General features: G+C 43.2%; 3 protein-coding genes across 4 annotated transcripts; 2 read left to right on the top strand and 1 right to left on the bottom strand.

Moving 5' to 3' along the window:
- Positions 1 to 27,879: 27,879 nt before the first annotated feature.
- Positions 27,880 to 232,122, bottom strand: WWTR1 (WW domain containing transcription regulator 1). Of its 2 annotated transcripts, none has more exons than XM_079764158.1 (7): positions 231,831 to 232,122; positions 230,993 to 231,426; positions 137,453 to 137,589; positions 97,618 to 97,820; positions 80,880 to 81,013; positions 78,673 to 78,785; positions 27,880 to 28,170 (listed from the first exon to the last, which is right to left on the bottom strand). In XM_079764158.1, exons 2-7 carry the CDS (start codon positions 231,421 to 231,423, stop codon positions 27,986 to 27,988), a joined length of 1,203 nt encoding a protein of 400 aa, XP_079620284.1. In that variant the 5' UTR covers positions 231,424 to 231,426; positions 231,831 to 232,122; the 3' UTR covers positions 27,880 to 27,985. The 2 variants fall into 2 exon arrangements, with proteins under 2 accessions (XP_079620284.1, XP_079620283.1); XM_079764157.1 differs by lacking the exon at positions 27,880 to 28,170 and adding an exon at positions 69,603 to 72,971 and having other exon boundaries at positions 231,831 to 232,121.
- Positions 29,072 to 56,483, top strand: LOC307095071 (transmembrane 4 L6 family member 4-like). The gene is made up of 4 exons (XM_079764240.1): positions 29,072 to 29,406; positions 30,137 to 30,226; positions 44,226 to 44,362; positions 56,280 to 56,483. Exons 1-4 carry the CDS (start codon positions 29,233 to 29,235, stop codon positions 56,461 to 56,463), a joined length of 585 nt encoding a protein of 194 aa, XP_079620366.1. The 5' UTR covers positions 29,072 to 29,232; the 3' UTR covers positions 56,464 to 56,483.
- On the top strand, positions 41,353 to 42,835 carry LOC307097239 (ras GTPase-activating protein-binding protein 1-like; the record flags this gene model as incomplete). Its single annotated transcript, XM_079767242.1, is given in 2 exon segments — positions 41,353 to 42,123; positions 42,126 to 42,835. Coding segments are annotated over 2 exon segments (1,410 nt in total). The 5' UTR covers positions 41,353 to 41,423.
- Positions 232,123 to 263,264: the final 31,142 nt, after the last annotated feature.

Here is a 263,264-nt window from a genome sequence, read left to right as displayed (position 1 = left end):
TAAAAAAAATTTCTTTTAAGAGAGAACAGACTTTTGAACATATCGGGGCCCTATGAGATGCTCAAAAGTCACTCTCAGTCTTGAAATAACTTGGAAAGATTAAACACATATATATGTATATATTTATATATATGCTTTAAAAATTACATACCTAAATTATCTTAAAGAATATCAATTATATTTAAACTGGATTATAGAATTCTCTTTTTAAAATCAGACCAATAACTAATATATTTTAAATTCTTAATTATTACAGAAAACATTACATTTTATTTTCTCAAAAACATATTTTTATATTTTAGGTATTTAATTACTATAATTATATAATTTTTCTTAATTTAATATGTACTTTAAACCTTTAGAGCTTGTAAGTCAAACATCTAGCAGTTCTTTGATTAATAACACTTTTATATTCTTAAGAATAAATTTCTAAAACACAAGACATAATCAATTAATAGATTTAATTCTGTCCTCTAGATTTTTTATGAGGCAAATTTAAACTTTACTTTTTATTTGCCAGTAGCTCTGCTGGGGGAAGGACATCTACCCTCTTCAGTTCTAGCAGAAAAATAATCTTCCTCCTCTTTTGCCTGAACAACACCTGTATCATCATCATGACAAAGAGCAGTAGCTTCCTCAAGATCCTCCTCATTTTGAGGATTTAATTTGTCTTTAAAATTTACATTACTCTTTTTTAATATGCTGTCTTTTTCAGACCCCTTTTTTGTGCCAGTACACTGCTTCTCCTTTTTTCCTGGCTTAAGAGATGGTTGATTATGATCATACCTGGGATCTAAACAGTCCCGTATTGAACTCCATAAAGAAAATGCATCAATCGGGGTCTTATTTGGCCCAAAGGCTTTATAATGATTGTGCATTTGTTCTCCAACTTTCTGCCACGTTTGTAAGTTAACGGTTCCTTCCTCAGGAAACCAAGGGCAGACTTCTTGAATGAATTTTAAAAAATTTTCTACTTGCTTGTCAGTAACTTTAGTTCCTTTACTGTTGAGCATAGACTTTAACATTTGCCCATAAAGGGCATTGTCTCTAGATTCTAACTGCCCCATTTTACTCCCGATTCTCAAAAAGATGCTCCTCCCTTACCTTTACGAGTGCACTCTTTTTTCCGGAGGAGTTCCTCACCTTCTGTGTCCCAAGTCCTCAGTGACCTGTTCAGGCACCAATTGTCAGGTCCAGCCTGACGGTTGAACCGGGCTGAGGTAGGGAGGTGGGAATTGAGAAATAAAAAGAATAAGAGAAATAAAAGCAAGAAACAACAGCGGGGTCAGGAGGTCCAGAACTCTCGAGAAGCTCTGGCAACTTTTATTAGTAATACAGTGCTTTTTATACATAAGACACTAAGCAGGGAATCACTCACAAGGAAAACATTCTTTGTTTCTCTAAAATCACTACTGGAGGGATAAGTTGAAGGACAGGTCTCTTGTTAAAATAATTCTCACTAGTTGGATACATATTTCTTGGTAAGCCATGAAAGTAGCTCTTATCCTACTGATAGCAGTCATATAAACAAATCCTGGGAAAGCTCTGTAGGCAGGGGTTGCTCTCGTTATACTGATTAGTTGCCACCCAAACAGGCCTGGGAAATCTGTGGGGGTAGGTGCCAGCCTTGCTAGCCCCTACAGGTGCAAGGACCGTGTCAGCTTACAGCCCGTTCCCCACAAGGCCTCTAGTATCTTTATATCCATCCAAGACCACTGCACTGCCCGCTAAATGCCTGCTTTGGAATGTCTCCTTGGCCCCTCAAAGCAACATTTCTAAGCAAGATTCCCAGTCCCTCCATACATGCTTCTCCTGAACTCCTGGTGTCAGGAATGTCATCACCTGCATTAAGAAGACATAGAACCGCTGAAACCGGTTTGGCTCAGCGGATAGAGCGTCGGCCTGCGGACTCAAGGGTCCCAGGTTCGATTCCGGTCAAGGGCATGTACCTTGGTTGCGGGCATATCCCCAGTAGGGGGTGTGCAAGAGGCAGCTGATTGATGTTTCTCTCTCATCGATGTTTCTAACTCTCTATCCCTCTCTCTTCCTCTCTGTAAAAAAATCAATAAAATATATTTAAAAAAAAAAAAAAGAAGACATAGAACCTCAGGAGTGACTCTAGATGATTGCTCTAAATACACAACTTTCCAAGCTCTGCCCTTTCCGTGGCTCCATTGGCCAGCCTGGGGGCCTCTGGGCCAGGCCCAGACATAGCAGATGCTCACTGCATGGGGTGTTACCATTGTCGTGGCCATGCCACTGAACCATTCTGCTCCAAAGAAAGAAACATGTAGTCTCCGGTTCTTTACAATCAAGCTGTTATAATTAAAACAACAACAACAAACCAACCTAGCATTCCTAGTTAATAAGCAGAAAACTTGGTGAGTTATAATGACAAGGATCATTTCATTTACTCCTCAGAACTGACCATGCGTTCACAATTGCCCATTTCTTGCCCTCTGCTTTCTTGACCTTAATGAGGCTTCTACCCTTCCCACAGGCCCCTTGCTTGGCCCCAGCCTGAGGCAGCACTGAAGTGTCTCTTCCTCAGCTTCTCCAGGAAGTGGACTGACCACAGTGAAGCACTTCCTGTCAGACCCCGGCCATTGTGCCCCTTCCTGCCCAGCTGCCCATTGCCACTGAGATCTGCCCACCCCTCCCCTTTTCTCTTTGTGTCTGAGGCACCTGCAGGTGCCTGAGATTGCAGATTCTCCTGTGGCAACTGTCCTTTTGAATCAAGTTTCTTCTTGTGTAAGTCTGGGTTTGCCTGTTTTGACACAACCCTTGGATATAGAAACTATGATTAGCCCATTTTGCTTCAGAGTAAAGTAAGGTTTAGAAAAAAATCTTAGTGGAAAAGGAAGATGGCTGTAGATGGGAAGGCAAAATGCAAGATAGTGTGTGAGTCAGAAAACAAAGGGAGAGTGTGTGGTCACACGGGGAGTGTTTGTTGGTGAGTTGAGGGACAGCTATACTCCAGGAGACTGTGGGGGACTGCTGGACGGGGCTCCCCTGACCAGGCAGCCCCCACTGCTGCTGGGTTCCTTCCCGCAGCGACTAGCTCGGATGCGGAGACCGCGCCATCTTGAAGGGGAAAGTGGATGTTGTCGGGAACCTGAAAAGCCTGGAGAATCTACAACTACGGGACCCACTGAACAGCTGCGAACCCCAGAACACCGGTCCCCAATTGGCACAAACATACAGATTCATAGGAGCTCTACACCCCCTCACGGAAAGGTCAGATTTCACCTGGGAGAAGGTGAGGTCTCTGATCCTGGCAGGAGCGAGAAACACGCGCACTGTGGGAGCTGGAGGACCAGGGGACTGCTCCTAGAAAAATCCGTGGCTGTTGGGGCTGGCATGATCCGCGAATGTGGAAGGGCGTCCTCAGAGCTGCTAACAGAAGGGAACTCTAAAAAGCAACCCATTTTGATCTGACGCAAAAGGACAGCCTAAAAATTTTAAAAGTGTGCCGGCTGCTTAGACCCAAGGGGGAAAAAAGACTGCACAGACTTGCACGCAGCCCCAGAGTTCGCACACTTACGCTGGCTCTTTTTTTTTTTTTTTTCTTTTTCCTTTTTCCTCTTTAAATCCTTGCTTCTGATTACTAAGCCCAATACATAGGATCACCCAATTGGGGACACTCTAAGAGACTGCAGGAGAAAGTTGTTTTTCTGGAACCTGGGGATCAGAGAGGGGAATAACCATCAGAAAACCACCTCTGGGGCAACCCACTGCCCCAAACCAGTATTAAGTGCCACAGGGAAAACAAAATCTAAACACTACTTAAAGAGGACATATAGACCCGGAGGTCAATCCAGAAACACTGCCACCCAGGGGTTGAATAACAAATTGACTCTTGTGTAAACACAAATAAAGGAATACAAGAAATTAAGACACACTGCCTGCTTAAAAATCAGGACTGGCTTACAACACTGAGGAGCAGTGGAACACAGGGAACTGCAATACTAGGAAACAGGCATGCCAAACAGAACAGTAGAGGAAGTGAATGACCTTCACTACTGCACATTTTTTTAATTTTTTTATCTTTTACTTAAGAAACTAATTTTTTTCTTTTTTCCTCACTTGATTTTACCTTTTTAATTATTACATTTTTATTTTCAATCAGTATTATTACTACTACTATTTTATCTTTTTTTTAAAGTGTCATTTTATTTTCTCTTTATTTTACTTTGGGATTAGTGTTCTACATTCTATTTTCATCTTTCCTTTAGCATCGTTTTACTCTATCTCAACTTTACCTTTATGCCATCACTCTCTTCCTAACTTTTCCCCTTTTGTTGTCCTGTTTCTCTTACCCTTTTCCTGCTTTAGATTTTCCCTATTCCTTCTTTTTACAACCTGTTAAAATTTCACTCTACTTATATATCTAATTTCCAATCCCCTACTCCAAGTCCATACACACCTCTTTCTTCTCTGTCTTCACTATCCAAAAAAAATTTTTTCTCTCCATCCTTTTGTTGTTTGCTTGATTGTTGATTATATCGATTTTTTATGCTTGTTTGTGAGATTGTTTTGTTTATTATTTTTTGTTTGTTTTGTTTTTGTTGTTTTTTGCTTCTATTTTCCCTTGGCTCACTTGATATTAGTTGTTGTTTGTAGATTGTATTCATCTCCAGGTACTTGTTGCTGGCATGTGTTGGGATTAGTGGATATTCTATTGGAGTTTTCTCCCCATATATATAGTTTGTTCCCCTCTTCTTTCTTATTCTCTTTCTTTTCTCTCTTACTTTTTTTCTTCTTCCCAATTTCATTTTTGCACTACTTTTTTTCTTTCTTTTTTTCTCTTCTTCTTTCTCTCCTATGCTCTAATTTGCCTTTCTCTGGTGGTCACCTTTATTTGAGGTTATTAATATCATGAATACATTTATGATCAGTGCCTTGTGCATTGTACCACGTTGTGTTGTATTTTGTGCCTTTAAATCAACGCAGGAGAGAGAGAACTACATAACCAGACACCAGGAGAAGAGAGACCATCGGGAGACAAAGAAACAGCCCACATATGAAAGAAAAGCAGGCATCACCAGAAAAGGAAGTAAACAAAATGGAGACAAGCAACCTATCAGAGAAAGAATTCAGAGAAATAGCCATAAGTTTGCTGAAAAGAATGGAAGACAAATTTGACAATATGTGTAAGAACCAAGAGGAAATGAAGAAGCAAGAAGAAATGAAAAATGACATCGCTGCTGTACAGAACTCAATAGAAATCATCAAGAGTAGACTAGAAGAAGCAGAGGACCACATCAGTGAGCAAGAAGACAAGGTAGGAAAAAATACCCAAGTAGAGCAGCTTCTAGAAAAAAAAATTAAAAAGCAGGAGGAGAGCCTAAGGGAACTTTGGGACAACATGAAACGAAACAACATTCGCATAATAGGGGTTCCAGAAGGAGAGGAAACTGAGCAAGAAATAGAAAACCTGTTTAAAGAAATAATGACAGAAAACTTCCCTGATATAGGGAAGAAAAACCCCACACAAATCCAAGAAGCTCACAGAGTTCCAAGCAAAATGAACCCCAAAAGACCGACGCCAAGGCACATTATAATTAAACTGGCAAACACCAACGACAAAGTAAGAATCTTAAAAGTGGCCAGAGAGAGACAGAAAGTTACCTACAAAGGAACCCCCATCAGACTAGCGACTGATTTCTCAACAGAAACTCATCAGGCCAGAAGGGAATGGAATGAAATATACAAAGTCATGCACAGAAGGGTCTGAATCCAAGAATACTGTACCCAATGAAAGGAAGGGTCTGAATCCAAGAATACTGTAACCAATGAGGCTATCAATCAAAATTGAAGGTGAAATCAGGAGCTTCACAGACAAAAAAGAACTAAGGGAATTTATTACCGCCAAACCAGCAATGCAATAAATGCTAAAGGGTCTGCTGTAAAAAAAAAAGAAGAAATAGGAACCTAAGAAGGAACACAGGGGAAAATAATAAAAATGGAGACAAATAAGTACCTATCAATAATAACTTTAAGGAGGAAAAAAAATGGCGACGGAATAGAGTCGTGTTTGGAGTCTGGTCCTGGGGCGGAGAGTAGGAGCAACAGAGGTTCGCAGGGGGATTGTATATTGGCAAGCCAAAAGACAGCTAAACTCCAGGAGAAGGCGGGGGAGTGCTGGCCAGGGCTCCCCTGACCGTGCAGCACCCACAGGGGCTGGGTCCCCTCCCGGAGATGCGGGCTCACCGAGCGACTCGCCATCTTGCAAGGAAAGGAGGACTTTATTGGAAACCTGACTTTCTGCGACAACTGCAAACACTGAACAGCTGCGAGCACCAGAACACCGGTCCCCTATCGGCGCAAACATTCGGATTCAAAGGAACTCTTCACTACACCACGGAAAGGTCAGATTTTGCCTGAAATAAGGTGTGGTTTCTAATCCCCGCGGTGGGAGGGCAGCGCGCGAGCCGCAGGACCGGCAGGAACCGGGAGGTCTGTGCCTAGAAAAATTGGCAGCAGTTGGAGCTGCCATGATCCGTGAATGTGGAAGGGGGTCCTCTGAGCTGCTAACAGAAGTGACCTCTTAAAAGCAACTCATTTTAATCTGACGAGGAGGGTCAGACTAAGAATTTTGAAAGGAGTGCACGCTCCTTAGTCTGGCACACAGACCCACTGTCCGCACACTTGGGCTCTTTCTGACTCTGATTACTAAGCCCAATACATAGGAAAACCCAGGTGGAAAAACCCTGAAAAACTACAGGGGGAAGTTGTTTTTTCAGAACCTGGGAACAGAGCTGGGAGTGACCATCGGAGAGGCAGTTCTGAGGCGCACACCCCCACAAACCGGTAGTGAGTGCCATAGAGGGAAAAAAAAAAAAAGCTAGAGAGGCCTGGAAGTCAATTCAGAAACACTGCCACCCAGGGGCTGATACGCTAATTGTCTCTGGTGTAATCAAAAATAAATATGAGAAATTAAGACACGGCCGGCTCAAAAAACAGGACTGGCTTACAACACTGAGAAGCAGTGGAACGAAGCTGAACTGAAATACCGCCCAGACTGGGAAACAGGCATACCAAACAGAATATTAGAGGAAGTGAATGACAGCTGCTACTGCACATTTTAGTCTTCCTATTTTTTAATTTTTAATTCCTTTTTCAATTTTTTTTAAATTTTTTTATTCTAATCTTTTTATTTTCATTTTTTGCATCTTTTACTTAAGAAACTAAATTTTTTTCTTTTTCCTCACTCGATTTTCACCTTTTTAATTATTACATTTTTATTTTCAATCAGCATTATTATTACTATTATTTTACTTTTTTTTTTTTTAATGTCATTTGATTTTCCCTTTCTTGTATTTTGGGATTAGTGTCCTACATTCTATTTGCATCTTTCCCTTACCCTATCTCAACGCTAACATTTTGCCATCACTCTCCTCCTAACCTTTCCCCTTTTGGTCTCCTGTTTTTCTTAACCCTTTCTGGCTATAGATTTTCCCTACTTTTTCAGTTTACCCTCTGCTAAAATTTCACCCTACTTATATATCTAATTCCCAACCCCCTGCTCCAAATCCATACATACCTCTCTCTACGCTACCAAAAAAAAAATTATTTTTCTCTCTGGCCTTTTGTTGTTGTTTACTTGAATGTTGATTAGATTGAATTTTTATGCTTTTTTATGAGATTGTTTTGATTATTCTTTTTGTTTGTTTGTTTGGTTATTTTGTTTGCTTTGTTTTTGTTTGTTTTTTACTTTTGTTTTCCCTTGCCTCACTTGATATTAGTTGGTGTTGCAGTTTGTATTAATCTCCAGGCTCGTGTTGCTGGAATTTGCTGGGATTAGTGGTTGTTCTAGTGGAGTCTACTCCCCATATATATAGTTTGTTCCCCTTTTCTCTCTTAGTATTGTTCTTGTCTCTCTTACTTTTTTTTCTTTTCCTTTTTTTTCTGCTCTTTTCCCAAGTTCAGATTCACACTCTTTTTTTTGTTTGTTTGGTTGTTTTTTTTTGTTTTGTTCTTTCTTTTTACTCTCCCTCTTCCACTCCTATACCCTAATTTGTCTTTCTCTGGTGGTTACCTTTATTGGAGGTTATTAATATCGTGAATACAATTCTGTTCAGTGCCTTGTGTGTTGTGCCTGGTTGTGTTGTATTTTGTACCTTTAAATCAACGCCAGAGAGAGAGAACTATATAACCAGACATCCGGAGAAGAGAGACCATGGGGAGACAAAGAAACAGCCCCCATAGGAAAGAGAAGCAGGCATCACCAGAAAAGGAAGTAAACAAATTAGAGGCAAACAACCTATCAGAGAAAGAATTCAGAGAAATGGTCATAAGGTGGCTGAAAAGGATGGAAGACAAATTCGACAATATGAGTAAGAACCAAGATGAAATGAAGAAGAACCAAGAAGAAATGAAAAATGACATCACTGCTGTAAAGAACTCAATAGAAAGCATCAAGAGTAGACTAGAAGAAGCAGAGGACCGCATAAGTGAGCTAGAAGACAAGATGGAAAAAAATACCCAATTACAACAGCTTCTAGAAACAAAAATTAGAAAGCATGAGGAGAGCCTAAGGGAACTTCGGGACAACACAAAACAAAACAACATCAGGATAATAGGGGTACCAGAAGGAAAGGAAACGGAGCAAGGAATAGAAAACCTGTTTGAAGAAATAATGACAGAAAACTTCCCTGATATAGGAAAGAAAAAACTCACACAAATCCAAGAAGCTCACAGAGTCCAAAACAAGATGAACCCCAAAAGACCAACACCAAGACACATTATAATTAAGTTGGCAAACACCAAAGACAAAGTAAGAATCTTAAAGGCTGCCAGAGAGAGACAGAAAGTTACCTACAAAGGATCACCCATTAGGCTATCAACAGATTTCTCAACAGAAACACATCAGGCCTGAAGGGAATGGAATGAAATATACAAGTCATGCAAAGCAAGGGTCTGAATCCAGGAATACTGTACCCAGCAAGGCTACCAATCAAAAGTGAAAGTGGAATTCAGAGCTTCACAGACAAAAAAGGACTAAGGGAGTTTATTACCACCAAACCAGCAATGCAAGAAATGCTAAAGGATCTGCTGTAAAAAGAAGAAATAGGAAGGGAAGAAGGAACACAGGCATAAAAAATAACAATGGCAACAAACAAGTACTTATCAATAATAACTTTAAATGTAAATGGATTAAATGCCCCAGTCAAAAAACATATGGTAGCTGAGTGGATAAGAAAATATGACCCATATATCTGCTGTCTAAAGGAAACCCACCTCAGAACAAAGGACTCACACAGACTGAAAATGAAGGGATGGAAAAAGGTTTTTCAGGCAAATGGAAATGAAAAAAAAACCTGGTGTAGCAATACCTATATCTGACAAATTAGACCTCAAAGTGAAGGCCATAACAAGAGTTAAGGAAGGCCACTTCATAATACTAAAGGGAGCAATTCTACAAGAAGATATAACTCTGGTAAACATATATGGACCCAATACAGGAGCACCCAAATACATTAAAAAAAAAAAAATTCTGGAGAATATCAAGAGAGAGATTGACAGCAATACAGTCATAGTAGGGGACTTTAATACCCCACTAACACCACTAGACAAATCCTCTAAACAAAAAATCAGCAAAAACAAAACAAAACATCAATCCTAAATGATTCACTAGAACAGATGAAATTAATTGACATCTTCAGAATATTTCACCCCAAGCCACAGAATATACATTCTTCTCAAGTGCACATGGGACATTTTCAAAGATAGACTGCATATTGGGTCACAGGCAAAGTCTCTTCAAATTCAAGAAGATAAAAGTCATATCAAGCATCTTCTCAGGTCACATTGGCATAAAACTAGAAATCAACTACAATAAAAACAATTTAAAAAAAATCAAACACCGGGAGGCTAAATAGCATGCTATTAAACAATGATTGGGTTACCAAAGAGATCAAAGAAGAAATAAAAAGCATTATGGAAACAAACAACACTGAAAACACAACAATACAAAATCTATGGGACACAGTGAAAGCAGTCTTGAGAGGGAAGTTCATAGCTCTACAGGCCTATCTCAAAAAACAAGAAACAGTGGTAATAAATTATCTAACCCTACAACTCAAAGAGTTAGAATGAGAACAACAAGAAAAGCCCAGCATAAGCAGAAGGAAGGAAATAATAAAGATCAGAGTGGAGATAAACGTTATAGAGACAAAAAAAAAAAAATACAAAAGATCAATGAAACCAAGAGCTGGTTCTTTGAAAAGATAAACAAGATTGATGAACCTCTAGCCAGGCTCACCAAGAAGCAAAGACAGAGGACCCAAATAAACAAAATCAGAAATGAAAGCAGTGAAATAACAACTGATCCCACAGAAATACAAACGATTATGAAAAAATACTGAAAACAACTCTATTCCAACAAAATGGACAACCTAGATGAAATGGACATATTCTTAGAAAAATACAAGCTCCCAAAACTCAATCAAGAAGAATCAAAAAACCTGAATAGGCTGATAACTACTGAAGAAATTGAAACAGCAATCAAAAATCTTCCAGCAAACAAAGCCCTGGTCCAGATGGCTTTACAGGGGAGTTCTACCAAGCATTCAAAGAACTAAAACCTATCCTCCTCAGACTATTCCAAAAAATTCAAGAGGAAGGCACACCTCCAAGCTCTTTCTATGAAACCAGCATTACCCTAATCCCAAAACCAGATAAAGACACCACAAAAAAAGAGAACTACAGGCCAATAACCTTGATGAACATAGATGCTAAAATCCTCAACAAAATTATAGCAAATTGGATTCAGCATTACATTAAAAAGATAATACACCATGACCGAGTGTGATTTATTCTGGGGATGCAAGGATGGTACAATATCCACAAATCAATAAATGTGATACATCACATAAATAAACTGAGAGACAAAAATCACATAATCATATCAATCAATGCAAAAAAAGCATTTGACAAAATCCAACACCCTTTCTTGATAAAACCTCTCAACAAACTGAGAATAGAGGGATCATACCTCAACATAATAAAAGCCATATATGACAAACCTACAGCCAACATCATAGTCAATGGGCAAAAACTAAACTCATTTCCCCTAAGAACAGGAACAAGACAGGGATGCCCACTTTCACCACTACTGTTCGACATAGTACTGGAAGTGCTGGCCATAGAGATCAGACAAGAAGAAAAAATAAAAGGCATCCAAATTGGAAAAGAAGTAAAACTGTCCTTATTCACAGGTGACATGATACTATATATAGAAAACCCCAAAGGCTCCATCAAAAAACTACTAGACCTAATAAATGAATTTGGCAATGTAGCAGGATACAAAATTAACACCCAGAAATCTATGGCCTTTTTATACACCAATAATGAACTCACAGAAAGAGAAATGAAAAAAAAAATCCCATTTACCATTGCACCAAAAAATTTAAGATACCTAGGAATAAACTTAACTAAGGAAATAAAAGACCTGTACTCAGAAAACTACAGGACATTGAAAAAAGAGATAGAGGAAGACATTAAAAAATGGAAGAACTTACCATGTTCATGGATTGGTAGAATCAACATCATTAAAATGTCCATACTACCCAAAGCAATCTACAGATTCAATGTGATCCCTATTGAAATACAAACGGCATATTTCAAAGATCTAGAACAAGCTATCCAAAAATTCATCTGGAATAAAAAAAGACCCGAATAGCCACAGCAATCCTGAGAAAGAAGAACAAAGTTAGAGGGATCACAATATCAGATATCAAGCTATATTACCAAGCTACGGTTCTCAAAACTGCCTGGCACAAGAACAGACATATAGACCAATGGAACAGAACAGAGAACCCAGAAATCAACCCAGGATTATGCTCAATTAATATTTGAGAAAGGAGGCAAGAGCATACAATGGAGTCAAAACTGTCTCTTTAATAAATGGTGCTGGGAAATTTGGTCAGATACATGCAAAAAAAAATGAAACTAGATCACCAACTTACACCATACACAAAAAGAAACTCAAAGTAGCTAAAGACTTGAATGTAAGACGGGAAACCATAGAAATCCTACAAGACTCCAGATCAATCAGAGGGGGTGTCATCCAGTGAAGAGATGTATGTGAAAGACAATATTCTCACAAACACATAAAATAGCATACTTATGTCGTAGCAATATCTTTACAGACACAGCTCCTAGGGCAATGGAGACTAAGGAGAAAATAAACAATGGGACTACATCAAAATAAAAAGCTTCTCCACAGCAAAAGAAACCATAAAAAAAATTAAAAAAAAAAAAACAAGAAAGCCCACTCCATGGGAGAACATATTTTCCAATGATATTTCCGATAAGGGTTTAATCTCCAAAATTTACAGAGAACTCATACAACTTAACAAAAGGAAGATAAACAACCCGATCAAAAAATGGGCAAAGGATCTAAATAGACACTTATCGAAAGAGGACATACAGAAGGCCCAGAGACACATGAAAACATGCTCAAAGTCACTAATTATCCGAGAGATGCACATCAAAACAACAATGAGATACCATCTCACACCTTTCAGAATGGCTATCATCAACAAATCAACAAACAACAAGTGCTGGCGAGGATGTGGAGAAAAGGGAATCCTCCTGCACTGCTGGTGGGAATGCACACTGGTGCAGCCACTGTGGAAGACAGTATGGAGTTTCCTCAAAAAGTTAAAAATGGAACTTCAATTTGACCCAGTAATTCCACTCTAGAACTATATCCCAAGAAACCAGAAACACCAATCAGAAAGGATATATGCACCCCTACGTTCATAGCAGCACAATTGACAATAGCTAATATTTGGAAACAGCCTAAGTGCCCATCAGCAGATGAGTGGATTTAAAAACTGTGGTATATTTACACAATGGAATACTATGCCACTATAAAAAAGAAGGAACTTTTACCATTTGCAACAGCATGGATGGAAGTGGGGAGCATTATGCTAAGCAAAATAAGCCAGTCGGAGAAAGATAAATATCACATGATCTCCCTCATATGTGGGATATAATGATCAACATAATTTGATGAACAAGAACAGATCCAGAGACAAATGATAGGGGAGTGGGGGGGTAAGAGATCAACCAAAGGACTTGTATGCATGCATATTAGCATAACCAATAGACACAGAAACTGGGGCAGTGGGGGCTTGTCCGGGGTGGGAATGGCTGGGCGGGGGAGGGGGGTCAATTGGGGAAAAAGGAGACATATGTAAAACTTTAGACAATAAATAAATTTTTAAAAAATAAAGTAAGGTATTTTTAGGTTACCTTTAAAAAAGAAAGAAAAGGCAGTGTCCTAAGCTCTCTGCCCCATGTACCCGCCACCCGCTGAGGGCTGACACTTGCAGAGCACGCACTCAGATGGGCACACCATTCTTTACATGTGTCAGCCCCATTGTGTACCACAACCCTCTGGGGGAGTCGTGCTATTATTATAACCGCATAGGAGAAATGAGGAGACTGAGGCACAAAGAGGTTTGGCAAGAAACTCAACGTCACAGAGCTCCCCCAGCCCCACCAGCCCTGTCCCCTGAAGACTGTCCCCCTGCCACATGCCAGCTGGGCTGCTTTCCCCTGGCCACGGGGACGGAGTCCTTCCCGGTGCCAATCAGACCAGCAGCACGTTCAGTCACACTGTCCGTTACAGAATTCTCTGTATGACAGATGCATGCAGACCCCACATGAACCCATTCTTCCAATGGCGGCTTGTGCTCATTCTGCAGAAAGCTCCCTGCACCACGTGCTGAGAAGAGCAGTGGGCCCTGCAGGGTCAGGAGCTGATGTCTGCGGCCTGCAGCTGAAAGTGCCATGGTTTCAGCCACTTTCACACGTGTGTGTCAGGAGTGCTCTGGGCTCACTGTTTCAGTGTGTGCGCTGGACCAGGGGAGGGAGGACTGGATGCTGGCTGAGACCATCAGTAACTGTGCAACTTCGGAAAAGCTTCAGTCTCGTGGCCTCATCTCCTGCCAGTCAATGACATGATGGGTCAGGCTGCTGCTGGCTCCTCTCTGAGGCCTCCATGCTCTAGTGGGGAGGGCACAGTAGCTGGGTTAGCAATCTGTCCACTGAGCTTAGCTCCTTTGGAGAAACTTCCGAACGCCTATGTCCAGGTCCTGCCTGCAGAGACAGTAGATTCATCAAGCCCAGCATCAGTACTTCTTTTTCTCTGCAACTCAGCATGGGGTTCCAATAAGGAATGAGGAGGCAGGTTCGAGAACCAAGACTAAAGTGTTCTCAAACTTAAATATTCATCAAAAACACCTGAAGGCGATTCCCACCCCAAACTTTCTGATTCAGTGGGTGAGGGCCGAGGCATTTCTAGTCAGTTCCCAGGAAAGGCCGATACAGAAACTTTAATGTAGATGGTTTTCCATCCTTTCAAATTTTCCATTTTTGTGACTGTTTTACAATGTAACAATGCATTAGAACAGTCATCATGTATACAATTTATAAATAAAGAAATAAAAAGCAAACATACATGCATCAGGGCTCACTGATGAGACAGCCAGGTGCCTACTCACCAGGGTCCTCACCTGAGAGGCCCCAGAACCCCTTGGCAGCTGCTAAATAAGTGCAGAGTCCCAGCCCTCAGCCTCATTCAGATTCGGGACTCAGAGAAATTCACACTTTACACTCACATCTTAGGATATTCTGAGCAGGGAGCCATTGACTCCACTATGAGCCTCCCTCAGAAAAGGCCTTATTTTTCTTTCTCTGTTCTTAAAAATAGCCGTATTCTCTCACTCAAAAGCCACAGATCTCCCTGGCAATGGATATATAGGTGAGTGCAAGGAAGGAAGCAAACATATCAGCATTCTGCATGTCTTTCTACCTCCCCTTTCCCTGAAACTCCCCCTTTTCCCCAGGCTTCCTTGTCCTCCCCTGAGTGGGGCTCTGCTCACCACACCATGGTGAAGCCCACTGCTGCCCTCTAATGGCCACTCCACCCAGCAGTCACTCTGCAGATAATTTCTCCCCTTGAAGGAACATTTTCCAAAAGGCCTGTTAATCAGGACATGGCAGGATGAGCAAAAAGGTCAATCAGAGGTGATGTCATGCAGAGGAAGAGATGTATGTGAAAGACAATATTCTCACAAAAAACATTCATTCATTCAACGGAAATTTTGAAAAGATTTGGAACAGTGTACTAGGCATTGTTCAAGTTCCTAATATAAAATAACACAAAAATGGGGTTCCAATAAGGAATTCACAAATAACCCATGCAAGAGCCCTATGTATGCTTAGCTGACAGCCAATGGGATGAGATAACAAAAAAGTGAATTATCCTCGCTCTTGCATGGAGTGAACTGCTGTGGAGGAAGACGTGGCCGAGAAGAAGCGAGGGAAGAACTCACAAACAGGGAGAACATGAACATTTACCGACCAACTATGAATTGAATTACTGGGTGTTCTCTATAGGTCACTTCTCTTCATCTTCACTCTCTCATTGTACCCTTCCTTTTATTACAATAGCCAGTCTTATGTGTAAAGAAACTGAAGCCCAAAACATTAGGAAACTTGGCCCAGGTGTTAATTAATAGCTGCATGCACTGAACTTCTTAACTGGTTGTAGGAACAAAGCCCAGGGTGGACTTTAAAAGGAGACTGCTCACACCTGCCCCTTCTTACCACTCACACACCTTCCCTGGGACTTGCAGTGCTGCCTGCAGTGTGCCAGCTCACCTTCCCATTAGTACTCCCCATATCCTCATTCTCTGAAATGTGTTCCTCTCTGCTCATTCCATGATGCAGTTTCTTTCTACAGTGCAAGGGCTTAGTGACAATTAACCTCTACTAATCACAAAAATAATTTACTCAATTTATAGCCCTATAGTCAAATTGTTACAGAAAACTGGAGAAAAACCAAGCAATGCTTAAAGAAATGGAGTTACCCAGCTTTATTACGCCAGCGGACTCAGAGGAGGTTGTCGCTCAAATTCTGAGCAAAGCAATCTGGTGGAAGCTTTTCCTTTATATCTTTTTGGCTTCTTTGTCCCCTAAATATGGGGCTTCCGGTCCCTTTTGCAAGTTTTCAAAAGAGCCCTATGTATGCTTAGCAGATATCTCTCAGGAAGCCTGTAGCCTTGAGAGTACAACACAGCTCAGTAGCCTTGATAACAGATGACTAAAAGACACCTGGTATGGGGGTAGTTAGGGATGGCAGCAGAGCGGCTTGCAAGGTCAGACAGTTGAGCTTATTTTCCTTATCATTAGAGCAAGCATGGTTACAGAAGCCAATTGCAGAATTAATTCACAGAACAAAGAACCTTCTATGTCTAGTAGAAATTTCAAACAGCAGCTTTTACAAAATAGAGGTTATTATGCTTCATTCCCTACTGGTTTTACATACATGAGTCAAATCATTGACTCTTGTAGGCCATTATTGGGGATGGGGCTATATTGACCCCTGATGTTACAATGAACAGGGACAACAACTGTTCTTAGCTGCTTCCTGCTGATAAGGGACGACGACCAAGGGGTTAGCATCCCATTTCTTCCTCTTGGAGGGGATTGTAGGGAATTCTTCTGGTTTGTAGGACCATTTGAAGTTTATGAGGTAAGGTGAGTTAAGAAATTTAGAAAACATGGTCCTAAGGTTACGGCTATGAGTAGCATTAACAGTGGTCCTGTCGATGGGAGAAGCCATTTCCAGACCTCTCCCCCGTCCCTTCCCCCCCCCCCCCCGCCCCCAAGCAGCCCAGGATCAGATAGCTCCTGTCTTCTTTTTGTTGCTCTTTCTATTAGATCCTTAGCCTTATCTCTGACAATGCCTGACTGGTTGGCGTAAAAGCAGCACTCTTCTCCTAAGAAGAGGCGGATTCCACCTTTCTCTGTTCCTCTTCTATTCTGTAGTACTTCTGTGGCTAAGGAATCAACTTGATCCTGCAAGGCAATTAGGGTCTCAGCTACTTTCTCTGTCTTCTGAAAATTCTTGGGTCAAAACTTGATAAGAGGAGACAGAGTGAGCTATTCTCCCTACCCCAGCTCCTATGCCACCCACAATTCCAAGTGCTATTAGAATGAGAATCACTTGAACAGCCCTTTTATATCTAGTTACTGCTTAAATAGGGGTTTCAAGTGATTGGTTGTTGGGTATAATAGACATATCTGGGGTTAGATAGGCAGGAGTGCATACTCCCATCCAGTTTGCAGGCAGGCAGGGGTAAGCAATGGTCCCACACGTAGAGTGTTCCTGCACAGGGGGAACCAGTGGTTGGTGGTGTTTTCAGCCTTGAGAGTGGAGTTGCATAGATCATCTGGGAGGCGATCTGTTGGATGTTGGCCCTGGGTACTGCTGAAACAAATAGGAGCAACATTAGTTAGCTGCACATTGGCCATGACAGGTCCTATTATTTCTTCCGCTAAGTTCCCTGGTTTAGTTATGTTTACCGGGATAGCCATTAATAGGAGTGGTCCTGGGGGAAGATATAACCAGTAATCCCTAGCCAAATTAGGCTTGGTAATATTGAGGAGGTGGTGGGTTGAATCGAGGAGCTGATAGAATCGGGGGTCCAAGTCATATTGCTTCTGTGGCTGAGTTCTTAGTCTGGGTACCGGTACCTTGGATGCTTCCTGTCATCGCTTGATTGTTTCTAGTTCGATGACTTCCCTGGGTCAGTCAACAAAATTTTGGTCCCCCCTACGGGCCCAACAGACTGAAGCACTGCTTGAGAGTCCCTGAAAATGGTTGTGAAGCTTACCTGTCCAGTAGGCCAGTCTTTTCCATATACAGAGCTTTATTCCACTGTAGCAGTAGCTCCCCTGATAAGAGGAAATACTTTACAATAGTGTCATCCTGGGTCCTGGTTAAGCAGGGGCAGGATGGATATGTAGTTGTAAGGGAGAGTGGGAACATACAGGCTATGATTAAGGGATGTATGCTATTCCCCCTATTCCTGTTCAGTGGGGGTCCACAGCAGTGAACCGCTAGAATGAAAATTAGTATTATAACTATTCCTGCAGGCAAATGTAGCCAAGGATGGCATGACAAGGAGTGATCCAGCAATTCATGATGAGGCCTTCGTTTCCTTGCTGAGGCGCAGCCAGAGGGGATTTTCAAGATCTGGGGTCACCTTCCACTTGGACTGATCGCTGCTTGGCTGATGAGCTGCCTTCACACGTGAGTGGTGGATCCAGGTGCTCAATCCTGCAACTTTGAGAGCTGTGGGTGTGGTTAATATGACTGGATAGGGTCCCTTCCAGGTAGGCTTGTGGAGTTCCTTTTTCCAATCCTTTACCCAAACCGGGTCTCCAGGTCTATAAGGATGTACAGCTGTTCCTAGAGAGATGGGTAGTCGGTCAATAACCCACCTGTGGACCTCAAAGACAGTTTTTCCAAGTCCTTGTAGTTGTTTCTGGATTTCTAAGTTCCCTATTTCCCCCAAATCTCCCTTCGACCGAATTAAGGGAGGGGGTCTACCGTATAGAATTTCAAAGGGAGAGAAACCTACCCTGGCCCTCGGGGCACAGCGTACCCGCAGGAGTACAAGAGGCAAGATATCTGTCCAGGGTAAGGTTGTCTCTTGGCATAGCTTAGCCATAGCCTGCTTTCGAGTCCGGTTCATGCTCTCCACTTTCCCTGAACTCTGAGGCCTGTAAGCTGTATGTAGATTCCATTTAATTCCTAAAGCCCTGGCTACCTGTTGTACTATTTCTGCTACAAAGGCTGGGCCATTATCAGACTCTATGGTCAGAGGCATTCCATATCGCAGAATTACGTCATTCAGTAACACCTTAGTGACTTCTCTTGCCTTTTCAGTGTGAGTGGGATATGCCTCGACCCAGCCTGAAAAGGTGCAAATAAAGACTAGCAGGTATTTATTTCCTCTGCTTGGCCCTATTTCTGTAAAATCTACTTCTAAGTCTTCGATGGGAGCTTGCCCACAGCACTGAACTCCTGTCGGTCCCACAGGACCCTGTTTGGCATTGTTCTGAGCACAGAGGAAGCAATGCTGAGAGACTGAGGCACACAAGGAGGGAAGACGGGCAATTAGGTAGTACCTGCCTAACAAAGCTTCTAGGGCAGTCTTCCCTAAATGAGTAAGTTCATGCTGCTGGAGGACTACCTTATGGGCTACCTGTTCTGGGACACAGACCCTATGATCTGGGAGTATCCACCAGCCTTCCTTCGTTCTCTTGCCCCCTTCTTGCTGGGCCCATTCCTCTTCCTGAGGAGTGTACTTTGGAGGTTCAGGTAATTCGGGGCCAACATGATCCATGACAGTGCCAATTGTTCTTTAGCAGCCAGCTTGGCTGTGGTGTCAACACGTTGGTTTCCTTCTGAGACTGAGTCTTTCCCTTCCTGGTGACCTTTGCAATGGATGACCGCTATTTCCTTAGGCTCCCAGACTGCTTCTAGTAACTTTAAAATCTCATTCTGATTTTTTTATTCCTTTCCCTCTGGCCATCAGGAGCCCCCTTTCCTTGTATATAGCTCCATGGATATGCAGGGTGGTGAAGGCATAGCGCGAGTCAGTGTAGATGTGGGCACGCTTATCCTTTCTGAGTTCTAAGGCTCTGGCTAGGGCCCAAAGTTCTGCCCTCTGTGCTGACCATCCTTCAGGCAGGGCCTGTGCCTCAATTGTCTCAAAGTTTGATACCACTGCATATCCGGCTCGTCTTTTCCTTTCATCTAAGAAGCTACTGCCGTCTGTGAACAATACCAAGTCCGGGTCCTGTAGGGACTTGTCTGTTAGATCTGGTTGGCTAGAGTAAACCTCCTCTAGGACTTCTAGGCAATCATGCTCAGGGGCTCCCTCAGCAACAGGTAAAAAGGTGGCAGGATTAAGAGTTCTCACTGCTTCTAATCGTACCCGCAGATTTTTACATAGGAGCCCCTGATACTGAGTCATTGGAGCATGAGTCAGCCAGTGCTGCCCCCTTGTTTCCACTAGGGTGACAACAGCATGAGGTACTTTTACATTAAGTTTTGTCCCAGGGTAAGCTTATCTGCTTCTTTGACTAATATTGCCATGGCTGCAAGGGCCCTGAGGCACGGGGGCCACCCGGAGGCTACTGGGTCAATGCGCTTGGAGAGATAGGCTACTGGTCTTTGCCAGGGTCCAAACTTCTGAGTTAGAACTCCTAGGCTACCCCATTGTTCTTGTGAACAAAGAGGTTAAAGTCCCGTGTCACATCTGGTAGGCCTAGTGCTGGGGCCTCAGTGAAGCTTTGCCTTAATAGTGATGAAGACATTTTCCTACTTGGGACCCCAGTTGATGGGTGCCTTCTCTTCCCCTTTCAAACCTTCATAGAGGGGCTTAGCTAGTTCTGAAAACCCTGGGATCCAAATCCGACAGAACCCTGTTGCTCCCAGGAATTCCCGAATCTGTCACCGGGTGCTAGGGACTGAGATAGCACATACTGCCTGCTTCCTTTCAGTCCCTAGCCTGTGTTTCCCTCGGGTGATTCGGAAGCCTAGAATTTGACTTCTTTCTGATAAATCTGTGCCTGGTAACCTGTTTCAGTTAACAGTCTCAGAAGGGCTCATGTTCCTCCCCAGCACTGAGCTTGCGTGGAACTAGCCAGAAGGAGGTCGTCTACATATTGGAGTAGAATACACCCAAGTCCTGTCCTGGGAACGTAGATCAGATGCTCGTGCTCCACTAAAAAGTAGGGGAGTTCTTGAACCCTTGTGGCAGTCTGGTCCAGTTGAACTGCTCCTTGGCCCCCATAGTTTGGTTTTCCCATTCAAAGGCAAACAGAGGCTGACTGGAGGGTGCCAGCTGAAGGCAGAAAAAGGCATCTTTCAGATCTAGACATGTAAACCATTCCGCCTCTGATGGGATGAGTCCTAGAAGTGTGTAGGGGTTCAGTAGTGCCAAATGCAAAGTTATAACAGCCTCATTAATAGCCCGCAGGTCCTGCACCGGGCAGTACTCATTAGTCCCAGGCTTTTTTGTTTTTGTGTGTGTGTGTGTGTGTTTTTAATGTATTTTATTGATTTTTTTTACAGAGAGGAAGGAAGAAGGATAGTTAGAAACATTGATGAGAGAGAAACATCAATCAGCTGCCTCCTGCACACCTCCTACTGGGGATGTGCCCGCAACCAAGGTACATGCCCTTGATCGGAATCGAACCTGGGACCTTTCAGTCTGTAGGCCGATGCTCTATCCACTGAGCAAAACCGGTTAGGGCTGTCCCAGGCTTTTTGACAGGCAAGAGAGGAGTGTTCCATGGAGACTGACATTGTTTAAGAAGTCCTCACTGAAGCAGCCGGTCTAAGTGGACCTGGATTCCTAGACGTGCCTCCCCTGGAATCAGCTTTGGTGGATCTTAATAGGCTATGCCCCAGGCTTTAAGTTAATTAGTACAGGGGCGTGGTCCTTAGCCAAGCCTGGAGGATCCCCTTCCGCCCAGACTAACGGAAATTCTTCCTCTAATTCAGGTTCTAATGGTGAGGCCTTCGACTGGGGGGTATAAAGTCTCCATTCTTCCTCTCTCAGCACTGCTAAGGACAGGATCATTGGGGAGGTCTCCTCACTTAGGCGAAACTGTGCTGAGCCATCTGGAGCAAAAGTGATTGCTGCCCCCATTTTGGCTAAAAGGTCTCTACCCATCAGAGGTTCTGGACAGTCTGGCAAGTACAGGAATTCATGAATCACTTGGTGGCTGCCAAGTTGGCATCGACGAGGGCAGCAGAATGGTCTATGGGTCTGGTCCTCAGTAGCTCCAATAGTGGTGACCTCCTTTCCTGAGAGAGGCACTACTTTCTGTGTGACTACTGAGTGCTCAGCTCCCGTATCAATCATAAAATTCACAGTCTGGCCCCTTATTTTCATTCTGACCATGGGCTCGTGGGGGCCTAGCTGAAAAGAGCCCGGTCTGTCCTAGTCAGAATCAGCCATTGCTAGCTCAATGAGATCTTCTTCAGGTGGCTCTGGTTGATAGTAGCTAGGCGGAAAAGGGGGCACTGTTTTCTTACTTTGCCATTTGGGACATTCATTCTTCCAGTGTCCTGTCTCCTTACAATAGGCACACTGGTCTTGTCTCAGGCTTGCTTTTCCTCTCCCCCCTGATCTGAATTCTTGCTTCCCTTTCTGATCTGTCTGGGAGCCCGAATCTCTAAAAGCCGCTGCTATTATATTGGCCCTTCTTTGTATTCTCTTTTCTTCCTCCTTTCTTGCCGCCCTGTCTCAGTTGATGAAAACCTTGTTTGCTATCTCTAGCAACTCAGTAGTGTTTTTTCCTGCAAATCCTTTCAGCTTCTGTAATTTTCTCCTTATATCAGGCTGGGCTTGGCGTACAAAGGCTGCATTTACCATAGTTTGATTTTCCGGGGCCTCAGGGTGAAAGGGGGTATAGATCCGGTATGCCTCACATAGTCTCTCATAGAAAGCTGCTGGACTTTCATCAGGCTTCGGGAAGACCTCGGAGATTTTAGCCATGTTGGCGGGCTTCTTGGCTCTGGCCCTGACCCCTTGGAGGAAGGCCAGCCGATATCTTTCTAGCCTGGCCCTTCCGTCTTCTGAGTTCGGGTTCCAATCAGGTTCCTCATCTGGGAAGTCCTCCCTGGCCCATCTGTCTATATCTAATATCCCTGTCGGGGCCTGGGTCTGGAGCCACTTCTGAGCCTCTGTTGCTATTCTCATGCGCTCCTCAGTGTTAGGCCCTTTATTGTCCAACTAGAGGGCTTACTTCACACACCAGGGCCTACATGAGGCTGTTCACGCTCTTCCTTCCCTACTCTGAGCTCCCATTACTCTATGTCCCATAATATATGGCCCTGGTTAAACCATAAGCTCAAAAAGGATTGAGTTTTCTTCATCCTTGTATTTTCAGTGCCTATTCAATGCCTTCAACATGGCAGGGGTTCAGCAAGTTCAGAGTGGTGAATGAATGAATGAATGAATGAATGAATGAATGAAGTGCTCAATATATATTTGCTTGTCATTGATGTTAAACCCTGAGAATGTTGGAAGATATTAAAAAGATCCTAAAAGAGTTTTACATTCTTCGGTATCCTTGGGGAGAAAACAAATCTGGCTTAAGACCAGAACCCTCAGACCCACCTTACACTCTCCTGCCATTGGAAGCCCAGCTGGCTCCCTAGAATATTTTGGTAAGAGGTTATTTCAGGAAAAAATATTAATAATTCCCTGGCTTAATTTAATAAGTATTTCATTTTTATAAAGCTCTTTATAGTATTCTCTTTTTTCTTAATTTTACAGAGAGATACCCTCGCGCTTACAGTTCTTTGATATTCAGGATTGTGATGAGCAGAGCGGCTTCCTGGCCATGTGTGTCCTGTGCAGTCACACAGGACCCCACTCAGCAGAGCCCCGCACTTGGCTAACTGCCCTAATGCCTCCATCTTGAAATTCTTAATTTGAGCAAAAGGCTCATAGTTTCATTTTACATTGGCTTTTCCCTTATTCATATATTAAGCCTATACTTCTTATAAAAGTATCATGCTGGAACTTCTTCAAAATGGGAAATAATTCTAGAATTTGACAGTAGCATTGGACTAGCCAATCAAGCAATTAAATGACCCTTTGACATCTTTTATTTCCAGTGTCACTATACCTGAACTTGGGAGCACTGGTCACTTGTCCCTATTGGATCAGCTACCCCCTCTTTTGGGGCAAAATCTCCAACTGATATTGGCAGAATTCACAGGGCACCTCCTTTCAAGATTCAAATCGATCCCCTCAAATCCCCTCAGAATCAATCAATACCCCATAATTAAAGAAACCCTTCGTGGTATAAAACCCATAATGAAAGATTACAAGATTCAGAGCCTCATTCTGCCTTGCACTAGTCCCTGTAATACTCCCTGTGAGGAAACACAAGGGCTAAGGGTGAAGGTTTGTTTAGGACCTCTGAGCAATAAGCAACATTGTTACCCCTCAACACCCTGTTGTTCCTAACCTCATGTGCTACTAACATCCATCTCAACTGAAAGCAAATTCTTTACTGTAACTGGTTTATGCAGTGCATCCTTCCACATTCCCACTAATGAAGCTAGCCAGTACCTTCTCGCCTTCACTTAGGAAGGAACATAACCAGACACTGATGCCTCAGGGATTTGCTGAGAGCCCTTCTTATTTCTCCCAAATTCTGAAGGACGAGCTGGATGATAGGGAGTTCTCAAGGGCTTCTCCTATGTTGCAATAAGTGCACAACTTGCTTCTTTGCCTTCTCCCAAGTCTCCTCATAGGAGATATCATCACTTTGCTAAAGCTTTTAGCCTTTGAGAGACATAAGGTCATCAAAGGAAAATCGCAGTTTTCCCAAGCCCAAGTTCAATATTTAGTGCATCTGATATCAGAACAAGGGTTGCACCTTGAACAGATAGGCTTCATGGTGTCCTGAGTTTTCTCAAGCTCTTTGGGTACTGATGATATTGCACTCCAAATCTCTCTCTATGGCCAAACCTCTGTGTGTTTTACTAAAGAACAACTCCTACCCAATTTTATGGAAAGAACAGGACTGACATAGCTTTAAAGCCTCAGAGGAGAGTTTAATGAACCCACTGCCTTTGGGCATCCAATTATCCCATCCCCTTTTTCCTTTATGTATATGAAAAGGAAGGGGGTGTCCTTAGGGTACTCACAGCATTGATCCACAGGGTATAACAGCAGCAGCAGAGCCTTGTGGCCTGGGGACATTCCCTTCCTTAGAGCCATTATGACCACTGTCCTTTTGGTTAAGGCCACTGAGGAAGTCATTGTGGGATCTCCTTTAACCATCTTTGTACCCCATGCAATAGAAGCTCTTCTGAATTCTCATCAAACTCAAGATTTTTTAATAAGTCGCCTCACCTATTATGAAATCCTTTTGTTAACTGCTCCTCACATAAAATTTTCATGTTGTAATAACCTGCTACTCTCTTCCCCTCCATTACCAGCAAAGCCCCTCATGGCTTCTGGTCAAGATATTGGTGTTGGTAAATGCGGTGCTTGCATCCTCCCACAACCACATCAAAATTACAACTAAACTACAGAACAACCCTCATTCAGCACCCACAAAGCCCCTCACAACTGCTTAACACTGACGGATGGATCACCTCCTGACCCTTCCTGATGATCTGCAGGAAACTCCTGGCTTCTAGTGGCTCACTCATAGTTCTTATTTAAACGGTGACAGTGGTAAGTATTGTGCAAGATATGCAATATCAACAGCCTTTGTAACTGAAGCAGCATCTTTGCCTTTTCTACTCAGCCCAAAAAGTCTAATTATATGGGCTCATTCTTGTTCACACTGGCCTGCACCCTAGACAAGGTCAAAACCAACAACATTCATATTGAAAGTGGATGTGCTTCAGAGTAACTCATGATACTGGAATGTTGTGGAAGCAACATGGCTTCCTTCCAGTGGAAATAAAGTTAAAATTGGCCAGTATGTTTGGGGATTATTGGCTTCCATACATTTACTTTCTACTTTAGCTATCATTAAGTTCCCAGGGCATTCGAAACTCAAACTCCCTGGCAGCTAAAGGAAATCAGCCTGCTGACACTTCCGCAGGGAAGACTGCTCTTTGAAACAAGCAGCAGTTAAAAAGATATTTCCCCAAATGATAACTTAGATAAACTGCTTAGAAAAACCCAACAATTGGCCTCAGAAAAGGAAAGACAAGATTGGAAATCCATCAATCATTTGCTTGAAAAAAGAGAAAGCTCCGGTTCAGGCCAAATAACAACCTAGTTCTAACAGAGACCCTAATATCCGCACTCCTAACTGCTGTCCACGCATTACCATGATCCACTGACAGAATGACAGCATGCGTGAATCGGTATTAGTGGGGGAATATTAACAAGGCCACAAAAAGCACCTGTCTCACTTGTCTCATTTTTTCCAAGTACAACCCAGGGAAACTTGTCCCCACTGCTCCCAGACACTTTAAATTACCTAATGGACCATTCAAGGGTTGGCAAATGGATTTCCTACAGCTCCCCATCTCATGGACGTGCATGTGTTTTAGTCTCGTGGTCTACATGTTTTCTCACTAGACTACTGCCTCTAGTGAGTAGTAGTCAAAATCCTTTTGGAAAAAATTGTCCCTACCTGGGGAACCACTCTCAAACTCCACAGTGATAGATCCCATTGTATGGGTGTGGGAACCATGCCAGAGTATGCCGGATGCTCAAGGCCAATTGGAGTGAAAGGCCTTTTTCAAAGTATGCTGGATGTTCACTCTGAACACGGGAATCTTAATCAAAGACTATAAGCAGGCGCAAAGATACAGACACTGTGCAGGCTTGCCCTTCTATAACCCAAAAGATTTATGTCACTATTTGGCTAGGAGCCTCTTTTGTCTAAGTAGTATTAAAGTATGTTACTCAGGCTAGAGAGCTCAAGGGGAGCTCGGATATAGCTACTACGCTGCAGTGAGCTCAGATGCAGCTACTATAAGAGGCTGTGGGTCTAGAGGCAGTGTGTGGCTGCTCAGATAATGACGATGGGGACAGAGACTGCTGCTGCTGTGTGGGGAAGATCTATTGTTACCTAGCCAGTATGTGGCCACCTGTTTTATGGACTACTTAAAGAACTGTTTTGTCTAGTGGCTTCTTGTTAGCAATGGCTACATCGCAACTGGCTCCTCAATAAAGACTTTTATACCCACAACTTCTCATGGCTTCTCCGTCTACCACCCGGCGTTCAGCAGGTCCAGCCCCTGGCAGAGGGGCTCAGACACGACAGTTGTGCAGTGGAGCAGGATGCAGGACCTGTGCTCCCACCCTTGGACCCGATGGCAGGATGGAGCAATGCGTGTCCCCAACACTTAGTACAGGGAGCAGGGTTCAAGGAGGAACTTACTCTAACAATTAGCGCTGTGAGCAGGATTTGGGAGTAAGTACTCTAAGAACTTGCCGGGCTCCCACAATGGGTCAGATGCTTTGACAAGTCTGTGCTGTTTGGTCAGTTTTATAACACTTGACTGCACTTACCACCCTCACCCCACGTTACTTGAACACACTATCAGCATTATTAAGACAATTTGCAAAGATTTAAAAAAAAAAAAAAAGACTCAATTGGCAACGTTTGTAGAGACCTTCCATGTTCTTTGGTCCAAAGCGCTGTCATTGGTCCTTCTAAATCTCAGATCCACCCCCTTTGGAATGCACAAACTCTCACCCTTTGAGATGGTCACAGGGCACCCAATGCACCTGGTCCCTGTCCCTTGACCCACAGCTGATAAAGGAGACATATTTCAATTCTCTGAAGGCCTGATTGCCTCTATCAAAATAACCATGTTCTGTTGCAACAATCCTTTCACAGGGCGTTCCAGGCAGATGAAGACCTTCAGCCACACACTCCACAACCTGGAGGTTTTATCTGCTGGAAAAGACAACTTTGGAAAGACTCGCCTCAACCTCACTGAAAAGACCTCTATCAGGCATTGCTAACCACCCTGCACCAACAAACTCCAGGGAATAGAGACCTGGATTCAGGTGACATATGTAAAGAGAGCACTGCTCCTGCCTGGATCTGCATGCCACCTAGTGACCCGAAAGTGAAGATTTCCTGAAATTGATGGCATCTGATGAGATAGTTTTCAGGAGCTATTCTGACCAGATAAAATTCACAGAAGCTTTCATCTAAGCTATGAATTGACTCTGGATTCTTACCAAATTTCTAAGTTTCTGAATTCACCCTATAAGTTGTACTGTTGATAAGACATTTTATTCCAGATAATTTCTTGTGAATAATACTGTTTAATTTGTTTTATTTTTTTTTCCCTACATTGTGTCTTCCCAAAGCATTTGTTTCACTTTCAGTTCTGAGGGTACCTTTGCTGTATTTATTATCTAAAATATAGATTTTAGATGGGAAATGCCTGAGAAATGTTTATCTGACCCCTCCTTGATATTCAAATGTGACTATGGTAGGTATCTAACTGTGCACTTTCCCTCTGAGGTGGAATACGGCGAGGAGCCATGGGGGCAGAAAGCGGTTCACCTGCAGACTTGCTCTGCTCCATCGCTTTTCCCAGGAGGCCCAGGAAATGCCGGGTCATGGCTGCACACAGGTCACCACGTGCTGACTACAGCCAGGTCAGAAAGGGCTCGCTCTTGTTCAGAGCAGACTCCACGTCATTGAAGAGGGGGATCAGATCTTCAGATTCCAGAGTCCCGAGGTCCACGTTGGTTCCTGGGAGACAGTCCAGAAAATCGGGGAAACGGGTCTGCTGAGGATTGATGTTCATGGGAGTCTGCCCTGCATTTTCCCCTGCAACAGAATGAGAAGAAACCATTTTCACTCCTTTTTCAGGTTCTTGAAAGAGGGTCAATTCAAATGTTAACATAACTCTCGTCTTCACCTGTGCTATGCCTACACGGAAACAGATTACGTTGCTATGGGTATAAAATATTTCATCTCTGGGCAAAATTTCAGCTACCACACTGACTCTGAGCTGGTGATGCTCGTTCCTAGGACATGCAGAGGTGCCAGGGGAACCTGCAACTGTCCTGGGTCTACATGGTCCAGAGGAACAAGTCCTGGGAGACAGGGAGGCACAGGTGAAGGCCCTGGGGGTCTGACCTATGACCTGTGTCTTCCCGAGACAGCAGCATGAAGAGCTGTTTTGTGAAAGAGTGGAGAGGCCCTGCCTGTAAGAAATGCCTTATCACAGGGCTATAATCTCAGGATTTAATTGCAAACTTTTATGTACCCATATCCTCCCTCTATATTCAAAGATAACAGTGAGGAGTTTCTTTTAACGGTGTTATTAAAAGGCTGTCTTCATTGATGGCACTAGGGATCAATATCAAAGGATTTTATAAAGTGGGTTCTGCAGACCATGCCCCTCCCTCCACTCCACCCGCCACACCATCTGCCTTTCTCACAATGCAGGAGAGTCACAATGCCTGTGAGCTCAGGAAGGTTCTGAGATGTCTTGCAGTAAAGAAGTCTGCTTTATTTTGTTTCAGCCACTGTTACCTAAGCGCACGTAATCGCCTAATCCAATTTTGGCAGAACTTATATCCTGATAGAACCACAGTCTGTGGAACACAGTCTCCATGGCAAAATAGTTACTCTGAACCAAGCATAAAACACCCAGGACTCCGGGTCGGGGAGAAGGTATAAATAGCCATCGGCATCGAGGTTCTGCTCCATTTGAGAAGCGGAAGCAACTCCAAAACACAGTTCCCAGGCTGACTGGCTTCTCAGCTCCAACATACGGATTGAACTGGGACATTGACTAGGACCCTCTGCTCATAACTTTGAAGAGACCCCGTGAAAGAGGCAGTGAGGGAAGTTTTTCCCAGTCCTGTGCCATCCTTCCCCAACATGTGCACCGGGGGGTGTGCCAAGATCCTGGGGAGCACCCTCATTCTGCTTTCCATGATTGCCTTCCTGGCTAACATCCTTTTGTTCTTCCCTGGAGGAAAAGAGATAGACAACATCAATCACCTTTCCCAAGAGGTCTGGTTTTTCGGAGGAATATTAGGAAGTGGGTTCTTGGTGAGTATTAAAATCCCCTGAAGGAGATTTTCACCCCATTCTTCCAAAATTGGGCACTTATTAACCAGGAAGATGCTTAGTTGCTAACAAAAGCCTAAGCATTGCTTGATGAAAAGTCAGTGCCTTATTGTTCCTTCTCCATTAGGGCCTACGAGGACCTGTTTGCTGTATCACTAGGTCATTTAAACTTGGTCTGGCGGTTCTCATGGGCCAATTAAGCTCCAGGAACCAAACTGAAGGTCACAGAATTTCTCAATTCAGACAAGAGAGGGTGCTAGGGGGAGGAGGAGGGGGGGTGGAAATACACTTTATAGCAAATTGATTGACTGAACCACCAAGAGAAATAGGTGTCAGAGGATTCTTCTTCCACTCGTGCATGAAGGCTTCCTTGTTCCTGTTTCCAGTAGAGACTGGGAGCTTCTGCTTTAGAGAGAGATCCTTATCATGACAATCCAGGACACCTGTTTGTTTTCTTTTCCTAACCCACCATCTAAATGGAGACTGGGGGTGTCAGAGGTTGCAATCTTGGTCCATTGAAACTGCAGTTAAGTCAAATGACATCAAAATACTCCGTAACACTGGTCCACCCCACCAGCCACGCTCTGTCATTCCTGCCATAACCTTCAGCCACCAAGTCCCACATCATGGCTGTGGCTCCTCACACAGCCAGGCAGGTGGGGGCCTTGCTTTCACACCCAGACCCATTCTGAGGTGCTTCTCTTGCTGACAGATGCTCCTTCCTGCTAACTTGTTCTTGGACCTGAAGTACAATGACTGCTGTGGGTGCTGTGGCAACGAGAGGTGTGGGAAGAGATTTGCGGTGAGTTACCAGGGGGGCAGACACCATAATTATTCCCAGGTACACTGTCCCCTCCTGCTGGACATCTCAAGGGGTGCAGAGGAGTAACCAGCCCCAAGCAGGACTCTGGGGACAGCTGGTGCAGGGATAAAGATGTAATTCTTCCTGTGGATGGAAAGTAACTATAACGATACATTTAAGATGCCACCTCCGATTTCACAAACAAGCAGAGATGTCAGAGCTGGAGGGCTGCAGTGGAGCCATATAAAGAACCAGGCTGGGAAGGCAGAGATGGGGAGTGGCCCTCTCCTCCAGCCATGGGAGGCCCTGAGACCCTAGGCAAGTCATTTCCTTCTCTGGTCCATCTGTAAAGAGGGGTTGGAAAGATAACAAATGGTAACCTCCTCTCCCCTTTAGCCCCCTAAATTCCCCATGCACACCACTGCCAGTTCACTATCTCAGTGCCCAGCTCTTTCCACTTCTCCCTGCATTTTGCCTCAGGACTTCTTCCTTATGCAGCCATCCATATTTTCACAGACAGGCAGAGAGATTAGGCCTCCCTGTTCCTCTCAGGGTGGGAAGAATTATGGGATGTAAGGTCGGGTCCCATTTTCACAGCTGGCCAAGTCTCTGTCCTTCTCTCTGCCTCCCTTTGCTTACCTGTAATATGAGGAAGTTGGACTAGATCATAATTTCCCAATTTAGGACACGCTTTGCTGGTATTCAGATGTGCTATATTTTTCAATAGCATGGCAGGTTACCCCCTTTTCAATTTTCCTTCAATCCTTTAAGTCTATCACGAAAAAGAAAATCTTACTTTGGTGGAACAAAGTTCTTACTATTCCTAACCCCTCATGACCTCCTTTTCTAAGAAAAGAACAAGCCCCCAGCTCCAGGATTGCCAGCAAATTAACAAAGAATGATATTGTGCTCTGTTTGCTAAAGATCCTAGCTTTTCATGCAGATGATGATATGAATGAATGAAAGAGAGGGTTGACTTAAAGAAAAGTATTAGGAGATCAATACACTGATGTGGCAAAGATGAAGGTAGAACTGGAATGAAGGAGGGGTGAGGAGTAAGGCCAACTCCTGCTCCCATCTCCTGAGGTTCAGTTGTCCACCTCAGAGACTTGAGAGCCCAGTGATGAACTATACCTTAACTTCTTCAAGGGAAAGCTATCTGTTCTGAAATAAAATCATGTCATCATTGTTTCTCTCCACATTTGCTCATTTATTGAATCAAACAATACTTACTGAGCACATATGAAGGGCTGAGGCTGGTGCACAGAACATAGCACACGGATTTTCATGGGAGATGAAAGATCATTCAAAGAAAACGTTCTCACCTTCGTAACACCATCACGAGTCCCAAGTAAGCATTAATTATTATAATAGTCTTTAAATCTCATTTACAAAAAGATGTAAAATAACCACAATTTATGTGATCTATATATATATATATATATATATATATATATATATATATATATATATATATGCCTAATACGCTAATTGTCCCTCTGACCATTCAACCGTTCAACCAGTCACTATGATGTGCCCTGACCACCAGGGAGCAGATGCTCCGACTGGCAGGTTAGCTTGCTGCTGGGGTCCAGCTGATCAGGACTGGGAGAGACAAGACAGACACGCCCTGGAGCCCTCCTGTGGTCCCTCTGACAGTCCCTCCCTGGCCCTGATCATGCACTAGTGGGGTCCCTTGGCCTGACCTGTGTCGTCTCCCAATTCACAGGCCAGGCTGAGGGACCCGACTGGTGCACTAATCCGTGCACTGGGACTCTAGTATAATTATATTACATGTGTAATATATACAGTAGGTCCTCAGGTTACGTCGGAGATCTGTTCCTACAGCGCCACGTAACTCAATTTTCACTGTAAGTCGGAACCCACCTACATAAGCACCTATGTCACTCACATGGAGCACATACACAGCAGCAATGAAGTGAAATGGTAAAAAAAAAAAAAAAAAATTAAAAGAAAGATAAGAATTCCTGACCTTTACTTGTGGTAAATAAATAATAAAAAACATAAAGCACATATGTACATATATCGAAATGATAGAACATTTTTTTTATAAATAAATGGGAGATGGCTACGTAACCACGAAACGACATACATCAAGTCCGACATAACCGAGGACTGCCTGTAATGTGATATTTTTATATTAATAAGATAGGAAGAAATACATAACTCATTTTCCCCTTGAAATGTAATCTTGTACAATGTGGAAGATTTGGGGGAATAAGTTGAAGGTGAGAATTTGGGGAGGGGGAAGCAATTAAGGATATTGAGTGAAAAGAAAAGAAGACTCATTGTTTAACAGTCTACCGGCTCATTCCTTGGTATTGAATAGAGGTGAAGACTAACCTGTTAAAACAAGGTTGTTTTTTTTTTAATCTTTATTGTTGAGATTATTATAGATGTCCCTCTTTTTTTTCCCCATAGCTCCCCTCCACCTGGTTGCCACTCCACCTTAGGCCCTTGCCACCCTATTGTCTGTGTCCATAGGTATTGCATGCATGCATATATGATCTTTTTCTAATCTCTTCCCGCACCCTCTTGTGCCGCGCCAGCACAGCCAAGGGTTCGGCGAGCCTGAGCGGGGGTGACGAAGGATGGAGAAATGATAGACAAAGAGAAAAATCTGGGTCTAGGTGGATCTTTCTGTGCCTGGCTGAGGCCACAGAACAGATCCAGACTGCAAAGCTGAGGCTTTATTTATAATCAGGGACAAACAAGGTAATCTACAATGTTGTTGTAAGTTTCACTTGTTTTGGCAGCACTTGCTGCCCCTCCCACAGCCCACTAGCTACCCAGGAAAGATCTAGGGAGAAGTTACAAGATCAAGCTTAATTATGCTTAGAGGACTGTGACCTCCAAGCTGGGACTTGTTTGTGACTTTGCCAGCAGGTCAGTCCGAGGCTTAACCCTATAACCGCTCCCTACATCTCACCCTTTCTTTTAAATTTAAGCTACTAATAATGGAAGTAAAATTTAAACATCAAGAACAAATTTCTGATTATTAAAACATTAACAAAACAATGTCAATGCAAAACCCAATAACAAAACAATGCAAATGCAAAACCCAGACATGGCTATTAATAAAACAATGCCAATGCAACACAACAATAATGCCAATGCAACACAACAATAATGAAATCAAACTACAGTAACATTTTCCTACTAAATGAAAGTTTCTTTTGCTGATTTACTCAAGAGTCCTCGGACTTGGCTGTGCAAGAGTTTGCAGAAGACTGGCAGCTAACCAATGCTAGCAGGGCCAGAAACATGGTTGAGGGAGTAGCTTCTACTTCCTGCTTTTCTGCCATCTGCTGGGCCTAGGTTGTTAACTTCTTCAGCTGACCCCATGTTGGCACCTCGGTCTCTTGCGAGCCTTCGTCATCTTCCTTTTCCACTTTGCTGTCATCGGGGCAACTTTCAGTCTTTTGAACGATGGGACAAGGAGCTTCTCTGGGTCCATTGTGGTGATGCACGTAACACTCTGGCACCCAAATTGGCTGCACTGCTCCTTCTGGAAAGATATAAACACAACCTCTTCCCCACATCATTACTGGATCTGGTCCAAACCATTGTCCAGTTTGTGCATACCTTCCATCGGGCTAACCCCGTGGAGGCTATTGTACAGGAGGTCTGATGCCTTTCGGCTGCTGTACGACCCTCTGCATCGCAGTTCAAACAATTTAAAGTATAAAGAACATGACTGAGTTTGTTTTGAGGTGACACATAAAATCTATCTCCATCTCCCCCTCTCTGTTTTAGTAATTGCATTTTTAGAGGCCAAAACCTTCATAATATTTAAAATACATCTATTAATCTCTATTTAATAAGGCTTTCCATGCAATTTCAAGTATATTAAGAGTCTCATACTCTACCAACTGAGCTAGCCGGGTGTGGTCAATTTCAAGTATATTAGATCTGTTAAATTTAAAAAGACTTCCTTAAAGAAAAGAGAATAAATTTCTTGTATTACTCCGGGCCCTTGGAGCTTTCCAAGAATCATCTCTGTTAAAGCCTTGAAATTTTAACATGAAAAAAACCCATCAAATATATATATCCATATATGATTTAAATATTATAATACCTTTTATAATTATCTTAAGATAATTAGATTTTAAACTAGTTTTTGCATAGAAAAATTTTGGTTGGGATCACAGAATTAATCCTCTTTTTTAATTAGACCAATAATAAGCAACTTATTTTGAATTCCTAATTATTAGAGAAAACACAACATTTTACTTTCTCAAAAATAAATTCTTATACTTTAGACATTTACCACAACTATATAATTTCTCCCAATTTAATTTGCACTTTGAACTTTTAAAGCTGGCAGGACAAATATATTTAGCATTTCCTAGATGAAATGAATAACACTTTATATTTTTAAGAAAAATACAAGACATAGATTCAATTCTGTCCTCTAGGTTTTTTATGAGGCAAATTTAAACTTTACTTTTTATTTGCCAGTGGCTCTGGAAAACCAGGTTTGGAGACTCAAATCCAATTTCAATTATTTTAAGGCATTTACTTTGGATAAATTCTATAACAGAGAATTTACTGGTTTTCTTGAAGGCCATAAAAGTTAACTTTTTAACAAGGTTCATTAGCATTTTGAAAATTACTCTTTATTATGGAAATGCGAATACTGTTGCTGGAATTAGCTTGAATTTCTTTGGAGAAGACTTTTTCGCTGTTTTTCTTAGGAAAGAAAAAAAAACAGTTCTGGGTTTTTCATTTTCTATAGCTTTTGCAGAGAGATTCCAGCTTAAGACAATCTAAATGTCCAAAATTGGACTATGCGCACATTCTGTCTTACAGCTAGGTTCTCTCCCCAGGAGTACAGAAATTCCAGACACATTTCTAAATTTTTAAGGCTTTTTTATGGCGAGAAAGGAAATTTTAAATTAGCATACTGAGAGAGTGGGCTTCCATATTGGATCACCAAGTGTTTCCCTTCCCCCACATCCTGCTTACTTCAGGGGAAGTTTCAGCAACAGATCTTAAATTTTTTCTTTCTTTTTTGCTTTCCAAAATAATAACTAATCACCCAATTTGGCCAAGATTTGCATTTCCCTGCCACTTTCCTCCACTCCCCTTCTGTAGTGGGCTCTAGGCAGTCCCGAATCAGGGACCACAGACTGAAAGCAGAGGCAGGCATTTCCTCTGGACCTTCAGCTATATAACGATCACGAAGTTGTTTTCCTACCTTCTCCCATGCCTCTATATTTAAAACCATGGGCAAGTTTTCCAAAAAATCGAAAAGCTGTTCATACCTCACAGAACAGCCCCTTGCTTAGAGCATAGCCTTAAGCATGGATATGCATACATTCTTTCCCTGCGATCCTGAATTTCCCATGTTTTACACCTAGTCTAGTACAGTACCCCTTCCTTACTTACTGCGTGCGCACGCCTTAGGGGCTCCTTTCACCTGACAATTGAAGTTCCCTCACACTCAGGTCCGCATTGAGTGCCGCTTGTGCTGCACTCAGCCCCAAGTTGGGCGCCACTTGTTCCACGCCAGCACAGCCAAGGGTTCAGCGAGCCTGAGCGGGGGCAATGAAGGATGGAGAAATGATAGACAAAGAGAAAAAGCTGGGTCTAGGTGGATCTTCTGTGCCTTGCTGAGGCCACAGAACAGATCCAGACTGCAAAGCTGAGGCTTTATTTATAATCAGAGACAAACAAGGTAATCTACAATGTTGTTGTAATTTTCACTTGTTTTGGCAGCACTTGCTGCCCCTCCCACAGCCCACTAGCTACCCAGGAAAGATCTAGGGAGCAGTCACAAGATCAAGCTTAATTATGCTTAGAGGACTGTGTCCTCCAAGCTGGGACTTGTTTGTGACTTTGCCAGCAGGTCAGCCGAGGCTTAACCCTATAACTGCTCCCTACACCCTCCCACACCCCCTTCCCTCTGAGAATCATCAGTCCGTTCCATTTCTATACCCCTGCTTCTATTCCATTCACCCGTTTATTCTGTTCCTCAGATTTTTTATTCATTTGATTTTTAGATTCACTTGATAGTTACTTATTTATTGTCACTTTGTTCATAATTTTTTATCTTTACCTTTTTCTTCTTCCTCCTTATCTTAAAGAATACCCTTCAGCATTTCATATAATACTGGTTTGGTGGTGATGAACTTCATTAGCTTTTTCTTTTCTGTGAAGCTCTTTATCTGACCTTCAATCTAAATGATAGCTTTGCTGGGTAGAGTATTCTTGGTTGTAGGTTCTTGCTATTCATCACTTTGAATATTTCTTGCCACTCCCTTCTGGCCTGCATAGTTTCTGTTGAGAAATCAGCTGACAGTCATATGGGTACTCCCTTGTAGGTAACTAATTGTTTTTTCTTGCTGCTTTTAAGCAAGAATTCTCTCTTTGTCTTTTGCTCTTGGCATTTTAATTATGATGTATCTTAGTGTGGTCCTCTTTGTATTCCTCTTGTTTGGGGTTCTATGCGCTTCCTGGACTTGTAAGTCTATTTCTTTCACCAGGTAGGGGAAGTTTTCTGTCATTATTTCTTCAAATAGGTTTTCAATATCTTGCTCTCTCTCTTCTTCTGGCACCCCTATAATTTAGATGTTGGTACCCTTGTAGTTGTCCCAGAGGCTCCTTACACTATCTTCATATTTTTTTATTATTTTTTCTTTTTGCTCTTCTGGTTAGGTGTTTTTTGCTTCCTCATACTTCAAATCATTGACTTGATTCTTGGTATCCTCTAATCTACTATTGAATTCCTATATATTATTCTTTATTTCACTCAGTGTATGCTTAATTTCTGACTAGTCCTTTTCCATTTTTTTGGCATTCTCACTAAGATCCTTGAAGGTCTCACTAAGTTCCTCGAAGGTTTCTAGATGATTCTTGAGTAACCTTATAACTATGGTTTTGAACTCTATATCCAGTAGTTTGCTTTCTTCCATTTCTTTCATTTGGGACATGTTTCTTTGTCTTCACATTTTGGGTGCTTCCCTGGTTTGTTTCTATGTATTGGGTAGCTGCTAAGTCTCCTTGAGTTGATAGAGTGGCCTTGTGTAGTAGGTGTCCTATAGGGCCCAGTGGCTCAGCCTCCCCAATCACCTGAGGTGGACACTCTTGGTGCACACCTTGTGAGCTGTGTTGTAGTTGAGCCTTGATTGCCATTGGTATCACTGGGAGGAATTGACCTCCAGGCCAACTGGCTGTGGGGACCCACTGCAATTACAGTGGGAGAGTTGCTGTGTAGGAGATAACCTTATGAGGCAAGACTTGCTTCAGTGGGGCTCTGGTGCTCACTGAGTCTGCCCCTTGTGTGTGTCACTTATGGTTGTGAAGAGTTATAACCTGGTACGGTCTCACACTGACCACTGGGTACACTGGCTCTTGGATCTCCATGGAGGTGCAAAGTCAGCCACTGCCTGGGGCCACCCAGCAGGAGCTACAGAGAGATCTGCAGATTCCTCCTCTTAGAATCAGGTTTGGAAGTGCCCAGATGAGGCCCAGCTATGAAGCAAGGCAGGCTGGTGCTGGTGCCAGCCTTGGGCCTTTTATTGATCGCTTTGGGGCTCCCTAACCCAGATGCAGCTTGTTTGATGGGCTTTAGGCTGAGAAAGGACAGGCCATTCATATTCAAAAGCTGCTGTGCACAGCTTGGGTGGGTTTGTACATTGGGTGGGGTGAGGTCTCAGGGAATCTCCAGGGTGGAGTGAACAGAAATGTCTGCCAGTCAGCACCGGGGAGGTCCCAACACGGGAACAATGGCCACTGCAAGCACCTCTGTCTGGAAGAAAGCCACTCCCGAGTTCCTGCCCGATGCCAGACAGTCCAGTTTCTCCCCATACGTGTCTGGGTCCCCAGAGCCTCGCCTGGCACTGGAGCTCAGAGCAAGCGGGAGCTTGTAAATTCAGTTCAAGGTGCTGGCTTTTTAAGAGCAGCTGGGTCTTTATCAGCCTGTGTCACTCAGCTCCAATCTGCACTGGTTTTTACAGTCTGAAGTTCTTACTGCCTGTAGGACTTCTTTCCCCAGCCCTGGAACCCCGGGCTGGGGGTCTGGTGTGGCACTGGAACTCCTTGCTCCTCCAGGTGACCTCCAAAGAGGCAATCTCCCTCCCGATTAAAAAAATGACACGCCCAGATGCCGGACCAGCCCATTCCACGCCTCCACACCTCTTACCAGTCTCAATGCACTTTCTTCTTTACCTCTCTAGTTGTAGTACTTCCACTCAGCCAGCTTTCCTATGGTTCTGGATGATAGTTGTTCTATATTTTAATTGTAATTTTGATGTGTTTGTGGGAGGCAGCAAGTACAGATGTTTACCTATGCCACCATCTTGGTTCCTCTCAAAACAAGGATTTTTTTTAATCTTTTGTTTTTAGATTTATATACAACCTTAGTGAGATGTGAAATAACATTCAAGTATCATACAGAACTTGTTTTTGATTAGATTTAAGTGCAGTCCAAAAGGAATGCTGAGAAATCATGCTTTTACGAGTCCAATTGAGTCAAATATGATCTAAAACATTTGCTCTGCCCAATTCTAGTTGTCCATCTGAGCTCCCTAAACTCCCTCGTCCACATACCGGGTTGGGATCTGCCCTTGGTGTGAGTTGAGGATGACACCTTCAAATGACTGTCCAGCTGTCCACAAGGCCAATGCCCATCAAAGGAACAGCCAAGCCAGTCTGTAAACCCAGCCACAGCTGCCCTGGACCAGGGACCACCACCCTCCAAGTGGCCAGAAGCATCTGTTTTTGTTTTGTTTGTTTGGAATTGACTGCCAACTTTTCAAAATAGAGTTCACTAAAGTTTGTAGACACCTTACTTCTTTTTCAAAAAGTACGGTACTGCAGGGCCTGCATGTTAGCACAGTGGCCTACACTGGGCAAGGCTGAGCCCTTCGTTAGCAGCCCCACCCCACCCCTAGGAGCCATTGCATCATGCCTTGCTCTGGAGCCAGGTTCCCTTTTGTTCTGAGAATCTGGACAAAGCAGCAACCATTCTATAAAGACAGGTATCCACAAACATTTGTCAGGCAAAGACATGTTGGCTGGAAGCCAGGTCTCCTCAGACTCCCAAACTATCCTATGTAATAAAAGGCCAGAGACCATAACGGCATCACAACCATAACGACCGTTAGGCCAGAATCACCACGGCCCCTCGTGGGGCTGGCCCCACCTACCAGCAAGCAGTTAGGGGTTATCAGGCAGGCAGACCAGCGGTTAGGGGTGATCAGGTAAGCAGGCAAGTGGTTAGGGGCGATCAGGTAGGCAGGCCAGCAGTTAGGAGTGATCAGGTAGGCAGACGGCCCCTTACAGGGCCGGCTCTGCCCCCCAGGAAGCAGTTAGGGATTATCAGGTAGGCAGGCCAGTGGTTACGGGTGATTGGGTAGGCAGACAGCCCCTTGTTGGGCTGTCCCTGCCCCCAATCAAGCAGTTAGGGGAGATTAGGCAGGCAGAGTGGTTAGGGGTGATCAGGCAGGCAGGGGAGCAGTTAGGGGTATCAGGCAGGCAGGCAGGCAGAGGGGTTAGGGGGTATCAGGCAGGCAGGCAGGCAGGTGAGCGGTTAGGAGCCAGTGGTCCCGGATTGTGAAGGGGATGTCTAGATTGGAGAGGGTGCAGGCCAGGCTGAGGGACACCCCCCTCCATGCACGAATTTCATGCACTGGGCCTCTAGTCTTCCGATAAATACGATCTTTTGTTGACCTTAAAAAAATAGATAGTCTATTTCTCCAGCAAAATGGGATTATTTGGAAACAACAAAAAGTTGCAACTCGAGACATGCAGTTTAATGGTGAACCACGTGCAAGTCCCAAGAAACAAAGGAGAGGACCCTCTTTTCTGGAGAAAGGCTGTTGGAAGAGCTCTTGTAAACAGTTCTTACTGACGGCTCCATGGTCGAAGTAGGGCTTAAAAGCTCCCCCCAGCCTCCTGACTTCAATTTAAAGGAAGTTTCTCTTTATTATTTTATACTTTCTTTTCAATTACAGCAAATTTAGATACTCTAAGATTCTTAATCAGTAGTTTAATAACTCCTGACTAATAATTAAAACTCAAATAAAGTAAGCAAAAAGATGTTTTCTTATATGCTGTTTTAGTTCTGTGAGAGAACCAATACCATCCACAGGGCAACTTGAGAATAAGAATATCTGGTGTTAGTGTCATGGGTGTGCATGTATTTGAATAGTGGGAGTTACAGGACATTAGACTGGGAGGGAGGAGACCCAGATTCATAGTCTAGCTCAGCCCGTTCTAGACATGCAACACAAGAAAGTCCCAAATTAAGAGCATGGGCTTTGGAAGCAGTGTCCAGAGACTCAGCCCCATCTTATAGCTTCACTATTTGACTTAGAGCAATGATCTTAAGTTCTAGTTGTCTCAGCTTTCTCTGGAAAGTGTACATTATACTACCCACATCACAGGTGTGTTAAGAGGACTAAATGAGATTATGCATCTAAGGCTCTGATGGAATGAAGCTAGTTGTATTAGTTAGAAAGTGAGGTGCTTGCAGTAGATGATTATTGAAATCTTTTTTACAAAAATATAATTATAAGAATATTTAACCATTTATGTAGTGGCGATTCTGGCTTTGAAACACTTTTGACCACTTTTAAGATGTTAGAAACCCTCCCTTTATAGAATCTGTTTTTCGTTGAGACACCCACTCTGGCATGAAGGACCACACATCAGCAGGTATTTCCAGACCATTCAGAGCTGCTCTGAAAGGCGAGACATGGCATTAGCGGACACTGACCTCAGTGGAAGTTCTCAATGGCTGCACTGGGGTGATCTGGCCATTCCTAGAGGGACACCATCTGGTCTAACTGAACAGCGATTTGGATGGAGCATGAAGGTGGCTCAGAGACAGAGAAGCTAGATAAGCTCTCTCCAAACTGGAGCAGCATATCCCCAAGGGTGTTGTTGCAAGAACTCACAAAAAAAATTATAAGCTCCATGAGATTGGAAAACTCTGTAAATTACCATATGTACCCCAATATAAGGCAATAATTAACATAAACCCAAATCTCAGTTTCCCATAAAGACGTTTCAAAATAAGCTCTTAACTAAGATTAATATATAAACTTTCAGTGACATATGCCTATTTTAAATTACGTTATATAAAATATAAGTTTTCTCCTTCCTCCGAGCAGTGGAGCAAAGCTTGTTCCTCTCCCACTCAGCCACGCAGGTTGAATTGACCAAAGCAATGGCTATGGAGAAGCCTAGTCCCCTGCTGGTCGGGCGGGAATTCGTGAGACAGTATTACACACTGCTGAACCAGGCCACAGACATGCTGCACAGATTTTATGGAAAGAACTCTTCTTATGTCCACGGGGGATTGGATTCAAATGGAAAGCCAGCAGATGCAGTCTACGGACAGAAAGAAATCCATAGGAAAGTGTTGTCACAGAACTTCACCAATTGCCACACTAAGATTCGCCATGTTGATGCTCATGCCACTTTGAATGATGGTGTGGTGGTCCAGGTGATGGGATTGCTCTTCAATAACAACCAGGCTTTGAAGAGATTCATGCAGACATTTGTCCTTGCTGCTGAGGGCTCTGTTGCAAATAAGTTCTACATTCACAATGATATCTTCAGATACCAAGATGAGGTCTTTGGTGGCTTTGTCACTGAGCCTCAGGAGGAATCTGAGGAAGAAGTAGAGGAACCTGAAGAAAGACAGCAAACACCAGAAGTGGTACCTGATGATTCTGGAACTTTCTATGATCAGACTGTCAGCAATGACTTGGAAGAACATTTACAGGAACCTGTTGCTGAACCTGAGCCTGATCCTGAACCAGAACTGGAGCAAGAACTTGTATCTGAAATCCAAGAGGAGAAGTGTGAGCCAGTATTGGAGGAAACTGCTCCTGAGGATGCTCAGAAGAGTTCTTCTCCAGCACCACAGACATCGCTCAGACAGCGCAGGAAGACTTGAGGATATTTACCTGGGCATCTGTGACCAGTAAGAACCTTCCACCCAGTGGAGCTGTTCCAGTTACTGGGATACCACCTCATGTTGTTAAAGTACCAGCTTCACAGCCTCGCCCAGAGTCTAAGCCTGAATCTCAGATTCCACCGCAGCGGCCTCAGAGGGATCAAAGAGTTCGAGAACAATGGATAAATATTCCTTCCCAGAGGGGACCTAGACCAATCCTTGAGGCTGGTGAGCAAGGCGATGTTGAACCGCGAAGAATCGTGAGACACCCTGACAGTCACCAACTCTTCATTGGCAATCTGCCTCATGAGATCGACAAGTCAGAGCTTAAAGATTTCTTTCAAAATTATGGGAATGTGGTGGAGCTGCGCATTAACAGTGGTGGGAAATTACCCAATGTTGGTTTCGTTGTGTTTGATGATTCTGAGCCTGTCCTAAAGGTCCTTAGCAACAGGACCATCATGTTCAGGGGTGAGGTCCGTCTGAATGTGGAAGAGAAGAAGAATCGAGCTGCCCGGGAAGGAGACTGGCGAGATAACCGCTTGCAGGGACCTGGAGGCCCTCGCGGTGGGCTGGGTGGTGGAATGAGAGGCCTTCCCCATGGAGGCATGGTGCAGAAACCAGGATTTGGAGTGGGAAGGGGAATTGCTCCAAGGCAGTGCATTGATCTTCACTGATCTTCACGCAGCAGTACAAACCCCATTCCTGCAGAATGGTGATTTCTTCAACCATCCTTTGGTATCTTGCAGTATGACCCTGGTCTCTTATAAACTGCTTAAGTTTGTACAATTAAAATAAAATAAAATAAAATAAAATAAAATAAAATATAAAATAATTTTACTATATTGATTTTTGAAGTATGACTGTTCCCTCCAGACATCTAATTTTTACAACAGACCTTTAGGTAGGCTTTATGGCCCATTTTATAGATGAGAAAACTAAGACTCTGAGGAAATACATTATGCAGAGTCATCACAGAGAAAAGTAGCAAAGCTGAGATTTGAGCCTGAGTCCGCTGACTTTTAAAATCATGTGCTTTGCAGTACACCTTCATGTGAGCAAAGTAAAGCAATAGAGGTGATAATTTTATGACTCTACTTTCAAAATTATTAATGTCTCCACACTACTCTTTTATTACTGTTTAGAATGGAAATTGCATCTCTGGGCCTAATTTTTTTTTGTATCTGTAAGAAACAGCTGAATGGGCTTTAGGATTCTTTATGCCTTTCATCCTATATAATAAAAGCCTAATATGCTAAGTGTCCAGTCATCCGTTCAACCAATCAAAGAGTAATATGCTAATGATATGCTAAGGCCACTCAACTGCTTGCTCTGATGTGCACTGACCACCAGGGGGCAGACGCTCCAACCGGTAGGTTAGCTTGCTGCTGGGGTCCGGCCAATCAGGACTGAGTGAGACAGGCCAGACACACCCTGTAGCCCTCCTGCGGTCCCTCCCTGGCCCCAATCATGCACCCTCTCACAATCCGGGACCCTTCAGGGGATGTTGGAGAGCCGGTTTTAGCCAATCCCACCGGCAAGGCCGAGGGACCTCACTGGTGCATGAATTCATGCACCGGGCCTCTAGTGTTAACAGGCATATAATTCTATTTTGATTTTATGATTAAATAAAAAGAAAGATGCTAGTAATCTCTGTTATATAAAAACATTTGAAAGAACTAGAATGTTGGGCTTGTTTAACTCAAAGAAGAGAAAACTTTTAGATAGTGGAAGGGGAGGAGTTATGTTAAATGCAAAACATGTTTAAGATATTAAAAGGTCTGCAGATATTTCAAAGGCTGCTACCACATGGAAGAGAGGTTGGACTTAATGATTTCGATCTCAAGGAGAATTTTTAGACTTCCGATTTTTCTCATAAGCAGAGCCTGTGTGCTACAGGACACCAAAATCATTATAGGAGACCCCAGAGGCCCCATCTTTGGAAAGACTGACATCTGCCTGTAACGTCTCGTAGCTACCCGTGCTCAACAGCAGGCTAGTTAGGTGTGCTGAGAACAACCTGTGGACCAACTTAAGAACCTAACTGTCTCTCTTATTCTCTTTCAGATGTTCTCCTCCATAATATTTGCTGGGATTGGATTCTTGGGTGCTGGGTACTCATTTGTCATCTCAATCATCTCAGTCAGGCGTGGTCCTAAATGTCTCATGGATGATAACGAGTGGGGCTACCCCTTCCATGACGGGTAAGGTACATCCTGCAGTGCCCGTTTGTCACCACAAGGGGCACAGTCAGATAAATGGCCAAAGGGGAGACACTGCATTTGTCCTGTCGTCTTTTTCTTTTAATTGAATTTATTAGGGTGACAGTGATTAATAAAATCATATAGTTTTCAGGTGTACAATTCTATAATACATCATCTTTATATTATATTGTGGGCTCAACACCCCAAATCAAGTCTCCTTCCATCACCATATACCCTTCTTAACCTCCATACCGCCCCCTTTCCCTCTGGTAATCACCATACTGTTGTTTGTGTCTATGAGGTGTTTTTTTATTTTTTAGCTTAATCCCTTCACCTTTTACACCCATCCCCACAACCACCCTCCTCTCTGACAGCTGTCAGTCTGTTCTCTATCTTTGAGTCCATTTCTATTTTGTTTGTTTACCTAGTGTTTTATAAATTAGATTCCACATATGAATAAAATCATATGGTACTTGTCTTTCTCTGATTGGCTTATTTCCTTAGCATAATGCTCTCCAGGTCCATCCATGCTATTGCAGAGAGTAAGATTTCCTTCTTTTCTTATGGCCAAGTAGTATTCCATTATATAAATATACCAGGGCTTTTTTTATCCACTCATCTACTGATGGGCACTTGGGTTGTTTTCAGATCTTGGCTATTGTAAATAACACTGCTATGAACATAGGGGTGCATATATTCTTTAGAATTAGTGTTTCGGGGTCTTCAGATATATTTCCAGAAATGGGATTGCTGGGTCAAAAGGCAGTTCCATTTTAAATTATTTGAGGAAACTTCATACTGTTTCCCATAGTGGCTGCAACAGTCTGCATTCCCACACAGTGCACAATGGTTCCCTTTTCCCCATATCCTCACCAGCACTTGTTGGTTAATTTGTTGATAATAGCCATTAGGACAGGTGTGAAGTGATAGCTCATTGTGATTTTAATTTGCACTTCTCTGATGATTAGTGATGTTGAGCATCTTTTCCTGTCATCTTAATTTGCAAGTCTCAGGCATGTTGCTCTGTGAGGCACAACTGGAGCGTGGACTTAAGTTGCACAAGATCTCACCTCTAACTGCTGCTTTGACAGAGACCAGGAAAAATCATGAAAGAGGCCACCTCATCTGGCCTGAGGGAAGGAGATTTGCGGAGTCTCCACTGACATTCAAAGTTTATTAGCAAACACATGAGACAACTAACAATATTAATAAACAAAGTACTGGCTTCCATTGCAAATCTTATAACAAAAAAACAAGAATGATTACTCACTGCCCAGCCTGTGTGGCTCAGAGGTTAAGCATCGATCCATGAATCAAAAGGTCTCTGGTTTGATTTTGAGTCAGAGTACATTCCCAGGTTGCAGGCTCTATTCCCAGTAGGGGCATGAAGCAAACATCTGATCAATGATGTTTCTCTCTCATCAATATTTCTTTTTTATTTTATTATATTTGATAGCATTTTAGTGACTTTTTATCTTTCCATATTCTGTAACATGGTTACAATACTTTATAATTCTTTTTTAAATTTTATTTTATTGTTTAAAGTATTACAAGTAGTAGTACATATGTCTCCTTTTTTTCCCCATTGACCTTCCCCTAGCCTCCCCTACCCCCTGCACATGCCCTCACCTCACCCCAATGTCTTGCATCCATTGGTTATGCTTATATGCATGCATACAAGTCCTTCCGTTGATCTCGTACCCCGCCCTACCCTCTCCTACCTTCCTGCTGTAGTTTGACAGTCTGTTCGATGCTTCTCTGCCTCTGTATTTATTTTAGTTCATCAGTTTATAATGGTCTTGATTATCCATAAATGAGTGACATCATGTGGTATTTTTCTTTCACTAACTGGCTTATTTCACTTAACATAATGCTCTCTGGTTCCATCCATGCTGTTACAAATGGTAAGAATTCCTTCTTTTTTATAACAGGGTAGTATTCCATTGTGTACCATAGTTTTCTAATCCATTCATCTGCTGATGGGCATTTAGGCTATTTCCAAATCTGGGCTATTGTAAATTGTGCTGCTATGAACATAGGGGTGCATATATCCTTTCTGATTGGTGTTTCTGTTTCCTTGGGATATATTCCTATAAGTGGTATTACTGGGTTAAATGGCAGTTCCATTTTTACATTTTTTGAGGAAACTCCATACTGCTTTCCACAGTGGCTGCACCAGTCTGCATTCCCACCAGCAGTGAAGGAGGGTTCCTTTTTCTCCGCATCCTCTCCAGCACTTGCCATTTGTTGATTTGTTGATGATAGCCATTCTGACAGGTGTGAGATGGTACCTCATTGTTTTCATTTGCATCTCTAGGATAATTAGTGACTTTGAGCATGTTTTCATATGTCTCTTGGCTTTCTGAATATCCTTAGAAAAGTGTCTCTTTAGGTCTTTTGACCATTTTTTGATTGGATTCTTTATCTTCCTTTAGTTAAGTTGTATGAGTTCCCTGTAAATGTTGGAGATTAAACCCTTATCAGAGATAATATTGGCAAATATGTTCTCCCATGCAGTGGGCTTTCCTGTTGTTTTGCTGATGGTTTCTTTTGCTGTGCAGAAGCTTTTTATTTTGATGTAGTCCCATTTGTTTATTTTCTCCTTAGTTTCCATTGCCCTAGGAGCTTTATTGGTAAAGATATTGCTATGACAGATGTCTGCTATTTTGCTGCTTATGGCTTCTTCTAAGATTTTTATGATTTCCCATCTTACGTTTAAGTCCTTTGTCCATTTTGAGTTTATTTTTCTGTATGGTGTAAGTTGGTGGTCTAGTTTCATTTTTTTGCAAGTATCTGTCCAGTTTTCCCAACACCATTTATTGAAGTGACTGTCTTGACTCCACTGTATGCTCTTTCCTCCTTTGTCAAATATTAATTGAGCATAACTGCTTGTGTTGATTTCTGAATTCTCTGTTCTGTTCCACTGGTCTATATGTCTGTTCTTGTACCAGTTCCAGGCAGTTTTGAGAACAATGGCTTTGTAGTATAGCTTGATATCTGGTATTGTGATCCCTCTAACATTGTTCTTCTTTCTCAAGATAGCTGCAGCTATTCTGGGTCTTTTTTTATTCCAGATGAATTTTGGGGAAATTTGTTCTAGGTCTTTGAAGTATGCCATTGGTATTTTAATGGGGATTGCATTGAATCTATAGATTGCTTTGGGTAGTATGGACATATTAATGATATTGATTCTACCAATCCATAAACATGGTATATTCTTCCATTTGTTTGTGTCTTTCTCTATCTCTTTTTTCAGCATCCTGAAATTTTCTGAGTACAGGTCCTTTATCTCTTTGGTTAAGTTTATTCCTAGGCATCTTAATTTTTTTGTTGCAATGGTAAATGGGATTGCTTTTTAAATTTCTCTTTCTGTGAGTTCATTATTGGTGTATAGACAAGCTATAGACTTCTGGGTGTTAATTTTGTATCCTGCTACATTGCCGAATTCATTTATCAAGTCAAGTAGTTTTTTGATGGAGTCTTTGGGATTTTCTTTGTACAATATCATGTCATCTGCGAATAAGGACAGTTTTACTTCTTCTTTTCCAATTTGGATGCCTTTTATTTCTTCTTCTTTTCTGATCGCTATGGCCAGCACTTCCAGTACTATGTGGAACAGGAGTGGTGAAAGTGGGCATGCCTGTCTTGTCCTTGTTCTTAGGGGAAATGGTTTTAATTTTTACCCATTGAGTATGATGTTGGCTGTGGGTTTGTCATATATAGCTTTTATTATGTTGCGGTATGATCCTTCTAGTCCCACCTTGCTGAGAGTTTTTATCAAGAAAGGGTGTTGGATTTTGTCAAATGCTTTTTCTGCATCAATGAATATGATTATATGGTTTTTATCTCTCAGTTTGTTTATGTGGTGTATTACATTTATTGATTTGCAGATATTGTAGCATCTTGCATCCCCGGAATAAGTCCCACTTGGTCATGGTGTATGATCTTTCTAATGTAATGCTGGATTCGATTTGCTAAAATTTTGTTGAGGATTTTGGCATCTATGTTCATGAGGGATATTGGCCTGTAATTCTCTTTCTTTGTATTGTCTTTATCTGGTTTTGGGATAGGGTAATGCTGGCTCGTAGAAAGAGCTTGGAAGTGTGTCTTCCTCTTGAGTTTTTTGGAATAGTCGGAGGAAGATAGGTTTGTTTTATTTCTCCTTTGAATGTTAGATAACACTCCCCTGTGAAGCTGTCTGTTCCCAGGCTTTTGTTTGTTGGACTTTTTTTATTACTGCTTCAATTTCCTCCATGGTTATCGGCCTATTCAGATTTTTTTATTCCTCCTGGTTGAGTTTTGGATGGTAGTATTTTTCTAGGAATATGTCCATTTCTCGAGGTTGACCTGTTTGTTGGAGTAGAGTTGCTCATAGTATTTTTTACGATTCTTCAAATTTCTCTGGGGTCTGTTGTTATTTCACTCTCATCAATATTTCTGTCTCTCTACCTTTTCCCTTCCTCTCTCTCTCTAAAAATCAATAAAACATACTTTAGCCCTAGCCAGCTTGGCTCAGTGGATAGAGCGTCGGCCTGCAGACTAAGGGGTCCGGGGTTCAATTCCGGTCAGGGGCATATACCTTGGTTGCGGGCACATCCCCAGTAGGCAGTGTGCAGGAGGCAGCTGATTGATGTTTCTCTCTCATCCACGTTTCTAACTATCCCTTTCCCTTCCTCTCTGTAAAAATTCAATAAATTATATATATTTTAAAAACATACTTTAAAAGAAAAAAACAATAATACTAACTGGGCTCAAAGTTTCACTAATACTCCAAATGGTCTATAACTAAACAGATATTTAAGGTGCAAATTTAGAGCTAATGACATTGATAACATTGTAGATTCTTCATGAGAGTCAATGTTAATAGAAATCTTTAAAATAACACTTCATATTTCTATGGTGATTTGTGGTTTATAAAAATAAAAATAAAACTTTTTAAAACACATTTATTATTTAATATCCATAACAACCCCAAAGGGTAATTTACTTCCAACCAAGACAGGCTTAAGAAATTTGACTTGCTCAAAGTCAGACTGCCAACTGGGGGCAGAGGCACAACTCAAATTCACATCTTCTAACTTCCAGGCTCAGTCTCCTCATATTACACATTCTTTGCCTCCACACTGCACTGTCCAATATGGTAGCCAGTAGCCACACGTAGTTATTTAAATTTAAATTCATGTAAATGAAATAGAGTTAAAAACTCCTCAGTCACATTAGTCATCTTTCAAATACTCAGTGGCCACACATGGCTGGTAGTGACTGTATTGAATATGACAGACACAAGGCGGTTCCACCGTCACAGCCAGCCTACCAGACACTGCTGCGTGGACTCGAACCTCCACGAGGGCTGGGACCACTTCTGCCCTGTTCTCCACTGCAGCCCCTCCGCCCAGCACAGTGACTGACGCACCGGGAGGGTCAGGAAAGGTGGTTGTTAGTCCTCCTGCACGTGGAGGATGGGTTCATTACTAGAAAATCTATAAGGCACTCGTTTATTAACTCAAACCCCTTTATTAATTTACAGTGAAAAGTTAAGAACCCAGAGCAGGCTTCAGGCAGGGGAGGTGGCGGTACTGGTGCTGTTGTGACCTGAGGTCGAGTGTGTTCACAAGTTTCACATAAAATATCCCCACCCTTCTCTATAGCTAAACAGGAATATGTGGCCTCTAACATCCTCATACCACAGGCAGGGATGCCCAAATTTACTGTGAAAAGCCCCCTCATCTCACAGAGGACTGCTGGGGCCCTTGGCCATTCAGTTGTCTTGCCTGAGCATAGCATTCAGACTTCAGAAGGCTGAGCATCTCCTGAGGTTCTTCCCCTGATGGCTCCCTCTCTCCCACATGGGGGTGTGGCTGAGAACGACAGATTGTCTTCTTCCAAGGACCCTTTTCTGATTGTTTCTAACTACAGCATCAGCGCAGCACTAAACAGGTTTTTCTATTTATTGTGTTATGTGAATGATACTATCCTTGATGAAACTTAAAATGATTTAGAGGAAATCTATGTCTAAAAAAAAGAGGGGGAAAAGGAAACACAACAGACTCAAAGTCACACTCCCAGGCAGTACATTGGTCTCAGTACATTAAGGGCCAAGCACATCCCCTGGCACACTCACGCCCTGCTTGTGAAGCAATGGTCCCGTACCCAGTTCTCATGAACTCACTTTAGAGAGTGGAAAAGTCCTTTTTTAAAAGTTTTGCTACAGGTAACTATGCCTTTATTGATTCTGTGATTTAACTCAATCTTCTCAGGCACTCACATGAAGATACAGACACTCACATGAAGATATCAAGATTTATCATGATATGAATAAATCTTGATTAACATACCATTAGAGACATACATATGTATTTTATCCATCATATTTCAAATAGCCCCAGGAAATATACTTTCTTAAATAGAGGGATTTGTGTAATGGTTAAGAGCATTGGCTTTGAAGTCAGACAGACCTCAGATCAAATCCAGGCACTCCCATTTCTAGCCTCAACTTTTTAATCCGCGGTGGGTGTATGTTCATTCATTCTGTGACTGTTTCCTGAAGGCGACTCTATGGCAGGTCTTGTTCAAGGAGAGCAGCACGTCCTGTTAGGCTGGGAAGGTGATGTAAAGCAGCTGGCCCTGGGCCCGGAACACAGGCAGGGCACAGTAGGTGCAAGCTGCTGTTACTTATGGAAACTCCCTGTGCTGGAACTGGGGACAGACACAGGGGCCATGGTCTCTGTCCTTGTGAGTGTACAATCCGAAGAGAAGACAGACAGATGCCCAGACGATGACACAGAATGCTGGGAAGCACAGAAGGGGACCGAAACCAGGCAGAGTGGCCAGTGAGGCAGTGGGATTCCCCTGCCCTTCCTTCAGCTGCAAGAAGTGAGTTGCATGAACTCCATGCGGCTCCATTCCGATGTTGATGGCTTACTGCTGCTCCATGGGAATGCCCTTCCCAAGAGCAGGATGCTGTCAAACTCCAGCTCAGTAAACTGGGTGTCCACTGCCTCAGCTCCCCTTGCTTCACAGGGTGTGGAAACATGACCAGCCCCCAGGTCCAAGGAATATGAGGTTGGAGAGTTGGGCATCTCTGAGAGTCTCAGAACCTGGGAGTTTGGGGGATGGGAGAAGGGCCTGGACTGGCACGTGTGGTGGTTTGTGAGTGGGACTGAAAGGACTGCTCCAGGCACCAAACTCAATCCTTGCTTCCAAGTTCCCCGCTGAGCTGATCTCACCACCAGGAGGTGCTAAAGGCATAGTTACCTGTAGAAAAACTTTTTAAAAAGTACTTTTCCACTCTCTAAAGTGAGTGCATGAGAGCTGGGTATGGGAACATCGCTTCACAAGCAGGGCTTGAGTGTGCCCACTGCACACACCTTCAGAAGAGGGAAGAACTCAGGACTGCCAATCACTTTATCTCAGGGTTTTCTCTTTACCAAATGTGCCTGGAAAATATTGTCTCCCTGTAACTCCCTGTCATCATCAAGTTTAAAAACTGTAAAGAGGGATAGGACTACATGGAGAAATGCAGAACAGAAAGACGAGTGTTTAAAAAATAGTAAGTACTGAAAAGAGGTCTTACACAACAATACGTACAGTGTGGGATCCCAGTGACTTCTCACAACTGAGAGGTTGGTTTTAGCCTCTTTTATAGAGGAAGAAACTGGTACTGCCACTGGGAAAGGGATAAGCAACTTGTATGAGGAATACACGCTAGTGAGAGGAATGCTTGTATTCAAACCCAAGTCCATCGAAATCCAAAATACCAGACTTTCCTTTAGACCAGACAGCTCAGATTAAGTGAAATAATAATACTAGCATTTATTGAGACGTACTATATGCCAGACACTGTCCTAAGCACTCTACTAGTATTAACACATTTAATCACAATAATTCTATGATTTCATAGATAATGTTGTTCCCATTTTACAGATAAGTCGCACAGCTAGTGAGCAGCTAGAACATGTGCTTTTATGGAAAGGTCCATCGATGCTATGAACAATGTTTTATCTTTAAAGCAAGAGGAAATGCCCTTTCTTTTGTTCTTTCCACTGTTAAATGCCAAGATAACTTCTGTCATTGCAAACATTTTTCAAATTTTTACACAGAATGTATTAAATAAGTGTGTACTGATTACAAAAAGATTCATCATGTCAAAAAGGTCTAAAACCAATAAGGTGGGTGTTGACTTAGTAGCCACATGCAGATGGTTTCCCATTGAGGCCTTGGGAGGATAGGGGAGGCATAAAGGCAGAGGGGCAGACCAATCTGTGGCTCTGAGAATGTGAGAGGAAGGATAATGACCCAAAGATCTGAACGTTTTCCTGTGTTTGGCGTTGAAGACAGCGTGCTTCACTTTCCTCCTTCACGGCATGACTCCCGTTGTCGCGCAGTGGACTCCCTACACACAGAGTTTGTAAATGTATTGCAGTTCTCCTATTTCAAAGTTTTTATAAAATACACTAGAGGCCCGGTGCACGAATTCATGCACCAGTGGGGTCCCTCAACCTGTCCTGAGGGATCGGGCTGAAACCGGCTCTCCAACATCCCCCAAAGGGTCCTGGATTGCGAGAGGGTGCAGGCCAGGCTGAGGGACCTCACTGGTGCATGATCGGGGCCCGGGAGGGACGCAGGAGGTTGGGCAGCCGGGGAGGGACCACGGGAGGGCTCCAGGGCTTGTCCAGCCTGTCTCACTCAGTCCCGGTTGGCCGTACTCCAGCAGCAAGCTAACCTACCTGTCGGAGTGTCTGCCCCCTGGTGGTCAGTGCACGTCATAGTGACTGGTTGACGGGTCAACTATGCAAATAGACCGAACAGCAGAACAACTGATCAACCAGTCGCTATGATGTGCACTGACCACCATGGGGTGCGCGTGGAATATGGTGGGCGTTGGCAGAAGGTGCAGAGTGCAGAACATGATGGGCATCAGCTGTGGCAAGATGGAGCAGGTAAGCTGGGGCACCAGACCAAGGTGGGGCACCAGTCGCTGTCATCGGGGTGAGCCTCTGGTGGTTACTGAAAATTCTTTGCTCCCCCATGCCACAGTCCCGCTAGGCACTCACACCTGCTGCTGGCACTGGCCCCGCTCACACTTGCAACCAGAGCCACCGCTCACATCCGCTGCTGGCGCCTGGCGCCCGTCCTGATCTCTTGGTGCCATCAGCAGGTGCGAGTGGGGGCTGCCGGCCCTGATCGCCCCTAAGGGTTTCTCCACCTCTTCCTGCTCCTGAAGGGTGATCGGGGCAGCAGCCACCACTTGCACCTGCTTCTGGCTCTGGCCCCAGTCACTCTGTGCCATCAGCGGTTGTAAGCGGGGCCAGCATCATCAGCACCAGCATGTGAAAGCAGAGGTGGGAGCGGGGCTGCCAGCAGAAGGGGGGCCAGGGGCCGTGTGGGAGGGGCACGGTGGGGTCATGGAGGATGGGCCAAGGCCCACTCCTGTGCCCACTGCAGCCTCACGGCCCACAGTTCCTTTCAAGATGCACGAATTTGTGCACTGGGCCCCTAGTCTATAATAATCTATAATAATAAAAGCGTAATATGCTAATTAGACCAGACAGCTGAACAATCTTCTGGACGTCATTCCAGATGAAGCCATGGCAGCAGAGGCCAAAGCAGAGTGGTTAGGGGCAACCAGGCAGGCAGGCGAGTGGTTAGGGGTGATCAGGCAGGCAGGTGAGTGGTTGGAGGATCAGGCAGGAAGGCAAGTGGTTAGGGGCGATCAGGCAGGCAGGCAAGTGGTTAGGGACAATCAGGCAGGCAGGCAAGTGGTTAGGGACAATCAGGCAGGCAGGCAAGTGGTTTGGGGCAATCAGGCAGGCAGGCAGAGGTGGCAAGGGGTGATCAGGCAGGCAGGCAAGCAGTTAGGGGCATCAGGCAGGCAGGTGAGCAGTTAGGGGTAATCAGGCAGGCAGGAGAGCGGTTACAGGTGATCAGGTAGGCAGGCGACTAGTTAGGGGTGATCAGGCAGGCAGACGAGTGGTTAGGGGCAATGAAGAAGGCAGGCAGAGTGGTTAGGGGTGATCAGGCAGGCAGGCAGGAGAGTGGTTAGAAGTCAGTGGTCCCGGATTGTGAGAGGGATGTCCGGCTGCCTGTTTAGGCCCGATCCGGCACGAATTTTGTGCACTGGTCCTCTAGTTATTAGCATATTATGCTTTGATTGGTTGAACAGTCGACCAGACACTCCAGCATATTAGGCTTTTGTTATCCTAATATATAAAAAGCCAGGGGCCATCACAACCTAAATGACCAAATGGACGACCAAACAGGAGGCTGCATGGGGCAACCAGGCCATCAGGGGGGAAGTGAGGGATGACCAAACAACTGGGCCCTGGGCCCTGGCCGGGGCATGGCGGCAGAAGGGAGCTCTGGGCCCTGGCCGGGGCAGGGTGGAACTCTGGGTCTCCTGTGATCAGGGACATGGCCAGCCTTCAAAACCAGGGCCCAGAGCTCCCTGTCACCGCCGCACCCCAGCCAGGGCTCAGAGCTCCCTCCCTCCAGGGCGAGGCGGCAGAAGGGAGCTCTGGGGTCCAGCCGGGGCAGGGCGGAACTCTGGGTCTCCTGTGATCAGGGGCATGGTCGGCCTTCAAACCCGGGGCCCAGAGCTCCCTGTGGTCACTGCACCCCAGCAGGGGCTCAGAGTTCCCTTCCACCGCCCGCCGCACCCCGGCAGGGGGGAGCAGTTAGGGGCGACCAGGCCAGTGGGGGGGGGCAGTGAGGGGCGACCAGGCCGGCAGGGGGGGGGCAGTGAAGGGCTATCAGGCTGGCAAGCAGGTAAGCGGTTAGGAGCCAGTGGTCCAGAATTGTGAGAGGGATGTCCCAGATTGAAGAGGGTGCAGGCTAGGCTGAGGAGAACCCCCCACCTCCGTGCACGAATTTTGTGCACCCGGCCTCTAGTATAGGATATTAAGGCAGCAGATTACTTAGTGCTTCTAGTTAATTAAATCTTTTTATAAGTGGAATTCCCACGTGTTGACAAAAATACAGGCAGTCCCCAGGTTATGTCAGAGATCCATTCCTATGGCGTGACATAACTCGATTTTTGCCATAAGTCGGAACCCACCTACATAAGCACCTACGTCACTCACATGGAGCACATACACAGCAGTAATGAAGTGAAACAGTAAAAAAAATTTAAAAGAAAGATAACAATTCCTGATCTTTACTAGTGGTAAATAAATAATAAAAAACATAAAGCACATATGTACATATGTCGAAATGATGGAACTTTTTTTTTTTATAAATACTGTAAATGGGAGATGGCGACGTAACCACGAAACAACATAAGTTGAGTCCGACGTAACCCGAGGACTGCCTGTATACTTGAGTCAAATTCACAATTTGGTGAGAATTAGGCCTTTAAGAAAGACAAGCTCTCCCCTTTAACTATGTGACACGATTATACTTTACATGGCTTCAGATGGCCACTAGACATGGCAGAATTGTGTCAAATGTCCAAATGGTCCCAAATCACAGTAGGTAGGACCACCCAGGTGGTGAGATTCTGTTCCTGGAGTGTCTTCATTTTCCTGGCTCCCCAATCGATACTGAATTTACCCATCCTCTCCGTCAGCTCACAAAGGTCACTCTGTCACTTAGCTCTGTGACCTATGGGAACTCACTTAACCTCTCTGTGCCTCAATGTCTTTATTTGTGAAAAAGAATAAAAGAAGCCTAAGGCTTCTATAAGAAATAAAATAGGTAAAAAGTAAAATATTTGGAACAGAGTTTAACACATAGTATATAGTATATAGTCTATAGAAACGTTAGGTATTGTTAAAAATATGGGTATTATGTGATATATTTCTTATTGAGATTATGCTTTGGATAAAAAGTATTTCAAAAGAAAAATCACTATTGTGACTTTCTAGTCTAGGTATTGCCTACATTTTACAGCTGTTTCCTTTCTTTCCCATGCCCCTGACAGGGATTACCTCAATGATGAATCCTTATGGAGCAAGTGCCACAAGCCTGAAAACGTGGTGTCCTGGAATCTGACCCTCTTCTCCATCCTGCTCATCATAGCAGTGTTCCAGATGCTTCTTTGCACCATCCAGGTGGTTAACGGCCTCCTGGGGACCCTGTGTGGAGACTGCTGCGGGGTAAGTTGAGATCTTTGTCCTTACTCCTCAGGATGGGAAGCCAAGGCTGGCCTCCAGCACTAGTGGAATGACATGGTGGAGTGGGTTGCACCTACAGAAAGCCACAGCCAGGCTGGACTGTCTGGCAGCCCCCTCTGTCAACCCAGGGAACAGTGACATTGTGTTGCTGGAACCCAGAAACTCTGTTCTCTGTGCATGTTAACATTTCCAGGCTCAAGTGGATGCAAACTTTTAGCTTCACACTCAGTTGACCATAGTCCTGGAGGCAAAGGACTGGGTATGCATAGAGAAATGTGCAATGATGTCATGTGAAAGTCCCCAGGATGTGGGCATGTGTCGCCATAGAGCATCATAGTCTGGCCTGAAATGTTCTCCCCATTTCCTAACTAGAGCTACAGAGAGGGTTAAAGTTGCCATGTAATATATGGTATAGGCTCCAGGGAAAGAACAGAACACCAGTGCAAAACCTGTATTTTTATAATCCAGATGAGAGACATAGTTATCTAGGAGAAAACATTGAGAATTGAGTATAGGTAACCAGTAAGTGGCAGGAGTAATCTGTAGAATAGGGGTGATGGGGAGGGAAAAAAGGAAAGGGAAAGCAAGCAAAATAACAAAAATAATAATACTAATAATAACAACAACAATAATATAATTAACTTTTTCTGTCTTATAGGGATATAGAAGAGTTTAAACCACTGTGATGACCTTCATTACTCTATGACATGTGGAAAGACACATTAAACTTAATCTTCTCTCTTTGGGGTTGTCAGTTTCCACCTGCTTTCACACTGTCCAAGCTTAGGGCGGACACAGTTATTCCTTCTCCTTTCCAACCAGCTTAGCTCGCCTTGGAGCTTTATGTTAGTTTCAAATAGAAACAGGTTGCCCACCTAAGTTGTATTTATAAATCTTTCAAATTGACTTCCTTTTGGAATTGATGAGCAGATTAAAAGTAAATTTACAAAATTTTTCTACAGAAGTGAAAAATGTATAAAATCACATGTACCACCACATTGTTTCTTTCTACATACGGTGTTAACTGTGGGAACCCCTTTTACATCCCGCGTGGTTCAGGGTTCCGGTTCAGGGTTCGGTTTCTGGAGAAGAGCTGCACGCAAATTAAAAGAGACTAGAAGAAATTTAATTTGGCGATATGGGGGGCCAGGCGGGAGCCCACCTCTAGTGGGAGGACTGCCGCTAGGCTCTGGCCTTGCTCTGCCTTTTATTGAGACTGTGGGATACACCCATTACCCTTAAGCAGTTTGGGATACACCCATAGTCCTTAGGCAGGTAATAAGCGGATTATCATATCAGTAAGGATTTACACGATTACAAGATGGGGAAGTTGCCTCAGTTACCATTGTCTCAATTAGATAGGGAGTGGTTGGCTCTGGCCTTTCAGAGCTTCAAGGTTGACCAGCCTTTTTCTATTAGTGAGACAATGGTTGGTTTCCGGCAGTTAACATTTTTGGAAGTTTAAGATAATTCAAAGGAAGGAAGCACATTAAAAATGAGAAACTAAGAGCAATTTTTATTTTCCAGGTTTATGAGTGACTGATGTATCATAAATAATTTTATTTGGTTTCTTTTGGCTTACTTATAACTAATCTTTTGTGGCTGTCATTATTAGTAAGCATTTCTTTGTGGATATTAAATTAAAATCCTAATTCAGTGGTAATATAATAAAGATGGTGAAGGAGGGGCAAAAGGTTGAATGAATTATACCTCTTTTCACCTTTCTACAAATGCTTCCTTTGATCAAACAAAAAATATGTTTTAAATGTTAATTTTGGTAATAACTTGTCAGCCAATAGCCCAGGGTTAACATAATAGATATTATTAATTCTATGTGTTATATTATGACACTAAAACTTTAGTTTTATGGGTCAGGCACTAATATACAGTTAAATCCATTATGTTGATTTAAGTTCAAACCTCAACTCCATCATATACCGCATAGAATCCTGTGAAAGTTACTTTCTAAGTCTCAGTTTCCCCATCTGTAAAAGAACGGTTAAGAAATGTCGAAGTCTCAAGGATGAAATCAGGAGGCCTGTGGGATTGTCCACAGTGAGGACCTCAGAATAAGTTACAAGCCAGCAAGTCTCACCTCTGCACCTGCCAAGCTCATAGGCACACTGACAACGAGGCTTCTCATAGCCTTTAACAAAGCAATTACCAATCACCCCTGAGTGCTGGCCACTGGGGGATCACCACTGAAGACTCAAGGAGTTGTATGTCTTTTGATTTTGCCCTCACTGTAATGAGATCTCTGAGATTAGAGATCAAATCTGGCACTCAACAGGAAGAAGGAGGAAAGGCAGGCAGTTACACATTATGGTCTCCTTGAGGGACCTGTAAATACACACACACAAACACACACACACACACACACACACACACACACATACACACACACACACACACAGTTTCAAATCAGTTTAGACTTCTGTTCTCAAATGTGGCTGATCATCAGAATCACCCAGGAAATGTCCTAAAATTATGATTCCTGAGCCCCAGCATAGACCTACTGCATCTGAAATCTCAGGCATGAGGCATGGATGTCTATCTTTTGTGTTACTTACTTTTTAAAGCTGCTGAGTTTTAAAAACTAAAAATTAAACTAAAAACTAGCCACTGTGAGCAACCATTGACTAGACCACAGACTGGCAGGCACCAAGGATGAAAAGGAGTCAGACCCCACTGGGAGCTCACACTCTACAGATTAATGTTAATACAATGTAATAAATGCCAAATCCTAAAGGGTCACACAAGTTCAGAAGTTCAGAGACAGCAGACCACTGGGACTGACTCATCAACCTAAGTTCTTTGATGAGGAAATAAGAATGTGAGTGAGGTCCTAGCCGGTTTGGCTCAGTGGATAGAGCGTCAGCCTGCGGACTGAAGGGTCCCAGGTTCGATTCCGGTCAAAGGCATGTACCTTGGTTGCGGGCACATCCCCAGTAGGAGGTGTGCAGGAGGCAGCTGATTGATGTTTCTCTCTCATCGATGTTTCTAACTCTCTATCCCTCTCCCTTCCTCTCTTTGAAGAATCAATAAAATATATATTTTTTTTAAAAAGAATGTGAGTGAGGCATCACTTCCTTATTTAGGGCTTTTCATTGAAGCAGATTTTAGAAACGAAGGTTTGTATTCATCATCAAATCCAGTCTCATTATTTTATAAGTCAAGAAGTAACGCACAACTTTGATAAATTTTTACACAAAAAGCCATTTTTCAAATGCCATTCTATAAAATTGGGGAAAATAACTAGCCATGGATAAGAGGACTTGGAAGGAAGATACAAGAAACAAAGGGTAAGGTTGAATGGGCCCTTCCTTTGTAGATCCTCACACACACACACACACACACACACACCACGGTTGGTAATAAAACTGTTCAGAAATTTTTTCTATGTGAGTTCCTAACTTGGTATTGCTTTCTTGAGTTTGTGATTGGTGTCTCTACATTTTGGAGTACAAAAGCACAAAGGAAAGAACAGTGTCTCATCCAAGGCTACACCCCAGTGCCTAACAAGGAACCTAGCACATAGTAGGCAATTCATAGATGTACTGTGTCAGTGGAGGTGCCCAGAACCCACGCCATTTCTCCTGCACCCTCAGGCTGAGTAAGGTAGTGTTCCTGGCCCTGAAATAAGCTGTAAGAGGATTTCCATACTGAGCCAAAAAAGTAGCAAGTGGGCATCTAAGCTACAAATTGAATGAGGGGCTGACATGAGCTTATAGATCCATGACAGGCTCATGAGTATAGAAGTTTAAACTGTGTTTCCTACAACTGCATGTGGTTCCCGACTCTGAGCACAGGGCACTGGGCGTTAACCTGGGCCGTTTGTGGAACTCTCCCTCTGCTTCAGTCCTACTGAGTCCATGAGCGCAAGGCCAAAGGCCCACCTGGTAGGTGTCTGCCCAGGAATGGGACAGCTCTGCTCTTAACAGCTGAAGGAAGACACTAGGACTCTGGAGATCTCCAGAGGGGGACCAAAAAGCCCAAACAAACCTGAACACCAATGGTTAGGTGGACCATCCCAACAAAATGGGATCATCCCAATTATGGCACCATACTTCTTTAATGGCCTACTAGTAGCTTCAAAGCTGTGACAATTGTGGAAGATCAGCTGTGCAGGGGCCTACCCTATGGAGCAGGATTTATTTTAATGGGGCTCTTGTGCCTGCTGAGTCTGCCCCTTGAGTGTGTTGCTTGGGGTGGTGCTTTGACAAGGTCTGAAGCTGTCCACTGGGTGCACTGGCTCTGGGGCCTTTCAGGAGCTGGAGGCCAAGGTCAGCTGCTGCCTGTTTTCTTCTTGGGGACACCTGGTATGAGCTACAAAGTGATCTGCAGATGACTATGACTGGTGCTGGGCTTGTAGGTGCCCAGGAGAGGCCAAGCCATGAACCAAGGCCAGCTGCTTCTAGTGCCAGGGACATGCCGAGGCTAGATACTGCTTGTTTAAGAAACTTTAAGAAAGTCTGAAGCATGAGTCAAGACAGGCCATTTGTATGGAAACAGCCTGGGTGGGCCCACAAGCTAGGTGGAGTGAGGTCTCAGGGAATCACCAGGGTGAGGCTAACAGTGAGCCAGGTTGATGGAGACTCAGATATGGCACCTGCCTGCTAGCTCTGCCATCACTTCTGTCAGAGAGAAAGCTGCCTCTCCAGCTCTAGCCCCAATGCCAGAAAAATCAGTTCCTCTCTGTGTGTCCCTGGTGCCTCTCAAGCTGCTGTCTAGTGCTGAAGCTCAGAGGGAGTGAGTCCAAGTAAGTTCCTTTGAGGGCCCTATAAGAAGAACTGGCTGGGACTCCAGCAGCCTCCATCCCACTCAGGCTCAATCTCCAATGGTTGTTACAGCTAGAAGTTATGGGGAACCGCTCTTTCTGGCACTGGATCTGTGGTCTGGGTGACCTGGTATGGGGATGGGACCCTTCACTCTAAGCAGCCAAGATATTCCTCCCAATTTTTAAATGTCACATGTAGAGGTGGGACCACCCGCCCTGTGTCTCTGCCCCTCCTACCAGTCTCGATATATCCTTAGTTGTAGGACTTCTGTTCAGCTAGTTTTAGGTGTTTCTGAATGATGACTCTTTTGTAGTTTAGTTGTAATTTTGATGTGGCTGTGAGAGGATGGGAGTATTGCATTTACCTATGCTGCCATCTTGACCAACCCCCTAATTTTTTTTTTTAAGATTAAGTTTTATTACAAACATGCAGTTTCAAAAAATATGTAGTCAAATTTGATTTGTATAAACTCTAACTTATTTTTGTTTTCTCCTCAGTTTATACTTTTCACAAAATATTAGAGAAGATATGTAGAATATGTAAATAATATTCAAAATTTGCATGAAAATATATTTTCTATTCTAATAATAATATACAATGAATTCTGTTTTTCCCCAGTTTTATTTAGATATTGACATATAACATTAGAGTGTACAACATAGTGATTTTATATATGCATATATTGCAAAATGATTGCCACATCAAGATAGTTAACACATGCATCATTCAAATAGTTGTAATTTTATTTTTGTGGTGAGAAATTTGGTCTAACTCTTAAAACTTTCTCCAACTGGCTTATTTCACTTAGCATAATGCTCTCCAGGTCCATCCATGCAGTTTCAAATGGTAAGAATTCCTTCTTTTTTCCAGCAGCATAGTGTTCCGTCGCATAGATGTACCACAGTTTTTTAATTCACTCATCTGCTGATGGGCTTAATAGTGAAATTGAATGCTTTTTATAATACTACTAGTGACCTGGTGCACGGATTCGTGCACATTGAAAGGAAATTAATTAGAAGGTGGCCAATGGGACGGGACTGGATGAGGCAGGCCAGACACACCTTGAAGCCAACCTTCGGTGGTCCCTCCATGGCTGCCACAACTGGGGCGGTGCCGGAGCTAGAAGGGCATCTGGGGAGTGAATGGGGTCCTTCCAGCAAGTGGAATCCCTCGGGTGGGTCTGCAGGAATTGGGCCAAAACTGGCTCTCCAACATCCCCGAAGGGGTCCCGGAGTGCGAAAGTTGCTGTCACTGGGCAGCTCCTGCATTGAACATCTGCCCCCCGGTGGTCAGTGCACATCATACCTACTGGCTGGTCAGATAGTCACTTAGCCTTTTATATATATACTAGAGGCCCGGTGCACAAAATTCGTGCATTGGGGGGGGGGAGGGGTAAGGTGGTGTATGTCCCTCAGCCCAGCCTGCACCCTCTCCAATCTGGGACCCCTCGAGGGATGTCTGACTGCCCATTTAAGCCCGATCTCACCGGGCAGGCAGACATCCCTCTCACAATCCAGGACTGCTGGCTTCCAACCGCTCGCCTGCCTGCCTGCCTGCCTGATTGCCCCTAACCACTTCTGCCTGCTGGCCCAATCACCCCTAATTGCCCTCCCTTGCCAGCATGGTCGCCCCTAACTGCCCTCCCCTGCCGGCCTGGTTGCCCCAACTGCCCTCCCTTGCAGGGCTTGTTCCTTCCAACTGCCCTCCCCTGTAGGCCTGGTCCCCCCCAACTGCCCTCTCCTGCTGGCCTGATTGCCCACCCACAGCTGCCCTCCCCTGCCGGCCATCTTGTGGTGGCCATCTTGTGTCCACATGGGGGCGGCCATCTTGTGTGTTGGAGTGACGGTCAATTTGCATATTACCTCTCTATTATATAGGATAGATTTGATCTCTGATTGAAATCTTAGTGATATGTTGTGTTTAAATCAGAGTCAACTTATTATCATTTCTAATACAGAACAAAAGAATTTTATAGAAAGGCAGATTATTTTTTCTCCTTGAGGTCCAATCAGTGGTCCTTTCCCATGAATTGTTCTAAATCCTGGACTTATTTTGTTCTTCCTTCTCCTCTTCATCCGCTTCCACCTCTGTCACCTCTTCCCTCTTCTTACTTTTGTCCCATCTCACCTTTTTGGATGAATATACCCCATGGATTACAATATGTGCTAGATAGCAGTCTCTTCCTGCATTCACAGGTGTGTGCCAAGACAGTTACCCAGGGTTTGTTGACATGGTTTGTGTGTACTTCATGTGTGTTTTGCCTGAGACCAACACAAAGTCCTCAGTCATCTCCTGTCACCACCTGGGACTTACTAGTAACTTGAGATGGAGAATGTTCACCATAAGCTTTCCAAAGTATATGATAACTTTCAGCAGCACTTTTCTTCAAAATAAAGTAATGAGTTAAAACTTCCCACAAATGCTCGTTTTTTTTTTGGTATGAAATTCAACATTTTTAAGTGTAAACATATCTATCATGTTAACACCTTCAGAAAATTTGACATATGAAGTTTTGAAGCTTGTTGTCAATACAACAAAATAGCATACATATCAAATCGCATATACATCAACATATGTGTAACTCCATCTATTGAAAAAAAGTCCACAATAATAACCAGTACTCCTGGTAACTGGTCTGGGGGGTAAATCCCTTCCATTGAGGTGCCAACAGTAATCAAGGCTCAACTACAACAGGAAGGTGTACCCAGCCCACATGAGGGTGGCATACACGTGGAGTGCCCTGATTGGGTGAACGGGGAGGCTGTGCCCTGGACCATACAGTACACATACTACATTAGGCCACTCTACCAAGCTCGGGAGATGTAGCAGGTCTACCTAATACATAGAAACAAATACTGGGAGGCTGCCAAAATGAGGAGACAAAGAACTATGTCCCTAATGAAAAAACAGAACAAAACTCTAGAACAAATACTAAACAAAATGGAGACAAGCAAACAATTAGATGCAGAGTTCAAAACATTGGTTATTAGGATGCTCAATTAACTTAAAGGAAGAATAGATAAACTAGATAGAACTTCAATAGCATAAAAAGGATATGGAAACCATAAAAAAGAACCAGTCAGAAATTACACTAACTGAAATGAAGAAAAATTTACAGGGAATCAACAGTAAAGTACATGAAGCCAAGAATCAAATCAGTGATTTGGAATATAAGGAAGCAAAAAAAAACCAATCAGAAGAGCAAAAATACTTTTTAAAAGAATCCAAAAATGAGGCGAGTGTAAGGAGCCTCTGGGACAACTTCAAGCATACCAACATTCACATCATGAGGGTGCTGGAAGGAGAAGAGAGCAGGGAATTGAAAACCTATGTGAAAAAATAATCATGGAGAGCTTCCCTAACCTGGTGAAGAAAACAGACACACATGTCAAGGAAGTACAGAAAGTCCCAAAGAAGCACACACCAAAAACATCATAATTAAAATGTCAAGGTCTAAAGACCAAGAGAGAATCTTAAAAGCAGAAAGAAAAAAGCAGTTAGTTACCTACAAGGAAGCTCCCATAAGACTATCAGCTGATTTTTCAACAGAAACTTTACAGGCTAGAAGGGAGATGCAAGAAATAAAGTGATGAAAGCAAAGACCTACAACTAAGATTACTCTACCAGCAAAGCTTTCATTTAGAATCAAAGGTCGGATAAAGACTTTCCAAGACAAGGAAAAGCTAAAGGAGTTCATCACCACCAAACCAGTATTACATGAATTAAAGAATATTCAAGAAGGGGTGGGGAAGGGGGGAAAGGGCAAAGATATGGCAATAAATACATATTTATCAATAATTAAAGCTAAAGAACAAAATAAATAAACAAGCAGAACAAAAACAGACTCATAGATACAGAGAACATTTTGACAGTTACCATATGGGAGGAGGAATGGATGGGTGAAATGGTGAAGGGATTAAGAAGTACAAATTGGGTCCTAGCTGGTTTGGCTCAGTGGATAGAGCGTCAGCCTGCAGACTGAAGGGTCCCAGGTTCAATTCTGGCCAAGGGCACATGCCCGGGTTGTGGGCTCGATCCCCAGTAGGGGGCGTGCAGGAGGCAGCCGATCAATGATTCTCTCTCATCATTGATGTTTCTATCTCTCTATTCCTCTCCCTTCCTCTCCCAAATATATAAAAAGTACAAATTGGTAGTTACAGAATAGTCAAGGGGATGTCAAAGTACAGTATAGGAAATATAGTCAATTATCCTATACTAGAAGCCCGGTGCACGAAATTCGTGCACGGCGGGGGGTTGTCCCTCAGCCCAGCCTGTACCCTCTCCAATCTGGGACTCCTGGAGGGATGTCCGACTGCCCGTTTAGGCCCGATCCTGGTGTGGGATCGGGCCTAAACGGGCAGTCGGACATCCCTCTCACAATCCAGGACTGCTGGCTCCCAACTGCTTGCCTGCCTGCCTTCCTGATTGCCCCTAACTGCTTCTGCCTGCCAGCCTGATCACCCCCTAACCACTCCACTGCCAGCCTGGTTGATGCTTAACTGCTCCCCTGCCAGCCTGTTTGCCCCCAACTTCCCTCCTCTGCCAGCCTGGTCACCCCTAACTGCCCTCTCCTGCAGGGTTGATCACCTCCAACTGCCCTCCCTTGCAAGCCTGGTCCCTCACAACTGCCCTCCCTTGCAAGCCAGGTGCCTCCCAACTGCCCTCTCCTGCTGGCCATCTTGTGGTGGCCATCTTGTGTCCACATGGGGGCAGGATCTTTGACCACATGGGGGCAGCTATATTGTGTGTTGCAGTGATGATCAATCTGCATATTACTCTTTTATTAGATAGGATAGAGGCCTGGTGCACGGGTGGGGGCCAGCTGGTTTGCCCTGAAGGGTGTCACAGATAAGGGTGGGGGTTCCCTTGGGGTGTGGGGCGGCCTGAGTGAGGGGCCTGTGGTGGTTTGCAGGCCGGCCACGCCCCCTGGCAACCCAAGCAGAGGCCCTGGTATCTGTAATTTATTTTCCTTCTACAATTGAAACTTTGTAGCCTGGAGCGGAGCCAAGCCTGGGGCTCCGGCAGCCATTTCTGTGGCAGTTAATTCACCTTCTACAATTGAAACTTTGTAGCCTGGGGCGGCAGCCATTTCTGGGGCAGTTAATTCACCTTCTACAATTGAAACTTTGTAGCCTTAAGCGGGTGAGCCCTGCCAGGGTGTGTGGAAAGCTTTGCTTCCCCTGTTGCCGCTGGCAACCCTGGCCTGCTCTTTCAAGCTCCATTCTGCCGCCATTTGTTTGAATTTGTTTACCTTCTATAATTGAAACTTTGTAGCTTGAGTAGAGGCTTAAGCCTGCAACGGCTATGGAAAGCTTGGCTTGCTCTGTTACCTGGGAAACCTTGCTCTCTGTGGCTGTAGCCATCTTGGATTGGGGTTAATTTGCATACTTGCCCTGATTGGCTGATGGGAGTGGCTTATGTAGCAGAGTGATGGTTAATTTGCATATTACCGTTTTATTAGAAAGGATAATAAAGAGGTAATATGCAAATTGACCCTCATGCCCTTACACAAGATGTCCGCCCCCATGTGGTCAAAGATGGCCGCTACAAGATGGCCGGCAGGGGAGGGTAGTTGTGGGCGATCAGGTCAGCAGGGGTGGGCAGTTGGGGGGGACCAGGCCTGCAGGGGAGGGCAGTTGGGGGCAACCAGGCCTGCAGGGGAGGGCAGTTAAGGGCGACCGGGCCGGCAGGGGAGGGCAGTTGGGGGTTACTGGGCCAGCAGGGGAGGGCAGTTGGGGGCTATCAGGCCAGCAGGGGAGCAGTTAGGCATCGATCAGGCTGGCAGGGGAGTGGTTAGGGGGTAATCAGGCTGGCAGGCAGGCGAGCAGTTGGGAGCCAGTAGTCCCGGATTGTGAGAGGGATGTCTGACTGCCAGTTTAGGCCCAATCTCTGTGGGATTGGGCCTAAACTGGCAGTTAGACATCCCCCAAGGGGTCCCAGATTGGAGAGGGTACAGGCTGGGCTGAGGGATACACCCCCCCCCCCCACCCGTGCACAAATTTCATGCACCGGGCCTCTAGTTTTCTAAAAACTATGTATAGTGTCAGATGGGTACGAGTTTTTTCAATAAGTTTTATAATGTCTAATCACTGGGTTGTACACCTGAAACTAATATAATATTTTATCAACTATAATTAAAAAATTTAAAAATGATGTTAAAAAGTTAGGCATTATCCAGCTCTAGGTTGGCAATGGTGAAACAGGCTTTTGTATACATTGTTGTTGGAAGTAGAAATGGGTAGGTCCTTTTTTGAAAAATATTTGGCAGAACTTATCAATATTTAAAATCACATATCTTTTGTTGATGTAGTAATTTCTTTCCTAGAAAGTTACTTATCCTCCAGCCATATTCACACAAGAATATGCCATTTTCTAAAGCACTATTTGTAGCTACCACCTGGCTATCATTAAGGGACATCCATACAAAAAAATATTATGTTAAAAATAATGAAGTATACAACTGGCATGGAAAGATGACCAGAAGGTATGGGATATATCTATTGCTTATTGTGTGACCTTATAAAAGTTACATAACCTCTCTAATACTCAATTTCTTCATCTATAAATTGAGGATAATATCATTGAAATAGTGATAGGGAAAATGAGACATTTTTGGGGGGCTAGCAATCTGAATTTAGTCACTGCCCCTTTAATTATCTGGTCCTGTAAGACCTGTTTACCCAAAATACTACTCCCATTTTAGAGGTCATAAACCATCCCCAGATGGAGTTATCAGTGCTGGCATCAGGCCAGGCCTTTAGTTGTGGTCTCAAGGCCCCAACACCTAGGGCTTTTTGCAAAGCCCGCGAAAGGTCTGGAAGTATATTCCATATTTGGGAGACAAAGAGACCGAGAGACTATAAAAAGGGAAAGCCTCCTTCATGTTGGGACTCAGGATTTGAAACAGTCTCCCCTGAGTCCTGTACCGGTACATGTGAAATGTCTGGAACCAAGTGGGTTTTTCCTGTGCCTCCGGTACTCCTGTGTATTTTTTCGGTCACCTGGTAAATTCTGTAATAATAGTAAGGTTGCTGTGCATGTTAAATTAGATTATAGCTATTGTTTTGCATAGCTTCTGGCACATAGTATATGCTCAATAGGTATTAGTAATATCATTGTTATTAAGAGAAAAAAATAAAAGCTTCTAAACAGCAAGTATAAATCCCATTTGTTAAAAAAAATCTCACGTATAGATAAAGCATCTAATGTTCTTTTTTATTTTAATGTGAGATTTGGGGGATGCAGAACTTTCAGTTTTAGATTATACATGTTGTGATTTATAACATTTTCAACAATGAGCACGTTACCTTACAAATGATGATGAAATATGGTTTTTAAAACAATGCATGAGACAGACCCTGGAATGTGGGTAAGGTTTCCACTAGAACAGTGATGGTGAACCTATGACACGTGTGTCAGCACTGACACGTGTAGCCATTTCTGATGACACGCGGCCGCATGCCGAGGATGAAACATTTGCTGCTCCTGAGGATGAAACATTTGCAACTAGAGTCTTGGAGTTAGTTTTTTCCTCAAAGTGACACACTACCCGAGTTATGCTCAGTTTTTTGGCAAAGTTTGACACACCAAGCTCAAAAGGTTGCCCATCACTGCACTAGAATCTCTTCTCTCTGCTGTTTAGCTGAATGTTTCTGCTTAAACACTCTCTGCCACAAGTGCGCTCCCCCAGTGCTCCTGTGCAGTGACAAAACGATCCCGGCAGTGAGTCAAGGGACTCAACAGGCAGAGAAAACACCGTCCCCGTGCACAGAGTGAATGACAACAAGGAGGTATACCATACTCCTTGGTATACAATAGAAGAAAAACTGAATTCCTATACTTCTGATGTCTGTCAAATCTGTGAGGGTGCTGGAAGGACAGAAGTTGTTTTTGTTGTTGTTTTAACATATTTTATTGATTTTTTACAGAGAGGAAGAAAGAGGGATAGACAGTTAGAAACATCGATGAGAGAGAAACATCAGCTGCTTCCTGCACACCTCCTACTGGGGATGTGCCCGCAACCAAAGTACATGCCCTTGACCGGAATCGAACCTGGGACCTTTCAGTCCGCAGGCCGATGCTCCATCCACTGAGCCAAACCGGTTAGGGCACAGTAGAAGTTTTAAAGTATACACACATACATATGCAGTCTTTAAAAATCCCAGAGGGTCACTTCAAATAAAGGATATTTAGAATATTGAAAAACAAGCATTTGAGCCAAAAAAATATTTGCCTACAAAATTTTCTTTCTTTCATTCTCTGCCAGGAGGGTTGCATAAGCCTCTCTTTAGTACATTACCACCCAAAGCCCTCAGTAAAAGGAACACACACAAATAATAAAAAGACAAAGGCTCCATGTGGAAACTCAATTGTATTTATTTTTCTTTTACAGAATCAGAGAAGTAAAAACCAGTACCAAAGTCCAGGTAAAATGGTTTGATCTGCCTGATTTGGCTGCATACTCTCTGTACACATAGCATTCTAAATTAAAAATAAACACATTATAAAAAGTAGAAGTAAATTTTGTAAAAAGTTAAAGTACTAGCACAGAAATGATGTAGTGTGTTAGGGAAATGGTCTCTGTCAATGGTCCATTTTCCCAATTAAACTAATCTACAATTTCTTTTTTTTTTTTCACAGAAGTTGTACTTTCAGAAGTTACTTCCTAATTATATCATGAGACAACAACTCGTAATTAGCAACACTCCTATCACTCAGATCTCCTTCTTCTACTGAGAGCTTCTCTCCCACACTGGGAATAGCCCCTCGGCATACTGTCTTTTTTTCCCGTTTTACGTGCTCTGGTACACTGTGTAATCAGTGAAAGAGATGGCATTTCACATCCTAAATACTAAGGTGAAACACTAAGAATTACTTAGATTGAATAGAGTTGCAAATAGGTTTTAACAATGTATTTACTTCAAGAAAATGTGTTTAATGGGGCGGGGGGGGGGGGGGTACCTAGAAAGAAAGATATATGAAATTATTTTCCTATTTCAATTTTAATATGCCTTTTCTATGGCAAAACTACTGAATGAAATGTTGAAGTTGATTGATGTAGAACTAAAAAGACTAGATATTCTGGCGGTTGTTTTCTAATAAGAAAAACAGTATAAATAGCACCTTATCATGATCCTGCAGGATTTTTAACACTCACAATAATAGGAAGTAGCCTTTAAAAAGCTGTTCTTACATAGATTTCTAGCTTTAGTGTTCTTTAAAAAAGGCCATATTTTATGGCCTTAATAACAAACACAAAAAATTATATCTGGTTTTATCTACTAGTAAGCACATAGTCGAGTCCATGTTTAATTCTGAAAAAATATTTGTTATGTTCATTAACAAATGTTTTAACTAATTTCACTTAAAAAATTCTAGTGTTTTCTAATGCCACAAGCTTATTAGGAAATTATTTCTAAAAATTGATAATACAAATCATTGATGTTTTAACTACTGTAGGAAAAAAAGAGGGGTATCTGTTTCTTTTACATTTAATAACCTGAAAATGAATCTATAAAAATATTTTTTAAAAATACAGTAACACTGCTCAGTTTTGTTAGGTCCCTTGTTTGTTTTTTTCTTAGAATGTACAACTCTTTTTGCAATTATTGCTAACACAAGAGAAAAAGGAATAGTGCTTCCTACAATTTAGTAGCAACATAAACATCACCCCCATCTCTCTTGGAGCACTTGGAGGGAGAAGAAATAAAAGGAACTTAAACCTCGGGTCCTTCAGGAAAAAGAAATCACTGTGTGTGTAGGAAGCACAGCAGGCTCAGGCCCTGTCCACCTGCTGCTCGGCATCAGCACGGGCAGGCTCCATCCCTGCCCCTCCCCCGCCACATAAAGTGCACTAAAGCCTTCTTTTCTTCTACAACAGTCTTTTGGTGTAAAGGTTGTAGTTGAAAATGGTTGTTTTGTTTTGGGAGTGCACTGCTCATACCTTCTGCCTGTCTTGCTTTTGGGGTACTCTAATTTGTCTTTTCATTTCACAACTGGTATCCTTTCCACTATATCCCATAACTTGACTACTTCACCTCTGACCTTTTCACGTGCCTTCTTTCCAACAAGATGACAGGTACTCTGCCCATCTACATTCTGATAGATTGAAAGGATCTCAGTTACGATCCCAAATGAATAAGTCCCCTTGGGAATTGAAAGGTTCCTCCCAGAGACCTCAATTATTGTCTTTTTAAAAAGATATTAAATTCATATACGTATTATAAATAACGTCAGTTGAAAACACTAAACAGTTGAGGACTTCATTGGCAGACAGAGTGCATGCCGGGTGAACCTGATGCACTCTCTCAGTCCTTAAAAGCTAATAAAAAAACATTTTTTGGTTACATAAGAGGTATTGAGTACATATTTCATGCCTTTTTATACCAACTGTAGCAAAAGGATTAGGAGAATATACTTAGGAATCACTTTTACTGAATTCAGAAACATATGCCTCCACCACACACCATCTAGAGGGCATATTTTTAAATGTCAGTCAGAGAGCTGCTTCATCCTTCAAACAGTTTCATAGATAAGACTATTTTAAAACTTGAAATCTTAAAAGCAAAACTGACAAGGCTTCAGAATTTAAAAAGCAACAGCTTGCTGTGTGTGCCACTGGACTGAAAGCTATGTATCCTGATGTTTTCAGAACAATCTCAAAAGACAAAAAAATACAGTTGCCACTGATTCATCAAAAATATTTGCCTGCCTTTTGTCATCAGCTACAAAATATAGTGCTTCATAAAATAAACATCAATTTCTAAGCAGCAATTTTTAAAAAATATAACTTGTAATTTTAAATGTTTTGTTTAACAAATGCTCATAATTAGTAGCAAACTGGTATCATTCATAAGACCCGCAGTGTAGGGACTATGGCATGCTGCCGCCGCTCTCCGCTGGAAGGACTAGCTATGCACATGCTATGCCCAAAATGATGGAGCATAAACTACAAGAGGACCATGTGTGCCTTTGTAAATACAGAGCAATAAGAATCATCAGAACCAGCATGGATTCAGCACTGCATGGCATTCCATACAGCAAAATTTTACTATCCATATGATGATTTTTAAAGTTCAGGTAAATATTTAAAGCATTTGGTACTATTGTCATCAACAGTTTTAAAACCGTAAATCAGGTCTGATTTTGGGTACATTTCCTGGACCGAGCCACCTGTCAGAAATCACTGCCTGTGGTCATCTTTTTATGGTTTATAATCAATTGATGTAAAAATTTCAACTAACACCCATAAAGCTTAGTCATGGGGCTACAGAGAGAAAAACAGGAACGCAATTCTGCATAACCCACCACAGGAATGCAGGCTTGCAGAAAACAAAAATAGAATATTTATTTATGTTTAACTTAGTTTACTGTCAATCAAATCCAGGCAATGATTAAACTGGCCATATGGAAAGGAGGGAGCATGAGCCATGGGGGCAGAAAGCGGTTCACCTGCAGACTTGCTCTGCTCCTTCGCTTTTCCCAGGAGGCCCAGGAAATGCCGGGTCATGGCTGCACACAGGTCACCACGTGCTGACTACAGCCAGGTCAGAAAGGGCTCGCTCTTGTTCAGAGCAGACTCCACGTCATTGAAGAGGGGGATCAGATCTTCAGATTCCAGAGTCCCGAGGTCCACGTTGGTTCCTGGGAGACAGTCCAGAAAATCGGGGAAACGGGTCTGCTGAGGATTGATGTTCATGGGTGTCTGCCCTGCATTTTCCCCTGCAACAGAATGAGAAGAAACCATTTTCACTCCTTTTTCAGGTTCTTGAAAGAGGGTCAATTCAAATGTTAACATAACTCTCGTCTTCACCTGTGCTATGCCTACACGGAAACAGATTACGTTGCTATGGGTATAAAATATTTCGTCTCTGGGCAAAATTTCAGCTACCACACTGACTCTGAGCTGGTGATGCTCGTTCCTAGGACATGCAGAGGTGCCAGGGGAACCTGCAACTGTCCTGGGTCGACGTGGTCCAGAGGAACAAGTCCTGGGAGACAGGGAGGCACAGGTGAAGGCCCTGGGGGTCTGACCTATGACCTGTGTCTTCCCGAGACAGCAGCATGAAGAGCTGTTTTGTGAAAGAGTGGAGAGGCCCTGCCTGTAAGAAATGCCTTATCACAGGGCTATAATCTCAGGATTTAATTGCACGCTTATATGTACCCATATCCTCCCGCTTATGTTCAAAGATAACAGTGAGGAGTTTCTTTTAATGGTGTTATTAAAAGGCTGTCTTCATTGATGGCACTAGGGATCAATGTCAAAGCATTTTATAAAGTGGGTTCTGCAGACCATGCCCCTCCCTCCACTCCACGCCCCACACCATCTGCCTTTCTCACAATGCAGGAGAGTCACAATGCCTGTGAGCTCAGGAAGGTTCTGAGATGTCTTGCAGTAAAGAAGTCTGCTTTATTTTGTTTCAGCCACTGTTACCTAAGCGCACGTAATTGCCTAATCCAATTTTGGCAGAACTTATATCCTGATAGAACTAGAGTTTACAGAGACATAACTCTCATCTTCACCTGTGCTATGCCTACACGGAAACAGATTACGTTGAGAAAATGCTGTTCTAGAATAAAATGAAGTGTCCGGGGCGTGGCATGAGGAATCCATGTTCTTTATGAATAACTAGAGGCCTAGTGCATGAAATTCGTGCACTTGGGTTGGGGGGTTGTCCCTCAGCCTGGCCTGTGCCCTTTCCCAATCTGGGAGCTCTCGGGGGGATGTCCGACTGCAGGGGAGATGGGAGAGGCTCCCGCCACCATCGCTGCACTCCCCCTGTGGGAGCACACTGACCAACCGGAAGCAGCTCCTGCATTGAGCGTCTGCCTCCTAGTGGTTAGTGTGCATCATAGTGACCAGTCGTTCTGCCATTCAGTCGATTTGCATATTCGCCTTTTATTATATAGGATAGTGTAAGAGAAAATGTACTGACCTTATGTCCATAGACTGACCTTTTAACCGCGTGGCCTTATACATACATAACGTGTTGTATATGAGATGTCTGGCCCTGTTTACTCATATGAAGTTGGTATTATAGCACCATCTTCACAAAATGGAGTAAAGCACCCACGGCTCTGGGTACCATTCACACAAACTCATATACATACAAAAATACAATAAATACAAAAATACAATAAATGTTTGTCGATTGTGCTTAAAGAAAAAAAACACCTTAGAATTCAATCACTGTTGACTACAGAATATTAGAACAACTAGTTAATGTAAACAGCCCCAAACAATTTTCTGAAGGAATACAATATACCTCAAAATTGAGGAACATTGATAACTAAAGCCAGCTCCCACCACAGCATCTTTTTTACGAAACTCATTACATTAGCTTTTGTGCCATAAAGTGCAATAGTCATTGCACAGAAATTCACTATTCTGACTAAAACTGAAGGAAATTCATTTTAAGCATATGAATTAAACTAGAGGCCTGGTGCACGGAATTCGTGCACGGGTAGGGCCCCTAGGCCTGGCTGGTGATCAGGGCCGATCTGTGAGGCAACTGGTGGGTGATCGGGGGGCCACCGCTGGCACCACCTTGGCCAGCCTGGTGCCACCCGCTCGCCGGCCCCACCCCCTGCCACCGCCATCGGTCGCCTCCCTCTGCCGGGTAACCGGCAGGGAGACTGGTGGGGCCCCCGCTGGCACCCACCTTGGCTGGCCTGGGGCCTGCAGGCTGGGGGAAGCTCCTGCATTGAGTGTCTGCCCCCTAGTGGTCAGTGCACATCATAGAGACTGGTTGTTCCACCATTTGGTTGATTTGCAGCTAGGCGGGTCCGGCCTCGCCTCCCCAGGGTGGCGATGTTCCCAGGGACCCCCGGGAGCAGCTAGTCGGGTCCGGCCTCACCTCTCCGGGGCGGCGATGTTCCCAAAGCCCCATGGGAGCGGCTAGGTGGGTCAGGCCTCGCCTCTGCCTCCCCAGGGAGGCAATGTTCCCAAAGCCCCATGGGAGCGGCTAGGCGGGTGGCGGGTCCGGCCTCGCCTCCCTGGGGCGGAGATCTTCCCAGGGACCCCCAGGAGCAGCTAGGCTGGTCTGGCCTTGCCTCCCGGGGGTGGCGATGTTCCCAGGGACCCACGGGGAGGCTAGGCAGGCCAATGCCCCTCCTGGGGCCTGCAATGAACCCGGACCCCTCCTGTGACGTCTGGCGCTGCCCACCCCACCGCCTCCCTGGCCAATGGACTGGTACCTTGTGGGTGGTGTCTGGCACTGCCCACAGGGCCTCCTCCGCCCCCGATGAACCCGTACCCCCAGAAGCAGGCCATGGTGCTGCCCGCCCTGCCTTCGTATGCAAATTAACCCACCAAAGATGGGTTAATTTCCATACTCACTCTGATGGGCTGTGGGCATAGCGAAGGTACGGTCAATTTACATATTTGTCTATTATTAGGTAAGATGTTTTCCAGGGAGAAAAATTATATTCTTCCTAGTAATGAGGGAAACATAATTCAGCTTTATTTGGGTGATAGCAAAGCTTCATGTCTTTTCTATAACTCATAAAATATCAATGCTTCTTGGCACTATTTTATAGGATTTTCATTGCAAAATACAATGAAAAATTAAATCAAGTTCAACCACATATTGAAAAACATCAAAATAGAAAAGAAAATCCAAAATAACTTTTTCTGCCACTAGAGCATAACAGATTGGAAGTGTGGTCCAAAAAGGTTACCTGCCTTGAAGAACGATCTAAGGTGCTAATCTCTTTTTTTCTTCATCGCCAGTTAGAATCATTTATCCCTATTGATTTCCCATTTTAACTTTCTAATAACTCGAGAATACATTGTTTTAGCCAACTAAAAGCTCTCTGTTTTAAATAATTCCTCTTATCCTTTCTCCTCAGACATGAAAGGCATGAGGAAACTAGTTAAGGTTCTTTGTTGAGGTTAACAATTTTAAATTATCTCTTTTTGGAGCAACTTTGCAATCTCATTGTAATCTTTTTGGTTTTTGTAGTTTTATCCCACTTAAAAAGTAGGAGAGACAAAAAGCAGGCAGTTCTTAAAAGGGTATGATTATTTCAAAATATTCTGGAAGGATAAGTTACTTCCCAGGCTTTGCTCTATATGCTCAGCTGTGGTTTTGTGTGCCTTTCACAAGGAGACTACTCAGCTGGCTCACTCCCATTCCGCCTGTGGTCAGTGGATATAACTGACCTTTCTAGCTACCGTCGAGCTCCACACACCCTCAGCCTCCCCTTATCTTGTTATGGGTAATTATATTCCTCCCCTGAGAGGGCTTACCCCCATTTCTTATAAAGCCTTCAGAGAAGTGACTCGCAAGTCAGTGGGCTGATAGTCACCTAACCAGGGTACCCTGGAGCCCTACCATTTATCAAGTTCCTTTGGAACCTTACCTCAGCCTTCTTAGAAAGAGACCAAGCTCTGTGGTCTCGTGATTCCTCACAGCTCTAAGAAGTGAGCACAGGGGTCCCACTTTACAGGCGAGGAATCTGAGGCACTCACCCAAAGTCACTGGCAGGAAGTGGGAAGCAAGAACTCAACTTCAGTTGCCTGTGTGCAAAGACTGCTCTTTTCAGGACACCACTTAATTCCACATTCTCAATTTTAAAAAGCCACAGAATAGAATTCATTCTATTTTAAAAAGCTATAGAGTAGAATTCATCTTTTTTTTTTTTTTTTTTTAATGTCAAGCTTAGATTTAGGTCTCCTTAGTCTTTTCTTATTTAACTTTGCTTTATCTTTACTGGCTTCCCAGTGTTTAAAAGATGAAGCAAACAATTATTAAACACTAGAGGCCTGATGCATGAAAATTTGTGCAAGAGTAGTCCTTCCTTCCCCCGGCTGCCGGCACTCTTTCCTCCAGCACCGGGGACCTGGGCTTCCCTCCTCTGGCCACCAGCAGGCACCTGGGACCTGGGCTGCTTCCTCGTGCTGCCTGCAGGCCCCCAGGGCCCGGGCTGGCTTCCCTCTGGCCGGCCGCAGGCACCCGGGACCCAGGCTGGCTTCCCTCCAGCCCCGGCTTTCTCAAGAAGGACATCCAGAATGACTCCCGGAAGACGTCTGGTCTAATGAGCATATTACCCTCTTATTATTATAGATAGGAAGGAGCCACTCCAAAGAGGGCAAATAAATCTCACACCGAAAAGGAGAGAGAGATGAAGAGAGAGAGAGAGAGAAGGAGACAGGCTAGGAGGGAGAAAGCTGAAGTAATAAATTAAAATATAACAAAACAAACAGGTCAAACTATTCCTCCCCACAATACAGCTACACAACCCTCTAAACATTCACATGACACCTGTGGGAGACCTGGGCAGTCCCCCCGCGCCCACACTCCTGGCAAGTCTGTATCTTGGCTGACCAATAATTGAGAGTTAGATAGGAAGAGCAGACTTCGAGGAGCAGAGTGTGACAAACACAAGCACTGTGGACAACAGCAGTGGGAAAACCAATTATTTTCACCACAGAACAATTAATTTTCTATCACCCATCAGAATAAAGGAGAAACTTGCATAAAAACTCCAAATAGTGGACACCTCTACTATCTTTTATTTTTGGTTCTAGAATATCTCTGGGAGTTTAGGACTTTGATAATTAAGTCTAGATTTGGCTAATAAGTCCAAATTCAGTTTTTGCAATTGAAGGCCTTACTCCTTGAATAGACGAGGAAAGGAGAGGTAGGTAACCGGGAAGCCAGCAGAGGACTGGCCTGCAGGCTGGGGATCAGGGTGAAGTCACCCGACTCTTCGTTTTAATTGTTGGGATTTGGAGCTGACAATTTAGAATCCTCTGAGTTGCTTACCTGACCAAATGCCCACAGCCAACTGCCCTCCAAATGCAGTGCTGGTGGAACTATAAACCAGTATCTTCTCAAGAGAGAAAGTGCCTTATTTGTTATAACTAAGGACCAAACACATCACTATTTCACTGTGTAAGAATGACAAGCAGACAGTGGTGTCCTGATGTGATGGTGAGGAAAGGGCTATGTGGAGCAAGAACAGGCAAAAAAAAAAAAAAAGAGAGAAAAAGAAGAACTGAAAATCTTGTGCCATATACAAAACTATATTTGTATAAACTATGGGGGAGGGGCTAGAGTTTATTAATAGTGCTTGGGGCCCAGCTGGCATGGCTCAGTGGTTGAGCATCAACACATGAACCAGGAGGTCACGGTTTGATTTCCAGTCAGGGCACCTTCCCAGGTTGTGGACTCGATCCCCAGTGGGGGGCATGCAGGAGGCAGCCGATCAGTGATTCTCTCTCATCATTGATATTTCTATCCCTCTCTCCCTCTCCTTTCCTCTCTCTGATATCAATTAAAAAAACATATTAAAAATATTTTTTTTAAAGTGCTTTGTTGAGATTAAGTATTTCTGGTTGGATTCCAGAATGGAGATGACTATAAAGATGATTTAAAAATGCAAACTCATTGCAAGTACTTGCAGGCTTTGCTCCTACCTGTGTCCATCTCATCCATGTTGCTGAGGAAGTCCTCCGGGGTGGTGGGGACACTGTAGCACCCTAGCCCCAGGCCGCTGTCGGTGCTCTGTTCCCTCGAATGATAGGGCCCTCTGGAGAGCAAAAGTGGAGGAACGTCAAGGTGAGCCCACTAAAGAAATCTCCAAATTAAAGTACAGTCATACAAACCTAACCTAGTGTAGTTCTGTCATTTGGTCCAACTTTCCAAGTAATGAAGAGAGGCATAATTTGTAGCTCCTTTTAATTTTTTTGAAACATACACCCCAATGTCCATGAAATTAATAAATTGTAAGCAAATAAAATTGGCTGTTCATAGTAAATTGATTTCCTTTTCATCTTAAAACAGTAATTTGAACACTACTCTACATATCCTATATAATAAAAGTCTAATATGCTATGTGTCTGGTCGGCCATTCAACCAATCAAAATATAATATGCTAATGATATGCTAAGGCTGCTCAACTGCTCGCTATGACCTGCACTGACCACTAGGGGGCAGACGTCCCAACCAATAGGTTAGCTTGCTGCTGGGGTCCAGCCGATCAGGACTGAGGAAGATGGGCTGGACACTCCCTAGAGCCCTCCTGCGTCCCTGCCCGGCCCCAATCCTGCACCGATGGGGTCCCTTGGCCTGGCCTGGGACCACCCCCCTCCCCCCCCACCCCCCCCCCCCGAGTACATGATATAATAAAAGGCTATATAATGAAAGGCTAATATACAAATTGACTGGTCGCTATGACGTGCACTGACCACCAGGGGAGCAGACGCTCAATGCAGGAGCTGCCCCCTGGTGGCGCCGCTCAGCCAGAAGCTGGGCTCACAGCTGGCAAGCACAGCAGCGGTGGCAGGAGCTCCTCCCGCCTTCATGGCAGCACTAAGGATGCCTGACTGACAGCGGGGAGTGGGCCTAAGCCGTCAGTTGGACATCCCCCAAGGGCTCCCGGACTGCAAAAGGGCGCAGGCCAGGCTGAGGGACCCTCTCCGAGTGCACGGATTTCGTGCACCGGGCCTCTAGTCAAGTATAATAGCATTTATGTAAATTTAAAAAAAAATAGAAAACAGTGTTGAACGCTGCTTAGGGATGCACACATTATCAGGCAACCAGAAGCATAAAAGCATGTGTGATGAATGTGCAGTGGTAGGAATGAGTTTAAATATTAACTGTAATGCTTATTTCAAAAAAATAAATCTACAAAAATATGGGAAATCTGGGTTTGGGGTACATGGTGAATCTTACATTATTCTTTATACTTTTCTGAACATTTGAAATACTTTAAAATCAACACTCACTTTAAAAACTTTCCTTCATTATTTTAGCCACTGTTTGTTTTCACCTCTTTCTATTTTTTGTAACATTCACAATTGTATTTGTTTGCCAGAATCCTCTGAAAGGACAGAAAAGGCACAGGAAGTAGAGCCCTACCCTTTATTTGAGTTTAAGAAACTAAGGTTAACTACTTCTGCTCATGACGATATTCTTGACTAAATTATCTTTTCCATCTGCTCTTAGGTTTCCTGTTTTAAAACACCATCTCTTTTCTTAAATTAATTTTATTGTGAAGTAATTTTAGAATCACATGGAAGATGCAAAAGGAACAGATCCTCGTGCACTCTCCCCCTGCTTCCCCAAGGACACTTACGTAACCACAGGACAAGGATCAAAACCAGGAAACTGACATCATATAACACTATTAACTGAACTGCAGACCTTACTCACATTTCAGCATAAACATCATTTCTTAAAACAGTAATTCGAACACTACTCTACATATCCTATATAATAAAAGCCCAATATGCTACGTGTCTGGTCGGCCACATGGGATTTCCCATGTTCTTCATTTGCCACATGGCAGGCTTCCCCCTGCCCCCCTACTAGCTACATTAAACCACAAGATTTTTCCAAATAATTACTGTGCAACACCATCCCATTGAAATAAGTTCATCCCCATTTTAAAATTATTGACTAGGGTTTCAGTCCATGTCGTATCACCAATTTTTACATTTGAGATTAAAAAAGAAAAGTAGTTAACTTCCTCTGCTTTTATTTTTTCTGCCACTACTTGCTGCCTCTATCCTCACTCTAACCTCCAAGCTCCCCACCGTTTCCCACACAAACCAACACCCACCATACTCTAAATCACAAAATAAAGAAAGCAAAAATAAGTGGTCCCCGAATATTAACTTACCCATTGAGGAAAGGATCTGAGCTATTATTAGTGATGGATCTCATGTCTGGAGTCATGGTGGGGGCGTTAACAGCAGCCTGAACCGTGGCCAGAGTTTCGGCTTCCATGGGGAGCTGTCTACAGAGGGCAGCTTCCTGCAGAAATATGCCAGTCAGAGGGAGAGACAAGAGTTATTCCCTTAGTGTCAGGATCAGAGCAAAGCATACTTCACATGAAAACACTTCACCAAATACAAAGCACTTTACGTTAATTGCTAATAAGTCAAAATCATCAGGAAATCAAGTGTTCTTTCTCTGAAGAAAGTCTTACAGGTGAAAGACACTTCCTCACATTCACAAAGTTAATGAGAAGCTCAGCTAACATTTCACCTCAGGACACTTACGTAGCAATGTCCCATCCATACAATTGTTTAAATGCCCAAATCTTAGAAAGGCCTCTCAAGGCACTTACTTGCTCAGAGACAAGGCTATTTTTATCTTAGGGATTCAGACCAAATCTCAATCAATCAAAGCCATTGGACTCCTCTGCACTAGCAGGTACATTCTGGTCTTTGCCAGGCACTGGCCAGTAAAACTATGGGATTACCGAGTTCAAGCTCTACATTAAATCATAGCTGGCACTTTTATGTCAGTAGCCAGGTGAGCAAAACAAACAGTTAAAAACTTGTTTGTCAATCAGTTGTTCTATTAGACTAATTATTTTGTCAAGGACTAAAATGGCTGAAGGTTAGGGAAACATGCAGACCTGGTCCAAATCCCTCTGCTGAATGAATGTTTGAGAGCATCTGCATTTTATTAGCAAAAATCAGAACGCTAGCATTATTTTTTTAAAGCTAGTATTACTTTGCCAAGAGAGTCAACCCGAAGGTTATGGACTTGACAGCAATTATTTTCTCTAGGTATAACCTCCAGGGAGTCTCTCCCATTTTGACAAACATAATCAGACATCAAATTTCTTTCAAATTCCAGAGAATAGTTTTGTATGTTTATACTTCATCCAAAACCAAGTCTAGGCCCTTTCCATATTTATGCCTATTAGTTGCCCACTTTCCAGGCTAACGACATTGGTCTCACTGTCCCATAACCCCTCCTTCCCCCCGCGCCCCCCCCCCCCTATGTAAGTTACAATATCTTTGTTAGATCTGTTCCAGCCCTAATATGCTATGATTTCAGAGAGTAACTGCTGTCTAGACAAGTCTAGTGAAGTCATCGGCTATAAAAGTTTTCGGTTACTAGAGTTCACTGCACTGTTACTAGGAGTTACGGTGACATGTTTCTCACATACGGTGAGGATGACTAATAAGAAATTGCATTGCTAACATACACTGAAATTAATGCCCTGGCTAGGAAGGGCTCCTGGTTCACCTTTGCTCATTTAGCTTGCAAATAATCAGAATACTTCACTAACACAAATTTTATTCAGTTAATCCATAAAAAGCAAGCAAACAAAAAGAAAGGAGATTTTTTAAAGTTGATTTTAATCCATAATCCAAATCTTGGAAATACCTCTGGATAAATATAGAAAAGTCTGCTGGTCCTTACATGGCAGGCAGTGTGCATTGGAAACCTTATTTCCCAAGCAAAGCTTACCCGAAGGCCTCACAGGGGTGACCAACAGTGACTGAACCTGGTGTGGGAGCCTAGAACCCACCAACCCCTCACGCACACTCACACACTAATAAATGTGGGTTATACCCCCGAACTGATGCCCTTTTATTACTTTTTAATGTATTTTTATTGATTTCAGAGAGGAAGGGAGAGGGAGAGAAACATAGAAACATCAATGATGAGAGAGAATCATTGATCGGTTACCGCCTGCAAGCCCCCTACTGGGGATCAAGTCCGCAATCCGGGCATGTGCTCTTGACCGGGATTGAACCCAGGACCCTCAGTCCACATGCCAATGCTCTATCTATTGAGCCAAACCAGCCAGGGCTATCAATCATGTTTTAAGATACTGTTTGAGTTTGTAATTTTAGGTAGTCTGAATACAAACATAAAAATCATTTTGGGCCCTAACCGGTTTGGCTCAGTGGATAGAGCGTCGGCCTGTGGACTGAAAGGTCCCAGGTTCGATTCCGGTCAAGGGCATGTACCTTGGTTGCGGGCACATCCCCAATAGGAGGTGTGCAGGAGGCAGCTGATTGATGTTTCTCTCTCATAGATGTTTCTGACTATCTATCCCTCTCCCTTCCTTCCTCTCTGTAAAATATCAATAAAATATATATTTTTTTAAAAAAGAATCATTTTGGGAGTTTCATGGAATAAAAAAATCCATATTAGATACATAAAGCATAATGATTATTTATCATCTCTAATGCTATAATATGAAAATGTTTACATTATAAGAAAAAAATACCAGGTATAAGCTTTTCTCTTCATTTAAATTACTCCTGGCATACTTCACATAACTATAATATAGAACTTTTTTTTAATGCCTGTGTGTGGCTAAATCCTATATAATAAAAGCGTAATATGCAAATTGTCCCCTCAACCTGAGTTCTTCCGGAAGTTTGACCAGGGGGCAGGCCGGCAGGGGTGGGGGGAACACGGGGGAAGGGAGGGAGGCCCCAGCCAGCAGCCGGCAGCCCCTAGGGACCTACCAGTGCACGAATTTCGTGCACGGGGCCTCTAATATGTAAGTAAAATTCAAAAGGACTATATCTATCTATCTATCTATCTATCTATCTATCTATCTATCTATCTATAAAAGCCTAAGCGACCGTTACAACCGAATGGCCAAAACGACCAGTCGACCAGTCACTATGATGCATACTGACCACCAGGGGGCAGATGCTCAACACTGGAGCTGCCCCCTGGTGGTCAGTGTGCTCCCACAACCAACCTCCTGTGGCAGGCCAACCTCCCGTACCCCCCCCCCCCCCCGTCCCTTCCCCCAGCCCCAATTGGGTCTGGGCAAGGCATCCCCAATTGGCCCTGATCTCCGGCCAGGCATAGGGACCCCACTCATGCATGATTTGTGCACCGGGCCTCTAGTGTATAATAATCAAAGCTGAAAGAACCTATACTATAATGGGGAAAGAGGTTCACTGTGCCATTTCACATCTATTTCCTCTATTTTAAATTAGAGATAACCAAAGCTCCATTCTTCAGCAGCACTGTTTCTCTACTTGAAAGACTTGACTCTCAGGTCATTATAAGCACAAGGCTATGTTCTGCATGTAGGGGACTTACAGTATCATTTTCCACCTTCAAATGATTAACAAATGAGAGAATACAGAAAGGGTGTTAAGTGCATTTGAATAATTTTATTTTTATATTCCTCACCTGAAGATATGCTTTTATTGATTTGAGAGAGAGAGAGAGAGAGAAACATAGATCTGTTGCCCCCCCAAACACCCCCCAACCGGGATTGAACCTGCAACCTAGGTTTGTGCCCTGACCAGGAAGCAAACCCGAAACCTTTTGGTGCATGGCACGACACTCCTACCAACTGAGCTACATGTCCAGGCCATAACTTTGAAATATAAATTAGGCTAGTCTGAGTTGCAAAGTTATTATAAGGGGCAATACTTTCTCCAAGATTATTCCACACTTCAGCCAACCTGAAGATCATGCTGGCCCCTACTGGAAACCCACCTACATGTTCTTCACTTATTCATTGAGCAAATATTTATTGAGTACCTATTATATGCCCAGCTGTTGCAGGCAGTAGAGACATAGGAGTGAACATGACAAAGCCCTTCAGGACAGCCCTGTCCACTTTCCTCCTTCATCTCCAACAAGTTCCCTTACACATCCCTTCCCTGCTGCCTCTCCCACTTCCAGCATCTGCACCAACTGTTCCCTCTGCTTGTAACATGCTCCTCAGATATTCCCAAAGTTCACTCCCTCACTAATATTTATTTCCTACAAATGCCATCTCCTCAAAGATTGCATGAAATTTTCTTCATAGCAACTTATATATTTGTTGGCTGTCTTTCCCATTAGCTCAACAGGGAAAGGTTTTGTCATGGTCACCCCTATGTCCCCATTGCCTATAACAGCTAGGCAGATAGTAGGTACATGATAAACATTTGCTCAATGCGTAAGTAAAAAACATTACTGGAATTCAAATGGAGATATTTTAAATTGTAATTAGTAATAAAAAATAAACTAAGAACATTCAATTCTCACCTTTAACCACAAATATGAGAGCAATAACAGCCTATAGTATACACTGCTTACTAGCCAGGCACAAACTTCATCCTCATGTGATAATCCCACTACACTCCTCCTTGCTCCAAACATATAGAGTGAACAGGAGGGCAGAGTGGTCAGGAGCAGGGATTTCAGGGCTAGATGCTTTGATTTGAATTCTGGCCCTGACATCTCCCAGCCAATTATTTAACCCCTAGGTTCCTGATTTACAGAGTGGGGATAACAACAGCATCTACCCAACAGAGCTACTGTGATGATAAAGTGAGGTTACATATGTAAGGCTCTTAGAACATAAGCTCATCTAATCAATGTTAACTGTTATTACCATCATCTCATGTTCTATATTCCAATCCCATAAAACAAAACAAAAAATCTTAAAGATCACACTACTGTGTGGCCTGATCTACTCTGTCTGACACTTCTTCCTGGTCAACTTCTACCCAGAAGGATTAAAGTGTGAAGTGCATCATTATGTGCCAGCAAGACTAAGAAAACAATTTCTTTTTTAAATAAGGAGAGGTTTGTAAACCTTTTTGTATAACATAAAATTAGTGGGGGTTTTTTGTTTGTTTGTTTTTAAATCCTCACCCAAGGACATGTTTTTATTGATCTTAGAGAGAGATGAAAGGAAGGGAGGAGAGGAGGAGGGGAGGGGAGGGGGGAGGGGAGAGAAAGAGAGAGAGAGAGAGAGAGAGAGAGAGAGAGAGAGAGAGAGAGAGAGAGAACGTTGATGTAAGAGAGAAACATCAATCAGTTGCCTCTCGTACCCACCCCATTGGGGATGGAGCAGGCGATCTGAGTATGTGCCCTGACCGAGAATCAAACCCACAACCTTTCAGTACACGGTACAATGCTCCAACCAACTGAGCCACACTGGCCAGGGTTAAATTAGTTTTTAATATAAATGGAGAATGGTGAGAATTTTCATTTCACTTAATTATATTTTATAATATAAGAGTTCCATATTTAGAATTCTAAAAGTATCGCCTTTTTTTGAATGACAGTATTTTTCTACTTCTGCTCATGAATGGAAGGAGAAAAAAAAGCAGCACGAAATCCTAGTTTTTAAATAAAAGGGCTGACCTCACTAACACATCTCCATCCAAACAAGGGAGGATTTAAAAAACAACTAAGTTTAGGTATAAAATTCAACCCGGTTCCATATGCTTCTAGCTGCCATGACACCCACAGCCCCGCCTAGGCAGAACCAAGAGGCAAACACTGACCAAGAAGCAGCAGTCAATCGAGACTGTTGGAACTGAAACAGCTGAGGGCAAAGATAGAAGATGGGGGCACTGGACTATGTAAAATGATGTGAAAACAGGGGGACAGCTGGCCAAAGCTGGTCTCGGGCATGACTTAGGCCTCCAAGTCAGAAAACTGGCGGTACAGCTGCCACAAGCAGCCCTGTGCTCCGTTCCCAGCTCCCTCTAGTTGAGGCAGAAGAAATACTAAGCTGGAGGCACATCCAAGCCCCCTGGTCTGTCTCTCATTTCCCACTTCCACTCTAGTTCAACAGATCTATTCACAGACCCCTTCCAAGTATTCCCTCCACCCCCACCCACCCAGTTCTCCCAAGCAAATCTTCAGTTGCCTAGACTCCTCAGTACTTTGGGTCTCTCTTCATCTAGTCAGATCTCACCCACCCTTAGAGCAGCGGTCGCCAACCTTTCAGACTCCACGCACCACCGGTTGGCGACCACTGCTCCAAAGGTTTCCTTAAACCAGCAGTCGCCAACCTTTTAGACCTCACAGACCACCAGTGGTCCATGCACTGGTTGGTGACCGCTGCCTTAGAGGTTCCATTACACCACCTTTTCCAGGATGCCTTCCCTGACTACCATAACCACAGCAAGCTACCTTCCCTTTCTCCCAGCCCTGAACTCCTAAACAAACACATCCAGCAGGGGTCTGAAACCTCATGTCTCCCAAAACACTCATCAGGCCCCAAAGCAGAGGAGGGCAGTTGGGGGCGATTGGGCGGCAGGGGAGCAGTTACAGGCAGAAGCGGTTAGGGACAATGAGGCAGGCAGGCAGGCAGGCAGGCGAGTGGTTAGCAGCCAGCAGTCCCGGATTGTGAGAGGGATGTCCGATTGAAGAGGGTGCAGGCTGGGTTGAGGAACACGCCCCTCCCCACCTCCTGCACAAATTTCACGCACTGGGACTCTAGTAACAAATAATGATGAATAAGAGCCAAGCCTGGTGGATATCTCCTTGGTCCAAACCCCGCTTCTATCTCAAGTAGCAGGTCAGCACTGTTCTTCTGGGTATTTCAACCGACCTGCCCACCTTGTCAAGTCTGTATCTAGTTCTCTGTTCTACACTTTGCTGAGGTCTTTACAAAGACTGACCAGAAAAGAAAAACAAGATGGGAGGGGTTTAGATGAAATGTCCTATGAAGAAGTAGGAGGCTATATAACCAGAGGAAAGACTTGAGGGGCACACTTTGGCTCTCAAACTATCAAGGATACATTACACGGGAGCAGGAAGATACCTTCTACCCAAACTTGAGGCCAATATGATGAAGGATTTTCTAATTAGTAGTCCGTTCTGGGGTGGAACTAGCTGTTTTCCATTCTCTGGGGTACTGGCCACTGCAATTCTCAAGCAGTTGTGAAAGGCTGTGTTATTAGACATGTCCTGAGCTTGGCACAGGGAAAAAGTGTCCTTCACATAAAAAAGATTGAAGTTCAAGTCCCAGCTCAGCTACTCCCCAGCTATAACGTCTGGGACTAAATTCTTAACCTTTCTTAATAGTTTGTTCATCTGACTCATTTTTCTGGGATGTTATAAAAATTTTAAAGCATATTTATAAAGAAACTGGCACTGTAGGACAGCCAACAGAATGAATAACCCACGGTAGTCAATGTTTTTAGAGGCAGGAATATTAGCTAATACCTGCAAATGGCTCCCAGTGTGTGAAGCACTGTTCCGGGCACTTTAACATACTATTTCATTTCATCCTCACGCCTATCCAACTGTCTCCATATTGCAGATGAGGAAACTGAGGCATTGAGAAGTTAAGCAACTTTCCCAAGATCTGGCTCCAGAGTCTGTTCTCATGGCCACCACGCCAACAGTGCAGCAGACAGAGGAAAGCCGAGGGCTGAGGTTGGCAGAGCTCAAATTTTTGGCCCTTTCACCTACTGGCTGTGAGACTGGAACAGGGTATTTCATTGCTCTGGGCCCGTTTTCCCAGCTCTGGCATGGAAATACTGACCCCCACCCCTCAGACAGTTTAGAGGGGGGTTTAATGAAACAACCTATTTAACTCTTGAATACAGTTAACTGTCCTGAATTGGGAAAGCAATTGAACTGCATGGTTCTACGTTCCTTTTCAATGTATATATGGGTGGAGCTAGTGTCCTGGGAAAACACAACACATCAAGCAAAGTTATACTTTCAGATTTTAAAGGGCAGTTTCAGAAAGATCTGGAAAGCTGCTCCTGGTAATCCACTCCTCCCTTCCTCCACCACAACTTTACTTTGTCTCTAGACCCAGGCTGGAGTGGAAAGACTGCTGCAAAGTGAAGGCTTTGAGACTCTCTCTCGGAGTTTTTGGTTGAGTCTGTGGTCATCTATCTAGCTCCCTGAAATGAATAATGATATATAGGTTTAAAAACACCCTCTTCTAGCCCTGGCTCATTTAGCTCAGTAGATGGAGCGTCGGCCTTCAGACTGAAAGGTCCTGGGTTCGATTTGGGACGAGGGCACATGACCGGTTGGCAGGCTCGATCCCCAGTAGGTGCAGAAGGCAGCCGATTGGTGATTCTCTCTCGTCATTGATGTTTCTATCTCTCTCTTCCTCTCCCTTCCTCTCTGAAATCAATAAAAATATATTAAAACAACAACAACACCCTCTCCTAGCAGCTGGGGGAGTAGGTGGTTTATAAAAAAGCAGGAGGGTAAAGGTGTGAAAACACTGATTTGTCAGTAGAAGGAAGCAAACCCCCGACCTCCTCCCCTCCAACTCCCCAGGGCCTGCATCTCGCTCTCGGAATAAATCAACAGCAGAGCGAGCAAGTCCACAACAGGTGAGAGCTTCTGCGGCCAGTCCTGGGCTGAGGGTGGCCTCGGCCATGGCTCCTGCCTCCCTGGAATATACTTCAAAGAGAAACGAATGACAATAACCTTTTCCAAGGGTGTCCTGCTTGATATAAGTGTGCGTTTCCAGGGATTCCAGAAAAATAGAAGATTGGATTGTTTTCATTATAAAGGGTGGGGTGACTAATGAAAAAATAAAGACCTTTTGAAATCCTAACATTAAAACAGTTATTCCTGTACAGAGCAGCGCCTCTCTCTGCCCAAAGGCTGAGGCTTTAGAGGCAGAATGCTGAATTATTCACTTTCTTCATAGAAAAAAAACGCCTGTGCCAAAGGGTTCTAGAAACCCACTGTCACATTTTCGGGATCCTCTCTTCTTGAAACACTTTGTCACACACTCAGCTGCCAGAACTGCTGCTATGAAAGAACAATGGGAACTCCAGTTCATATTATTATCCACGGCCCGTTTGCAGCTCCTTTAATTCAGGACATATCCTATCTAATAAAAGAGTAATATGCAAATTGACCATACCTCCGCTACACCCACAAGCCATGCCCACCAGCCAATCAGGAGCAAATATGCAAATAAAGCCAACCAAGATGGCTGTGGCCACGGAGAGCAGGAGGGAGGCTTGGGTTTCCCCTGCAATGGAGGAAGCCAAGCTTTCTGCCTACCCTTGCCAGCCTAGGCCTCCACTCAATGCTACAAAGTTTCAATGATAAAAGATAAATAAATCCCAACAAAAATGGCGGCAGCCATGGAGCTGAAGAGAGCAGGAGGCTAGGGTTGCCCCTGGTGATGGAGGAAGCCAAGCTTCTGCAGCCCTGGCCAGCCTAGGCCTCCACTCCAGGCTACAAAGTTTCAATTGTAGAAGATAAATAAATCCCAGATACTAGGGCCTCCACTTGGGTCGCCAGGGGGCGTGGCCGGCTTGCAAACCACCACAGGCCCCTCGCCCAGGCCGCCCCATGCCCCAAGAGAACCCCCACCCTGATCCGGGACACCCTTCAGGGCAAACCAGCTGGCTCCCACCCATGCACCAAGCCTCTATCTTATCTAATAAAAGAGTAACATGCAGATTGACCATCACTCCAACACACAAGACAGCTGCCCCCATGTGGTCAAAGATCCTGCCCCCATGTGGACACAAGATGGCCAGCAGGGGAGGGTAGTTGGGAGGGACCAGGCCTGCAAGGGAGGGCAGTTGAGGGTGATCAGGCCAGCAGGGGAGGGCAGTTTGGGAGGGACCAGGCCTGCAAGGGAGGGCAGTTGGGGGAGATCAAGCCTGCAAGGGAGGGCAGTTAGGGGTGACCAGGCCTGCAGGGGAGGGCAGATAGGGGCAAATAGGCTGGCAGGGGAGCAGTTAGGCATCAATCAGACTGGCAGGGGAGTGGTTAGGGGGTGATCAGGCTGGCAGGCAGAAGCGGTTAGGGGCAATCAGGAAGGCAGGCAGGCGAGCAGTTGGGAGCCAGCAGTCCTGGATTGTGAGAGGGATGTCCGACTGCCCGTTCAGGCCCGATCCTACTGACAGGAAGATTAAAATATTGGAGACAGAAACCCCCACTCATTCCCCCCGTTTCATATTTAAATGAATAATACACATGAAAAGAAACACTCTCCTCAGATAAAGGCCTGAGTCTGTTTCCATGTAAAGGAATAGTTCTTTCAGATGGGAAAATAGAGATTGAGAAGCCTGTTTCTCAATTTCTTACCAGTTACCTGTTTCTCAATTTCTTACCAGTCCTACTGGGATCAGGCCTAAACGTGCAGTTGGACATCCCTCGAGGGGTCCCAGATTGGAGAGGGTTCAGGCTGGGCTGAGGGACACCCCATCCTCCCCCGCCGTCTACAAATTTCATGCACCAGGCCTCTAGTATAACAATATTTTGTTATTCTATAATCTCTGTTGTTTCTCAGAATCACATTAAGGAACACATTATAATTTAGATATTATAATCACAGCATAACTTCCATGACACTCTCTTCACTTAAAAAAATAGATGAATGGACCTTGAAATGGAATAGTTCTTCATACTTTGGTGATCTCGTTAAGACCAGAAATCAGTGGCTGCTTTTCCCTTTGTGCAAACTTGGTGAACCTCCATTTAAAAATGTGTTCAATTTATAACATTTTCTAAAGGGTCCTTTTAAAAAGACTTGAATTGATATTATTTTTCAACAACATAAGAAGATTTTAGAAAATGTATTATTTCTGGGACTTGTGGGCAAACAAAACACTTGACGGAAGTTAGAAGAGCTCTGTGAGGAAAGGATCCAAGTCCATCTGCTCCCCACTTTGCATTCAGTGTCCAGAGCTTGTTGAACAATGAATGAATGAATTTAAATCCTTCTAGAGCTGTTCTAGAGGGATTTAAAGGTTGGTGGAATCACAATCAACCCTGAAATGTAATTCTATAAAATGTTTTTTAAAAAGTTAAATTTTAGCTCCTTTTCTAAAGGAAAGACTTTATGAAATAGCCACCACATATGCTTCATGACCTGCTATGATATGACACTTTTTAACCTCTCTAAATAGCTATTCTTCACATGACAAAACACAGACCTTAGAACCTTCCCCCCAGACCAGAGCTGCTCACAGCCGGGCGTGTCCCTCCCAGCACCCTTGGTCAGGAATGGCTGTGAGAAGCCTGCCAGCTGGCCAGCAGGACCCAGTAGTGGTGTTCCAGCCCAAGAGAAGTCTCTGAGACCTGCCAAAAAAATTCCACAGCCTCCTGCCCAAACCCTCTGTCCTCCTCCTTGTTGCCCTGGCAACCAGAGGCCAGCCTTAGTCAGCATTTTTGTTTGACTGAGCTGCATTCTTCTGTCCACTGAGCCCCAATCAAGGAAAGGATGGAGGTAAACTCAGTGCTGAGCTTGCTTGGGAACAATACCGGTTTCTCAACAACGCAGACCCTGAGAAGGGGCCCTGGGGACTGACAGGAAGATTAAAATATTGGAGACAGAAGCCCCCACTCATGCCCCCAGCTTCATATTTAAATGAATAATACACATGAAAAGAAACACTCTCCTCAGATAAAGGCCTGAGTCTGTTTCCATGTAAAGGAATAGTTCTTTCAGATGGGAAAATAGAGATTGAGAAGCCTGTTTCTCAATTTCTTACCAGTTACTAAAATTTTCCATTTCATTAGGCAAAGTTGCAAACATGTCCTTTATAATTGCGGAGTGAATACTGTGCTGAATTTTAAGCTGTAACAACAGAATATTCTATAGTCATTATAGGCAGGTGTGGCTCATGTTATCTTAAAATATACATTTAGCCCTGCTGTAGAAAGGATTCCAGGCAGCTTAGAATAGACACAACCAAAGTCACAGCACAATTTTCATGATCAGAATATAAAGTGACTGCCCAATACAAAACAGTAATGTGATATGCTATTAACTGTGTTTTAAATGACAAAGTACACACACAGATCCATACAAAGACTAGAAAGAAATCACATCTTCACAGTTACTCTACCTACGTAAGAGCGTGAGTGATTATGTCCTTCCTTGTTTTTGAGTATTTTAAATATTTTTTATAATGAATGTGTTTTATGCTTGCTATGATTTTATTTTCATACAGTTCTGAGTTTTGATAAATACATACCATTGTGAAACAGCCACTAAAACTAAGATGTAAAACCGTGCCATTACCCCCCCTCCCCCCCAAAAAAAATTCCCTAGTGCTGTCCCTTTGTAGTCGGGCCCTCCTCCCTCAGCCCTAACCCTGGCAACCACTCGTCTGTTCTCTGTCCCTATTGTTTGCCTTTTCCAGAATGTCATATAAATGGAATTATGTAGTATGTAGCTTTTTGGGGTCTGACTTCTTTCACTTAGCAAAATGATTTCTCTTGTCTCAATTAGGAAAAAACAAAACATCAATTATATTTTTTAAAGTTAAAACTTTAATTTTCTACTTAATAAAAAGAAATGGGAAAAAATCCACAAACTGAATTCTAATTTCTTTTCCAAAAATATGAGATACCGAGAAGTACAATTTTAACTGAAATTGCTCTCTTTTCTAGGGTTGCCATTACTCTGATAGGCCCAGAACTGCTTCATAGCCTTTTGGGAAATTTAGCAAAAATCAAACTCTCGTTATCAGGACCAGCGGAGGTCTTTCATGAAAGTTCACTCTGCACAATGTCTGTGACAGATGCCTGTTGAAAGCAGGGGAAGTTCTACTTTCTTAAAAAGGTAGTGTCCTGGGATCCCCACTCCAGTGCTGTGGCACCCCTCCACTCAGAGCACCTAACACATTCCGAGATAATTCACCAATTATCAAATACAAGTAGTTCAACTCTGTTGCTACAGCAGCCAATGTTTAATTGTAGAAGCAAGCCATTTTTAATGAAACTGCCTCACTTCAGAAGGTTCCTAGCTGGGGGAGATAGTATTCCTCACTGGCTCTTTGATCCGAATTCTGTAGCTGTTCAATAACTTGGCCTGACGGGCCATTGAAGAAAATAAGGAAGCATCCTGCCCTCACGTTCATAAACCTCTGTGCTTGCCGGTGTCTGGTCTCTGCTCCAGTAATAAGACTCAAAGATGGGAGCCACCTGGACTCCATAAAGTAGGGAAGGAAGAGTTCAAATCCACTCCTCTGGCCAACGATTAAATTTAATCATCTTGTCGCCTCTGCTAAAATATAACTTACGTGAGGGCAGCCATGTCCCATTTATTATTTTCCACTATATAAATGTTGGTTGAATAAAGAATTGAGGAAATAAAGGGAGGAAGGAAATATATTTTTCCATTATGTAATAATGGAGGTTCACTTTAGATCTGAAGTCAAACTTTCCTCAAATCCACTTTGTTAACATCCTGACATGATTTCAGTGACAATTAGTTAACATCTGAGCCCTTGGGATTGGGAGGTGTACATTAGATTGTGCAATGAGGACCGAGGAGTGGTTTTCTCCATGGCACAATATCATCAGACTCTATAGCTAAAGGATAAATGGCATGGAGGAAGAAACAAGAAGAGGAAGAAGAAGGAAGAAGAGAAGAAAAAACAGAATATTTATATAGCACATCCTATCTAATAAAAGAGTAATATGCAAATTGACCATCACCCCAACACACAAGATGGCTGCCCCCAGGTGGACACAAGATGGCCGCCACAAGATGGCCAGCAGGGAGGGCAGTTGGGAGGGATCAGGCCTGCAAGGGAGGGCAGTTGTGGGTGATCAGGCCAGCAGGGGAGGACAGTTGGGAGGGACCAGGCCTGCAAGGAAGGGCAGTTGGGGGCGATCAAGCCTGCAGGGGAGGGCAGTTAAGGGTGACCAGGCCGGCAGAGGAGGAAAGTTGGGGGCGACTGGGCCTGCAGGGGAAGGCAGTTAGGGGTGACCAGTCCTGCAGGGAGGGCAGTTAGGGGTGACCAGGCCTGCAGGGGAGGGCAGTTAGGGGCAATCAGGCTGGCAGGGGAGTAGTTAGGCATCAATCAGGTTCCCAGGGGAGTGGTTAAGGGGTGATCAGGCTGGCAGGCAGAAGCGGTTAGGGGCAATCAGGCAGGCAAGCAGGCAAGCGGTTGGGAGCCAGCAGTCCTGGATTGTGAGAGGGATCCCAGATTGGAGAGGGTTCAGGCTGGGCTGAGGGACACACACCCCATGCACGAATTTCATGCACTGGGCCTCTAGTAATTTATAAAGCGCTTTCACATCTATCATATATTTAAGAATAATAAAAATATACAGGAGTGTGATGACTTCCCAGAAATTGGGGAATAAATTCATCTACTTATTAAATTTGCCAAGCTTCCTTCCTAATACAGAGATAGAGCATAGGAAAGCCTCCCTTGCGAGAACTGCATGCAGTAAAGGCCTGCCTATAGGACAAGGACCTTGTGAAGATGGGCTGTATAACCAGGGCCATCCTGCAAGCATGGGAGAGCAGGAGTTACTAACTGCCCGGTGAGCCAAGGATATGCAGGCAGTTGTTGATGCCAAGGACATGAGAGTGGGGCATAATGAAGAGAGGAAAGTCTGCATTTCTACCAGATGCTGGAAGGTAGCTAACAGCTGAGCCAAATATCACTTTTACTGCCAACCCATCCCTGCCTCTGCCCTGGCTTAAGTGCAAATAGTGAAGTAGAACCACCCCCCGCCCGCCCCCCCCCCAAAAAAAAAACAAGTAGAAAAACCACCAAGATGATAGACATAATCCACACCTGAACCATCAGGCATCTGAACCATCAGGCATCTTGACAAATGCCCCAGAAAACTATCATAGACCACTCCAACACCAACTACTATATAGCCTTAAATAGTCTCTTCAGACCATTTTTCCTCTATTCCATAATAAAAGTAATGAGACATCAACTCTCCACTCCATCTCCTTTCCCCCCTCCTAATCACACACACACACACACACACGCGCGCGCGCACACACACACACACACATGCACACGCACACACACACACACACACACACACACACACGGGCAAAGCTGAACTGTGTGAGCCTCTGTGCAAATCCAGACAGCTCTCCTCCCCTGTCCTACACAGTGGAATGCACGCTATGAGGCAGCAAACTGCAGCAAATGCCACAGCCTCTGGGGATCAGCACTTAAGGAACGTGGTTGGCATTTCTGTAATAGGAACCATCAATAGTACATTCTGGTTCAAAGGCACTTCAGGGCTGGAATAGAGGAAACAATTTAGGGCACTTTTCCCCACCCCTTTTCAGAAATACTTTCTGTGGGAAAGAAGGAGGTGGGGCAAGAGGAAGAGAAGCAAAGAAAGAGGCAGAAACTGAGAAACAAGCCTTTGGTACGGCTCTGCCTACGGAAAAACACTCAGGAAAGCTCATTTAAACATAAAACTAACAGAAAACTTACAAATGTTCCTAAAATAATACTGTTTCATTTACTCCACATCACTAAATAGAAAAATTATTCCAAATGGAATTCTTATCCAAAGACAGAAAACAATAATGTAATTATTTCCCTGCTGAGAAACATGATACTGTTTATCTCAAAACAATATAAATAACTGTTACCTGAAATAACTATGAGTTCAGACACAAGTCCTCAGAGTAAAGGCACAACTACAGTTACACAGTTCAGTCGGACAGTTGAACAAAAAGCACAATTTGTGTTCATTTCCCTCATTTTCAAAGGCTCTAAGGAATTATTTTAATTTACCATGTTTTTAAAACCATATGAGCATGGATACTTTGTATCTTAGAATTTATTTGATGAGAAATACATTATGTATATCTTTTAAAAGTATCAGCTGTCACTGAAAGAGAAAATAGTGTTTACCCTAATGCCCTCAGTTCCCTGCAAGAAAGCTCTCTAAACCAGTTATAACTTCTTACTTCCTTAAAAGCCAGTGAAAGGAAGCTACTCATGTATCTGGCTTCATGGGAGTCATAAAGCGAAGTCTGAAGAATTAGAACAATAAATGAAGCTTTCCTCCCCAAAATGTAGCCCGCAACATTTATGAGACCAGAAAACATGTGCTGCATTAGTTTAGCAGCTCAGAAGGAAGACTTCTGCTCTTGCATAGGCCAAGCCTCAGAAGCAGGGGAAACAAGGGTTCCTTCAGGGATTCTCCTCATTCAGTTTCTGAGATACAGCCCTGAGCCTGACCTAGAGAGAATACCCAGCAGCAGTCTTCTGACTGATCGAGTAAATAAATGAATGATCAATGCCCAGGCAGCTTTGCAGACCACTCTACCAGAGCCCACATGCAAACCATTTTCCTTGCTCATTCTCCCTCAATCTCCCCTCTTTGTTATGCTCCACAGCAGATCAAACATGGTCGCAGATTCTTTGCCATTCTTCCACAGAGCATCCTCTGCTACCTGCTCTAATCCGTGACTGCTTTGACCAAGAGAATATGGCAGACGTGACTCTGAGTTCCAGAGCCAGGCCCTTAAGACACTGGCCAGTTCTATTTCCTGTCTTTTGGAACATTCTCCTGGGGAGACCCAAGCTGCTATGTAATATGTGCCATGACTCTGAGATAGCCCTACTAGAGATGCCATAGAGACACTCCAGGCTTTACTCCCAGCTAAGCACACTTCCAGCAATCCTGACTGTGGTGCCACACATTTGAGCGACGCCATCTGGGACCCTCCAGACTAGCCTGCCCACCAGCTGAACACCACTCAGTGACCTCAGTCAACACCACATAGAGCAAAAGAGAAGTCCAGCTGAGCCCTGCCTAAATTCTAGGCCCAAGATGTGTGTAATATCATAAAATGGCTACTGTTTGTAGTCATTAAATTTGGGATAACATGTTACACAGCAATAGATAATTGGAACATATTCCTTCTCTCCTTCTAAAGCGAGCAGAAGCCGAAGGCAGCCATGCTAGTGTAGCTGGCCCTGCTCTCGGGTGGCTCTGCAGATAGTGCAGGCAGAGGCTGGGACAAGAAACTCATTCTACCTGAGAGGTCTGGAGCAAGGCGTTGGGCCTCTAATGCTTCTAGAGGGAGATTTACCCTAATGGCTAGCAGCTACCTAGCCAACAGCTTTGGCAACAAAGGCCACAAAGCAACCACCAGGCACCTTGGAAGACCATACCTGCCTCATGAGCTCCTCTTGACGCATTCGAATCCTCTCTCTCTCCATCTGGATCCTCTGAAGCCGGAGTTTCTGCTGCTGCTGCTGCTGAGTGGTCAGCGCATTGGGCATACTCAGGAGCCCTGCTGTTGGGTTCTGAGTAGGGTGGTTCTGCTGGCTCAGGGTACTGGGTGCCATTTGCTGCTGGTGTTGGTGACTCATCACTGTGGGAGGGAGGAACATAGGAGATCAATGACAAGGGTCCACAACACCTTATCAAAAGGAAACCATCACAACGTTTGTGCTTTGGAGTATGGATTTCTGGGGTCCCTTCCAAAGCACTTCCCTGTTAATCGATACTGTTTAAGTAATTATCACCTTAACTCAATTCATGGAGCCTCAGATACTGATCTCACTCCTGACTCACTTAGTCTCAGGTCTTGTACCCTGTTAAAAATCTTATTTCACACCCTCCCTACGTCTAGAATACATGTTAAGCCTTGCACAGAACACAGTGGTCGCAAGTAAATTCTACAACGGTTAGTTAGCACTGCGTATGGGATCACTTCACCAGGACACTTGGGTGTGGGTGCATGTCCTCCGACTACCCCATGTGCACGGTAGAGCTGCAGAAGCTGTGCGCATGTGCCTGCTGGGCATGCAGCAATACCGAGGGTGAACGAGAACCCACTGCACATGTAAACACAGTGCCTGGGCCAGAGACCTGTACACAGGCGGGGCCCCATTAGCGCTTTGTCTAAAAAGGGTGCCCCAAAGAAGTGTGAGCTAAGCTCAGGAACAAGTAACTGATTGAGGAAAAGCATTTCAGTTTTTGCAAAGAGAAAAATTAGTGATAAAAAATTTACATAAAAATGTTAATCATGCTTGTGATTGGATGAAGGCATTAGAAGTGTTTTAAGTTTTTCAAGGATTTTCCGTTTATCTGCATTTACTAACATTTTTAATTTTAGCATGTCATACTTCACTTTAGAATACAACTGAAAAATCCTCTAATAAATTATATCATTCTCACAAAAAATGCATTTTAAAGGTGTTAGTTTTTCTCAAAACAGCTTACCAGTCAAATTTGCTTAACTTCTGCCTGGGCCGATATACTACGATAATGAAAACCATGCTTTTCAGTCTATTTGTTCCTAGGTCAGGGCCAAAGACAACAACTTCACACAGAGAGAATTGGTTTCCTTAAGGAACAATTAATTTCATGGCAGGAACTTCCTCCAGCTGGGGGGGAAGAGGGTGTTAAACCATTCTTTTTTTAAAAAAAAGGTATTGATGCACTCACTTAAATCTTGATTGTGTTCCGCCGCCCCCCCCCCCCGCCCCCGCTGTGTATCAGGCAGTGGGCTTGTAGTTGGAATAGATAGCTCCTGCCCTCACAAGAACTAATAGGCTGTTGGTAAATGTGGGAAGGAATGAGGTGGGTTTTTACGTGTGGCTGTGGAACACTAGAATGATAGGCATTGTAAGGAACCTCGGAGATCATCTAACCCCTCCCGTCATTGTATGGCAGAGAAGAGGAAACCCAGAGGGGTGAAGGATGTGCTCTGGTTAGCACAAGAACCATTTTCAAAGTTGCCTCCTGAGACCTGGTCCACCTGTTCTTTCAACTGTCCTTGGCTGCCCTCTGCCTCACCTTGGACTGAAGAACAGGAACAAATGTTCAAACTGCAAGCAACCCTCTAAACATAGGTTGCCTTTGACAGCAAGTCATCAAAAGTTGTCCAGGTTGGAATTGGAGAACATTATGCTGAGTGAAATGAGCCAGTCAATGAAAGAAAAATACCACATGATCTCACTCATTTATGGATAATAAAGAACATTATAAACTTGAACAAAAACATAGATACAGAGGCAGTAAAGCATCAAACAGTCTGTCAAATTACAGCAGGAAGGTTAGGGAGAGGTGGGGAAGATAAGAGATCAACGGAAGGACTTGTATGCATGCATATAAGCATAACCAATGGACGCAAAACTCTGGGGGGTGAGGGCATATATGGGAGTGGGGGGGGGGCAATGGTAAGATATGTACACATATAATACCTTAATAATAATAATAATAAAAAGTTGTCCAGGTTACAAACAGAAGGTTTCAGGGAGGGTTTGGGTAGATCGATAGCTCTCTGCTCAATAACGAGCTACTGCAGGGACAGGAATAGTCTGTCCAGAGTTCAGCTTTCTCTCCCAGGATTAAGCCCACCACAAAAAACTCTCACCCCCAGGCACCATCCCGGCACACAGGAGGCTCGGAAAATGACGTGATAAGCAAGTGAAAGCACCTGGGCATTTCTTATGTTCTTAGCTTGAGAACAGAAAAAAAGTCGTGACTGGTGGCAAAATAACTGAGTGTTTCATTTGCATAGCTTGCTAGAGCATAAATACAGTCTCCATTTAAAGGACTGAGGAGGAGGCCAGGGACTGTGCACAAGGGAAAACATGTTCTTCAATGCTTTTTCAAGTCAGACAATGTCCAGCTACCGGGAAGGGTTCAGTTCATTAGACCTCTTTCAAGGCAAGGGATGGTGATCATTTCCAGGGATAGTCGTTTCTGAACCTCCTAAAAAAAGATGCTCCTATTTTTCTGAGATAACTTAACAAAACAAATGCCCAATTTTGTCTAGAAGAGAAATGTGTAAATTGAATATTTAATATCAGAAACCCTCAGATTAGGAAAAAGAGGCTTGTAAAAGTTTTTGTTGGTAGTTCAGAGGTTAACTGTTAATTTCTGTAACTCAGATACTTTGAACATTTTTTAAAAATGACTCAGGTCTGGTAAGTTATTGATATGACAAATAAATGGGAGCAGAACTGTCTTCGGGGGCCTGAGAAGACTCCTGCCAGGGCAGAAAATCCTGCCCGGGTTACTCAGTGGACTCTCTCTCATCTCCACACAGCACGCAGACACTGCCCGGCACACTTGATCGACGTCTGCGTCCTTATCTGGGGGGTGAAAGACTTGGAGGCGAGTTCTTCCAAAGCCACACCCGTGCTGGTTCCAAAGCACCAGCCACACAGAGCCATCCTGGAGAGGGAAGGTGGGCATGCTGCCTTCTTCCACTTAATTCAGATTGGACAGTTCAGACTAGACACCTTCAGTTATTCACTGTAGAGACTGAAAAAGAGCGTAACTTAGACAAGGACTTTGTTTTCAAAGTAAGGCACATACAAAACCCAGCAAGTCTGTGTGAGAACATTCACTGCAGTGCCGTCTGTAACAGCAAAAGGCTAAAACCCGCCCACCAATGGGAGGCTGCGAGCCCTCGATGAGCGCGTTGTGTGGGCACTGCTGCAGGTGATGAGGGGGCTCTGCAGGCACATCCAGGGAGCACTCTCTAAGAAGCACTGTTCGGAGAGGGGAATCCAAGGGCAGAACTATCTGCACGAGTTCATCCTATCGGTCGTTAGAAAAGGGGGATCTGTGTACACATGCAGCAAATCTCTTGAAGGACACCGGAGACACTAGCAATAGCAGTGACTCTGGGAGGAAGCTGGGAGTTGGGGGTGGGAGGAGATCTTCCTTTTCCTCTTCTGTACTGTTTGAAGTTTCCCCATGTGCATTTATTACTTATGTAAAACAAAATATGGAAGTTAAGAAAATATAAAACAAAACATGGTCATATATAGCTCAAACTCAGTATTTTCCTGGTGGAGTGAGAGGAGGTAGCCTCAAATTTATTTGAAAAGTAACAAATAAGGCTTAGAACACAGTCAAGGTCATCAAAACTGAGCGCCCACCCATGTGACTCCTCCTCGTGAACACGAGGAAACCAATACTCAGAGAGCGGGTGAGTTAGCCAAGGTCTTAAAGGGGGCGGGGACCTAGAAACCAGGTGTCCTAACTCAATCTAGGTGTTCACAATTCCACCTGCCACTCTGTTCCCTGGAGCTGTTCCACTTTAAACAGTCTCCGAGCCTTCTCCGAGACTGGAGCTAGTGGGTGGCAGTTGAGGTTCTTTAAAACGCTGCTTTTGTTAGCCACTCAGAGACAGTGTGGCAGAGGAGGCCAAGACAGAGAGACAGAGAGGAGGCCCACAGGGGCATGGGAAGGCGAAACACCTAAATTTGTGATGAACAAAATACAACTTGGGAAAATATTCCAGAACATTTTAGGGAAAGAAAATAGCCCAGTTTTTTGGTTTTTTTTTAAATAAAGGAGGGGGGGAGGAGTATCCCAAACACAGTGCCTGAAGCCAAACCAGTTAAGAGCAGACTGCCATTAAATACCTCAAAAAGGCTAAAGACCGCATCAGTTCTAGACTTTGCCAGTCCTCACACAAAGGAATAACCCAAACAAGATTTCTCCATCGAAGCAGGAATGAACCAAATCTAAAGCAGACAGCGTTTTTTCCCCTTCCAAAATAGTCAAGAATTTAAATTTAAATCTACATTTCTCGTTCTCATTGTTTTCATCTTCTTTTCTGTTTTCTTTCCTTTTTCCTTCAATACTTGGCTTTCTGTTCTGTGCTTGGAACTCAATAACCATACTCTGCAGATATATGATCAGACATTTCTCTATTATTACTCAACAGAATGAAACACCAAGAAACAGCAACTTCACAGCATCTGAGGCAGGAATACCCCTTTGACTGAACGACTATTTCCTTGGTGAAGTTAGTAGTCAGCATGGGAATGGGTGTAGTGGGTGGAGGGGTGACACGTTGACATGACCCTCTGGTTAATGTTGCCTGGGACAAGGTGCACTGTGTACCCTCTGACCTGTTCTAACAACACACTTGGTCACTTCATCTAGAAGCCCCAAGAGTAGGCTAAAGGTCAGGAAAGTCCCTGGACTCAGTTCTAAGCCTGCACATCATCTGCTATTTAAGAAGCAGACAAGGAAAAGGTACAGGTTTCACTCCTGAACCTTTGCCTTTTGCTGCACCAGGGGACACAGCGCAACAGCTCATAGCGAAAGTGCTTTGGCAGTGCCCCCAAGCCAGGAGCTGCAGACAATGAGGGAGGCCAACGCAGCAGAGGTTGCCCAGCCTTCTGGAATGTCTGACAAGTGTCCTTTTGGCCTTGGAGAGTCTCAGTGGCTTGCTTTTGTATGTCCTCAGTGTGCACGCATGTGAGTGCACACACCCATCCACCACCACCACACACACACACACCACTAGTACCACCACCAACACCAACACACACAACAACAACAACAACAACAACAAAGACACACAGAGCCAAGAGAGAAAAACAAAAGTTAGGCTCAAGTACAAAGCCCATCACGGGCCTGCATGGGGTTGGCCTGAATAGATTATGGAGAAGACAACCAATGTGCCAATGGCTAGAAGCCACACCTAAGCGCTAGAAAGACAAAAATTACTTTATTTTCTTCAAGTCCTTCTCCAATTGACAGGGGAGTCTGGGGAGGGCAGAGGCATACCTGTAGTTAGTCACACATCCCTCATCTCATTCTCGGCCCCCTTTCTCCTTTTGACAACAAACTTCTCAGTTGAGGTATCTCTACACTTGGCACTTTGAGCTGAACCTTTAAACTATGTGGTTTAGTCAATATGCCAGAGGCACAATTCCATTCAAGTGAGTAAGCCTCCCCAGTACTCCATGACCTTTCCACTCACAGAACCCATTCCTGAACTATAATTCTTTCAAGAGTGGGTAAAGTTTCACATGTTGCTGACTGTGGTTCATTAGTTTAATTAAAAATATATATATATTCATGAATCCACACTCATATAAACAAATCTTACCTTATAAAATAGTAATATGCACCACCAGCCAATCAGGGCGAGTATGCAAATTACCCAACAAAGATGGCGGTTAATTTGCATATGCTGAGGGAGGGAGGAGTGAAGACTGAAGACAACTTAGAAGGAAGAGGGAGGAAAAGCAGAAAGCAAGGTGGCTGCCAGAGGGAAAGCCCGGGCGGGGCGGGGCGCGGCGGGGCGGGGCGCGGCAGGGCAGAGCGCGGTGGGGCGCGGCGAGGCGGGGCGGTGCGCGGCAGAGCGCGGCGGGGTGGAGCGCGGCGGGGCGGCAGCGGCGCGGGTGCAGGTGTGGTGGCCACAACGGCTGCGGCAGCGGCAGTGCACGTGGCCGAAGCGGCCGCTTGCAGGATTGAATCCTGCAAATGGGCTACTAGTAATTAAATAATGGAAAACACTCTGAAGTTTCCTCAAAAAATTAAATATGGACCTGCCATTTGACCCAGTGATCCCACTTCTAGGAATATATCCTAAGAAACCTGAAGCACCAATTAGACAGAATGTATGCACTCCTATGTTCACAGCAGCACAATTTACAATAGCTAAGATCTGGAAACAGCCCAACTGCCCATCAGTAAATGAGTGGATAAAAAAGCTGTTGTGCATTTATACCATGGAATACTATGCAGTAGTAAAAAAGAAGAATCTCTTACCCTTTGAGAAAGCATGGAGGGACCTAGAGAGTTTCATGCTAAGTGAAATAAGTCAGAGAAAGAAAAGTATCACATGATTGCACTCATATGTGGAATGTAAGTAACAAAATAAACTGATAAACGGAATGGACCCAGTGACATAGGAGCATGGAACAGAGTGTGGAATCTCAGTGGGAAGGCGGGGGTGGGTGGGAGGTAATCAACCAAAGATCTTGTATGCATATAGGCATAACCCATGGACACAGACAATAGGGTGCTGAAGGCCTGGGGTGAGGAGGGGGGGTGCACAGGCAGGCTGGAGGAGGTCATGGGCGGGGGTGGGGGGTGGGGGGGGACATATGTAATACTTTCAACAATAAATAATTATTTAAAAAAACACACCAAATAATTAAATAAATAAGTGGGCAGAGGAGAGACAAGTCAGACCGAAGAATTCAAAACAATTTCATACATACATGAAAGTGGTATGAGTCTAATTCCCATTCCTTTAGTGTGGACTGTGCATAGTGACTGCCTCCCAAAAAGTACAGTATTGAATGGGTGGGGGAACAGTAATTCTACAGGAGAGAAACCTTGAATATGAGCCAAATGATCAAGGTCAACACTAACTGTAATAACATAACCCTCCCTAAGATGTTATGAAAAAAGCACGTTAGTTACTTCTGCAATCTTCCTCCCCAAAACCCATTATCCCAGTCTAATAACAGAAAAACATCCAAAAAAAACCAATAGAGGGGAATCATACAAAATTCCTAAGCAGGAAAACTCACAGGAGAGAACCCTGATACGCGAGGACCGAAGGTGGAGACCACATAGAGACTGGTAGGATGGGCGAAGGTGCAAAAGGGCTGCCTGGGCTGCCACAGACAGCAATTGAAGTCCCAGAGAGATATCTCAGCTGTGGTGGGGAGGCATTAAGAACTCTGGGATCTAGCCGAAACCGGTTTGGCTCAGTAGATAGAGCGTCGGCCTGCAGACTCAAGGGTCCCAGGTTCGATTCCAGTCAAGGGCATGTACCTTGGTTGTGGGCACATCCCCAGTGGGGGTTGTGCAAGAGGCAGCAGATCGATGTTTCTCTCTCATCGATGTTTCTCTCTATCCCTCTCTCTTTCTCTCTGTAAAAAATCAATAAAATATATTTGAAAAAAAAAAAAAAAAAAAGAACTCTGGGATCTAATCCCCAAGCTGTGCTCCCCAACAGAGAGCACTAAATCTGAGGAGGGCACCCACATCAATTCTGGCTGTGAAAATCAGTGGGGTTTTGTCTGCCCTGGAGTGGCATCTGAAAGTTCGGGCACCCTCTTGAAGGGCTAATGCACAAAAATTCACTGTGGAGCCACCCACCTTGTGCTCTGGCAGAGGGAGGGTGAATTGGACTGGAGCTATGAAAGCAGACCCCAGGACTGGGGACTCGGGGGAATAGAACTCAGAAGGCAGGCACACCACTCCACCTCTCCCAGCAGAGGACATCTTTCCCACATAGACATTTGCCTTGCCTGGGAGGAAGACAGTCGATATACCTTATTGAAAAACACCTTGCCCTGAGGCCATTAAGAGATTACAAGAAACAGCCTCCATGCAGAAGCAACTGACCCACCCTGTTGAAAAAAGTCTTGCTACACCTGAGGATGATTGCCTCAGGGCAATTCAAGTCAGAGTCCTATTAGTCTGTATACACAGGGGGTCTCTGGAGGCTTTGAGTTTTTGCCTGATCCAATTAGTCAGAAACTGACTTTAACACTGTCCTGCACTAGAGATTGAGAGGTGTAGAACATCTACCTAAAACATAGTCACAAACCCAAACAACCAAAATGAGGAGACAAAGAAACAACCCCCAAATGAAAGAACTAGAGAAGTCTTCAGAAGAAGAGGTAATGAAGCAGAGATAAGAAACTTATCTGAAACAGAGTTCAGAGTAATGACGGTAAAAATGCTCAACAGCATGAAAAAAAATATAGTAACTATGAAAAAAGAACAGTCTGAGATAAAGAATGACATACACTTGCCGAAACCTGTTTGGCTCAGTGGATAGAGTGTTAGCCTGTGGACTGAGGGGTCCCAGGGCATGTAACTTGGTTGCGGGCATATCCCCTGTGGGGGATGTGCAGGAGGCGGCTGATCGATGTTTCTAGCTCTCTATCCCTCTCCCTTCCTCTCTGTGAAAGATCAATAAAAAGAATATATTTTAAAAAATAAAAATAAAGAATGACATACACAAATCAAGAACACATGGGAAGGAATACACAGCAGATTAGGGGAAGCTGAGGATCTAATCAGTGAATTAGAAGACAGAGTTGAAAATATCACTCAATTAGAGAAACAAAAAGAAAAAAAACAATTAAAAAACAGAAGGACAGCTTAAGGGAGCTGTGGGAAAACGTGAAACGTAAAAATATTAGAATAGCAGGTGTGCCAGAAGAGGCAGAAAGGGAGAAAGGAATAGAGAAGGTGTTTGAAGAAATAATGGCAGAAAATTTCCCTAACCTGGAAAAGGAAAAAGTCACACAAGTTCAGGAGGCACAGAGAACTCGAAACAAGAAGAACTCAAACAGACCCACACCCAGATACATCATAATTAAAATGCCAGCCGAAACTGGTTTGGCTCAGTGGATAGAGCGTCGGTCTGCGGACTGAGGGGTCCCAGGTTCGATTCCGGTTAAGGGCATGTACATTGGTTGTGGGCATGTCCCCGGTGGGGGGTGTGCAGGAGGCGGCTGGTCGATGTTTCTCTCTCATCGATGTTTCTAGCTCTCTATCCCTCTCCCTTCCTCTCTGTAAAAAATCAATAAAACATATTTAAAAAATGCCAAAAATTAAAGACAAAGAGAGAATCTTAAAGACAGCAAGAGAAAAGACAACTGCAACCTACAGAGGAGTTCCCATATGGCTGACACCTGTTTTCTCATCAGAAATTCTACAGACCAGAAGGAAATGGCATGAAGTACTCAAGGCAATGGAAAGCAAGGATCTGAGTCCAAGATTACTATATCCAGCAAGGCTATCATTCAAAATAGATGGTCAAATAAAGAGCTTCCCAGGCAAAAAGAGGCTAAAGGAATTCATCGCCACCAAGCCAGCATTACAAGAAATGCTAAAGGGATTGCTGTAAGGGATTGCTGAGAAGAAGAAACAAAAAGAGAGACCTAGCCATACAGAATCAAAATGGCTATAAATAAGTACCTCTCAATAATAACCTTTAATGTAAATGGATTAAATGCTCCAATCAAAAGCTGAATGGATACAAAAACATGACCCAACTCAGAAACACCAAGCAGAAGAGATATATGCACCCCTATGTTCATAGCAGCACAATTTACCGTAGCTAAGATTTGGAAACAGCCTAAGTGCCCATCAGCAGATGAGTGGATTAAAAAACTGGTAAATCTACACAATGAAACACTACGTTGCTGTAAAAAAGAAGGGACACTTACCATTTACAATGGCATGGATGGACCTGGAGAGCATCATGCTAAGCAAAATAAGACAGTCGGGAAAAACCAAGATGGCGGCATAGGTAAACACCTAAACTGCTGCCTAGCACAACAATTTCAAAACTATAACCAAAAGACAAACGTCTATCACCCAGAACCACGGGAAAGCTGGAAGTTTTACAACTAGAAGGAAAGAGAAAAGAGCATTGAGACGTGCATAAGTGCCGAAAAGCTGAGGTACGGAGGCGCTCGAATCGGGCTGGCGGCGGGTGTCTGGGTGCGCTGCTTCTTTCAACCCGAAGGGAGACAAGCTCCCGATTACTCTGAACTCCAGTTTCTGGGGAGACACTGGGGACCCAAACTCCTACGGGGAGAAGCTAGACTGTCTGCCATCGGTCGGAAAGTGAGGTTGACTTTTTGCAGAGGTGTGCCCAGCAATCATTGTTTACTGCGTTGGGCGCAGAACTCGGGGACTTGGAAACGCGGAGACACAGAGACAGCTGACTGGCAGCCATCGCTGTTTGCCATGCCCTAGCTGAGTGATCCCTGAGACCCCGCCCTGCACAATCTACAAACCCACCCAAGCTCTGCGCAGCGGCTTTTGCATATAAATGGTCTGCCCTATCGCAGCTTAACCTAACAAACTGCAGCTCTGGTCAGACAGCTCCAAAACCTCCAAACCCCAAGCAAAGAGGAGAAAACTGTAGTTTTCGCTGTAGCTCCTGTTGGGTGGCCTCAGACAGTAGCTGACCTGCACCCCATTGGAGATCCAGAAACTAGTGTATCTAGTGGTCAGTGTGAGATGACACCAGATTTCAACTACTCACATCCATAAGTGACACATTCAAGAGGCAGACTCAGTGAGCACCAAAGCCCCACTGAAGCAAGTCCTGCCCTTCATAAGCGTGTCTCCAGCGCAGCAGTTCTTCCATTATAGACACAGCTGGTCCTCACAACCAATTGGCCTGGAGGTCAATTCCTCCCAGTGATACCAACAACAATCAAGACTTAACTACAACACTGTAGTTAAGGCTGTACACACAGTCCACAAAGGGGTGCACCAAGAGTGTCCACCTCAGGTAACTGTGAGGCCGACCCACTGGCCCATATAGGACACCTAGCACACAAAGCCACCCTACCAACTCAGGGAAGCAGTGAAAATGCAGAGACAAAGAAACAGATCACAAACGAAAGAAATGGAGGAAAACAAACATATGGATATTGAATTCAAAACCAGTTATAAGGTTTTTCAAGAATTTCCTAGAAAAGGCCAATAAATTCAACGAGACCCTCGAGGATATGAAAAAGGACCAACTAGAAATTAAACATACATTGATTGAAATAAAAAATATTACACAGAGACCCAACAGCAGACTAGAGGAACGCAAGAATCAAGTCAAAGATTTGAAATACAAAGAAGCAAAAAACACTCAACCGGAAAAACAAAAAGAAAAAAGAATCCAAAAAGTTGAAGATAGTGTAAGAAGCCTCTGGGACAACTTCAAGCATACCAACATCAGAATTATGGGGGTGCCAGAAGAAGAGAGAGAGCAAGATACTAAAAACCTATTTGAAGAAATAATGACTGAAAACTTCCCCCACCTGGTGAAAGAAATAGACTTACAAGTCCAGGAAGCGCACAGAACCCCAAACAAAAGGAATCCAAAGAGGACCACACCAAGACACATCATAATTAAAATGCCAAGGGCAAAAGACAAAGAGAGAATCTTACAAGCAGCAAGAGAAAAACAGTTAGTTACCTACAAGGGAGCACCCATACAACTGTCAGCTGATTTCTCAACAGAAACTATGCAGGCCAGATGGGAGTGGCAAGAAATATTCAAAGTGATGAATAGCAAGAACCTACAACCAAGATTACTCTACCCAGCAAAGCTATCATTCAGAATTGAACGTCAGATAAAGAGCTTCACAGATAAGAAAAAGCTAAAGGAGTTCATCACCACCAAACCAGTATTATATGAAATGCTGAAAGGTATTCTTTAAGAAGAGGAAGAAGAAAAAAGTAAAGATAAAAATTATGAACAACAAATACATATCTATCAACAAGTAAACCCCAAAATCAAGTAAATTAAAAATCTGAGGAACAGAATAAACTGGTGAATATAATAGAATCAGGGGCATAGAATGTAAGTGGACTGATAATTCTCAGGGGGGAAGGGGTTTGGGGAGTACGGGAAGAGACTGGACAAAAATTGTACACCTATTGATGAGGACAGTGGTGGGGAGGTAAGGGCAGAGGGTGGCGGGGGGAACTGGGTGGAGGGGAGCTATGGGGGCAAAAAGGAGAAACAATTATAATAATCTGAACAATAAAGATTAAATTTAAAAAAATAAAAAATAAAATAAAAAATAAAAAAAGCAATAAGCCAGTCGGAGAAAGATAAATATCACATGATCTCACTCATTTGTGTTCTATAATGAACAACATAAACTGATGAACAAAAATAGAGCCAGAGGAAAATAAAATATTTTAGAATATAATAGAAGTAATCCTGTTATTTGCAGATTTTTAGTATTTCCTATGACATTTGTGATATTATACTTAAAGTTCTTTTTTTCTTGAAATATTAATGTTTATTGCATGTAATATTATTATATTTGAGATCGTTTGTCTTGAATAATTGGTGTTTATTGCATGTAACATTATTATATTTAAAATCATTTTTGTTGAGATATTAATGTTTATTGCATGTATTCTTATATTTAGGATCATTTTCATTGAAAAAAAAAATTAAAAAAATTAAAAAAAAAAATTCCTAAGCAATACTCCTCAAAACTATGAAGGCCATCAAAAACAAAGAAAGTCTAACAAATTACCACAACCACGAACAGCGTAAGGAGACATGCCATCACAAAGTAATAATATGGTATTCTGTAAGGAAACCTGGAACAGAAAGTAAGGATATTTGAATAAAATATGGATTTTGTTAAAAAGCAATGAATCACAAAATGTATTATATATGTACATAAACAATAGAATATTATTCAACCATAAAAGAAATGAATCCTGCCCTGGCTGGGTAACTCAGTTGGTTAGATCATCATCCAGATACGCCAAGGTTGGAGGTTCTATCCCCGTGCAGGGCACATACAAGAATGAACCAATGAGCCCTGGCCGGTTTGACTCAGTGGATAAGAGCATCGGCCCGAGAACTGAAGGGTTGTGGGCTCAATTCTGGACAACGGCATGTACCTTGGTTACAGGCTTGATCCCCTGCCTCAGTCGGTGCATGTGCAGGAGGCAACCAATCAATGTGTCTCTTTCATATCGATGTTTCTCTCTCTCTCTCTCTCCTCCTCCCTCCCACTCTTCCTACAAATCAATGGAAAAATATCCTCAGGTGAGGATTGACCCCCCAAAAAATATATTAATCGATGAATGTATAAATACATGGAACAACAAATTGATGTGTCTCTCTTTCTCCCTCTCCCTTCCCCCAACTCTAAAATCAATCGATAAATGAACCGCACTCAGCACAGCCAGTGGTGAACCTCCGGAGGGGTGGTGAAGGATTAAAGAAAACAGACAACAGAATACAGCTGTGGCCAGGTGGGACACTGTTCTCGGATGGAGAGACAGTGACACAGCCTGGAAGCCAAGTCTTTATTTTATAGTCAGATCCCATGAGGCAAAGCAATGGCATGATCAAGATGTTTATAATGTTCTCATCAGTTTCTAATCTACTTGATTACATGCACCCGAGAACTCTATCAAGCTTTGTTTTGGCAGCACTTGCTGCACCTCCCAGCCTACATCATTCAGCCACCTGGGACCACAGGTTCAAGCTTACAACCATAGCCTTTGGCTATAACTGTGCTTGGTGGGCTTTGCTGGGACCTGCACGTGGCTTTGCCACGAGGACTGTGCCCTCCCATTAGTCCGAGGCTTGAAGCTGTCCAAACACTGTAGCCGCTCTCCACAAATAAATAATAATTTTTTAAAAATGAAATCCTGCCATTTGTAACACTATGGATGTTCCTTGAGGGTATTATATAAGTGAAATAAGTCAGACTGAGAAAGATAAATACTATATTATTTCACTAATATGTGGAATCTTAAAAACATGCACACAAACAAGCTCACAGAAACATGGGACAGGCTGTCAGAAGTGAGGGAGGGGAGGAGGTAAGGAAGGTCAAAAGGTACAAACTTCCAGTTATAAAATAAAAAAGTCCTGGGGATGTAATGTATGGCATGGTGACATATTAATACTGTACTGTATATTTTAAAGTTGGTAAGAGAATATATCTTAAAAGTTCTCATCACAAGAAAAAAAATTTGTAACTATGTGTGGTGATGATGTTAACTACAATTATTGTAGTGATCATTTCATAAAATATACAACTATGGAACTATTATGTTATACAACTGAAACTAATTAGTTATCTGTCAATTATACCTCAATAAAAGGTGAAATTGAAATAATAATGTATCAGTATTGGTTTATTAGTGATAACAAATGTAGTGTACTAATGTAAGATGTTAATAATATGGAAAATTGGAGGAAAGGATATATGGAAATTCTATCTTCTTAATTTTTCTGTAAATCTTAAACTTTTCTTAAAAAACAGTATGTGTGTAGTAACCATGTCTTCAAAAAATATCAGGAACTGTATGGATGTTGCCTCTTCAATACTCACTATTAATTAGTTTTCAGAGAGTATATAAAATGGATAAATATTCAAAAGGAAACAAAGTCTACAGTATGTTCTATAGGAGTAAATAGATATTAAGCTTTTTTTTAAATAGCTGCTTCTAGGAATGGTCAAATAAGATTGGGAAATGTTTAAATAAAGTTAGAAGAGCTCATTTCACTGCAGGGTTTCTCTGAGCCTTGAATATGCTGACAGACACTGCGGCTTCCCAAGAGGCAGATGTAAAATGCAACACTTCCCACACTGGAAGACAGGTGCCACACTGAGTATGAATGCTGGGAAATGCTGGGCCACTTCATCTATAACAGATGTTTGGCAGTACTGAATTGTTAATTGAACTGAAAATGAATTAGTATTTATTAAGCTCCTACTATGTGCTAAACTCTTTAAAGTCAACTAAGCAGCTGTGTAGGTTGAGGAGCCAGAAGAAGGAGCAGGGCAGGCTGTGGGTGTTAAACAGTGACTTCATGGGCTCAGAATCAGACTGCTATGCAAGACAAAAACAAAACAAAGCAAAACAAAACATGGGGAAACAAGCATTTTAAAAAGACTGACAGTATCTGCTGAAATTCTCCACAACAAATGTTGATGTAATTGGAAAATTTCAAAGTCGGATTAACCTACATATGCATTTTCACAGGTGGTGAGCAGAACCTTAATAAACTAACTTTAGTTCCATAGATTTGCAATAACCTATCTTTTCAATTTAGTCAGGGCTTTTTTTACTTGCTTCTGTAGTAAAATAACATTACCTCTTCCAAATAATCCTTTAACATCATCCCTCAGGAGTGAGAAGAAAATGCTGGCATTGTTTTTAAAACCTGGTTGCAATTTCCTCAAAAAAGGTGAATATGCAACATAAACATTCAAGAACCACCTTTTTCAAAATAAGTGAAAATATGCAATATTTAAGTGCACACCCTGGGTAATACACTTGATTTGGTATCTGGGAAACTTCCTCCTCCTAGATGGAACAGGTTTTTAATTCTGTTTGATGTTTGGGCTAATAAGTTTATATAAATTGCATCAGAAACTCTATGAGAGGTGAGTATAAGAATTCCTAAATCCTGGACAGTGGAACTGAAAGCTTAACCATCACTTCATTCTCTCCCCATTCTACTAGTGCGAGAACTGAGGTCTGCCAGAGAGGACTGAGGGGTTTCCTGGGACACAGCACTTTCAGTGCTCAATGTGGGAGAGTCCCAGGTAAATGGATTGTTTGTTCACCCTAGACCTGTGACCATCCACAGCCCCAGAACTAGCTCATGGCAGTAGAACCCAAGTTCCCTGACAAAGAAAACCGGAGCCAGCCAGCGTTCTGTATCTTCTATACAGAACCCCGGCCAGGCTGCCCAGATTAGCTCTCGGAATGCCCTCCATGGATTACAACTAGCTAGTTGTCTTTTTGTAACCACATCACTGGATAATCAGAGAGGAAATATTACTCCTCCAACTGACTCTAACTTTTTAAGGAAATCAAGCAATATTTATGACACTGTATCGCATCATGTACTAGTAAACAGGCACTCAATTAAGCCTGAAATTCAGGGAATCTTTCCTGTTGGGTTCCTGATTGAGCCAGAGGCACTAAAGAGAAGCACTTTTAAGAAACAGTGAACTATTCTCTTCCTATGACTTGAAGTAACTCTCATCTTCCTGAGGGCTGGGTTTGTGCACTTTATCAATAAGTCCAGGGAAGGAGCCAAGTCTCCCCAATTCCTCGGAACCAAGCCTAACAATATGGATCTTCCTTATAAACACAGAACAAAAATAATGTAGTGTGCGTGTGTGCTCGATGGGTTCGGACCTGATACCTCTTTGTGAAGAGACTCAGCACTTGCTATGGCCTGGGAGAAGTCCAGACTGAGAAAGACGATCATATGAATTTGAAGGTGGCGGGGCACGGTGGCTCTGTGGTGCAGTGTCAGATTAAGAGGCATACACCATTTAGTAAATGAATGAAAGCCTACTGTGAACGACAGGGTTTGTCAATGAGGCAGATCAGATTCCAGTTTGACGGGCAGCCTGTCAATGAAGGGAGGGATCTACCAAACAGGGAACCTGCTGCTTTACTCCAGTACTCGGTTCCTCCGGACTAAGAGGACATCCTCAATTAGAAAACCGCCCTTAGATCAACCAAAGGACTTGTATGCATGCATGTAAGCCTAACCAATGGACACAGACAACAGGAGGGTGAGAGCATGAGAGGGGGGTTGGGGATAATGGGGGGATGAGAACACATATGTAATACCTTAATCAATAAAGAAATTTTTTTAAAAAAGAAAAGAAAACCGCCCTTTAGTTCCACCACCTCCTGACTACTACAGTAGAGCTTTCTCTTCCTTCATTTTCCCCTTCCCCATTCCTTCACTGTACACACAGTAACCAGTTCCGTGAAAATACCCCCTTTCTCCATTAGGGGCATGCTCCTTCAGCTCTTATCTTTTTGCTCTTACTGTTTAACAAAAAAAGAATATAAAAATCCTTGCATACCTTGTTTGATTGGAGAATTTTAATGCTTTTCATTTATCATTATAAAACCAAGGACAATTTTATAACTTTTTGTACGTGGCTGTCACAGGCAAAGCAATCTGTCTTTAAGTAGGGATAAATTACTCTAAAAGAGTAATTTTCTAGATAGTTTTCCCTTTAGTCACGCATCTCGTTGTTTAAATAAACTTCTGGTTTAAAATGAAATAATAATTACAATAATTTAGTGCACTTCAAATCTAACCTGATAATGCCTAGTAAGCATTAAGTACATTTTTCCTGAATTAAGCTTCGGGGTTTATGAGTCAGAAATTGGTAGTAAAATATCAGTTTTATTTATAAGAAGATGATCACCATAGGCATCCAGAACAAAGTAAAAACCTTTCCTCCCCCAAAACAGACACAATTCTTTCCCTCTTGAGGGAAGCATTTTATCCATTACTCCCATTTTTTATAAGTGGATATTTAATAAATACTAAATATTTTGTTGCTGCTTTCTCTTTATTCCCAGAGCATATTCCCTGCTCAGCACCCATTTTTCATTTTGCTGTTTTATTATTAGTGGTTTACAAACCACTTCCCCCACCACACGCATTAGGGGCCACGTGTTTACCCGACGTTTTTCCATCACCACAGAAGATTAGGCTGGAAGGGGCCTTGTCCATTCAGACCAGGGTTCTCAAACTTTTCTTTAACAGTAGCATCTTCCTCCAGGCCTGATACATGGCATGAAGCAGCGACGATGCTCATGTGCAGAGTCATTCAAAGCAGGCCTGGGCCCCCTGGTGCTGGTGGGCATGTGGGCACTGGCAGGGCTTTTGACTGTCTTCTCTTGAGTGTTCTCCGTCTTGCTTCCCACTAGGCTTTCCCTGCTGCCGTTTCTCAACGCGTATCACAAATATTAAACAGATTTGAAAAATCCGTTGACACAGCTAGGAGACTCTGAATACTATGTAAGTTTTGCTTATGCTCACATCGCCCTGAAACCCTGGCATAGGACCTTGGGACACAATTTAAAACCAATGATTTAGGCCAATTCACTCATTTTAGAGATGAAGAAACTTGGAAGGTTAAATGATTCATCACAAATCACAGACATAGGCTAACAAACCTCTGAAGCCCAGAGAATATGCTAGAATGCCCTGGCTGGTGTTAGCTGCCCTGTCCTGACCACCCTCAGTCATCAAAAATGTTTACTGAGCTAAATTCGGTGACAGGAAGTGCTTCCTTTTCCCTATGTCATAAAAAAGCCTAATGCAGACTAATGTATTTAACTTATTTACTACTATAAAATGATGAAATCAACATGGACCGCATGTTATGATGGGAACTTGTTTATGTAATCTGGTTTTACAGAATAGGGTATATGGTGTTCTTCTTCCGTTCTTAAAAAGAAAAGACAAAGACAAAAATCAGATGACTTTGACAAGTTGCATTTCATGGTTCAAGAAGGTATAAACAAGAGGGGTTGCCGTTACCTCTGGCTTCAGTGCCTGCAGGAAGTAATGCTATGCACAGAAAGAGGCCAAACACACATGTCCATCATTTCTGACATATGTGGGGACCCAGCCACCAAGCTTCAAAAGTGCTTCAGAGCCCAGAGTGTCTGGGTGCAGCTATGGGTCTTTTCCTGGCTGTTTATGGCTTAACTCATGTGAACTGGCCAACATCAGGTGTCACGCAGCCCTGTCTGATACGAAACACATGTCTGCAGAGGTAGGAAGAAAGGCTCAGCACAGGCCAACCCTGACTCAGTCACGATACAATTAAGGGGGAAAGGGCTGCCGACGCGTCTCTCGCCCTTCTTGTGTCTCTCTCAGGTCCTGCCAACAATGAGCCGCTTGTTTCTCTTATTTCCCAGAAACCCTATTAGCCATCCAACAAGGTCAGCAAAAAAAGAGCAGCTTTTCACTTCAGGGTGCATTTGGTTCCAAAAATCTGTAAAGTATTAAACCAAGAAGTTGCACTATCCCAACTTCACACTGAGCCCTTTATTCCAATTCTGGGTGAGAATAGCTGTAAGGACATTTCCCACTGGCTCAACTGATAAGGGCCAGAGCCCGAGGGCACGTGTGCGTTCAGGCGGAGGGCACAAGCTTGAAAACATTTCCAGGTGCCCCAAAACTTAACAGGTGGACCTTTGGTTTCCCAGATGCCCCCAGCTCTCTGGTTTTAGATTTGTAATCCAAGCTGCATTGACTTCACAGAAAACCCTGAATTTTCAGGACCAGAAAATAATTTTCCTGCTTGCTATCCTGTCTGCCCATCCAAGCAGCAATGTAGTCGACAAGCCAGTGTGCCAGTGTATGCATATCTGGGCGACTCTGCTCTCCTAGGTGTAAGGATGTCAATGCCTGTAGCACGGGTTTTCATGTTTCCCAGCAAATGCATTACCTAAAATGTATATTTTATTGGCCTCTAAAGGATTTAGACATCAGTTGTCATCATTGTAATATATCCAGAACAAGCTAGAAAAAAAATCTTATCTTTCTGGCATATTGATTTCTTCTGGATCCTTTTGCTATAAAGAAATCATATTTCTTCCACCTAAAGCAACACCATCTGATTTCGGGGATATCTCCAGATTTATCAGAAGTGGCCTATGGCAGGAAGCACATTAATGAAGCGAGGGAATTTAGGCAAATAATGACCTAACTTGGAAAAAAGGGGAAATGGGGAGCCTCGCTGTGCTGCTTCACAAAGTTAGCTTTGTGTCTTTGAATTTAATGCCACGGCCTGGCAACAGCAGCAAAACCAAAACTGTTTTATTATCTTCAGACAATAGGTATACTTTACTCCAGCAGGAAATGGAAACTCTGATTCATGCACTTATTTTCATTAGTCAGAAGAGAGTTTACTGGAGCTTTTTATTGGTTAGCTTTCCTGAATGGTATTAAAAGCTACTCCAGGTGCAACGTGTGGCAACCCAAGCTAAACATCAGAAAATGAAACCACAGCTGTTTTCCACAAGAAGCGGAGAAAAACTTGCCATTGTGGGTCGCTAGTTTTTAATCTGTTTTCTTTTCATAGCATGCCATTTTTGTAAACACTAGTCAAAGAGCTCATGCAGCAGAGACAAAGGGCTTGAATGGTTTATGAAAGAGAACATGCAATTAGTAATCAAATAAGGAAAAACTATCAGCTTCACATGAAGTCACAGCAAATAAAAGTAAGAGCCATTGTTCAGCAATCAAACTACAAAGATGTGATGTGTTTTGCATTGGGCCAGGACTACTGTATGTAGTGGGATTGAAACAAGAATTAAATTAGGGGGCGCAGGATTAAGAATTCTGGTAAAATGACACGTCAAATTTTGGGAATTTGTGCATATATGCATTTTGAGGGCTGTACCCCTAGATCTATCTAATAGTGACCCCAAAAGGTTAATTACCTTTGAAATGAAAAAGTATCAAAATACTAATAATGGTGTTTGGATGCTAGGACTATATATGATTTTTTTCTTTTCGATGATCTTTCTATAGTTCATTTAACTATTTGCTCACCAAGTATCTGCTGAGCCCCGAAAAGGTGCAAGGCATTGCTTCTAGGTGCTAGAGATACTAATGAGCAAGGCAGAAAGGTCCTGGCGTTTTGGGAGCTGTGGTCTAACGAGAGACAGACCATAGCAAACATGGAAGCTAATTCTAGGGCTAAGGGCTTTGAACAAACAAATGTGGAGCTACTTTAGGCCTGGAAGTTAAGGAAGACTTCTCTGAGGAGGTGATGTGTGATCTAAAATAATCTGAATAAAGCGCAGAAATCAGTGTGGGGGCCCATCTCAGCTGAGGAATAATAAGTGCAAAGGTCCTAAGGAGGGAAGGTGCCTGACCTGTGGGCTTGGAGTAACTGCAAAACAGGCTAGCCCATGTGGCTGAGGGGCAAAGGGTAAGGGACAGGGCCTGTGGGGCCTCGTGGCTGAGGTGAGCACCGCAGCTGGCTCGATTCCGGAGTGACAGCAATCTCCTTTTGGCTCACTGCTCGGACTACATGGGAAACTGCCAGAGAATTTCATACACTATGGTAAAATGAAAAATTCTGAAGAAAATGCAGAGAAAGAGAAACTGTCTGTGAACAGTGTCCCTTCAGCCTGTGAGCTGGTTCAGGGTCCTCTTGCAGGGAGAAAGGAAAAAGCTTTGGGGTGGGGGTCAGGGAAGTGGGGGAAGCCAAAGCAGCTCTGCTTTGAAACGCTGAAACGGAGACTCAGGTACCAAGCAAAACAAGAGGAAAAACCTACACCTCTAAATTTGATTTGGAAGGTTGTGCCAAAGGGGTTCTACTCTTAACAAAAACGAAACAAAACACACAACAAAAAAGCTACAACTCTGGGCATTGTCAAATTTATCCTTGACGCACCCTGGGCATGGTCTTGTTCTGGTCTTCTCGAATGCTGGCTTGTGCTCCCAGACCACATCCTCACCAGTGTTTAGGGAGGTTATAGAAAAACTCTAAAACTCCTGGTGGTCACTGTCAGAGGCGGCTTTCTGAGGACTGCCTCCTAGACACCAGTGTATAAATCATTTATAGGAAATTAGAAGGAAAACTCCTTCGTAGGCACTTACACCTGGCAAAACAGGCAAGCCTTGCCCACAAACGCTTTGACTCCTGTTACTGAACATATTGCCCTCTCTGCAGGAGTCCCCAGGTCTCAAAGCCAAATCTTCAGGCACTTCTAGTAACCACACAGGGCCCATGGTATGCATGTTTCTCCTTGGCTAATAAAATAATACAATTCCCAGCCACAGTCTCCCTTTACCCCAATTTAACTCAATTATTTATATGTATCCTTTTGAATTATGTGTTTTGTAAGAAGCAAAGAGTATGAGATAAATGGGTGGAAGCATCAGTTTTATTTTAAAACTATATCTCTGTGTATAAAGCTACACAGATATATTATTTTATTTGTCCAATTAAATACTGTTCTGTGAAGCTTAACTGAGTGTGTTGAAAATGCCATTTGCCGCCATCCCAAGGAGAAGGGTTTGCATGACCTGAGGCCATCTCTGACAGAGACCTGGTGGACCAAAAAGTTTTCCTCATATCGCATTGTCTTTATGGAACATGCTGGTTAGAGGAGCCAGTTGACCCAGGCAAACTCTGTCTCCCCATTCCCCACCTTCAGCAGACACGACCTTAACCAAGTGGTCAAAGCCAACGTCACCCAGCCTGGACAAACTGACAGCACGAGCCACTGAGCAGAACACACACCACCTCTGAGGTACTCCTGCCGAGGATGTATAACCTAAATCTAAATCATGAGGAAACACCAGACAAACCCAAATTAAAAACAATTGGGGGGAAACCAAGATGGCGGCAGAGGTAAACACCTAAACTGCTGCCTCGCACAACAATTTCAAAACTACAACTAAAAGACAGAACGGACATCATCCAGAACCACAGGAAGGCTGGCTGAGTGGAAATTCTACAACTAGAAGGAAAGAGGAAAGCTCACGGAGAATCAGAAGAGCTGCAAAGGACTGAGGTACGGAGACACGCGCGCAGAGAGGAAGGGCGGCTGAGTGCCTGGCTGGCGTTCTCTGTCGGGAGAGGGAAGGAAGCCCCCAACTGCACTGAACCCCAGTTCTGACTGCACTGAACCCCAGTTCTGGGAGAAACCCCATGGACCCAGGCACATACTGGGGGAGTATGGACTGTCAGGTAGAGAGAAAAGCACACAGAAACTCGGGAGAGCCGCGGCAGGCAGGGGTCTGGAGGCTCACGCGCGAGTGCGTGCAGAGAAGACTGACTGCTGAGTTTACCGCTAGCTCTCCCTATTGGAAGGGAGTCGAGAGCTCCTGATTGCACTGAACCCCCGTTCCGGGCGAACCTGGGGGAATCTGGACTGTCAGGCAGAAACTCAGGGGAGCCGCGGAAGGCAGAGGTCTGGAGGCGCACACACAAGGGCAGGGCTGACGGGAAGCCAAGACTGTCTGCTCAGCCCTGAGATTCAGCCCCATCCAAGCTGAGTACAGAGGCTTTTGCAATTTTGCAAGTCTGGTCCTATAAGGCTGTCTCCAGCTCAGGTCTCCCAGCATAAACACAGCTGATACACATAGCCAATTGGCCTGAAGGTCAATTCCTCCCAGTGATACCAACAACAATCAAGACTTAACTACAACAAGGCTGTACACACAGACCACAAAGGGGTGCACCAAGAGTGTCCACCTCAGGTGACTGGGGAGGCTGACCCACTGGGCCATATAGGACACATAGCACACAAAGCCACCCTACCAACTCAGGGAAGCAGCGAAAATGCGGAGACAAAGAAAGAGATCACACAAACGAAAAAAATGGAGGAAAACAAACATATGGATATTGAATTCAAAACCAGTTATAAGATTTTTCAAGAATTTCCTAGAAAAGGCCAATAAATTTAGCCAGACCCTCGAGGATATGAAAAAGGACCAACGAGAAATTAAGAATACACTGACTGAAATAAAAAATATTATACAGAGACCTAACAGCAGACTAGAGGAACGCAAGAATCAAGTCAAAGATGTGAAATACAAAGAAGCAAAAACACTCAACCGGGAAAGCAAAAAGAAAAAAGAATCCAAAAAGTTGAAGATAGTGTAAGAAGCCTCTGGGACAACTTCAAGCGTACCAACATCAGAATTATGGGGGTGCCAGAAGAAGAGAGAGAGCAAGATACTGAAAACCTATTTGAATAAATAATGACTGAAAACTTCCCCCACCTGGTGAAAGAAATAGACTTACAAGTCCAGGAAGCGCACAGAACCCCAAACAAAAGGAATCCAAAGAGGACCACACCAAGACACATCATAATTAAAATGCCAAGGGCAAAAGACAAAGAGAGAATATTAAAAGCAGCAAGAGAAAAACAGTTAATTACCTACAAGGGAGCACCCATACGATTGTCAGCTGATTTCTCAACAGAAACTATGCAGGCCAAAAGGGAGCGGCAAGAAATATTCAAAGTGATGAACAGCAAGAACCTACAACCAAGATTACTCTACCCAGCAAAGCTATCATTCAGAATGGAAGGTCAGATAAAGAGCTTCACAGATAAGAAAAAGTTAAAGGAGTTCATCACCACCAAACCAGTATTATATGAAACTAGAGGTCCAGTGCATGCTTGAATCATGCACGTGTAGGGTCCCCTACACGCTTTCGCTTTTCGCGGTGGAGCTGGGTGCCTGTCCGCTGGTGCCAGAGCAGACAGGCACGCAGCTCCCCCACTTTTGATGGTCCGCGGCCACTGAGGGGGGCTACCCTGCTGTTGAGAGGCGCAGGGGGCGGGACTCCCGCCCCCTGTGCCTCTCAACGGCCACTGAGGGGGGCTGCCGCGGACATCTGGCTACCCTGCTGTTGAGAGGCGCAGCTGGGTGTCCGCGGCAGGCCCCCTCAGTGGCCCCGGATCTGGCAGTTGAGAGGCACAGGGGGCGGGACTCTCATCAGCAGGGTAGCCCCCCTCAGTGGCAGCAGATCCGTGCCTCTCAATGGCCGGATAGGCCACCCCGAGTCCCGCCCCCCAGCCTCCCACTGCCCAATCGTGGGCGTAGCGGAGTGATGGTAATTTACATGTTACTCTATTATTAGATAGGATGCTGAAAGGTATTCTTTAAGAAGAGGAAGAAGAAGAAAAAAGTAAAGATAAAAATTATGAACAACAAATACATATCTATCAACAAGTGAACCCAAAAATCAAGTAAATTAAAAATCTGAGGAACAGAATAAACTGGTGAATATAATAGAATCAGGGGCATAGAAAGGGAGTGGACTGATAATTCTCAGGGGGAAAGGACTATGGGGGGGTGCAGGAAGAGACTGGACAAAAATTGTACACCTATGGATGAGGACAGTGGTGGGGAAGTAAGGGCAGAGGGTGGGGGGGGGGAACCAGGTGGAGGGGAGCTATGGGGGGAAAAAGGAGAAACAATTGTAATAATCTGAACAATAAAGATTTATTAAATTAAAAAAAAAAAAAAACAATTGCCAGGCCGGTATGGCTCAGTGGTTGAGCACTGACCCATGAACTAAGAGGTTACTGGTTCAGTTCCAGTCAAGGCACATGTCCAGGTTGTGGGCTCGATACCCAGTAGGGAGCATGCAGAAGGCAGCTGATTGATGATGTTTCTCTCTCATAGATGTTTCTATTTCTCTATTCCTCTCCCTTCCTCTTTAAAAATCAATAAAAACACGTTTAAAAATAATAAAAATAAAATAAAATAAAAAACAATCTACAAAATAACTAAACTATACTCTTCAAAAATGTCAGGTCCAGAAACACAAGAGCTGAGGAATTGTTCCAGGTAAAGATTAAGAAGACAGGACAACTAAATGCAATGCATGATCCTCGACAGCTCTTGAACCAGAAACCAACAGAGCCATTAAGAACATTATTGTGCTAAGTGAAATAAGCCAGTCAGAGAAAGATAAATATCACAGGATCTCACTCATGTGGAATATAATGAGCAACATAAAATTATGGACAAAAATAGAGCCAGAGACATAGAAGCATTGAACAGACTGTCCAACCTATGAGGGAAGGCGGGGGGTGAAGGGGTAAGAGATCAACCAAAGGACTTGTATGCATGCATATGAGCATAACCAATGGACACAGACAGTAGGGGGGTGAGGGCATGTGCTGGGGGGTGGGAGCAGCCGGGGAGAGGTCAATGGGAGAAAAAGGAGACTCATGTAATACTTTAAACAATAAAGAATTTAGCCCTAACCAGTTTGGCTCAGTGGATAGAGTGTCAGCCTGTGGACTGAAGGGTCCCGGGTTCGATTCCGATCAAGGGCATGTACCTTGGTTGCGGGCACAACCCCAGTCAGATATTTCTCTCTCATTGATGTTTTTAACTCTCTATCCCTCTCCCTTCCTCTCTGTTAAAAAAAAAAAAAAAATCAATAAAATATATTTTTAAAATAAAAAATAAAAAAATAAAGAATTTAAATTAAAAAAAAACATTATTGTGATAAATGAAGAAATTTCAAATATGAACTGTGGATTAGACAATATTATTGTACCAACGTTCAATTTCCTGGTTTTGATACTTCCACTGTGTTTATGTAAGAATACGTCCTTTCAGAAAGTACAATCTGAAATATTTAGGGATAAAGGAGCATTATGTCTCCAACTTAGTCTCAAAGGGTTCAGGGGGAAAAAAAAGACAGAGAGAGAGAGAAAGAGAGAGAGAGAGAGAGAGGGCAAATCATAAACAATGAACAAGGGCAAATCTGGGCAAAAGGTACATGGGAGTTCCTTGTACTATACTTGAAACTCTACTGTAAGTTTAAGATTATTTCAAAATAAAAAGTGACATATTAATGAAATAAAAACAACGAAGAAAAAACTTCCCTATATACACCTTAAACTCCCTGGCGATTGACAATTCTGGCAGGGCCCAGAGAAACAGTATCATATCTGAGCATTGTCCTGTGGGTGATTTATCTTTGAGGAACCCCCCACTAAACAATGGTTCTGAGAACCAACTGGGGTGTAGGGGAGAGAACCCTGGTTGTGGTATGTTCCACATAATGCTGACACCTCACATTCACTGTTCCTCCCAGCTACCCCTTCCACCCCCAATCTCAACTGCTAATGGAGAAATAATGGGTGAAGATGGTCAAAAAATACAAGCCTCCAGTTCTAAAAGAAATAAGCCCTGGGGGTGTAATGTACAGCACGGTGACTATCCTATATAATAAAAGGCTAATATGCAAATCAACCGAACGGCACAATGACTGGTTGCTATTGAAGTATAGGCACTCCATCTTGTCCCCATAACCTCTATGCTGGGAAAAACTGCTGTTTGGAATTTTCCACTAAACATAAATAGTCCTTTGTTCTGTGAATTAACTCTGCTATTCTTGGCTTCTGTAAACACGCTTGCTCGAATAATAGGGAAAATAAGCTCAATTATCTAGCCTTGCAAGCCGCTCTGCTGCCCTCCCTGGCTACTCCCACGCCAGGTGTCATTTAGTTATCTGAATTATGTTGCACTCAAGGTTACTGAATTGTGCTATGCTAAAGGCTACAAGCTTCCTGCAAAATATCTTCCAGTACATAGGGCTCTTTGTAAAGCCCACAAAAGGTCCAGAAACCCCATATTTGGGGGACAAAGGGACCAACGGGGTATAAAGAGAAAGTTTCCTCCATGTTGTTTTGCTCAGACTTTGAGAGACAAGTCCTCTGAGACCGCTAGCGTAACAAAGGCTCCAAAATTCAGCTTACTGATTGATTAAGGCGTCCTCTGTTTAGCTCGCTGATTTACAATATAACAATATGATGCTCACTGACCACTGGGGGCAGATGCTCAACGCAGGAGCTGCCCCCTAGTGGTCAGTGCGCTCCCACAGAGGGAGCGCTGCTCAGCCAGAAGCCGGTCTCCCCGCCTGTGGCAGGCGGACATCCCTTGAGAGGTCCTGGACTGTGAGAGGGCGAGGCCAGGCTGAGGGACCACCCCCAACCCACCCCCGCCCAGTGCATGAATGTCATGCACCGGGCCTCTAGTAGTTAATAATACTGTTCTGCATATTTGAAAGTTGCTAAGAGAGTAGATCTTAAAAGTTCTCATCACAAGGAAAAAATGTCTAACTATGTGTGCTGATGGATGTTAACTGGATTTATTTGCAATACATACAGGTATCGAATGTTGTATACCTAAAACTAATGTAATATCATATTTCAATTATATCTCAATTTTTGAAAACGAGGGGCAAAAGTCTCATTTTCAAAAACAGAGAGCCTGAGAAAACAGGACAAACTGCTGCCTTCCAGGACTGGTTGGACGGTCTTTCAGAAGCAAGAGCTCTGCACAGCTGCGCCTGACAAGGCAGGGGACTAAAGAATTACAAATTTTCTTGGAGGGAACCGGGAGTTGTTGACCCTAAAGCTTGAGGCTCTGCTGTGAAAAGGTCTCACTTCCCAGGGTCACAGCTGAAGAAATTGTGCATGGCATCTTAATAGAAGGAAAAAAACAAGCTGAGGAGGGCAGAGTTGCGGCTGGAGAAGGAACTGGCAAATGCAGACATATGGCAGTATGCTCCAGGAAGGAATGTCACAGGCCACAGCCATCCTATTTTAATAGTTTGAACCCTGGGATTCCTTCAAATTGCAGGGGAAAAGCTTTGTGCTTAAAACTGGAGTAGAGTCGGAGGGGATGGCATAAGCAAATGCCACAAGTGGTATCTCAGAGGAACATCCCTTGTTCACTGTGTCCCTGGCAGTAGCAAAAGAAAAACAACATAAATGATGTAGGCAAGGAATACAGAGACCTTCCACGTGTATCAGCCCTGAGCGTCCATTCCATTAGGATGAGATGACCCAATTCCATTTGGGGAGAAGTTATAGTTCCATTCTAATTAGTTCAGGAATTGTGGCAATTGATAAGTGTGGAAAGAGAATATTTTTCTTGATAGTTAAAGTGTGAGCTCTGAAGCAGCTAAATGAAAGTCTTGGGAACCAGGACTAAATTAGTCACATTAAAAATTGTTTTACTTTATTTTTTTTTCCAGCTCTGCAAATATTTAACTCTTGGCAAAATTGAAAACTCACAACTCACTCTTCACTTGGGTCTGAGAAATATAATACTGGAAAGGAAAAGGATGAAAATAATATGGAATGAAATGCATAACATGTAGTACTGGGAAGCAAAAAACTTCAAATGAAACTTCCATTTATGGCTTAGTCAAAAACATATGGATACGCAAGCTGAAGAACAGAGCTAGTGGGAAAGCTAGGTGCCTGGTTAAAAATATACCTTTTGAAGCAACCTTAAATCATTCTTTCTAAAAGAAAGTAGCACTCCAAACAAATCCCTCCCCCCAACACACACACAGTGCATCTGCAAACAATTATTTGTTTATTTCAATAGAAGCGAACCATGTCAAAATTTAATTTTAAAGGAATAATTCTGCTTTACTAACAAACATTCCAAAGAAACTGGAAAAAAAATGAGGGAATTAAAAGAAGGCACAAAAAATTTATGTACAAGAATTTTGCTATAACATCATTTATAATGGTAAAATATTGAATCAGCTTATATGTCTCTCAGTAGAAGAACTGGTTGAATAAATTATGGTAGAGCCACATAATAGAATATTATACAGCCATTAACAATATATAATGTTTATAAACAAAAATTTTCCTAAGTCCATTAATAACTTTAAAAAACAAAGAAATCAAAGAATGAGAATCTAGTCTGTACCTATCAAAATTATAAAGACTGCCCTAGCTGGTTTGGCTCAGTGGATAGAGCGACGGCCTGTGGATTGAAGGGTCCCAGGTTCAATTCTGGTCAAGGGCACATGCCCTTGGGCTCGATCCCAAGTAGGGGGTGTGCAGGAGGCAGCCAGTCAATTGTTCTCTCTCATCATAGATGTTTCTATCTCTCCCTCTCCCTTCCTCTCTGAAGTCAATAAAAATTTATACTTAAAAATGTAAAAAAAAAAAAAGAATTCTAAAGACTAAAAAGTGTGATCATGGACATTACTGGCCAGAGTAGGGGGAAGAAGCACTTTGACCCTCTGATGGTAGGAGTATAAATTGGTGTAACCATTTTGGAGGGAAGTTGAACATCTTTTACAACTTCAAATGCATATACTCTTTGACCCAGGAATTCCATTACTGAAAATTTTCCTTTACATAAACAGCATACAAGAACTTATGTGTAGGGATGCACATTATAGCATTTTTAATAATAGCTAACAATCAGAAAAGAACCTAAATATCTAGCATAAGGGACAGGATAAATAAATTACGGTACATCAATAGAGTAAAATATTATATATTGTTAACAAAGAATAATACATCTACAAGTCCTAATTTAGAAAGCTCTCTATGATATATTAAGTTGTAAGAAGACAACTTATATATCCAAGCATGCATATGTGTATATAGAATATTTCTAGAATCTCACTCAGGGAGCTGGTAGCAGTGTTTCTCTGGGAAGGAGAGAAAGGCTGAGGTTTCTAAAAAGCATTTGACAAAATCCAACACCCTTTCTTGATAAAAACTCTCAGCAAGGTGGGAATAGAAGGATCATACCTCAACATAATAAAAGCTATATATGATAAACCCACAGCCAACATCATACTCAATGGGCAAAAACTAAAACCATTTCCCCTAAGAACAGGAACAAGACAGGGATGCCCACTCTTACCACTCCTGTTCAACATACTGCTGGAAGTACTAGCCATTGCAATCAGACAAGAAGAAGAAATAAAAGGCATCCAAATTGGAAAAGAAGAAGTAAAACTGTCCTTATTTGCAGATGACATGATACTGTACATAGAAAACCCTAAGGACTCCATCAAAAAATTATTAGACTTAATAAATGAATTTGGCAATGTAGCAGGATACAAAATCAATGCCATGGCATTTCTATACACCAATAATGAACTTACAGAAAGAGAGACTAAAAAGGCAATACCAATTACCATCGCACCAAAAAAATTAAGATACCTAGGAATAAACTTAACTAAGAAGGTAAAAGACCTATACGCGGAAAACTACACGACACTGAAAAAAGAGATAGAGGAAGTCATAAACAGATGGAAGAACATACCATGTTCATGGATTGGTAGAATCAACATCATAAAAATGTCCATACTACCCAAAGCAATCTATAAATTCAATGCACTTCCTATTAAAATACCAACGGCATACTTCACAGACCTTTGAAAGAACTCTCCAAAAATTCATCTGGAAAAAAAAAAGACCCCGAATAGCTACAGCAATCCTGAGAAAGAAGAACAAAGTAGGTGGGATCTCAATACCAGATATCAAGCTGTATTACAAAGCCACTGTTCTCAAAACAGCCTGGTACTGGCACAAGAACAGACATATAGATCAATGGAATAGAATAGAGAATCCAGAAATTGATCCAAATCACTATGCTCAATTAATATTTGACAAAGGAGGCATGAACATACAATGGAGTCAAGACAGTCTCTTCAATAAATGGTGTTGGGAAAATTGGACAGATACATGCAAAAAAATGAAACTAGACCACCAACTTACACCATACACAAAAATAAACTCAAAATGGATCAAGGACTTAAACATACGACAGGAAACCATAAAAATACTAGAGGAATCCATAGGCAGAAAAATCTCTGACATATGCCAAAGCAATTTCTTCACTGATACTGCTCCTAGGGCAATGGAAACTAAATAGAAAATAAACAAATGGGACTACATCAAAATAAAAAGCTTTTGCACAGCAAAGGAAACCATCAATAAAACAACAAGAAAGCCCACTGCATGGGAGAACATATTTGCCAATGATATCAACGGTAAGGGTTTAATCTCCCACATTTACAGGGAACTCATGCAGCTTAACAAAAAGAAGATAAACAACCCAATCAAAAAATGGGCAACTGATCTAAATAGACACTTTTCGAAAGAAGACAGAAGGAAGGCCAAGAGACATATGAAAACCTGCTCAAAGTCACTAATCATCAGAGAGATGCAAATCAAAACAACAATGCGGTACCATCTCACACCTGTCAGAATGGCTATCATCAAGTCAACAAATGACAAGTGCTGGGGAGGATGCGGAGAAAAAGGAACCCTCATGCACTGCTGGTGAGAACTGCAGACTGGTGCTGCCACTGTGGAGAACAGTATAGAGTTTCCTCAAAAAACTAAAAATGGAACTCCCATTTGACCCAGTGATCCCACTTCTAGGAATATATCCCAAGAAACTAGAAACACGAATCAGAAAGGATATATGCACCCCTATGTTCATAGCAGCACTATTCACCATAGCTAAGATTTGGAAACAGCCTAAGTGCCCATCAGCAGATGAGTGGATTAAAAAACTGTGGTACATCTACACAATGGAATACTACACTGCGGTAAAAAAGGAGTTCTTACCATTTGCAACAACATGGATGGAGATGGAGAGCATTATGCTAAGTGAAATAAGCCAGGCAGAGAGAGATAAATATCACATGATCGCACACATTTGTGAAATATAATGAACAACATAAACTGATGAACAAAAATAGATCCAGAGACAGAGAAACATCAATCAGAACGTCAAACCTCAGGGAATGTAGGGGACAGTGGGGGTAAGGGGGAGAGATCAACCAAAGGACTTATATGCATGCATATAAGCCTAATCAATGGACACAGACAACAGGGGGGTGGGGGCATGAATGGGAGGTGGGGGGTAATGGGGGAATAAGGACACATATGTAATACCTTAATCAATAAAGAAATTTTTTAAAAAAGGCTGAGGGTTCTAGTGTGGAGGAGACTTATTTCTCATGAATACTTTTTGGAACTGTTTGAATTTTTGCCATGTTTGTGCTGTTTTTCCAATAAAAACAGCTAATCCAAAAGATTGTAGAAAAATCGTTATTGAAATGGAAAGATGCTCATGATACATGAGTGGGGGGGGGGGGGGGAGGAGGCTACAAAAAAAAGACTGTAGAGGACTTTCCAACCTTTTTTACTTACATTTGTATTGAAAAGAGGCAAATATATGAGAAAATGTTAGTGTGATTTTGAATGGTTAGATTAGAGTGTTTTACATTTCCTCGATTTTTTGCTGATCAGCGTTTTCTACAAAGACCAAACAGTAATTACATAACATGGGGAAAGAAGATTCTTGAATCTTGCTGCCTCAAAATACATTTAGAATCTTATTTTTTCCTTTTTTTTTTTTTTCTAAAAGCAGGAAGAGGGGGTTATCTCCCTCTCTTCAGCACTTAATGAGAAGGTGCTGAAAGACTATGAAGGCTTTTGTTTTCCTGGTTTCTTTTATGGTGTTATTTTGCTGACTCCATCAAAATTATTCAGAGTCAAGCGTGGCGGAACAGCTGTCCCTGACCACCAGCAACTGCAAGACACCAGGGAATAAATTTAGACTTCCAGAAAGGAAGACGAGATCAATCTTCCAGCTGATATGGGCTGGGGGAGGTGGTGGTCAAGACACAGGTGGACAGCATCAACAGGGGGTCCCAAAGAGGAGATCAAAAGAAGTGTCCAAATATCACTCAGCACTAATCAGCACTAATTTGGAACAAGTGACCAAATGACAAACCATCCCAGAATTCCTTTGCCTCAGGTTAGGCAAAATGCGCCACAGCAAGTAAGCTCCCAAGGGCACGCTACTGGAAGTCAGCCAGCATTATCTTTAAAACCCCCAGCAGCAGAGGCCCACAGCTTGGTGAAGAGATCAGACTCCATTGAAAATAATTAAAAATGAAGGTAGTGCACACAAAGAAGTGACTAAGGAAAAGCTTGACCTGCCTCCATCTCCTTCCTAAGAGGCTCTGCTCTCCTTCAGGGAATGGGGCGCCCTCTGGAACTTTAGGCCTGCAGATGCCTGACTTTCCAGCCAGCTCTCAGGAAGCCAAGTTAAAGGCAGGCTTGCACAGTTACCTGTGAATTTGAACAATAATCTGAATCCGAAAGCGAACGTTTCACTGAGCTTTTGAAGTTTACTTGGTATGACTGGGGTCAAAACTTTCTGGAAAGTGGTGTCAGAGTTCACAGACCCAATGTTCTTGTGCGCACTAAAGCCAACAAGTGCCAAAATGACAGATATCGATGCCACAGTAATGTCTATTTTGGACAAAAAGTTAATCAAAAAGTGGTGAGCATCCTTGGAGTTCTCTTCAGGTAACTGCTTAAAGACTAAACTTCTGCCCATTTCTTACGATAGCATTCTCCAATCATGGTGCTAAAACACAATTCTATTGTGGTTCCTACACCTGGCTGATGGCCAGAGTCATCTGGGCACATGAAACCACATCCATTCCCAGACCCCACCCTCTATTGTCCGAAACAGGCTTTCCCAGGGTGGGGCCCGGGCAGTATTCCTCCTAGCAGCAGCCCATGACTGTCCTTTGGGGAGCAATCAGACTGCTGGATTCCGAAGGTGTGTGTCTGACAAATCCCCATGGGATACAACTAGTGCTGGCCCTGGTACCACCTGAAGAAACACTGACCTTAGAGACTAAAGAACGACTTGGCCACAAGCAGACTGTGTTGACTCTCAAGGCTTGACGATTCAAAGTTCTGTCCGTATTGCTCAAAGAGGAGTGGGGTGGAGGGGCCAGAGCCTTCTTCCCAACATTGCATCCTCCTCTCCCACCATAAAAACCACACCAAGAGGTTCTCCTTTTTCTTCTAGCTATCATAAAAGCGACATAATCACATTACAGAAAAAAATAAAGGAAATCACCCCCAATCTAAAAGTCTTACTATACTCACTATTGACATTTAAAATACATACCTGATTTACTTAATACATTTATTTTACAAAATGGTAGAATACCATTATTCTAGCTGTGCTACATAATGCCCTTGGCCAGGAGCTAAAAATACACAGATGGAGAGCAAAATCCTGTGGGAAGAGAATCCAAGCAAAGTCTTTTATAAAAAGTAAAATTATAATCATGGCATAAGCCCTTTTGCCTGCTTTTAAAAATTAGACTGACAAAGTTTTTTATGTGCTACAAAATCCTTATAACTATTATTTCAATAGTAAAAATATATTTATTTTTGTATTGCAGGCATTTAATGAGAGGGGGGCTACATTATAATTAACACATCTTTGTGTACATATTTCCAAAGTGTTCATCTAGCATTTGACATAAAAATTTTATCTTGAAGAATATCTTCATAGGAAAATTGTGGCATCAGTTTTCATGAGTCTTGAGACTTGTTATCAAACAAAGATTTTTCTACCTAAATTTATAAAATTAAATCTACAAGTCTTTATACCTAATCTTAATACAATACCTAAACTTAACGTATCAAGATAAATGAAAACTGATCTAAATAAAAGATTCATGCACATTAAGATAAATAAAATATGCCATGACAATACAAGGTTAATTTCTTTATGACAATACAAGGTTAATTTCTTTATGACAACACAAGGTTAATTTCTTTATTGCACAAGAGGAACTGAATCAGGCCCTGGCTAGGTAGCTCAGTTGATTAGTGTCTCCTGATATGCCAAAGTTTCAGGTTCGTTCCCAAGTCAGAACACACACAGGAGTCAACCAACGAATGTAAAAATAAGTGGAACGACAAATCAATGTTTTCCACTCTCTCTCCCTTCCTCTCTCCCTAAAATCAATCAATCAATCAATTGTTTTTAAAAAGAGGAATTAAATTAGTTGATAATTTGTTTTCAGTACCCATTTCACAAATTCCTTAAAAGCTTTAAAAGAAAGAAACGGTAATGAATCTCCTTTTGGGAAACCCAAAGAGCCGTCTGCAATAATGATGAGTCGGTGGAGTAAATGTTGACAATGATGGCTTCCACCAAATCTATCTAAGAAGAAATTATAATATTGATTTTCCACAGAATTTAGAAAAAAATGTTCTTTTTTCTTCTAATCAAGGGGGGTGGGAGGGGAGCTTTCACACCTGTAACTAATACATACTAATATTGAATGTATACTACAAATGAAAAATAAAATTAAAAACACACACACAAAAAAACCCTTTTACCAGAACACTTTTCCTCTTTCCCATACCCACCAGTCTTCCTTCCTTTCCATAAACACCCACTTTCCACCACCCAATCCTACCAGTCCCCCATCATCTCCACCCTCCCCCATAAAGTCTGAAGGTTGCCAGTATATCTTTGGGTTTGTGTGTGCATGTGCTAGTGCACTTTAGGCTAATTTATACTGCAGAAACCACAAAGTTCCAAAAGTAGTGAGAAGATCAGAGCTGAAAAAAAAACACAGTAGCCAGATGTGTCTGCCATGAACTCACCACATAAAGTTGACAAGGAAAAAACACAGGAAAAAGAAATAGATATCCTACATAAAAATCCGACACTTGACAAACTTTCAGGCTACCTTCCACATACTTTAAGCAATGCTAGGCTATTTTATTTGCTTTTGATAAAATGGTTTTGTGTCTCTGTATACTTCCTAAAGGGAAGAATGAGCCAACTTAGCAAATGAGTACAGACAAGATTTTCTTTCCATCTTGTCTTGAAAAGTATGCCTTTGAAAAAACCACACAACCAAAAAAACATGCATATATTTGTAATTTGAAGTACAGAAGAAGGTAGACCTGGAGGACATCAACTCTGGCCAGGGGATGGCACACCTTCAAAGCGGGGAAGTGTGCGCACACACACATGATATTTTTAAAATTCCAATAGCTTTAAAAATACACGTTGGCTGCACTTAACCAAAAGTCTCTGAACTGGCTAGAGATGGTCGTCCGGTGAAGGTTTTCCACAGTCTTTACTTTTCCTGTCCTGTCTAGAACATTGGTGCCCCAGCCAGGGCCTTACTCGAGCAAAGAGACCATTAATTAACATGTGAAAGGAGCCCAGCACACCATGGTTTATGACTGCTAGGATTATCACCAAAAAGGCAAAATTGTATGTGACTTCTCTTGGCAAAAAGATGAAGTTTTTTTTTTAAGATTTTTAAAAATTGATTTGTTTGTTTTTGTTTTTGTTTTCAAAAGCGAGAAGAAGGGGGGGGGGAGAGAGAGAGAGAGAGAGAGAGAGAGAAACATTTATGTGAGAGCAAAACATTGACCGGCTGCCTCCTGCACGCCCCATACTGGATATGGAACCGCAATCCAGGCATGTGTCCTGACCAGGAATCAAACCCACAAGCCTTCACTGCACATGACGATGCTCAACCAACTGAGCCATTATGGTCAAGGCTTGGCAAAAACAGTTTAAAACATGGGGATATGTTGCCCCAGCCAAGCTAGTAATGGGCAGGGTTCAAATTCTGACAGTCTGATCCCCAACTTCATGTACCCAACCTACAGAAAAAGGTTTATTGAGGAATTTATTTATCTATGTCACTGATTATATCACAGCTAGAGAAATACATAAAATTAGCTATGAATGGTACGAATTCTATCATCTGATACTAATATTATTAACTGTATTTCTACATCATTTTCACACATAAATACCTCCCAGTGAAGGGATGTGTCATTTGATATCTTATTTGTCAGCTATATTCCATAAAAAGACCAAACTTCTAGATTCAAAGAAGAGGAGGAAGAGGTAGAGGAGGAGTGGGAGGGGGAGGGGGAGGACATGTTCTGGTCAAAAGGTAAAAGGAAAAAAACGCAGTTGATGTAAACAGACATAGAAATTTTGATTTTTATATACATGCATATATATGTTTATATATGCTAATGTATATGGCATAGGTTATATCTATATATAAAAAAGCCTAAGCGACTGAACAAACAAAGGACTGGTCGACCGGTCACTATGATGTGCACTGACCACCAGGGGGCAGACGCTCAACACAGGAGCTGCCCCCTGGTGGTCAGTGCGCTCCCACAACGGGAGTGCCACTCAGCTGACTGCCCCGTCCTGGCAGCCCAGCAGCCCTGAGGCAGCCACTCCCTCCCTCAGTAGTCCTGCAGGTCCAGTCTCCGGAGAACGGGGCAGGCACCGATTCCGACAGCGCCATCCGCCTCTGGGAAGTCGGCCTCAGGCACCACGGCCGCTTCCCCTCCCTAGATGCTCCACAAGGAAGAAACGATATAAAAGCGGCTGCCAGGTGGCTCCAGACAACTGGCATGAACATCAGCGGGACGGGTCTGGATCCTGAGCTGGCAAGGGCATTCCCCAGTATATTTCCATCTACAGGACATATCTGTGATTCTCTATAGGCTAACAGCACACTTTGTAATGACAAATACTCAAATATTGTTGGAAAACCCCAGAATGTGTGTCATGAGTAATTTACTACCCCAATATATTAGAAATCTGGAAAGGTATTTTATTCAACCACAGGTAAACTTATTTCAGACGTTCAGATTACAATTTCTTTACATGTAGTTTGCCATCAATTCAGGTGTGTGCGTGTGTGTGTGTGTGTGTGTGTGTGTGTGTGCGCGCGTGCACGCGAACGTGCATGTGTATAGGCAGTACTTCCTACTTGTACAATTTTTAAAAATTAATTGCAGTGTTTTATGTACTAGTAACACACTAATATCTAAATATCTATCAGTTTGGGGGCTGATTAAGTAAACTAATTATAGCAGACCAACATGTTGAGCTATTAGCCAATTTTTAAAAAGAATGAGTTAGCTCTATATGCACAGATATAGAAATGGAAAAGGCAAGGTGCAGAACAGTGGGTATAATATGCTAGCATTTGTATGTGACTGAAAACACTGGTCGGCCCCATGCAACATAAAAGGGACAGGGGATTGGGATCAGAGGAAGACTGACTTTTTGAACACCTCTTTGAATGAGTGAATTTTTTCAACCAGGTCCATAAAAGATTTTTTTCTATTATAGTGATGATAAAGTTAAGGTTAATACTTTATAATCAGTTTTTATAATTTTCAATGAAAATTAAATTGTTAATGAAACTACTCTAATGTTACCTAATATGTGGTTTCTTTACTGCATTTGCATCTGCTTTCTATGTGAGCTTTTATATATTGGGGATAAATGACTCATGGGAAGTTTTGGCTTGCCACTGCTGGTAGAAGCGTTGATACCATTTTCCTTGATCTGCCCTTTAGACAAGTAACACAATAGAAGTTATCCCAAGTAATTTGCTTTTTTGATATATTTTACATCTGCAAGCTTTAAAATGGTAGGTCCAAACTTCCTGCAAGAACAGACTGTATATTTACTTTTAGCTGACTTGGGTCTACTTAAGTTCATGCTCACTCTGGCTAAGTGAGGGTATGAGGGCAGGGTGTCTATCAAAAGGACTTCCATTCCTATTCCTGCCAATCCAACAGGAACTTCTTTTTACTCCAAAGTTAACTATTCTGTGTATAAAGCAGTATCTAGACCAGTGATGGTGAACCTATGACACGCGTGTCAGCACTGACACGCGTAGCCATTTCTGATGACACGCGGCCGCTGAGGAGGCCGCCTGCCGAGGATGAAACATTTGCTGCTCCTGAGGATGAAACATTTGCGAAATAATGTTTTTTCCTCAAAGTGACACACAACCAGAGTTATGCTCAGTTTTTTGGCGAAGTATGACACACCAAGCTCAAAGGGTTGCCCATCACTGATCTAGACATTTGATCTTAAATGGGAATGTTATCTGAAAATGGTACCATCTTTTAGAAAACTTTAAAATTGCCATCTTATGTTTAGCCTCTGGGGGAGGGGGAGAATGACTACAACAAAAGCTGATTAGTTCTGTTGCTACAGTAAATTAATTCACATCTGGTTATCTCTACTGGGCAGAATTTTAGTTTTCTGAAGTAAAGGAAATTAGCAGAAGATAATCTCTTCTCAAATATAAAATCACACTTAAACATTCTAAATGAAATGGCAAGTGAGTCAATTATCCCAGAGCAGGTATAGGAGAAGCCACCTGCAGGACATATAATGATAGGATGCATTCTAAAATCAAACCAACCTCGGTTCAGCTCCTGCTCTGCTATCCGGAAGCGGTGACTTGGAGCAAGTTTCCTACCTATAAATGGGAACGCTGTCACTTCCTGCAGGACTGCTGTGAGGATTTAATGAGATAAAGCAAGAAAACACCTACCCTGGGCTCAGTCACACATCATGCAAAAAAAAAAAGGAAGGAAAGGGATTCAAGACCAGAATTGTACCCTTTGGCAGTCTTCAGGGACCAAATTCACAGAAAGCGGCTACGTGCCCTCCTCCTTGCTTTGGTCTGGATGAAGACAAGAGGCCTGTGTGACTTTTCAAGGAACTTCAAGAAAGGAAGTTGGAGGGGAGGCTGGACCAGTAGTGTGAACCCTACCCTAGGGTGGACTGTAGCAAAGAGGACAAGTAAAGAAGGCAAAGGCGGTGGACAGGTGATGCAGCCAAAGGCAGGAAAAAACGCTCTCTGCGTGCACAAATGGGCACCACAGCAAGCAGAGCTGCTTCTGAACCCAGAGCCCCGTGATGGAACACTGCATTCAACTCCAAGTCAAAGCATGGCTTACCGAGATTCGGCTGGGACACGGCCAGGGGCCTCTGGGGCACTGGTGTGGAAGTGGCGGCAGGGTGGAGACTCATATGATTCAGGGGCTGATTCATCACCTTCCTAGGGTCTTGCCATGTGGTGATTTTTTCTATGTGACTAAAAGAAGGAAAACAATTATCTTTTTAGTTTTCAGTATCATTATCCTTATCACCATCACCAGTAACAGCACCACAGTCCATGACTTTGGCTCTTCTTCCCTTAGGACCTGCTGCCGAGCAGCTGACACATTGTACTTGGTTTCATCCAAGGTCAGGTCACTTACCTAGCATCCAAACGGGGCTACACTGGGGATTTTGCAGTGACTCTCTGAACACAAGCCCATCACTAAGCTGTCCCAGACGCCCCTCTTAAAGGTTTTCTGCCTTACTGGGGACAGACAAGCCCCAGCAGTCCTCGCCACCGTCCAAGGAGCCTGCATTCCCAGCTCCTCGGGGACATCATTGCCATCCAATTACTGGGACGCCATGGTGTGAGCTCCTGTCCAGAAGCAAGGCCGCCAACCCTCCCACACTTGCAAGGCTCATTTAATTGACACCTCCACCTGTCCTCAGCCAAAGACCGGGCCCTTGAAACCAACCTCATAACCATGATCTTACTGCATCCTTACTAAGTAAGGCACTGGGAAGTCCATATTGGTGATACATAAAACCCTCGAGAGGCCTATGTTCTGCCGTGCACGGTCACAGCTGCGTGGCTGAGCAAAGCAGCAGGAAGTACTAGTAAGTGCAGGAGGGCAGGAGCACCAGGCTAAGGAGACACCTCGACGCTGAGGCACAAAGGCCTCTGAGGGAGAAAACGTTAGACTGAGTCATATACAACTACCGCTGTTTGTTATTATGACTCTCTCAGAGAAAGTAGCACAACAAGCTTCTGCCCAGTTTCTCATATGTCCTTGGAAGGATGGACGGGCCGGCTCTTCCTAACTGGCTCCCAACCCCATCACAAGTTATTCTGGGTGCCTTATATAAACCCCACACCACTCCACGACTCCATCTTTTTTTGAGAGGTTATTACATTTTTCTTTTACAGATGATCATATTCACAGCCTTTTTTTTAAGGAACTGTATCAGAGATTTTCTATATTTATCAAAGACAGAAAACTGATAGAAACTGAATGCCAGCCCTTTGTTCTGGGCCTTACAGTTGGCTGTACTCCCCAACCCAATTTGCAATGCCAACCCCCAGGCACTACTGACCCTGCTCGATGCACAGGGAAAAGGTATTTTCTGTTGCTTGTTTCCACATTTATTTTTTATTTTTTATTGATTTCAGAGAGGGAAAGAGAGGGAGAGAGATATAGAAACATCAATGACGAGAGAGAATCATTGGTCGGCTGCCTCCTGCTGGGGATCGAGCCTGCGACCTGGGCATGTGCCCTTGACCAGAATCCAACCCAGGACCCTTCGGTCTCCAGGCCAACGCTCTATCCACTGAGCCAAACCAGATAGGGCTACATTTATTTTTATTTTAAAATATCTTTTTTTATTAATTTCTGAGAGGAAGGGAGAGGGAGAGAGATAGAAACATCAATGATGAAGGAGCACTGATCAGCTGCCTCCTGCATGTTCCCTACTGGGGATCGAGCCCACAACCCAGGCATGTGCCCCCTTGGTTCATGGGTTGACGCTCAACCACTGAGCAATCGGCTAGGGCCTCGCCGCTAGGCTGTTTCCTCACATTTAAATGCTGCCTCTGCCCCTGCTAGAACTCCTCTTCAGATTTCCCCATCCTAGACGGGAGGCTATCGCCTTGGGGACTCATCCATTACCGTGATTGAAAAGTTGGACATATCCCAAGAATACTTTAAATGAGTGTGAGCTTTAAAAAGGGGTTGGGGGTGGGGGGGAACAGCCTCGGAAAAACAGGGGAACTTCTGCATTTTACTACTGCAGGAGCCATCAGCAGTCTTCACAGAAATCAATAATGAAGTGGCAGTAATGAAGTGGCTCAGCTGGTTGGAATGTCGTCCCCTACACCAAAGGTTGTGTGTTCGGTTCAAAGTCAGGGCATATATGGGAGGCAATCGATAGATATTTCTCACACTGATGATGCCCTCTCTCCTTCCCTTCCTCTCTCTCTCTAAAATCATTTAAAATAGGTATATAAATATCCTCGGGTGAGGATTTAAAAAAAACAAACTGTCTTGTTAAGAAAATAAACAAATAGAGGGGAAAGAGACTGAACTAAAGAGATCAGAATCCATTACCTAAGCATAAAAAAATGAAAAAGGAACAATGGTTTTAGTTACACCTTCAGTTTAACAATGTTTAAATTCTGTTTAAAGGTTTTCATAAAGCAGTTTTGTCAACTTTAGGTTCTGTGGAAACTCATAGCCAGCCCGGGGGGGGGGGGGGGGGTGTATAACAGGCCTTCAGAGTGAGAAAGCAATTGCTGAGGACGTCAAAGTTAACTAACTTGCTTTAACAAAGTAATTAGAGCTAAGAAACCCTTTATTCCTTCAGGACCATACTATTAAAACTTGTTTCCCAAGGTAGGCAGGTCCTGCATAAAGACTTTGCACTGTGGTACCAGAGGGGAGCAATCATTCTATCATGAGCCTTTCTTAGACCCTCTGACACCATGAATAATGATGCTGTTCGAGAACCAGTACAAGCACAGCCTGGTAGGACGGAGTGATGTACTTGGAATGGTAGCAGACATTAAGGACACTACTGTGGTCAGACACACTCAGCCACCAGCCAGTAGTAGGAATAATACAGGAGCTAGAGTGATACACTCCCAAATGCGGGTCCTCCCTTCTGCCATTCTGAACAAGTGGGCTGTGAGTCAACAATATTGTAATAACTATGTATGGTGCCAGGTGGGTACTTGAAATATTGGGGGGTAGGGGGTGGCACTTTGTAAAGTTTATCATTGTCTAACCGCTATGCTGTATACCTGCAACTAATACAAAATAATATTCAATGTAAACTGTAACCGAAAAATAAAATACATTTTTTAAATAAAAAATAAAAGAACCAGTGGGCTGTGGCTCCAGGATCTGGGAAGAGCAGTAAGACCCATACTCTGGTGGTGGGTGAGCCCAGCTTGCCGAAGAACTGGCCAGCCTCCACCCCCTGGGACAGAGTGCGGGGCTTTCTGGACGGACACGCTGGCCCTCCTTCCGATAGGTCTGACCCCAAAGATGCACAATGCACCCATGGCTTCAGAAGCCAGAACTCCCCCAGGACTGTGGGCGCCTCCACAGCCCACTCTTCAAACTCTACACTCAGCCAAAGCTTTTAAAGGAGTTTTGTTCCCAGTGGATTTGTTAATTAAAAGTGTCACTCAGATTATTTCCCAAAGACTTGAGTACAAGAGGGAGCCTTTCTTAAGTGAACAGTTCTCACTGCTCTGAAACAACTCTGAGAGCCACTCAGCCACTACAGCCGGAGGACGGGACACCAGCCCGACCCGAAGGCTCAGCTTATATGATGATGTCCAGAGTGGCCCCAGTCTGAATGCCCAATGCAAGGGCATTACTCACAAGTACTTATGAATACATTGCTTATTATTTGACCTGAAAACTAAATTCTAAATGGTTCAAATCATTTAGTGCCCCTCACCCCATTCCCAAACGTAGGATAAGCCATTCAGTCTCCCATGCTGCTGTCTCATCTCAGCTCCCTCTCTGAGTTCTGAGTCATTTCCTTTCTCATATTTGTCAGTGTAACCTTACTGCCTGCCAGGACCCACCGTTAGCCCGATTAATCCCCACTCCGCCACTACTCCCACCTCCTTCCTGATTTCACTCCCTTGCTGAATCTACTGCAAGAAAATAACCCTATGCCATCATTAAAAGTCTAATTTCTCTTCAAAATATCTATTATCAAAACATATATTTAAAAAGATAGCAAACTTTTATGCTGATATATGCAATGGCTCTCTGGTGCTTTTTTTTTCCTTACCTAAACTCTTCTGAACTTACCAAGTTTTTAACAGTGATTATCTATTGTTTTCATAACCAGTAAAAACAAAAATACTTATAAAGTTACAAAAAGACAAAAGGGAAATGATGCATATCTATCTTCATGTGGCCAAAGTAAGAAGGGAAATTGAATCAATTACCGACTCCATGTTGTTTATATAGAAAAAAAGAGTACCAGATCCTACGAGAAAGAAAAACTGACACCTCAGCCCCCCCCCAACAAAGATTTTTTTTTTCCCTAGACCAGTGGTTGGCAAACGGCGGCTCGCGAGCCACATGCGGCTCTTTGGCCCCTTGAGTGTGGCTCTTCCACAAAATACCACGTGCGGGCGCGCACGTACAGTGCGATGGAAACTTCGTGGCCCATGCGCAGAAGTCGGTTTTCGGCTCTCAAAAGAAATTTCAATCGTTGTACTGTTGATATTTGGCTCTGTTGGCTAATGAGTTTGCCGACCACTGACCTAGACTACAAAAAAAATGCCCGCAGGGTTTCACCGAGGCCCTGGGTGTGTGGTGGGAAAGGCGCCTATAACGAAGACAAAGGGATGGTAGTTTCCTGTTCCTTTGAGAGTCCCTCTGACCACTGCTTCCCAGGCTGTCTTCTTCTTTCCGTCACAGAGAGAACAAAACAAACCCTGCTCTCCAGCCACGTCAGGAGCCAGCGCTTGAATCCCGCCCGGGTCCAGAAGAGTTTCAGCCTCAGGACCGGCAACTGTCCCGGGGCAAGAAAGGTGGGCACTTCTCTGGGAAGATATTTGTCTGGAAAGTGTAGCTTATGGGAAATTGTGTTGTGTGGAATAATTTTTATTTCTTGGATTAATATGTTCTTCAATAAAGACAGAAACTTATTTTATTAAGGAAATTCTGTTTGGAGTTAAAATGTCATTGCAATCAGCCCTACCGGGTTTGGCTCTGTGGATAGAGCGTGGGCCCGGGACTGAAGGGTCTCGGGTTCGATTCCGATCAAGGGCACATACCTCAATTGCAGGCTCAATCCCTGGCCCTGGTGGGGGCACATGTGGGAGGCAGCCAATCAATGTGTTTCTCACATCGGATGTTTCTCTGTGTCTCTCCCCCTCCATTCCACTTTCTCAAAAACCCAATGGAAAAATATCTCCTGTGAGGATTAACAAAACAAAAAAATGTAATTGAAATCAGCAGGGGAGGGGTCAGCATGACCATCTTTCCAGTCACCATTCCTGCCTGACCCTCCCATCAGCCTGCAGGGGATTGTTAATCTAGCTGAGCAATCCTTGCCAGCCTCCTGTATGTCTTTTCACCTAGATCAGTGGTCGGCAAACTCATTAGTCAACAGAGCCAAATGTCAACAGTACAACGATTGAAATTTCTTTTGAGAACCGAAAACCGACTTCTGCACAAGGGCCACGAAGTTTCCATCGCACTGTACGTGCGCGCCCGCACGTGGTATTTTGTGGAAGAGCCACACTCAAGGGGCCAAAGAGCCGCATGTGGCTCGCGAGCCGCGGTTTGCCGACCACTGACCTAGATGATCACAAAAGCCTCCAGTCTTCCTAGTTTTCCTCCCGCCCTCCACCCGGAGTGAGCAGTACTTTTTTACTGCAGAGGAAAGGGTCCAAGGCCCCAGGAGTGACTTGGGTCCACAGGCAGCCTCCTGTGACACACTTTGGCTCCAGAAAGACCACCGTGTTGGGCTCACACATACCTGAGTTTTAACACTAGCTCTGACCTTGTGTCACCTAACTAAGCCATTTAACCCATCCTTGTCTCAGTGCCTGTATCCATGAGAGTAGGTAAAAAAATAAAAAAATAATAATAATCCTACCTTATAATAGACAAATATGCAAATTGACCATACCTTCGCTTCGCCCAAGCCACGCCCACCAACCAAGCCATGCCCACCAACCAATCAGGACGAGTATGCAAATTACCCCAACAAAGATGGCAGCTAATTTGCATATCAAGACAGAGTTGAAAGAAGCCAAGAGATGCTAAAGGGAGCAAAGCTGCGGAGAAGCAAGCAAGCCGGGGGGAGGAGAAGGGAGGAGCGGAGGCGGGGCTGGGGGAGAAGGGAGGAGCGGAGGCGGGGCCGGGGGAGAAGGAAGGAGAGCGGGGCGGGCTGGCAGAGAAGGCGGGCCGGGGGACAAGGGAGGGGCAGAGGCAGGGCGGGCTGGCGGAGAAGGCTGGCCGGGGGACAGGGGAGGAGCGGAGGCGGGGTGGGGTAGAGTGCAGCAGGAAACCCTATTGCAGGATTTTTCCTGCAACGGGAACACTAGTAAATAATAAACACACCGGCTCCCTGTTGTGGAGGTAAAACAGGTCTGTTCTGGGAAACCACAGATTTCTAGACCAGTTCTCTGGGCTCCCCTTGCAGCATGGAAGGCAGCTGCCGCCTTCCCAATGTAGCTGGACGACCAATGGGTCCAAGCTGCCTGTCACTGCTTGAGCCAACTAAGCAGCGATAGGGTTGAATCACATCTGAGCGTTTATTCTAATACTGCTGGCATTCTGGGGAGAGTAGCAGGTCACCTGCTCTACACCCCACCATGAGCCAGCTGCTTATATTGGGTAGAAGGACAAAGACTACAGAAGGAGGTAGGCAAAAGGGGCAAATGGGCAGTTTACAGGTTTGCAAAGGGCTGGGGATCTTCAAGTGGCTTAGTGATATGCAAGGACTGGGGTCTTCAAAGGGCTGGTGATTCTGGTTTCTGCGACAAGGTTGTTAATCTTTCCATGAGAACTGGCAGCTCCAAATGGGGAGGATGGGCTGACTTTCCAGGTGAGCTCTGAGGTCCCGAGTCCTGGGTGCAGCTGCCAGCCAGGTAGAATGTGCCTTCTTTATTCAGAATAAAACAACCGCAATTAACACAGCATGATCAATATTTCTTATAATTATAGCTGGTCCCCAATATTCTATTTCTGCCCCTATCACCAAGGCTGGCAATGCTCAGCTCAGGTTTAGTCAACAAGTGGGCACAGCATACCTATTGTGTGTGATACACGAGGTAAGTATAAAAAGGAAAAGCATTTTGTAAATGCAAAAAACCCTGACTAGCAGCAGAACCATTAAAGGCATAGATAAAATCTTATTTGTAAAACTAGAATCCACTGGCCTCTCAGGGCCCAGGAAAAGGCGTAGTATTTTGGAGAATTTACCCTCTACCAACTTTATGGAAGGAAGTCACATAACAAAGATTCTGAAATAGGAGGCCTGTGTAATACATTTTGTATTGCTGGAAGCATACAAAAACAGGAATGATCATTTGTGGACTATATGAACAGCATAAACTGATGAACAAAAATAGATACAGAGATAGAGAAGCATGGAACAGACAGTCAAACTTCAGTGGGAAGGTGGGGGGGGGGGAGGAGATCAAACAAAGGACTTGTATGCATGCATATAAGCATAACCAATGAACACAGACAACACTAGGGGGCGGTGAGGGCATGTGCTGGCGGGGGGAGGTCAATGGGAGAAAAAGAAAACACGTAATACTATCTGTGATACTTTAAACAATAAAAAAATAGGAATGATTATGAGTGCTTAATTTAGAATTCTTAGCAACATAATCTGCTTGCTTATTTCCATGGGCAGAGATTTCATCTTCAAATATAAGCCTTTTTACTTCCCAACCTCTTCCCCCACCCCCGCTTCTTTAATATATTAGTTTCACATTAGTGTCAGACATTACTCAGGGCTCCCTACCATCAACAGAGCTGTTAGGACAAGACTTGGTTGGAATCAGCCTCCAACCTGCCTCTTATTTTCCACCACAACCTAGTGTGGTGGTTAGAGAACCAGCCAATGGGATGGGAAGTTAAAGGCAGCCTGGGTCACACAACCAACTTAGACTGCTTCCAACTCAATTCCTAAGTGCCACTCGGCTTCATCCCCGGACAATCCCAGTTTCTTCTTAACCTCTCCCTTCACTACTTCTTTTTTAGGGGTGCTGATATTTCTCTTCCAATGGAACATAAGCTCTTTTGATGACAGAAGTGACCCTATAGGTCAAAGCAAAGTGTGCTGCCCACAGCAGGCACCTGAAAAGCAATACTGCTGTAATACCCATAATGTTCACAAGTCCAGTTTAGGATATAAGTAAGTTGTCTTATTTTTTTAAATCAGACATTAAAAACCTTTTTGATTTACTAGGCCAATTCACCACCCCCTTAGTGTTATAACCAATTATCATAAACGGAAGATTGCTTGCTTTAAAAGTACTAACTGAAATAGGTTTGCAGCTTGCTTGTTGTGAACCAGTTCGATTAAACCCATCAGTGTTAAAAATGAAAACTGAAACAGACTTGCACGCGAGTGATAATTTCCGAGGTGGGGCTGGCCAAGCACATTTGACCCATTGTCAACAGACAACAAATGCTATACCAATGCTTACTCCTGGACCAGATGGCAAGAATTGTTGCCCAAGACTCATATTAACGTTTTGAAATTTCCTTCAATTAAAATTAAAATACACATATGCAAAAGCTGGTTTACCTTTTTGTTGTATTTCAAGGATAAATGCCCGTGTTTCAATTAAATTAAACATGCTAGCAGTGTGTTCTTATTTAAAATGTCAAGACCTAGGAAAGACGAATCATATCTTACTCATATCTTACATTTCTTTGAGTGGCACCTTTTTTTGGGGGGGTCTTTTTTGCCAGTGGTACTGATCCGGGATTTGTGGACTGGAACATGCGGTGCTCCCCTGGGCAGGATGCTCCCCCAGGCTCTCTGTCCTTTAGAGTTGAAGAATGAAACCATGGACAGAAGATGGCATGGCAAAGGTGGAGATTTATTGAAGAACAAGCAGACTCCCACATGGGGAAAGGGAAAGAGTCCCCACCCAGTCCCTTCTTCACAGTTTATAAAGGCTGCCTCAGTAGCCCTTCTGATTGGCCACTATCCCGCTTTGATTTGGTCACTACAGCAACTCCTGAGCTCAAAAGGTCAAACCTCACATGGGACAAGTGAGGCCCTCCTCCCTTATTGTTTTCCTAATTCTCCTTCTTTGAATGAGGGGCTTCCTTCCCTTTATTTTGTAAATGTGTATCTTTTGCTACTTCCAGCTCCCTTGTCTTATGGAAATGTAACTTCTGCCTCTCCCTTGTCTTATGGAAATGTAACTTCTGCCTCCCCCAACTCCCTTGTCTTATGGAAATGTAACTTCTCCCTCCCCCAACTCCCTTATCTTATGGAAATGTAACTTCTGCCTCCCCCAACTCCCTTGTCTTATGGAAATGTAACTTCTGCCTCCCCCAACTCCCTTGTCTTATGGAAATGTAACTTCTGCCTCCCCCAACTCCCTTGTCTTATGGAAATGTAACTTCTCCCTCCCCCAACTTCCTTGTCTTATGGAAATGTAACTTCCGCCTCCCCCAACTTCCTTGTCTTATGGAAATGTAACTTCTCCCTCCCCCAACTCCCTTGTCTTATGGAAATGTAACTTCTCCCTCCTCCAACTCCCTTGTCTTATGGAAATGTAACTTCCGCCTCCCCCAACTTCCTTGTCTTATGGAAATGTAACTTCTCCCTCCCCCAACTCCCTTGTCTTATGGAAATGTAACTTCTCCCTCCTCCAACTCCCTTGTCTTAAGGAAAAGTAACTTCTCCCTCCCCCAACTCCCTTATCTTATGGAAATGTAACTTCTCCCTCCTCCAACTCCCTTGTCTTATGGAAATGTAACTTCTGCCTCCCCCAACTCCCTTGTCTTATGGAAATGTAACTTCTGCCTCCCCCAACTCCCTTGTCTTATGGAAATGTAACTTCTCCCTCCTCCAACTCCCTTGTCTTAAGGAAAAGTAACTTCTCCCTCCCCCAACTCCCTTATCTTATGGAAATGTAACTTCTGCCTCCCCCAACTCCCTTGTCTTATGGAAATGTAACTTCTCCCTCCTCCAACTCCCTTGTCTTAAGGAAAAGTAACTTCTCCATCCCCCAACTCCCTTATCTTATGGAAATGTAACTTCTCCCTTCCCCAACTCCCTTGTCTTATGGAAATGTAACTTCTCCCTCCCCCAACTCCCTTGTCTTATGGAAATGTAACTTCTCCCTCCTCCAACTCCCTTGTCTTATGGAAATGTAACTTCTGCCTCCCCCAACTCCCTTGTCTTATAGAAATGTAACTTCTGCCTCCCCCAACTCCCTTGTCTTATGGAAATGTAACTTCTCCCTCCCCCAACTCCCTTGTCTTATGGAAATGTAACTTCTCCCTCCTCCAACTCCCTTGTCTTATGGAAATGTAACTTCTCCCTCCTCCAACTCCCTTGTCTTAAGGAAAAGTAACTTCTCCCTCCCCCAACTCCCTTATCTTATGGAAATGTAACTTCTGCCTCCCCCAACTCCCTTGTCTTATGGAAATGTAACTTCTCCCTCCCCCAACTCCCTTGTCTTATGGAAATGTAACTTCTCCCTTCCCCAACTCCCTTGTCTTATGGAAATGTAACTTCTGCCTCCCCCAACTCCCTTGTCTTATGGAAATGTAACTTCTGCCTCCCCCAACTCCCTTATCTTATGGAAATGTAACTTCTCCCTCCCCCAACTCCCTTGTCTTAAGGAAAAGTAACTTTCTGCAGCTCCATAGCCTGTGTTTTTTCCATGGACCCCCTTAAATTTTAAAAGTTCCCTAAACCTGCCTATTTCACCCCTAAAAACTCCTATTTCAGTACTTAGCTCTTCCACGGGACACCAGAGGTAGGTCTTAACCACAAGAACAAAGACAGCTGGCATACACAGTCACTAATTCTCCCAGGCCCAGATGCAGTCTTTCTCCAGAGAGTTTCTCTGCTGTCATCTAAAACCAGAACATGGGGCGAGCTGACCACAGTGGCACCCCATTGCCGGGGTAACTCACAGCCCACACGTACAACCCCACCTGATGAGTGACCATCCACTAAATTGTTCTCCTCTGCTTAACACTATCAGCTCAGTTGAAAACTGGGGAGTCTGCTTTTGAACTTGGGTACATTGACAATCGGAAATAAGGTGCTGGCTCTTCATTTAGCTGAAGAGCTAATGTTCCGTTTTATTTCTAAAGTCATCACTCTCCCTCCCACGTTGTCATCCTTCCTATTGTCACCCCAACGGATGGTTCTTTGCCCCAAAGCAGCTTTCATAGCACGATCACTACAATTCTTTCTCTGTTCTGCCCAAATCTTAAAAACAACACCGTCTCTTACTAGTCCAATGCATTAGAATAAAAGCTACAAAGAAGTAAAAATCAGGCTGCGAATGGACGAGGCTGACACATCCATTAGTAAACATATCAGTCACAGATTAAGTCCCAAAGCTATAAAAACTGACTCTCTCACCCCATATAATACAGGTGACTCTCACGTAACAGAAGCATGTTGGATGTAAGAGCTCATCCTTCTTTGAAAACCACAGGATTTATAGTTAAAAGGTTCTGGTCAGATTTTTACTTAAGCAGCTCATCAAACATAGCTGCAATCTATGACACAGAAATAATAACTCACCTATAAAGAGGGGATTTTTTTTTTTTTTTTTAGGCTCCTCTAATAAAAGAGGATACAAAACCAGAAGTATTATTTTGGTGCATGCTTCCGGTCTCTACCATTCACTTGCCAATTCAAAAAATTTCAGAGTTCTCTGGAATTTAGAATGAATGGCAGGGATTGTATTTTTAACTACCAGGCTCTAATCCTCAACTTCCATCACAGCCATGCCAAGAAGCCTCCACTTCTTTAAATTAGCAGCAGCGTGAAAGTTCTGTGCACACCCGCTGAGCCCAGCTGTGCGGGTCTGGCCAGCTGTGGGGCTCTGTCTGCTGGAAGCTCTCCGCGCAGCACCACGGGCTTTCCTGCAGACTCACCACTGAGGCTGCCGGTCGGCTCAGAGCTGGATCAAGCCAACCTGCTGCCCACCCCTAAGCTGGGTGTGAGCCGCTTGGGACTGAAATAGCCGCAGTTCCGGTGAGGCCTATTTACCAGCATCTTGTCCCTGGGGTAGGGAAGAAGGGGACACTATGAATGTGCCACACTTCTGGAGAAAACCACTTTGGGAAGCCAGTGACTCATCAGCACAGCTGAGGTGTGACTCACGGATGCCTTCTGAGGGGGGGCCACAGTGCTAGAGAGCCCTGTCGTTCCGGGTGAGGTCCCCGACGTCACCCAACCTAGGCAACCCTGACTCCTGACATTGCCCCTGCAAATTTAGCTAAACTCTCACTTAACCTCATTTTTTCTATCCCCTGATAAAGCAAAAAGAAAACGTGAAGGCCTGTGTTTTCATTTGCTTGTTTGCCTCAGGCCAAAGAGGTCTATCAAAGAACGTTAGCTGCACTGAGATTTTACAATGGACACTTAACATTTTTTTTCTGTTCTCATGTCAGGATCAAAAATGCTATTAAAATATTTACAAATCACATTAAGTGTATTGTGTTCAAACCGAACAACATAACAGTTTGTGTCACTGTTTTATTATTTAAAGATACCAAGAATAAATTATGTACTTGATACATATTTTCTCACTTTCTTTTCCCAGATGAAAATGAGGAAAGTGGAGATGAGACGATGCTCTTTATGAATGGTGAATTCTAGAATTATCAGCATGAAGTGAAACACATTCATCCATTTATTCATTTGACAAGCCTTAATGGGGAGCTGTATCTTCCGTGTGGATTCAGTTTCAAGGTCAGTTTAGGCAAATGTGGGAGTGGTGAAAATTACCACTGAAAGTCATTTGTAAGTCCCATAATGTACAGTCTACTCGGCTTTCTGTACATTATCTTGATTCTCGGTAATCATAGCCCATTCTTTCCAGTGTTGCGGCATGGTACTGTTTCTACAGCCAAGCTCCAGTGAAATGATGCTGTCCCCAAGCACAATGCTGGGGTTTGCAAGGTGTGCAGTCTCAAATTCATGCCATGCAAAGAGGCACATGGCTCACGTGCCTGTGGTGTCCTCTGCTCCAGACTGGGTGTAATGGAGGATGACCTAGCGTGGGCCCTCCAAGCTGGCAATCAAACTGGTGGGGAGTAGTAACAATGCAATAGCAAGGCCCAGACCCTATTTTTGTTGTTATTATAAGTGTCCAGAGCCTGACATTCTACCTCGATAGCTGCCCGTTAGATACACTCCCCATATCAGCTGTGTCCGACATCTGGGAAACAGCTTTAATTTCACATTCAGTTTTTAAAAGGAGCTTGTTTTTAAGCCACTGAGCTACTCTAAATGTTAAAATACTTTGAAAACTGTTTTTCCAGGCTCTCCATGCCCAACACGTTTCAACGTGCTGTTTTTCCAGTTGTTAAATGGGACACTAACACACAGCTTGCTTGCCCCTAAGCCATTGCAAGTATGAAATACCTCACAGCCTGCCCTTTCTCTTCTTCTTAATGAGGCCAAACGACTTCAATGTCACCCGCCGCCTGCCACCCCCACAACCACCCCCCCCCCCCAAAAAAAAAGGCAAAGCCTCCTTAAAGCCAAAAATTATTTTGGGTTAGTCTACCTTCTCCTCTATTCATGTGAAGAGATTCAGTTCCTTTTGGTTGGCTTTATGTGTGCTTTTAATTCTGGCAAGAGGGTGAGCCACCCTGGGCTCTGGTTGTCAAAGTCACTTTCCGCACGTTTGAAAGACATGACAACTGGAACTAGAGAGAAAGCTGGCAGGAACCCCACACCCAGTCTGAAGACGACTGGTGGTGCTGGTCGGAGCCAGGGTGCCATTTCATGGGAAATGATTTGGAGATTCGAAGACAAGAACTGAGGCATTAAAAGGGATCAAGTTGGGCTTTCACTGGTAGGGGGGGGAGTGTTAGGGACCTTGAAGGCAACACTGCTTATGTTTCCTGTTTTAAACCCAGCCCATATCCTGTCTTTACACGTATTTCTTGGCATCTTTGGTTGGAAGTACCACCCAAATTAGACAGAGTGTAATTTGGTTTTGAATTTTACATCTGCTATTAACCAGGTAAGTAATATTATTGTTTTGAATATTTCATCAAACAACACAAGTATCAGACATACATGACACTATAAATATTCATGCCCTTCCTTTTCATTGTGAAAGTCTATCACAACTGTTTAAATAGATGAGAAATTTAAATGCAAACACCCATGGTACAATGAATCCCCCAAAATGAAGGGAAACAATGGTGGATACCAACTTGCTGCAAAAACTAGAGATACACTTAATTTCACATAGTCAGAATGACTAGGTAATAATTGATCTAGAGACATAAGACATTCTCAAAGCACAGAAGAGCTAGCTAACCACCAGCCTCCAGCGGCTCTTCCACCTTCCTTTTCTTTTTTATTCTAATAATAACTCAACCGCGCATGAGAAAAGGCCAAGCTGGGATCCCTCCAGTGCCTGTTCAGTCCTTTTGGTGGTGGGTGTGATGAACTTCCTGTGCCAGCCTAATACTTCAGTCTCTCATTTAAAGTAAAAAGAGTAGCCCTAGCCAGTTTGGCTCAATGGATAAAGCATCAGCCTGAGGACTAAAGGGTCCCTGGTTTGATTCCTGTTAAGGCCACATGCCCACACTGTGGGCTCGATCCCCAGTAGGGAGACTGCAGGAGGCAGCTGATCAATGATCCTCTCTCATCATTGATGTTTCTATCTTTCTCTCTCTTCCTCTCTGAAATCAATAAAAAAATATTTTTATATAATAAAATAAAATAAAAAAGATTTCACCTTGACTGAAAAACATGGTAGGACTGAATACTTAGAAGAGAGTATGTAAAAGCTTCCCATAGTTATGTAACAGAAATGCTCAAAAAGTTTTAGGCTAATTTAGTCTTTTAATTATTTACAAGTTGACAACAGTTAAACCCCAAAATATAGGGGTAAAGATCAGGTTACATAAATGCAACTTGATTAAATTTGAGGTTTCTGTGACACAACAAACGGAAAAACAAAATTTAGCCTAAAAGTAGTAAATTTTTATACAATGCATATTTTTTGCCAACTCCAGAGAGTTAGCTTTGTACCTACAGGTTGAATTTAGAAATATACTATTACTTTAAATTTTTTATTTAACAAAGAACATAAATATGTATCTGTTTCAATTTTTATGAGTAATTTCCCCATCCAAACCCAACTGTTCTTCACTAAAGCAGCTGGTATTAATTCTCATATAAAACAAGCAGCTACTTATGTGTATGTAACTTTTAACTTTGATCTGATTTTAAATTTACAGGGAACTTGCAAGAATATACAATGTACTTCCATCTACCAATTCACAAGCTGTCTTTTTTTTTTTTTCCAAATTACTTCTGATGAGTAGCACTAGAATAATCATCTGCTTTTATATGATTCCTCAGTGATAGTAATAGTATTTTTCCATGTATAAGATGCCCCCCATTTTTCCAACCCAAAATTAAGAAATCAATATTTTAAGCATTTTGCTGGCTTTTCTCTTAAGGCCGTCTTCTTTTTTGGCCTTTTAAGGAGTTGTTCTTCCTGTTTTCTCCACTGTCTGATCATACACTCAGTGGGAGGAGGTCCAAATTGTCTCTCTGCAGCTCTATTTCCATGACCTTTTGCATAGCTGATTACATTCAGTTTGAATTTTGCCGAGTAAGACAATCGCTTACCAGTATTTATCTTTTTAATTTTTGACATCTTTATGGGCTCAGAACACTCCGGTCCCTGTGGCATGTGCCTGTTGCATCTGCGCACTCTCCACCTCCAATGACGGCATCAGCTGACGTCAGTAACAATAAGGCTCGTGATCGAAGAAAGCCTGTTTGACAAGATATGGGCAGCTCCCTCCTCGGCTGACTTGCGTGTATAAAACATTCCTACTCCTCGATTTTCAGTCTAACAATTTTAGAAAAAAAATAGTGTCTTATACACGGAAAAATACGGTACTTTGGCAGGTCACTCTTCTGACTTTAAAGAGAAGTGAATATTACTCTGTAACATATGCAAGATAAAGAAATTCGACGAAAAGGGGCTAAGATAATCAATCTGAATAACTAAATCAAGAAATGAGTGAACCGAACTCCTTAATGTCTAAACAGAAACCATAAAAATGCAGCAATAATGGTGACCCTTAAAATCATTTCACTGAAAGAGAAACGGGCCCCACCCCGAGAGGAGGAACACGGCAGCTGAGCCCAGTGTCTGGAACTGCCGAGGGCCACCCGCCGAGGCAGGACCCAGCAGGTCTCAGCACTCACTCGGGCAGAAGAGCTTCTCCCTGCGCCTTTTGCTTAGCCGGCAGGGAGGTTTTTCACACTGGAAGAGAGCCACATTAGTTTGGTTAGTTTATTAATTCAACCTCCACAGGTTTTTTTAGAAGTAAAGAAAATACAGATAAATAACATTTAAGTTCTCAGGCAAATGACCTTCCAATATCTGGAATGAATGCTTTACTTGTATAGACAAAGACTTTGAAGAAAAAATTATAAATATATCAAAAATCCCCACATCACCCTCTGCAGAATGTGATTTAAACAAAAGAAAACACAGCTTCAGGAAAATAGCTTTAAAAATGCCCAGAAAACGCTCACAAAAGAATCCGCAGCCGCCCTAGCTGGTTTGGCTCAGTGGATAGAGCATCGGCCTTCGGACTGAAGGGTCCCGGATTCGATTCGGGTCAGGGGCATGTACCTTGGTTGCGGGCACATCCCCAGCGGGGGGGTGTGCAGGAGGCAGCTGATCCATGTTTCTCTCTCATTATTGTTTCTAGCTCTCTATCCCTCCCCTTTCCTCTCTGTAAAAAATCAATAAAATATATTTTTTTAAAAGAATCTGCAGCCTTATGAAGGGTCATAACTAGACTTAATTTGGGGTACCACCATCTTTCTGGAGGATAGTTTTCTGACATGTAACAAAATGCTTTGAAAAAGCTTTGATCCACAAACTCCACTTCCACGAAACTATACCAAGAGCATAATTAGATAGATCCGGCAGAGAGGGCAGGCTGCTTCTAAGAATCTGCTCGCCCTTCTTCTAGGTGCTAGGTGTGGCCAGACTCAACCCGCAACAAAAAACAGAATCAACAGAAGACTTTTCTTCTTTCCACCCATCCTCTTTCCTCCTGCTTGCAATGTGGGCGTGATGGCTAGAGCTACAGCAGCCCTCTCGAATCATGAGGAATAGAAGCCACTTAATAAGAGCAACTATTTTTTTTAAAGGGTAAGTGCATGAAGACCTATCAAGCCAGCCCTTGACTGTTGTATTTCAGATTTCTTTAATATTAGAGATAATAAACAATCTCATTTCACATCCCTGTTAATCACAAACAGCCCTGTGAAAATAGAAAAATGTTCATAATCTATTGCTAAGTGAACACAATCCCATTTTGGTTAATATACATAACATATAAATGAAGAGAAAGTGGTTTTTATTCATATCTTCATATTGCTTTGTACTTTATTTTGTACAATAAGCATTCATTTTTTTCAATCAGGAAAAAAAGAGAGAATGAGAAAGCTATCTTCCCCCCAAATGAACTCACTTCCTGCTTAAAAAATAATGTTGCATTCCACATTTGAACCTGTAACTGCTAATTACAGCCTCTGAGAGTAATTCCACAGCTAGAGTGTAGGGTTGAAAATCTTGTCAGTCCCTGAAACAGTGAGCTAGAAACGGCGCCATGGTAATGCCTCTCTGAGTGCTTAGCTTAGGGGTGCTCTGAACCAGGGGAGACACAAAAAAGGCGGGAAGAGAGCAGCAGAAGGAAGGGATAAAGCAGGTGAAGGGAAATTCTGTCAGTAAGCAGTATTTTATGGCTGCTGCCTTTGCAGCTGTTTGAGCCGGGGGCAGCCTCTGAACGAGGCATCAACAAAGGGGAGCAGCCCCTCCCCGGGCAGATCAAGTGGGCCCATCATTCCCAGCACTGTCTGCACTTCACAAGGCAGATGGGCATCTTATATCCAGCACCTGTCGGCCCTGGAGACGCCCGGCTGCAGCGCGGTTACTGCTGTCATCTGTCTAATCCAGAAGGGACAGGCACTTATTGTATCTAGAAAGGTTAGGATGAAACTATCTTTTGATGGTTCTTACAAAAGAGAATGCATACCTCATGTAATTGTGTTTATTTTCTTCTTGCCTGATACCCCTCTCCCCCGCAATGTTTTTCTTTTTTTACCTACTCTTGCAGCTGTGTTTTTCATTGTTAACCCCCATGTTAATTACATATTCTCTTCTTTTTTTTAAAAAATATATTTTATTGATTTTTTACAGAGAGGAGTAGAGAGGGATAGAGAGTTAGAAACATCGATGAGAGCAAAACATCGATCAGCTGCCTCCTGCACACCCCCTACTGGGGATGTGCCCGCAACCAAGGTACATGCCCTGACCGGAATCGAACCTGGGACCCTTGAGTCCGCAGGCCGACGCTCCATTCACTGAGCCAAACCGGTTTTGGCAATTATATATTCTCTTCTAATAATGGTTTAAATTTAGTCTGATGACCAGCCACAAGGCTCCTTTCTCATCCCACTCGGAGGTACATCATGACCTCAGACCCTTCGCGCAATTCCCATTGACTTGGAGAAGAACTCTATGCAAGGAATGAAGCAGGGCAAGATCATAAGAATTGTCAGAGGAAATAGTATTTTCTTCACAGGATGCTTTCAGATTTTTCCTTTCTGTGAGCCTCTTTTAAAGGGTGTTGAATTGAAGGAGACTTTAAATAAGCTTTCAACTTCTCTGTGGTTCCAACTGTGGATTGAGTATAGAAGGCCTGATATTCAGAAACTCATGGAATAAATTAAGTAAGAAAAAGAATGAATGAGAAAATGAATAAATTTAATGGGATTCCTTTAGCAAATCATTTTGCTGCTCAGTGTCTGTATAAAATGAATCTCATGAATATCATATATATCTTTATCTATAAAGTAATCAAAGAACTTATCTAGGGAGCTACAACATCCTCTAAAACATGTGAAAACAGTCTCAGTTCATTCAACAAACAGATCACTGAGCCTCTACCAGGTGCCACCCACCATGAGCCCTGAAAGCACACCACCCTGGCATAGACCCTCAGTAAATGTTTGTTGAAGGAATGAGTAAATGAATTGGCACTAATGTTCATTAATAATAACAGTCATGCTAATAATGATTCATTTATTCATACTTCATGATAATCACAATAATTATAGTGATAATGTGTAACAGCTCACATTTACGTAGTTTTATAGCTTCAAAATTTATCTTAACTTGATCCTCACATAAAGTTTATTAATCTCCATTTTTAAGATCCAGAAATTAAGTTGGGGTAAGTGAAATGACCTAATAAACTCCTTAAGGAGCTTGCTGCTCTGGGGCTTTTCCCATTACATGGTTCTGCCCGTGGACCCAAGGAGGCTGACGCAAATAACATGGGCCATTTAGGAAAGAAGGAAACGAGGGTATGGACATGGGTGCTGCTGATGCCCCACGGACAGATTTCCCCCCTCCTGCTTCAGTAACACACTGCCATCCTGCCTCGTCCCTCCCAAAGCCCTGAGTTACGTAGTGTGTAAACTTGCCTACAAAGTTGAACCTTTTAACTGCCTGGTTTTATCAGGCCCATCCTGTCAAGAAGGGAGTCTCATGACAGTGAAACAAATGAGCTGCATGTGATCTTGTAGTTGCTGTCAGGGAGAAAGGAGAGGGAAAAGCACACGACTGCTTTTAAAAATGCAAAGCCGCCCTGACCGGTTTGGCTCAGGAGATAGAGCGACGGCCTGCGGACTGAAGGGTCTCAGGTTCGATTCCGGTCAAGGGCATGTACCTTGGTTGCGGGCACATCCCCAGTAGGGAGTGTGCAAGAGGCAACTGAATCGATGTTTCTAACTCTCTATCCCTCTCTTTTCCTCTCTGTAAAAAATCAATAAAATATACTTTTTTTAAAAAATGCAAAAGCCAACCAGCTGGCATGGCTCAGTGGTTGAGTGTTGACCTATGAACCAGGAGGTCATGGTTTGATTCCCGGTCAGGCCACATGCCCAGGTTGTGGGCTCCATCCCTAGTGTGGGGCGTGCAGGATGCTGCTGATCAGTGCTTCTCTCTCATCACTGATGTTGCTATTTTTCTCTCCCTCTCCTTTCCTCTCTGAAATCAATAAGAAATATTTTTTTTTAATAAGAAATTTTTTAAAATAAGTTTTAAAAAATAAAAACGCAGAAGCCAACGCTCTGCTCTGACTTAAAAGGAAGAGGTAAAAGGACTCGGGAGATGTATTTGGAGATTTGATAGCAACTAATGTGCCGGCATGAGTGTGGCTAGAAAGCCACGGCAGAGCTGGGCTGTAATGTTGAAGGCCCTGCCTTCGGGAAAACCTGTTCCTCCAGGAATCAGTCTCTAACAGTAACGGTTTCAGCCCGATTGTCTTTAGTTTGCATTAATGTTGATTACTAGGAAAAATATACAAATAGGGTTGACATTCCATAAAAAAAAAAATCTGTTCATTCAATAACATGTTAGGTTACTAGCTTTTATTATCCTATATAATAAAAGACTAATATGCAAATTGACCGAACTGGGGACAGACCGGTAGCTATGATGTGCACTGACCACCAGGGGGCAGACACTCGACACAGAAGCTGCCCCCTGGTGGTCAGTGAGCCAGAAGCTGGGCTCACGGCTGGCGAGCATAACAGCGGTGGCAGGAGCCTCTCCCGCCTGCACGGCAGTGCTAAGGATGTCCGACTGATGGCTTAGGCTGCGCCATGTGTGGCTCCCGGACTGCAAGAGGGCGCAGGCCAGGCTGAGGGACATCCCTTAAGGGCTCCCGGACTGCAAGAGGGCGCAGGCCAGGCTGAGGGACATCCCTTAAGGGCTCCCGGACTGCAAGAGGGCGCAGGCCAGGCTGAGGGACCCCCCTCCCCCGAGTGCACTATTTCGTGCACTGGGCCTCTAGATGTCTATAATAACTTAACTAATTTTTCAACATCTTTCCTACTTAATTTTACTGCAATGGTGGGGGGGAGGGGAGAAGTATCAGAGATAATTCCAATTTTACTATGCTACTACCTTCTAGCTTTAACAGCTCACATTTTTAACACTAACAGAGGCACATGTTTATGTTTGTGAGACCCTCTGAAATAGAAATAGTTACATTAAAAGAAACAGTTCATTAGGGGTTAGGATTTGCATTCACTTTAAATGACTTTTTGAGAAAAGGTTCATGTTGGCATATTCAGACAAATAAAAACAACGTTAGCACGAAAAAGTACCGAACAATGTACAAACACTAGTTATAATATGTTGCCGAATGACAGATAAGGGTAGAGCCTATTGTTGCAATGAAATAAAATCAAGAGAAAAAGGACAGAAACTTGACTTTACATGACTATCTAATTAACTACCTGTATTTTCTTAGTTTGCTCCAAAACATTCCTTGCACATTACATTCTTGCAAGCATGGTCTTACAAAAAGGAAACTAAGTTGAGCTTTAGTCTGAAAATTTCCCATAACCTGAAAACTTTTTTTTTTTCTTTTCAAATTCTCCCCAGAGGATATTTTTTTCATTGATTTTGAGAGAGAGTAGAAGGGAGGGAGGGAGAGAAGAAGGGAGAAAGCGAGAGAGAGAGAGAGAGAGAGAGAGAGAGAGAGAGAGAGAGAGAGGCATCGATGTGAGAGAGAAACATCAACTGGTTGTCTCCAGCACATGTACAACTGGGGCCAGAGATCAAACTTGCAACCCAGGTATGTGCCCTGGATCAGGAATCAAACCCGTGAACCTTTGGTGCATGGGCTGATGCTCTAACCACTGAACAACATGGGCCAGGACCTGGCAACAACTATTTTAACAAAAAGATGAAAATGAAAGTGTGCACTAAGGTGGGGGCCTAGGGACCAACACTAAGGTACCATAAGGCAATTAAGGGAGACACTTCTTAATGTGCGCATCACATGACTGCGTGGATGGGCCTCATGTGGCACTTCCCCCTAACATTTACTTCTCTACTTCTACAAAAGCCTGTGTGCTCAGCCACACTGTCTGTGAGGAGATACACTTATGGGCAAGGTCACCTCAAGTATGTTCTTCAAAATATTAGTCCTAGAAGATAAACCCCACATGCCCACACTCAAAAGTGCTTTGTTATCAAACAAGTTTGGGAAACACTGAATGTTATTATTTCCCTCATAAAATTTATACTGTATTAGAGGGCCGGTGCATGAAAATTCATGCACTGGGTGGGGGGTGGTCCCTCAGCCCAGCCTGCCCCCTCTCACAGTCTGGGAGCCCTCAGAGGATGTCTACTGATGGCTTAGGCCCACTCCTCGGCCTCTGCAGGAGGCAGCCAGGCCAATCAGGGGAAGGCACTGCTCCCATCACCCCGCCGCTGCTGCTGCCTCTGGCCTCCCTCAGTGGCAGGCAGCCAGGCTGATCGGGGGAAGATGCCACCCCAACACCCTGCTGCTGCTGCCAGCCCTCCTCGGCCCTCGCAGCTGCTGTGGCTTTGTCCAGAAGATGTCCGGTCTATCCGGTCTAATTAGCATATTACCCTTTTATTAGTATAGATATGCATTATTACAAGAGACTCTGGGTTTAAATTAGCTTAACCCAACAATTCTCTAATTTATTTTAGGTATAATATTTTTTCACTTTATTAATATGCTGTAAAATACAGTTTAGGAGCTAAGACATACCATTTGTGGCATTTTTTCCAATCATGGCTTCAGATTTAATTCAGCAACATTGTCCAAACACACAATATGCTTCAGACATTATAACAATATTTTTATATCCAACTTATCAAAACTAAAAACTGACTCTCGGCAGTTCCTATCGAGAGTCACTGGGCAAATGGAAGTGTGATGCTACAAAGCCCTGATTCCAGAGCACCCCAATGACAACGTTTGTCCAAAGCGGAGTGAATGTAGATAAGAGACAGAGAGGAGGAGGGCATGTATAGGCATGCGTGCGTTCAAGCTTTTCAAAATTACGTTAAAATTAAACTTGTGTTTTTTAAAAGCGAACTGAGCTGTTTGCATCCAGAAGCTTTTAACCTTCCTCCTTACTTTAAAACAAAGAGCCGGTGATGGTCTTTTCTTAGTGTGCTTTCCATGGCGGCTTCTCCCGGCTCAGGGTCACAGCTGCTGCACAGCACGCTGGGCGGCTCCTCTCCATCTCCTTGGAACAACTGGTGGGAACCTGCACTGGGCCATCAACCCAGCTGTTCAATCTCACTTTCTAACTTTAGCAAGTCAACTAATGTCACCAGGGCATGCCACACTGTGAACCACATCAGTGAAGGCAGATAGATGCCAAAAACCCCCCTAAAACACTGCAGGCACACAAAGCAAAGTCCCACTCCGGTGCCTACAGCAATATCACCCAGATGCAAAATGCAGGGTCCACGGGCCGCATTTACTCAAGGTATGCTGTGACTAAAAAGGCTTCACTGGACACCACAATCAGCAGGCCTTCATCAGCCCCAGCACACATAAACGCATTACTGATATTCTGTGGCACACCGTAAAATATATTATGTATTTTGCTGTTGTAACAAAAAATAAGTATAATTTTGATTGATTTACAAAAAAAAACAATAGTAATTACCTACCCTTCTTGCTCCAAAGTGACTTTTTTAAAAATCAGGTGCCTATACCTGTATATAAGGATTTCTGGTACCAAGAATTAACCAATCAGACACTACCTTATTATGTGCCATGACCAAGAAGATAAAACTCTGCTATATGAACTATATATTTATGGTTCAAGACAAAGCATTCACATGAGAGAGCTATCACTGTGCTGGCTATTATCATATATATATATATATATATATATATATATATATATATATATATATATTTTTTTTTTTTTTTTTTTTTTTTTTTTTTTTTACAACCTAAGGGAAAAGAGGTCAGTGCTCCTGACTAAAAGAGGCAGGTATTGCATGTTTTAAAAATCCTTGTGGCACACTGGTTGAAAATTGCTGACATACCGTCTAGAAGACCCTGAAAACCATGCTCAGGGCAAACACATGGACTGTGCTGTCGGCTTTCTAACTAGAATGCAGGATGCTCACTTTTCTACACTGTTAATTACCATAAAGTTATCATGAAGTCCTCATGAGGTAATTACTTGCATTTTAATTGATTGTACATGCCCCCATCCTAGTTTCCTTTCTTTTTTTTAATGTATTTTTTAATTGATTTCAGAGAGGAAGGGAGAGGGAGAGAGAGATAGAAACATCCATAATGAGAGTGAATCATCGATCGGCTGCCTCCTGCACGCCCCACACTGGGGATCGAGCCCACAACCCAGGCATGTGCCCGACCAGGAATGGAACCATGACCTCCTGTTTCATAGGTCGACGCTCAACCACTGAGCAACACCAGCTCTTCCTTTTTTTTTTTTAACTGCACGCTCATTGTAACTAAGCCAGATTTCAGAGTTATTTGACTGTTTACTATCCTTTGAGAGTTACAAATTAAAATAATTTCCTTCCATGCAGAGAGTTGCTCTTTTCTGAATTCACCCTGACACTCACCTCCAAGGAGAACTCTTAAGAATGCCTTGCTAAGCTCCCCTACAATTGACTGTATCCATTGTTAACATGTGTGGACTTAAAAAACATTAAACGGCTTATACAAATGGAAACAAAATGCCCTTTCATTCTATTGATAACTTAACCTTTAGGTTTTTGGATGCAATCCCATTTCTCAAGAAGCAGGAGAAGCCACTGAATGAAACCATTATGTACAACATTGTTGTGGGAATTATTTTGTGTGAAAATATATACATATATCATTTAAAATTTCTTTGATTGAAGGTGGGTCTTCATAATTCGCAACTAAAATATACATATCTTTTATGGTTTCTCTAATTTGTGTCCCCTCTTTTAGGGAAACAGAAGTCGTTTTGAGCAGGCCAATGAACCCATGACAACTGGACATGAGGCAAGTGGCACCCTTGGGGGCCAAGGGGCAGGAGGGCGCTTCTTGGATCAGGAATGCCCTGTATCCTCAAAGCTGCCTACGTGGGTGTGTTCGATTTGTGAAAGTTCATCAAGCAGTATACTTAAAATATGTATGTTTACCTACAAAAATTGTACTTCATTTTTTAAGTAATTAAGATAAATTAATTCTTAAAGTAATTTTTATAAAAGAAGATATAGTAGTCAGCTCCAGAGACATAAGAATTAACCTGAAGTACTTATAAGGAATAGGATTAAGATGTAGTTTATTTTTCTACTTTGTTTTCCTTAAAATGTTGCATAATATTTGGTTTGAACAAACAATGTAAAAAACACATCTGGGACAACCGAAAAAAATCTGAGCAGGAACTGGGTATTAAATGATATTAAGAAATTTTTTTGTTTGTATCTTGATGTAATACAATAAGAAATTCACAAAATTATTAATGTTAAAATTCTATCAAAATTGTTAACCTAATTTAATCATAAGGGACCCATGTGGGATATTGGTCTAAAGTCTTTAAAAAAAAAGTTTAATGTGAAGAAAAAATAACACACAGGATAATAAGGGAGAGAGGGGCAATGTTTTGAATCAATAGAGTAACATAATAAGCAGATATCACAGTAAACCCTGATTGGCTCCTACACCACAGGCTGCAAAAGACGTTTTAGAGTTGGGAGTATTTGAATAAGGGCTGCACATTATGCTATATTTTTTAAGTTACTTGGGTGTAATCGTGATATTTGTTATTGTGTAAAATATATCCTTATTCTTAGGAGCTGCATGCTGAAGTATTTAGGCTGAAATCTCTTGTAGCCTATAACTTGCTTTCAAATTGTTTAGTAATGGAAGGAAAGAATACAGAGAGAAAAATGTGGCAAATGTTAAGAACTGCTGAGTTGAGATGAAGGAAAATATACTCTTTTTCAACACTTCTTCAGGTTTGAAAATGTTCAAAGTAAAAAGAAGAAATAAATCGTTAATTTTGTTAAGTCTGAAAATGGTAATTTTATTATGTATGAAAAGTCCTTATTTTGTAGAGACACCTAGTGAATTATTTATGTTTAATATATCTTATCTATTATTTACTTAAAAATACTTCCAGTAAGCCCTGGCCAGTTTGACTCAGTGGACAGAGTGTTGGCCTGTGAATTGAAGGGTCCTAGGTTCGATTCTGGTCAAGGGAATGTACCTCAGCAGTTGCAGGCTCAATCCCTGGCCCTGGTCAGGGCCCATGCAGGAGGCAATCAATGAATGTGTCTTTCTCACATCGATGTTTCTCTCTGTGTGTCTCTCTCCCTTCCTCCACTCTTTCTAAAAATCAGCGGAAAAATATCCTCCAGTGAGGATTAACCAAAACAAAAAAAATGAAACAACTATGGGAAATGTCAGCCATTCTTTCTCTACTTGCATGTTTGAAATTTTGTATACTAAAATGTCAAAAACAGCCCAGTAGGCATGGCTTAGTGGTGGAGTGTTGACCTATGAACCAGGAGATCCAGGTTCAATTCCCGGTCAGGGCATATGCCCAGGTTGCGGGCTTGATCTCCAGTGTGGGGTGTGCAGGAGGCGGCCAATCAATGATTCTTTCATCATCAATGTTTCTATCTCTCTCTCCCCCTCTCCCTTCCTCTCTGAAATCAATAAAAATATATTTAAAAATAAACAAAAAATAAAATGTCAAAAAGTAGCAAGTTTTGCCCTGGCCAATGTTACTCAGTTGGTTGGGCATCCGCCTATGCATTAAAAGGTTGCCGGTTCAATTCCCAGTCAGAGAACATGCCCAGGTTGTAGGCTCTATCCCAGGAGACCCATGTTGTGCTCTCTCAATGTTTCTTTCTCCTTCTCTTTTCCTCTCTCTCTAAAAATCAATAAAAATGTACATATATTTTTAAATAGCAAGTTTTGTGGTATTTTTTCTCTCTTTAACAATAAAATCCTTCCCAAGTCTTCCTGGTGTCAAGTTAGCAAAATAAATTGCAGAAGAATCCCTTCCCAATTAATTTTCAAAGTTCTCCATAAATTGGTAGAACATGGGGAGACTCTATTGGACCTGAAAATTCTGATTCTTTATAAGTAAAGCAAAATGGCACATATTCCTCTCTCCTCCAGTTATAAAAATAAGGGATGGTAAGTGTCCTAAGAAAAATCCCCAAAGTTGGGACCTTTCCCAAAGATGAGCCATCATATTCCTGCTCTCTAAGACACTGCCACTGATAACACAAGGGCCTCTGGGAATTCATTTGTTTTCTTCTGGACCACTCTCCCTTGGGGAATCAGCTCTGGCACTGCCAACAGCACTGCTAGACCCCAGTCAAGCTCTAGCACCACACTTCCCAGGAAAATCACTTCGCAACCTGCTGCTGGGTCAGCACTCGGAATAGCTTTAAAAAGGAGAGCCCATTCCTCTGTCATTCTCTGACCTTGGAAAGAAGAAACTGCAGATTTGAATAAACAAGGCAACAGCTCTAGTGCAGTGGGCCTTCAAGGGGGACCCGTCCCTAATGTGCGTTTTTCTGCTGTTATGACAGCAGAAGGCAGAAAGCTCTCAGCGTGGGACCTAATCCCCCAGCATCAGCCTCCAAGGTCATACTGCACAACAGGCAGCCCTGTGGACAGAGGTCACAAAGAGCCTGGTCTGAAGGCCACCTCTGCCACTCACTAGATGTGTGGCCTTAGACAAGGTACTCAGCCTCTATCTCTCAGTTTCTTTATTTGTAAAATGGAGAGACCAAACAGTGACTAACAGTTAAGGAGGGGATGGGGGGAGGGGGTCAAAAAGTATAAACTGCAGTTATAAGTTAAGTTCTGGGATGTCATGTCCAGCACGGTGATTGTTAATTGAAAGTTGCTGAAGAGTAGATCTTAAAAGTTCTCATTACAAGAAAAAAATGTTTTAACTATGTGGTGACATATGTCAGTATATACATATATCAAATCATTATGTTGTACACCTTCAACTCAATGTTAAATGTCAATTATATCTTGAAACTGTGGGGAAAAATTAATATTAAAAAAAAAAAAGAGGTCTAGAGCCAAACTGTGTACCAATCCTCCAGTCCTAGCTCCTGCACTTACTACGTGTATAAACTTGAGCAAGTTATTGAATCTTTGTGCGCCTTGGTTTTCCAACACCTATCGCATACAAAGTCCCTGGCAGGCTGGCAGGTAGAAAGCTATCAATAACTGTTAGCTACCATTATTATTATTAGGAGAAAAGTATCAGGCCCATAAAGTTATCTTGAAATTAAAGTTACTAAGGCATGTAAAGCTCTTCGCATAGTTTCCTGGCATATAATAACTGTTCATAAATGTTTGTTATTATTATCGGGCTTCACAATAACCCTGTTAGGGAAGCAATGCCAGTAAGTATTTTACTAATGAGGAAAAGGGGATCAAAAAAACTCAGTGACATTCCCTCTGTGGCAGCTGACAACAGTGACTCCTACTCATGCCACTTCCTAAAATTCCCCATGCCTCAAGAATCCACTGTGAAGGAGAGAGCAAAACGAAAACAGCATGTGAAGATATACTCATGAACATCAGCATAAGCCTCCTAAAGCTAAGTTTAAAATATAAAACAGTAAGTAGGTGATGGGAACAGGTGTGGACAGCCTTACAAAAAATGCTTGAAAGAAGGAGTCCAACACTGGACACAAATGCACTTTACTTTGTGCCATTGAAAGTTTATGGTGCAATCCTTTTCCACTTGGTTTGTTGTTGTTTTTAAATGTTTTTATTGATTTTAGAGAGAGACGAAGGGAGAGGAATAGAGAGATAGAAACATGGATCAGCTATCTTCTGAACTCCCTCCCAACTGGGCCTGAGCCCACAACATCCCTCACCTCACCCCTGCCCTTATGCCCGATCAGGAATCGATCCGGCGACCACTTGGTGCATGGGTCGATGCTCAACCCCTGAGCCAGACCAGCCAGGGCTCATTTGGTTTGTTTTAATCACAGTTTAAATGCACAGAGAAAGCTCCCTTTGAAAAATAAATTTGATGCCAATCTTTTTAAAAAGTGAATGATGATTTTTCCTAAAGAAATAAACTCCCCTTGTCAGGCTGGTGTGGCACAGTGGTTGAGCAGTGACCTGTGAACCAGGAGGTGATGGCTCCATTCTGGTCAGGGCACATGCCCCGGTTGTGGGCTCGATCCCTAGTAGAGGGCGTGTAGGAGGCAACCGATCAATAGTTCTCTCTCACTGTTGTTTTCTCTCTCTTTCCCTTCCTCTCTCTGAAATCAATAAAAACATTTAAAAAAAATAAGCTCCACCCTTATCAATATTATTGTAGATACAGATTTCCCTATACCTGTTTAACTGAAAATAATCAGCATCTATATAAGAGTGTTTGCCTTCAGGTTGGTATTATTGGTCCATCTCAGGTAGAGAGTGATGGACCCTGATCATGTGACGGTGCCTATAGTGGACCAGAAGAGCCATAAAGAAACATTCTCCCCACTGGCAGGTCAAATTAGGAGCAAACAATGCAAAATTCACAGCACAATGTCAAAGTCAAGAATACAACGGAGATTGCCTTCTTGAAGCTGTTGGTACCAGCTACCATCCAGCTGTTAGTCTCCTACAGAACCTCAAGAATTTTACTTGAATCATTACCTCATTTAATACAATAATCCTGAAAAGAGAAATTATCCCCATTTTATGAATGAGGAAACTGAGATTTAAAAAGTGTAAGAGACTTGCCTAAAGATCCATTACTTATAAATAGTATAGGAATTTGGACCTAGGTAGCTCTGCCTGGCACCAAAACCAAGCACTCCTGAAATTTTCCTTAATCTTGTTAGTGTCCCTCGGAAGAAAAATAACTTACTTAGAATCTTAAGAATCTGAATCCAAAATTAAAATAAAATAAATATTATAAAGAATTAAGCTTGGTCAAGTCCAAGAATTTCCCCATGGGCTCTGTGCAGAGCAAAAGACATCACTTTCTAAACGAAATCAAGTCGATGGGTCCCCTGCCCCTGTGCTCTGCTTACTGTGCAGGTCGCCTCCTGCTTGATTCTCAGCACCCATCCAGTGATATCCACAGGCTCTTGTCTCCCTGGCTGTCCAGGCCAGCTCACTATTGAAATTGACATGCTCAGGTCCAAGCACAGCAGGAAGGTTGAGGAGGTTTTAGAAGAGAGACAGAGAAAGGAGGGGAGAAGGGGGAAGCACTCCCCTGTCACTAAGAATGTGACTCAATGCTTAGTTACAACTCGGAGAAAAGTAGTTGGCAACCATTACAGCATCTGAAGTTGGGCTGCACTTCAAGAAAAGTAGCACATGATTTTATTTTATTTTTAATATATTTTATTGATTTTTTACAGAGAGGAAGGGAGAGGGATACAGAAAAGAAGGGAGAGGGATAGAGAGTTAGAAACATCGATGAGAGAGAAACATAGATCAACTGCCTCCTGCACACCTCCTACTGGGGATGTGCCCGCAACCAAGGTACATGCCCTTGACTGGAATGAACCTGGGAACTTTCAGTCCGCAGGCTGACGCTCTATCCACTGAGCCAAATCAGTCAGGGCAAGCACATGATTTTAGCTACCACCTTTGTGCTACAGTGATGCTTTACTAAAATGTGCATTTAAATGAATTTCTGTCTTATTTTCCAATTGACAGGCTTTCTTCCCAGACTTCTTCAAGAAGATAAAACTCATCTGAAAGGGGAAAATTTCTAGAGGCTGAAACATCCAGCAACTTTATTTTTAGCAAACTAAATATAGGTGGCATTTTTTACCATTGTGACCTGCAGTGGTAGTCTGACCTCTCAGTGTGGGGCTGAAAGGAATGAGGCTTGGTGACACTTTACCTATATGGTCCACATAGTTTCGTACATACAAAAAGTTGGCTTACTTGTTGAAATGCGTTTTTAATTAATGGAAGCAAAAAATGAATAAAACTTGATAAATTTCTTGACATTTTCATGACACTTATCAGTATCAAAGCCAGGAGTCATTGCATTTCATACTTAACTTTTGAGCCCTGTGGGGAAAACATATTGAAACAGAGCTTTCCATAAGGATTAACAGTAACACTTCTAAGCACAGACCAAAATATTGTCATTTTCAAAAAAGAGCCCTGCAAAGATGATCCAAATATAGATCAGCCTCCCCGTTCTCATCAAGTTCTGTGTGACTAAGTAAATATACTGATAATTAAGATATCAGGATTCTCAAGATGGCGGCGTAGATAAACATCTGGGCTGCTGCCATCCACAACAATTTCCAAAACTACAACTAAAAGACAGAACGTCTATCACCCAGAACCACGGGCCACGGGAAAGCTGGCTGAGCGGAACCTCTACACCTAGACCGAAAGAGACGGGCACAATCAGGGCACAAACGCTGAAAAACTGAGGTACAGGGGAGTGCACGCGCAATACAAGCTGGCGGCGAAGCCCAGCTGGAGGCGGGCGTTGCTTTCTTCAATCCAAAGAGAGACAAGCCCCCAATCTCTCTGAAATCCAGTTTCAGGGGAGAGACTGGGCTGTCTGCCATTGGGTCTGAGTGAGGGTGGCTTACTAGCAGAGCTGCGTGGAGGTAGAATTGTTGGCTGCGCCGGGGCGCGAGACGGTGGGGACGCGGTTGGAGGCAGCTCACTGCCAGCCATGGCTGTTTGCCACGCCCTAGCCTAGTGACGCCCTGAGACTCCGCCCCGCACAATCTACAAACACACCCAAGCTCCTAGCAGCGGCTTTTGCATATGAATGGCCTTCTCTATTGCAGTTTAAACTAGTAAACTTGCAACCCGGTACAGACAGCTCCAAGGCCTCCAAGCTCCAAGCAGGGAGGAGAGGACGGCAGTTCTCGCTGTAGCTCCTGCAGGGTCGCCTCAGACAGCAGCTGAACTGCACCCCATTGGAGATTCAGAAGCCAGGGTACCTAGTGGTCAGTGTGAGACACCAGATTTCAACTCCTCACATCCATAAGTGACACATTCGGGAGGGGAACTCAGTGAGCACCAAAGCCCCACTCAAACAAGCCCTGTACCACAAGCGTGTCTCAGCGCAGCAGCGCTTCCATTATAGACACAGCAGGTCCTCACAGCCAATTGGCCTGGAGGTCAATTCCTCCCAGTGTACCAACAGCAATCAAGGCTTTTAACTACACCAAGACTTTCCACTCAGCCCACAAAGGGGAGTACCAAGAGCGACCACCTAGGGTGATTGGGGAAGCTGAGCTACCGGCCCCTATAGGTCACCGACCACACAAAGCCACTCCATCAACACAGGGAAGCAGCCAAAATGCGGAGACACCAAAGTATGTCATGAATAGAAGAGATGGAGGAAAGTAAACTAATGGACCACACAGTGTTCAGAACCACATTTATAAGGTTACTCAAGAATCTTCTAAAAACCGCTGAGAAACTTGAAGAGACCTTCAAGGACCTTAATGAGAATACCAAAAAAAAAAAATGGAAAAGGACCAGTCAGAAATTATGCATACACTGTCTGAAATAAAGAATATACAGAAACTCAACTGTAGATCACCATACTCGAAGAGTCAAACCAAAGATCTGGAATATGAGGAAGCAAAAGACACCCAACCAGAGAGGCAGAAAGAAAGAAGAATCCAAAAGTGTGAGGATAGCATAAGGAACCTCTCTGACGGCTTTAAGCATACCAACACCCTAATTTTTGGGGTGCCAGAAGAAGAGAGAGAGCAAGATACTGAAAACCTATTTGAAGAAATAATGACAGAAAACTTCCCCCACCTGGTGAAAGAAATAGACTTACAAGTTCAGGAAGCACACAGAACCCCAAACAAGAGGAATCCAAAGAGGACCACACCAAGACACATCATAATTAAAACACCAAGGGCAAAAGACAAAGAGAGAATCTTGAAAGCAGCAAGAGAAAAACAGTTAGTTACCTACAAGGGAGTACCCATACGACTGTCAGCTGATTTCTCAACAGAAACTATGCAGGCCAGATGGGAGTGGCAAGAAATATTCAAAGTGATGAACAGCAAGAAGCTACAACCAAGATTACTCTACCCAGCAAAGCTATCATTCAGAATTGAAGGTCAGACGAAGAGCTTCACAGACAAGAAAAAGCTAAAGGAGTTCATCACCACCAAACCAGGATTACATGAAATGCTGAAAGGTATTCTTTAAGAAGAGGAAGAAGGAAAAAAAAGGTAAAGGTAAAAATTATGAACAACAAAAAGACATCAAATACATACCTACCAACAAGTGAATCTAAAAATCAAGTGAATAAAAAATCTGAAGAACAGAATGGACTGGTGAATATAATAGAATCAGGGACATAGAAAGGGAGGGGACGGACAATTATTAAGGGGAAGGGGGCCTGAGGGGTGCAGGAAGAGAATGGACAAAAATCTTACACCTATGGATGAAGACAGTGGCAGGGGGTAAGGGCATGGGGTAGGGTGGGGTGGGGAATCAGGTGGAAGGGAGCTAGGGGGGGGGGAGAGGAACACCTGAACAATAAAGATTTATTTTTTAAAAAAAAGATATCAGGATTCTTAGTGCTCACCCAGAATCCATCCCAAATACCTATAGCAGTGGTCTGGTCATTGATTACAAGGACCCTCAATCATACTGCATCCTACAATATGTAAGTAATTTTTCCCAACAGAACTCCTGTGTTCCTCCAGCTGCTTATATTACATCAAACCCTCAGGCAGGCTACAGAGACTAGATCTGCAGCTTTCTTCAGGGCAGGCTCACTGCACTGAATAATGGTTTTATTAATAATATCCAGCAATGTTTAGACATTCATCACTTACCAGGAAGGCTGTGCTTCTGAAAATCTATTATCAAAAACAACTTTTTAATTTTTTAATTGATTTTAGAGAGAAAGAGGAAGCAGGGAAGAGAGGGAGAGAGACAGAGAGAGAGACAGAGAGAGAGAGAGAGAGAGAGAGAGACTTTGATTTGTTGTTCCACGTATTTTAGAACTCACTGGTTGCTTCCTGTATGTGCCCAGATGGGAATCGAACCCACAACCTTGGCACATCGGGAAAACAGTGCAACCAACTGAGCTACCCGGCCAGGGCTTCAAATATAACTTTTTAAATCAGAGCTCCTTTTTTCCTATCATTTTCATTATGATCAAAAAGCTTATTCCTGGAAGACAAAAATGCATATACATCATTCCCTTCATACCTAGGATGCTAAAAAATGGGAAAACTTTGAGACCATCTAATCTAACCTCTTTGTTAATTTGTCTTCTGCTTCACTATGCACATTCCTAAGTGACAGCAGGAAGCACTCGAGTCACACACATCTCACAGAGCATCTCAACCCACGGAGGAGAAGAGAATGTGACTGGGCACGAGCATCATTGTTCTGGGTGCTGGCCCAGGTGACCTCCCCAGTCTTTCATTATTCGGGGGCTTTGTTCCCCTAGAGAACTGGCACAATCAACAAGTAACCAGCGTCAGCAACCAAGTTTTATCTTTTGCTTATTTTTATAGAGTTAAAAAAAAATTATTGCCTTATTATTGAGGATGACTCATTACATACAGACTTTTAAAATTATTGTACATAAGAGCATATTAATAAAAAGAGCATATTAATGATATTTGCACTGCAAAATTATCTTTAGTTGACCAACCAAATTTTAATCATAGGCCAGTGTTCCTGCCATATTTGGATTATGTCAGTCTATAAGGTAAGGATTCCAAGATTGCAATGACCAAGGTCTACCATAGGAACCTTGTTCAGAAATTAACATCACTCTGCATAGTACTGACTTACAGATTAATAGCTGGCTTCGTCAAATTAATATGCTGGGGGAAACAAAGGGCCTAATTAGCAAATGGCTTATTCCTTGGACCTTTTGCTAAATTCAAAAAGATAAGCTTATTGGTTCCCATGGCAGAAAATGCAGAACAAATAACCAGGTTAATCACTGAAGTTCAAAAAAAGTTGGCTGGTAATGGTTGTCAAGGCTCTGTGTCCAGGAAATCCTGCCAGACAGGCACTGTTTGTAAATGGCTGGGAAATGTGCTCTACTGCCATTAAAAACAGATGAAAAGCAGGATTTGTTTAAAAGAGGAGTCTCTTCCCAAGCAAAACCTTTGCAAAATAAAGGAACAGTGCATGCTGGCTGCCAACTGACCTCAGTTAAAAAGGGGGCAATCCCACACTGATGCTCATTATACTCGCTATACTATTAAATGGTGTTGAGTGGAAATAAGACTTAATCAACTCTGGCAGTGTGGTAATATCCCAAACTAAAATACGTGGATTCTCATTAAGTCAGATTTTTTAACTTAAAAGTAAAAAGCACTAAGAAAATATTTATTCTAGTCTTAAGAGAAACTACAATAATATGAGGGAGGATTTAAGGATGTGTTCAAAAACATCAAAAATGTAAGAATTTCAGGATATCTTTAGAATTATCTTTGAATGGCAGCAATGTATATATTATATAGAGTAATAAAACAAGGCAAGGGATCCTACCTAATAAAATGGTAATATGTAAATTACCATCACTCCGCTACGCCCACGATTGGGCCAGTGGGAGGTACAGGGGGCGGGACTCAGGGTGGCTGGGGTAGCCGATTGGGCCAGCAGCGGCGTGAGCTCAGCGTCTGTGCCATGGCTGTGCTGTGGCACAGAAGGGGCCTCTGGGGCAGCGAGCTCACGTCCCGCCGCGGACCATCAAAAGCGGGGGAGCTGGGTGCCTGTCCGCTCCGGCACCAGCAGACAGGCACCCAGCTCCCCTGTGATCGAAAGCGAAAGCGTGTAGGGGACCCTACACGTGCATGATTCAATCATGCACTGGGCCTCTAGTATCAATAATAACCTATTCAACAGCAGCAGTACTTTAAGATTCCACCAGTCACAGTCTCTTGTGGGAATATAATTGAGGTAATATCTGTGGTGTCTGGTACATTGTATTATATAAGCAATAGCTCAGCTAATAAAATCACAAGGAAAAGAAGCCTATCAACTTCCTTACCCCGAAACTAACACAGTGTGCCCTCCTCATCCCTCCAAGAAGCTTAAGCTGGGATCCAATCTTCTGTCCCCGACACTCCACTCAGCTGAACGGGAATAGTAAAACAGACCTTATAATAAGCATTAACAGTACCTCATGGACCTGGCACCTTCCTTTACTCTTCGGTCAGAATAAGACCACCTTCCCCATCCCCAAAATAGGAGCTATGGGTGGGGGTAAGCATTAAATGACGTTCACATATAATTTCCTATTCAAAATTCACATTATCAACTGATTGACCATTAGAATATGGTACCAGTTTCTGGGCTTAAGTCTTAACAAACTCACGGTTTCCACCTTCTGTCTCTTGGAATGCTCATGCTTGGAACCCAGCCACCATGCCATAAGGAAGCTCAAGCAGTCCACAGAGAAACCCACAGGAAGGAAACTGATGCACAAGCCCACAGCCAGCACCAACTTGCTGTCTATGGGAGTGAGCTGCCTCTCCAACGGACACTGTTTGAAGCAGAGATCAGCTGTCCCTGCCACGCTCTGTCGAAATTGCAGATTTGAGAGAAAAACAAATAATGTCTTAATTTTTAAAAATCACATTATCTCAGTAAAGCACAGAGCCATGCTCAGGTTCTAATCAATCAAAACTTCTGAACTGAAAAATATATAAATGTTCAGAGGTGGTCGTATTTCAAAGAAGCAGCCCCAAAATGAGCAGGCATGGCTCTCTCTCCTTTACTGAAACTGCACGGTCAGTCCTCCCCCAGTAACCTCCCCGTAGTTACTACCTAATCCTTCTCTAGGTGACAGCCAGCCCAAACACCCCCAAACCAATCTCCAGTTCTTCATCCTGCCATGTCACTGTTAACAAGGCAGCATGACTTAAGATATGAAACAAAAATTTACAAAATAGTGTTCCTTGCATACCTTTTAGGGATCCTCTAGTTTACTTGAAAAATAGATGTGCCTGTTTATAACCCAGCAAACAAGTCTAAAGGCAGTACTGTAGCAAGTAAGCAGCCATAGGTTCATATGGTATAGAGTGGATGCCCTCACACAGAAAGAATTCAATGTAAACTAAGCAAAATGTGAGTGGTGGGGTGCATTCTAACTCCAGTTGCATTAATCCACAGAGACTTACACTCACGGCTGGGGTAGGTCTTATTTCTGTCAGATTTTAAACTCCTCCGGAGCCTGGACCACATCTAATCTTCACATTCATCACTAATAGCCACAACCAGACCCCAATAGAAAAACTATCAATATGCATTTTGTAGGCACTCAAATACTGCTGGTGCGCAAATGAGGGGGGGGGGGGGGGAATTTTCTAAATTTCCTACAGAAGGAAATGTATCTATGTGGGGTTCAGAAGGCATGTTAGGGAAACACAAGGCAAAGTTCCGTTAGAATTTTTCATTCCCAAAGCCACAGTGTAAAAGAGTATTTTTAAATGTTTTATATTCTTGAATGAGCATTCACATATACTTTTGCTAACAACTACTTAGGAATGAGATGAGGATCTGGATTAACTTATAAGCAAAGGATGTGGATGGAGGCAGCCTGAGATGGGAAGAGGAGTTCAGTTGCAGTAACCCTCCCTCCCTCGTTTCACTCTGAGTGCTGAGCAACTCTGAAATCCCAGCAGACACAGATTCCTAAATACTTGGGGATATCCCCACTCACTCTCACAGGCCTCAAAGGAATAAAGCACAAGATCTGAACAGGAACTTAAACCCCTGTAGTTGATCATTACCATGGTACAATTTTTAAATGGTCCCTAAACCCCTTACATAGTTCATACTGTCATCACTATTTAAATTGGCCAAGCTGATGCTCAAATAATTTATGAGAGAATCCTAATTAATAATAATAATAACCAGGCTTCATCCAATTCTATGCTTCAACTGCAGAAATCTATTTTCAAACAGCAAAAAAATACTAACTCTGGCCAACAATTTTTAAAACTCGACAAGAAGAAACTCTGAGGTAATAATTTGGTTCTTACTATTCTGAGGAGTGAGTGGTGTCACGGGTGACTTACCCCTCTTTGTCCCCACTCGCCCTGGGCTCACACACTGCCCTCAGCACTACCATTCTCTGCTTCCCACCAAGTCCTCAAGAAATGATTCACTAAGTTCAGTCAAGTAACCAGATTCTATGAAATAATAAAAGGAAAATGGAGTTCATGACTGAAATCAGGCTGGGTGGAGACATAAAGAGTCTTTTGTTAATAACTGTACAAGGGAATGCAAATGAAGAGAGGCTTCACAAGGAATTCTGACATCTTAATGAAGATTTATGAAGAACTTTTGGCATATAAACTTCAAATGCAAAGAAAAAATGGTCACATAAAAAAGGTTTTATGACTCCTTTGCTTAAAAACAATTCAAAAGACAGTTCCTTCATAATAATTCTAACAACTGAGTTATGGATTTACTTTTTTCTGTCCTGTATTCTAGTTACACGTCCCATCCCCTCACATTCCTTTTCTTCAGTTAACGGAAGTGGCAGCTCGTCAGCTGCCCCAAAGCTTTAGTGAGCTGCCCACTGATGAAATTGTGAGGGCAATTTGACTTCTGATTCCACATAGAAAGTTTTGTGTTACACAGTTTTCTTTGTTCACGTTCTTAGTAGTGCAGAAAAATCAACTGACATTTTCTCCTAATAATGATTGGATTATGAGAGGTCATAAATGGAATAAAATGCTGTCACAGTAAAATGTCACACAGAACAGTGTGTGAAGCAGCACAGATCTCAGCAAGGGACACATTCCCACATCCCAGGTCACGAGGGCATTCTGCCCAGTTGTGTGTTTTATGCTGCAATCATGATGCATAGGGAAAATTAGAAAAACCGAATTTATGAAATATACTCAATAGGTAGAAATCCTTAAAACTTTATAAGGAACTAGAGGCCCATTGCACGAAGAGATTCGTGCAATAGGCCTTCCTTCCCTTGGTTTCCAGCACCGGTTTTCCTCCTGCACCCGGGACCCAGGCCTTCGCTCTTGCTGGAGTGTGCCTTCATCTTTGCTGCTGCCCGAGTGCTGCTCCTGTAGATCCCTTCGCACCCCCCCCCACTGCCCTCCCTCTCATAGCAGGCGTCCTGCCCCGCCTGGCCACTCCACGCCTGGAGCAGCTGGGCGGTCGCCATCTTTGTCCTTCTAATTTGCATATTCCCTCCTGATTAGCTGGTGGGCATAGTGGAGTGATGGTCAATTTGCATGTTTCTCTTTTATTAGTGTAGATCCTACATAATAAGAGGGTAATATGCAAATTAACCATCACTTCGCAACACCCACGATTGGGCCGGCAGGAGGAGCGGGGGGCGGGGACTCGTGAGTCCCTGCCCCCGCCCACGCCTCCCGCTGACACAATTGGCCGCCGCGCTGCTGAGCGGGGATCGAATGGGGCCAGCGGGACACTGAGCTCGCGTCGCAGCCATGGTTGTGCTGCAGCACAAAAGGGGCCTCTGGGGCAGCGAGCCCACGTCCCCGCCCCGGCTGGCCGTGCGGCGGGAGTGAACGGGCCTGTGGGGTCCAGAGCTCAGCATCCATGCGGCAGGGGAGGAACCAGAAAAATGGATCTTTCCATTCCTGATGCTGACAGCCCTATGGGTGCCGGGGTCCTCCACCTGCAGCCCCCAGTCGCAGCCCATCAGCCCCAGTCGCAGACTGGAAGCCCCCTGCCAGCAGTCCAGACGGGACCAGAGTTGCGCCGCGGTGGTGGGTGTCAGCGGGCATGCTACAGACATCAACTCACTGCCACCGAGGCCAGCCCCCCACACACACTCGCAAGTAGTATGGTCCAAGGGGGTGACTCCTAAGGCAAGGCTCCCATGGCAGCTGATGCTCACCATGCCAGGTGAGGAAGCCAGACCTGAAAGCCCAAGCTCCCGAGTACCCGAACTGCAGGGCATCGTGGGCCAGGGCCTTGAGGAGGCCCCAGGACAAGCATCTTCCCAGAGGCTGTGCAGAAGGAGGGGAGGAACCTCTGGCTAGAGGCTGGGGTGAGGGATGCTGGCGTCTTTGCATGCCAAGACAGGGCTGAGGGACACCCCCCCCCCCCGCCACACACCCCCATGCATGAATTTTGTGCACCGGGCCTCTAGTAATATTAATAGTAGCAGTAATACTATAAAAAAAGTAGCATATACAAAGTAATTTCACATTTCATAATATGCAAAGCATTTTTGCTTTTGATTCTCCTAATATATATTTTGTGTTCTAACCCTGGAAAATAAGTATTATCCCACCTTTATGGGTGAAAAAACAAGATTGAAATAATTTGCCTATAATCATGCTGCTAGACTATGGCTGAGACCCAGCTCCTGGGATGGGCCCCTGATCAGGGCTCACAGAGTGCAAGTCCCAGGGCACACTGGAAAGGGGCTGGTCACCAGGCTTTGCAAGGGCACCGGAGCTGGCTCCAATTCCCACGCATCATTCAGAGAAGCTCCTCAGCTGAAAATAAGTCAATCTCAATAAATCAATGGTTGATTCCTAGAGCTCTATCTCCTTTACTTTAGCTATAATTCAGAAAATCCAGGAAACACAGGAATGAGGTCAAAGAGTCCTCGGACTTCCAGGAGGACCAGGTGCTCCCTGTGTCACAGTTGCTGCTATGAGGGCTGCCTTAATCCTTAGTCCCCAGCCCAGCCCCATTCTTCCCAGCCCACATGCTGACCAGCTGCTCAAGCTTCTGTGTGTGTTTGGGGGGCGGCAGGAGTCAGGCCCTTCCTGATAAAGCACTGCTGACCCCCCCTCACATCCTCCCCACGTCTCCCAGATCAGACACACTGGCAGGCCAGAAAGCAGGTGTGATGACAGGTGCCAGGGGAAACCAGGCACACAAGGAAACTGAAGCCATAGGTTTCACATTCTCACCCGCCAAGCAGAGGGAAAACATCAATGAAGGCTTGACTTGCTGAGGTTTAGAGTCACCTTACTCCCTGGATTTCAGAGTACGGAGGTTCAAAGGCTTCCAGGCCTGTGCATTGGAGGAGGGAAGGATCACTAACTGAAGAGTCAAGTAGTTCAGGCAGAGGGACCAGCACTGCGAAGGCCCGGAGGTTGGAGAAAACGCACTGTGTGGGTGGACCTGTAAGAAGTTCAGCATGGCTGGGGCTGGGCAGGGATCAAGAGGGCCTTCTAGCCGAAGCCAGTTTGGCTCAGTGGATAGAGCGTCAGCCTTCGGACTGAAAGGTCCCAGGTTCGATTCCGGTCAAGGGCACGTACGTTGATTGCAGGCACATCCCCAGTAGGGGGCGTGCAGGAGGCAGCTGATCGATGATTCTCTCTCATCGATGTTTCTAACTCTCTATCCCTCTCTCTTCTGTAAAAAATCAATAAAATATATTAAAAAAAAAAAGAGGGCCTTCTAAGTTCAGATAAGGCATTTGTACTTTATGAGAAGCTTTAAAGCAGGTAACAGGATATTAAGACATTTGTCTTTTACGAAAATCACTATGGCCACAGCATGAATCAGAGGAGAGAGGCCACCTACAAGGAGGAAGATCGCTTAAAAGACTATTGCAGGAGCCAGAGCAAGAGAGGATGGTGACCTAGACAAGGGAGTGTGGAGAGAGAGGTTGTGGGGAAAATTCTGGAGGTGGGGCTAAGAGGACTTGAAGAAAGACTGAATGTGATGGGTGAGGAAGACATCACGGGTGAGGTCCCACCTTGAGTAACATTTACTAGTTCCAACACAATGGAAGAGAAGCAATTTTGAGGGTGAGAAAATGAATTCACTTTGGACACGCTGCCTTTGAGGTGACGGTGGGACATACAAGTGGACGTGTCTAAATCACTAATGGATATAAGGGTCTGGAACTCAAAAGACAGATTTGAGCTTGAGGTTTAGACAGGGGACTTATGGTATCCAATGGCTGGAACCTTTTCTCTAGCTACTGAAATGTGGCTATGTCTTATAGGCCCACTCAAGCCCCAGCCACTCCATGAAGCTGCTTTCTCACATCAATTCCTGTCCTGAACTCCTCTCCTGAACGTAATGGCCTTGTACAGTATCAATGAGATATTGGGGGGAATATCAGACTGTTATACAGACAGACAGACAGACAGACACTGTCATTGGGTGCACACTAGTTATTTCATGCATATGTATTTTCCCATCCCACCCATCTTTAAAGACAAATATGTATCTATTACATGCCCTGATTTTTCCAAGGAGGACTGGGTTCCAAATATCCTGACCCTATTCATTCTGTGCCATTAAATGTTCTGAAAAGTTCCAACATTTCCTCAAAGAGTAATTGAGCCTTAGCTGGTTTGGCTCAGTGGATAGAGCATCGGCCTGCAGACTGAAGGGTCCTGGGTTCGATTCCAGTCAAGGGCACATGCTCAAGTTGCGGGCTCGAACCCCAGTAGGGGATTTGCAGGAGGCAGCTGATCAATGATTTTCTCTCATCATTGATGTTTTCTATATCTCTCTCCCTTTCCCTTCTTCTCTGAAATCAATAAAAATATTTTTTTTAAAGAGTATTTGAACAAACTAGTCTGCTAACATTATAATTAAATATTTAGGCCATGAAAGGTTGAAACCCACAAAAGACACACAGAACCACAGAAAGAGGAAATACCAAGATTTCTCACTAAATCACATGAGTAGTAGCTTATACTGATAATTCTCTGACTGAGATGCCTAGGAGGGAGGCTCTGGGATGGCACCCATTTATACCAAGTGCTGAGGTGGAGTGATAGGCAATACAGTCTCTACATTCATATGGCCTACTGTTAGATGATATAAATAATTAATTACAGTGGCTATGAAAAAATAGGGGATGCTACAGGGTGTATAACAAGGGGAAGATCCATCCCCAGGAAGGTCAGGGAATGCTTCAGTGAAGAGGGGACAGACTTTCAAGGTCAGACATCAGAAATTATCTACAGGGTAGAGTTAGAATGAGAGGAATCCCCAAAAGCAGCAAATAAATGTGTGAAATGTCTGAGGCCAGATTTGACTTTATGTTTTTAGGAAAAGGAAGTGGTGACCACTCTGACCAGCAGTTGAGCAGAGTGGGGAGTGGTCTGGGGAGAGTGATAAGGAGTGACAGCTTTCACTATCCTTGGGTTGTTATTGTCATAATGTTATTGGAATGGTATTTTTTTCTAGTTGTAAAGTCCAAGAATGCTATCCTATATAATAAAGAGGTAATATGCAAATTGACCCTCATTCCCTCACAAGATGGCTGCCTAAGACCAGGCCGGCAGGGGGGTTAGTGAAGGACAACCAAACGACTGAACAAGCAGGCTGCATGGGGCAACCAGGCCAGCAGCGGGCGGGGGGGGGGGGGGGGTGACCAGGCCAGCAGGGGTGGCAGTTAGGGACGACCAGGTCAGCAGGGAGGGGGCAGTTGGGGGACGACCTGGCAGCGTGGGGCAGTTAGGGGCAACCAGGCCAGCAGGGGGGACAGTTAGGGGCGATCAGGCAGACAGGCAATTGAGCGATTAGGAGCCAGAGGTCCAGGATTGTGAGAGGGATGTCTAACTGCCAGTCTAGATGGGTAGTCAGACATCCCCCAAGGGGTCCCGGATTGGAGAGGGTGCAGGCTGGGCTGAGGGGTCACTCTCCCCGCCCCCTCCCCAGCACAAATTTCATGCACTGGGCCTCTAATCCTCTTATAAGAAAACAAAATTTGTGGCATCCAGGTAAAGCCATGAGACAGCTTTAACAGGTATTAAGTACTTTCAGTTGCTTTTCCTTTGTCCGTTATTGTTTTAGTATTCGCTGAATAAATGCATATGGAATATTTTTTTAAACAGTATCATGTAATGCAAACCTAAATTCACTACTATTGCTTAGAAGGCTGATAGTATGGATAAAAAGTTCCTTTGAGAATGTGACAGTAATTTTCTAAAGGACCTACTTGATCAGCCTTACCTATAGTTTTAAGTAGATTGAAGTGCTTTTTAAATTGGTTAATATAACTAAAAAGAGAAAATTCATTTTCTGTCAGTGAGGAATTAGAATTATAGTCAATGATTAACAAACCTTAGGAAACTGGGGAGCGTCAACAAAAACCTGCGTGACCTACGGCAAAATTTCCTCTGATCACTCAAAAACATTACTCAGAGATGTGCCAAGAGATAACTGAAACAAAACAATATGAAAACAAGTGGTGAATAAGCAGACCTTTTGTGAAAAGTACAAATAAAACTACCCACCCATCACCTTCACCAAAAGATTCCCATTAGAATGTACGCTTTATATTTAAAAAATAAAAATAAGTTTTAAAAATAAGTTTTATAGCCCTAGCCAGTTTTGCTCAGTGGATAGAACGTCGGCCTGTGGACTGAAGAGTCCCGGGTTCAATTCCAGTCAAGGGCACATGCCCGGGTAGCAGGCTCGATCCCCAGTAGGGAGCTTGCAGGAGGCAGCCAATCAATAATTCTCTCACCACTGATGTTTCTATCTCTCTCTCCCTCTCCCTTCCTCTCTGAAATCAATAAAAATACATTTTAAAAAAATATTTTTGAAAAATGTTATTAAGAAAAAAAATTAAGCTTTAGAAAGACCATTAGATGTTCAATGGCAGACCAGTACCTGGCACAGAGTACGTACTCAAGAAATATGTGTTGCATGAATGAATAATTTTATTATTTTAAAAAATATTTTTAAATGTATAATTGCAATATATTGGTTTTACAAATACAAGAAAAGCTATTTTTCTCTTTTTCACAATCTGGAAAATTTTTTGTTTGGAATACTAAAATGTACATTTTTGTGTTCTGACTACCCTACCATCCACCTCCACGCATATAGCCCCCACCACCATCAAGCCTTGTACAGGTAGGGCATATTTGTTCCTCAATAAATATTTAAATAATTTTAAGGAAGATAATTTGCAAGAATTATCATCAGCAAACATACAAGTGATATAGGGCCTAAAATGTTAAAATCTACATGAAGCCTTTAAAGTGATCTAGTCCAATCACATCTTACACCCGATGAGTTACCAAGTACCACTCAACTTTGTATTCGTGGGGCAAGGACTCCCACAATGCTCCACAACCCACCAGAGATTCTCTTCACCAGTCTGTGTTAACCAATCATAATCAGACTAAAAGGTAAACTAAAAAGTACAAGATATGCAATGTGTTCAACTATACTCACCCTCAACCTCAAGAAATCACCTTGCTGACCCACCAGGATGGATAGGGGTCTGCAAATAATGGCTGCAGCCAAATACCACCTACTACCTGTTTTTATACAGTCAGCAAACTAAGAATTGTTTTTACATTTTTTTTTATTGATTTCAGAGAGTAAGGGAGAGAGAGAGAGACAGAAATATTGATGAGAGAGAATCATTGATCGGCTACCTCCTGCAAGCCTACTGGGGATGGAGCCCACAACCCAGGCATGTGCCCTTGACCAGAATTAAACCCGGGGCCCTTCAGTCCACAGGCCGATGCTCTATCCAATTAGCCAAACCAGCGGGGGTGGTTTTTATATTTTTAAATAAGTGGAACACATTGAAAGTATAACAATAGTTGGAACACATGAATGTTCAAATAAAGCTTTATTGGCATGCATCCACACTTGGATGCTGCCTGTAACTGCTTTTGCGCTACAACAGCAGCTGCGACAGAGACTGCATGGCCCATGGAGTCTAAAATATTTATCGGGCCCTTTACAGAAGAGGTCTTCCCACCCCTGCAACCAGGAGATGGTTAATGTGACTTTGGTAAATTTCACCTTCCAAAGGGCCAGCCCTTTCCCTGCCAACCAGCTGCCGTCACTTGCATGCTATTTCCTTTTATTTGATTATTGAAACTCCACAGCAAACTATTGTTTTTACCAGTCACTTAGAAAACAAAGATAAAAGTTTCCACAAAGGAAATAATAACCTTCCTTTTCCAAGGTCCTCATCTGCCTCACTTCCAGTGAAATTAAAACTAATACTTCACTCACCAGTTTGTCTGTACATTCTCCCCTACCGAATTCAGGGCCCCTAAAGGTTCACTTTTACAATAAAGGGCTCAAGCAGAGGGGAAAAAGCAAATAGCTACTTTAGCAAAAATGAAATTACCCTACGGAAAGAAAAAAATAATGTTTATTATCTGGAACTGAAAAGCATTTTTTCTTACTTTGAGATACTATTCTTGTTTGTTTGTTTTTACGGGGTTGGTTTGTTTGTTTGTTTGTTTGTTTGTTTAATCCTCACCTGAGGATATTTTTCCATTGATTTTAGAGATAGTGGAAGAAAGAGGGAAGGACAGAGAGAAATGTTGATGTGAGAGAAACACATTGATTGGTTGCCTCCTGAACGCGCCCTGATCAGGGCTCAGGCTAGGGAGGAGCCTACAACTGAGGCGGGTGCCCTTGAAGGGAATTAAACCACAGGCCAAAGCTCTATCCACTGAGCCAAACAGGCTAGGGCGAGATATTATTCTTCTAAATGTGAAAATGTCCTTATATATTACACATATTCTAAAAATTGAAAATTATGTCTATATTTAAATTTTCAACTTGCAGGTTTCCAAATTCATACCTGCTCAGTGTTGCAAAATGATTAAGATGTAATAAAGTTTTTCGTTTGATTTTGTTTCGTTTTCTTTTCCTCTCCCAGTGTACAAAGTACCGCCTTGTAACGCCTAAACTAGGAAAACCCCAATCCCTAAGCCTTTGGAAGTAACTTGAAGGGTGTCTACTAGTATGTTCACTTACATCATAACCCCCAGCTGTTATGCTTCTGAACGTACAAATGGCCACTCTCCTTCGCTTTAATAGCACATTTAAAGAAACCTCCTGTTAGTCTGACATGAGTAAACAGTTTCCAACACTGTATAAATAATCATTGGAGTTGAAAATAGTAGTTGCTCCAAGTAGTGGAAGGCTGGATGAGAAAGACAGAAACGAGATGGTCACAAAGCTCAGAGGGCCTCTCCTCTCCCTTTCCCGAGGGGCCGGTGAGGGGGCAAGACACCACGTGGCTGAAAGACACTTAAGGTTGCCAACTCTGGAAACCGGCCAACATTTGACCACTGTTCACTCATTTGCCAAGCATCAACTGAACACCCTCCTACCTATACAACGGGATTACAAAGAGCAAAAAGGCCTGGACTCTGCCCTGAAGAAAACCACTAACTGGCAGGAAAAATTAAATGTGAAAGCCGATAGAGCTACACAGCTGACAATGACATATGCTAGGGGTTGACTACAGCCTGCGGGCCAAATCCAGCAGGCAGCCTACATCTGTACACTGAGCTTGATTGGAACATGGTCACACCCACTCATGTATGTTTGACGCAGAATTGAGTACATGGGACCGAGACCTTGTAGCCCACGAAGCCAAAATATATATGATCTGCCCCTTTTCAGAAAAAGTATGCCAGCCCCTGAATATGCCAGAGGAGACCACATAAAAGAGCTGGCATTCGGTCTGAGCCTTAAAAAACACGGTTTCCGAAAGCAGAAATGGGAAAAGAATATTGTGAGGGGCAAAATGGCCCAGATGAGAAAAGTCTGAGAAATGAACAGACCAGATTTGAATGGGGTACAGAATGCAATGAGAGGAATTGTGGCAACATGGCCATTAGCACTTACCTAGACCACACAGTTTAACCATTAATAAACACAAGCATAGTGTCTGCCCACTTATTGGCAATGTCACTTCCCTTCCCTCTTATCTTCCTTGACATATATGGCAAACCTCATTGGACCTAGTAAAAGCCAAGGTGTAACACAAGAGTTCAAAAAAATGTCTGTTCACTCATTACTATGTTCAATTTGCATTTGATTTTCATTTCAGAAACTTTTTTACATTATTGCCTAGACTTGCATTTAACCCTCGATCATGGTAGACATTACTACCACTTGGCAAAGGAGGAAAACTCTGAGACTAACCTCATGTCCCATGTGGAGCCAGGGGTCAAGATACCTTGGATTCTCTGCTCCATCCCATGACTAACATTAGGAAGACACTCATATTGGAGGATCTGCCACATGGGCTGCATTGAAGACTAGAAACTCCAATAAACAAAACACCAAATAATCACACAGAAATGCTTCTTTTGGACACATCCTGGCCAAACCTGCACTGTGGCCTTATAGTACATTAGTTAAAAGCTTGGTGTTACTCAAAATCAGGCCAAAGACTGAGCTTGAGGTCAGTTCTCCTGTGCTTCAACAAGTTCTGGTCAATATGCATTGTTTTGTTACAACAGGCAGTAGGTAAATGTTCACAGGGACGAACTTGAATCCATCACAGACAAAAACAAAACCCACCTACCAATACCAATCTTGACAGTTGGATCATCTTTATTCTGCTCTGGAAAACTTAGGGTCCTTAAGAGAAAGGCATTGTAATGAATTCTCCTGTCCCTCTGTAGTGGCAAGTACATTAAACGCGTTTGAATGAGTCCCTTAGACTCCCAGTTGCCTGCTAATTAAGTTCTACCTTCTTTTCAGGGAAGTGCCATAAAAGAGGTTCTAGAATCTGGGGCACCATTTCCTATGCAAGATGATATGAAGCTGCAGTACCAAATCTCTCCAGCAGGATATTCAGTGTGATGAGTAAATGAGCACGGAATCACCAAGTTTGTAGAAATGGTTTCTTTAACCATGGAAGTTGCCTCCTCTCAACCCCTTCCCCATGCCTCACCACTCACACCCACCTCCACTGATCCCTCAAACATCTTTTCCTGCACAATGTGTAATGTTTTGTTCCTTTAACTGCTTGCTTTACACAAGCCTGTCTAGAGGTGTTTATAACTAAAGGATTTCCATTATAATTAACTTTAGAACAGACAATGGTTCCAAAGTAGGTCTGAAAACCATTTTGAAATAGTGATAATTCTTCTTCCAAAGTAGAGGTGGGGAGGCTGGCAGGGGAGCAGAGACATGTTTTTTTATAATTTCAGGATTGGAGGAGGGTCTACACCTGCTTTATGAAGTCCATGTCCCAGTCTCTCTGCTCCTGTCCTGTCTCCCAGCATCCACCACCTCCTAGCCTTTCCCAACACCCATCTCTTAAAGCCAGCTTCAGAAGGCAGATCAGAAAATGTAAAGGCAGAAGACAGAACAGAATCAAGCACGAAACCTAAACACAGCTTTGGGGACTGGCCTACCAAGTATGGTCAACTGGCCTCCCACCCGGACTAAGATGAAATGTCATGAAGATGAGCATAACTCCCCATCAGTAATGAGGAAACAAAAGAGAGAACCAAGTACAGGGTTGAGATTAAGCAGCGAAGCTCAGGGTAAAAACTTGGTAGTTAAGAAAAGGTATCTGTATTCCCTTGACATAGTCACATCAATATAGCCAACCTCTACTGCCTGCATGCCTTCTTTTATTTTGGTAATTTACATTCTTTTATTACTTTTTAAACAATTAAATAATTTAGAGTCATGGTGAAAAAATTATAAAGTACAGATAAACAAAAATAAGCCCTAGCCAGTTTGGCTCAGTGGATAGAGCGTCAGCCTGTGGACTAAAGGGTCCCGGGTTCAATTCTGGTCCAGGGCACATACTTTGATTGCAGGCTCCTGGTCCTGGGCATGCGGGAAGCCACCAATTGATGTGACTCTCTCACATTGGTGTTTCTCTCTTTCTCTCCCTCTCCCTTCCTCTCTCTCTAAAAATCAATGGAAAAAATGTCCTTGGATGAGGATTTAAAAAAAAAAAAAAAGATGAAAGGATGGAAAAAATAAAAAGAATAGGAGAAAATCCATAATTTCCCCACCCAGAGAACCTATTGCTAGCACTTTAATATTGCCTTCCATACTTGTTCTTGCTTACATGTCTTTTGAAGGGGTCTTTCTTGAACTGGTATCAAATTTCATATTTTACTTTTATTCTATCTAGAAAAAATCAGTTCTTTTATTCTATCTAGAAAAAATCACTGATATACTTCTCAAAGGCACTGATGATTATGAATTTCTTTCCATCTAGTAAAACTTTAAATTGTGATTCTATACCTTCTTCAAAACTTAATCTGACCATTTTGACCCTGGAAGTCTCTTACAAACAACATGAATGTCTTTCAAAAGGAGATGTCAGAAGCAAAAACTAAAACCATTTTCCTTAAGAACAGGAACAAGACAGGGATGCCCACTTTCACCACTCTTATTCAACAGAGTACTGGAAGTCCTAGCCACAGTGATCAGACAAAAAGACATAAAAGGCATCCAAACTGGAAAGAAAGAAGTAAAACTCATTATTCGAAGATGACATGATATTGTACATAGAAAACCCTAAAGATTCCACCAAAAAGCTACCAGATTTAATACATGAATTTGGCAATGTAGCAGATACAAAATCAACATCCAGAAATCAATAGCATTTTTATATACCAATAAATAATTCTGAGAAAGTGTAAGTAAACAAATAATTCATTTACCATTGCAACAAAAAAATTAAGATACTTAGGAATAAACTTAACCAAGAAGGTAAAAGACTTATACTCAAGAAACTACAGGATGCTGGAAAAAAAAAAAATAGAGGAAGATATAAATAAGTGGAAGAATAAACCGTGTTCATGGATTGGTAGAATTAACATCATTGAAATGTCCATACTACCCAAAGCAATCTATAGATTCAATGTAATCCCTATTAAAATACCAGCAGCATATTTCACAGATCTAGAACAAATACTCCAAAAATTTATATGGAACCCAAAAAGACCCAAAATAGCTACAGCAATCTTGAGAAAGAAGAGCAAAGTTGGAGAATCACAATACTAGATATCAAATTATACTACAAAGCCACCATAATCAAAACAGCCTGGTACTGGCACAAGAACAGGCATATAAATTAATGGAACAGAACAGAGACCCCAGAAATTGACCCAAGCCATTACGCTCAATTAATATTTGAAAAATATTAAGGAGATGAGAACATACAATGGCATCAAGACAGTCTCTTCAATAAATGGTGTTGGGAAAATTGGACAGATACATGCAAAAAACAATGAAACTAGACCACCAACTTACATCATACACAAGAATAAACTCAAAATTGATAAAAGACTTAAATGTAAATTGGGAAACCATTAAAATCCTACAAGAAACCATAGGCAGCAAAATCTCAGACATCTCTTGTAGCAATGTTTACCAATACATCCCCTAGGGCACAAAAAACTAAGGAGAAAATAAACAAATGGGACTACATCAAAATAAAAAGCTTCTGCACAGCAAAAGAAATTATCAATAAAACAAAAAGGGAGCCCACTGCATGAGGGAATGTATTTGGCAATGATACATCTGACAAAGGTTTAATATCCAAAATATATAAGGAATTCATATAAATTAACAGAAGGAAGACAAACAATCCAATCAAAAAATGGGCAAAGGGCCTAAATAGACACTTCTCCAAAGAAGACATACAGACGGCCAAGAGACATATGAAAAAATGTTCAAAGTCACTGATAATCAAAGAGATGCAAATTAAAATGACAATAAGGTATCACCTCACACTTGTCAGAATGGCTACCATCAATAAACGACAAGTGTTGGTGATGATGTGGAGAAAAGGGAACCCTAGTACACTGCTGGTGGGAATGCAGACTGGTGCAGCCATTATAGAAAACAGTATAGAGTTTCCTCAAAAAAGTAAAAATGGAACTGCCATTTGATCCAGTGATCCCACTTCTGGGAATATATCCTAAGAAACGGGGAACACCAATCAGAAAGAATGTATGCACCCCTGTGTTCAGAGCAGCACAATTTACAATAGCTAAGAATTGGAAACAGCCCAAGTGCCCATCTGTAGATGAGTGGATAAAAAGTTGTGGTACATTTACACAATGGAATACTATACCGCTATAAAAAAGAACTCTTACCATTTGCAAGAGCATGGATGGACCTGGAGAGTATCATGCTAAGTGAAATAAGCCAGTCAGAGAAAGACAAGTATCACATGATCTCACTCATATGTGGAGTCTAATGAACAAAATAAAGTGATAAACAAAACAGATCCAGAGACATAGCAGCATAGAAGAGACTGTGGAAAGAGATCAACCAAAGAACTTGTATGCACGTATGCATAACCCCTGGACACAGACAATAGGGTGATGAAGGTCTGGGATGGGGGGTGGGCGCAAGCTAGAAGGGTCAATGGGGGAAAAAGGAGGACATATGTAATACTTTCAACAATAAAGATTCAATTTTTAAAAAAAAGGAGACGTCAGAGTGATGGCTAGTGTCATTATGCTTCTACTAGCATTGGCTATGTTTGAAATCTTCTATTTTTAAAAAATGCATTGCACGTGTACCTAAGTACTGGCTGATGAGCAGACCATGATGTGAAGTATGCACTGAATGAAATAAACAATACTTTGTACTTTCAAAGTGCCTCTCTTGACTAAAATATTTGCAAACATCTTCTGATTTAATTCAGAAGCACCTAATACTCAACTATGGAAACTGGGTTCAAAATATTGACTTCTACCATTTTTAAAAATATATTCTTATTGATTTCAGAGAGGAAGGAAAGAAAGAGGGAGACAGAGATAGAAACATCAATGATGAGAATCATTGATCAGCTGCCTCCTGCATGCCCCACACTGGGGATCGAGCCCACAACCCGGGCATGTGTCCTATGACCTCTTGGTTCACAAGTCAATGCTCAGCCACCGGGCTTGACATCTACAATTTTTAAAAGGGTTTCTTTCGCCTGACTTCTCAGACTAACTATACACACAAGTATATGCTATCTGGAAGTTGCTTTAAAATAATTTAGCTAGTAGTTAATCGTTACAAACTTTAAAGTATTTTTTAAAAGAGAGGGGATCCATAAACAAGAATGGCAGAATGCTGAGAATTGTTGAAGTGGGTGACTGGTACATGGGAATTTATGACACTAGTCCCTCTACTTTTATATGTAGTATTTCGACATTTACATAATACAAAGTTGTTTTTTAAATCACTGTGGATCAACCTTTCACACCCAGTGCAGACACTAAGCTTTGCTGGAGTGGCTGCTCTGTGGCCAGTGCTGGCCCTGGCGATCTACACTCATCTGTTCCTCAGGACAGGCCTGCGTGGTTGGTGGTATCTGCCCCAATTTGATATCTGAGGAAACGGAGATGCAAAGGAACCAGGCCGAGGGCTGAAGGCGAGTGAGACGGGAAGAACAGCCACACCACGGAGGTGTCCACTATACATATCGTTCAGTCCCTTTATAAATATTATTGTACGTGAGCATGTCTGTTTAATTGTTACTTGCAGTATTTTAGTGCATCCTGTTTTTCTAGAAAAATGAATCAGCCTCTGTCTGTTTATCCAAGATAAAAAAAAAAAAAAAAGCCGGAGAACAATATTGGTCCAATGGAGGCCATCCTGACTGTAAAAGGAAACGCCCCTGAGTCAATATCCTCAGTAAGAGACATCCCCTCATAAAACCAACCGGGAATATTCCAGCGGGGTCCCACTGAGCATAACACCCACAGCGCTCAGGGGACCCCCCACGCACCCACCGAGGCTCTGACCGCCTGCGCAGGCTTCAGTCTCCTCTCAGATTCGCCCCACAAACTCCATTTCCACAAAGGGCTCCAGCTTTAAAGCTTCCGTAGGGTCTCTTATCTTTGCCCTTAACGGAGATGCCTCCTCCCCACCCTCCTTTTCTGTCTGTCACAACTGGGCCGCATCCTGAAAACGCAGCTTGGGAAGCACCCTCCTCCATGACCCTGAATCCCGGGCTGGATTCCTCCTCGGCTCTTCCCTAATGAAGCGGCTGTCAGCTCCCTGAATAAATGTCCTCCATTCGCCATATTATGATAAGCCATTTTCAGGTTTCTCTCTAAAACTCAAGGCCAACTATTTAGGACAAAGGCCATGTGTTGATTCATGCTTATGTCCCACAGTCCCAGCAACAGAAACTCAACGGGCAGAAGAAGGAGGAGGGAGGGAGGGAGGGAGGAAGTGGTGTTTTGTAAGTACAGGCCAGAGGTGAGTGTAATAGTCACCAAGTAAAGGCAAACTGGTACAGGAAAATTGCTCTTTGGAAAATCTAACTGAACATTAAGTTTGCTGTGCCATTTGTAGGCATCCTATTGCTTAATGAAACCAGCATACAGAGTTTTCCCCCACTTTGGGTCAGGCAGCTGAAGGATAACTGGCAAGCACTTAGGCACCACATTGTGGTCACACTCTTGAGGGTCTCCTGGGAATCAAGATGAGCAGAGGGAAAAACACATCTCAATTCACACTCACGACAGGGCCTACCTTCCCAGAGCCCATGTGAAGGATTAGGCAACCGACCTTACTTTCTCTCTGCCCCTCTCTCACCAGGCCCACGGAGTCGCCCGTGGGCCTGGAGAGCAATGTCGCTGTGTTCTTCAAGTACAGGACTACTAGAGTCGCATGGGTTTCCATGGATCCGCTGCTTTCATTATTTCTAGATGGCCTCATTATTTGGAGCCCTTTAGAATTCCATAAATCACATTGATATTATTCATGACCTTCTCCCATAGATATGAAAGTAAAATGTAGACTATTCCATCACTGGATAAAAAAAAAAAAAAATAGCTGAAACTATAGTAGAAAAGCCTGAGAAAATAGCTGAAACTATAGTAGAAAAGCCTGAGAAAATGTATACCACAGTGGACAGTGGGTATTCAAATGGTGGGCTATGAGAGATTTTTTTTCACCCTTACTTAAAAAAAAAACTATGATTCCTTTTGGTCCTAGATCAGTTGGTTAGAGCATTATCCCATACACCAAAAGGTTGTGAGTTTGATTCCCAGTCAGGGCACATACCTAGGTTGTGGGTGTGATCTCCAATTGGGATAAGTACAGAGGGAACAAATCAATGTTTCTCTCCCACATCAATGTTTCTCTCTCTCTCTCTCTCTCAAATCAATAAAAACTTATCCTCAGGTGAGGATTAAAAATATATATGACTATTTCTGAAATAATTTTTAAGAGTTATTTTAAGGGCTACTATCAAGTTCTTAGGGGGGACTAAAATAAGAGATTACAAAGATCAAGTCTGTGTCCTCTGCAAGCATGTTTTTTCAGACACTGAAGAATGGTATGAGGGGTTCCTTGAGCCAATAGGCTGCCTGCCCATATTGGCCATAAGCCTGGGCTACAATTAACTGATCTACACACTTTGATTTTTTAAATTTGTTTAGTTCTGGGCTTCATCATAGGGCACTCTTAAGCCCCTATTAATACTTTACTAGTACAGAGAATTGCTTTCTGAATCCCAGAAACAGTCTTGTTGGATAAGTGCTTTTGTTATCATCTCTGTATAGAGATGAAGAAACTGAGACAAGGAGAAATTATGTGCTCAGGGTCACATTGGTCTTAAGAGGCAGAGTCAACAACTGAGCCCAAACATTCTGACTCCAGAACCTGTATTTTCAACCATTATACTAGATCACCTCCTCTACAGAGGGTTTGGGGTAACTTGTTTTCTTTATGCTTTAAATAGGGTTCTCACAAGTGGAAGCGTGGTGTGTGCACAGAGACAGGCACACAGTCATGCATGGATATCCTAACTCAGTATGCCTGGATGTACCTAGTACACAAAGATGTACCTGGATCTTCTTTGAACCTGTTTGGTTGGCCCTCACATTGAAGCCCTCCAAGATGACAGTAGGTCTGACAGCAGAGCTCAGCTGGACTGAGGAGGCTAGATGAAGGGGTGTATTCAGGGATCAGCTGACTTCAAATTCAGTTCCAAGTGCCTTACAGCAGACCCTTCGGGAGCTGGGTCTCATGCAACTGCATATCATGTTCTCCTGCACCCATCCTGCACCACACACACACATCGACCTTTATAAAAGACTTCTTTTAAACAGCACAAGAGTACCTACTTGACATGACAGAGGATGTTTCTATAGGAGTTGACACAAATATCTACATCATTTTTATCTACTTCCTATCTATCTGCAGGTCCAGATCCAGTTCAAATCCTATCTGTCTTAATTCTACTAATAGCATTTCCACTGCAAAAAGTTACAACTATGTGTGCCCCACATCCAAGAATAAGCTCCCCAGGCTGCAGAGACCACACACATCATCCTTTACAGAAGAATCTCAAGTTTTTTATGCAGCGCCTTCAACTACTCGACTTGCTCAGGATGATACAAGTACAGAGTGGTGAAAACAAACTACAGAACCCCGAGCACCAATACAGACCTGGGAAGGAAAATACTGTACTGGTATTAATTTTGCTGAATGAACCACAGATCCCTGAAAACAAATTTGCTGTCATTCTCACTTTATGGTCCCAATAATGTCTCACAATGACATCCTTTTCTACTTTGATTTTCACCTTGCTTGAACTGTTTTGAGGTACACCAAATATGGCTATTTAAAGGGCAAAAAAACAGGGACCAAACAGCTTCTATGCCTCTCTTATGAAGAAAGAGTCCTTGTTTTTAAACTTTTCAAGCTTCTTAAATTTGCTTTTTCACTGTCTACTTTTAAAAATTGCAGACGGTAACTCTAATCACAGAAGTCTTTGTGAAACTATATTGCTATGATTTTTTTAAAACTCAAGTAATGTTATTGGAAGGAAGGAAAAAACCACAGTGCCCAAACAGAAGTGACTAATGCTGTTAGCAAGTGCTGTAAGAAATAAGGCCCCACAGAGAAAGAGATCACTGCACCTCTGTAGCCTACTATGTGTTACTGTAGCCGGGACTATTCAGTTACTAGCAACCAGCGCCCTTGATGTGTTAACCAAAGTAACCAGATGCAACTCCTTTCACTGGCAATATTCTTTCTGCTAATGATAGGAAAAAGAAAGAAAACCAGGAGGAACAACAACTAAGGAGGAGAAGAAATTTTTATAAACACTCAATTCAGTGGAAGACAGAAGTCACACCAGATGGCCCATGCCCAGTTTTGTTACAGATCCATTTGTGAAGAACTACATATGTTCTGTAGTCTGGTGTTATGCATTGCAGGTGTGCTTCAAAAGTTTCACATGAAAGATAGACCAGTGAGCTACACTGAGCTCTCAGACTCCTCTACTATCGTTTGGACATGCTGGCACAGTTTCAAAATTTATATGCAGTTTTCCTTTGATGTTGTAAGTATGCTTGCACTGGGTCCCAAAGAGTCAAAATGGCTTAATAAGTCATGTAGTTTTCCTTTATTCTCTCAAGTCACTCATTCCCCTCTATGTAAAAAGCATTTTAGTAGAAATCATGAACCCATGTCTCATACTCCACCTGCAAAAGTCATAAGCCTCTCTGCTACGTTCCCCTCCACTACCACCTAATGACATGATTGGTAATAACTATTTCCTAATGAATACAAAATCATTCCTTTCAAAAACAGCAAGGGGCTTGTTTTAACCCAGTCTTGTGAAGTGTTTCCCTGACAACAATGTTTTAGTTACAACCAGGTTGATTAAAGCAAAATAGGGATATTGCTATTATTTTCCCCAAGTGCTAGTATCTTTTCGGTTGTTGTTTGAATAATAAATTTATTTTTCAAAAACCATGAAAATACAACCAATTTTCAATTTATTAGAGACATCAAATATATATCAATAATATATGAATAATATAATAATTATAATCTTTTTATAATTAACTACCAAATTCTATTTTCCCACATAGTAGAAGAAAACTAAAGAATTAATGTACTTGATTCAATAACCAACTAAAATGATTCTGAGTTGATCATCATTATTTCCTCACTATCCCCAATAAAATCCATGGCAATAGTCTTGGATCCAATAACTGCATTTCTAAGAATTAATTCTAATGAAGATGTATTTTTAAAAGCTATAAGAATATTTATCACAAAGCTTATTTAAAGTGTGAAATGGGAAATGATCTAAATAATCGCCAAGGGGGCTGGATGAATTAATTAAGGTAGGACCATAAAATGGAATACTGGACAGCCAGGAAAGTCAGGCTACAATGCCACTAGTTGTGAGAGGCATCCCAAATCACTAAGTTTGCAAAATATGTTCTTTCTTTTTTTTATGAATTAAAGCCCAAACAACTTCACTTTTGTAGGAAGCGGTTATAGGGTTAAGCCTCGGACTGACCTGATGGCAAAGTCACAAACAAGTCCCAGCTTGGAGGGCACAGTCCTCTAAGCATAATTAAGCTTGATCTTTTGACTGCTCCCTAGATCTTTCCTGGGTAGCTAGTGGGCTGTGGGAGGGGCAGCAAGTGCGGCCAAAACAAGTGAAACTTACAACAACATTGTAGATTACCTTGTTTGTCCCTGATTATAAATGAAGCACCAGCTTTGCAGTCTGGATCTGTTCTGTGGCCTCAGCAAGGCAGAGAAAGATCCACCCAGCTCCCAGCTTTATGAATGTATTTCTGCATCTTGTTCTCTTTATTTCTAATATTTCTCAATCCCTGGCCGCCTCCATTTAGAACCGGTTCGTTTATCTCTTTTTCCGCACGGGATGTGGAAAAGGGAGATCCCCGCCATGTTTGGCCCCCGCCGCTTCAGGCCCCCGCATTTGGCGCCCAACGTGGGGCGCGAAAGGGGCAACAAGAGGTATGGGTCAAGGGATCACTCCCAAGAATTGCGCGTGCCACAGATTTAAGAAAGTGTAAGATACAGGGAGTGTATTGTTGTGAATTGATATGAATTAGCCGGGTGTAAAACGTGGCTAATCCTCAAAAATGCTTTAAACTATGCTCTGTTAAACGTAGTCAGATTCTTGATTTCTTAAGTTTTGTTGATGAAACCTGGGAAAAGGTTAGAAAGCAGTTGTGTGACTTATACTCAGCAAAAAGTCCAGAGAAAATTCCTATTTTAATTGGTGATGGCCTTGATTCAGCACAGGAGAGTTTAAGAATGTCTAAGTGGGGTACAGCTGGCCTTACAGCCTGGAGTGGAAGGGTGCGAATCTCTAAGAATACCATCTGCACCTCCTCCACCTCCATGTGTCCTTCCTGCGACCGCACCGCAGACTTGTAACCAAGTAAAAAGGATTAAAGGAATTTCTCAGCAACTGCCAATAATTCTTTATCTTAAAAATATTTTCTTTCCTTAAAAATAAAAATAAATAAAAATTGAAAATAAATAAATAAATAAATAAATAAAATAAAAACAGTAGAAGCCAGACCATCACTGAATCTTCCGGCTAGAAAGCAAGGAGGTGGGGGAAGACAGACACGTGACGATCCAATATGGACGTCACTCCCCAAGAAAGCCATTTTTTCGCCTCATCTTCGCCATCTTTACCCTTTTTTTCCAGCTAATGACTTAAAGCTTTTACAAATTCATAAATGCATCCGGGATTTCTGTGCACATGTAAAGGGAAAAGGCCAGTTTAAAACGAGTGCAGATAGTTTTGAGCTGAACTTGACCTTTTGCTATGTACTGAATAAAAACCCGAGACCGTTTTGGCCTTAAAAATGGTGGAGATGGCCGAAACCGGTTTGGCTCAGTGGATAGAGCGTCGGCCTGTGGACTCAAGGGTCCCAGGTTCGATTCCAGTCACGGTCATGTACCTTGGTTGCAGGCACATCCCCAGTAGGGGGTGTGCAAGAGGCAGCTGATGGATGTTTCTCTCTCATTGATGTTTCTAACTCTCTATCTCTCTCTCTTCCTCTCTGTAAAAAAAAAAAAAAAAAAAAAAAAATCAATAAAATATATTTTTTAAAAAAATGGCAGAGATGAACTGGAGAAAGAAATACAGGCTAGTGTCCCAAGGCATCTAAAGTAGCTCTTTTGAAATTTCCTGCCAGAGGCAAGTAACCAGCAGGAAGTAGGTAGAAAGTTTAAATGTGAATAGCTATGCGTTTCTTTCTTGACTTTCCCAGCAGGAAAATTCTTTTAAAAGTTAGCAGCTGTGCCAGGCCTATTGGCTGGAAATTTAAAAACTTTTAAGTTCAAATGATCTAAATGTATTGAAATTTATAATACTGAAATGTTGATCTGAGTATGCCTAGTATGAAGTCTAGATGATATAAGTTAATCTATTAATTGAATATGCCTTATATTTTATTTGAAATGTATCCTTAAAAATGTAAAAGTATTATTGGTTTGAGAAATGCTAAGTATTTAATTTTGCTACCTAAAATTTAAAGCTCTGAAAGTTTAAGGTCTCTTTCCTTGCCATAAAAAGGTTTTTAAAGCTAAACCCTTTTTAATGGAGGAAGGGGTGACGCCCTTCCCCCAGAAGAACAGGTAATCCAATTCCCGCCAGCAGCCACCTTTAAAGAATGTTAATTTGCATTAAAATGGCTACAGCTTTTGCTAGCCGACCTTCCCAGAAAAGGTCAAGTGGCTAGGCCAGTGATGGCGAACCTATGACACGCGTGTCAGCACTGACACGCGTAGTCATTTTTGATGACACGCGGCCGCATGCCGAGGATGAAACATTTGCTGCTCCTGAGGATGAAACATTTGCGACTAGAGTCTTGGAGTTAGTTTTTTCCTCAAAGTGACACACTACCCAAGTTATGCTCAGTTTTTTGGTGAAGTTTGACACACCAAGCTCAAAAGGTTGCCCATCACTAGGCTAGGCCAAAAGGATTTTCCTGAAAAAGTGGCTCCTTTAAAATCAGCTTTCCACCAGTAGTCATTTTTTAATACCTACAAGTTTGCTTCTCAGTTTCCCCGAGCAGAAAAAACATGGTTTAAAGTTAATTATTAGATTTTAAAATTTATTCTTAAAAATATAAAAGTGTTATTAATCTAAGAACTAAGAACTGCTAATATTTGACTTGCAGGCTCTGAAAGATTTAGGTTCAAATTGAATTGGGAGAAATTATATAAATGTGGTAATAATACCTAAAATATAAAAACGTGTTTTTGGGAAAATAAAATGTTTTCTCTTAAATAATTAGGAATTCAAAATATGTTACTTCTTGGTCTGATTTAAAAAAGAGGATTAATTCTATGATCCAGTTTAAATGTAACTGATGTTATTTAAGATAATTTAAGTATATAATCTTTAAATCATATATATAAATATATAAATGTATATATTTGATCTTTTCAAGTGTGTTTCAAGGTTTTGACAGTAGCTTTTAGACATTTCACAGGCCCCGAAATGTTTCAAAAGTCTGTTCTCTCTTAAAAGAAATTTTTTTTTAATTAAACCAATTGATACTTGAGATCGCATGGAAAGCTTTATCAAATAAAAATTAATTAATATATTTTACTTATATACATATATATTAAATGTTTTCAAGGTTTTCCCCTCTAAAAAAGGGCAAAAACAATATTTCTTAAATATAGCCAAAATTTTCAACAACAGTAGAATTTCAAGAAAGACAAGCCCCAAACAGCCGTCATTTTGAATGGGCTGGAGGTGGGACAGTGTTTATGCTTTTGGATCAGACCAATAGAGTATCAAACCTATAAGTTTTACTGAATAAGTTTCTTTGCCTTATAATTAAAGATACCTACTTAAGTTATTTTATAAATTAGCTTTTTAAAATATAATCAAGGTCTCATATAAATTAAGTTACATGAGAAGCCAATGTTTTTAGGTAATTGAATCCAAATAATATTTAAGAACAGATTAGAAGCCACCATTTACTGCCTGACTTTATGTAGCCTCCTGCATTAAGCTAGAGGCAGGGCAACATTTGTGGCTTGTGAATTCAGACGTAATTTTGCTTTATTTTAAATGAAGATACCTACTTTAATTATTTAAATAAATTAGCTTATTAAATTATAGTCAAGTTTTTCAGCTAAATGAAAAGCCAATAATTTTATAAACAATTCTAATAAAGACCAGAAACAGCTAGAGTTGTCTGCAATATAAATTTGACTGCTTTTTAAAAGAACTAATTGAGCAGCCGCCATGATGGCCACATGGCTTACTGCTCACCATCTTGAAATAAGAAAGGCCAACCCCCTTCCTTTGAATAAGCCAATGTCTTTGTAAGCAATTTAAATAAGTTTTTTAAGGAAGTTACTGAAGCCTTTCCATGATCCTTCTGTATATGCAAATAAGCCTAAGAGGATACTTTAAAAATATAATTTTAATAAAAAGGAGAAATTTTGAAATATCTTTCACTGGTATTACAGGATAAACTGAGGATTGGTATTAAAATATTAAATCTAATCCATACTAGTGGTCACCATAAGAGAAATTGTTTCATGGGACAAAGATTTTTAAATGAGACTTTATAGCCTAAAAATTATTTTGGAAGGAAATAAAGAGGTTTCCTTCAAATATCATAGGGATTGTAATTGATAACCAATGCATTAGGCCTCCGAAGGTGGAGATAAGAAAAGATTGTCTTAAAACTTTAAATGACTTTTAGAAATTATTAGGGGACTTTAACTGGTTAAGACCTTGTCTATACAAAAAGAAATTGACAGCCAGTTTGAAATTGAATTGCCATGGCCTAGAGCAAAGAATATCCTTACATGATATTATTCTATAATTTCATTATAATTTTTGATATTTTACAACAGCATATTGTTCATTTATCCCAAACAAACTTACAAACTAATTCTTTGAATATTTGGCAGCAATTTAAAAGGACATGAGAGGATCTAATCCCTTCCACTGTGTGGAAGGCCCCCTGGGAAGGCACTTGAGCATTCTATATTGGCCCTTCTTGCCCTTTTGCTAAGAGGGACCCTCTTCTCACAATCCAATTGCCCACAGCTGTTGCCTGAGCTCTCTGTTCCTGCTGAGGTTGAAGCCTCATGGTGGCTGGTACCATGGATCTTTCTCTCGCCCAATGGCGTGAGCTGGGCCCTCCCTGGAGAAGAAACCTGGGTTCCCCAAGATCTGTGATCAATGCCGGGGCTCCGCCAGCAGGTGAGGGGATGCCAAGGCAGGTGCTGGGCATGGAGGCCATAGGGGCATAGGCTACCAAGGAGACAGAACTGAACCTCACATCACCCTGCTTGGCCCCGGAGGATGGCTGGTTAGCCAGAGACAGGTAAGATTCCTCAGGGAAGGAACAACCTAAGACAGGCACAGTCGCAGAGGGGCCATCAGGAGAGAATTTGGGGGTCAACAGAGGTGGGGCACAGATCCTCACCCCCCCCCCAACATTACAGGGGCTTGAACACTCACCCCTTCTGAGGGAGGTCTCCTGCCCCATGGCTGCTTCACACTTCCATGCCCAGCTCAGATCTGGACCCAGACACAGAAAGAGACTTGGCCCAGCTTGGATTGAGACCCAGGCAACAGAGAGTTGGCTAATGGCAGCTGCCTTATATCTAAATCCAGCCTAAATCCAGGAATGCTCAGGGCTTTCTCAAGGATGCAAATAATCCTTTCCATTAATATTGACAGGGTAAACTAAGATTGTTGTTAGAGTATTAAATTTGACAGTAAAATAGTCAAGTTTTCAGATTAATTTAAATTGGCTAAATGAAATAAGTGAATATTAAAGGAAATCTAATTGTACAAAAAGCTGTTCCTAAAGTATTAACCAAAATTTCTATTGGTAGTTCATTTCATGGTAAAATTGCTTAACACCCAATGAATCCAAAGCAGTGATATTTTTGTGCTAAAATTAAAAATAAAAGTCATCAAGATTGCATTAAAAATATTTTTTTTTACAAAAGCCTCATAATAATTAAATCAAAAAGGAAGGTTAATATGATAATATCTTGTAAGAAATATCCTGTAAGTAAATTACATCATGCCTTAATTGCTTTAAAATTTTTACTCAAAAATTAATTTCCATTTGTAATGCTAACAGCAGGACACCCATGAAAAACATACGTGGTATCAAAAAAAAGCCAAAGAAAAATCATTTGGACAAAAAGCAAAAGGATCCCGAGTCTAATTTATAAAAAAGATTACTTTATTAACCTTTGATCTAGAATATGTTATATTTCCAGAAAACTCCAAGACCATGTGGATTCCTGCAACAATGGATCCCAGGGAGGACCTGATAGAACTGTTCCAGCCACAGAATAAGTAGTGGCCCACAAGAACAGAGAAGAAATAGTCCAGAAATAAAGATAGTGAATATGCCTTGCCATGATAGCAGTCAGCACCTGTGCATTGCTGCAGGTTGCCCAGGACCAAGAGCAAGGAAGGTCGGTGTGCATGCGCTTCCAGACCATGTGTGCACACCCCTCTGCATAGAAGTAAAAATGTTTGATGTTTTGTGTTCTACCAGGACCTCTGACTTGAGGGTCTTGCTTAATTTCTAACACAGGGAATAGTATTAACTGCCACATTAAAAGAAATGTTATACCTCAGGCATTAACCATTTTTACAGATGGATCCAGTTCTGGAAAGGCTGGATCTACTGCAGCAGGAGAGCAAAGGTCCTTCAAACCCCTTATATTTCAGTAGAAATACAAGCTCCTATTTATGCCTTAATAGATCTTGCTATGGAGCCCATCAACCTATAGTAATATTGCTTATGTGGTAAGTATAAGCCAAAAATTATTGAAACAGCTACTATAGGGCACACTAATTCAGAGGAACTTTTCATTTAATTTTCAGCCTTTAAAATGTTATTAAAGAAAGAAAATTTCCATGTTTTATTGGAAGCAATGTCCTCAGTCTTTTATCCACCTTTCTGTGCCAACTTTAGGGGTAAATCCCCAAGGACTTAAACCTAATCAAATCTGACAAAATGGATGTCAATCAATAGTGGAAAGAGCCAATCGTACTCTTAAAATCATTTATTAAAACAAAAAGGGGGAGACAGATGTTATGTGTCACCTCAAGAGAGGCTCAGTCATGCTTTTTATATTTTAAAAAATTTTTGAATTGTGATGCAGAGGCTGTACAGCAGTCAAAAGGCATCAGGCCTCCTGTACAATAGCATCCACCGAGTCAGTTAGGTGGAAGGAAGCACAAACCAGACAAGAGTTTTATCAGATTCAGTAATAATGTGGGGAAGAGGTTGGGTTTTATATCTTTCCAGAAGGAGCAATGCAGCCAATTCGGGTGCCAGAGCGTTACGTCCGTCACCACAATGGACCCAGAGAAGCTCCTGTGTCCCTTCACTCAAAAGGACTGAGAGCTGCCCTGATGACAGCAAAGTGGAGGAAGAAAAAAACTGAAAGCTACGCAAGGGACCGAGGTGCCTACTTGGGGTCAGCTGAAGAAGTTAACAACTGAGGCCCAGCAGATGGCAGAAAAGCAGGAAGTGTAAGCTACTGCCTCAACCATGTTTCTGGCCATGCTAGGATTGGTTAGCTGCCAGTCTTCTGCAAACTCCTGCACAGCCAAGCCTGAGGACTCTTGAGTAAATCAGCAAAAGAAACTTTCTTAGTAGGAAAATGTTACTGTAGTTTGATTTCTTTATTGTTGTGTTGCATTGGCTTTATTGTTGTGTTGCATTGGCATTGTTTTATAGCCATGTCTGGGTTTTGCATTTGCATTGTTTTGTTATTGGGTTTTGCATTGGCATTGTTTTGTTAATGTTTTAATAGTCAGAAATTTGTTCTTGATGTTTAAATTTTACTTCCATTATAAGTAGCTTAAATTTAAAAGAAAGGGTGAGATGTAGGAAGCAGTTATAGGGTTAAGCCTCGGACTGACCTGATGGCAAAGTCACAAACAAGTCCCAGCTTGGAGGGCACAGTCCTCTAAGCATCATTAAGCTTGATCTTGTGACTGCTCCCTAGATCTTTCCTGGGTAGCTAGTGGGCTGTGGGAGGGGCAGCAAGTGCTGCCAAAACAAGTGAAACTTACAACAACATTGTAGATTACCTTGTTTGTCCCTGATTATAAATGAAGCACCAGCTTTGCAGTCTGGATCTGTTCTGTGGCCTCAGCAAGGCAGAGAAAGATCCACCCAGCTCCCAGCTTTATGAATGTATTTCTGCATCTTGTTCTCTTTATTTCTAATATTTCTCAATCCCTGGCCGCCTCCATTTAGAACCGGTTCGTTCATCTCTCTTTCCGCACGGGACGCTGAAAAGGGAGATCCCCGCCATGTTTGGCCCCCGCCGCTTCAGGCCACCGCAACTTTCATGAACTTTTATTCTGACATCTGGCTTGAACGAGAGAGAAATAATTTCTATGGGGGAGTGTAAATCTATATAAATAGAAATATTATTGCTTCCAGAACTAATCATCTACTATGTATCCATAGAGAAAAGAGGTAAAATCATAATGAACAAACTGGAGGGCTACTTCTTACGGCAGATGGGAAACTGCATGTAAAGCTAAAAATGCACAATCCTCTCTGAATGACCTTCATTCACAATGACAGCATTTACTAGTAATTCTGCATCTCCTCATTTCCTTTATGGCCTGGGCAATGCCATGCTCACTTCCCTGTATGCATGTCACCTCTCCAGCGAGCCTACAGGGTTAAAACTAGGGCCTGTCTCCCACTGCAATGAAAACATGTTGCATTTCTTGGCATCTCCTCCTCTCTTCTGCCCATTCCCCTCCAAGACCACTTCCATTCAGAAACTTCTCCTTCTCCATTCCAACTATGCATTTCCTGGGTGGTGACCCATTCAGTGCCCCGCTTGGCTGGGTCAGCGGAGGGCAATCAAGCAGATACTGGTGTACAGTGAAGCTGGGTGTAGGAGGAAGTCCTCTCACCCTTCGAAATTGCTCACCTGAGATATGGAAAGCCCAGGTCTGCCAGGGGCCACACTCCTGCTAACAGGAGGAGATGTGGGCAAGAGGAAGAGAAATGCCAGGGAACGGATGGGAGTCCAAATAATACTGATGTAGTCCTCAGATCTGGAGTCAATCTTAACCTCACTTGGTATGTGCATGAGCTAATATGAGCTGGACATCTATCACTTGCAGCTGTAACAGTCCTGACTGGCTCGTTCTCATCCACACAAGCCAGAGAGAGGACTCTACATTCTGTGTGGTGTTCATGGCCAAAAGCTCCAATCTACTCTCGAAGCCCTCCAGGTAATTGGGTTATCACCTTGAAGGTATAGGTCACACAGATTCACTTTGCTGCATCCTTCTAAAATACTAGTGTTTATGCAAGGAGAAGAAACTGGTTCTTTCTGTTTCTTTTGAAACTTAGAAAAATGAATTGTAATCACTTAATCTTCATTTTCTTCTCAGGAAAGGTTGGTTGTTAGTTAAATTGACAACTCTGCCCTTTTTATCTCTGCCTTAGGTGTCAGAATTATAGTGACTTGATTTGTTTGTTTGTTTGTTTGTTTTTAATGAAGCAAAAATTAGGACCACCAGTGTTTTCTCATAAGAAAGACATGAGTTGTTCTAAGCACAGCACTAAATACCCTGACTCAACCCAAATGCCACCTCCTTAATCGCTAACACACCTCCATACAGCACACTGTTTCCCATTTAAGTACCTACCAAGTCACTCCCTTCCTTGATGTCTGATACCCAGCTGAGCTCATGGATCAAGGTGACACTCACAAACCATTCCTAGCAATGAATGTGTTGCAACCACATAGTAATGACTGCAAAGTAATTGTCACTCATGACGAATGAATTTTCCTGCAGGGCCCAAGAAATAAACACATCACAGGTGTGCTCTGAATCAAATCGAGTTACAAGGAACAGGTCTTAAACTGAGGAAACTGTGTATGTGGAGATTTCAGTAGAAAACAACTGTAAATAAATTCATCCCACTCTGTCAATCCTCTACATGCATTACTGAAACTTACTAATTAATAACAGAGCCTCAAAAAAAAGAATGCCCAAAACCCAGCAGACAGTGATACAACATCCAGGTAGGCATCCTTTGTGTTACATGATTCTATTTCCTATGCTTTTTTTCTTCCCTAAAATCCACCCAGTTGAAATCAGTCACTATATAAAACAAAGCTAATAACTTCTCTTGTTTGAGCCAAAATTCAAAGAGAATGCTTGTGTACAATCATATATATATATATATATATATATATATATATATATATATATATATATTTGTTTATTTATAAAGTGGGGGGGGGGGAGATTGACCAGAACCAATGTGTTTTGCATAAAAATAAAAATAATATTTACTCAAATAATTTTCATTAAAAGCCCAGAAGCAGACTCACTATTATTGGTTAGAGATGAAATTCTACTCCTCTCTCCCAAGTTTTAAGAGAAGGTATTAGAAGTGTTTGCTCACGAAGACTACAAAATGTCAGCAATTGGAAAATCAGCCATATTGAGTTTATGTTCAGATGGGGTGATGAAATATGTAAAACATAGGGGTGCATCCAAGAATAGTATCAAAAACAAGATATTGCCCAACCTTGGCATATAGTGAACAGGTAGTTGGAACACCTACTCTGTCCTGAGGCCATCAAGCAGCTTCTTGACCAATACTTTATTTATGCCCTGCCCTGTCCTCTCTTAGTTCACACTAATGTAATATCCTGCCTACTGTGCCACTCCCCAGCACCTCTCTAAAGCAAAACAATCTTGGGCCAGGTAAGCTAGAGGCTAACAAAAAATGTCAAATGAGACAGGAGAAGTATATTAGGGACTTAGGCTTGCCAGATTTAGCAAATAAAAATGCAGTCTACCCAATTATATCTAAACTAGAGGCCCAGTGCACAAAATTCGCCCTCTCACAGTCCAGAAGCCCTCAGGGGATGTCCGACTGCTGGCTTAGCACTGCCGAGGAAGTGGGAGAGGTTCCCAACACCGCCGCTGCTCTCACCATCCGTGAGCCCGGCTTCTGGCTGAGCCTGGCTTCTGGCTGAGTGGCACTCCCCCTGTAGGAGCGCACTGACCACCCGGGGGTAGCTCCTGCATTTCGCATCTGCCCCCTGGTGGTCAGTGCGCATCATAGTGACCGGTAGTTCTGCTGTTAGGTCGATTTGCATATTAGCCTTTTATTATATAGGATTTCAGGTACACACCAAATAATTTTAGGATGGTGTGTCTCATACAATATTTGGGATATACATATACTAAAAAGTTAGCCATTGTTTATCTGAAATTCAAATTTAACCAGACATCTGTATTTTATCTGATAACCCTACTTAGGGTAAACATCTGTTGTTGACTACACATCAATTATTCACATTTCTTTCCTGAATGTAATCCAAATTTCCTGGGAAACACTTGCCCCCATTTTCAGCCATGTGGGGTGTTGTGTGGGATAGTCAACCCTGAATTTACGCTGAGCAATGAAATGCAATGGGCAAAGGAAGACCACATTTTGATGGGAACAAATTATTCTTTATTCTGCTAGAGATAAGGAAGCTGAGAGAATAGATGCTATGACAGCTGCCTTAAACCAAGCTCTTCCATGTCCCCTTCTGAAATGCTAGAGAAGCCAAGAATGGGAGATAAGTGGTGAAAGCTGAAGCATGCGCTGTGGCCACAGCAGGCATCCCCAATAAACTGGTTAAAATCTGTTCTAAATCAGCCAGAGACATCCACACCCATGAGACCCCGGGTGCGGTGTTGTGTTTTTTTACCCATTGATAAGATTTACAAAGCTCTCTAGGGTGGGTCTTCCCCTCTTTCTTTTAGTGTAGCCTGGACTGTTTTTTAGGGGGTTTTTTTGTTGTTGTGTTTTTGTTTTTGTTTTTGGGATGGGAGTATTGTTTTAAAAACAATTCTAAAGGCATAAAAAATTCCCATTATTAAGCCAGCAGGGAAACCCAAATAACAAACATTATTCTAACAAACAGCTTCCACTGAAGTTAAATTTGATTCTTGGTATTTCCCACTGTTTTATAAGAGGGACTAATTTTCCCCCAGGAGTCTCTCTTTCCATATGATGGAGAGGGTATGCCCATGCCAACAGGAAATACAAGGTGAGCTTTTACAGGTTTGGGAAAATGACTATCTAGATAAGTCCAACCATTTCAAGCTTTAGCACAAGGAATCAAGTCTTACAGATAATTCTTCTACTCATCATCTCTGCCAAATAACTTAAGAAAAAATTAAAAGAAAAACATTTTTTTCTTAATTGTGTAGCATAGGTTTAAAAGGAAAAGTCTTTCGCAACTCCAGAGCGTTTAAAGTCTCAAGTCTGAGGAGACCTTAGCCTCCCTGTTAAATAAATCAGGCTTTTTATAAAAAAACAATTCATTCCTTTCTCAAACAAAAATGTTTGTCTTTGATCCTACAGCAGATATCTTCAGGCTCACTAAAGTACTTATATTTATATTTTCCACCCATTCATTTGGATATTTATTCCCATACAAAGAAGGACCTCACAGATCATCTAAGAACTAGTTTAATATTTCTTAGCTTAGGAAACTCACCAACCAGAACTCAAATGAGGACTCTTTCCATTGAAGCCCAAGTGTGGTTTCCCCAGTATCACTCCTGTGCTTTGTCATTTCTGAATCTGAAAGAAACAGTCTCTCTTTTCTGGTTTTCAAGTACCAGTGACTTGTCCAGCACCTTGGTGAGCTCTAAAATAAAGCCATGAAGATACCCTTCTTCATCAACCATATTTGACAAATATATTTGTTTTAGACAGAACTGGCCCTTAATAATGCATTAAAAGCCCTATAGCCCAGTCAGCGTAGCTCAGTGGTTGAGCGTCCAACTATGAACCAGGTGGTCACAGTTCGATTCCCGGTCAGGGCACATGCCCAGGGTTGTGGGCTCAATCCCCAGTGTGGGGTGTGCAGGAGGCAGCTGATCAATGATTCTCTCTCATCATTGATGTTTCTATCTCTCTCTCCCTCTCCCTTCCTCTCTGAAATCAATAAAAATATTTTTTAAAAGCCCTGTAAGTTCTAAATTGGGTAATAGCACATATTAGAGAAATTAAAAAGAAGAAGAAAAAAAACTTTCAAGTCAACCAACCCATCTGCTCTGGAATATTTGATTTTGAAAGCACATAACAATATGAAAAGTATACATACAAGCACAGAGGAAAATCTGTGAATTTCTTAGGTGATGAGATTTTTTTTTCCATGAGTCTTTTCTTTTTTAAAAAGAAATTTCCAATTACCATTATTATAAATTATTTTTGCAATAAGTAATATTCTAACATTTAAGTGAACTATAAGTATGAGTGATGGTCCCAAAATAACTTGTATAAAAGTCTTAAGTCTTTAAAATTTTGCTTCTACCTCCAGCTCTCACCATGAACAGGAAGAGACAGGAAAAAAAGGATTTTTTTATACAAGAAAAAAGAAAATCAGCAACTTCTCAGAGCACCAGCCAAAGACAAAGATCTACCATTTCAGAGGCCATCTACTCCTCTTTGGCCACCTTAAAGACAGGCTATGCCTCTGTCTGCAGGCAGGTGATCGGAACTTCTCGCTCTTCCTCCAGACCAGCTCAGGTGTGCTCAGCGCACTGCATTTTCAGGCAGGCATGAGACAGAAACACAAGGCCAAGGCTTTGCACAGTTACGTACCCAAGCCCTTCTGGCCTTGTTGGGCAGCAAACAGAAGGAGTCTGTGTATAAGTCAGGGCACCTGAGCCCCAGGACCAACACAAAGCACTCATGATGCTTAAGGTAATGAAAACAGCTGGTAACTCAGCCATTTAAACTCTCCTTTCCAGGGTCATGGTGTAGAAGACAAGGTGTGGATGTGACCCCAGGAATGGTGTCCATTCTCACCTCATCTATTTCTTTTTGCACAATTTGCATTTGGATGCAGCAAAGTAAATTTCCTTTACTCATTTCTTCCCTGTTTCTAGGCTCTACTTCTTCTGAAAAGAAACACAATCTAATGATGGGAAGGTCAGACTTAATGGGGAAAAAGGAGCGTCAATGCCCCGGAAACAAATATTCTTTTGTGGAGATCTCCCACACAAAATCTGATCACTGTGACAGCCTGGAAATGCTGACTTGTTCACAACTGCTATGCGGTTCAGACTAGTGAGGAGGAGGCCAGGCAAGACCTGTCTCCACTCACCTGGGGCCAGAAAAGAATAGGGAAGTGAAGATTCCTATCTCCCCACAATCCATTTCCTCTACCTCCCACTAAGTTCACAGAAACTTAGTTTGGATGAATAAAATGACTTACTTTCCATTCTGTCAGAAGACCTACTGTTACAAATGTAAAAGTTGTATGTTTCTAAAACCTACTGACGTTAAACAACAAAAATTATTTTTGTGATTCTGGGTACGGAGGCAGGCCTTGCCTACAATTCAAAAGTGTACAGACGGTTCCTTGACTTGTAGTAACCACACTAGTCAAATCAGTGATACAGTTCGGAAATCACCCTCCAAGTAAAGCTTGGGCCATATTAACATTTCATCCCTTATCCAATTACCGAAAAAGACATTTGTAGTCTTCCCATACAAACCCCAAACATAAGAGCCAATAGATGCTTAATAAGCATAAATGCAGCTACCTCTGAGATAACAACCTTCAGGTAAAAGCCTACAAAGGAAGTGCTCCATCTTCCTTGCCCATCCCCACTGCCCCTTACTAAAAGTGACAACTTTAAGCATTTATTTTTACTTATTTACTTATTCATTTTTATAGCCATAGTGAGGTCCCTCTGCACTTGTTGTCCCCCCAGGCCACACCCGTTCTAGCTTGATCCTGACTCTAAGGAAGCAGGCAGGGTAGCTTCCATTATGAGAACACTGGGCTTGCTGAAGTTGTGCAAGCTCAGCAAGTGGGAGCTGTGATTCAAACCAGAATGTCTGACTACAAATCTCATGAGTCCTCCCTCTGACTGCTCCCTGCACTAGTGATCAAGTCTCCAGCCTCCTGTCCCTGCATGCTGTGCAAACACAGCCACCAGGTCCTGTTCCTACTTCTACAGCAGCAAGGGCAACTGCTGTTGACAACCGGGAAAACCACCACAGGGAAAGCCATTTCCCCCTCAAAAATAAGTGTAATTAGCCAAATGATGCAAACATCAATAGATGAATAGATGAACAAAATGTGGTATATCTATATAATGGAGTAGTATTTAGCCATAAAAAGAAAGGAAGTACTGCTATGTACTACAAAACAGATAAACCTTGAAAACAGTATGCCAACCAAGTAAAACAAACCAGTCACCAAGTCCATATAATACACTAGGGTCCCGGTGCACGAAATTCATGCACTGGAGAGGGGTCCCTCAGCCAGCCTGCCCCCTCTCGCATACTGGGAGCCCTCAGGGGATATCCTACTGACCACTTAGGCCCGAATGGGGGGCGGGCCTAAGCCTCAGTCTGGCCTCCCTTTGCGGGAGGCGACTGAGCTGATCAGGGGAAGGCGCCAGCCCCATCACCCTGCTGCTGCAGCCACTGCCAGTCACCGCAGCCACCAAAGTATTTTCATCAACATGGACTCCAGTCCCTTCACCATGAAAAAATGACAACTTTCTTTAGGCATTTTCAAGATGTGTCTTTCATAGGATTTGACATTTCTTTATTTTTATTTTTTTATTCTCACCTGAGGATATGTTTCCATAGATTTTTTTTCTCCTTCCCTCCGATCGCAGGCTCGGCCCCTGCCCAAGCCTAAAGCCTCCCAAGCTTTAGGCTTGGGCAGGGGGCCCCCGCTCCTCCTATCACCAGCTTAGGCCACCCAGGCTTTAGGCTTGGGCAGGGGGCTCCCCGAGCCCTCCCATCGCCGGCTCGGCTAGAGGCTTTAGGCTTGGGCAGGGGACCCCCCTCCTCTCTGATGGCCCACTCAGAGTGACTTGGGTGCCGAGGATGTTCCCGGGACCCAGGTACGTATGCAAATTAACCACCATATTTGTTGGGTTAATTTGCATACTCACTCTGATTGGCTGTGGGCGTAGCGGAGGTACAGTCAATTTACATGTTTCTCTATTATTAGGTTAGATCAGTGATGGGCAACCTTTTGAGCTTGGTGTGTCAAACTTCGCCAAAAAACTGAGCATAACTCTGGTAGTGTGTCACTTTGAGGAAAAAACATTATTTCGCAAATGTTTCATCCTCAGGAGCAGCAAATGTTTCATCCTCGGCATGCGGCCGCCTCATTGGCCGCGTGTCATCAGAAATGGCTACTCGTGTCAGTGCTGACACGCGTGTCATAGGTTCGCCATCACTGGGTTAGATGATTCATTTATATGAAATGTCTAGAATAGGTCAGCTTGTAGAGATGTAAAGTATATTGGCATAAGGCTGGGGAGGGGGAGGGTACATGTGTGTGGGGGGAGGGTGAGAGTTAATAAGCTATCTCACTAGTACAGGATTCTCTTTGTGGTGATAAAGGCATTCTTAAGTTGACTGTGATGATGGTTGCACATATCTGTGAATATACGAAAAACCATCACATTGTACACATTAAATAGCTAAAATGCATGGTATGTAAATTATATCTCAATAAAGCTATTTAAAAATAAATATAATCAGTTAAGAAAATTAAAACAGATCTTAGCTATTATCTCCTTCAAATTCCTAATTTAAAGGTGAGGATACCTAGCAATGACCTCAATATTAGGGTCTAAATCAATGCCCCAATGTGCTCTGCCTACTAGACCCACTACTCAATGGCCCCTGGGTACCCAACTCCATGCCAGACCATGGATTATGGGAGACCTATCCCTGCCCCCACAGAGCTTAATAGTAGCTGGGCGTTCTCAGGCCTAAAACTGTGGAGGTATACCCAACAGCCTGTAGCACTGAGTTCAGAGAGGTAAAGACCACAGGAGCTGAGGGCTCAGGCAGGAGGTGAGGGCGCTCCGGGGAAGGGAGACAGGCACTGGCAAGTAAGAATTCCATTTATTCCAGGCCTCGCAGATGAGGTTTAAATAGCATTGCAGCCCCATGACTAGAATAGGTGAGCGGGCAGGACTTCAGCCTGGATAGGGCAGGATGCAGGGAGAGTCTAAAGTGGGAATGACAGGATTCGAGCTGTCCTGGGTAGAGGCCAGGATGTTGTAATCTGCAAATGAAGTATCAAGACACACACAGGGTAGGGGCAACAGGACGGGAGAAGAAGGCAGGATGAGAGATCACACAGGGGGGGAGGAAATCCACACACTCAAGACCTGTGACAGGGGACAGAGGGACAGCCAGGAAACTGACTCTGGGCCTTAACTACCTCTAGCTATTGGACAGGTCAGGCTACGCAAGCGCTCTGTGTCTCCGTTTCCTGGGCAAAGGGGGGATAAACTAGTGTTTCAGTCAGTTGTTGGGAGAATAAAGTATGTCAGTGCTTAGCACGATGCCTGGCACAGAGAAGTGCTATGTTGGTTAGATAAATACATGTAACTGCATATTAAGATCTCTGTGACCCAACTTCTGAAGACAACAGCAGCAACCAGGAAAAGCCTCTATCTCCCAGCAAGCTTCCTTTTTCACTCACTTTTCCCCATTCATTCACCCCACACTCTAAGTTCTAGGAAGAATAAAACATGTTCCATGCCCTCAAGGGTGGGCCTTCTGGGAGAAAGGGGCCAGAAAAAGAGCCATGACTATTCCCCACCAACACCATAAACGGCTGAACGACACGCTTGGTGGACAGGAAGGACAGGAAGGACCCGGGCCAGCCAAGCTGGGGTTGTGCTGGCAGCTGGAACTCCTATTTAAGTAGCCGATGCCCTGAGGCGATGCTCAGATGGCACTCACCCTTCTATCCAAGGCTGCCTGGCCTCAGGCCTGGGAACAGCCAGGCCTCTTTCCTGCTTTGCTTCCTAGTAGCTCGCCCTCCAGGCCTGGCCACAGCCTCTCCTCCCCGTGCCTGTCCCCTCACAGCTAAGTCAATGGCTCGGAGGCCAAACCTGGAACTGACAATGCTGGTCAGAAAATTCTGGGCAGGGCTTATAGACTAGAAGAGAAGGAATTTCCAGCCGGAGGAAGGAACACAGTCTGTGATCTTGACCCAAGAGCCAGACCACAGTCAGAAATCAGAACAGGTCTCTGCTCCATCCTCACCTGCATGTGGCTGTGATTATGCAGTGGGATCTTTGCCCACCCTACCCACCTGGTGCACATTCACAGGACTGTTGGAGATATAGCGCCCATATTTCTAAAAGCTGTCAATTACCACATAAATGCAGTGTAATTTTAGTAACTGGACTTGTTGAGTCGCATGTCTTTAGGTAATTACTAAAAATAGCCCTTCAAAATGATGAAAAACTCAAATGAAGTAAGAACTGGATTTATACCAGGTATTTCAGATGAGGCTTAAAAAACATTACAATTTCATCACTTGAAAAATGGATAAATAAACTGTGGTATAGTCATATGCTGGACTAATATATAAAGTAGATTTCTAGCTACTATCATGAAAAACATACTTTCAAGTAAAAAAAAAAAAAAGGAAGTTAAGTTACAACATGTAAAAAAACATCGGAACCACAGTTTTCTCCATGAACATGTATGTTTGTCTGAAGGGCAGACCCTGAACAGAGAGGGGGGCTCACCCTCCCAGGAGATGAGCAAGCTGGGGGTAGAGAGTCAAGACAGAATGTCTCTGGCTGGATTTCTTAACACAAAATATAACTTGGGCAATTTTAAAAAATTAAAGAATAGATATTGTTGCATTTAAACATACTGCCATCTATGAGTAAAGTAAACCTGGTTTACTTTAAATTCTTCCCTTTATTCTGATCAGAAGGAAGCTCATTTTCCAGTCTTCAGAGATCTAAATGATAATATTAAATCCTGGTTCTGTGTGACCTTAAGGGACATGTAAAGAATAAAAGAGCCAAAGCTAAATTTTATAATAAAGCTATTAATACTGAATATGTGATTTAGAATGTGATATTCCCAGTAGAATCATTTCGCCTGGGTTTATCTTGTTAAACTTCTTTTTAAATTTGTGGATGATGGTGATATCACTGAGATTGAACTTGAGGCTGTGTTTAAAGACTTACTACTAACTAGGTCTTCTGACATCTCTGTATTCACTATTGACACAGTTAATCTGCTTAATTACAGTGTTGTTGATGTCTCAAAGTCCCCTTATTTACTTCACATCCTGAAAAATCCTTTGAAACCTAAACAGTCTACTACCTCTCCAGCTCCACTTGGAAAGGTTGCAATCTTAGGATAATTTGAAGGCGGAGAGGGGGGCAGAGGAGAGGGACGGGGAGAGAGGCAGTTTTTCCAACATGGAGTGGAATGTGGAAATAATCTGGGAACAAACTAATATACTGGATTATCACCAGCAACTTTTCCTCTCTTGGATCATCACTGTTCTGTTTGAGTAAGTAATTTCTTAGAATTTATAGCTAGACTAATAATGAAATACAAATAATAAAATATATTCCAAAGTGTAATATTCTTTATGTGTACCCACTATGCTAAGAACGGTACCAATATCCAACACACAGTGTGTGCTCAAAAAATACCTATTGGCTGACTGCACAGAAAAGAAGCACCAGATGATCTAAATAATGGAGAAATTAAAAATCATTTATATTTCTTTCAGCAAATATTAATTGAACTCCTACTCTGTGTGGGAGTTCATATTCTGAGAGTTTGGGGGGGGGGGGTGAATAAAGCCACTCACTGAACAAGCCTTATATACCATTTTAATGGACAAGAGAACAGGTTAATTGCCAAATCACCTGTGCATGTCTCACTACTATGGGGATCTGGATGAGGAGGAGACCCCTTCCAGCTGGTTGGTACAATAGGGAGATGGGGTTGGCTGAGTCTTAACTGACCAAACAGGGAGATGGAGGCTATTCCAGGCCAGTGAGGGAAATGCCACATACTCTTAATCAGAAGTCCAAAGACAAGTCACTCTGTATGAAATCTGCAGAGGCCATGAACATAAAATACAAAGCTGGAGAGAACAGCACAATCACTATGGGCTGCCTTCAGGCATGTTATTAACAAAACCCAGAAAATCACTCCACTGTTATATACACATACACCTTGAGATGAAGGTGACCTACTGGGCAGGGGCACAAGCCCCCAAGTAAAGTATAATTCCTTGATATTTGTACTATTAAAGAGTTCATATTGCCCTAACCAGTTTGGCTCAGTGGATACAGCGTCAGCCTGAGGACTGAAAGGTCCCAGGTTCGATTCCGGTCAAGGGCACGTACCTTGGTTGTGGGCACATCCCCAGTAGGAGGTGTGTAGGAGGCAGCTGATCGATGTCTCTCTCTCATCGATGTTTCTAACTCTCTATCCCTCTCCCTTCCTCTCTGTAAAAAATCAATAAAATATATATTTTTTAAAAGAGAGTTCATATGAAGGGCAAAGGCATTAGCATAATACTGGCTCCGGACTTGGGATTTTTAACCAAATGATAAAAATGGCTCATTTTCTCTTGTCTCTATGCATGCTTCCCTCACTGTCTTGGCCTATTTCTCTTCTCCCTTCCTTTATTTTTCTCTCTCCACCCTTCTCTGTATAAGTTTTAAAAAATAAAAATCAATGCCACAAGTCTGCATGTTTAAATTCAGCCCACATGACATTTCCTTCAAGTTTAATTGCTTCCATACAATTTATATCCCCTAGTCACGCTAGACCCTAGAGTATTAAGCATGCTCTTTTACAAAGCAGCTCTTGTCCTATAATAACCCCCATAATCAAAATGCAGGAATTATGGGTAAGGCCCAGCCGGATGAATGTGGGTGAAACAAACAGATTTTTAAACTCACCCAAAGCAGACAGGAAGCAAGTCTAAGCCAGCCCGTCTACCATCAGGCTTGAGAGCAAAAACACAGAGCACTAGCTCAAATGGAGATCTGGGCATCTCCACATGGCCGGCAAGTCGTAATTAAGTCAGACACTTTACCTTCAGGCTACAGTGAAGAGCCACTGAACACTGGCACTTAAAGAGACCTGGTTACATTCTCTCTGCTTTCTTTCAAGTTAGACCATTTCAAAAGTTCCAACAGCAATCTCTAAAGGCCAATCTCTCAAATGTCTTTGAAATGAATAAATCATTCTTCTTCGTGGCCTCTTCCTATAAAACACTTGGGCAACATTGCTGGTCTTTTCCTACAGCAAAGGACATCTACAAGCATTTCTAGGTCTTTTATAAACACTAACTTTAAGACCACTTGTTCAACTTATTCCTTTATCTTTCCTCCTCTGAACACACTACCTCCCCAAAAGTTCGCCTTTGAACCATAGTAACTGTAAGAGGCACTAACAGGACTCCCTGGATCTCATATTTTGCACAAGAATTATGCCTACCTTTCTTATAGTATCCCTGTAAGCAACGTTTTGGGTCCTCCCCACTGTATTCAGATAAATGCCTCTTCACTAGGATCAGAAATGGCAATTTTTAACTCTATGCCATTTCTCCTTATGTTCAAAATCCATTCAGAGCAAGAGCAAAACAACTTGAACTAATCAGATCCCCATACTCAAATGTTCTACATTAAATGTTTCTATAGCTTACCCCTCTGCCTATATTCCCTCATTGATTTCATAGACCAATGATTTTGTGTGTGGACAAGGATTAGAACCATATAGTTTATATCAAATGTCATCCTAGAACCAATATAGTTTATATCAAATGTCATCCTAGTCTTAAAAACTGATGGATAGAAAAACATTTTGCTTGTTGCCAATGAACTACTTTTGACCTATTATAACAAAAAACAATTTACATGCTACCACTAAACAAAATGTCATTTGAGGTTTATTTATCTTTTACATGCTCTAATGATGTATTATCTATTGAAGTAGTCTAGATCTGGGCATGTTCAGAACCATAATCACTTTATATATCAAGTCACTGGGCACATCAAAGTAAAATCAGATTTTTTAAAACATTAATTTAGAAGTTCATATTTACATTTTGGAAAGAAACCTTACACTTTAGTGGGTGTGGGGTGGGGGGGGTAATGGTAAGATATGTACACATATAATACCTCAATAAAAAAAATGGTAAAAAATAAAAAAAATAAAAATAAAAATAAAAAAGAAACCTTACACTTTAATGATATTAGACATTATTTATTTCATAGTATCCTTTTCTCTTGTTGCATAACACAACTTTTTTGTTTAACTCTTGGCATACTTTACTTTTACTGTACAAAACAGACATTGCTTTAAAAACCCATTTATAATACATGTCAGTAAATATGATCTTTCACTTCAACTCAAGCAACTCTATGGTATTGGTTTACACTTCCATGCTCACTTGGAAGTTTAAAATACTCTTTTACAGCAGCTCTCAAAACTAGACTCCAAATAGATACATACCAGTCACCAAGATGTTTACCAGGCCTCAGAAGAACCTTCCAAGAACTCTTAAAACTTGCCTTGTTGCTGACACTTGGCTTTCAGGGGAGTATGAACGATGCACTTGAATTAGCCAGACCGTGGGCCCTTTTATTCACACACGAGGCAAGTGGAACATTCCAAATCATGTGCAACTGGGAAATCCGAGTCCTTTAATGGTTTCCAATCAATTAACAAGGGCTGGCCAATTATCAGGTTAAACAAAGAGCTCGGTGGCATAACTTGACTCACTTCACTCTAGCTAATAATATTAAAAGGCTGTGCTGGTCCATCCCCTGCTCTACGCATCTGCCAACGTTTTAGGCAAAAGCTTCAACAATTTAGATCTAACCTTTAAAATAATTTCTTTAATGTTGACATTCCAAATTTTCCATTCTGCTCCTACTGTTAAATACCAATCTTTGTTAATAATCACAGACTGCTCAGTAGTTGTTAACAGGTAAGCAACAGACAAATAGAAAGAACAATGGCTGCATTGTGTACCACATGGGTTACAGTCCTCAGACATGCGCTTGAGAACTCAGCTTTCCAAAGCCAAGGCATAGCCCTTGCCATCTCCATACTTACAGAAATGCAAGATCGGTAAATTCAAGTGTAACTTTTTTCAGACCATAGATAAGATAACTTTAAAACATAAAAAAAAGATTACATTTTAAAAATACACTTGGGTGCAGCTTAACCTTTAAGTAATGGTCCTTTCGCCTCCATTCCTCTCTTTCCTTTCTTCAGATTTTTCTATAATATATATTTATGGTTCAATGTTATGTTAAAATGCATGAATAGCCAAATATATGTTGGATGGTACACTATATAAGAAGAATCCACATTTGCTAAACATTCTATATACAAGACTTATACAAATATGTGACACAAAGACCCATAAAAGTGGAGACTATTGCACTAGACTTATATGTAACACAAAGACCCATAAAAGTGGAGACTATTGCACTAGAATGCATCTTCAGAAAACATAAGTAATTTTCTAAGCCACAGTGAAACTTACTGCTTCTTTTATGATTCTTAATCCCTCCTACTAAACTCACATTTATACAAATTCCAAACCAGTAACAAATCCACTAGGTGCTCCCATATTAGCAAAATGCAACAGAATGGCCTTTTAACTGCCAACTCTAACTACAAAATTCAAACTGAAATCAGTCTGATGTAATCAAATGTGTTTAGTTTACTTACCTATACTGTGAAAGGACAATGACCTGGGCATTTACCTGAGTTAATTTCAGAATCCCCTTTGCCAGATACTAACATCAGTTCCAGCAAATGGAGAAATAAAGATAAAAGTTTATCTGAAACTAGTTACACAATATTCCAAAATATAAATCTTTAACTGATACTCCCCAAACAGAATCTGCTGTGTTTATGGCTGTAATTAAGTATGACCAGTCCCAGCAATAATAGCCCGGTGTGCCACGCACTGTGACAAGGGTATTACCACAGCCAGGACTGGAGACTAATTCCTCACAGCAAGTGATTATCATGTCAATTAAGAGTAATATTTTTACCAAGTCTTATAACTTATCGTGGTTAGTTATAAAACTCTGATTTCGGGTCTCCTTTTAACAAGATGTTTAAATAAACAAACGGAGTCCTTCCATATGCCATTGGCTACTCAGCAGGAACACCACGGAGTATGTGGGAATTGGAGGACACACCTTATCTAAGATGCTTATTTTCTTCATTTTTCCCTCTTCAAAAACTGGATTCTATAAATTAGAACCCGAGGCCCTTACCCTGACCCGGGAAAGAAAATGGCCTCAGTGGAGAACTTCTCTGGACATTTTCAGTTCTCACCTTCTTTGACCTCTGAAAAACCACCCACAGAATCAACCACTCCTTCCTGTGAGTTCCCCTGGATTTCATGTACTACTTTCTGATTTCCTCATATATTTCTGGCTGTTTCTTTTACAGGGTCTACCAGACTTCCTTCGTTTTTTTCTCACCCTAATGTGACCATATCGTTATAGGTTCACTATCTGGATATGGATTACTTAACTATTATATACGTGTGAGTGTGTGAAAAAAAAAAATATATATATATATATATGCATATATATCTCCATCCCTTGGATATCTTAATGTCACCTCAAACTCAACATGTTAAAAAGATTTTCAACCTTGTCTAAACCTTTCAGTACTTCATTCATGCCATTACACGGACTGCAAATCTTCCTTTTCCCATCTTTTCCTCGCTGCCCGTACCTAATCCATTACCAAATACTGTCAAATTTACTTCCTCAATATCCCTTAAATGATTTATCTTCCCTTTTCCAGCACCACAAAGCAACTTCCCAGTAATTAAACCACTCTTATGAGGACTTCATTCCAGAGTGGCGAATATTTAAGTCACTGCTTGTGAATTCTAAAACTGCAGTTAAAATTTATATCCCATTTCATCTCAGTGCAGCCCACAGACTGTGCTCGAAAACCTGGTCAGTTCTGGAGCACCAAGGACATCAACTTCTTGAACCACAAAGCCAAGAGCCAGTCTCTGAACTACAGTTACCCCAACAAAGCTTTCCACCGCAAGAGCTCCCCATCAGTCATCACATCTAGGTCTACATAGTTTAATCCATACCTTCTCTATGCAGTCCTGAGGCTGTGTATGGGTCAACCAGAAACAAAGAGCACTTACACTAAGGTGCCTACAATACCAAAACCACCAGCTGACGCCATTATGAGTGAAACTGTGTGTGTGCCTAATAAATCCCGGGAAGACACACAAGCAACTGTGAACAGTGGTTACACCTGACTAAAACTACTGGGCAAAGTACTCTTTTCACTTTATATCCTTCAGTTCTGTTTTCATTTGTTTGTTTGTTTGTTTGTTTGTTTTTAAAAATATTTTTATTGATTTCAGAGAGGAAGGGAACGAGAGATAATAACATCAGTGATGAAAGAGAATCATTGATTGGCTGCCTCCTGCACTCCCCCAACTGGGGATCTAGCCAGCAACCTGGCATGTGCCTTGACCGGGAATCGAACCATGACCTCCTGGTTCACAGGTCAATGCTCAATCACTGAGCCACACCGGCCTGGAAGGAATTTTTTTTTTTTTTTTAATAAACAATCCAGCATGTTTGTTTTTCTCTGGTCACCATTCTTTAATTACCAAGTCTGTAGCTAGCAAACTTGCAGGTAAATTATTTACACGAAAACAAAAGAATTTACATGTCTTCAGTATTCAGAATTGAAGTGTGTCAAAGCATATTTCTAAAACAATGAGTTACATAGGGGCCACAAAAACAAAATATATTACGTACTGGAAAATAGATCATATATAACCTTTGTGCTGTAAAATTTGTTTCCATATTGAGATTCACTACTCAACATATGACATGGATTGATCCTTGTTAAGCTAAGAGATATAATGAATTGATTGGTTGATACAGAAAAGATAGTTATAAGGATAAATGGAAAAATAAAATGATAGGTAGGTAAATGGATGGATGGATGGATGGATGAATGGATGGATAGAATAAATAGATGGATGGATGGAATAAATAGATAAATAGAATTAAGAGAAACAGATGCATCAGTGAGTCTCAAACTGTGGTAAAGGACCAGTGATTTTTATTTTCAATCTGTCAAGAGCAGAACGTGGTCCTATTGAGGACGGCTTGCATGTAGCTTGGGCCATATGAGACTCAGCACAAAAGTTTGACACACCTGCCCTAGCCGGTTTGGCTCAGTGGATAGAGCATCAGCCTGCTGACTGAAGGGTCCCAATTCGATTCCCGTCAAGGGCACATACCTTGGTTGCAGCTCCATCCCTGGCCCCGGTGGGACGCAAGCTGGAGGCAACCAATTGACGTGTTTCTCTCTCATTGATGTTTCTCTCTGTCTCTCCCCCTCCTTTCCACTCTCTCTAAAAAATCAATGGAAAAATATCCTCGTGTGAAGAGTAACAAACAAAAAAAAGTTTGACATACCCAAACTACCCTGTTCCACAAGACAGTCCCACTGATCATATGCTTAAGTGTCACAACAATGTCATTTTGCTATAAAAGTTCCTAAACACTCTCAACTTCTGTATCTAGCTTGTCTTGGACCAGTTACATTCACACACTGGTGTCAGTCCATGGACCACACTTTGAGTAGCACTGAGATACATCATCAGCTACTTCACACTGGTACGCCATTAGTTCTGCTCGGAAAGGCATCCATCTAACTGACCAGTGCATTTGCCAGACCATGTATCACCCTTGTATAAGAAGGGGAGATGTATTGACTAACAAGTACAACAGTAGATGATTGATAAATTGAATAACAGATAAGCTAGAGAGATAATTAGACAAGAGCCAGAGAACTGCTCTTTGTGCAAAGAATAGCTCTGGATAAAGTGTTAACAATGGTTCTCTCTAAATAGGGATCCAGGGAACATCAGAAGAATTTATTTTCCATTTTCCTCCCTCAAGTAGTGTTTGAGCACATAGTATTTTTATGCTTAAAAAGAGAAAGTCAGGGCTCTCCCTTAAAGCATGCCCGAGCATTTCTCTTTCCCTTTGCCTTCTCTCACTTCTAGGGACCTTCCTTTACCTCCATAACTTGTTTCCTAAGCCCATCTATTTTATAAGTAAATGTTCTCTTATTAAAAAAAGAGAGAGAGAGAGAGTTAAAAACAGTCTAGATGTCCATCAATAGGGGATCAGTTTGAGGTTTTTTATTGATTTCAGAGAAGAAGGGAGAGGAAGAGAGAGAGAGAAAAAAAAACATCAATTGATCAGCTGCCTCCTGCACAGTCTCCATTGGGTACCGAACCCACAACCCAGGCATGTGCCCTGACCAGGAATAGAACAATAACCTCCTGGTTCATAAATCAACACTCAACCACTGAGCCACAGCAGCTGGGCTAGTTTTTTGTTGTTGCTGTTCAGCCTCACCCGAGGATATGGAATTGAACCCCACCTCTCCTAGTCCTTTCATTCTTTTCCCAGAACACGCTAAGGTTCTAGAACCTCAATGGGATGCACAATCACCTACCAACCAAGTCAGGCCATGTTCTTCTGGCCTCAAAACAACACCCTTGCACAGCCGGTGTGGCTCAGTGGTTGAGCGTCAACCTATCTATGAACCAGGAAGTCACCTTTTGACTCCGGTCAGGGCACATGCCTGGGTTGCAGGCTCAACCCCCAGGAGATAACTTATCCATGATTCTCTCTCATCATTGATGTTTCTAGCCCTCTCTCCCTCTCCCTTCCTCTCTGAAATCAATGAAAATATATTTAAAAGCAAAACAACAAACAAAAATAAATAAATAAAAGCAAAACTAACTGAAAACACATCCTTAGCATTTCTGCCTTTGCATTTCTCTTCCTATCCCCTCTTTCCCGGAACACCTCTTTATCCACCTACCCACATTCTTTTCGGTTTTCAAGGTTCCATTTATGTCCAACCACCTTTACAGAAACATCTCTGCACACCCATCCACCCTTCACCCATCACCCTGTCCACTACATGTAGTTTGTGGAGCTACATTTCTAAGCCTTCAGTCCAAGAGACATAGACATGATGGAATTACATTTCCCAACATGGCAGATTCCTATGAGATGCCAGCTTGCAGTGCAAATGGCTAAAAGAATAGGATAGGATTCCTTCATTATCTAGCACCTACCTATGTGGCCAGGCACTGTGCTCGGGTTATACAATGACAAGCAAGGCAAACATCATTCTTGCCCTCAGGGAGGTTAGAGTAGAAAAAAAAGAGAGAAATAATTAACTAGTAATAAAGCAGTAATACTACGGCTGGGGAGACACAGAGGGCTCTGGGAGCACAAAGCAGGAGCATCTAAACCAGTGCCAGCGAGGAGGCTGAGTCAAGAAGGACCTCCTGCATGGGCGGGCGGCATCTGTGCTGATGCCTGAAGGTAGCGTAGGAGTTAACCAGGCAAAAAGCAGGGAAATAATGTTCTAGGCACAGGTAGCTTGTGCCACGTTCCTGAGGCCAGAAGGAACAGAGCCAATGGGAGAAACGAAAAGACTTTCAGTTCGGCTGCCAATTTCAGACCTGCAGCCAAAACAGAAAGGACTGCCTTATCACGGCACACCTCACATGAGCTTCCAGCACAGGAAGAGCAGCTGCTCGAGGCTCAAACACCACAGAAGTCGGAAGGCAGCTAGTTAGCCTGCTTTTCTCAGTGTTCTCCTGGTCTCCCCAGCTAGACTGTCAGCTGCCTGAGGTCCAGAAACCGGGCACACATTTCTCCCCCTAAGGCACACTGCAACGCAGGGACACAGCAGGAGTTCAATGCTTTTTCCTTGTAAATGCTGAAACAGCTGTTGATTCTTTAGGCACCACAAAGGAAAGGTCCTGGGAGATCGCAGCCCCCATCCCATCTCAATTGGGAATGTAACAGTAATAAACTTTCAACAGAGCTTACCTGCCAGGCACAGCAATAAGCATTGCATATACACTGAATGGCCAGATTATTATGATCTCTGAACGCATAATATTCTGGCCACTCAGTGTATTTGTATCTCAAATAGGTACCAAAAGTATTCTAGACTTTTGCTGGAGATCAACCACCTACCGTATTTGCCCTGAGCTTTCTATCAGCCAATGCAAAGGGGAAAACTGATCAGGTGCACAATTTATAGTATCTTTGATATCAAATAAATTAGTTACTCAAGAGAAGTACACTGAGTGGCCAGATTATTATGCGTTCAGAGATCATAATAATCTGGCCATTCAGTGTATATCCAGACCTCACTTCATCTAACAGCAACACAGGAATGAACATCATCTTTTCCCTTCCTACTTACTGTCTGCTATGCCTAGATGGAATGTTAAGTAAAAGCTAGAACTCTAGGAAAGATAGCACATTGATAAAGGATAAACTGCAGGAAGTCCATATGACCTGATACTTGCCATAAGCAGACTTTTTGAGATGAATTTTATGGAGAATTCTTGGTTAAGATTTTAGCAATTATTGGGTCAGTTCATTTCTAAAGAAAATAATCCAATACAAGAAAAACACTATGGTTACATAAGCTCCAGCCTTCAGTTACTGAGCTATGACTAAGATGGCCCTGGACCCCAAATCTACCACTCCAATGATTTTTCGTTTTCTCTTGCAATTTTTTAACCCCACCCCTGACAATTTAAAAAGAAATATAAATATATTTGTATTGATTTCAGAGAGGAAGGGAGAGGGAGAGAGACATAGAAACATCAATGATGAGAGAGAATCACTGATCGGTTGCCTCCTGCACACCCTACACTGTGGATCAAGCCTGCAACCCCAACATGTGCCCTGACCAGGAATCGAACTGTGACTTCCTGGTTCATAGGTCGACGCTCCACTACTGAGCCATGCTAGCCAGGCATAAAGGCAGTAAGAAGTAACCTGGCTCTGTTTCTCCTCGAATACACTTTACCAGCTTTATCTAATTAATCCTCTCAACAAGTCCTCAGCAATGTAACGGATCCAGATATCAATAAGGTAATCCACTGTAGGTATACTATCCATGTCTGGTTTGTTCATTTCATCGTCTCTCCCTCTCCAGCACCAAGAGTTCCAAATTTGATCACCCAGACTGAGCTCAGAAGCAAACTCTAATGCTTCATCCACCACTGTAGTTATCCGGTCACCAAGGATACCTAATTGCAGGGCCTAATTACGGGCATGTAATTGGCATGAGGCAACACAATGTAAGGGCAGGAGCACAGGTTTTAGAATCACAATTCTAATCCCATCTCTGCCACTCGCCCAATATGAGATCCTAGGCCATTTATTCAACCTCAGTGAGCCTCAATTTCCTCAACAGCCAATGAGATAATAACAGGTACCTGTTCACAGGTTCACTATGAGGTTAAAAGAAAAAATGTATGCGAAAGCACATAGGATTACGGAAAAAAGGTTTTATGCACATGTCAGGAATGTGTTTCATGGCTGATTCTGGTGCTGTCTCTGGGAAGCACGGATTCAGCTCCCTGCCTTGTCTGGCATAAAGCAGATCATCAACAAATGTCAATTACCTCCCCTCTTCAACTCTCCATTTCTCCATCCCATCCTCCTTCCCTCCATCCCACACGAAATTAGCCCAACTTGTAGTTACAAACCAGATTCCAAAAAATAAAAAGTACAACCTCCTCAGAAGGGGTTGGGTATTCTCTGTCCAAGATGCTAAAGCAAAAGGCACTCTTGATGGGCATTCCTATTTAGGTTCCTTAACAGGAAAAGTGACTCTTAGTCCTTACTTTAAATTTTAAAAACTGGATTTGAATCCCAGATCCAGGTAGTCATTCAGAGTCAAAATCAGCTTATTCTACTGCCATCTGATTTTGGCCAGGTAGACAAAGTATGTGTGTGGGGAGAGAGGCAAGGGGGAGGCAAGAAGAAAGTTGTACTGAAAGTCTACTATGTGCCAATCACTTCAAATGTTATCTAATCTTCCAAAATATCACAAAATAGATACTACTCTCCTCATTTTACAGACAAAGAAACTAAGGCAGCAGGCAGTATTTTTTGAATGATAAAAAGCCTCAGCCTGGCCATTTTGGCTTAGTGGATGGAGCACCAGCCTGTGGACTGAAGGGTCTCAGGTTCAATTCTGGTCAAGGGCACGTACCTCGGTTGCAGGCTTCATCCTGACCTTGGTCAAGGCACATGCGGGAGGCAACCAATCCATGTGTCTCTCTCACATTGATGTTTCTCTCTCTCTCTCCCCCTCCATTCCACTCTCTTTAAAAATCAATGGAAAAATATCCTCGGGTAAAGATTAACAAAAAAAAAGAAGTTACTCAAGCATGTGCTCCAGCAAAATGAAGGCATAAACCAAAAAAGAAGAAGACATGGGAAACAGCACTTTCAGCCATGGAAAGAAGTACAAAGAAGTCCCAGAATGACATAGGCCTATACAGAAATCAGAATCCAGAATGGCTCAGAAAGATAAAGGAATCTGGGCATAAGCTTAGGGAAAGAAGGCTTTATAGAATTGATGGCACTAAGAGCCTAGACAATTTTGAGATCATAATAAAGGCAAATAATATACAAACATATAAAAAGACAATTAGAAATACCAGAAAATAATGTTTAAGGAAGTCAAGGTACAAATACGAAGAAAGGAAAAAGTGACAGCCTGGCCAGTGTGGCTCAGTATTTGAATATCTAGGTCACCTTGAACCAGGTCACCGTTTGATTCCTTGCCTGCTCGATCCCCATTAGTTGAGTTTCTATCTCTCTCTCTCTCTCTCCCTCTCCCTTCCTCTTTGGAATCAATAAAAATATATATTAAATAAATAAATAAAAATAAAGATGACACAAATTTAAAAAACTGATGAGAGAAAAAAGAAAGAATATGACTTTGGTGCTAGATATACCCTCTTTTGATTAACCCAGTTCTGACCCCAGACCCGATGTGCAAGTCTAAAAACTAATCTTCATACACAGGCAATGAATTATATTTATAGAATCATAATAATGTAATTGTTTCTTACAGATTTTCAACTTTAAGAATAATTTATGGATAAAAAGGTCAACTTTGGGGCAAAGCACAAAACCTTTATTGGTTATGGGTTCAGGACTTTGGAATGTTATTATCATTGACAAAAAGCAATTACTATAACTGGTAGCTACCCAAACCTCCTTGACTTACAAAATGGGAAGTCAAGAAATACTGTCAAAAGTTGACCAAAAATATAACAAAGGTGTCCTAACAAACTAAAAACAATATAAATGTTAAATCTGAAAGAGGCATAAGCTTAAGGAGCTACATTCTCACTTTCATATCAGGAGTTAAAGTTGGTAAGTCATAAAGTAGTGGTAAGCCCATATTAAAGTTAAGAAGGTAATAATCTAAGAATTAAATACAAAAATATTTTTAAAAATTAAATGGTTTTCTTTGGGAGGTTTAAGGAGGTAAAGAAAACCATTGTTTTTCAATAAAAGTCCTTCTGTTCTATTGAATATGTTGCCAAGTGCATAGATCACACTGACAAAAATAATTTTCTACCACATATGTCAAAAAAGGCAATCCATGAAGATTATTACTAAACATTGGGAGTGGTGGGCAAATATTATAATTGGAATTATATTTAGGAGTAAGGATAAAATATTTTTTCTTATAGAATACTAGAGGCCCAGTGCACAGATCCGTGCACCAGTGGGGTCCCTCGGCCTGGCCTGCGCCCTCTCGCAATCTGGGACCCCTCAGGGGATGTCAGAGAGAGCCAGTTTTGGCTCGATACCCGCAGGCCAGGCTGAGGGACCCCACCGGTGCATGATCATCAGGGCTGGGGAGGGACCGTGGTGGGCTCCAGGGCATGTCTGGCCAGTCTCACCCAGTCCTGATCAGCGAGACCCCAGCAGCAAGCTAACCTACCAGTCGGAGCATCTGCTCTCTGGTGGTCAGTGCGCTTCATAGCGACTGGTCAAATGGTCTAACAAATGATGGGACACTTTGCATATTAGGCTTTTATTATATAGGATTATTCAAATAAAAATTTTCTGCAAGATTTGAAAGTTCTACTGAAGCCAGAGCATTCTTTATATCTTTACTTTCTGGTTCATGTACAATAAACATATATAACCAGAAAATTTTTATTTTATTTTAATGTGATCAATGTTCAGTCAGTGATGTGCCAGGTTGCTAAGAGCCCAATACCTACACACACACTCAGCCTGATTCATGATCTTTAGAGAACAGCAGGAACAATGCAGTCATTTTCAGAGGCCAAGTGTTTTAACATTTGATCCTCTATGGTTATATGCTACCCTGAAGGAATGCCTGAACAGCATAGGAAAGGTGTGAATGCTCAGGAAAGGTGCCCTTTAAGAGATTACCAGAAAGTGATTGCATCATATACCTAGGAACAATCTTCCCTGAAAAAATGACAAAAAGCTCTTTGAAGTATCTTAAGATGTCCAGGCTTTGTTATCCATAAAGCTCATTGTTCAGCTGGTGAAGTGAGTGGGGATAAAGGTGGGTGGGGGAATGGAAAAGTGCTCAGTACACAGAGGGCAACAGGTTAGAGGTCCAATCCAGGGTCCACCATCGAATGACCACATGACTTTCCCAAAGTCAAATAATTCCCCTTTTCTGAACTCAGTTTTTTTAGGAAAAAAGTTATTCATTTCAGATTTATGAAACCCTAGCCTCCTGACCTAGGATTCTACTGCTAGCCCTGTTTCACAAATGTTGGAGCAAAGTAATGAGCAGATTTTATGAAAATTGAATCAGGATCAGTTGCCATCATTTTTTGCACTTCTATTTATTCCACCGGAATACAGTGCCTTTTGAGATTGTGCAACAAAGTGTAACATCTTACATTTACCTCACTCCAACTTAAAGTTCCAAGAGAAACTCAGAGAGCCCTGGCCAGTTTGCTCAGTGGTTAGAGTGCCAGCCCTCAGACTGAAGGCTTGCAGATTCGATTCCCAGTCAAGGGCATGTACCTCGATTGCAGGTTCCCCAGTGATACATCTCCCACTGCGGGATATATCTCTTTCCCTCTCCCTTCCTCAGTTAAAAAAAAAAAAAAAAATGAACCTCCGAGAACTTTGGGCAGATTGCTAATGTTAAAAGACAATAGTCATGCCCTGCCGGCTTGGCTCAGTAGTAGAGCGTCAACCAGGAGGTCACAGTTCGATTCCCAGTCAGGGCACGTGCAGAGGCAACCAATCAATGATTCTCTCTTACTGATGTTTCTATCTCTCTCTCCCTCCCCCTTCTTTTCTGAAATCAATAAAAATATATTTAAACCAAAAAAAAAAAAAGCCCGGCATGGCTCAGTGGTTGAGCATTTCATTCCTGGTCAGGGCACAAGCCCGAGTTTCGGGCTCAGTCCCCAGTGTGGGGCGTGCAGGAGGCAGCTGATCAATGATTCTCTCTCATCATTGATGTTTCTATCTCTCTCCCTTTCCCAAATCAATAAAATACATATTTTTTAAAAGACAACAGTCATAATGACTTAATTTCTTTAATTCCTTTAGCTACTTGGCAAAAAAATTTCCAGGGATAGCATCAGATCAAGCTATCCTACTACCAATTTTTCAGCTGTTATTTTCACTGAGGACCCAGTAAAATGAAGACACACTTTGCTTTGGGTTGGGGAGTGGTTGTAGTTGGGGAGATGAGCAGAGGGATCAGGGCAACTTTCTCTCTAAACTCAGGCCAACTTCCACTATTACCCTACTTTCACAAAGATAGTTCTGAGCTATTACAATCATTCAAAATGTGTATAAAAGGGAATTATTTTGTTTTGCTTTTATTTGAAGGCTGTTGTTTTTTTTTCCTATCTTTCCTCAGATAATGGGTAAGCCCAGCTCTTATGTCTTATATACTTTTCTGTGTATATTCATAAACAATTTAAAAATCATTTGGGCCAAAAATGATCTCCCCAATTACTGTAAATTATTATGTCTTTTTCTATTTTATTTCTTACTAAGTCCATTTCTAGAAAATTCACCATAAAATATTCACAATTGCATTTACCTGTTAATACAAGAGGCTAGTTATTTTGGAGCTTTGTTAACTACAGAAACTAATGTCATCCTTCAGAACAACATCATCACATTTAGGGAAATGTCATGTTATTACATCACACACTTGAATTCCACCAGCCATTTAAAACTCATAGGACTGAGTACATGTCCACACTGTCACTTAAAGACAGGGAGAAGACCGGTGGTGGGATAAAATGGCCACCAAGTCTGTTTCGGGACAAGTGCTTCCCAGCATTGCACCAACCCCAGGAATAAAATCAAGAACTCCTCCTCCTTGCACAAGATGTCAACAGCTTTGGGATGGGGAAGAAATCCTTGGTCACCCGTGTGAGTCCAAGTGTTGGTTATAATAAACCTCGTCCATTACTGTATATTCTTTATTAGGGCCCTCAGATAGCAATCAAAGTATCAAATATTAACGCCAAAGAAAGGACTGATTATATTTTTAAAATAGCATCTAACGTCTTAACTTTCAAACAGAGGCTGCACCACCAAAGAAACATGGACTTTAAATAAACAAAAGGCAAGTTCTTGGAAGAGAAGTTTCTCTGGGTGGCTGTGAACAGCCAGCTGGTGCAGGCACTCCTGACCCCAGTGGTCCAGTTGGCACAACTTCCACCTCGGCCGTGGACCGCCTGACCTCACCGGTTACCTGTCAAGTTCCAGCTGGGCTCCTCCTCTGGAATATAATTACCTTAGGGTACCACAATGGGAAAAACCTTCTTCATGTCTGTGAACCTATTTTCCTATACAGTCTTTAACATGAATCTGATGTAAAATCCATGACATCAGAAAGCCGGAACCACGCGAAGGGAAGAATGACCAAAGGCTCCTGATTCGGTGGTATTTCACGTTACCAAGTATGACGTAATACAACTCCTGACCCAATTTCCACACGACGCATCTGTCCAGCCCACAACTGCTTCACCGGCAGTGGCTGATTACATCACTGCGCTGGGTGGTCATTACATCACCCAGCTGGGAGGTGAGGCCTGCCAGGCCGTGCTCACTTTTCCAGCTTTTCCCGGGAACGGAGACTGCAGACCAGAGTCTGCCTACACTACCAGAGTCCCTCCTCTCCGGTCTCAGAACTTTTCTCACATGTTTCTGGTGTCACATCTCAGCGGACCAGGCTCTGAGGTATCTGACTCGGAATGGGCAGGGACGGGGTAAGGGTTTGTGCCCAGGAAGGAGTCTGTATCAATACTCCAGATTCAGGGCAAAGTCACTTCAGTGTTCCATGAGAATCCCCCCAATACTGCTTTTATTTCTCCTATCTCTGAGAGTTTCCCTCCACGACCCGAATCTCCTGGGAGGCCCTGGATGAACATCGCCAGACTCTCTGCTTCTGATTCCTTACAATTCCGATACCCAGGCATCCACTCCTTGCTTCCAGCCTCACAGATACTTGGGAAAGAACCCTGGAAAGACACCCCATCACCACATACGCGCGCGCGCGCGCGCCCCGGTATCGCGACTGTGCCCCCCCCCCTCCCCGCTCCAGGCGGACTTACTTGAGGAAGTACCTCTGGCCCGTGGCCGTGAAGGTCATCTCCCAGCCCGGGGGCAGCGGCAGCTCGTCCGTCACGTCGTAGGACTGCTGGCGGAGGTGCGCGTGCTGCTGCGCGGCGCTGACCGCGGCGCCCGCGCCGGTGCCCAGCTGCAGGGACGCGGGCGACGAGTGCGAGCGGACGTGCTGGGCGCCGCCGGCCAGCCGGGGCCCGGGGTGGCCGCCGGAAGAGTCGGTGCTGGACTGGCGCGAGTGCGAGCCGGAGTCGGGCTCCTTGAAGAATGACTCGGGCAGGATCTTCTTCCGCCACGAGCTGGGCTTGGGGTTCATGACCGAGGTGAAGAGGGCTTCGAGGTCCGTGTCTAGGTCCGGCGTGACGTGGATCACTTGCTGCCCGGGCGGCGGGAGCGCATGGGGCGCGGAGGCCGGGTTCATCTTCTACAAGGAAAAAGGTCAGATCGGCCTTTTATTTAAAGTCGGAGTAGGAGGTACGGGGAGAAAATGGGGAGAAACTACAAAGATACGGATAGGTGTCCGCCTCGAGATCCCCGACGCTCAGCCAGGAGACCGGCCGCCTGGGGGAGGAGTCCCTCCAGGCCTCCAGAATTATGCAACTTTCTTGGAGCAAAAAAGTTACTGAGAGAGGGAAGAGCGGGGAGGGGGGGAGAGAGCTGCACTCCGGCCGTTGCTGAACTGTGGGTGGCAAAGAACAGGTCGCAGCTCTCCAGGGCAGGGAGCCCCCCAAAGAAATCTCAACCCCAGCCAACTCCACATCTCGACCCCGCAAACCCAAGGACCCGGCGCCCCGGCGTGGTGCGCGGGCGCGCTCCAGCGGGCACTACCTGGGCGCGCAGCGAAGCCGAGTCTGGGCGAGCGGCGGCAGCCGTCGGGCCTGGGTCGCTCGGGGTGCGTCCCGATCTCGATGGAGGGGAGCCGGAGCCCAGCTGGCAAATCCGGACCCGCCTCGGTGCCTGGCAGTCGAGGGGCTTCGGCTTTCACATCCCCCAAACTGGCCTCAGGCCTTGGCGCTCTGGAAGGAGGAGAAGCAGACAGGGCGGCCGCCGCGGCTCTCCGACTGTCCCATAAACAAAGTTTGGAGCAAACTCCCACTCCCAGGAAAGAGGCGGGCCCGAAAGTTGAGCTGTTGAATTATGCATGACTTGCCAGTCCTGAGCCTGCCTGCCCCCGCTGGTCCCTCCCCTTCCTCCTCCTCCCCCTCCTCCTTCTCCTCCTCCCCCTCCTCCCCCTCCTCCTTCCCCTCCTTCCCCTCCTCCCCCTCCTCCCGCTCCTCCCCCTCCTCCCCCGGTCACTCCGGCTCCAGAAAACCTTGGGTGTGATGGGTGCTTTGCGGGCTGAGAGGAGGAGGATGCCCCCCACCCACTCTTGGTCGCGCGGACCTCTCCCGCGGAGCTCGGGGAGTGCATTCCTTTGAGTTTGCCGCGGACTTGGGGCGGATCAAAGGGAAAGTGACCCGGGCCTGTTTAATCTAGGGCTTGTGGACCGAAACCAAGGCCTGGGGCGGCGGAGGGCGGCGGGTGAGGGGCCCAGGCGGAGGAAGGGCGGGTCCTGGGCGCCGCGCCCTCCCTAAGCGCCCGGTGCTGAGGCCGGGAGCGTCGGGGCCGCCGCTCTAATCCCGGGTTCTGCCTGCGGGCGGGACCGGGTGCGCCCCTGCACGCGGAGACTCCGAGGCCTGCCTTCGCGCGGGAGGCTGCTTGTGACCATATTTGGTCTGGCGAGGAGGCATCTGGGCTGTTTGGCTTCCAGTTGTCTGCCCCAGAGCAGATGGTGCCCAGAAAGTGCCTCTCGTTAGGGATGCGGCTCCACCTCCGGGCGCGTGGTAAACAACCTTCTGACCACTCTGCAAGCCTTAGTTTCCTCTCCGGGGACTCAGGTCACCAGACAGGGAGAAGAAATTTACTCAAAGCCTGCTGCTGGGATGGGAGAGCAGTCGTCCCCTCCCCCGCCACATCCGCGCGGGTGGTGGGAGGATTGGAATGTCCCTGACGCCCTCCAGAGGGCCTGGAACCGGGATGGAACCCAAGCAGGTGGCTGGGAGTAAAGAGGGTGCGCCAGTGACCCGGAAAAGCCATCCACCCTCCCACGGCTGGATCTGGGCGAGGGTGGAGCCCCCTGCCCCTACATCGAGCCCGGCTAGACAGCTGGGGGAAGTAGTAGGCGGCCTTGCCCTCCGGAGAAGCTCAGTTCCATCTCTCCTCCTCTCTCCATTGGGGGAAACAGAGAGTGGCTACTAGGTAAGTCACGCTTCAAAATACCCCTACCCCACCCCATTTGATTCATATCGAAGTTTATAAAATAAGTCAAAAGACGCAATATATGTAAAGCACTTTGAACAGGACCCAGCCCACCTACATACCTGTTTGTTAAATAAAACAGAACTGTATTTAAAGTGTAAGTATTGTGCCTCAACATTTTTATAAGGGTGAAAAGAAGTCTAAATTACAATCTGGAATTGTCGTGAAGAAAAAGTTTACAGGAAAGATAAGGCCACCTTATAATTTTGCCTTGAAAAAGGTAGGAGTATTTGGGGCCACTCCCTCAATGGCTGCTGCCCATCAGTGCCCAAAAGTAGAGCAGAGCCCACCAAAGTGAACCACCTTCCCCCTCTCCCCACTATCTGTTCTGCTGGTACACTCTGATTCCAGACCCCCACAAAGTGGTAAAGAGCAGGCTGCCCTGACTGATGGATTCACTGGCAGGGCACATACCTAGTTTTCAGTTCATCTCCAGACAGGACACATTCAGAAGGCAACTGATCGAGGTTCTCTCTTTCTCTTCTTTTCTCTCTCTCTCATCAATAAGCATGCCCTCAGGTGAGGATTAAAAAATATATGTATATATCAGGGCTGCCTTAGGGAAAGAGCCATGTGGATCACCTTCAAAGTTAAGCAGAACATGACTCCTTTCAGGAGACTGGAATCTGGGGTTTCCCACACAGCAGGTCCTGTTCCCACAGGACCCACATAGGGAAAGGGGAAACCACCAAAAGTCACTCCATAGGAAATGGAGCTTTTTGCAAAAGCTATCTTCAGAAGCCCCCAATTTTGACAATTTTATCTATAAAACTACAGGAAGTGACAGGGACCAGATGGTTACTAATTCAGAAGCCACAAGTCCATCCCCATGATTAGAGGATGGAAACTTGAGGCTAGCCTTACTCCAGGAGGGTTCTCACCCAAGAAGGAAGGCCCTGCTTTGTCAAGACTACCTGGCTGTCAAAAGAGAAGGGAATGCTGAGGAAGCCATGAAACTAATCCTGCAGTGAGAATCAGGGCTGGGACGGGCATGGGTAAGGATGTTGTCTTCATTCCTTGCTGGGCTTCAAGAAATAGTGGAGGACAGAGGAGCAAATACCTGAAAGGAAAACTAAATAGCAGAATAATTCATAGAGAAAACTCTCAGTTCCAAAATGGCCTATAAGACGTGATAGTAGATGGTTAAAGAGATTTGCTTGAGTCCTTCATCCTTCAAACAATTGCTTCAGGTTAAATAATATTTACATGTGCCTTGTATGTACCAGGTACTGCCCATATGAAACAGCATGGTGTAGCAGATACATATCCTGCATTTCCTTCTTTGAAAAGTATGTCCAATCCTCATAGGATTCTAGATCTAAACACTACACAGGCATTCCTCGGAGATATTGCAAGTTCGATTCCAGACCGCCACAATACAGCAAGTATCACAATAACGCAAGTGTAATCTTTTTGTTGGTGGAGGGTCTTGCCTTCAATTTGTAAAAAACAAAAATCATTGGTTAGTGCAATAAAGCAAAGCACATTAAAAGAAGGTATGCTTGTACAAATTTTATCTGCTGACCCATGATTTAGAACACAAGCTTTGAAGTACCTAGCTCTAATCTCTACATTGTCAAGTAACTAATCCTCCTTAAATCACAGATTATTTATTTACCAATTGGAGATAATATTGGGTAGTCTGTGACTTTGTTGCCCTTCCATGGACCACCCTCCTGTTAGTCACACCCTCATGGAGACCCTTCCACTTAAATCTGGACTGAGCCAGTGACGCTTTTGCCAGGAAAATGCAGCAGTGAAACTGTGCTAGTTCCCCACCTAACCCTTGAGAGGTGTGGAAGTTTCTACTTAGAAGTCTTAAGCCACTAGGTAAGAAGTCCAATTACTGGAGAAAGCACTTGGAGAGAGAGAAAGAGAGGCTCTGATATATGTGAAGAGAGGGAGAAGTCCAGCCATCCCAAATCTGAGCTGCACCCAGCTCCCAGCCAGCTCACCAGCTGACTGCAAACATGTCACAGAGGCTTGCCAGCCCGGATTGTAGACCTGTGAGCAAATAGAATGGAGAGTTGTAAGCCACTAAATTTAGGAATTTTTTTAAAATACAAAATGGACAGTCTACAGATTAAATAAGAAAATGCAAATGAAGTTTTTAACACAAATTCTGTTACATACTAAAGCACTCAACAAATAATGGCTGTGATTTAAGACCCCAAAGAATAGATAATACATTATATATCCCCATTTTATAGATAAGGAAACTGGCCCAATGAATTTTAAAGCATTTTGTCCAAGTACATACAATGAATTTGGGAAAAAAAAAAAAATACCTGGGATTCAGCCCAGGGTTCATAATCCTAGATCAGATTGCTTTTTTCTACTCTCCCAGCCTGTGTGAGCCAGAAGTTTCTCCCTGTTATTGTAATTTTAAATCAGTGTGATATCTATTGCCTGCCTATCTCATAGAGATATAACTCCATGGTGGTTATAAGATAATCAATTCAGAAGACACTCCTACCCATATGCAAATCTTTCTCTCCACTTGCAAAGATTTTCCACTGGAAGTTAATGAGTACTTCCAAAATTTCCCCTCAACACACTTCCTGCTGAGTGTCCCTCCTCCCTCTCTGTCCACATCCAATCAGGTAAGTGCTGTGGATTTTCCTTCTGGTGTCCTTCAGATCCATCCTTGCTTTCCCTCCTCCCCCGACAGGACCTTATCTCAAAGTGCTGCAGTGGCCATCTAATTGGTTTCTCTGCCTCCAGTCCTCATTTCTGGCCTCCTGTCTTCATGATGTCATCTCTTGGCTCACAACTTTTTAGCAACTGCCCACAAAAATAAAGGTCAAAGCTATTAATCTAACCCCAAAGTCTCCCAACAAACTGCCATCTCCTAGCTTTCCAACCTTGATTCTTACACAAATGTGTCCTGGCCTGTTCCTTCACCACGGCTCTCTCTTTGAACCCTGCTCGTAACTGCCCTCCATACTCCATTGTCAGCCTTCATTAATCTCTCCCTTCTTTCCCCTAAATTCAAGTTGTTCTTGTCTTTTTCACTCCCTTGACACACAATTATACATAACACTACCTTATATTATAACTTTTACCTCAGTATCACTTGCCTCCCCAACTGGCTGGGAGCTAGCTGTGGGGCTAGAAGCATCTTACATTGCTTTGCAGAGTTGTTCTTCTGGAGGCCGACATTCCCATTGTTCTCAGCACCACTGGTGTACTCTTCACAATTTTTAAGGTGTCGCCCTACCAGTCACAGCAATTTTGGCACTGTGTATGGACTCAACTCCTAAACAGGACTGCCAGCTTTTTGAGGACAATTCTAAGAGGACCTCATTTTCTTTTTGTTTTCCCCCGTGCCTAGCAGAATGTTCTCCACACAGGAGTGTCCAGTACATGTGGTCACCTCACCCAGTGGCTGTTGTCCCGACTATGTTCCTCTGCCATTTTTGCCTCACGACAGCCACAAGCTGCTTTTCTCAACCCGATGCCCTTGAATTGCTGACTTGGTCTGAGTGATTGCAGCTACGGTGAGTGGTCAGAAACTTGGTGGGGTGAGTGAGATGTTAGAGGACTCTGGCCCAGGAGCCCTTGAGGTAGAACCTGCTTGGACTTGTTGAACCAGTATGGAGAAAAGGCCCAGAGCAGGGTCACTATTAGGAACTGAAGAGGAGCAAAACAGACAAGGGCCTTGAATAGATAAGAGTTTGATTAGCCCTAGCGAGTTTGGCTCAGTGGATAAGATTATCGGTCTGTGGACTGAAGGGTACTGGGTTCGATTCCCGTCCAGGGCACAAGCTCAGGTTGCCAGCTTGATCCTCGGGGTGTGCAGGAGGCAGGCAATCAATGATTCTCTCTCATTGATGTTTCTCTCCCTCTCCTTTCCTCTCTGAAATCAATAAAACTATATTTAAAAAATAATATTAATCTTTATTTCAACAGGAGCATAAGAGTTGACCAGTTTCTTTTTTTTTTTAAATATATTTCATTGATTTTTTACAGAGAGGAAGAGAGAGGGATAGAGAGTTAGAAACATCGATGAGAGAGAAAACATCGATCAGCTGCCTCCTGCACACCCCCCACTGGGGATGTGCCCGCAACCAGGGTACATGCCCTTGACCGGAATCGAACCTGGGACCCCTCAGTCCGCAGGCCGACGCTCTATCCACTGAGCCAAACCGGTTTCGGCTTGACCAGTTTCTTGACAAATCAAGCATGACACTTTGTTTATTCATAATTCACCACATCGCAAGTGTCCGGCAGTGTGCAGCATACAGTAAATTTACAAATACTTAAATCACAATGAGTTGGTGTTGCCACCCATTTTTGCATTTACCCTTCCCAGGTGCACATCTCATTGTCACACTTTGCTTTTGTGTTCCTAAAAATGCAGACTGGCTTGCTGATAAGGAAGATAATGTATATACTAAAAGCCTAAGTGACCCTTATGCTGGAACAACCAGAACGACCAGTCACTATGATGCACACTGCAGGAGCTGCCCCCTGGTGGTCAGTGCGCTCCCACAGGGGAGCACCGCTCAGGCAGAAGCTGGGCTCACAGCTGGCAAGCGCAGCAGAGGTGGTGGGAGCCTTGCCCACCTCCCGCAGCAGCACTAAAGAGCAGCGAGCCAACCGGTAAGGAGCAGTGAGCAGGCGGGCGGTAAGGAGCGAGGGATTCCAGACTGCGAGAAGGTTGTCCGCCAATGGGTCCCAGACTGCGAGAGGGCGCAAGCCGGGCTGAGGGATCCCCCTCCAGTGCACAAATTTCGTGCACAGGGCCTCTAGTTTTAATATGATGGTGATGATGATATATGGACTATCTTCTGCCTAATGTTATCTATTGCTTCAGCAATGCAGTGGGACCAGAGGAAAAGGAAATTTCTGAGATTTAGTCTTTAATTAGGTACTGTGTACAAGTTGCTTATCCTTTAGTATTTTCATAGTATTTCTTAACTGGAAAAAAATATTTTTAAATGAATAAATTAATTCTAAGAAATATTCTTTAAGAAAAGAAAAATACACTTTGAAATGTAACAATATACAGTGTGGTTCCGAGATTAAGCATCAAACTGTATTGTAAAGTTGCCAATTGCAGCATAACCTATAGTAAAGGAAAATTAGAAAATAGTAGGGAAAATCTATTAGTAAGGAAGACATTTAACAAGAGATTGGCTAAGTTTATCTGACAGCATAATTTATCCAATGAAGTGTTTGGTAGCTTTCTGAAAGACTATGAAGACAATGTACCAATGTGAAAAGGATCTTATTTATTTATTTATTTATTTTTAATATTTTATTGATTTTTTACAGAGAGGAAAGGAGAGGGATAGAGAATTAGAAACATCGATGAGAGAGAAACATCGATCAGCTGCCTCCTGCACACCCCCTACTGGGGATGTGCCTGCAACCAAGGTACATGCCCTTGACCAGAATCGAACCTGGACCCTTCAGTCCACAGGCTGACGCTCTATCCACTGAGCCAAACCGGCTAGGGCAGGATCTTATTTATTATTTTTTATGGAAAAAATCCAGAAACAAATATCTATGAACACTTGTTCAAAAATATGGGGAAAATTAATGAAAAGATGCTAAAATAATAAAAAAATACTTATGCCAAAATAAAAATTAGAATGTTTCTGATGAACAAAAATAGATCCAGAGACAGAGAAGCAACGAACAGACCATCAAACCTCAGAGGGAAGGCAGGAGAGGGTGGGGGGAGATGGTAGAGATCAACCAAAGGGCTTGTATGCATGCATATAAGCATAACCAATGGACACAGACACAAGAGGGGGGGGTGAGGTCATGTGCTGGGGGGGACCATTAAGAGGGAAAAGGAGACATATGTAATACCTTAATCAATAAAGAATAAATGTTTTTAAAAAGATAAATGTTTCTTTCTATAAACTTAGATCTGTGTAAATCTATGGATGTGTAACCTGATAGAGAAATAGAATCATCACACTCAGAAGCCTAAATCATATTAATATCATTTTGGGTGTGTCGAGAAAACTACTTAGCAGTGCTTGGGTGAAATTTTCAAGGTGTTTAGTTTTATCCATACATTGAAGAAATATATATATTTGAGTGTCCACTGTTTGCAAGACCAGATGTGGTCTTTCAAGCTTAGAAGTGTTTGCAACCTGATAGGACATTCATTGGCTGACGAGTCATTCAACTCCTCCCTCTACCCAAATAAGTTCCAGATCTGGTTACACGAGCTGTTCAAGCCACTGCTCTTCCCCTGTCTTGTTTGTCATGTTGACTGGAGCCAAGCATATACAAGCTCTACTATTATCTGTCTTGGCATTACCTGGACTCAAGTAAAACCACTTTTCTTTCTGCCTGGTCAAGAAAGGACAATTTGTGATTTAGAGCCAAGGAGAAGAGAAGAGGACCAGCTAAATCAAGACAGGGTGGAGGGAGCTCAGAACTCAAATTCTGCTCCACAAGAGAGCTGACCCCATAGGCATGAATTCTTTTTTTTTTTTTAATATCTTTATTGATTAAGGTATCACATATTTGTCCTCATCCCCCCATTCCCATCCCACACCCCTCCCCACACATGCCCCCACCCCCCTGTTGTCCTTAACCACTGGTAAGGCTCATATGCATGCACACAAGTCCTTTGGTTGATCTCTCCCCTATATCCCCACCCTCCCCTACCCTCCCTCTGAGGCCTGACAGTCTGATCCATTCCTCCTTGTTTCTGGGTCTGTTCTTGTTCATCAGTCCATGTTGTTCATCATTTCCCCTAGATGAGTGAGATCATGTGCTACTAGAAATACACTTATAAGAACCAAAAATGAGACAAGCAATAATGGTTTTGCTGAAAGGCAAATGAATCAGTCTGTAGTGAGTTTCTTTCTGGGCCAACAGTTCTTTTGAGACCCACTTTCAATGTCCAACAGTTCCTTATGTGCACATGTCAGCAATGATATTTCAGTTCTGGTTGGTGGACAAATGTTGGTAATGCAGGTCCGACCCTCTCTGGTTTGGTCCTGGGAAACCTGCAGTGACGCATAGCTGCTGACTGCTAGTATGGCAAGGCGACGTCAGGGTCTTCCATCTCTGGACTGCTTCTTTTCTGTCTTCATGGCTGGAGTAGTCCTGTCGATTCCTCTCTGTTGCCGGAATCCACATGGTCTCGGAGTTGTTTTCTGAAAATATACAAACATATTCTCGACCAAAAGTTAATAAAGGAATATTTCCTATAAATTTGACTTGGGATCCTTTTTCATTTTTTGCCCAAATGATTTTCCTCTGGCTTGTTTTGACACCATGTGTGTTTTTCATGGGTGTCTTGCTTTTAGCATTACAATTATTTTTCTAAAGTACAAATTTTCTATATGTAATTTACTTACAGGGTATTTTTCCTTACATGATATTCTTCTACTATCCCCCCTTTTTTTGATTTAAATATTAGGAGGCTTTTGAAAATTTTTTAATGTAGTCTTGATAGCTTTTAAATTTTATTTTTTTGCACTCTAATATGACTGCTTTAGGTTCATTACCTGTTATGCAATTTTATCATGAGATGAACTATCAATAAAAATTTTAGTTAAAAAAAAATTTTAGTTAACACTTTAGGAACTGTTTTTTGTCCAGTACTATTAATTTTTCTAGAATATTCGCTTGCTTCAATTAGCCAATTTAAATTAGCCTGAAAACTTGACTACTATTTCACTGTCAAATTTATTACTCTAACAACTATCTTATTTTACCCTGTAAATATTAGTGGAAAGGATTATTTGCCTTCTTGAGTAGGCCCTGAGCATTCCTGGTGGTAGGCTGGATTTGGATATCAAAAATCCACTTCCCCTCACCATGGGTTCAAGACAACTGAAACAATTCTTGTTGCAGTGAGAGGGCAGCTGCTGTCGGCCAAGTCTCTGTCTGTTACCCGGGTCCCGATTTGAGCTGGGCATGGGACGTTAAGCAGCCATTGGGGCAGGAGACTTCCTTCAGAAGGGGTGAGGGTTCAGGCCCCTGCAAAGTTAGGGGGGTGAGGGTCTGTGCCCCACCTCTGTTGACCCCCAAGTTCTCTCCTGATGGCCCCTCTGCGACTGTGCCATAGGCATGAATTCAACTCACACGTGCTTAAAAAGTAACACAATTAGAAAGAAACATCAATGTGAGAGAGACATTGATTGGTTGCCTCCTGCAGGCACCCTGACCAGGGCCGGGGAACCTGCAACCAAGGTGATGAAGTAGAACAAAAAAATGTCTCAATATATGAAAGCCCAAAGCCAAGGAATGAAATAACTGAGCCCCTGAAAGGGTTTTAGGTGGAAACGATTGTCACATAGAAAGAAGATTTTGCTCAATTACCAACAAGATCCTCACCTATTGGAAATTATGGACTGGTGGCCCTGGACCAGAATCATGATTGACTGCTGGATTCCAAACACCAGGGCTGTGTTTCAGCATATAAATGTGAAAGATGCCTTGATTTCAATTTTATGTTTTTGAAAATTGTACACATTTAATTTAATTTTTCTGTAAAATATGATCCTATATAATGAAAGCCTAATATGCAAATCTACCAAACAGCAGGAGGACCAGTCACTATGATGTGCACTGACCACCAGGGGGCGGACACTCAACGCAGGAGCTGCCCCCTGGTGGTCAGTGCGCTCCCACAAGGGGGGCGCTGCTCAGCCACAAGCTGGACTCACAGCTGGCGAGCGCAGCAGCAGTGGTGGGAGCCTCTCCCACCTCCGAGGCAGTGCTAAGGAGCAACAAGCTAAGCCGTAAGGAGCAGTGAGCAGGTGGGTGGTAAGGAGCAAAGGATCCCAGACTGTGAGGCGGACATCCCCCAAGGGGTCCCAGACTGCAAGAGGATGCAGGATGGGCTGAGGGACAAGAATTTTGTGCACCAGGCCTCTAGTCACTAATAATATGCAATAAATATTTAATTGAGGAAAAGTAAAAAAAAAAAAAAAAAGTAACACAATTTTCCTTTAAAAAATATGTTTTTGCAGCCTGGCCAGGGTGGCTCAATAGTTGAGCATCGATCAACCTATGAACCAGGAGATCACAGTTTGATTCTGGTCAAGGGCACATGCCTGGGTTGCAGGCTTGATCCCCAGTAGGGGGCATGCAGGAGGCAGCCATCAATGATTCATCATTGATGTTTCTATCTCTTCCTCTCCCTTCCTCTCTGAAATCAATAAAAACATATTTAATGCCGAAACCGGTTTGGCTTAGTGGATAGAGCGTCAGTCTGCGGACTGAAAGGTCCCAGGTTCGATTCTGGTCAAGGGCATGTACATTGGTTGTGGGCACATCCCCGGTAGGGGGTGTGCAGGAGGCAGCTGGTTGATGTTTCTCTCTCATCGATGTTTCTAGCTCTCTGTCCCTCTCCCTTCCTCTCTGTAAAAAATCAATAATATATATATATATTTAAAAATAAATTAAATTGAATTACATATATGTATTTGCAAATAATCTTAGAAAAGAGGGTAAATTTATTCTCGTGTAGTGTCTGCCACACAATAAATCCTAATTTCATTATATGACTGTAGACATTTCCACCTGGCCATAATAATTAAAAGTTGTTAGTATTTCATAATCACAGTAATCCTATATAATAAAGAGGTAAAAAATAAAAATAATAATAATAATAATAAATAAAGAGGTAATATGCTTAATATGCCAATTGATCATCATGCCCTCACACAAGATGGCCACCCCCATGTGGTAACAAGATGGCTGCCCCAATGTAGTCACAAGATGGCCACCACAAGATGGCTGGCGGGGGAGGGCAGTTGGGGGTGACCAGGCCTGCAGGGGAGGGCAGTTGAGGGTGACTGGGCCTGCAGGGGCAGGAGGGCAGTGGGGGAGGGGGGGACCAGGCCTGCAGGAGAGGACAGTTAGGGGTGACCAGGCTTATGGGGAAGGGCAGTTTGGGGCAACCAGGCCGGCTGGGGAGGGCAGTTGGGGGGGGACCAGGCCTGTGGGGGAGGTCAGTTGGGGGGGACCAGGCCTGCAGGGGAGGGCAGTTGGGAGCAACCAGGCTGACGGGGGAGGGCTGTTGGGGGCAACCAGGCCAGCAGGGGAGGGCAGTTGGGGGTGATCGGGCTGGCAGGGCAGTAGTTAGGCATCAATCAGGCTGGCAGGGGAGTGGTTAAGGGGTGGTCAGGCTGGCAGGCAGAAGTGGTTAGGGGCAATCAGGCAGACAGGCAGGTGAGCAGTTGGGAGCCAACAGTCCGGGATTGTGAGAGGGATGTCTGACTACTATAGTCAGACATCCCCCAAGGGGTCCCAGATTGGAGAAGGTGCAGGCTGGGCTGAGGGACACCCCCCCCCAGTGCACGAATTTCGTGCACTGGGCCTCTAGTAATAAATAATATTTATGTATTACAGACCACAAAACAATTTCACAGGTACAAACACAAACAATCTCACAGTAATCTGCGAGAATTGGCAGACAGGCCTTATCAGAACTCCTATTTTACAGATGAGAAAACCAAGATGCAGATAAGTTTGTGCTAGCCAAAGGCCATTAACTTGTAACAAAAAAACTAGAACTCAAAGCCTCTAATGCAGTGGTTCTCAACCTTTCTAATGCCGCGACCCTTTAATACAGTTCCTCATGTTGTGGTGACCCCCAACCATAAAATTATTATTTTTTTAATTTCTTTATTGATTAAGGTGTCACATATTTGTCCTCATCCCCCCATTCCCATCCCACACCCCTCCCCACGGATGCCCCAACCCCCTGTTGAACTTAACCATTGGTTAGGCTCATATGCATGCACACAAGTCCTTTGGTTGATCTCTCCCCCCTCCCTCCACCCTCCCCTATCCTCCCTCTGAGGCCCGATAGTCCGATCGATGCCTCCTTGTTTCTGGTTCTGTTCTTGTTCATCAGTCTATGTTGTTCATCATTTCCCCTAGATGAGCGAGATCATGTGTCACTAGAGATATACTTATAAGAACTGAATGTGAGACGAGCAATAATAGTTATGCTGACAGGCAAATGAATCAGTCTGTAGTGAGTTTCTTTCTGGACCAACAGTTCTTTTGAGACCCAATATCAATGTCCATCAGTTCCTTATGTGTACATGTCGGCACTGACCCCTCAGCTCTGGATGGTGGACAAATGGTGGTAATGCAGGTCCGACTCCCTCTGGTTTGGTCTCGGCTGGACCCAGGGGCACGGCTTCACCCGGACCCAGGGGCACATGGCCTAACCCGGACCCAGGGGGTGCGTGGCCTCACCTGGACCCAGGTGCGCGCGGCTTCACCCGGACCCGGGACCCAGCCTTACCCGGATCCAGGGGCACACGGCCTCACCCGGACCCAGGATCCGGCTTCACCCGGACCCAGGGGCGCGAGGCCTCACCCGGACCCAGGGGCGTATGGCCTCACCCAGACCCAGGTGTGCGTGGCCTCACCCAGACCCGGGACCCAGCCTCACCCGGATCCAGGGGCACATGGCCTCACCCGGACCCGGGATCCAGCTTCACTCGGACCCAGGGGCACGTGGCCTCACCCGGGTCCAGGGGCGCCCGGCCCCACCCGGACCCAGGTACCAGCCTCACCCGGACCTAGGGGCGCATAGCCTCACCCGGACCAAGGGGGGCGGCCCCACCCGGACCCGGGACCCAGCCTCACCCGGATCCAGGGGCACATGGCCTCACCCGGACCCGGGATCCAGCTTCACCCGGACCCAGGGGCGCGTGGCCTCACCCGGACCCAGGGGCACGTGGCCTCTACCAGACCCAGGGGCGCGTGGCCTCACCCGGGCCCGGGACAGAGCCTCACCCGGATCCAGGGGCACACGGCCTCACCCGGAACCAGGGGCATGTGGCCTCACCCGGACCCAGGGGCGCGTGGCCTCTCCCAGACCCAGGGGCGCGCAGCCTTGCCCGGACCCGGGACCCATTCTCTCCCGGACCCAGGGGCATATGGCCTCACCTGGACCCAGGGGCTTGTGGCCTCACCCGGACCCAGGGGCGCATGGCCTCACCCGGACCCAAGTGCGTGAGGCCTCACCCAGACCTGGGACCCAGCCTCTCCCGGATCCAGGGGCATACAGCCTCACCCGGACCCAGGATACAGCTTCACTCGGACCCAGGGGCACGTGGCCTCACCCGGGTCCAGGGGCGCCCGGCCCCACCCGGACCCAGGTACCAGCCTCACCCGGACCTAGGGGCGCATAGCCTCACCCGGACCAAGGGGGGCGGCCCCACCCGGACCCGGGACCCAGCCTCACCCAGACCCAGGGGCGTGCGGCCTTACCCGGATCCAGGGGCATGTGGCCTCGCCCGGACCCAGGACCCAGCCTCACCCTGACCCAGTTCCCTGCCTCACCCGGACCCAGGACCCAGCAGGGTTTCGTCTTCTTGATCCCAATTCCTGTTGGTCAATTCCCTCTCAGCAATTCCTTCGGCCATTTTCTCAGAGCTCCAGGGCGGCTGCCGCAGAACTCGTTGGGCGGCGGGCTCAGCAAAGCTCCGGTGTGCCCGGGGAGTGGCGGCGGGCTGGTCCGGGGTGGCTGCGTCGGCCCTTGGGTCTGCAGCGGTGGCCGGTCGCTGAGCGTGCGCACCTGGCCGCTTCCGGGGCGTTGAGGTTCTTGAAGGACTCGGAGGTCAGCAAGCGCGGAGTCTCCCAGGGGATTGTCTGTCCGTGCTTGGCAGCGAGTGGAGCCGTCCCCTCAGCTGGAGACCGCCGGGGGAACTGCGCCGAGCACGTTCCAGGCCGCCATTGTGTCGCCTAAGCCGTAGTTCTTAAAGTGTGATCTTTGGGTCATCGGCATCAGCATCATCCCGCGTACCCCTCTCTTTTATTCTAGTTGTAGAACATCTGCTCAGCCAGCCCTCCGGTGGTTCTGGATGGTGTCTGCTCTGCTCTCCCGTCGTAGTCTCAAAATTGTTGTGGTAGGCAACAATCAGGCTTCCGCCCTATGCCTCCATCTTGTCCTCCTTTGTATAGTTAAGTCTTGATTGTTGTTGGTGTCGCTGGGAGGAATTGTCCTCCAGGCCAATTGGCCATGAGGACCCTCTGTGTCTATAAAGGAAGAGTTGCTGTGCAGGAGACACGTTTATGGGCCGGGTCTTGGTGCAGCAAGGCTTTGGCGCTCACTGAGTCTGCCTCTTGAATGTGTCCCTTATGCGAGTGGTTGAAATCTGGTGTCATCTCACACCGACCACTAGATGCCCTCGTTTCTGGGTCTCCAATGGAGTGTAGGTCAGCTACTGCCTGAGGCCACTAAGCAGGAATTACAGCAAAAACTGCAGTTTCCTCCTCCTGTCTGAGCGGCCCTGGAGCAGTCCGACTAGAACCGCAGTTTATCTGGTCAAGCTGCCACAGGGCAGGCCACCCACATGCAAAAGCCACTGCTTGGAGCCCAGGTGGGCCTGCAAAATGTGCGGGGTGGGTATGCAAAACGTGCGGGGCGGGTCCCAGGGCGGGGCGGGGTCTCAGGGCGCCACCAGGCCATGGCGTGGCGAACCGCAATGGCTGTAAGTCTGCTTTTTCTGCTTTTCACGTTTCTAAGCCCCCTTGTTCCGCACTCCAGCGCAGCAAACACTGATTGCTGGGCGCACCTCCGCAAGGAAGTTACTCCCACTCTCTGACACGAAGGCCGAGAGTCCAGCCTCTCCCTGCAGGCGTCTGGGTCTCCCGCGAGACCCCAGAAGCTGGATTTCAGGGTGATGGGGAGCTAATCTCCCCTAGGGTTGGAAAGAAAGCTGCACGACCCTTCCCCCGCCACCAGCCCGACCCACGCGCCTCCGCACCTTATCCCCTCTGAGTTCGCTCTTTCCTCTTCCCTCTTAGCTGTAAATCCACCATTCAGCCAGCTCTCCTGTGGTTCTGGGTGGCAGACGCTCTGTCCTCCAGTTGTATTTTTGAAATTGCTGTGCGCAGCGAAGTTCCTTTGTTTAACTTTGCTGCCTTCTTGGTTCTCCTCTCTCAAAATGGCTAAAGGACTTGAATGTAAGATGGGAAATCCTAAAAATCCTCCAAGTCGGTGTTGGCAGCCACCAGGGCCCCGAGGTTCTCACTGGGCAGCTCGGCCAGGTCGGTGACGTGGATGGGCCCGTCCTGCAGAAAGATGGTCTCTTCCTTCACCGAGAGCCACTGCGCCGAGTCCGCGGCCGCCGCCACAGCAGCTGCCGCGGCCGCCCACGAGCTCATGGCCCCGGCTGAGGTGCTGACTGAGAAGAGCAGCCGCCCAGCCTGGAGAGCAGGAGTAGCCGCGCTCACTAGTCCATCTTTTAGTTGTATTTCTGAAACTGCCATGCGAGGCAACAGATCAGCCGTTCACCTCCACCGCCATCTTGGCTCCTCCATAAAATTATTTTTGTTGCTACTTCATAACTGTAATTTTGCTAATGTTAATGAATCATAATGTAAATATCTGTGTTTTCCAATGGTCTTAGGCTCTACAGCACCGGTTCTCAACCTGTGGTCACGACCCACAGGTTGAGAACCGCTATAATGTGCCTTGGCTTCGGTCTTTTGGGGTGCATTTTGCTTGGGACTCTGTGAGCTTCTTGGATTTGTGTGGGTTTTTCTTCCCTATATCAGGGAAGTTTTCTGTCATTATTTCTTCAAACAGGTTTTCTATTCCTTGCTCAGTTTCCTCTCCTTCTGGCACCCCTATTATGTGGATGCTATTTTGTTTCATGTTGTCCCAAAGTTCCCTTAGGCTCTCCTCCTGCTTTTTAATTTTTTTTTTTTAGGAGTTGCTCTACTTGGGTATTTTTTTTTTCCTACCTTGTCTTCTAGCTCACTGATGTGGTCCTCTGCTTCTTCTAGTCTACTCTTGATGCTTTCTGTTGAGTTCTTTACAGCAGCGATGTCATTTTTTTTTCTTCTTGGTTCTTCTTCATTTCCTCTTGTTTCTTACACATTGTTAAATTTGTCTTACATTCTTTTCATCCACCTTATGACCATTTCTCTGAATTCTTTCTCTAACAGGTTGCTTGCCTCCATTTCGTTTACTTCCTTTTCTGGTGATGCCTGCTTTTCTTTCACATGCGGGCTGTTTCTTTATCTCCCCATGATCTCTCTTCTCCGGCTGTCTGGTTATGTAGTTCTCTCTCTCCTGCGTTGACTTAAAGGCACAAAATACAACACAACAACGTACAATGCACAAAGCACTGAACACAAATGTATTCACGATATTAATAACCCCAAATAAAGGTGACCACCAGAGAAAGGCTAATTAGAGGATAGTAAGAAAGGAGAAGAGGGGGGGAAAAAGAGTGCAAAAATGAAATTGAGAAAAGGAAAAAAACGTAAGAGAGAAAAGAAAGACAATAAGAAAGAAGAGGGGTTGCCCTAACCGGTTTGGCTCAGTGGATAGAGCGTCAGCTCAAGGGTCCCAGGTTCGATTCTGGTTAAGGGCATGTACCTTGGTTGCATCAAACAACTGATCGATGTTTCTCTCTCATCGATGTTTCTAACTCTCTATCCCTCTCCCTTCCTCTCTGTAAAAAATCAATAAAATATATTTTAAAAAAAAGGAAAGAAAGAAAAGGGGAAAAAACTATATATATGGGGAGAAAACTCCAATAGAACCGCCACTAATCCCAACACATGCCAGCAACAACAAGTACCTGGAGATGAATGCAAATTACAAACAACAATTAATATCACATGAGGTGAGGGAAAACCGAACTAAAAAACAAACAAAAACAAAACAAGAAAACAAAAAGCAAAACATTCTCACAAGCATAAAAAAATTGATATAATCAACAATCAAGCAAACAACAAAAGGACAGAGAGAAAAAATATTTTTGGATAGTGAAGAAAGAGAAGAGAGAGGTGTGCATGGATTTGGAGGAGGGGATTGGAAATTAGATATATAAGTAGGGTGAAATTTTAACAGGGGCTAAAAAGAAGGAATAGGGAAAATCTAAAGCAGGAATAGGGTAAGACAAACAGGACAACAAAAGGGGAAAAGTGAGGAAGAGAGTGATGGCATAAAGGTAAAGTTGAGATAGAGTAAAACGATGCTAAAGGAAAGATGAAAATAGAATGTAGAACACTAATCCCAAAGTAAAATAAAGAGAAAATAAAATGACACTTTTTTAAAAAAACGTAAAATAGTACTAGTAATAATACTGATTGAAAATAAAAATGTGATAATTAAAAAGGTAAAATCAAGTGAGGAAAAAAGAAAAAAAAATTTTAGTTTCTTAAGTAAAAGATGAAAAAAATAAAAATGTGCAGTAGTGAAGGTCAGTCACTTCCTCTACTGTTCTATTTGGCATGCCTGTTTCCTAGTCAGGACACTATTGAAGTTCCTTGCGTTCCACTGCTCCTCAGTGTTGTTAGCCACAGTCCTGATTTTAAGGAGGCAGTACATCTTTATTTCTTATATTTATTTGTGTTTACACAAGAGTCAATTTGTGATTCAACCCCTGGGTGGCAGTGTTTCTGGATTGACCTCTGGGTCTATAGGTCCTCTTTAGCTAGTGTTTAGATTTTGTTTTCCCTGTGGCACTTAATACCGGTTTGGGGGAGTGGGTTGCCCCAGAGCTGGTTTTCTGATGGTTATTCCCCACTCTGATTCCCAGGTTCCAGAAAAACAACTTTCCCCTGCAGTCTCTTAGAGTGTCCCCAACTGGGTGATCCTATGTATTGGGCTTAGTAATCAGAAGCAAGGATTTAAAGAGGAAAAAAAAAAAAAAAAAGATCCAGAGTAAGTGTGCGAACTCCGGGGCTGCGTGCAAGTCTGTGCAGTCTTTTTCCCCCTTGGGTCTAAGCAGCCGGCACACTTTTAAAATTTTTAGGCTGTACTTTTGTGCCCAGATCAAAATGGGTTACTTTTTAGAGTTCCCTTCTGTTAGCAGCTCTGAGGACCCCCTTCCACATTCACGGATCACGCCAGCCCCAACAGCCAAGGATTTTTCTAGGCGCAGACTTCCCCAGGTTCTCCAGCTCCAGACGTGCATGCGTTTCTCTCTCTTGTGGGTACCACAGACCTCATCTTCTCCCAGGCGAAATCTGACCTTTCCGTGAGGGGGTGTAGAGCTCCTCTGAATCTGCATGCTTGTGCCACTTGGGGACCGGTGTTCTTGGGTTCACAGCTGTTTGGTGGGTGCTGTAGTTGTAGATTCCCCGGCTTTTCAGGCTTCTGATAACATCCACTTTCCCCTTCAAGATGGGGTGGTCTCCACGTCTGAGCCAGTCGCTCTGGGAGGGAACTCAGCAGCAGTGGGGGCTGCCCGGTCAGGGGAGCCCCGTCCAGCAGTCCCCCACAGTCTCCTGGAGTATAGCTGTCCCTCAACTCACCAACAAACACTCCCCATGTGACCACACACTCTCCCTTTGTTCTCTCACTCACACACTATCTTGCAGTCTCCCTTCCTGTCGGCAGCCATCTTCCCGGCCAATGGATCCCATTCTTAAAACAATAGTCACCAGTAGAGGGGAACCCTTTTGATAAATATTCTGACAACTCTGGAGCAATAGTTATATTGATTCTTCCACATAAGCTCCCTCAGACACTTCCTCACCAAAGAACATTGCATGGGTTTCAAAATTGTTTGCAGTAGTGTTTAAGTACCCCACAAAGAGACTACCAAGGAGTAAGTCTCAGTCTGTTTGGCTAGAAAGACAGACATAATCTGGTGGTAAATTTAATCCTTGCTAATAAATCAGCCCTTTGACTTTCTGGGCAGCTTGACCAAATGTATTTGGAAGCAGAAATTTACAGTCTCCAAAGCAAGCTGTTGGCATGGGAAGGACCCAGCCCAGTTTTCCTAAAATCGCTAAAAGCCTTTGTGCAGGGGCCAAGATTTTACCTTCAGTCAGTCTTCTCTATTTCACCCCTGCGGGGGGTTGGGGCGTATTTTTGGGAGAGGCAGTAAGAATCCCACATTTAGGTGTTTTTCTTCCTAGGCTTATTTATTTGAAAGGAAACCTCAGTGGCCACAAAATCCCACCAAGGAAAATCCCAACCAAGTTTATTCCTGTGCCAACACCATTAATTCATAGTTTGGGTCAGCAATGGATAGTAGGTCTGAGAACAAGAGTGCTCTTTCTTTTGATTATCACAACTTCATCTGAACTCAAAAGGGCCTCAGTTAAGTCAGAAATTTCTATTTTTCTGGAAATGTCATTTCATTTGAATTTACAGTTCTATGGTTTAAAGAAGTTAAACTGAGTCTCAAAGACTAGAGTCAAACACTAGGAGGGAATCATAAAAGTAATCCAGGAAAACTTTGAAGGCAATCTTGCCCATCTGCAAAGTGTACCTCAATTTCCCTGGTACAAGTTCTAGAAGACACACATCCTGTAACTCCTCTGCAGAGTCAAATACAGTAAATTGTCCAGCAAAGATATCTGTCCAGCAAATAGGTGTTTGCTTAACCTTCAGTGTTCACACTATATATCAAGAAAAAAACAATTTGAGGAAAACAGATGATTGCCTGGAAAAGAACTTGCAACATGGTTTGTGGGTCAATTCAGATCTACCAGGAAGCAGATGCCAAGAAAAAAATTAGATGAGCAAGAGATGTATTGGAGGTAATAAGAGTTTTTTTTCCTCCAATATAGGAGAAAAGGTAAAAAAGTTGGCAGGAGAGTCTTCAGGTGCAATGCGCAATGCATGTATGACACCTGAGAAAAGAGGAGGCTTGGAAAGGATGAGATTCAGGTTGCAACACAGCTCTGAAAATTTCAGAGTATCTAAAAGATAACCTAAATTTTGTTAGAGATAAGGTAAAATTATTTCTATAATTTTTAGTTTTAATTTTTACATATAGTCCAAGTCACACATCTTCCTATAAAATTTTTATCCCTTTCCATAGATTTACTTAGGTAGTCTTTTTTCTGCTACTTTTAATAAAGGCACTCCTATAATTCACACAGCTTTCATTCTTCTCTGGAGTTAAGTATGAGTCAATCAATTAAAATGACTTCAGCAATAGTATTTATTTTCACAACATTCTTAGAAAGCCTGTGGTATCAAGTGAAATTAAATCTGAGGTTTTTGCCTTTGATATTAGGACAACATGCATCTGTGGTTGTCTTCTAGATATTCTTTTAGCCATCAATTATTGAGTACCTGCTTTGTGCAAGGCAACGTGCTAAGTACTATGGGAATCATACAGATGAACAGACTATGATGAAAGCATCAATACATGTGTTTTCATTCAAAGTCACTTTTAAGTTTATACCATCATCACTACGAGCAGCAGCCACATAGATCTAAGAGTATAAAATGAATTTACTATGAAAACTGGATTTAAATAAAGAACTTTGCCCTAAAATTATTAGAAAAACAGTATCTCCCATTCATTTAATTCACCTGTACTTCTCCTGGTGCATATCACCTATTACTAAATGATATAAACCCATATTCGAAAATTTTCAAAACAGGTTTCCAGCATTTTGACACATTAAAAGGAAACTTTAAGTGTGAAAGAGTCATAGACATTACTTGTTTTAACTCTGTCATTTTTAAGTTGAGGAAGATGAAGCTCAGAGAGGTAGAGTGGCTTGTTGAGGGTCACATGAATAGATAAGGATAGACCAAAATAAGAACTCAATTCTTGATTTACTCACTGCCCAGCGTCTTCCTCTCCCCTACAGCCAGAAGGAGAAGTAAGGACTATCAGTAGGAGGAGAAGTAAGGACTATCAGTCCAACCTAAAAAAAAATTATTACACCTCCAAGGCAAATAGAAATGCTGGGAAGAAAGGGGGAAAGTACAAATCTTCTTCCAGGAGTCCTTTGTTAGCTCAATTTGTGGCTGGATGAGGAGGCCATGCAAAAGAATAGGTCATGAGTTTCTTGGGGGTTAAGCATGGTAATGCTGTATGCCCTAGAAGGAAAATGATACTTTGCACTTGTATAATACCTTTCATCAATCCAACGATAATAAATAAGACTTTGTACTATCAGCCAAATATTGCAAAGTATTTAACAAATATTTACCTCAGAATCCTCAGAACAACCAAAAACGGAAAACTTTAGACAGGAAGAAAGAGAGTGCCTCTCATCCTCATAATTCTATGGGGAATCTAAGGTCAGAGGAAACTAGTCTACAAGTAGCTGAGAGACACACTGGCAGGGGTCCTGACAAGGGGAGGCATTCGGGACGCTGTTTGAGATGACCTAGACAGTGGGTTCTGAAAAGGGCGGAGGAGGCCCAGAAAAGCCCCTGCTCCCTCTCCCAGCCCAGTGAATCCATGAAGCTTTCGAGAGGTGTGGTTCTGGGTCTATAAAGGTTCTTTGAAGTCTCTTCAAAGATTGGCATATCCCTAAAAGAGTTTTTTAAAACCATGTAACCCTTCACTAAATTTTAATTGACATCTAAAATACTTTATATATTTAAATAATTGCAAAGGTTGTAATTTCCAGCCTATTAATAATATAGGTATTTTAAAATAAACTATTGCAATACTCTTTTTAAAATATCCAATTGAATCTAAAATCCAAGAATTTGAGCCCTAACCAGTTTGGCTCAGTGGATAGAGCGTCGGCCTGCGGACTCAAGGGTTCCAGGTTCGATTCCGGTCAAGGGCATGTACCTTGGTTGCAGGCACATCCCCAGTGGGGGGCATGCAGGAGGCAGCTGATGGATGTTTCTCTCTCATCGATATTTCTAACTCTCTATCCCTCTCCCTTCCTCTCTGTAAAAAAATCAATAAAATATATTTTAAAAAATCCAAGAATTTGATATCCATCATTATCCATTAAAAAAAAAATAGCCCAGCTCAGTGGTTGAGCTTTGACCTATGATCCAGATCATGGTTTGATTCCCTGTCAGGGCACATGCCCAGTTGCAGGCTGGATCCCCAGTGTGGGGAGTACAAGAGGCAGACAGTCAATGATTCTCTCTCATCATTGGTGTTTCTCTCTCTCTCTCTCTCTCTCTCTCTCTCTCTCTCTCTCTCTTCTCTCTGAAATTGATAATGCAAATATTTAAAAAATCTATATATAAACAAATTTTTCTTTAACAGTCAGAAGTTTTACATCATTCCCTTTTCTCCTTAAGCTGGTATTTTTATCCCACTTCTACATACTTTTATCCTAAATACTATATTGTTGTGCTCAAAAATATTCTTATTCATCCTGCAATAAAAATGTTTATAAATTTAAAATTTTAATTTCCTGTATTTTTGTTAGGCTAAGCTGTAGTAACAAATAGACCCAAACATGTAATGGCTCAACATAATCAAAGTGTCTTTCTTTTTCTTTTTAAAGATATTTTATTGGTTTTTGGAGAGTGAGGAAGGGAGAGGGGGAGAGAGAGAGAAACATCGATTGGCTGCTGCCTGCACACCTCCTACCAGGGAACCAGCCCACAACCCGGGCGAGTGCCCTAACTGGGAATCGAACCAGCACCTTTTGGTGCATGCGACGACGCCCAACCAACCAAGCTACACTGGCCAGGGCACAAAGTTTCTTTCTTCCTCATGTAATAGTCCTGAGTGAGGTGTCTTCCTTCACACAGTGACTAGGGAACCCAATTTTACTCCAACATATGGCTCTGCCATCCCCTAGAACAAGGGTCTAGCTTGCAGGCCTATTTTTCTGTGTCCTGAGAGCTAAGAATAGATTTTCATAATTTTTAAAGGGCTACAGGAGGAGGAGGAGGAGGAAGAGGAGGAGGAGGAGGAGGAGGAGGAGAGAGAAGCCTTATGGAGGAGGAGGAGGAGGAGGAGGAGGAGGAGGAGGAGGAGGAGGAGGAGGAGGAAGAGGAGGAGGAGGAGGAGAGAGAAGCCTTATGTGGCCTGCAAGGCTTACAGTAGTTATTTTCTGGCCCTTTCCCAAAGTTTGCCAACCCCTCTACTAGAGCCCCTTCTCACTGTGTCTGGCTGGTAGAAGGAGAAGCAAAGTACATGGAAGAGATTTTATGGGGAAAGGCCTGGAAGTGACCCTCCTCGCTTCCACTCACAGTCTGTTGACAGAAAATTACAAGGCTACACCTCACAGCAAAGGAGATGGGGAGATGCAGGCTAGCTGTGCATCCAAAAGGAGGAGAACACATTTTGGGAGGCAGCTAATAGATTCTACCATAGTCAGGCTGTAAAGTGCAAAAAGAATTTTATCATGATAATTATTATTAGTGTATAATTTATCAAAATAACCCACAGATGTGACAAATTAAGGTAAACATTAAACATAAAAAAGTAGCCCTAGGCGGTTTGGCTAAGTGGATAGAACATCAGCCTGCAGACTGAAGGGTCCCAGGTTGGATTCCGGCCAAGGGCACATGCTTGGGGTTGTGGGCTCGATCCCCAGTAGGGGGCATGCAGGATGCAGCCAATCAATGATTCTCTTGCATCATTTGATGTTTCTCTCTCTCTCTCTCCCTCTCCCTTCCTCTCTAAAATCAATTAAAAAAATAAATATATATATATATATAAAAAAAGTAAAAATTTTTTAAATATATTTTTTATTGATTTCAAAGAGGAAGAGAGAGAGAGAGAGAGAGAGAGAGAGAGAGAGAGAAACATCAAAAACGAGAATCATTGTTTGTCTGCCTCCTGCATGCCCCATACTGAGCCCACAACCCAGGTATGTGCCCTGACCAGGAATCAAACCATGACGCTCAACCACTGAGCCACACCAGCCAGGCCATAAAAAGTAAAATTTTTATTAGTTAAGTTCTTAATAAGATAGATGGGGCTGTTTTATTTTCAATTAATTGTGCCCCCAGTTAGAGCACCAATTTTATTCCTAGTTTTCATTCTTAGAAATGTTACCATCAAGAAAACTTCACAAAAATAAGAGGATTGGAATGGATGAGTTATTTGAACTTATTCATAACTTTGTAATAAATTATTTTACTCATCAAAATTTTGCATTCATAATCCATAAACTAACACTTCAATTAAGGACTCTTTGAGTGTTATGGAAAGTGTTTTATTAGAAATAACCTGCCCTAGCTGGTTTGGCTCAGTGGATAGAGCATCAGCTTGTGGCTGGAGAGTCCCAGGTTCTATTCCAGTCAAGGGCACATGCCTGGGTTGCGGGCTCAATCCCCAGTAGGGGCCATGCAGAAGGCAGCTGATCAATGATTCTCTCCCATCATTGATGTTTCTATCTCTCTCCTTCTCCCTTCTTCTCTAAAATAAATAAAAATATATTTAAAAAAGAGAAAGAAAGAAAGGAAGAAAGGAAGGAAGGAAGGAAGGAAGGAAGGAAGGAAGGAAGGAAGGAAGGAAGGAAGGAAGGAAGGAAAGAAGGAAGGAAGAAGGAGAGAGAGAAAGAAAGAATTGGATTGGTTGTCTTCCTTTTGTTAAGCTGTATGAGTTCCCTGCAAAATGATTTGGTACCCAGTTACAAAAACCATTCACTTCTGCAGTTTCTGGGAGGTTTGTTAAGAATTTCTACTAAGCCTTGGCTGGTTTGGCTCAGTGGATAGAGCGTCGGCGCAAGGACTGAAGGGTCCCGGATTCAATTCCTGTCAAGGGCACATGCCAGGGTTGCGGGCGCAATCCCCAGTGGGGCGAGTGCAGGAGGCAGCCAATCAATGATTCTCTCTCATTACTGATGTTTCTCTCTCTCTCTTTCCTTCCCCTTCAATAAAAATATATATATATTTAAAAAAATTTCTAAGATTTATCAAACAACTACCTCTGTTACCTTTTGATTAGAGGTGTCTTGCTTACTCTAAAAATTAAAATATTGGTCTCAATATACTTTTGCCAATACATTATTATCCAAAAAAATGCTTTTATTTTATTTTTTTCCATCCTCAGCAAGGATATGTTTATTAATTTGAGCAAGAGAGAGAAGAAGGGGGAGAGAAACATCAACATGAGAGAAACAGCAACCGGCCGCCTCTGGTACACGTCCCGACTGAGGATCGAACCTGATACCTAGGTATGTGTGCTGACAGGAATTGAACCCACAACCTTTTTGTGTACAGGACAACACTCCAACCAACTGAGCCACCTGGCCAGGGCAAAAAATGCTTCTATTTTAACATATTTTAAATAGTATTTTGTCAGAAGTTCGGAGCTGCTGAGTTGGCTCATTCAATTTACAGGAAATACTTTCCATACAGACTAACTGGAAAAGGCAGGCCTGGTTGTCAAATCTATCAGCTAAATCAGACTTGAATTCTTCTTTTTCTTTGACCTCAAATAACTCATCTATTGACCTCTTCTACCTGTGCCTACCTCCCAACCCAGCCAGGCCTTCACCACCCTATTGTCTGTGTCCATGGGTTATGCATATATGCATACAAGCTCATTGGTTGATCACTTCCCACCTGCGAGTGTCCCACGTCCCTCGTGGTTCAGGGTTCAGGTTCAGGGTTCGGGTTCGGGCTCTGGAGGAGGCTGCGCATAAATGAAAGATACTAGACAAGAAAATATTAATTTTTTTAAAATTTTTTTTAAAAATATATTTTATTGATTTTTTACAGAGAGGAAGGGAGAGGGATAGAGAGCTAGAAACATCGATGAGAGAGAAACATCGACCAGCTGCCTCCTGCACACCGCCTACCAGGGATGTGCCCGCAACCAAGGTACATGCCCTTGACCGGAATCAAACCTGGGACCTTTCAGTCCGCAGGCCGACGCTCTATCCACTGAGCCAAACCGGTTTTGGCAAGAAAATAATAATTTGGGAATTGGGGGCCAGACGGAAGCCCAAGGAAGGACTCCGCTTTGCTCTGGCCTTGTGATCCCTTTTATTCAGGTTTGGGATACACCCATAGCCCTTAGGCAGGCAATTCCAGTAACAGCTCTGTGACAGCCCATCAGCAAGGATTTACATAAGACTGAAAGGTGGAAGTTGCTTCAGCTACTTTTGTCTCAACTAGACAGTGGGTGTATGGCTCTGACCTTTGCCAGAGCTCAAGGTCTCCAGCCTTCCGGGTTCCTTGTCCACACCTCTCTGCTAGTGAAGACAATGAGCAGTTTCCCACATCACCCACCATCCTCTGCCTTCCCTCTGAGGTTCCACAGTCTGTTTATGCTTCTATATCTCTGCGTCTATTTTTGTTCATCAGTTTATGTTGTTCATTGGATTATACATATGAATGAGATTATGTGACACTTGTCTTTCTCTGACTGGCTTATTTTGCTCAGCATAATACTCTCCAGGTCCAGCCATGCTGTTGCAAATGGTAAAAATTCTTTCTTTTTTACTGCTGCATAGTATTCCATTGTGTAAATGTATGATACTTTTTTATCCCCTCATCTGCTGAGCAGTACTTAGTCTGTTTCCATATCTTAGCTATTGTAAATTTTGCTGCTATGAACATAGGGGTGCATATATTCTTTCTGATTGGTGTTTCGGGATTCTTAGAATATATCCTAGAAGTGGGATGACTGGGTCAAACAGGAGTTCCGTTTTTAATTTTTTGAGGAAATTCCATACTGTTCTCCACAGTGGCTGCACCAGTCTGCATTCCCACCAGCAGTGTACTAGGGTTCCCTTTCCTCCACATCCTTGCCAGCACTTGTCATTTGTTGATTTGTTGATGGTAGCCATTCTGACAGGTGTGAGGTAATACGTCATTGTCATTTTGATTTGCATCTTTCAGGTGATCAGTGACTTTGAGCATGTTTTCATATGCCTCTTGGCCTTCTGTATGTCCACTTTGGAGAAGTGTCTATTTAGGTCCTTTGCTCATTTTTTAAATTGGATTGGTTGTCTTCCTTTTGTTAAGTTGTATGAGTTCCCTATATATTTTGAAATTAACCCCTTATTGATGTATCATTGGCAAATATGATTTCCCATTTCGTGGGTTGCAAATATGTTTTTTAAATTAATTTATTTATTATTTAAGTATAGTTGGTATACAATATTATATCAGTACTGGAGGCCTGGTGCACAAAATTCGTGCACTTGTGGGGGCGTCCCTCAGCCTGGACTGCACCCTTTCATAGTCTGGGACTCCTTGCTCCTTATTGCCAGCCTGCTTACTGCTCCTTACCACTCTGCTTGCTGCTCCTTAGCGCTGCCGTGGAGGCGAGAAAGGCTCCCACCACCACCTCTGCGCTCGCCAGCCATGAGCCTGGCTTCTGGCTGAGTGGCGCTCCCCCTGTGGGAGCGCACTGACCACCAGGGGGCAGCTCCTGCATTGAGCATCTGCCCCCTGGTGGTCAGTGCTCATCCTAACGACCGATCTTTCTGGTAGTTCCACCGTAATGGTTGCTTAAGCTTTTATTATATAGACTAGATGCCCGGTGCACAAAATTCATGCATGGGGGGTCCCCTTAACCCAACCTGCACCCTCTCCAATCCAGGACATCCCTCTTACAATCCTAGACCGCTGGCTCCTAATCGCTCACCTGCCTGCCTGTCTGGTCACTCCTAACTTCCCCCTCTCTGCCAGCCTGCTCACTCCTAACTGCCCCCCTCTGACGGCCTGGTCACCCCCAACTGCTCCCCTATGCAGCCTGCTGTTCAGTCATTTGGTTGTCCCTCACTAAAGCCCCTGCTGGCCCGGTGGTAGGCAGCCATCTTGTGAGGGTGTGTTGGTCAATTTGCATATTACCTCTTTTATATAGGATACTAGGGGCCCAGTGCACGAAATTCGTGCACTGTGGGTCGGGGGTCCCTCAGCCCAACCTGCCCCCTCTCACATACTGGGAGCCCTCAGAGGATGTCCTACTGACGGCTTAGGCCCACACCCCACAGGGAGCGTACCTAAGCCGCAGTCTGGCCTCCCTTTGTGGGAGGAAACCGGGCTGGTCAGGGGAAGGCACCAGCCCCATCACCCCACTGCTGCAGCCACTGTCAGTCACCACAGCCACCAAGGTGTTTTCATCAACACGGACTCCAGTCCCTTCACCAAGAAAAAATGACAACTTTCTTTAGGCATTTTCAAGATGTGTCTTTCATAGGATATGCATTTCTTTATTTATTTTTTATCCTCACCTTGAGGGTATGTTTCCATTGACTTTAAGAGAATATGGAAGAGAAAGGGAAAGACAGAGAGAAACAGTTTGATTGGTTGCCTCCTGCATGAGCCCTGATCTGGGCCCAGGCCAGGGAGGAGCCTGCAACCTAGGTACATGCCTTTGATCAGAATCAAACCCAGACCCTGCTGTCTGCAGGCTGAGGCATTATCCACTGAGCCAAACCGCCTAGGGCAGGATATGACATTTCTTAGCCTTCCAGCAGCGGACCTTCATTTTTTTCTCCAGAAGTGTGGTGGAAAAACCCTAGATCACCTTTTTGGATTCTGATTACCCAAGTTACTAAGAATATTACCAGTGGCATACAGGAAGCTTAGCCAATGTGCAGTCAGAAAAGGTGTTTCCTCTATAGTTCACACCAATGGAGGGCTGGGCCCTGCCCAGGCCTAAAGCTCTGGCCAAAGCTTTAGGCCTGCCCAGGCCTCTCCAGCTCCCTCTGATCACCGGCTCAGCCCCTGCCCAGGCCTTCCCAGACCGAAAGCCTCTTGGGCAGGAGCGGACCCCCAGTTCCCTACAATCAATCGCAGGGGGTCCGCTCCTGCCCAGGCCGAAAGCAGACCCCCAGCTCCCTGCCCAGGTGATCAATCGCAGGGGGTCCATTGGTATATCAGGCTGAAGAAACCCCCAGCTCCCTACAATCGATGGCAGGGGGTTCACTCGTGCACCAGGCCAAAAGCCTCCAGCGCCTCTCAATGGCCGGATAGGCCACCCCAAGTCCCGCCCCCCAGCCTCCCGCCTGCCCAATCGTGGGCGTAGTGGAGTGATGGTTATTTGCATATTACCCTTTTATTAGGTAGGATTAGTTTCAGGTGTACGATATAGTGAGTGATTTGACATTTTTATACCTTATACTGTGATCATGTCACTAATTCTAATAATCATCTGTCATTGAGCAACCTAGTACAGTATTATTGACCATATTCCCCTTTTACTTTTCATCAGTTCTTCCATCTCTCTCCCCTCTGCCAGTCATTCCTTTGGTCTCTGTTTCTATAAGCCTAGTTTTATTTCATTTGTTCATTTTTAAAGAGTAATTAAGATGAGAATTGACTACTGATGGAAAGATATTCCATGATATAATTTCATAGATGTAAGTATTAATTACTCTATCCTCATTATGTAAAGGAAGTATGTAAAATTTTTACCCATGAGTGTTATCAGTGCAGCAGAGAATGTAGTAGTCTCAGAAACATTTCAGTTAACTTGGAAAGGATTTGCACATCCCGGAAGCAGCACCGGTTTAAAGGGCATCTTTCACATGTGCTCTAGTCAAAGTGGATGGCACAGGGAAAGTTGTGAGAATCCAGCATACGAGCATTTTGTTGTGTTTGTTGTACCACTCAGCCCTGCATCAGCATCAGTGTCTGCAACCTATACTGTTTGCATTACTCATGGATGAGTCTTTCCAACTAATAGTACCTGCTAGGGCTGAGTTTGGGGAATAACTGAAATCAAACAGCAGACACCATTTTCAGCATTTCAAGTGTTCTTTGAATTGCTGTCATGTGTCTCTCCCTAAAGAATTGTGGATTCTTTGACAATAATCTGGACAAGAGATGCTGAATCACTTCACCTCTGCACTGTACAACATATCTGAATCCAGAGCCTCCCAGCACAGGCCCAAATACCCCAGGTCCAACACGACACCTTACCTTGCATGGAAAGACCTGCCAGGTGATTTTGCTTAATCATTAAAGGAGGCTCTTTCAAAATCAGTACTTTAAATCATCTCTTTGTTTGCCTTTTCCTCCACTCCCCACAAGCTCTTGAGATCCTGGAGATGATATTACAAGGTAAGTCTCAGAATGGGTAAAGGGAAGAGAGGTTATTTCAAAATGGAAGGTGAAAATAAAGAAATTGTATTAAACTTGAGGCTAGTTTTCAGAAAGAACAAGTTGAAACTCTAGACACTGACTCCCTTAAAAAGAAATCCCTTGGAATGTTGCTTAACTCAGAATAAAGATTGCTTTTTAAAGAGAGATTTTTGTAGATCATGACTTTGATTAGACAAAATATTTAAGCAAGACCACATATCTGTGTTTCCTAGTTCAGCTAACAGCTGATATTCCTGGTGCCAGCCTATGACATTCCAATTTTCCTGGCCCTTCCAATTCTTATATTCTGTGATTTGAAAATTCTATAGTAAATTTGAATGCTTTTCTAAAGGTCACAGAGAACCAATAATATTTTTTTAACAAAAGGGCTATGTGGCAAAGCAGTGTTTCTCGAAGATGAATGTGGCTGTATTATGTAAGGTGGGCTATGAGGAAAAGAAAGTTGGGAGATCAGTTAGGAAGCTATTATATTTGACTCTGAGGGAGGTTACAAGAGCTTGGACTAAGGTGGTAGAAGGAAACCAGAATGACATATCTTCCTTCTTTTTATTTACTCCTTCTTTCTCATCAATAAAACTCTAACTTTATTTGGGAATCCACATCTCAGGAAAGATGACCCTATTTCTGGCTCACGGGTATATCCTGATCAGTCTAAGCCAATTACAATAGTCTACACCTTAACAGTGATTGTTTTAACAATGGACATGTGACCCAGTTTTGGTCAATGAGATGTGAGAAGTCTGCAAAGGAACTTCTAGGGAGATTTCTTTTTTTTTATTTTTTTTAATTTTATTGATTTCTTACAGAGAGGAAGAGAGAGGGATAGAGAGTCAGAAACATCGATGAGAGAGAAACATCGATCAGCTGCCTCCGCAACCAAGGTACATGCCCTTGACCGGAATCGAACCTGGGACCCTTGAGTCCGCAGGCCGACGCTCTATCCACTGAGCCAAACCGAACCGGCAAGGGGAGATTTCTTAATTCTGACTAGATGTGCCTGAGGCGGTGCCCTCTGCTGTATTTGCTCATTGGGCGTCTCATTGGGCGTCTCATTGTGATGCCCAGATCTCTGCTGTTATCTTGTAACCAGAAAGGCAGCTGCCCTGAAGGTGGGTAAACAAAAAGACAGAACAATCAGGGTGGGTCCTTGATCATATTGTCTAGCCACCCAGCCTCCCAATTTTTGAGCTTGTATCTTCAGGAGACTGAAGAGAGAAATGAGGAAGGCCAGAGGAAAGGAAGGATTTGGAGGCAAATGATGAAACTCTCAGTGTTATAAATGTTGAATGTGAAAAATAGTG

This window comes from Cnephaeus nilssonii (genome assembly GCF_951640355.1).
Source record: "Cnephaeus nilssonii genome assembly, chromosome: 3".
NCBI lineage: Eukaryota > Metazoa > Chordata > Mammalia > Chiroptera > Vespertilionidae > Cnephaeus > Cnephaeus nilssonii.
Note: the sequence above shows the minus strand (reverse complement) of the source record. Positions and strands in the feature narration are given on the sequence as shown.

What these genes read in the sequence shown, in the direction of transcription:
- LOC307095071 (XM_079764240.1), top strand. Translation starts at nt 29,233, where the DNA reads ATGTGCACCGGGGGGTGTGCCAAGATCCTGGGGAGCACCCTCATTCTG. An exon ending in TATTAGGAAGTGGGTTCTTG is followed by an intron (nt 29,407 to 30,136) that starts GTGAGTATTAAA and finishes TCTTGCTGACAG; the next exon opens with ATGCTCCTTCCTGCTAACTT. An exon ending in GGTGTGGGAAGAGATTTGCG is followed by an intron (nt 30,227 to 44,225) that starts GTGAGTTACCAG and finishes ATTCTCTTTCAG; the next exon opens with ATGTTCTCCTCCATAATATT.
- WWTR1 (XM_079764158.1), bottom strand. Translation starts at nt 231,423, where the DNA reads ATGAACCCGGCCTCCGCGCCCCATGCGCTCCCGCCGCCCGGGCAGCAA. An exon ending in CGTGTCCCAGCCGAATCTCG is followed by an intron (nt 97,821 to 137,452) that starts GTAAGCCATGCT and finishes TCCCTCCCACAG; the next exon opens with TGATGAGTCACCAACACCAG. An exon ending in AAGAGGAGCTCATGAGGCAG is followed by an intron (nt 81,014 to 97,617) that starts GTATGGTCTTCC and finishes ATATTTCTGCAG; the next exon opens with GAAGCTGCCCTCTGTAGACA.